The following is a 288,358-nucleotide window of genomic DNA, read 5'->3' on the forward strand; positions in this document are numbered from 1 at the left end:
CAGGCGCACGCTTGGCACTACTTTGTTGATGCACGTGCAGCTACTGTGCACAAATTCACAAACACAGAAAATATTTTTTTATTTGGTTTGGTGTGTAGTTTGGGGGTTACAGCACCCTTTAACGGTCTAGCCAGCTGGCCCTTTACTTATGACACAGGCGCACGTTTGGCACTACTTTGTTGATGCATGTGCGGCTACTGCGCACACAATTCACAAACACAGAAAATATTTTTTTATTTGGTTTGGAGTGTACTTTGGGGGTTACAGCACCCTTTAACGGTCAAGCCAGCCGGCCCTTTACTTATGACACAGGCGCACGCTTGGCACTACTTTGTTGATGCACGTGCGCTGCTGCGCACACAATTCACAAACACAGCAAATATTTTTTTATTTGGTTTAGAGTGTACTTTGGGGGTTACAGCACCCTTTAACGGTCAAGCCTGCTGGCCCTTTACTTATGACACAGGCGCACGCTTGGCACTACTTTGTTGATGCACGTGCGCTACTGCGCACACAATTCACAAACACAGCAAATATTTTTTTATTTGGTTTAGAGTGTACTTTGGGGGTTACAGCACCCTTTAACGGTCAAGCCAGCCGGTCCTTTAATTATGACACAGGCGCATGTTTGGCACTACTTTGTTGATGCACGTGCGGCTACTGCGCACACAATTCACAAACACAGAAAATATTTTGTTATTTGGTTTGGAGTGTAGTTTTGGGGTTACAGCACCCTTTAATGGTCAAGCCAGCCGGCCCATTACTTATGACACAGGCGCACGTTTTGCACTACTTTGTTGATGCACGTGCGGCTACTGCGCACACAATTCACAAACACAGAAAATATTTTTTTATTTGGTTTGGAGTGTACTTTGGGGGTTACAGCACCCTTTAACGGTCAAGCCAGCCGGCCCTTTACTTATGACACAGGCGCACGCTTGGCACTACTTTGTTGATGCACGTGCGCTACTGCGCACACAATTTACAAACAAAGCAAATATTTTTTTATTTGGTTTAGAGTGTACTTTGTGGGTTATAGCACCCTTTAACGGTCAAGCCAGCCGGCCCTTTACTTATGACAAAGGCGCACGCTTGGCACTACTTTGTTGATGCACGTGCGATACTGCGCACACAATTCACAAACACAGAAAATATTTTTTTATTTGGTTTGGAGTGTACATTGGGGGTAACAGCACCCTTTAATGGTCAAGCCAGCCTGCCCTTTACTTATGACACAGGCGCATGCTTGGCACTAATTTGTTGATGCACGTGCGGCTACTGCGCACACAATTCACAAACACAGAAAATATTTTTTTATTTGGTTTGGAGTGTACTTTGGGGATTACAGCACTCTTTAACGGTCAAGCCAGCCAGCCCTTTACTTATGACACAGGCGCACGCTTGGCACTACTTTGTTGATGCATGTGCGGCTACTGCGCACACAATTCACAAACGCAGAAAATATTCTTTTATTTGGTTTGGTGTGTACTTTGGGGGTTACAGCACCCTTTAACGGTCAAGCCAGCCCGTCCTTTACTTATGACACAGGCGCACGCTTGGCTCTACTTTGTTGATGCACGTGCGCTACTGCGCACACGATTCACAAACACAGCAAATATTTTTTTATTTGGTTTAGAGTGTACTTTGGGGGTTACAGCACCCTTTAACGGTCAAGCCAGCCGGCCCTTTACTTATGACACAGGCGCACGTTTGGCACTACTTTGTTGATGCACGTGCGGCTACTGCGCACACAATTCACAAACACAGAAAATATTTTTTCATTTGGTTTGGAGTGTACTTTGGGGGTTACAGCACCCTTTAACGGTCAAGCCAGCCGGCCCTTTACTTATGACACAGGCGCACGCTTGGCACTACTTTGTTGATGCACGTGCGCTACTGCGCACACAATTCACAAACACAGCAAATATTTTTTTATTTGGTTTAGAGTGTACTTTGGGGGTTACAGCACCCTTTAACGGTCAAGCCAGCCGGCCCTTTACTTATGACACAGGCGCACGCTTGGCACTACTTTGTTGATGCACGTGCGCTACTGCGCACACAATTCACAAACACAGAAAATATTTTTTTAATTGGTTTGGAGTGTACTTTGGGGGTTACAGCACCCTTTAATGGTCAAGCCAGCCGGCCCTTTACTTATGACACAGGCGCATGCTTGCCACTAATTTGTTGATGCACGTGTGGCTACTGCGCACACAATTCACAAACACAGAAAATATTTTGTTATTTGGTTTGGAGTGTACTTTGGGGGTTACAGCACCCTTTAACGGTTAAGCCAGCCAGCCATTTACTTATGACACAGGCGCACGCTTGGCACTACTTTGTTGATGCACGTGCGGCTACTGCGCACACAATTCACAAACGCAGAAAATATTTTTTTATTTGGTTTGGTGTGTACTTTGGGGGTTACAGCACCCTTTAACGGTCAAGCCAGCCGGCCCTTTACTTATGACACAGGCGCATGCTTGGCACTAATTTGTTGATGCACGTGTGGCTACTGCGCACACAATTCACAAACACAGAAAATATTTTTTTATTTGGTTTGGAGTGTACTTTGGGGGTTACAGCACCCTTTAACGGTCAAGCCAGCCAGCCCTTTACTTATGACACAGGCGCACGCTTGGCACTACTTTGTTGATGCACGTGCGGCTACTGCGCACACAATTCACAAACGCAGAAAATATTTTTTTATTTGGTTTGGTGTGTACTTTGGGGGTTACAGCACCCTTTAACGGTCAAGCCAGCTGGCCCTTTACTTATGACACAGGCGCACGTTTGGCACTACTTTGTTGATGCATGTGCGGCTACTGCGCACACAATTCACAAACACAGCAAATATTTTTTTATTTGGTTTAGAGTGTACTTTGGGGGTTACAGCACCCTTTAACGGTCAAGCCTGCCGGCCCTTTACGTATGACACAGGCGCACGCTTGGCACTACTTTGTTGATGCACGTGCGCTACTGCGCACACAATTCACAAACACAGCAAATATTTTTTTATTTGGTTTAGAGTGTACTTTGGGGGTTACAGCACCCTTTAACGGTCAAGCCAGCCGGCTCTTTAATTATGACACAGGCGCATGTTTGGCACTACTTTGTTGATGCACGTGCGGCTACTGCGCACACAATTCACAAACACAGAAAATATTTTGTTATTTGGTTTGGAGTGTAGTTTGGGGGTTACTGCACCCTTTAATGGTCAAGCCAGCCGGCCCATTACTTATGACACAGGCGCACGTTTGGCACTACTTTGTTGATGCACGTGCGGCTACTGCGCACACAATTCACAAACACAGAAAATATTTTTTTATTTGGTTTGGAGTGTACTTTGGGGGTTACAGCACCCTTTAACGGTCAAGCCAGCCGGCCCTTTACTTATGACACAGGCGCACGCTTGGCACTACTTTGTTGATGCACGTGCAGCTACTGCGCACAAATTCACAAACACAGAAAATATTTTTTTATTTGGTTTCGTGTGTAGTTTGGGGGTTACAGCACCCTTTAACGGTCAAGCCAGCTGGCCCTTTACTTATGACACAGGTGCACGTTTGGCCCTACTTTGTTGATGCATGTGCGGCTACTGCGCACACAATTCACAAACACAGAAAATATTTTTTTATTTGGTTTGGAGTGTAGTTTGGGGGTTACAGCACCCTTTAATGGTCAAGCCAGCCGGCCCTTTACTTATGACACAGGCGCACGCTTGGCACTACTTTGTTGATGCACGTGCGCTGCTGCGCACACAATTCACAAACACAGAAAATATTTTTTTATTTGGTTTGGAGTGTACTTTGGGGGTTACAGCACCCTTTAACGGTCAAGCCAGCCGGCCCATTACTTATGACACAGGCGCACGTTTTGCACTACTTTGTTGATGCACGTGCGGCTACTGCGCACACAATTTACAAACAGAGCAAATATTTTTTTATTTGGTTTAGAGTGTACTTTGTGGGTTATAGCACCCTTTAACGGTCAAGCCAGCCGGCCCTTTACTTATGACAAAGGCGCACGCTTGGCACTACTTTGTTGATGCACGTGCGATACTGCGCACACAATTCACAAACACAGAAAATATTTTTTTATTTGGTTTGGAGTGTACATTGGGGGTAACAGCACCCTTTAATGGTCAAGCCAGCCTGCCCTTTACTTATGACACAGGCGCATGCTTGGCACTAATTTGTTGATGCACGTGCGGCTACTGCGCACACAATTCACAAACACAGAAAATATTTTTTTATTTGGTTTGGAGTGTACTTTGGGGATTACAGCACTCTTTAACGGTCAAGCCAGCCAGCCCTTTACTTATGACACAGGCGCACGCTTGGCACTACTTTGTTGATGCATGTGCGGCTACTGCGCACACAATTCACAAACGCAGAAAATATTATTTTATTTGGTTTGGTGTGTACTTTGGGGGTTACAGCACCCTTTAACGGTCAAGCCAGCCCGTCCTTTACTTATGACACAGGCGCACGCTTGGCACTACTTTGTTGATGCACGTGCGCTACTGCGCACACGATTCACAAACACAGCAAATATTTTTTTATTTGGTTTAGAGTGTACTTTGGGGGTTACAGCACCCTTTAACGGTCAAGCCAGCCGGCCCTTTACTTATGACACAGGCGCACGTTTGGCACTACTTTGTTGATGCACGTGCGGCTACTGCGCACACAATTCACAAACACAGAAAATATTTTTTCATTTGGTTTGGAGTGTACTTTGGGGGTTACAGCACCCTTTAACGGTCAAGCCAGCCGGCCCTTTACTTATGACACAGGCGCACGCTTGGCACTACTTTGTTGATGCACGTGCGCTACTGCGCACACAATTCACAAACACAGAAAATATTTTTTTATTTGGTTTGGAGTGTACTTTGGGGGTTACAGCACCCTTTAACGGTCAAGCCAGCCAGCCCTTTACTTATGACACAGGCGCACGCTTGGCACTACTTTGTTGATGCACGTGCGGCTACTGCGCACACAATTCACAAACGCAGAAAATATTTTTTTATTTGGTTTGGTGTGTACTTTGGGGGTTACAGCACCCTTTAACGGTCAAGCCAGCCGGCCCTTTACTTATGACACAGGCGCACGCTTGGCACTACTTTGTTGATGCACGTGCAGCTACTGCGCACAAATTCACAAACACAGAAAATATTTTTTTATTTGGTTTGGTGTGTAGTTTGGGGGTTACAGCACCCTTTAACGGTCAAGCCAGCTGGCCCTTTACTTATGACACAGGCGCACGTTTGGCACTACTTTGTTGATGCATGTGTGGCTACTGCGCACACAATTCACAAACACAGCAAATATTTTTTTATCTGGTTTAGAGTGTACTTTGGGGGTTACAGCACCCTTTAACGGTCAAGCCTGCCGGCCCTTTACTTATGACACAGGCGCACGCTTGGCACTACTTTGTTGATGCACGTGCGCTACTGCGCACACAATTCACAAACACAGCAAATATTTTTATATTTGGTTTAGAGTGTAGTTTGGGGGTTACAGCACCCTTTAACGGTCAAGCCAGCCGGCCCTTTAATTATGACACAGGCGCATGTTTGGCACTACTTTGTTGATGCATGTGCGGCTACTGCGCACACAATTCACAAACACAGAAAATATTTTGTTATTTGGTTTGGAGTGTAGTTTGGGGGTTACAGCACCCTTTAATGGTCAAGCCAGCCGGCCCATTACTTATGACACAGGCGCACGTTTGGCACTACTTTGTTGATGCACGTGCGGCTACTGCGCACACAATTCACAAACACAGAAAATATTTTTTTATTTGGTTTGGAGTGTACTTTGGGGGTTACAGCACCCTTTAACGGTCAAGCCAGCCGGCCCTTTACTTATGACACAGGCGCACGCTTGGCACTACTTTGTTGATGCACGTGCAGCTACTGCGCACAAATTCACAAACACAGAAAATATTTTTTTATTTGGTTTGGTGTGTAGTTTGGGGGTTACAGCACCCTTTAACGGTCAAGCCAGCCGGCCCTTTACTTATGACACAGGCGCACGTTTGGCACTACTTTGTTGATGCATGTGCGGCTACTGCGCACACAATTCACAAACACAGAAAATATTTTTTTATTTGGTTTGGAGTGTACTTTGGGGGTTACAGCACCCTTTAATGGTCAAGCCAGCCGGCCCTTTACTTATGACACAGGCGCACGCTTGGCACTACTTTGTTGATGCACGTGCGCTGCTGCGCACACAATTCACAAACACAGCAAATATTTTTTTATTTGGTTTAGAGTGTACTTTGGGGGATACAGCACCCTTTAACGGTCAAGCCTGCCGGCCCTTTACTTATGACACAGGCGCACGCTTGGCACTACTTTGTTGATGCACGTGCGCTACTGCGCACACAATTCACAAACACAGCAAATATTTTTTTATTTAGTTTAGAGTGTACTTTGGGGGTTACAGCACCCTTTAACGGTCAAGCCAGCCGGCCCTTTAATTATGACACAGGCGCATGTTTGGCACTACTTTGTTGATGCACGTGCGGCTACTGCGCACACAATTCACAAACACAGAAAATATTTTGTTATTTGGTTTGGAGTGTAGTTTGGGGGTTACAGCACCCTTTAATGGTCAAGCCAGCCGGCCCATTACTTATGACACAGGCGCACGTTTTGCACTACTTTGTTGATGCACGTGCGGCTACTGCGCACACAATTCACAAACACAGAAAATATTTTTTTATTTGGTTTGGAGTGTACTTTGGGGGTTACAGCACCCTTTAACGGTCAAGCCAGCCGGCCCTTTACTTATGACACAGGCGCACGCTTGGCACTACTTTGTTGATGCACGTGCGCTACTGCGCACACAATTTACAAACAAAGCAAATATTTTTTTATTTGGTTTAGAGTGTACTTTATGGGTTATAGCACCCTTTAACGGTCAAGCCAGCCGGCCCTTTACTTATGACAAAGGCGCACGCTTGGCACTACTTTGTTGATGCACGTGCGATACTGCGCACACAATTCACAAACACAGAAAATATTTTTTTATTTGGTTTGGAGTGTACATTGGGGGTAACAGCACCCTTTAATGGTCAAGCCAGCCTGCCCTTTACTTATGACACAGGCGCATGCTTGGCACTAATTTGTTGATGCACGTGCGGCTACTGCGCACACAATTCACAAACATAGAAAATATTTTTTTATTTGGTTTGGAGTGTACTTTGGGGATTACAGCACTCTTTAACGGTCAAGCCAGCCAGCCCTTTACTTATGACACAGGCGCACGCTTGGCACTACTTTGTTGATGCATGTGCGGCTACTGCGCACACAATTCACAAACGCAGAAAATATTCTTTTATTTGGTTTGGTGTGTACTTTGGGGGTTACAGCACCCTTTAACGGTCAAGCCAGCCCGTCCTTTACTTATGACACAGGCGCACGCTTGGCACTACTTTGTTGATGCACGTGCGCTACTGCGCACACGATTCACAAACACAGCAAATATTTTTTTATTTGGTTTAGAGTGTACTTTGGGGGTTACAGCACCCTTTAACGGTCAAGCCAGCCGGCCCTTTACTTATGACACAGGCGCACGTTTGGCACTACTTTGTTGATGCACGTGCGGCTACTGCGCACACAATTCACAAACACAGAAAATATTTTTTCATTTGGTTTGGAGTGTACTTTGGGGGTTACAGCACCCTTTAACGGTCAAGCCAGCCGGCCCTTTACTTATGACACAGGCGCACGCTTGGCACTACTTTGTTGATGCACGTGCGCTACTGCGCACACAATTCACAAACACAGCAAATATTTTTTTATTTGGTTTAGAGTGTACTTTGGGGGTTACAGCACCCTTTAACGGTCAAGCCAGCCGGCCCTTTACTTATGACACAGGCGCACGCTTGGCACTACTTTGTTGATGCACGTGCGCTACTGCGCACACAATTCACAAACACAGAAAATATTTTTTTAATTGGTTTGGAGTGTACTTTGGGGGTTACAGCACCCTTTAATGGTCAAGCCAGCCGGCCCTTTACTTATGACACAGGCGCATGCTTGCCACTAATTTGTTGATGCACGTGTGGCTACTGCGCACACAATTCACAAACACAGAAAATATTTTGTTATTTGGTTTGGAGTGTACTTTGGGGGTTACAGCACCCTTTAACGGTTAAGCCAGCCAGCCCTTTACTTATGACACAGGCGCACGCTTGGCACTACTTTGTTGATGCACGTGCGGCTACTGCGCACACAATTCACAAACGCAGAAAATATTTTTTTATTTGGTTTGGTGTGTACTTTGGGGGTTACAGCACCCTTTAACGGTCAAGCCAGCCGGCCCTTTACTTATGACACAGGCGCATGCTTGTCACTAATTTGTTGATGCACGTGTGGCTACTGCGCACACAATTCACAAACACAGAAAATATTTTTTTATTTGATTTGGAGTGTACTTTGGGGGTTACAGCACCCTTTAACGGTCAAGCCAGCCAGCCCTTTACTTATGACACAGGCGCACGCTTGGCACTACTTTGTTGATGCACGTGCGGCTACTGCGCACACAATTCACAAACGCAGAAAATATTTTTTTATTTGGTTTGGTGTGTACTTTGGGGGTTACAGCACCCTTTAACGGTCAAGCCAGCCGGCCCTTTACTTATGACACAGGCGCACGCTTGGCACTACTTTGTTGATGCACGTGCAGCTACTGCGCACAAATTCACAAACACAGAAAATATTTTTTTATTTGGTTTGGTGTGTAGTTTGGGGGTTACAGCACCCTTTAACGGTCAAGCCAGCTGGCCCTTTACTTAGGACACAGGCGCACGTTTGGCACTACTTTGTTGATGCATGTGCGGCTACTGCGCACACAATTCACAAACACAGCAAATATTTTTTTATTTGGTTTAGAGTGTACTTTGGGGGTTACAGCACCCTTTAACGGTCAAGCCTGCCGGCCCTTTACGTATGACACAGGCGCACGCTTGGCACTACTTTGTTGATGCACGTGCGCTACTGCGCACACAATTCACAAACACAGCAAATATTTTTTTATTTGGTTTAGAGTGTACTTTGGGGGTTACAGCACCCTTTAACGGTCAAGCCAGCCGGCCCTTTAATTATGACACAGGCGCATGTTTGGCACTACTTTGTTGATGCACGTGCGGCTACTGCGCACACAATTCACAAACACAGAAAATATTTTGTTATTTGGTTTGGAGTGTAGTTTGGGGGTTACTGCACCCTTTAATGGTCAAGCCAGCCGGCCCATTACTTATGACACAGGCGCACGTTTGGCACTACTTTGTTGATGCACGTGCGGCTACTGCGCACACAATTCACAAACACAGAAAATATTTTTTTATTTGGTTTGGAGTGTACTTTGGGGGTTACAGCACCCTTTAACGGTCAAGCCAGCCGGCACTTTACTTATGACACAGGCGCACGCTTGGCACTACTTTGTTGATGCACGTGCAGCTACTGCGCACAAATTCACAAACACAGAAAATATTTTTTTATTTGGTTTGGTGTGTAGTTTGGGGGTTACAGCACCCTTTAACGGTCAAGCCAGCTGGCCCTTTACTTATGACACAGGCGCACGTTTGGCACTACTTTGTTGATGCATGTGCGGCTACTGCGCACACAATTCACAAACACAGAAAATATTTTTTTATTTGGTTTGGAGTGTACTTTGGGGGTTACAGCACCCTTTAATGGTCAAGCCAGCCGGCCCTTTACTTATGACACAGGCGCACGCTTGGCACTACTTTGTTGATGCACGTGCGCTGCTGCGCACACAATTCACAAACACAGAAAATATTTTTTTATTTGGTTTGGAGTGTACTTTGGGGGTTACAGCACCCTTTAATGGTCAAGCCAGCCGGCCCATTACTTATGACACAGGCGCACGTTTTGCACTACTTTGTTGATGCACGTGCGGCTTCTGCGCACACAATTTACAAACAGAGCAAATATTTTTTTATTTGGTTTAGAGTGTACTTTGTGGGTTATAGCACCCTTTAACGGTCAAGCCAGCCGGCCCTTTACTTATGACAAAGGCGCACGCTTGGCACTACTTTGTTGATGCACGTGCGATACTGCGCACACAATTCACAAACACAGAAAATATTTTTTTATTTGGTTTGGAGTGTACATTGGGGGTAACAGCACCCTTTAATGGTCAAGCCAGCCTGCCCTTTACTTATGACACAGGCGCATGCTTGGCACTAATTTGTTGATGCACGTGCGGCTACTGCGCACACAATTCACAAACACAGAAAATATTTTTTTATTTGGTTTGGAGTGTACTTTGGGGGTTACAGCACCCTTTAACGGTCAAGCCAGCCGGCCCTTTACTTATGACACAGGCGCACGCTTGGCACTACTTTGTTGATGCACGTGCGCTACTGCGCACACAATTTACAAACAAAGCAAATATTTTTTTATTTGGTTTAGAGTGTACTTTGTGGGTTATAGCACCCTTTAACGGTCAAGCCAGCCGGCCCTTTACTTATGACAAAGGCGCACGCTTGGCACTACTTTGTTGATGCACGTGCGATACTGCGCACACAATTCACAAACACAGAAAATATTTTTTTATTTGGTTTGGAGTGTACATTGGGGGTAACAGCACCCTTTAATGGTCAAGCCAGCCTGCCCTTTACTTATGACACAGGCGCATGCTTGGCACTAATTTGTTGATGCACGTGCGGCTACTGCGCACACAATTCACAAACACAGAAAATATTTTTTTATTTGGTTTGGAGTGTACTTTGGGGATTACAGCACTCTTTAACGGTCAAGCCAGCCAGCCCTTTACTTATGACACAGGCGCACGCTTGGCACTACTTTGTTGATGCATGTGCGGCTACTGCGCACACAATTCACAAACGCAGAAAATATTCTTTTATTTGGTTTGGTGTGTACTTTGGGGGTTACAGCACCCTTTAACGGTCAAGCCAGCCCGTCCTTTACTTATGACACAGGCGCACGCTTGGTACTACTTTGTTGATGCACGTGCGCTACTGCGCACACGATTCACAAACACAGCAAATATTTTTTTATTTGGTTTAGAGTGTACTTTGGGGGTTACCGCACCCTTTAACGGTCAAGCCAGCCGGCCCTTTACTTATGACACAGGCGCACGTTTGGCACTACTTTGTTGATGCACGTGCGGCTACTGCGCACACAATTCACAAACACAGAAAATATTTTTTCATTTGGTTTGGAGTGTACTTTGGGGGTTACAGCACCCTTTAACGGTCAAGCCAGCCGGCCCTTTACTTATGACACAGGCGCACGCTTGGCACTACTTTGTTGATGCACGTGCGCTACTGCGCACACAATTCACAAACACAGCAAATATTTTTTTATTTGGTTTAGAGTGTACTTTGGGGGTTACAGCACCCTTTAACGGTCAAGCCAGCCGGCCCTTTACTTATGACACAGGCGCACGCTTGGCACTACTTTGTTGATGCACGTGTGGCTACTGCGCACACAATTCACAAACACAGAAAATATTTTTTTATTTGATTTGGAGTGTACTTTGGCGGTTACAGCACCCTTTAACGGTCAAGCCAGCCAGCCCTTTACTTATGACACAGGCGCACGCTTGGCACTACTTTGTTGATGCACGTGCGGCTACTGCGCACACAATTCACAAACGCAGAAAATATTTTTTTATTTGGTTTGTTGTGTACTTTGGGGGTTACAGCACCCTTTAACGGTCAAGCCAGCCGGCCCTTTACTTATGACACAGGCGCACGCTTGGCACTACTTTGTTGATGCACGTGCAGCTACTGCGCACAAATTCACAAACACAGAAAATATTTTTTTATTTGGTTTGGTGTGTAATTTGGGGGTTACAGCACCCTTTAACGGTCAAGCCAGCTGGCCCTTTACTTAGGACACAGGCGCACGTTTGGCACTACTTTGTTGATGCATGTGCGGCTACTGCGCACACAATTCACAAACACAGCAAATATTTTTTTATTTGGTTTAGAGTGTACTTTGGGGGTTACAGCACCCTTTAACGGTCAAGCCTGCCGGCCCTTTACGTATGACACAGGCGCACGCTTGGCACTACTTTGTTGATGCACGTGCGCTACTGCGCACACAATTCACAAACACAGCAAATATTTTTTTATTTGGTTTAGAGTGTACTTTGGGGGTTACAGCACCCTTTAACGGTCAAGCCAGCCGGCCCTTTAATTATGACACAGGCGCATGTTTGGCACTACTTTGTTGATGCACGTGCGGCTACTGCGCACACAATTCACAAACACAGAAAATATTTTGTTATTTGGTTTGGAGTGTAGTTTGGGGGTTACTGCACCCTTTAATGGTCAAGCCAGCCGGCCCATTACTTATGACACAGGCGCACGTTTGGCACTACTTTGTTGATGCACGTGCGGCTACTGCGCACACAATTCACAAACACAGAAAATATTTTTTTATTTGGTTTGGAGTGTACTTTGGGGGTTACAGCACCCTTTAACGGTCAAGCCAGCCGGCCCTTTACTTATGACACAGGCGCACGCTTGGCACTACTTTGTTGATGCACGTGCAGCTACTGCGCACAAATTCACAAACACAGAAAATATTTTTTTATTTGGTTTGGTGTGTAGTTTGGGGGTTACAGCACCCTTTAACGGTCAAGCCAGCTGGCCCTTTACTTATGACACAGGCGCACGTTTGGCACTACTTTGTTGATGCATGTGCGGCTACTGCGCACACAATTCACAAACACAGAAAATATTTTTTTATTTGGTTTGGAGTGTACTTTGGGGGTTACAGCACCCTTTAATGGTCAAGCCAGCCGGCCCTTTACTTATGACACAGGCGCACGCTTGGCACTACTTTGTTGATGCACGTGCGCTGCTGCGCACACAATTCACAAACACAGAAAATATTTTTTTATTTGGTTTGGAGTGTACTTTGGGGGTTACAGCACCCTTTAATGGTCAAGCCAGCCGGCCCATTACTTATGACACAGGCGCACGTTTTGCACTACTTTGTTGATGCACGTGCGGCTACTGCGCACACAATTTACAAACAGAGCAAATATTTTTTTATTTGGTTTAGAGTGTACTTTGTGGGTTATAGCACCCTTTAACGGTCAAGCCAGCCGGCCCTTTACTTATGACAAAGGCGCACGCTTGGCACTACTTTGTTGATGCACGTGCGATACTGCGCACACAATTCACAAACACAGAAAATATTTTTTTATTTGGTTTGGAGTGTACATTGGGGGTAACAGCACCCTTTAATGGTCAAGCCAGCCTGCCCTTTACTTATGACACAGGCGCATGCTTGGCACTAATTTGTTGATGCACGTGCGGCTACTGCGCACACAATTCACAAACACAGAAAATATTTTTTTATTTGGTTTGGAGTGTACTTTGGGGAATTACAGCACTCTTTAACGGTCAAGCCAGCCAGCCCTTTACTTATGACACAGGCGCACGCTTGGCACTACTTTGTTGATGCATGTGCGGCTACTGCGCACACAATTCACAAACGCAGAAAATATTATTTTATTTGGTTTGGTGTGTACTTTGGGGGTTACAGCACCCTTTAACGGTCAAGCCAGCCCGTCCTTTACTTATGACACAGGCGCACGCTTGGCACTACTTTGTTGATGCACGTGCGCTACTGCGCACACGATTCACAAACACAGCAAATATTTTTTTATTTGGTTTAGAGTGTACTTTGGGGGTTACAGCACCCTTTAACGGTCAAGCCAGCCGGCCCTTTACTTATGACACAGGCGCACGTTTGGCACTACTTTGTTGATGCACGTGCGGCTACTGCGCACACAATTCACAAACACAGAAAATATTTTTTCATTTGGTTTGGAGTGTACTTTGGGGGTTACAGCACCCTTTATTGGTCAAGCCAGCCGGCCCTTTACTTATGACACAGGCGCACGCTTGGCACTACTTTGTTGATGCACGTGCGCTACTGCGCACACAATTCACAAACACAGCAAATATTTTTTTATTTGGTTTAGAGTGTACTTTGGGGGTTACAGCACCCTTTAACGGTCAAGCCAGCCGGCCCTTTACTTATGACACAGGCGCACGCTTGGCACTACTTTGTTGATGCACGTGAGCTACTGCGCACACAATTCACAAACACAGAAAATATATTTTTAATTGGTTTGGAGTGTACTTTGGGGGTTACAGCACCCTTTAATGGTCAAGCCAGCCGGCCCTTTACTTATGACACAGGCGCATGCTTGGCACTAATTTGTTGATGCACGTGTGGCTACTGCGCACACAATTCACAAACACAGAAAATATTTTGTTATTTGGTTTGGAGTGTACTTTGGGGGTTACAGCACCCTTTAACGGTCAAGCCAGCCAGCCCTTTACTTATGACACAGGCGCACGCTTGGCACTACTTTGTTGATGCACGTGCGGCTACTGCGCACACAATTCACAAACGCAGAAAATATTTTTTTATTTGGTTTGGTGTGTACTTTGGGGGTTACAGCACCCTTTAACGGTCAAGCCAGCCGGCCCTTTACTTATGACACAGGCGCATGCTTGGCACTAATTTGTTGATGCACGTGTGGCTACTGCGCACACAATTCACAAACACAGAAAATATTTTTTTATTTGGTTTGGAGTGTACTTTGGGGGTTACAGCACCCTTTAACGGTCAAGCCAGCCAGCCCTTTACTTATGACACAGGCGCACGCTTGGCACTACTTTGTTGATGCACGTGCGGCTACTGCGCACACAATTCACAAACGCAGAAAATATTTTTTTATTTGGTTTGGTGTGTACTTTGGGGGTTACAGCACCCTTTAACGGTCAAGCCAGCCGGCCCTTTACTTATGACACAGGCGCACGCTTGGCACTACTTTGTTGATGCACGTGCAGCTACTGCGCACAAATTCACAAACACAGAAAATATTTTTTTATTTGGTTTGTTGTGTAGTTTGGGGGTTACAGCACCCTTTAACGGTCAAGCCAGCTGGCCCTTTACTTATGACACAGGCGCACGTTTGGCACTACTTTGTTGATGCATGTGCGGCTACTGCGCACACAATTCACAAACACAGCAAATATTTTTTTATCTGGTTTAGAGAGTACTTTGGGGGTTACAGCACCCTTTAACGGTCAAGCCTGCCGGCCCTTTACTTATGACACAGGCGCACGCTTGGCACTACTTTGTTGATGCACGTGCGCTACTGCGCACACAATTCACAAACACAGCAAATATTTTTTTATTTGGTTTAGAGTGTACTTTGGGGGTTACAGCACCCTTTAACGGTCAAGCCAGCCGGCCCTTTAATTATGACACAGGCGCATGTTTGGCACTACTTTGTTGATGCATGTGCGGCTACTGCGCACACAATTCACAAACACAGAAAATATTTTGTTATTTGGTTTGGAGTGTAGTTTGGGGGTTACAGCACCCTTTAATGGTCAAGCCAGCCGGCCCATTACTTATGACACAGGCGCACGTTTGGCACTACTTTGTTGATGCACGTGCGGCTACTGCGCACACAATTCACAAACACAGAAAATATTTTTTTATTTGGTTTGGAGTGTACTTTGGGGGTAACAGCACCCTTTAACGGTCAAGCCAGACGGCCCTTTACTTATGACACAGGCGCACGCTTGGCACTACTTTGTTGATGCACGTGCAGCTACTGCGCACAAATTCACAAACACAGAAAATATTTTTTTATTTGGTTTGGTGTGTAGTTTGGGGGTTACAGCACCCTTTAACGGTCAAGCCAGCTGGCCCTTTACTTTTGACACAGGCGCACGTTTGGCACTACTTTGTTGATGCATGTGCGGCTACTGCGCACACAATTCACAAACACAGAAAATATTTTTTTATTTGGTTTGGAGTGTACTTTGGGGGTTACTGCACCCTTTAATGGTCAAGCCAGCCGGCCCTTTACTTATGACACAGGCGCACGCTTGGCACTACTTTGTTGATGCACGTGCGCTGCTGCGCACACAATTCACAAACACAGCAAATATTTTTTTATTTGGTTTAGAGTGTACTTTGGGGGTTACAGCACCCTTTAACGGTCAAGCCTGCCGGCCCTTTACTTATGACACAGGCGCACGCTTGGCACTACTTTGTTGATGCACGTGCGCTACTGCGCACACAATTCATAAACACAGCAAATATTTTTTTATTTAGTTTAGAGTGTACTTTGGGGGTTACAGCACCCTTTAACGGTCAAGCCAGCCGGCCCTTTAATTATGACACAGGCGCATGTTTGGCACTACTTTGTTGATGCACGTGCGGCTACTGCGCACACAATTCACAAACACAGAAAATATTTTGTTATTTGGTTTGGAGTGTAGTTTGGGGGTTATAGCACCCTTTAATGGTCAAGCCAGCCGGCCCATTACTTATGACACAGGCGCACGTTTGGCACTACTTTGTTGATGCACGTGCGGCTACTGCGCACACAATTCACAAACACAGAAAATATTTTTTTATTTGGTTTGGAGTGTACTTTGGGGGTTACAGCACCCTTTAACGGTCAAGCCAGCCGGCCCTTTACTTATGACACAGGTGCACGCTTGGCACTACTTTGTTGATGCACGTGCGCTACTGCGCACACAATTCACAAACAGAGCAAATATTTTTTTATTTGGTTTAGAGTGTACTTTGTGGGTTATAGCACCCTTTAACGGTCAAGCCATCCGGCCCTTTACTTATGACAAAGGCGCACGCTTGGCACTACTTTGTTGAAGCACGTGCGATACTGCGCACACAATTCACAAACACAGAAAATATTTTTTTATTTGGTTTGGAGAGTACATTGGGGGTAACAGCACCCTTTAATGGTCAAGCCAGCCTGCCCTTTACTTATGACACAGGCGCATGCTTGGCACTAATTTGTTGATGCACGTGCGGCTACTGCGCACACAATTCACAAACACAGAAAATATTTTTTTATTTGGTTTGGAGTGTACTTTGGGGATTACAGCACTCTTTAACGGTCAAGCGAGCCAGCCCTTTACTTATGACACAGGCGCACGCTTGGCACTACTTTGTTGATGCATGTGCGGCTACTGCGCACACAATTCACAAACGCAGAAAATATTTTTTTATTTGGTTTGGTGTGTACTTTGGGGGTTACAGCACCCTTTAACGGTCAAGCCAGCCGGTCCTTTACTTATGACACAGGCGCACGCTTGGCACTACTTTGTTGATGCACGTGCGCTACTGCGCACACGATTCACAAACACAGCAAATATTTTTTTATTTGGTTTAGAGTGTACTTTGGGGGTTACAGCACCCTTTAACGGTCAAGCCAGCCAGCCCTTTACTTATGACACAGGCGCACGCTTGGCACTACTTTGTTGATGCATGTGCGGCTACTGCGCACACAATTCACAAACGCAGAAAATATTTTTTTATTTGGTTTGGTGTGTACTTTGGGGGTTACAGCACCCTTTAACGGTCAAGCCAGCCGGCCCTTTACTTATGACACAGGCGCACGCTTGGCACTACTTTGTTGATGCACGTGCGCTACTGCGCACACAATTCACAAACACAGCAAATATTTTTTTATTTGGTTTAGAGTGTACTTTGGGGGTTACAGCACCCTTTAACGGTCAAGCCAGCCGGCCCTTTACTTATGACACAGGCGCACGCTTGGCACTACTTTGTTGATGCACGTGCGCTACTGCGCACACAATTCACAAACACAGAAAATATTTTTTTAATTGGTTTGGAGTGTACTTTGGGGGTTACAGCACCCTTTAATGGTCAAGCCAGCCGGCCCTTTACTTATGACACAGGCGCATGCTTGGCACTAATTTGTTGATGCACGTGTGGCTACTGCGCACACAATTCACAAACACAGAAAATATTTTTTTATTTGGTTTGGAGTGTACTTTGGGGGTTACAGCACCCTTTAACGGTCAAGCCAGCCAGCCCTTTACTTATGACACAGGCGCACGCTTGGCACTACTTTGTTGATGCACGTGCGGCTACTGCGCACACAATTCACAAACACAGAAAATATTTTTTTATTTGGTTTGGAGTGTACTTTGGGGGTTACAGCACCCTTTAACGTTCAAGCCAGCCGGCCCTTTACTTATGACACAGGCGCACGCTTGGCACTACTTTGTTGATGCACGTGCGCTACTGCGCACACAATTCACAAACAGAGCAAATATTTTTTTATTTGGTTTAGAGTGTACTTTGTGGGTTATAGCACCCTTTAACGGTCAAGCCAGCCGGCCCTTTACTTATGACAAAGGCGCACGCTTGGCACTACTTTGTTGATGCACGTGCGATACTGCGCACACAATTCACAAACACAGAAAATATTTTTTTATTTGGTTTGGAGTGTACATTGGGGGTTACAGCACCCTTTAATGGTCAAGCCAGCCGGCCCTTTACTTATGACACAGGCGCATGCTTGGCACTAATTTGTTGATGCACGTGTGGCTACTGCGCACACAATTCACAAACACAGAAAATATTTTTTTATTTGGTTTGGAGTGTACTTTGGGGGTTACATCACCCTTTAACGGTCAAGCCAGCCAGCCCTTTACTTATGACACAGGCGCACGCTTGGCACTACTTTGTTGATGCACGTGCGGCTACTGCGCACACAATTCACAAACACAGAAAATATTTTTTTATTTGGTTTGGAGTGTACTTTGGGGGTTACAGCACCCTTTAACGGTCAAGCCAGCCGGCCCTTTACTTATGACACAGGCGCACGCTTGGCACTACTTTGTTGATGCACGTGCGCTACTGCGCACACAATTCACAAACAGAGCAAATATTTTTTTATTTGGTTTAGAGTGTACTTTGTGGGTTATAGCACCCTTTAACGGTCAAGCCAGCCGGCCCTTTACTTATGACAAAGGCGCACGCTTGGCACTACTTTGTTGATGCACGTGCGATACTGCGCACACAATTCACAAACACAGAAAATATTTTTTTATTTGGTTTGGAGTGTACATTGGGGGTAACAGCACCCTTTAATGATCAAGCCAGCCTGCCCTTTACTTATGACACAGGCGCATGCTTGGCACTAATTTGTTGATGCACGTGCGGCTACTGCGCACACAATTCACAAACACAGAAAATATTTTTTTATTTGGTTTGGAGTGTACTTGGGGATTACAGCACTCTTTAACGGTCAAGCCAGCCAGCCCTTTACTTATGACACAGGCGCACGCATGGCACTACTTTGTTGATGCATGTGCGGCTACTGCGCACACAATTCACAAACGCAGAAAATATTATTTTATTTGGTTTGGTGTGTACTTTGGGGGTTACAGCACCCTTTAACGGTCAAGCCAGCCCGTCCTTTACTTATGACACAGGCGCACGCTTGGCACTACTTTGTTGATGCACGTGCGCTACTGCGCACACGATTCACAAACACAGCAAATATTTTTTTATTTGGTTTAGAGTGTACTTTGGGGGTTACAGCACCCTTTAACGGTCAAGCCAGCCAGCCCTTTACTTATGAAACAGGCGCACGTTTGGCACTACTTTGTTGATGCACGTGCGGCTACTGCGCACACAATTCACAAACACAGAAAATATTTTTTCATTTGGTTTGGAGTGTACTTTGGGGGTTACAGCACCCTTTAACGGTCAAGCCAGCCGGCCCTTTACTTATGACACAGGCGCACGCTTGGCACTACTTTGTTGATGCACGTGCGCTACTGCGCACACAATTCACAAACACAGCAAATATTTTTTTATTTGGTTTAGAGTGTACTTTGGGGGTTACAGCACCCTTTAACGGTCAAGCCAGCCGGCCCTTTACTTATGACACAGGCGCACGCTTGGCACTACTTTGTTGATGCACGTGCGCTACTGCGCACACAATTCACAAACAGGAAAATATTTTTTTAATTGGTTTGGAGTGTACTTTGGGGGTTACAGCACCCTTTAATGGTCAAGCCAGCCGGCCCTTTACTTATGACACAGGCGCATGCTTGGCACTAATTTGTTGATGCACGTGTGGCTACTGCGCACACAATTCACAAACACAGAAAATATTTTGTTATTTGGTTTGGAGTGTACTTTGGGGGTTACAGCACCCTTTAACGGTCAAGCCAGCCAGCCCTTTACTTATGACACAGGCGCACGCTTGGCACTACTTTGTTGATGCACGTGCGGCTACTGCGCACACAATTCACAAACACAGAAAATATTTTTTTATTTGGTTTGGTGTGTACTTTGGGGGTTACAGCACCCTTTAACGGTCAAGCCAGCCGGCCCTTTACTTATGACACAGGCGCATGCTTGGCACTAATTTGTTGATGCACGTGTGGCTACTGCGCACACAATTCACAAACACAGAAAATATTTTTTTATTTGGTTTAGAGTGTACTTTGGGGGTTACAGCACCCTTTAACGGTCAAGCCAGCCGGCCCTTTAATTATGACACAGGCGCATGTTTGGCACTACTTTGTTGATGCATGTGCGGCTACTGCGCACACAATTCACAAACACAGAAAATATTTTGTTATTTGGTTTGGAGTGTAGTTTGGGGGTTACAGCACCCTTTAATGGTCAAGCCAGCCGGCCCATTACTTATGACACAGGCGCACGTTTGGCACTACTTTGTTGATGCACGTGCGGCTACTGCGCACACAATTCACAAACACAGAAAATATTTTTTTATTTGGTTTGGAGTGTACTTTGGGGGTTACAGCACCCTCTAACGGTCAAGCCAGCCGGCCCTTTACTTATGACACAGGCGCACGCTTGGCACTACTTTGTTGATGCACGTGCAGCTACTGCGCACAAATTCACAAACACAGAAAATATTTTTTTATTTGGTTTGGTGTGTAGTTTGGGGGTTACAGCACCCTTTAACGGTCAAGCCAGCTGGCCCTTTACTTATGACACAGGTGCACGTTTGGCACTACTTTGTTGATGCATGTGCGGCTACTGCGCACACAATTCACAAACACAGAAAATATTTTTTTATTTGGTTTGGAGTGTACTTTGGGGGTTACAGCACCCTTTAATGGTCAAGCCAGCCGGCCCTTTACTTATGACACAGGCGCACGCTTGGCACTACTTTGTTGATGCACGTGCGCTGCTGCGCACACAATTCACAAACACAGCAAATATTTTTTTATTTGGTTTAGAGTGTACTTTGGGGGTTACAGCACCCTTTAACGGTCAAGCCTGCCGGCCCTTTACTTATGACACAGGCGCACGCTTGGCACTACTTTGTTGATGCACGTGCGCTACTGCGCACACAATTCACAAACACAGCAAATATTTTTTTATTTAGTTTAGAGTGTACTTTGGGGGTTACAGCACCCTTTAACGGTCAAGCCAGCCGGCCCTTTAATTATGACACAGGCGCATGTTTGGCACTACTTTGTTGATGCACGTGCGGCTACTGCGCACACAATTCACAAACACAGAAAATATTTTGTTATTTGGTTTGGAGTGTAGTTTGGGGGTTACAGCACCCTTTAATGGTCAAGCCAGCCGGCCCATTACTTATGACACAGGCGCACGTTTGGCACTACTTTGTTGATGCACGTGCGGCTACTGCGCACACAATTCACAAACACAGAAAATATTTTTTTATTTGGTTTGGAGTGTACTTTGGGGGTTACAGCACCCTTTAACGGTCAAGCCAGCCGGCCCTTTACTTATGACACAGGTGCACGCTTGGCACTACTTTGTTGATGCACGTGCGCTACTGCGCACACAATTCACAAACAGAGCAAATATTTTTTTATTTGGTTTAGAGTGTACTTTGTGGGTTATAGCACCCTTTAATGGTCAAGCCATCCGGCCCTTTACTTATGACAAAGGCGCACGCTTGGCACTACTTTGTTGAAGCACGTGCGATACTGCGCACACAATTCACAAACACAGAAAATATTTTTTTATTTGGTTTGGAGAGTACATTGGGGGTAACAGCACCCTTTAATGGTCAAGCCAGCCTGCCCTTTACTTATGACACAGGCGCATGCTTGGCACTAATTTGTTGATGCAAGTGCGGCTACTGCGCACACAATTCACAAACACAGAAAATATTTTTTTATTTGGTTTGGAGTGTACTTTGGGGATTACAGCACTCTTTAACGGTCAAGCCAGCCAGCCCTTTACTTATGACACAGGCGCACGCTTGGCACTACTTTGTTGATGCATGTGCGGCTACTGCGCACACAATTCACAAACGCAGAAAATATTTTTTTATTTGGTTTGGTGTGTACTTTGGGGGTTACAGCACCCTTTAACGGTCAAGCCAGCCGGTCCTTTACTTATGACACAGGCGCACGCTTGGCACTACTTTGTTGATGCACGTGCGCTACTGCGCACACGATTCACAAACACAGCAAATATTTTTTTATTTGGTTTAGAGTGTACTTTGGGGGTTACAGCACCCTTTAACGGTCAAGCCAGCCAGCCCTTTACTTATGACACAGGCGCACGCTTGGCACTACTTTGTTGATGCATGTGCGGCTACTGCGCACACAATTCACAAACGCAGAAAATATTTTTTTATTTGGTTTGGTGTGTACTTTGGGGGTTACAGCACCCTTTAACGGTCAAGCCAGCCGGCCCTTTACTTATGACACAGGCGCACGCTTGGCACTACTTTGTTGATGCACGTGCGCTACTGCGCACACAATTCACAAACACAGCAAATATTTTTTTATTTGGTTTAGAGTGTACTTTGGGGGTTACAGCACCCTTTAACGGTCAAGCCAGCCGGCCCTTTACTTATGACACAGGCGCACGCTTGGCACTACTTTGTTGATGCACGTGCGCTACTGCGCACACAATTCACAAACACAGAAAATATTTTTTTAATTGGTTTGGAGTGTACTTTGGGGGTTACAGCACCCTTTAATGGTCAAGCCAGCCGGCCCTTTACTTATGACACAGGCGCATGCTTGGCACTAATTTGTTGATGCACGTGTGGCTACTGCGCACACAATTCACAAACACAGAAAATATTTTTTTATTTGGTTTGGAGTGTACTTTGGGGGTTACAGCACCCTTTAACGGTCAAGCCAGCCAGCCCTTTACTTATGACACAGGCGCACGCTTGGCACTACTTTGTTGATGCACGTGCGGCTACTGCGCACACAATTCACAAACACAGAAAATATTTTTTTATTTGGTTTGGAGTGTACTTTGGGGGTTACAGCACCCTTTAACGGTCAAGCCAGCCGGCCCTTTACTTATGACACAGGCGCACGCTTGGCACTACTTTGTTGATGCACGTGCGCTACTGCGCACACAATTCACAAACAGAGCAAATATTTTTTTATTTGGTTTAGAGTGTACTTTGTGGGTTATAGCACCCTTTAACGGTCAAGCCAGCCGGCCCTTTACTTATGACAAAGGCGCACGCTTGGCACTATTTTGTTGATGCACGTGCGATACTGCGCACACAATTCACAAACACAGAAAATATTTTTTTATTTGGTTTGGAGTGTACATTGGGGGTAACAGCACCCTTTAATGGTCAAGCCAGCCGGTCCTTTAATTATGACACAGGCGCATGTTTGGCACTACTTTGTTGATGCACGTGCGGCTACTGCGCACACAATTCACAAACACAGAAAATATTTTGTTATTTGGTTTGGAGTGTAGTTTTGGGGTTACAGCACCCTTTAATGGTCAAGCCAGCCGGCCCATTACTTATGACACAGGCGCACGTTTTGCACTACTTTGTTGATGCACGTGCGGCTACTGCGCACACAATTCACAAACACAGAAAATATTTTTTTATTTGGTTTGGAGTGTACTTTGGGGGTTACAGCACCCTTTAACGGTCAAGCCAGCCCGTCCTTTACTTATGACACAGGCGCACGCTTGGCACTACTTTGTTGATGCACGTGCGCTACTGCGCACACGATTCACAAACACAGCAAATATTTTTTTATTTGGTTTAGAGTGTACTTTGGGGGTTACAGCACCCTTTAACGGTCAAGCCAGCCGGCCCTTTACTTATGACACAGGCGCACGTTTGGCACTACTTTGTTGATGCACGTGCGGCTACTGCGCACACAATTCACAAACACAGAAAATATTTTTTCATTTGGTTTGGAGTGTACTTTGGGGGTTACAGCACCCTTTAACGGTCAAGCCAGCCGGCCCTTTACTTATGACACAGGCGCACGCTTGGCACTACTTTGTTGATGCACGTGCGCTACTGCGCACACAATTCACAAACACAGCAAATATTTTTTTAATTGGTTTAGAGTGTACTTTGGGGGTTACAGCACCCTTTAACGGTCAAGCCAGCCGGCCCTTTACTTATGACACAGGCGCACGCTTGGCACTACTTTGTTGATGCACGTGCGCTACTGCGCACACAATTCACAAACACAGAAAATATTTTTTTAATTGGTTTGGAGTGTACTTTGGGGGTTACAGCACCCTTTAATGGTCAAGCCAGCCGGCCCTTTACTTATGACAAAGGCGCATGCTTGCCACTAATTTGTTGATGCACGTGTGGCTACTGCGCACACAATTCACAAACACAGAAAATATTTTGTTATTTGGTTTGGAGTGTACTTTGGGGGTTACAGCACCCTTTAACGGTTAAGCCAGCCAGCCCTTTACTTATGACACAGGCGCACGCTTGGCACTACTTTGTTGATGCACGTGCGGCTACTGCGCACACAATTCACAAACGCAGAAAATATTTTTTTATTTGGTTTGGTGTGTACTTTGGGGGTTACAGCACCCTTTAACGGTCAAGCCAGCCGGCCCTTTACTTATGACACAGGCGCATGCTTGGCACTAATTTGTTGATGCACGTGTGGCTACTGCGCACACAATTCACAAACACAGAAAATATTTTTTTATTTGGTTTGGAGTGTACTTTGGGGGTTACAGCACCCTTTAACGGTCAAGCCAGCCAGCCCTTTACTTATGACACAGGCGCACGCTTGGCACTACTTTGTTGATGCACGTGCGGCTACTGCGCACACAATTCACAAACGCAGAAAATATTTTTTATTTGGTTTGGTGTGTACTTTGGGGGTTACAGCACCCTTTAACGGTCAAGCCAGCCGGCCCTTTACTTATGACACAGGCGCACGCTTGGCACTACTTTGTTGATGCACGTGCAGCTACTGCGCACAAATTCACAAACACAGAAAATATTTTTTTATTTGGTTTGGTGTGTAGTTTGGGGGTTACAGCACCCTTTAACGGTCAAGCCAGCTGGCCCTTTACTTATGACACAGGCGCACGTTTGGCACTACTTTGTTGATGCATGTGCGGCTACTGCGCACACAATTCACAAACACAGCAAATATTTTTTTATTTGGTTTAGAGTGTACTTTGGGGGTTACAGCACCCTTTAACGGTCAAGCCTGCCGGCCCTTTACGTATGACACAGGCGCACGCTTGGCACTACTTTGTTGATGCACGTGCGCTACTGCGCACACAATTCACAAACACAGCAAATATTTTTTTATTTGGTTTAGAGTGTACTTTGGGGGTTACAGCACCCTTTAACGGTCAAGCCAGCCAGCCCTTTAATTATGACACAGGCGCATGTTTGGCACTACTTTGTTGATGCACGTGCGGCTACTGCGCACACAATTCACAAACACAGAAAATATTTTGTTATTTGGTTTGGAGTGTAGTTTGGGGGTTACAGCACCCTTTAATGGTCAAGCCAGCCGGCCCATTACTTATGACACAGGCGCACGTTTGGCACTACTTTGTTGATGCACGTGCGGCTACTGCGCACACAATTCACAAACACAGAAAATATTTTTTTATTTGGTTTGGAGTGTACTTTGGGGGTTACAGCACCCTTTAACGGTCAAGCCAGCCGGCCCTTTACTTATGACACAGGCGCACGCTTGGCACTACTTTGTTGATGCACGTGCAGCTACTGCGCACAAATTCACAAACACAGAAAATATTTTTTTATTTGGTTTGGTGTGTAGTTTGGGGGTTACAGCACCCTTTAACGGTCAAGCCAGCTGGCCCTTTACTTATGACACAGGCGCACGTTTGGCACTACTTTGTTGATGCATGTGCGGCTACTGCGCACACAATTCACAAACACAGAAAATATTTTTTTATTTGGTTTGGAGTGTACTTTGGGGGTTACAGCACCCTTTAATGGTCAAGCCAGCCGGCCCTTTACTTATGACACAGGCGCACGCTTGGCACTACTTTGTTGATGCACGTGCGCTGCTGCGCACACAATTCACAAACACAGCAAATATTTTTTTATTTGGTTTGGAGTGTAGTTTTGGGGTTACAGCACCCTTTAATGGTCAAGCCAGCCGGCCCATTACTTATGACACAGGCGCACGTTTTGCACTACTTTGTTGATGCACGTGCGGCTACTGCGCACACAATTCACAAACACAGAAAATATTTTTTTATTTGGTTTGGAGTGTACTTTGGGGGTTACAGCACCCTTTAACGGTCAAGCCAGCCGGCCCTTTACTTATGACACAGGCGCACGCTTGGCACTACTTTGTTGATGCACGTGCGCTACTGCGCACACAATTTACAAACAGAGCAAATATTTTTTTATTTGGTTTAGAGTGTACTTTGTGGGTTACAGCACCCTTTAACGGTCAAGCCAGCCGGCCCTTTACTTATGACAAAGGCGCACGCTTGGCACTACTTTGTTTATGCACGTGCGATACTGCGCACACAATTCACAAACACAGAAAATATTTTTTTATTTGGTTTGGAGTGTACATTGGGGGTAACAGCACCCTTTAATGGTCAAGCCAGCCTGCCCTTTACTTATGACACAGGCGCATGCTTGGCACTAATTTGTTGATGCACGTGCGGCTACTGCGCACACAATTCACAAACACAGAAAATATTTTTTTATTTGGTTTAGAGTGTACTTTGGGGATTACAGCACTCTTTAACGGTCAAGCCAGCCAGCCCTTTACTTATGACACAGGCGCACGCTTGGCACTACTTTGTTGATGCATGTGCGGCTACTGCGCACACAATTCACAAACGCAGAAAATATTATTTTATTTGGTTTGGTGTGTACTTTGGGGGTTACAGCACCCTTTAACGGTCAAGCCAGCCCGTCCTTTACTTATGACACAGGCGCACGCTTGGCACTACTTTGTTGATGCACGTGCGCTACTGCGCACACGATTCACAAACACAGCAAATATTTTTTTATTTGGTTTAGAGTGTACTTTGGGGGTTACAGCACCCTTTAACGGTCAAGCCAGCCGGCCCTTTACTTATGACACAGGCGCACGTTTGGCACTACTTTGTTGATGCACGTGCGGCTACTGCGCACACAATTCACAAACACAGAAAATATTTTTTCATTTGGTTTGGAGTGTACTTTGGGGGTTACAGCACCCTTTAACGGTCAAGCCAGCCGGCCCTTTACTTATGACACAGGCGCACGCTTGGCACTACTTTGTTGATGCACGTGCGCTACTGCGCACACAATTCACAAACACAGCAAATATTTTTTTATTTGGTTTAGAGTGTACTTTGGGGGTTACAGCACCCTTTAACGGTCAAGCCAGCCGGCCCTTTACTTATGACACAGGCGCACGCTTGGCACTACTTTGTTGATGCACGTGCGCTACTGCGCACACAATTCACAAACACAGAAAATATTTTTTTAATTGGTTTGGAGTGTACTTTGGGGGTTACAGCACCCTTTAATGGTCAAGCCAGCCGGCCCTTTACTTATGACACAGGCGCATGCTTGGCACTAATTTGTTGATGCACGTGTGGCTACTGCGCACACAATTCACAAACAGAAAATATTTTGTTATTTGGTTTGGAGTGTACTTTGGGGGTTACAGCACCCTTTAACGGTCAAGCCAGCCAGCCCTTTACTTATGACACAGGCGCACGCTTGGCACTACTTTGTTGATGCACGTGCGGCTACTGCGCACACAATTCACAAACGCAGAAAATATTTTTTTATTTGGTTTGGTGTGTACTTTGGGGGTTACAGCACCCTTTAACGGTCAAGCCAGCCGGCCCTTTACTTATGACACAGGCGCATGCTTGGCACTAATTTGTTGATGCACGTGTGGCTACTACGCACACAATTCACAAACACAGAAAATATTTTTTTATTTGGTTTGGAGTGTACTTTGGGGGTTACAGCACCCTTTAACGGTCAAGCCAGCCAGCCCTTTACTTATGACACAGGCGCACGCTTGGCACTACTTTGTTGATGCACGTGCGGCTACTGCGCACACAATTCACAAACGCAGAAAATATTTTTTTATTTGGTTTGGTGTGTACTTTGGGGGTTACAGCACCCTTTAACGGTCAAGCCAGCCGGCCTTTTACTTATGACACAGGCGCACGCTTGGCACTACTTTGTTGATGCACGTGCAGCTACTGCGCACAAATTCACAAACACAGAAAATATTTTTTTATTTGGTTTGGTGTGTAGTTTGGGGGTTACAGCACCCTTTAACGGTCAAGCCAGCTGGCCCTTTACTTATGACACAGGCGCACGTTTGGCACTACTTTGTTGATGCATGTGCGGCTACTGCGCATACAATTCACAAATACAGCAAATATTTTTTTATTTGGTTTAGAATGTACTTTGGGGGTTACAGCACCCTTTAACGGTCAAGCCTGCCGGCCCTTTACTTATGACACAGGCGCACGCTTGGCACTACTTTGTTGATGCACGTGCGCTACTGCGCACACAATTCACAAACACAGCAAATATTTTTTTATTTGGTTTAGAGTGTACTTTGGGGGTTACAGCACCCTTTATCGGTCAAGCCAGCCGGCCCTTTAATTATGACACAGGCGCATGTTTGGCACTACTTTGTTGATGCATGTGCGGCTACTGCGCACACAATTCACAAACACAGAAAATATTTTGTTATTTGGTTTGGAGTGTAGTTTGGGGGTTACAGCACCCTTTAATGGTCAAGCCAGCCGGCCCATTACTTATGACACAGGCGCACGTTTGGCACTACTTTGTTGATGCACGTGCGGCTACTGCGCACACAATTCACAAACACAGAAAATATTTTTTTATTTGGTTTGGAGTGTACTTTGGGGGTTACAGCACCCTTTAACGGTCAAGCCAGCCGGCCCTTTACTTATGACACAGGCGCACGCTTGGCACTACTTTGCTGATGCACGTGCAGCTACTGCGCACAAATTCACAAACACAGAAAATATTTTTTTATTTGGTTTGGTGTGTAGTTTGGGGGTTACAGCACCCTTTAAGGGTCAAGCCAGCTGGCCCTTTACTTATGACACAGGCGCACGTTTGGCACTACTTTGTTGATGCATGTGCGGCTACAGCGCACACAATTCACAAACACAGAAAATATTTTTTTATTTGGTTTGGAGTGTACTTTGGGGGTTACAGCACCCTTTAATGGTCAAGCCAGCCGGCCCTTTACTTATGACACAGGCGCACGCTTGGCACTACTTTGTTGATGCACGTGCGCTGCTGCGCACACAATTCACAAACACAGCAAATATTTTTTTATTTGGTTTAGAGTGTACTTTGGGGGTTACAGCACCCTTTAACGGTCAAGCCTGCCGGCCCTTTACTTATGACACAGGCGCACGCTTGGCACTACTTTGTTGATGCACGTGCGCTACTGCGCACACAATTCACAAACACAGCAAATATTTTTTTATTTAGTTTAGAGTGTACTTTGGGGGTTACAGCACCCTTTAACGGTCAAGCCAGCCGGCCCTTTAATTATGACACAGGCGCATGTTTGGCACTACTTTGTTGATGCACGTGCGGCTACTGCGCACACAATTCACAAACACAGAAAATATTTTGTTATTTGGTTTGAAGTGTAGTTTGGGGGTTACAGCACCCTTTAATGGTCAAGCCAGCCGGCCCATTACTTATGACACAGGCGCACGTTTGGCACTACTTTGTTGATGCACTTGCGGCTACTGCGCACACAATTCACAAACACAGAAAATATTTTTTTATTTGGTTTGGAGTGTACTTTGGGGGTTACAGCACCCTTTAACGGTCAAGCCAGCCGGCCCTTTACTTATGACACAGGTGCACGCTTGGCACTACTTTGTTGATGCACGTGCGCTACTGCGCACACAATTCACAAACAGAGCAAATATTTTTTTATTTGGTTTAGAGTGTACTTTGTGGGTTATAGCACCCTTTAACGGTCAAGCCATCCGGCCCTTTACTTATGACAAAGGCGCACGCTTGGCACTACTTTGTTGAAGCACGTGCGATACTGCGCACACAATTCACAAACACAGAAAATATTTTTTTATTTGGTTTGGAGAGTACATTGGGGGTAACAGCACCCTTTAATGGTCAAGCCAGCCTGCCCTTTACTTATGACACAGGCGCACGCTTGGCACTACTTTGTTGATGCACGTGCGCTACTGCGCACACGATTCACAAACACAGCAAATATTTTTTTATTTGGTTTAGAGTGTACTTTGGGGGTTACAGCACCCTTTAACGGTCAAGCCAGCCAGCCCTTTACTTATGACACAGGCGCACACTTGGCACTACTTTGTTGATGCATGTGCGGCTACTGCGCACACAATTCACAAACGCAGAAAATATTTTTTTATTTGGTTTGGTGTGTACTTTGGGGGTTACAGCACCCTTTAACGGTCAAGCCAGCCGGCCCTTTACTTATGACACAGGCGCACGCTTGGCACTACTTTGTTGATGCACGTGCGCTACTGCGCACACAATTCACAAACACAGCAAATATTTTTTTATTTGGTTTAGAGTGTACTTTGGGGGTTACAGCACCCTTTAACGGTCAAGCCAGCCGGCCCTTTACTTATGACACAGGCGCACGCTTGGCACTACTTTGTTGATGCACGTGCGCTACTGCGCACACAATTCACAAACACAGAAAATATTTTTTTAATTGGTTTGGAGTGTACTTTGGGGGTTACAGCACCCTTTAATGGTCAAGCCAGCCGGCCCTTTACTTATGACACAGGCGCATGCTTGGCACTAATTTGTTGATGCACGTGTGGCTACTGCGCACACAATTCACAAACACAGAAAATATTTTTTTATTTGGTTTGGAGTGTACTTTGGGGGTTTCAGCACCCTTTAACGGTCAAGCCAGCCAGCCCTTTACTTATGACACAGGCGCACGCTTGGCACTACTTTGTTGATGCACGTGCGGCTACTGCGCACACAATTCACAAACACAGAAAATATTTTTTTATTTGGTTTGGAGTGTACTTTGGGGGTTACAGCACCCTTTAACGGTCAAGCCAGCCGGCCCTTTACTTATGACACAGGTGCACGCTTGGCACTACTTTGTTGATGCACGTGCGCTACTGCGCACACAATTCACAAACAGAGCAAATATTTTTTTATTTGGTTTAGAGTGTACTTTGTGGGTTATAGCACCCTTTAATGGTCAAGCCATCCGGCCCTTTACTTATGACAAAGGCGCACGCTTGGCACTACTTTGTTGAAGCACGTGCGATACTGCGCACACAATTCACAAACACAGAAAATATTTTTTTATTTGGTTTGGAGAGTACATTGGGGGTAACAGCACCCTTTAATGGTCAAGCCAGCCTGCCCTTTACTTATGACACAGGCGCATGCTTGGCACTAATTTGTTGATGCATGTGCGGCTACTGCGCACACAATTCACAAACGCAGAAAATATTTTTTTATTTGGTTTGGTGTGTACTTTGGGGGTTACAGCACCCTTTAACGGTCAAGCCAGCCGGCCCTTTACTTATGACACAGGCGCACGCTTGGCACTACTTTGTTGATGCACGTGCGCTACTGCGCACACAATTCACAAACACAGCAAATATTTTTTTATTTGGTTTAGAGTGTACTTTGGGGGTTACAGCACCCTTTAACGGTCAAGCCAGCCGGCCCTTTACTTATGACACAGGCGCACGCTTGGCACTACTTTGTTGATGCACGTGCGCTACTGCGCACACAATTCACAAACACAGAAAATATTTTTTTAATTGGTTTGGAGTGTACTTTGGGGGTTACAGCACCCTTTAATGGTCAAGCCAGCCGGCCCTTTACTTATGACACAGGCGCATGCTTGGCACTAATTTGTTGATGCATGTGTGGCTACTGCGCACACAATTCACAAACACAGAAAATATTTTTTTATTTGGTTTGGAGTGTACTTTGGGGGTTACAGCACCCTTTAACGGTCAAGCCAGCCAGCCCTTTACTTATGACACAGGCGCACGCTTGGCACTACTTTGTTGATGCACGTGCGGCTACTGCGCACACAATTCACAAACACAGAAAATATTTTTTTATTTGGTTTGGAGTGTACTTTGGGGGTTACAGCACCCTTTAACGGTCAAGCCAGCCGGCCCTTTACTTATGACACAGGTGCACGCTTGGCACTACTTTGTTGATGCACGTGCGCTACTGCGCACACAATTCACAAACAGAGCAAATATTTTTTTATTTGGTTTAGAGTGTACTTTGTGGGTTATAGCACCCTTTAACGGTCAAGCCATCCGGCCCTTTACTTATGACAAAGGCGCACGCTTGGCACTACTTTGTTGAAGCACGTGCGATACTGCGCACACAATTCACAAACACAGAAAATATTTTTTTATTTGGTTTGGAGAGTACATTGGGGGTAACAGCACCCTTTAATGGTCAAGCCAGCCTGCCCTTTACTTATGACACAGGCGCATGCTTGGCACTAATTTGTTGATGCACGTGCGGCTACTGCGCACACAATTCACAAACACAAAAAATATTTTTTTATTTGGTTTGGAGTGTACTTTGGGGATTACAGCACTCTTTAACGGTCAAGCCAGCCAGCCCTTTACTTATGACACAGGCGCACGCTTGGCACTACTTTGTTGATGCACGTGCGGCTACTGCGCACACAATTCACAAACACAGAAAATATTTTTTTATTTGGTTTGGAGTGTACTTTGGGGGTTACAGCACCCTTTAACGGTCAAGCCAGCCGGCCCTTTACTTATGACACAGGTGCACGCTTGGCACTACTTTGTTGATGCATGTGCGCTACTGCGCACACAATTCACAAACAGAGCAAATATTTTTTTATTTGGTTTAGAGTGTACTTTGTGGGTTATAGCACCCTTTAACGGTCAAGCCATCCGGCCCTTTACTTATGACAAAGGCGCACGCTTGGCACTACTTTGTTGAAGCACGTGCGATACTGCGCACACAATTCACAAACACAGAAAATATTTTTTTATTTGGTTTGGAGAGTACATTGGGGGTAACAGCACCCTTTAATGGTCAAGCCAGCCTGCCCTTTACTTATGACACAGGCGCATGCTTGGCACTAATTTGTTGATGCACGTGCGGCTACTGCGCACACAATTCACAAACACAGAAAATATTTTTTTATTTGGTTTGGAGTGTACTTTGGGGATTACAGCACTCTTTAACGGTCAAGCCAGCCAGCCCTTTACTTATGACACAGGCGCACGCTTGGCACTACTTTGTTGATGCATGTGCGGCTACTGCGCACACAATTCACAAACGCAGAAAATATTTTTTTATTTGGTTTGGTCTGTACTTTGGGGGTTACAGCACCCTTTAACGGTCAAGCCAGCCGGTCCTTTACTTATGACACAGGCGCACGCTTGGCACTACTTTGTTGATGCACGTGCGCTACTGCGCACACGATTCACAAACACAGCAAATATTTTTTTATTTGGTTTAGAGTGTACTTTGGGGGTTACAGCACCCTTTAACGGTCAAGCCAGCCAGCCCTTTACTTATGACACAGGCGCACGCTTGGCACTACTTTGTTGATGCATGTGCGGCTACTGCGCACACAATTCACAAACGCAGAAAATATTTTTTTATTTGGTTTGGTGTGTACTTTGGGGGTTACAGCACCCTTTAACGGTCAAGCCAGCCGGCCCTTTACTTATGACACAGGCGCACGCTTGGCACTACTTTGTTGATGCACGTGCGCTACTGCGCACACAATTCACAAACACAGCAAATATTTTTTTATTTGGTTTAGAGTGTACTTTGGGGGTTACAGCACCCTTTAACGGTCAAGCCAGCCGGCCCTTTACTTATGACACAGGCGCACGCTTGGCACTACTTTGTTGATGCACGTGCGCTACTGCGCACACAATTCACAAACACAGAAAATATTTTTTTAATTGGTTTGGAGTGTACTTTGGGGGTTACAGCACCCTTTAATGGTCAAGCCAGCCGGCCCTTTACTTATGACACAGGCGCATGCTTGGCACTAATTTGTTGATGCACGTGTGGCTACTGCGCACACAATTCACAAACACAGAAAATATTTTTTTATTTGGTTTGGAGTGTACTTTGGGGGTTACAGCACCCTTTAACGGTCAAGCCAGCCAGCCCTTTACTTATGACACAGGCGCACGCTTGGCACTACTTTGTTGATGCACGTGCGGCTACTGCGCACACAATTCACAAACACAGAAAATATTTTTTTATTTGGTTTGGAGTGTACTTTGGGGGTTACAGCACCCTTTAACGGTCAAGCCAGCCGGCCCTTTACTTATGACACAGGCGCACGCTTGGCACTACTTTGTTGATGCACGTGCGCTACTGCGCACACAATTCACAAACAGAGCAAATATTTTTTTATTTGGTTTAGAGTGTACTTTGTGGGTTATAGCACCCTTTAACGGTCAAGCCAGCCGGCCCTTTACTTATGACAAAGGCGCACGCTTGGCACTACTTTGTTGATGCACGTGCGATACTGCGCACACAATTCACAAACACAGAAAATATTTTTTTATTTGGTTTGGAGTGTACATTGGGGGTAACAGCACCCTTTAATGGTCAAGCCAGCCTGCCCTTTACTTATGACACAGGCGCATGCTTGGCACTAATTTGTTGATGCACGTGCGGCTACTGCGCACACAATTCACAAACACAGAAAATATTTTTTTATTTGGTTTGGAGTGTACTTTGGGGATTACAGCACTCTTTAACGGTCAAGCCAGCCAGCCCTTTACTTATGACACAGGCGCACGCTTGGCACTACTTTGTTGATGCATGTGCGGCTACTGCGCACACAATTCACAAACGCAGAAAATATTCTTTTATTTGGTTTGGTGTGTACTTTGGGGGTTACAGCACCCTTTAACGGTCAAGCCAGCCGGTCCTTTACTTATGACACAGGCGCACGCTTGGCACTACTTTGTTGATGCACGTGCGCTACTGCGCACACGATTCACAAACACAGCAAATATTTTTTTATTTGGTTTAGAGTGTACTTTGGGGGTTACAGCACCCTTTAACGGTCAAGCCAGCCGGCCCTTTACTTATGACACAGGCGCACGTTTGGCACTACTTTGTTGATGCATGTGCGGCTACTGCGCACACAATTCACAAACACAGAAAATATTTTTTCATTTGGTTTGGAGTGTACTTTGGGGGTTACAGCACCCTTTAACGGTCAAGCCAGCCGGCCCTTTACTTATGACACAGGCGCACGCTTGGCACTACTTTGTTGAAGCACGTGCGCTACTGCGCACACAATTCACAAACACAGCAAATATTTTTTTATTTGGTTTAGAGTGTACTTTGGGGGTTACAGCACCCTTTAACGGTCAAGCCAGCCGGCCCTTTACTTATGACACAGGCGCACGCTTGGCACTACTTTGTTGATGCACGTGCGCTACTGCGCACACAATTCACAAACACAGAAAATATTTTTTTAATTGGTTTGGAGTGTACTTTGAGGGTTACAGCACCCTTTAATGGTCAAGCCAGCCGGCCCTTTACTTATGACACAGGCGCATGCTTGGCACTAATTTGTTGATGCACGTGTGGCTACTGCGCACACAATTCACAAACACAGAAAATATTTTTTTATTTGGTTTGGAGTGTACTTTGGGGGTTTCAGCACCCTTTAACGGTCAAGCCAGCCAGCCCTTTACTTATGACACAGGCGCACGCTTGGCACTACTTTGTTGATGCACGTGCGGCTACTGCGCACACAATTCACAAACACAGAAAATATTTTTTTATTTGGTTTGGAGTGTACTTTGGGGGTTACAGCACCCTTTAACAGTCAAGCCAGCCGGCCCTTTACTTATGACACAGGTGCACGCTTGGCACTACTTTGTTGATGCACGTGCGCTACTGCGCACACAATTCACAAACAGAGCAAATATTTTTTTATTTGGTTTAGAGTGTACTTTGTGGGTTATAGCACCCTTTAACGGTCAAGCCATCCGGCCCTTTACTTATGACAAAGGCGCACGCTTGGCACTACTTTGTTGAAGCACGTGCGATACTGCGCACACAATTCACAAACACAGAAAATATTTTTTTATTTGGTTTGGAGAGTACATTGGGGGTAACAGCACCCTTTAATGGTCAAGCCAGCCTGCCCTTTACTTATGACACAGGCGCATGCTTGGCACTAATTTGTTGATGCATGTGCGGCTACTGCGCACACAATTCACAAACGCAGAAAATATTTTTTTATTTGGTTTGGTGTGTACTTTGGGGGTTACAGCACCCTTTAACAGTCAAGCCAGCCGGCCCTTTACTTATGACACAGGCGCACGCTTGGCACTACTTTGTTGATGCACGTGCGCTACTGCGCACACAATTCACAAACACAGCAAATATTTTTTTATTTGGTTTAGAGTGTACTTTGGGGGTTACAGCACCCTTTAACGGTCAAGCCAGCCGGCCCTTTACTTATGACACAGGCGCACGCTTGGCACTACTTTGTTGATGCACGTGCGCTACTGCGCACACAATTCACAAACACAGAAAATATTTTTTTAATTGGTTTGGAGTGTACTTTGGGGGTTACAGCACCCTTTAATGGTCAAGCCAGCCGGCCCTTTACTTATGACACAGGCGCATGCTTGGCACTAATTTGTTGATGCATGTGTGGCTACTGCGCACACAATTCACAAACACAGAAAATATTTTTTTATTTGGTTTGGAGTGTACTTTGGGGGTTACAGCACCCTTTAACGGTCAAGCCAGCCAGCCCTTTACTTATGACACAGGCGCACGCTTGGCACTACTTTGTTGATGCACGTGCGGCTACTGCGCACACAATTCACAAACACAGAAAATATTTTTTTATTTGGTTTGGAGTGTACTTTGGGGGTTACAGCACCCTTTAACGGTCAAGCCAGCCGGCCCTTTACTTATGACACAGGTGCACGCTTGGCACTACTTTGTTGATGCACGTGCGCTACTGCGCACACAATTCACAAACAGAGCAAATATTTTTTTATTTGGTTTAGAGTGTACTTTGTGGGTTATAGCACCCTTTAACGGTCAAGCCATCCGGCCCTTTACTTATGACAAAGGCGCACGCTTGGCACTACTTTGTTGAAGCACGTGCGATACTGCGCACACAATTCACAAACACAGAAAATATTTTTTTATTTGGTTTGGAGAGTACATTGGGGGTAACAGCACCCTTTAATGGTCAAGCCAGCCTGCCCTTTACTTATGACACAGGCGCATGCTTGGCACTACTTTGTTGATGCACGTGCGGCTACTGCGCACACAATTCACAAACACAGAAAATATTTTTTTATTTGGTTTGGAGTGTACTTTGGGGATTACAGCACTCTTTAACGGTCAAGCCAGCCAGCCCTTTACTTATGACACAGGCGCACGCTTGGCACTACTTTGTTGATGCACGTGCGGCTACTGCGCACACAATTCACAAACACAGAAAATATTTTTTTATTTGGTTTGGAGTGTACTTTGGGGGTTACAGCACCCTTTAACGGTCAAGCCAGCCGGCCCTTTACTTATGACACAGGTGCACGCTTGGCACTACTTTGTTGATGCACGTGCGCTACTGCGCACAAAATTCACAAACAGAGCAAATATTTTTTTATTTGGTTTAGAGTGTACTTTGTGGGTTATAGCACCCTTTAACGGTCAAGCCATCCGGCCCTTTACTTATGACAAAGGCGCACGCTTGGCACTACTTTGTTGAAGCACGTGCGATACTGCGCACACAATTCACAAACACAGAAAATATTTTTTTATTTGGTTTGGAGAGTACATTGGGGGTAACAGCACCCTTTAATGGTCAAGCCAGCCTGCCCTTTACTTATGACACAGGCGCATGCTTGGCACTAATTTGTTGATGCACGTGCGGCTACTGCGCACACAATTCACAAACACAGAAAATATTTTTTTATTTGGTTTGGAGTGTACTTTGGGGATTACAGCACTCTTTAACGGTCAAGCCAGCCAGCCCTTTACTTATGACACAGGCGCACGCTTGGCACTACTTTGTTGATGCATGTGCGGCTACTGCGCACACAATTCACAAACGCAGAAAATATTTTTTTATTTGGTTTGGTGTGTACTTTGGGGGTTACAGCACCCTTTAACGGTCAAGCCAGCCGGTCCTTTACTTATGACACAGGCGCACGCTTGGCACTACTTTGTTGATGCACGTGCGCTACTGCGCACACGATTCACAAACACAGCAAATATTTTTTTATTTGGTTTAGAGTGTACTTTGGGGGTTACAGCACCCTTTAACGGTCAAGCCAGCCAGCCCTTTACTTATGACACAGGCGCACGCTTGGCACTACTTTGTTGATGCATGTGCGGCTACTGCGCACACAATTCACAAACGCAGAAAATATTTTTTTATTTGGTTTGGTGTGTACTTTGGGGGTTACAGCACCCTTTAACGGTCAAGCCAGCCGGCCCTTTACTTATGACACAGGCGCACGCTTGGCACTACTTTGTTGATGCACGTGCGCTACTGCGCACACAATTCACAAACACAGCAAATATTTTTTTATTTGGTTTAGAGTGTACTTTGGGGGTTACAGCACCCTTTAACGGTCAAGCCAGCCAGCCCTTTACTTATGACACAGGCGCACGCTTGGCACTACTTTGTTGATGCACGTGCGCTACTGCGCACACAATTCACAAACACAGAAAATATTTTTTTAATTGGTTTGGAGTGTACTTTGGGGGTTACAGCACCCTTTAATGGTCAAGCCAGCCGGCCCTTTACTTATGACACAGGCGCATGCTTGGCACTAATTTGTTGATGCACGTGTGGCTACTGCGCACACAATTCACAAACACAGAAAATATTTTTTTATTTGGTTTGGAGTGTACTTTGGGGGATACAGCACCCTTTAACGGTCAAGCCAGCCTGCCCTTTACTTATGACACAGGCGCACGCTTGGCACTACTTTGTTGATGCACGTGCGGCTACTGCGCACACAATTCACAAACACAGAAAATATTTTTTTATTTGGTTTGGAGTGTACTTTGGGGGTTACAGCACCCTTTAACGGTCAAGCCAGCCGGCCCTTTACTTATGACACAGGTGCACGCTTGGCACTACTTTGTTGATGCACGTGCGCTACTGCGCACACAATTCACAAACAGAGCAAATATTTTTTTATTTGGTTTAGAGTGTACTTTGTGGGTTATAGCACCCTTTAACGGTCAAGCCATCCGGCCCTTTACTTATGACAAAGGCGCACGCTTGGCACTACTTTGTTGAAGCACGTGCGATACTGCGCACACAATTCACAAACACAGAAAATATTTTTTTATTTGGTTTGGAGAGTACATTGGGGGTAACAGCACCCTTTAATGGTCAAGCCAGCCTGCCCTTTACTTATGACACAGGCGCATGCTTGGCACTAATTTGTTGATGCACGTGCGGCTACTGCGCACACAATTCACAAACACAGAAAATATTTTTTTATTTGGTTTGGAGTGTACTTTGGGGATTACAGCACTCTTTAACGGTCAAGCCAGCCAGCCCTTTACTTATGACACAGGCGCACGCTTGGCACTACTTTGTTGATGCATGTGCGGCTACTGCGCACACAATTCACAAACGCAGAAAATATTTTTTTATTTGGTTTGGTGTGTACTTTGGGGGTTACAGCACCCTTTAACGGTCAAGCCAGCCGGTCCTTTACTTATGACACAGGCGCACGCTTGGCACTACTTTGTTGATGCACGTGCGCTACTGCGCACACGATTCACAAACACAGCAAATATTTTTTTATTTGGTTTAGAGTGTACTTTGGGGGTTACAGCACCCTTTAACGGTCAAGCCAGCCAGCCCTTTACTTATGACACAGGCGCACGCTTGGCACTACTTTGTTGATGCATGTGCGGCTACTGCGCACACAATTCACAAACGCAGAAAATATTTTTTTATTTGGTTTGGTGTGTACTTTGGGGGTTACAGCACCCTTTAACGGTCAAGCCAGCCGGCCCTTTACTTATGACACAGGCGCACGCTTGGCACTACTTTGTTGATGCACGTGCGCTACTGCGCACACAATTCACAAACACAGCAAATATTTTTTTATTTGGTTTAGAGTGTACTTTGGGGGTTACAGCACCCTTTAACGGTCAAGCCAGCCGGCCCTTTACTTATGACACAGGCGCACGCTTGGCACTACTTTGTTGATGCACGTGCGCTACTGCGCACACAATTCACAAACACAGAAAATATTTTATTAATTGGTTTGGAGTGTACTTTGGGGGTTACAGCACCCTTTAATGGTCAAGCCAGCCGGCCCTTTACTTATGACACAGGCGCATGCTTGGCACTAATTTGTTGATGCACGTGTGGCTACTGCGCACACAATTCACAAACACAGAAAATATTTTTTTATTTGGTTTGGAGTGTACTTTGGGGGTTACAGCACCCTTTAACGGTCAAGCCAGCCAGCCCTTTACTTATGACACAGGCGCACGCTTGGCACTACTTTGTTGATGCACGTGCGGCTACTGCGCACACAATTCACAAACACAGAAAATATTTTTTTATTTGGTTTGGAGTGTACTTTGGGGGTTACAGCACCCTTTAACGGTCAAGCCAGCCGGCCCTTTACTTATGACACAGGCGCACGCTTGGCACTACTTTGTTGATGCACGTGCGCTACTGCGCACACAATTCACAAACAGAGCAAATACTTATTTATTTGGTTTAGAGTGTACTTTGTGGGTTATAGCACCCTTTAACGGTCAAGCCAGCCGGCCCTTTACTTATGACAAAGGCGCACGCTTGGCACTACTTTGTTGATGCACGTGCGATACTGCGCACACAATTCACAAACACAGAAAATATTTTTTTATTTGGTTTGGAGTGTACATTGGGGGTAACAGCACCCTTTAATGGTCAAGCCAGCCTGCCCTTTACTTATGACACAGGCGCATGCTTGGCACTAATTTGTTGATGCACGTGCGGCTACTGCGCACACAATTCACAAACACAGAAAATATTTTTTTATTTGGTTTGGAGTGTACTTTGGGGATTACAGCACTCTTTAACGGTCAAGCCAGCCAGCCCTTTACTTATGACACAGGCGCACGCTTGGCACTACTTTGTTGATGCATGTGCGGCTACTGCGCACACAATTCACAAACGCAGAAAATATTCTTTTATTTGGTTTGGTGTGTACTTTGGGGGTTACAGCACCCTTTAACGGTCAAGCCAGCCGGTCCTTTACTTATGACACAGGCGCACGCTTGGCACTACTTTGTTGATGCACGTGCGCTACTGCGCACACGATTCACAAACACAGCAAATATTTTTTTATTTGGTTTAGAGTGTACTTTGGGGGTTACAGCACCCTTTAACGGTCAAGCCAGCCGGCCCTTTACTTATGACACAGGCGCACGTTTGGCACTACTTTGTTGATGCATGTGCGGCTACTGCGCACACAATTCACAAACACAGAAAATATTTTTTCATTTGGTTTGGAGTGTACTTTGGGGGTTACAGCACCCTTTAACGGTCAAGCCAGCCGGCCCTTTACTTATGACACAGGCGCACGCTTGGCACTACTTTGTTGAAGCACGTGCGCTACTGCGCACACAATTCACAAACACTGCAAATATTTTTTTATTTGGTTTAGAGTGTACTTTGGGGGTTACAGCACCCTTTAACGGTCAAGCCAGCCGGCCCTTTACTTATGACACAGGCGCACGCTTGGCACTACTTTGTTGATGCACGTGCGCTACTGCGCACACAATTCACAAACACAGAAAATATTTTTTTAATTGGTTTGGAGTGTACTTTGGGGGTTACAGCACCCTTTAATGGTCAAGCCAGCCGGCCCTTTACTTATGACACAGGCGCATGCTTGGCACTAATTTGTTGATGCACGTGTGGCTACTGCGCACACAATTCACAAACACAGAAAATATTTTGTTATTTGGTTTGGAGTGTACTTTGGGGGTTACAGCACCCTTTAACGGTCAAGCCAGCCAGCCCTTTACTTATGACACAGGCGCACGCTTGGCACTACTTTGTTGATGCACGTGCGCTACTGCGCACACAATTCACAAACGCAGAAAATATTTTTTTATTTGGTTTGGTGTGTACTTTGGGGGTTACAGCACCCTTTAACGGTCAAGCCAGCCGGCCCTTTACTTATGACACAGGCGCACGCTTGGCACTACTTTGTTGATGCACGTGCAGCTACTGCGCACAAATTCACAAACACAGAAAATATTTTTTTATTTGGTTTGGTGTGTAGTTTGGGGGTTACAGCACCCTTTAACGGTCAAGCCAGCTGGCCCTTTACTTATGACACAGGCGCACGTTTGGCACTACTTTGTTGATGCATGTGCGGCTACTGCGCACACAATTCACAAACACAGAAAATATTTTTTTATTTGGTTTGGAGTGTACTTTGGGGGTTACAGCACCCTTTAACGGTCAAGCCAGCCGGCCCTTTACTTATGACACAGGCGCACGCTTGGCACTACTTTGTTGATGCACGTGCGCTGCTGCGCACACAATTCACAAACACAGCAAATTTTTTTTTATTTGGTTTAGAGTGTACTTTGGGGGTTACAGCACCCTTTAACGGTCAAGCCTGCCGGCCCTTTACTTATGACACAGGCGCACGCTTGGCACTACTTTGTTGATGCACGTGCGCTACTGCGCACACAATTCACAAACACAGCAAATATTTTTTTATTTGGTTTAGAGTGTACTTTGGGGGTTACAGCACCCTTTAACGGTCAAGCCAGCCGGCCCTTTAATTATGACACAGGCGCATGTTTGGCACTACTTTGTTGATGCACGTGCGGCTACTGCGCACACAATTCACAAACACAGAAAATATTTTGTTATTTGGTTTGGAGTGTAGTTTGGGGGTTACAGCACCCTTTAATGGTCAATCCAGCCGGCCCATTACTTATGACACAGGCGCACGTTTGGCACTACTTTGTTGATGCACGTGCGGCTACTGCGCACACAATTCACAAACACAGAAAATATTTTTTTATTTGGTTTGGAGTGTACTTTGGGGGTTACAGCACCCTTTAATGGTCAAGCCAGCCGGCCCTTTACTTATGACACAGGCGCACGCTTGGCACTACTTTGTTGATGCATGTGCAGCTACTGCGCACAAATTCACAAACACAGAAAATATTTTTTTATTTGGTTTGGTGTGTAGTTTGGGGGTTACAGCACCCTTTAACGGTCAAGCCAGCTGGCCCTTTACTTATGACACAGGCGCACGTTTGGCACTACTTTGTTGATGCATGTGCGGCTACTGCGCACACAATTCACAAACACAGAAAATATTTTTTTATTTGGTTTGGAGTGTACTTTGGGGGTTACAGCACCCTTTAAAGGTCAAGCCAGCCGGCCCTTTACTTATGACACAGGCGCACGCTTGGCACTACTTTGTTGATGCACGTGCGCTGCTGCGCACACAATTCACAAACACAGCAAATATTTTTTTATTTGGTTTAGAGTGTACTTTGGGGGTTACAGCACCCTTTAACGGTCAAGCCTGCCGGCCCTTTACTTATGACACAGGCGCACGCTTGGCACTACTTTGTTGATGCACGTGCGCTACTGCGCACACAATTCACAAACACAGCAAATATTTTTTTATTTAGTTTAGAGTGTACTTTGGGGGTTACAGCACCCTTTAACGGTCAAGCCAGCCGGCCCTTTAATTATGACACAGGCGCTTGTTTGGCACTACTTTGTTGATGCACGTGCGGCTACTGCGCACACAATTCACAAACACAGAAAATATTTTGTTATTTGGTTTGGAGTGTAGTTTGGGGGTTACAGCACCCTTTAATGGTCAAGCCAGCCGGCCCATTACTTATGACACAGGCGCACGTTTGGCACTACTTTGTTGATGCACGTGCGGCTACTGCGCACACAATTCACAAACACAGAAAATATTTTTTTATTTGGTTTGGAGTGTACTTTGGGGGTTACAGCACCCTTTAACGGTCAAGCCAGCCGGCCCTTTACTTATGACACAGGTGCACGCTTGGCACTACTTTGTTGATGCACGTGCGCTACTGCGCACACAATTCACAAACAGAGCAAATATTTTTTTATTTGGTTTAGAGTGTACTTTGTAGGTTATAGCACCCTTTAACGGTCAAGCCATCTGGCCCTTTACTTATGACAAAGGCGCACGCTTGGCACTACTTTGTTGAAGCACGTGCGATACTGCGCACACAATTCACAAACCGAGAAAATATTTTTTTATTTGGTTTGGAGAGTACATTGGGGGTAACAGCACCCTTTAATGGTCAAGCCAGCCTGCCCTTTACTTATGACACAGGCGCATGCTTGGCACTAATTTGTTGATGCACGTGCGGCTACTGCGCACACAATTCACAAACACAGAAAATATTTTTTTATTTGGTTTGGAGTGTACTTTGGGGATTACAGCACTCTTTAACGGTCAAGCCAGCCAGCCCTTTACTTATGACACAGGCGCACGCTTGGCACTACTTTGTTGATGCATGTGCGGCTACTGCGCACACAATTCACAAACACAGAAAATATTTTTTTATTTGGTTTGGTGTGTACTTTGGGGGTTACAGCACCCTTTAACAGTCAAGCCAGCCGGTCCTTTACTTATGACACAGGCGCACGCTTGGCACTACTTTCTTGATTCACGTGCTCTACTGCGCACATGATTCACAAACACAGCAAATATTTTTTTATTTGGTTTAGAGTGTACTTTGGGGGTTACAGCACCCTTTAACGGTCAAGCCAGCCGGCCCTTTACTTATGACACAGGCGCACGTTTGGCACTACTTTGTTGATGCACGTGCGGCTACTGCGCACACAATTCACAAACACAGAAAATATTTTTTCATTTGGTTTGGAGTGTACTTTGGGGGTTACAGCACCCTTTAACGGTCAAGCCAGCCGGCCCTTTACTTATGACACAGGCGCACGCTTGGCACTACTTTGTTGAAGCACGTGCGCTACTGCGCACACAATTCACAAACACAGCAAATACTTTTTTATTTGGTTTATAGTGTACTTTGGGGGTTACAGCACCCTTTAACGGTCAAGCCAGCCGGCCCTTTACTTATGACACAGGCGCACGCTTGGCACTACTTTGTTGATGCACGTGCGCTACTGCGCACACAATTCACAAACACAGAAAATATTTTTTTAATTGGTTTGGAGTGTACTTTGGGGGTTACAGCACCCTTTAATGGTCAAGCCAGCCGGCCCTTTACTTATGACACAGGCGCATGCTTGGCACTAATTTGTTGATGCACGTGTGGCTACTGCGCACACAATTCACAAACACAGAAAATATTTTTTTATTTGGTTTGGAGTGTACTTTGGGGGTTACAGCACCCTTTAACGGTCAAGCCAGCCAGCCCTTTACTTATGACACAGGCGCACGCTTGGCACTACTTTGTTGATGCACGTGCGGCTACTGCGCACACAATTCACAAACGCAGAAAATATTTTTTTATTTGGTTTGGTGTGTACTTTGGGGGTTACAGCACCCTTTAACGGTCAAGCCAGCCGGCCCTTTAATTATGACACAGGCGCATGTTTGGCACTACTTTGTTGATGCACGTGCGGCTACTGCGCACACAATTCACAAACACAGAAAATATTTTGTTATTTGGTTTGGAGTGTAGTTTGGGGGTTACAGCACCCTTTAATGGTCAAGCCAGCCGGCCCATTACTTATGACACAGGCGCACGTTTGGCACTACTTTGTTGATGCACGTGCGGCTACTGCGCACACAATTCACAAACACAGAAAATATTTTTTTATTTGGTTTGGAGTGTACTTTGGGGGTTACAGCACCCTTTAATGGTCAAGCCAGCCGGCCCTTTACTTATGACACAGGCGCACGCTTGGCACTACTTTGTTGATGCACGTGCAGCTACTGCGCACAAATTCACAAACACAGAAAATATTTTTTTATTTGGTTTGGTGTGTAGTTTGGGGGTTACAGCACCCTTTAATGGTCAAGCCAGCTGGCCCTTTACTTATGACACAGGCGCACGTTTGGCACTACTTTGTTGATGCATGTGCGGCTACTGCGCACACAATTCACAAACACAGAAAATATTTGTTTATTTGGTTTGGAGTGTACTTTGGGGGTTACAGCACCCTTTAAAGGTCAAGCCAGCCGGCCCTTTACTTATGACACAGGCGCACGCTTGGCACTACTTTGTTGATGCACGTGCGCTGCTGCGCACACAATTCACAAACACAGCAAATATTTTTTTATTTGGTTTAGAGTGTACTTTGGGGGTTACAGCACCCTTTAACGGTCAAGCCTGCCGGCCCTTTACTTATGACACAGGCGCACGCTTGGCACTACTTTGTTGATGCACGTGCGCTACTGCGCACACAATTCACAAACACAGCAAATATTTTTTTATTTAGCTTAGAGTGTACTTTGGGGGTTACAGCACCCTTTAACGGTCAAGCCAGCCGGCCCTTTAATTATGACACAGGCGCATGTTTGGCACTACTTTGTTGATGCACGTGCGGCTACTGCGCACACAATTCACAAACACAGAAAATATTTTGTTATTTGGTTTGGAGTGTAGTTTGGGGGTTACAGCACCCTTTAATGGTCAAGCCAGCCGGCCCATTACTTATGACACAGGCGCACGTTTGGCACTACTTTGTTGATGCACGTGCGGCTACTGCGCACACAATTCACAAACACAGAAAATATTTTTTTATTTGGTTTGGAGTGTACTTTGGGGGTTACAGCACCCTTTAACGGTCAAGCCAGCCGGCCCTTTACTTATGACACAGGTGCACGCTTGGCACTACTTTGTTGATGCACGTGCGCTACTGCGCACACAATTCACAAACAGAGCAAATATTTTTTTATTTGGTTTAGAGTGTACTTTGTAGGTTATAGCACCCTTTAACGGTCAAGCCATCTGGCCCTTTACTTATGACAAAGGCGCACGCTTGGCACTACTTTGTTGAAGCACGTGCGATACTGCGCACACAATTCACAAACCGAGAAAATATTTTTTTATTTGGTTTGGAGAGTACATTGGGGGTAACAGCACCCTTTAATGGTGAAGCCAGCCTGCCCTTTACTTATGACACAGGCGCATGCTTGGCACTAATTTGTTGATGCACGTGCGGCTACTGCGCACACAATTCACAAACACAGAAAATATTTTTTTATTTGGTTTGGAGTGTACTTTGGGGATTACAGCACTCTTTAACGGTCAAGCCAGCCAGCCCTTTACTTATGACACAGGCGCACGCTTGGCACTACTTTGTTGATGCATGTGCGGCTACTGCGCACACAATTCACAAACACAGAAAATATTTTTTTATTTGGTTTGGTGTGTACTTTGGGGGTTACAGCACCCTTTAACAGTCAAGCCAGCCGGTCCTTTACTTATGACACAGGCGCACGCTTGGCACTACTTTCTTGATTCACGTGCGCTACTGCGCACATGATTCACAAACACAGCAAATATTTTTTTATTTGGTTTAGAGTGTACTTTGGGGGTTACAGCACCCTTTAACGGTCAAGCCAGCCGGCCCTTTACTTATGACACAGGCGCACGTTTGGCACTACTTTGTTGATGCACGTGCGGCTACTGCGCACACAATTCACAAACACAGAAAATATTTTTTCATTTGGTTTGGAGTGTACTTTGGGGGTTACAGCACCCTTTAACGGTCAAGCCAGCCGGCCCTTTACTTATGACACAGGCGCACGCTTGGCACTACTTTGTTGAAGCACGTGCGCTACTGCGCACACAATTCACAAACACAGCAAATACTTTTTTATTTGGTTTATAGTGTACTTTGGGGGTTACAGCACCCTTTAACGGTCAAGCCAGCCGGCCCTTTACTTATGACACAGGCGCACGCTTGGCACTACTTTGTTGATGCACGTGCGCTACTGCGCACACAATTCACAAACACAGAAAATATTTTTTTAATTGGTTTGGAGTGTACTTTGGGGGTTACAGCACCCTTTAATGGTCAAGCCAGCCGGCCCTTTACTTATGACACAGGCGCATGCTTGGCACTAATTTGTTGATGCACGTGTGGCTACTGCGCACACAATTCACAAACACAGAAAATATTTTTTTATTTGGTTTGGAGTGTACTTTGGGGGTTACAGCACCCTTTAACGGTCAAGCCAGCCAGCCCTTTACTTATGACACAGGCGCACGCTTGGCACTACTTTGTTGATGCACGTGCGGCTACTGCGCACACAATTCACAAACGCAGAAAATATTTTTTTATTTGGTTTGGTGTGTACTTTGGGGGTTACAGCACCCTTTAACGGTCAAGCCAGCCGGCCCTTTACTTATGACACAGGCGCACACTTGGCACTACTTTGTTGATGCACGTGCAGCTACTGCGCACAAATTCACAAACACAGAAAATATTTTTTTATTTGGTTTGGTGTGTAGTTTGGGGGTTACAGCACCCTTTAATGGTCAAGCCAGCCGGCCCATTACTTATGACACAGGCGCACGTTTGGCACTACTTTGTTGATGCACGTGCGGCTACTGCGCACACAATTCACAAACACAGAAAATATTTTTTTATTTGGTTTGGAGTGTACTTTGGGGGTTACAGCACCCTTTAATGGTCAAGCCAGCCGGCCCTTTACTTATGACACAGGCGCACGCTTGGCACTACTTTGTTGATGCACGTGCAGCTACTGCGCACAAATTCACAAACACAGAAAATATTTTTTTCTTTGGTTTGGTGTGTAGTTTGGGGGTTACAGCACCCTTTAACGGTCAAGCCAGCTGGCCCTTTACTTATGACACAGGCGCACGTTTGGCACTACTTTGTTGATGCATGTGCGGCTACTGCGCACACAATTCACAAACACAGAAAATATTTTTTTATTTGGTTTTGAGTGTACTTTGGGGGTTACAGCACCCTTTAACGGTCAAGCCAGCCGGCCCTTTACTTATGACACAGGCGCACGCTTGGCACTACTTTGTTGATGCACGTGCGCTGCTGTGCACACAATTCACAAACACAGCAAATATTTTTTTATTTGGTTTAGAGTGTACTTCGGGGGTTACAGCACCCTTTAACGGTCAAGCCAGCCGGCCCTTTAATTATGACACAGGCGCATGTTTGGCACTACTTTGTTGATGCACGTGCGGCTACTGCGCACACAATTCACAAACACAGAAAATATTTTGTTATTTGGTTTGGAGTGTAGTTTGGGGGTTACAGCACCCTTTAATGGTCAAGCCAGCCGGCCCATTACTTATGACACAGGCGCACGTTTGGCACTACTTTGTTGATGCACGTGCGGCTACTGCGCACACAATTCACAAACACAGAAAATATTTTTTTATTTGGTTTGGAGTGTACTTTGGGGGTTACAGCACCTTTTAACAGTCAAGCCAGCCGGTCCTTTACTTATGACACAGGCGCACGCTTGGCACTACTTTCTTGATTCACGTGCGCTACTGCGCACATGATTCACAAACACAGCAAATATTTTTTTATTTGGTTTAGAGTGTACTTTGGGGGTTACAGCACCCTTTAACGGTCAAGCCAGCCGGCCCTTTACTTATGACACAGGCGCACGTTTGGCACTACTTTGTTGATGCACGTGCGCTACTGCGCACACGATTCACAAACACAGCAAATATTTTTTTATTTGGTTTAGAGTGTACTTTGGGGGTTACAGCACCCTTTAACGGTCAAGCCAGCCGGCCCTTTACTTATGACACAGGCGCATGTTTGGCACTACTTTGTTGATGCACGTGCGGCTACTGCGCACACAATTCACAAACACAGAAAATATTTTTTCATTTGGTTTGGAGTGTACTTTGGGGGTTACAGAACCCTTTAACGGTCAAGCTAGCCGGCCCTTTACTTATGACACAGGCGCACACTTGGCACTACTTTGTTGATGCACGTGCGCTACTGCGCACACAATTCACAAACACAGCAAATATTTTTTTATTTGGTTTATAGTGTACTTTGGGGGTTACAGCACCCTTTAACGGTCAAGCCAGCCCACCCTTTACTTATGACACAGGCGCACGCTTGGCACTACTTTGTTGATGCACGTGCGGCTACTGCGCACACAATTCACAAACACAGCAAATATTTTTTTATTTGGTTTAGAGTGTACTTTGGGGGTTACAGCACCCTTTAACGGTCAAGCCAGCCGGCCCTTTACTTATGACACAGGCGCACGTTTGGCACTACTTTGTTGATGCACGTGCGGCTACTGCGCACACAATTCACAAACACAGAAAATATTTTTTCATTTGGTTTGGAGTGTACTTTGGGGGTTACAGCACCCTTTAACGGTCAAGCCAGCCGGCCCTTTACTTATGACACAGGCGCACGCTTGGCACTACTTTGTTGAAGCACGTGCGCTACTGCGCACACAATTCACAAACACAGCAAATACTTTTTTATTTGGTTTATAGTGTACTTTGGGGGTTACAGCACCCTTTAACGGTCAAGCCAGCCGGCCCTTTACTTATGACACAGGCGCACGCTTGGCACTACTTTGTTGATGCACGTGCGCTACTGCGCACACAATTCACAAACACAGAAAATATTTTTTTAATTGGTTTGGAGTGTACTTTGGGGGTTACTGCACCCTTTAATGGTCAAGCCAGCCGGCCCTTTACTTATGACACAGGCGCATGCTTGGCACTAATTTGTTGATGCACGTGTGGCTACTGCGCACACAATTCACAAACACAGAAAATATTTTTTTATTTGGTTTGGAGTGTACTTTGGGGGTTACAGCACCCTTTAACGGTCAAGCCAGCCAGCCCTTTACTTATGACACAGGCGCACGCTTGGCACTACTTTGTTGATGCACGTGCGGCTACTGCGCACACAATTCACAAACGCAGAAAATATTTTTTTATTTGGTTTGGTGTGTACTTTGGGGGTTACAGCACCCTTTAACGGTCAAGCCAGCCGGCCCTTTACTTATGACACAGGCGCACACTTGGCACTACTTTGTTGATGCACGTGCAGCTACTGCGCACAAATTCACAAACACAGAAAATATTTTTTTATTTGGTTTGGTGTGTAGTTTGGGGGTTACAGCACCCTTTAATGGTCAAGCCAGCCGGCCCATTACTTATGACACAGGCGCACGTTTGGCACTACTTTGTTGATGCACGTGCGGCTACTGCGCACACAATTCACAAACACAGAAAATATTTTTTTATTTGGTTTGGAGTGTACTTTGGGGGTTACAGCACCCTTTAATGGTCAAGCCAGCCGGCCCTTTACTTATGACACAGGCGCACGCTTGGCACTACTTTGTTGATGCACGTGCAGCTACTGCGCACAAATTCACAAACACAGAAAATATTTTTTTCTTTGGTTTGGTGTGTAGTTTGGGGGTTACAGCACCCTTTAACGGTCAAGCCAGCTGGCCCTTTACTTATGACACAGGCGCACGTTTGGCACTACTTTGTTGATGCATGTGCGGCTACTGCGCACACAATTCACAAACACAGAAAATATTTTTTTATTTGGTTTGGAGTGTACTTTGGGGGTTACAGCACCCTTTAACGGTCAAGCCAGCCGGCCCTTTACTTATGACACAGGCGCACGCTTGGCACTACTTTGTTGATGCACGTGCGCTGCTGTGCACACAATTCACAAACACAGCAAATATTTTTTTATTTGGTTTAGAGTGTACTTTGGGGGTTACAGCACCCTTTAACGGTCAAGCCTGCCGGCCCTTTACTTATGACACAGGCGCACGCTTGGCACTACTTTGTTGATGCACGTGCGCTACTGCGCACACAATTCACAAACACAGCAAATATTTTTTTATTTGGTTTAGAGTGTACTTTGGGGGTTACAGCACCCTTTAACGGTCAAGCCAGCCGGCCCTTTAATTATGACACAGGCGCATGTTTGGCACTACTTTGTTGATGCACGTGCGGCTACTGCGCACACAATTCACAAACACAGAAAATATTTTGTTATTTGGTTTGGAGTGTAGTTTGGGGGTTACAGCACCCTTTAATGGTCAAGCCAGCCGGCCCATTACTTATGACACAGGCGCACGTTTGGCACTACTTTGTTGATGCACGTGCGGCTACTGCGCACACAATTCACAAACACAGAAAATATTTTTTTATTTGGTTTGGAGTGTACTTTGGGGGTTACAGCACCTTTTAACAGTCAAGCCAGCCGGCCCTTTACTTATGACACAGGCGCACGCTTGGCACTACTTTGTTGATGCACGTGCGGCTACTGCGCACACAATTCACAAACAGAGCAAATATTTTTTTATTTGGTTTAGAGTGTACTTTGTGGGTTATAGCACCCTTTAACGGTCAAGCCAGCCGGCCCTTTACTTATGACAAAGGCGCACGCTTGGCACTACTTTGTTGATGCACGTGCGATACTGCGCACACAATTCACAAACACAGAAAATATTTTTTTATTTGGTTTGGAGTGTACATTGGGGGTAACAGCACCCTTTAATGGTCAAGCCAGCCTGCCCTTTACTTATGACACAGGCGCATGCTTGGCACTAATTTGTTGATGCACGTGCGGCTACTGCGCACACAATTCACAAACACAGAAAAAATTTTTTTATTTGGTTTGGAGTGTACTTTGGGGATTACAGCACCCTTTAACGGTCAAGCCAGCCAGCCCTTTACTTATGACACAGGTGCACGCTTGGCACTACTTTGTTGATGCATGTGCGGCTACTGCGCACACAATTCACAAACGCAGAAAATATTTTTTTATTTGGTTTGGTGTGTACTTTGGGGGTTACAGCACCCTTTAACAGTCAAGCCAGCCGGTCCTTTACTTATGACACAGGCGCACGCTTGGCACTACTTTCTTGATTCACGTGCGCTACTGCGCACATGATTCACAAACACAGCAAATATTTTTTTATTTGGTTTAGAGTGTACTTTGGGGGTTACAGCACCCTTTAACGGTCAAGCCAGCCGGCCCTTTACTTATGACACAGGCGCACGTTTGGCACTACTTTGTTGATGCACGTGCGGCTACTGCGCACACAATTCACAAACACAGAAAATATTTTTTCATTTGGTTTGGAGTGTACTTTGGGGGTTACAGCACCCTTTAACGGTCAAGCCAGCCGGCCCTTTACTTATGACACAGGCGCACGCTTGGCACTACTTTGTTGAAGCACGTGCGCTACTGCGCACACAATTCACAAACACAGCAAATACTTTTTTATTTGGTTTATAGTGTACTTTGGGGGTTACAGCACCCTTTAACGGTCAAGCCAGCCGGCCCTTTACTTATGACACAGGCGCACGCTTGGCACTACTTTGTTGATGCACGTGCGCTACTGCGCACACAATTCACAAACACAGAAAATATTTTTTTAATTGGTTTGGAGTGTACTTTGGGGGTTACAGCACCCTTTAATGGTCAAGCCAGCCGGCCCTTTACTTATGACACAGGCGCATGCTTGGCACTAATTTGTTGATGCACGTGTGGCTACTGCGCACACAATTCACAAACACAGAAAATATTTTTTTATTTGGTTTGGAGTGTACTTTGGGGGTTACAGCACCCTTTAACGGTCAAGCCAGCCAGCCCTTTACTTATGACACAGGCGCACGCTTGGCACTACTTTGTTGATGCACGTGCGGCTACTGCGCACACAATTCACAAACGCAGAAAATATTTTTTTATTTGGTTTGGTGTGTACTTTGGGGGTTACAGCACCCTTTAACGGTCAAGCCAGCCGGCCCTTTACTTATGACACAGGCGCACACTTGGCACTACTTTGTTGATGCACGTGCAGCTACTGCGCACAAATTCACAAACACAGAAAATATTTTTTTATTTGGTTTGGTGTGTAGTTTGGGGGTTACAGCACCCTTTAATGGTCAAGCCAGCCGGCCCATTACTTATGACACAGGCGCACGTTTGGCACTACTTTGTTGATGCACGTGCGGCTACTGCGCACACAATTCACAAACACAGAAAATATTTTTTTATTTGGTTTGGAGTGTACTTTGGGGGTTACAGCACCCTTTAATGGTCAAGCCAGCCGGCCCTTTACTTATGACACAGGCGCACGCTTGGCACTACTTTGTTGATGCACGTGCAGCTACTGCGCACAAATTCACAAACACAGAAAATATTTTTTTCTTTGGTTTGGTGTGTAGTTTGGGGGTTACAGCACCCTTTAACGGTCAATCCAGCTGGCCCTTTACTTATGACACAGGCGCACGTTTGGCACTACTTTGTTGATGCATGTGCGGCTACTGCGCACACAATTCACAAACACAGAAAATATTTTTTTATTTGGTTTGGAGTGTACTTTGGGGGTTACAGCACCCTTTAACGGTCAAGCCAGCCGGCCCTTTACTTATGACACAGGCGCACGCTTGGCACTACTTTGTTGATGCACGTGCGCTGCTGTGCACACAATTCACAAACACAGCAAATATTTTTTTATTTGGTTTAGAGTGTACTTTGGGGGTTACAGCACCCTTTAACGGTCAAGCCTGCCGGCCCTTTACTTATGACACAGGCGCACGCTTGGCACTACTTTGTTGATGCACGTGCGCTACTGCGCACACAATTCACAAACACAGCAAATATTTTTTTATTTGGTTTAGAGTGTACTTTGGGGGTTACAGCACCCTTTAACGGTCAAGCCAGCCGGCCCTTTAATTATGACACAGGCGCATGTTTGGCACTACTTTGTTGATGCACGTGCGGCTACTGCGCACACAATTCACAAACACAGAAAATATTTTGTTATTTGGTTTGGAGTGTAGTTTGGGGGTTACAGCACCCTTTAATGGTCAAGCCAGCCGGCCCATTACTTATGACACAGGCACACGTTTGGCACTACTTTGTTGATGCACGTGCGGCTACTGCGCACACAATTCACAAACACAGAAAATATTTTTTTATTTGGTTTGGAGTGTACTTTGGGGGTTACAGCACCTTTTAACAGTCAAGCCAGCCGGCCCTTTACTTATGACACAGGCGCACGCTTGGCACTACTTTGTTGATGCACGTGCGGCTACTGCGCACACAATTCACAAACAGAGCAAATATTTTTTTATTTGGTTTAGAGTGTACTTTGTGGGTTATAGCACCCTTTAACGGTCAAGCCAGCCGGCCCTTTACTTATGACAAAGGCGCACGCTTGGCACTACTTTGTTGATGCACGTGCGATACTGCGCACACAATTCACAAACACAGAAAATATTTTTTTATTTGGTTTGGAGTGTACATTGGGGGTAACAGCACCCTTTAATGGTCAAGCCAGCCTGCCCTTTACTTATGACACAGGCGCATGCTTGGCACTAATTTGTTGATGCACGTGCGGCTACTGCGCACACAATTCACAAACACAGAAAAAAATTTTTTATTTGGTTTGGAGTGTACTTTGGGGATTACAGCACCCTTTAACGGTCAAGCCAGCCAGCCCTTTACTTATGACACAGGTGCACGCTTGGCACTACTTTGTTGATGCATGTGCGGCTACTGCGCACACAATTCACAAACGCAGAAAATATTTTTTTATTTGGTTTGGTGTGTACTTTGGGGGTTACAGCACCCTTTAACAGTCAAGCCAGCCGGTCCTTTACTTATGACACAGGCGCACGATTGGCACTACTTTCTTGATTCACGTGCGCTACTGCGCACATGATTCACAAACACAGCAAATATTTTTTTATTTGGTTTAGAGTGTACTTTGGGGGTTACAGCACCCTTTAACGGTCAAGCCAGCCGGCCCTTTACTTATGACACAGGCGCACGTTTGGCACTACTTTGTTGATGCACGTGCGGCTACTGCGCACACAATTCACAAACACAGAAAATATTTTTTCATTTGGTTTGGAGTGTACTTTGGGGGTTACAGCACCCTTTAACGGTCAAGCCAGCCGGCCCTTTACTTATGACACAGGCGCACGCTTGGCACTACTTTGTTGAAGCACGTGCGCTACTGCGCACACAATTCACAAACACAGCAAATACTTTTTTATTTGGTTTATAGTGTACTTTGGGGGTTACAGCACCCTTTAACGGTCAAGCCAGCCGGCCCTTTACTTATGACACAGGCGCACGCTTGGCACTACTTTGTTGATGCACGTGCGCTACTGCGCACACAATTCACAAACACAGAAAATATTTTTTTAATTGGTTTGGAGTGTACTTTGGGGGTTACAGCACCCTTTAATGGTCAAGCCAGCCGGCCCTTTACTTATGACACAGGCGCATGCTTGGCACTAATTTGTTGATGCACGTGTGGCTACTGCGCACACAATTCACAAACACAGAAAATATTTTTTTATTTGGTTTGGAGTGTACTTTGGGGGTTACAGCACCCTTTAACGGTCAAGCCAGCCAGCCCTTTACTTATGACACAGGCGCACGCTTGGCACTACTTTGTTGATGCACGTGCGGCTACTGCGCACACAATTCACAAACGCAGAAAATATTTTTTTATTTGGTTTGGTGTGTACTTTGGGGGTTACAGCACCCTTTAACGGTCAAGCCAGCCGGCCCTTTACTTATGACACAGGCGCACACTTGGCACTACTTTGTTGATGCACGTGCAGCTACTGCGCACAAATTCACAAACACAGAAAATATTTTTTTATTTGGTTTGGTGTGTAGTTTGGGGGTTACAGCACCCTTTAATGGTCAAGCCAGCCGGCCCATTACTTATGACACAGGCGCACGTTTGGCACTACTTTGTTGATGCACGTGCGGCTACTGCGCACACAATTCACAAACACAGAAAATATTTTTTTATTTGGTTTGGAGTGTACTTTGGGGGTTACAGCACCCTTTAATGGTCAAGCCAGCCGGCCCTTTACTTATGACACAGGCGCACGCTTGGCACTACTTTGTTGATGCACGTGCAGCTACTGCGCACAAATTCACAAACACAGAAAATATTTTTTTCTTTGGTTTGGTGTGTAGTTTGGGGGTTACAGCACCCTTTAACGGTCAAGCCAGCTGGCCCTTTACTTATGACACAGGCGCACGTTTGGCACTACTTTGTTGATGCATGTGCGGCTACTGCGCACACAATTCACAAACACAGAAAATATTTTTTTATTTGGTTTGGAGTGTACTTTGGGGGTTACAGCACCCTTTAACGGTCAAGCCAGCCGGCCCTTTACTTATGACACAGGCGCACGCTTGGCACTACTTTGTTGATGCACGTGCGCTGCTGTGCACACAATTCACAAACACAGCAAATATTTTTTTATTTGGTTTAGAGTGTACTTTGGGGGTTACAGCACCCTTTAACGGTCAAGCCTGCCGGCCCTTTACTTATGACACAGGCGCACGCTTGGCACTACTTTGTTGATGCACGTGCGCTACTGCGCACACAATTCACAAACACAGCAAATATTTTTTTATTTGGTTTAGAGTGTACTTTGGGGGTTACAGCACCCTTTAACGGTCAAGCCAGCCGGCCCTTTAATTATGACACAGGCGCATGTTTGGCACTACTTTGTTGATGCACGTGCGGCTACTGCGCACACAATTCACAAACACAGAAAATATTTTGTTATTTGGTTTGGAGTGTAGTTTGGGGGTTACAGCACCCTTTAATGGTCAAGCCAGCCGGCCCATTACTTATGACACAGGCGCACGTTTGGCACTACTTTGTTGATGCACGTGCGGCTACTGCGCACACAATTCACAAACAGAGCAAATATTTTTTTATTTGGTTTAGAGTGTACTTTGTGGGTTATAGCACCCTTTAACGGTCAAGCCAGCCGGCCCTTTACTTATGACAAAGGCGCACGCTTGGCACTACTTTGTTAATGCACGTGCGATACTGCGCACACAATTCACAAACACAGAAAATATTTTTTTATTTGGTTTGGAGTGTACATTGGGGGTAACAGCACCCTTTAATGGTCAAGCCAGCCTGCCCTTTACTTATGACACAGGCGCATGCTTGGCACTAATTTGTTGATGCACGTGCGGCTACTGCGCACACAATTCACAAACACAGAAAAAAAATGTTTATTTGGTTTGGAGTGTACTTTGGGGATTACAGCACCCTTTAACAGTCAAGCCAGCCAGCCCTTTACTTATGACACAGGTGCACGCTTGGCACTACTTTGTTGATGCATGTGCGGCTACTGCGCACACAATTCACAAACGCAGAAAATATTTTTTTATTTGGTTTGGTGTGTACTTTGGGGGTTACAGCACCCTTTAACGGTCAAGCCAGCCGGCCCTTTACTTATGACACAGGCGCACGCTTGGCACTACTTTGTTGATGCACGTGCGCTACTGCGCACACGATTCACAAACACAGCAAATATTTTTTTATTTGGTTTAGAGTGTACTTTGGGGGTTACAGCACCCTTTAACGGTCAAGCCAGCCGGCCCTTTACTTATGACACAGGCGCATGTTTGGCACTACTTTGTTGATGCACGTGCGGCTACTGCGCACACAATTCACAAACACAGAAAATATTTTTTCATTTGGTTTGGAGTGTACTTTGGGGGTTACAGAACCCTTTAACGGTCAAGCTAGCCGGCCCTTTACTTATGACACAGGCGCACACTTGGCACTACTTTGTTGATGCACGTGCGCTACTGCGCACACAATTCACAAACACAGCAAATATTTTTTTATTTGGTTTATAGTGTACTTTGGGGGTTACAGCACCCTTTAACGGTCAAGCCAGCCCGCCCTTTACTTATGACACAGGCGCACGCTTGGCACTACTTTGTTGATGCACGTGCGGCTACTGCGCACACAATTCACAAACACAGCAAATATTTTTTTATTTGGTTTAGAGTGTACTTTGGGGGTTACAGCACCCTTTAACGGTCAAGCCAGCCGGCCCTTTACTTATGACACAGGCGCACGTTTGGCACTACTTTGTTGATGCACGTGCGGCTACTGCGCACAAATTCACAAACACAGAAAATATTTTGTTATTTGGTTTGGAGTGTAGTTTGGGGGTTACAGCACCCTTTAACGGTCAAGCCAGCTGGGCCTTTACTTATGACACAGGCTCACGTTTGGCACTACTTTGTTGATGCACGTTCGGCTACTGCGCACACAATTCACAAACACAGAAAATATTTTTTTATATGGTTTGGAGTGTACTTTGGGGGTTACAGCACCCTTTAACGGTCAAGCCAGCCGGCCCTTTACTTATGACACAGGCGCACGCTTGGCACTACTTTGTTGATGCACGTGCGCTACTGCGCACACAATTCACAAACACAGAAAATATTTTTTTATTTGGTTTGGAGTGTACTTTGGGGGTTACAACATCCTTTAATGGTCAAGCCAGCCGGCCCTTTACTTATGACACAGGCGCATGCTTGGCACTAATTTGTTGATGCACGTGCGGCTACTGCGCACACAATTCACAAACACAGAAAATATTTTTTTATTTGGTTTGGAGTGTACTTTGGAGGTTACAGCACCCTTTAATGGTCAAGCCAGCCGGCCCTTTACTTATGACACAGGCGCACGCTTGGCACTACTTTGTTGATGCACGTGCGCTACTGCGCACACAATTCACAAACACAGAAAATATTTTTTTATTTGGTTTGGAGTGTACTTTGGGGGTTACAACACCCTTTAATGGTCAAGCCAGCCGGCCCTTTACTTATGACACAGGCGCATGCTTGGCACTAATTTGTTGATGCACGTGCGGCTACTGCGCACACAATTCACAAACACAGAAAATATTTTTTTATTTGGTTTGGAGTGTACTTTGGAGGTTACAGCACCCTTTAATGGTCAAGCCAGCCGGCCCTTTACTTATGACACAGGCGCACGCTTGGCACTACTTTGTTGATGCACGTGCGGCTACTGCGCACACAATTCACAAACACAGAAAAAATATATTTTTTTTAGCACTTGGGGGGAGCACCCCAGATGGACAGAGCCCCCCCTGGACAACACTACAGCACCCCTTTAGGACTGGGACACTGCACAGGACTTTGTAGTGGACACAGCCCCTATGGACAACTGACTGCACAACACAGTCCAGCCAGCCCCTATGGACTTTGTAGTAGTGGACACAGCCCCTATTGACAACAGCAGCACAGCACAACTCAGCCAGCCCCTTTGGACTTTGAAGTAGTGGACACAGCCCCTATGGACAACAGCAGCACAGCACAGCACAACACTTCTCTGCACTACACTACACTACACAGCCCAGCCAGCCCTAACTCCCACCCTCCCTCTTCACTGTCCACAGCCGAGTGAGAAAATGGCGCCGACGCGGGTACCTTATATAGGATCTAAAACCCGCGAGACCCGGAAGGCGGGATGATGACGTTTTGCCTCGATTTCAGATCCGAGTCAGGCGGGAAAAGTCGAGCCTGACTCGGATCGGCCTCGGATCGGGGGTGCTCGGGGGGGTTCGGATTTCAGAAATCCGAACCCACTCACCCCTAATAGTAACCAGTCAGATTTTAGCTATTATTTTCTAGAAGGTGCTTCATAAATGATAAGTAGAATTTAATTGGCTGCTATAGGCAACATCTCCACTTCTATAAACCCGCACTTTAGTAAATATAACCCTTGGTATTAATAGAGAGTCAAACAGGTAAAAGGCCCTGCTCGCAAGATTTCTATTTATACACATAGAGAGGGCCGGGCCTGGGCACTGCAGGGGCATGGTCTAATTGTGGAGGCATGGCAATGCCCCCTTAAAGACAGTATGTACTTCTCAGGAAAGGGCAGTTCTGGAGGGGGGGTGATAAGTGCGATCACTTTCCCCCCCATCAAATAGGCAGAGTAAACAGCTGCTGCTCTGCTGTAGCAGCCACCCTGGATACACAGCTGCATGTGCTGGCCTGTGGAGAGAGGCTGCTGACAATTAACAGGTAAAACGGTTTGGTTTAAAAGATTGACAATAAATAGATAGACAATGTCTGGATAGATAACAGATGTCAAGGGTCTATTTATCAGGCAGTGAAAAGTTTTGAAAAGTTGCCCATAGCAACCAATCAGCTTGAAGTAGCATTTATCAAGTACAGTCTATAAAATAATAGGTAGGAGCTGAATGGTTGCTATGGACAACTTCTTCACTGTACACTTCTACACACCTTTCACTGCTTGATAAATAGACCCCTTAGACAGGCAATAGGTCAACAGGGACAAAATGTAGACACAGAAAATTTTGACGGCCAAAAGGCCAACACAAAGATGCTCAACCAAAAATGGTTGACATGTTTTTTTTTCTAACCCTAATCTTCACCCTAGCCCTCTCCTTGGTGCCTAATTATAACCCTCCCTCTTGGTGCCTAATCCTAAGCATTGGCATAAGTGCACAACACTAACCATCCCTCCTAGTATCTAACCCTAATCCTCCGGTAAGTTTGTAATCCTAACTACCCCTCCTAGTGCCTAACCCTAACCATCGGGGTACATGCCTATTACTAACCGTCCCTCCTAGAGCCTAACCCTAAACCTCCAGTAAGTGCCTAACCCTAAAAAAACAAACAAAAAAATGTTTCTCCCATTTTTGTGTCGACCTTTTGATCATGTCGACCTTTTGTACCGGTCGACCATCATCCATGTCAACACTCTATGTGTCGACCTTTTGTCCCTATCAACCTATTGCCTGTCTAATATCTGTTGTCTATCTAGACATTGTTGATCTTTTTAATATATTGATTGGTACCCCATGTCAGAAGGGGTGTGGACGCGGGCCACCGTTGGGCACCCAACACACCCAGGATGGGTAATTATTTACCACACATTGTCTTATTGGTGCTTCTGGGAATTGATACTCGATGACCTGAAAGATTGCAGAGGTCTTGATGAGCTACATGATCCAGTCACACAGCTACAGTATATTGGCTGGGGTTAGAGTGATGTGTGAGTGTAAAAGACAAAGGGGTTTATCCAGGGACATCTTTAGAGAGGAGGGGGCCAGAGTGCATTCCCCGTCCAGGGCCCCCTCCTCTCTTGCCGGCGTCCGGAAGCTGACTAATGTGGCTAGCCAGCCACTGGAGCACTAGTAGACTCTGGGCACTAGAGTGTGCCCAGAGTCTACTGCACATGCGTAAAACGCCAAAAAAATGGCCGCGGCGACCATATTCCCAGCTTTTTGTACAGTGCTGACACCCGGCGTGGGATCTCAGAGAGGTAACTTTTAAGTAATATGGGTGCAGGGACTGAGATGCTTGCCCCCCCCTGGACCCGGGGACCCATGTGCATGGCACACCCTGCACCCATTATAGATATGCCCATGAGTTTATTTACAAATGTTGGTTTGAAAAACCCGACACTTCCGTTTGTGTTTATTTCTGAAATATTTTTAAAGGGCAGTGCTTTTACTAGCTGTGTCTTACTAGTACAAGCACTGCCCTCTTAAATATCAGGTATAAACACAAACAGAAGTGTCAGGTTTTACAACCCCAGGAAATGTACATTAAACTTTGTGTGTTCGTTTTAATTAGCAGTCAATGAGAGTCAGACAGACACTCATTGACTGCAGCGCCCACTGCCGGAGCTGGGCTGGAGCTCACTCATGAGCTCCATCCTTCCGGCTCCTGCAGTAGGTGATGAGAGAGACATCATGGTGTCATGACTTCTCTCCCATAATGCAGAGCGGCCCGGCCCAAGGATTGAGAAGCGGATGGTGACGGCGGGAGCAGGAGCAGAGCGGGGATTCAGGAAAGTGTTTTTTTTACATTTGTGTGTGTCTCCAGGGGGCGCCACTACTGGGATCTACTACTGGGGAGGAAGACTACTATTGGGGGCACTGCATCAGGGGGGACTACTACTGGGAGCACTGCATCATGGGGGGGACTACTACTGGGGGCACTCCTTCATGAGGGGACTTCTCCTTGGAGCACTGCATCAGAGCGGGGACTACTGCTGGGGTCTACTACTGGGGGAGGACTACTACTGGGCGCACTAGATAAAGGGCACTACTGGAGATACTGCATAGGGGAGGACTACTACTGAGGGCACTATATAAAGGGCACTACTGGGAGATACTGCATAGGGGGACTACTACTGGGAGCACTATATAAAGGGCACTGCATAGGGGGGACTACTGCCGGGGGCACTCCATATGGGGCTTTCTACTGGGGGCACTGCACAAGGGGGACCACTACTGGGAGCACTCTATATGGGGCTTTCTACTGGGGGCACTGCACAGGGAGGACCACTGCTGTCCCTGGGGCACTACATAGTGGGATCACTACTGGGGGCCTGCATAAGGGGGACCACTCCTGAGGACACTGTATAAGGGGCACTGCATAGGGGGTATCACTACTGGGTGCCAGCACAAGAAGGTGCACTGCATAGGGGGATCACTACTGGGGGCCTGCATAAGAAAGGGCACTACTGGGGGCCTGCATAGAGGGGACCACTACAGGGGACACTGTATGGTGCACTGCATAGGGGGATTACTACTAGGTGCCTGCATAAGAAGGGGCACTACTGGGGGCCTGCATAGGGGGACCATTACAGGGGGTACTGTATAGAGGGCACTGCATAGAGAGAATAACTACTGGAGGCCTGCATAAGGGGGACCACTACTGGGGGCACTGTATAAGGAGAACTAATTGGGGACCACTACTGGGGGTACTGTATAGAGGGCACTGCATAGAGAGAATCACTACTGGGGGCCTGCATAGGGGGACTACTACAGGGGACACTGTATAAGGGGCACTGCACAGTGGGGATCACTACTGGGTGCCTGCATAAGAAGGGGCACTACTGGGGGCCTGCATAGGGGGGGGATTACAGGGGGCACTGTATAGGGGGCACTGCATAGGGGAAATCACTACTGGGGGCCTGCATAAGGGAGACCACTACTAGGGGCATTGCATTGGGGGAACTGTACAAGGGACACTGCATTAAGGTGCATATGGAAATAAATGTTCCCAGAGTGATGTGTGTGTGTGTGTGTGAATTATATATATATATATATATATATATATATATGTATATATATAAATCAAATATTGGTGTGTGTCCACAGTCTCCCTAAATGTTTTACCTGCTTCATTTCTTCCTTTCCCTCCTCTATGTGCTCCCTAGATCCTATTTTGCTATTTGTAGTTCTGGCCTTTGCTTGCCAGTTAGGTGCAGCCAAGCAGCGGAAGCACGGTTGAAATACATTTAGTGTTGGGATATACATGTGCACTGTGTGCCCTTAACTAAACAGAATCTGGAGATGGTGTTACCCTATCGGGTCAAGCTCCTAAATTATGGTAGTAAAGCCTGGGCCACTTGCTTGTGTTTGCCCCCCTGGCTGATAGTTGCCACCCAACCCCTGGGTGTGAGTAATATTGTATTTTCCATAGGGCCTTCATACATGCAGCAATAAAAGCTACAGTATCAATGTCTGATATTCCAGTGTGGGACCTTATTTGGCCTATGTGTTTGATGGATCTGTATATGAAGTGATGCAATGGAGGAAAGTGAAGCACATTAGCAAGAAGGAACTGTAACATGGGAGGCTCAGGTCTCCTGTGTCATCAATGGCAGAATAATGTTCATTCATTCATATACGTACTGTGGCAACTGCTGCACTGTATATGTATGTATTGTTAAGCTGTTAATAAAGTTTTTCTAGGCATAAAAAACAGGAAAGTACTGTAAATAGTGACAGTTGCTGAGATACACAATTTTGCTATAAGAAGAAGTCGGTAAGATTTGCATGAGCATGTCCCTACAATCTCCTGAATTATAGTCATACATATACAGATAGGTTAGAGACCTAGGATAACTATGCAGAGGCAGAACAAGTTTAACTGATACCCTAAGGACAGCCATGTTTGTACTTCATCACATGACATCAATGCATCATCAGATGCATACCTGATCATTCACCATGCACAGAAGTTACAAGTCTGCACAGCATATCTTTGTGACAGTGTAAGTCACTCAGACATACTGGACATTGGGGGAGATGTATGAAGCCCAGAAGCGTTATCAGCGCTGATACCGCTTCTCCCCGATGTATGATCGGGGGTCTGGGCGGTAAATGACAGAGGCGCTATGCACCCCTGTCATTATCGGCGCTGCTATCTACAAGATAGCAGCGCCGATAGCCTGGGCCATGTATGAACGGTCAGATCGCCTGACCGTTCGGCCCGCTGTAGCTGTCGTTATCGACAGCTACAGCCTGGCGCTGCCCTATCTCCATGTTTGGGCCTGCAGAAGGTAAGTATGGTTTTTAAATAGCCGTGGCAGGTATTTTTTTCCGCCTGGTGAAGAAGGGCTGAAGAGCACTTAGCTTTTTTTTTTTTTTTAAACTAGGTGCACCAAATTTGGGGTACATGAAAATGGGTGCAAGCATACTTTTAAGTCCCTAAGGTGCATTTTTAAAATTCTTTAAAAATGCACCTGCCGCTACCACCTGCATTCTTTAAAACACCTGCCGCATACTTGGGGATCCCTCCAGAATTTATTTAGTTACAGTAGTTTTAAACTTGTTCCCCATATTATTTTTTACCCCAAAATTCAACAAATTTTTGGGGGGTGTCCCGATTTTTTTTTTTTTTTTAGTTTTTTTTACACAGATTATTTTTAGGGACCATTCCCAGGGGTGCAGGCTATTTTTTTTAAAGCCTACACCCCTAAACCCCAGTTCTGCACTTTTTTTCCGCTACCTATTCATTGTTGAAAACATATTCCCGTTTTTTTACAAAGACTTTTCGCACCGGCAAAAAGTCTTTGTAATTGAAAACGGGGATACTTGAAACATGCGAAAATGACATCATCGGCGATAATTTATCGCCGATTCCGACTATTCGCAGCCAAACTGAATACTGCCCTCAGTTGCAAATACCTCTGCCTACCTCTTTGGAGAATGCACAGTGCAATATCACACAAGATATGTTCAGCAAACTAACCTGCGTCCAATCTGCATCAGCCCCTGTATAGAATGTTCAGTGTAAAGCCATTAGTGACTGCGGTATACAGTATCACCTACATATCTGCCCAGCTTCATTGTTGCTCATAGCGCAGCTTATTACGCTATGCGTGGTGCAAGATGCCCTACCGTGATTGGGGACGCGCAATAGTGTCTCCATTCAATCCTATGGAGACCCACTTCTGTGATCTGGGACGCGCAAGTGTGTCTCCATAGGATTGAAAGGAGATGCACTCCCGCGATTGGGGACGTGCCATAGAGCAACAATGAACCTGGGCGCATCTGTAAGACAATAGTAATAAAGGGAAACAATTATAGACTGCAGTGACCCTTTTGTAAATTATATAGGTGGGTAATTTGAATCGGACTGTCAAATTGAAGCACAGGTGTCCTAAGGCGAGATCAGAGAGGCAAAAACCACCAGTGGAGCAGAAGAGTTTCTTCAGTTATGATTGTGATATTTACTCATCTTTCTCTGGTTGGTTTTGGGAGCAGGCATTAAGTTGAATACAACAGGAAAAGGTGGATTATTACCGCAATCAGTTGGTCCACTCTCTGAAGCCATAGTCAGGCTAGAGTGAACACACAGTGATGACATGAGCAGTGAAGGTGATAAAGATAGGACTTTTACAAGCATAAAGGGTAAGAATATTTTTTTTTTGCCTTATCAGAAAAATAATCTGTGATTTAGTGTTGTCAGGAAATGCTCACTCATTTCGAGTTAAAAGCAAATCCAGGTAATAAGATCCAAAGTTAAATCCAGAGTTAAAGCTATACTGTAGCTTCATGCATACAACGTATAATATACAGTAGGTTGTACCTGTTCCTGGTCAGATTGCACAAGATGTTTAGTTCTTCCTCACCACAATATTGGAGCTGTTTAGGGGAATTTGGTTCCTTTACTAATATTTGGTGGTCCTGCCCCAAGATAGCAACATTTTGGTATGAAGTTGCAGAACTAATTAGTAAAGCGAGAACTCTCATTTATAAATAATTCATAGGCTTTTCTCTTGGGGATCCCACTCGAGGCTCTAGATAGTCCTACTTATAGACTGGCAGTTCAGATCAATGCAGCCCAGTGTTTGATGATTGATCACCTCCTAATAGAAATACCCCATTGTCCCGACCTTACAATTGGTCATTGGCATAGTTTGGCACTTTGTTGTCATGGAAAAATCCTCCTCTATCTTTTGTTCTAATGTTTTACATTTAACTTCTTTACTGACTCACTTGTGTGCTATCAATGACCTCTATCTCTTTAGTAACCTCTTAGACAAGAATATTTTGTTTTGTTACATGTGTAACTTGCTGTTCCAGTGGTGGCCCCTCTACCCCCCCCATACATGCACTTTCCCTCGATCCTCCCAGTTCTCCCCCAACACTCTTTGTTACAGTTTGGTTGTTTTATTTTGATACACTCTATGCCCTCATATTTACATGACAAGTGCATGTTGCCTTTTGTGTAATACTGCATGTTTTTTTTTATTAACATATTTTTGTGTTACCATCTTGTTTGCCCTTATCAGTGGCGTAACTACCATAGGTGCAGGTGGCGTGGCTTCTATGGGGCCCGCCCCACCCTCTGCACGCCCCCCCCTGCAGTTTCCTCACTCCCCTCTCCTCGACTTACCTGCTCCATGGTCTCATCCTCTCAGTCAGCTCTGCCCCCGGCTCTCCTTATTGACTGATACTGGGAGGAGGCGTGGCTGCTTCCTCCCAGCATCAATCAGTGAGGAGAGATGGAGCCGACCAGGAGAGGAGGTGTGTCTGCCCTGTGCAGCTTGACCACGGAGCAGGTAAGTTGGGGAGAGGCTAGTGAGGAGGGTGCGGAGGTGCGTGGACAGAGCGGGGGTGCTGGGGACCTAGGGGGGCCCATGAAAATTTGCTATGGGGCCCCCCTAGGTCTTGTTACGCCCTTGGACCTTGTAATGTTTATTTCTATGGTCACACATATATGAAAACTATAAGTAATGTGGTTTCCTATAAAGGAAACCCTTTTGTTTACTGTGACGCTAAAGACAAAACACAAATAATAATAATAATAATAATAATAATAATAATAATAATAATCACAATTTATTACTTACAGTTGGTATTAGTCATCAGAAAACACATTTAAAATCACATGTATACATATGTGTCTTCATTCACCAAGCACCTGTACCCCATACGGCGTGAGATGCCCCACATGACTGACACACTCCTAGAAGAGTAGCGCACAGTATTTTTCTTTAAATGTTGCATGTTATTTGCATCGCAGCTGCAGCAAATCACATCTCACAGTGCACTGGAGATGCCGGGCTGCGGCTTTAACCACACAGGAATTAGTTATACACACGTACAAAGTCGCAGATGAAGCACAATGGAACTTGGTGTGAGAAAAAGCCGTGGCCGCTCGCTTGGGAGCCCACCTTACACAGATTCTGACTCACTCGCGCACAGATGTACAAATGTCACACATCAAATTGATTAGTGTACCCTGGCAATGTAGTTTTGTTGCTCCCAGTTGTTTAATTTATGCAAATAAGATGCAAAGTTTCAGTGAGAAAGATGCTTGGCACAGCAGAGTCACCCGGGACCTGGAACACCTAGAGGTCCTATTTGGTGCAACTTGAGGACACACCTGTATATAGTGCATTAAAAAAACAGTATCAGAATAGTAAGACTATCAGTCTCAGCATGTGGCTATGAGTTGTAGTAGCACCTTTACCCGTATACTGAAACTCCAAATTATGGATTCTGCTGATGATTTACTGAGGCATAAAAGAAGCATCCAGTGGAAATGTTATATGGTCGAATGGGGTGGGGGGGATATGAGATATATTGCCCTTATTTGATCTCACCTCCTATGTAGAATAGCTGGAATATAGTAGTTTATATATATATACAGTAGCTTTCGGCTGTAATGTACACGGCAGACTTGCAAACAAGTGATATCCATATATGGTAACACCACTGCGGAATTGGTATGAAATTCCCGGCAGCGGCAGCCCGACATCAGCAGAGATCCCAGCAGCGGAAGCCCGACAGCGCTGGGAATCCCGATCGTGGATAGGTAAGTATTGTCTAACCTAACCTAACCCCCCTAACCCTAACCCTCCTTAGGGGTGCCTAACCCTAACCTCCCCCCCAAGTGCCTAACCCTAATCCCCCCTCTAAGTGCCTAACCCTAGCCACCCCCTTCCCCGCTGCCTACACCTAAGTCCCCCGGGGGGTGCCTAACCCTAAGTCCCCCCCCGGGGTGCCTAACCCTCCCTCCCCCTAGCCTGACCCTAACCCTCCCGGGGGGTTGCCTAACCCTAAGTCCCCCCCGGGAGCTCTAAACCTAACCCTCCCCCCCGCGGCTGTCCGCTCGCGGCACCCGGCCTCACTACGATTGGGATGCCGGGCGCCAGTCTCCCGGCGTCAGGGAAATGCCGGGCGTCTACGTCTAGACGCCGGCATTTCACCCTTGCCGGGATATGACATTCGGCTTCCCGATTGCATACCACCACTGCAACTCTCCAATTTGAATCCATAGATAAATTCCAGCATTTGGTAGATTAGAACGGTGATTTCCTCAATTGCAGTCTAGAGGAAGCACAATGGATGATGGGGAAGTGATGCAATAACACACTACTGGACTCCAATGGGTGGAGGGTGAATGGTGCACATGGGCCCACAACTCACACCCTGCACCCATAACCTACAGTATACTTACGGTTCCACTGATGCTGCTATAATCCCCAGTGTAACTACCAGGAAAGATCTGCGCTTGTGCAGTTGAGATATCACCCATCAATAATTTCTCCAGAGTTCTACGTATGCACAGTGCACTCTTGCATGGTTCTAGGGACTGCTCGGAGCATGGGCCAGTGAGAGGGGGCACACAAAGACAGCGCACCAGCTCCTTCCTCTCTAAAATGGTAAGCAGTCGGGATGCCGGGGGGGAGGATTAGGTTAGGGGCTCCCGGGGGGGACATAGGGTTAGGCAGCCCCCCGGGAGGGTTAAGGTTAGGCTAGGGGAAGGGGGCGTTAGGGTTAGGCACCCCAGGGGGGAGGTTAGGGTTAGGTTAGGCACCCCCCCGGGAGACTTAGGTTTAGGCGGCGGGGAAGGGGGGTTTAGATTTAGGCACTTAGAGGGAGGATAGGGTTTGGCACTTGGGGGGAGGTTAGGGTAAGGCACCTCTAAGGGAGGGTTCGGTTTAGGGGGGGTTAGGTTAGTTTATACTTATCTTTGCTGCTGTCGGGTTCTTCACCTCTGCCGGGCTTCCGCTGTCGGGATTTGAACCGACGGCCATGCGGCCGGCGGTAAATAATACCGATCCCCTCTAAAATTGCCCGGGGGAGCTGTTTCATGCAGTTAGGAGAAGCTGCTCAGTAAATAATGTTATTGTTGTCATAAACTGTAAGGACTTTGCACTTAGAAATTAAGGGCCATATCCAATCAGAAATGAAAATATTATATTTTCGTACTTGAAAACTTTGTGCACTGTTTGCCCGAATGTGTCACTTACTGTATCGCCTCTATCTATTGCAAAAGAGGCAATGTGGCATTCGCCCGAAAAAAATTTCCATGCCATTAGCGGCGAAAAGTGTCGGTGAAAATGTGGAAATCTTCCTGTACCCCACAAAAAGATAAACTAAGATAGGGTAATAGTGTAGAAGTGTATTAGCGGCCAAAATCAAAGGGTTGGGGGGCTTTAAATTGTGTGAAATGGCTGCTATATGCATAATTTGGGATGCTATAATTAAACTGGGGGTACATCAAAATGGATATAAGTATTTTTTTTGTCATAAAAGTGCATTTTCAAAGTCTTTTAAAAATACACCTGTCGCTTACATCTGCAATCACAAAAAAACACCAGTCCCATCCATACAGACCCCTAAAATACCTACCCCACTACTTTAAACCTATTTTCTAACACTTTTTACATATTCATCCCAAAAATGACGTCATTATAGGCCCTAATTAAGCTAATTAAACATTGTTTTCTGCCTATTTAGTCATTAGGGAGGGTCTCCAGGGGGTTCTGAACCAAGTCCCGACATTTTTAGCCAAAAATACAGGTTTTGTACAAATTTTCACCTGCTCTAAGATGATGAAAACATTACGGCACTTTTGACTACAGAGAACTTGCATGTTCAGAAAGCCGCAGCTAATAGGTTAGCGCGATACGCATTTTTCTCGAAAAGTTTGCAGAAGTGTAAGCTTTTCACAAAACCGGCTAATTGGATACAGCCTTAAGTGTGAAGAAAGGTCGATGTGGGCACTAGTAGGTTTTAATTGAATAAATTGAGCTTGTACAGTATATTGAATGATCTTGAAACATTCAAATGTGGGAATAACTAGTATAGATGATAATAATGTCGAAAGTGTAGCAATAGTCACTGATTCTGCAACACTCTCATAAAGTGAAAAGTTGGGCAATAATTTGCAATTACCTACATGTTACAGCAGTACACTTAGCTGACAGAAAACTCACCTAGATAATGTATGATTCTCTTCTGAGGTGTCACATTGATTCTTCCTAATTAAAAGTGTTTTGCAGTTTATAAGCCATTGAAATCCGGTTTCCCTGGGAACTAATATACTTGTAAAATGAGCTGGAGTTTTGGAGATGATAACATCATGCACATTGGTGCAATAACCAATAAAACTGTCACCCACTTATAAATGTCAGTATTTTAACTTCTCCTACTTCAAGAGAATTCCTCCTCCATGGCCTATAAAGAGAAAACATTAGTGCAAAAGTATCCCAAATATTTTACCCAGAATATTTCATAACATAAACTTTAATATCTAATTGCTACACTCATTTACTATGTCATGTTTAAATACTCATTAATCACCGTAGCATTAAATTAACCTTCATTCTACACAACAATTTATTACTGAATAGAATGGCGACATTTAAAAATGTAATAGAGACTTTAGGACAGAAGATGTATAGTACAGTCACTTGGGACAATGCCTTAAAATAATAGACAAGTGCAAAGTTAAATCACAGTATTTGAGGATCGTCTTCAAAGACTGAGCTGCCTGTGCTTGTGTTCAGCGAAACTGCAGCAGCTGTTGCAAATAATCCGGACACAGTAATGTATGCAAAGAACAAAGACACAGTAATGTATACAAACAATACAGACACAGTAATGTATACAAACAATACAGACACAGTAATGTATACAAAGAATAAAGACACAGTAATGTATACAAACAATACAGACACAGTAATGTATACAAACAATCCAGACACAGTAATGTATAAAAACAATCCAAACACAGTAATGTATACAAACAATCCAGACACAGTAATGTATACAAACAATACAGACACAGAAATGTATACAAACAATCCAGACACAGTAATGTTTACAAACAATCCAGACACAGTAATGTATACAAGCAATCCAGACACAGTAATGTATACAAACAATCCAGACACAGTAATGTATACAAACAATACAGACATAGTAATGTATACAAACAATTCAGACACAGTAATGTATACAAACAATCCAGACACAGTAATGTATACAAACAATCCAGACACAGTAATGTATACAAGCAATCCAGACATAGTAATGTATACAAACAATCCAGACACAGTAATGTATACAAACAATACAGACACAGTAATGTATACAAACAATCCAGATACAGTAATGTATACAAACAATCCAGACACAGTAATGTATACAAACACTCCAGACACAGTAATGCATACAAAGAATCCAGACACAGTAATGTATACAAACAATCCAGACACAGTAATGTATACAAACAATCCAGACACAGTAATGTATACAAACACTCCAGACACAGTAATGCATACAAACAATCCAGACACAGTAATGTATACAAACACTCCAGACACAGTAATGTATACAAACAATCCAGACACAGTAATATTTACAAACAATCCAGACACAGTAATGTATACAAACAATCCAGACACAGTAATGTATACAAGCAATCCAGACATAGTAATGTATACAAACAATCCAGACACAGTAATGTATACAAACAATACAGACACAGTAATGTATACAAACAATCCAGATACAGTAATGTATACAAACAATCAAGACACAAAAATGTATACAAACACTCCAGACACAGTAATGTATACAAACAATCCAGACACAGTAATGTATACAAAGAATCCAGACACAGTAATGTATACAAACAATCCAGACACAGTAATGTATACAAACACTCCAGACACAGTAATGTATACAAACAATCCAGACACAGAAATTTATACAAACAATCCAGACACAGTAATGTATACAAACAATCCAGACACAGTAATATATACAAACAATCCAGACACAGAAATGTATACAAACAATCCAGACACAGTAATGTATACAAACAATACAGACACAGTAAAGTATAAAAACAATCCAGACACAGTAATGTATACAAACAATCCAGACACAGTAATGTATGCAAACAATCCAGACACAGTAATGTATACAAACAATCCAGACACAGTAATGTATACAAGCAATCCAGACACAGCAATGTATACAAACCATCCAGACACAGTAATGTATACAAACAATACAGACATAGTAATGTATACAAACAATTCAGACACAGTAATGTATACAAACAATACAGACACAGAAATGTATACAAACAATCCAGACACAGTAATGTATGCAAACAATCCAGACACAGTAATGTATACAAACAATCCAGACACAGTAATGTATACAAGCAATCCAGACACAGTAATGTATACAAACCATCCAGACACAGTAATGTATACAAACAATACATACATAGTAATGTATACAAACAATTCAGACACAGTAATGTATACAAACAATACAGACACAGAAATGTATACAAACAATCCAGACACAGTAATGTATACAAACAATACAGACACAGTAATGTATAAAAACAATCCAGACACAGTAATGTATACAAACAATCCAGACACAGTAATGTATGCAAACAATCCAGACACAGTAATGTATACAAACAATCCAGACACAGTAATGTATACAAGCAATCCAGACACAGTAATGTATACAAACCATCCAGACACAGTAATGTATACAAACAATACAGACATAGTAATGTATACAAACAATTCAGACACAGTAATGTATACAAACAATACAGACACAGAAATGTATACAAACAATCCAGACACAGTAATATATGCAAACAATCCAGACACAGTAATGTATACAAACAATCCAGACACAGTAATGTATACAAGCAATCCAGACACAGTAATGTATACAAACCATCCAGACACAGTAATGTATACAAACAATACAGACATAGTAATGTATACAAACAATTCAGACACAGTAATGTATACAAACAATACAGACACAGAAATGTATACAAACAATCCAGACACAGTAATGTATACAAACAATCCAGACACAGTAATGTATGCAAACAATCCAGACACAGTAATGTATACAAACAATCCAGACACAGTAATGTATACAAACCATCCAGACACAGTAATGTATACAAACAATACAGACATAGTAATGTATACAAACAATTCAGACACAGTAATGTATACAAATAATACAGACACAGTAATGTATACAAACAATCCAGACACAGTAATGTATACAAATAATACAGACACAGTAATGTATACAAACAATCCAGACACAGTAATGTATACAAATAATCCAGACACAGTAATGTATACAAACTATCCAGACACAGTAATGTATACAAACAATCCAGACACAGTAATGTATACAAGCAATACAGACACAGTAATGTATACAAACAATCCAGATACAGTAATGTATACAAACAATCCAGACACAGTAATGTATACAAACAATCCAGACACAGTAATGTATGCAAACAATCCAGACACAGTAATGTATACAAACAATCCAGACACAGTAATGTATACAAACCATCCAGACACAGTAATGTATACAAACAATACAGACATAGTAATGTATACAAACAATTCAGACACAGTAATGTATACAAATAATACAGACACAGTAATGTATACAAACAATACAGACACAGTAATGTATACAAATAATCCAGACACAGTAATGTATACAAACTATCCAGACACAGTAATGTATACAAACAATCCAGACACAGTAATGTATACAAGCAATACAGACACAGTAATGTATACAAACAGTCCAGACACAGTAATGTATACAAATAATCCAGACACAGTAATGTATACAAACTATCCAGACACAGTAATGTATACAAACCATCCAGACACAGTAATGTATACAAACCATCCAGACACAGTAATGTATACAAACAATCCAGACACAGAAATGTATACAAACAGTTCAGACACAGTAATGTATACAAACCATCCAGACACAGTAATGTATACAAACAATCCAGACACAGTAATGTATACAAGCAATACAGACACAGTAATGTATACAAACAATACAGACACAGTAATGTATACAAACAATCCAGACACAGTAATGTATACAAACAGTTCAGACACAGTAATGTATACAAACCTTCCAGACACAGTAATGTATACAAACAATCCAGACACAGTAATGTATACAAAGAATCCAGACACAGTAATGTATACAAACAATCCAGACACAGTAATGTATACAAACACTCCAGACACAGTAATGTATACAAACAATCCAGACACAGAAATTTATACAAACAATCCAGACACAGTAATGTATACAAACAATCCAGACACAGTAATATATACAAACAATCCAGACACAGAAATGTATACAAACAATCCAGACACAGTAATGTATACAAACAATACAGACACAGTAAAGTATGCAAACAATCCAGACACAGTAATGTATACAAACAATCCAGACACAGTAATGTATGCAAACAATCCAGACACAGTAATGTATACAAACAATCCAGACACAGTAATGTATACAAGCAATCCAGACACAGTAATGTATACAAACCATCCAGACACAGTAATGTATACAAACAATACAGACATAGTAATGTATACAAACAATTCAGACACAGTAATGTATACAAACAATACAGACACAGAAATGTATACAAACAATCCAGACACAGTAATGTATGCAAACAATCCAGACACAGTAATGTATACAAACAATCCAGACACAGTAATGTATACAAGCAATCCAGACACAGTAATGTATACAAACCATCCAGACACAGTAATGTATACAAACAATACATACATAGTAATGTATACAAACAATTCAGACACAGTAATGTATACAAACAATACAGACACAGAAATGTATACAAACAATCCAGACACAGTAATGTATACAAACAATACAGACACAGTAATGTATAAAAACAATCCAGACACAGTAATGTATACAAACAATCCAGACACAGTAATGTATGCAAACAATCCAGACACAGTAATGTATACAAACAATCCAGACACAGTAATGTATACAAGCAATCCAGACACAGTAATGTATACAAACCATCCAGACACAGTAATGTATACAAACAATACAGACATAGTAATGTATACAAACAATTCAGACACAGTAATGTATACAAACAATACAGACACAGAAATGTATACAAACAATCCAGACACAGTAATATATGCAAACAATCCAGACACAGTAATGTATACAAACAATCCAGACACAGTAATGTATACAAGCAATCCAGACACAGTAATGTATACAAACCATCCAGACACAGTAATGTATACAAACAATACAGACATAGTAATGTATACAAACAATTCAGACACAGTAATGTATACAAACAATACAGACACAGAAATGTATACAAACAATCCAGACACAGTAATGTATACAAACAATCCAGACACAGTAATGTATGCAAACAATCCAGACACAGTAATGTATACAAACAATCCAGACACAGTAATGTATACAAACCATCCAGACACAGTAATGTATACAAACAATACAGACATAGTAATGTATACAAACAATTCAGACACAGTAATGTATACAAATAATACAGACACAGTAATGTATACAAACAATCCAGACACAGTAATGTATACAAATAATCCAGACACAGTAATGTATACAAACTATCCAGACACAGTAATGTATACAAACAATCCAGACACAGTAATGTATACAAGCAATACAGACACAGTAATGTATACAAACAATCCAGATACAGTAATGTATACAAACAATCCAGACACAGTAATGTATACAAACAATCCAGACACAGTAATGTATGCAAACAATCCAGACACAGTAATGTATACAAACAATCCAGACACAGTAATGTATACAAACCATCCAGACACAGTAATGTATACAAACAATACAGACATAGTAATGTATACAAACAATTCAGACACAGTAATGTATACAAATAATACAGACACAGTAATGTATACAAACAATACAGACACAGTAATGTATACAAATAATCCAGACACAGTAATGTATACAAACTATCCAGACACAGTAATGTATACAAACAATCCAGACACAGTAATGTATACAAGCAATACAGACACAGTAATGTATACAAACAGTCCAGACACAGTAATGTATACAAATAATCCAGACACAGTAATGTATACAAACTATCCAGACACAGTAATGTATACAAACCATCCAGACACAGTAATGTATACAAACCATCCAGACACAGTAATGTATACAAACAATCCAGACACAGAAATGTATACAAACAGTTCAGACACAGTAATGTATACAAACCATCCAGACACAGTAATGTATACAAACAATCCAGACACAGTAATGTATACAAGCAATACAGACACAGTAATGTATACAAACAATACAGACACAGTAATGTATACAAACAATCCAGACACAGTAATGTATACAAACAGTTCAGACACAGTAATGTATACAAACCTTCCAGACACAGTAATGTATACAAACAATCCAGACACAGTAATGTATACAAACACTCCAGACACAGTAATGTATACAAACAATCCACACAGTAATGTATACAAACAATACAGACACAGTAATGTATACAAACAATACAGACACAGTAATGTATACAAACAATCCAGACACAGTAATGCTGAGTACACACTGGCCGATATTATGGCTGATCAATTGATCGACCAATATATATCATGCCCCCGTCGCCCTGTGGCAGTCACCTGTGGTGATTTTTGCAGATATTATAACAAGCTTTGCAGTCTTTTCAGCAAGCAAAAAGAGGAAAAAGCAGTTTGCTTTGGCAATGATAGTTAGTCAGTTAAACCATGCAGAGAAATCCTAGCATTCATATAGCATGCATGCATATTAGGTAGGAAGCATAGCAGGAAACATTCCTCTATCTCTGCTTTTTAAATTGAGGCCATCCACCTCCGTATGGTCGGATGTATTACTCACGATAAACCTTTGCAGGGTATGATGGTATATACCAGCTAGTGGTTAGTAGATCGCGATCCTACTTTTACGCGTTTCTCCGCCTGTGTTCTTTATCAGCGGCTTCCTCAGATGTGTATTTTTTCTTATTTTTATTTTATATTATAAATTATTTGATGATGTATTTATGAATTAATAGGTTTGTGGTCACAGCGGCCGGTTAGTGGATCATATTTTATTAATATTAATATGTGTATTACATTTACTATATACTAGTGCTATCTACTGTCTTTCTGCATTGTTTGTTTTTATAGGTTTGAGCATTAACCTATGTTTTGATAGCTGCTGTTTATAGAGAAACAACTTACCTGTGTATTATTATAATTTTATATGTACTATCTTATTAATTGATTTAAGTTGGAGAGCGCCTATTCTTTTTAAAAAAATTTCATTCTTACTGTGTGGAGTTTGCATGTTCTCCCTGTGCTTGCATTGGTTTCCTCTGGGTACTCCAGTTTCCTCACACGATCCAAAAATATACTGGTAGGTTAATTGGCTCCCAACAAAAATGAATCTTAGTGTGTATGTGAGTATTATTATTATTATTATTATTATTATTATTATTATTATTATTATTATTATCCTCTATTTATATGGCACCACAAGCCTTACAGAGTACATAAAGAAATAAGTGAATAAAAAACAGTGACTTACAGTACAATACAATGCACGACAAGGACATGGTTTATGTACATTGCTGCATTAGTGATCATAACTAATAGTGCAAAAGCAACCAAGTGTAAGGAGCCCTTGTGAGGAGTAAGGAGTAGATGAAAGTATATGTAGAGAGAAGCATAAGATGGTAGAGGGCCCAGCTCATAAGAGCTTCCACTCTAGAGGGGAGGGGCAGACAAACAGGTATGACACAGATGCGGTAGACAGTGAGGAAGAAGCATGTAGCAGAGGGTTAGGATGAGAGCTGAAAGGCTTTGATGAAGTAGTGGGTCTTGAGAGCCTGTTTAAAGATTTGTAGAGAGTTGGAGGGCTGGCTCCAGGCACGTTCTGTCAGTGAGGCCGCACAAGAGCGCCAAGAGCGCAACCCGGCCAGCTCCAAGAAAACCCAGTGCTCCACCCCCATGATATAGTACTTGGATAAGCTCAGGGGGAGGGTGCGGGGGAGGGATGGAGAGGGATGGGGCAGAGGGGGAAGGCAGTGGGGATGTAGAACTGGACAGTGCTGGGTTCTGAGAAACCTAGTGTCGGTCCTGGTGACACAGATGGGGTAGACAGTGAGGAAGGAGCATGGAGCAGTGGGTTAGGATGAGAGCTGGAAGGCTTTGATGAAGAACTGGGTCTTCAGCATGTGGAAAGGAATACAGAATGTACAGTAAGCTCCAATGGGCCAAGGACTGATGTGAATGGCTAAATATTCTCTGTAATGTGCTGCAGAATATATGTGCACACACACACACACATATATATATATATATATATATATATATATATATGTATATATATAAATATATATATATATACTGTATATAAAAAGGTATTTTTAATTTTTTTATAAAATAGCTGTAATGATTGTATTTTTCAATGTTTCAGAAGCTACTGATTGTAAATGACAAACTTTTGAGCAGGGGCCCCTATCAATTTGTTTGCGTTAATACACTCATCATGTCTCATTTTATCACTGTGGATTGTATGGTTACAATTCTAAAGCGCAATGGAATATGACGGCACTATATATATAAATAAATAAATAATCATAATTTAGTGTATGCTCTTGCTCTGTATTAACTAAAACACTATTTAGTGCCTCCTTCATTAAATCATGGCATGTATTTGTTTTTATTTGATTAAATATGCCATTTTTAGAAAGTGCAAATTCACACAAAATAAAGTTCTAATTTATTTATGACAAAGGCTGGAATATTTTTTGTTTTATTAATACACATTAAATACTACATTTTGCATTAATTGTTGTTTTCTTCACAAATGAATGCAGTGTTTTGCAAATGCTTTTATTTTTTTTATTATTATTACTATAAACTGTATATAGAAGAGCCAATTTAATTGCTAATTCTCCAAATATGCACTACAAAGAAAACCAACACACCTGTTTCTGAATAAAAGAGAGATGCACTTAACATTTTCCAGGCATAACTAGCTTTGAATCCCTTTCTATAACTGCCAGGAAGTCACAGAAGAATCCATGAGAACTGGATAAATGTAATTAAATAACAGAATTCAATTCTATTGGGGTCCTGTTGTTGTGTTATTATTATGGAGCATAGAGTAATGTTATTTTCTTTCTCATATCGGAGAGCTTCACATTAACTGCTATTATTCTTTATATAATATTTATTCCTACAATTGGGATTTATTCTTGGCACAAACATGATATTTGTTGCATTAAACATTTCTACAGATGAACAGACCCATTCAGAAAATGTGTTTTGCGAAACTGAATCCTGGATTAAAACAAAACTTTGAAAAGAGAAAATGAGGGCGAGTACTCATAGCATAGTCCAGAGGTCTCCAAGCTCTGCAGCTATAGTCCAAGTTTAAAGGAAATCCATGCTTGAGTCCAGATGGTTAGATCAGACTGTGGGACTCATTTATCAACAAGTTTTATCAATCATAACGAGTGATAAAACTTGTTACGTATGATAAAAAGTGCTCCAGCCAATCAGCTCCCATCTGCCATTTTTCAAACAGATGACAGTTGGGAGCAGATTGGCTGCAGCATCATTATCAAACACAATGAGTTTTATCACTCATGCGTGATAAAACTTGTTGATAATTGAGGCCCTGACTGAGGTACTAATTAAGTCACCTGTGCACAAGCATGGATATCCTTAAAACGTGGACTGTAATGGCAGAGTTTGTGAACCTCTGGCATAGTCTCATTTAAATAATCCGTTATTTGCTTTCAATGAAGTGCACATTAATAACTGGGAAGCACTGTGTATTGTCCATTGGACTAAGATGTACTACTGTATGTACTATATACGCATGTTACAGAAACATTTTCAATTAATATTAGCACTATTACTATATAAGGGTCTATTCGGAGTGGCCCCTGATAATTAAGTATCCAACTGTTACAGGAGAAATATATTATCTGTTGGTAGCAGCGGTGGATTGAAAATCACCATAGTAATTCAACATTGCTCCATTGCGGAGATTTCTGATTAAAAAATCAGCTGCTCCCACGATCCTTATCATTGGTAATTTTATCTGGCTCAGCAGTGCTAGTGCGCTTTTGTGAACTTGGGTTCACGCATGCACACAAAGAACTCCGCAACCAGTAGTAGGTACTGAACAGGGTGGTGGGACCTGAAAACATTCCAGGAATCAACACCGTCTAGAGATGGCGAAGGTTGCCACTGACAATCTCTGATAATGGTGTAATGGTTTGCATTACTGCCTCACAGTACTGAGGTTGTGGGTTCAATTCCCACCACGGCCCTAACTGTGCGGAGTTTGTATATTCTCCCTGTGCTTGCGTGGGTTTCCTCCGGGTACTCCGGTTTCCTCCCACACTCCAAAAATATACAGGTAGATTAATTGGCTCCCACCAAAAAATTAACCCTAGTTTGTATGTGTGTGCATGTACATGTGGTAGGAACATAGATTGTAAGCTCCACTGGGGCAGGGACTGATGTGAATGGACAAATATTCTCTGTAAAGTGCTGCGGAATATGTGTGCTATATAAATAACTGATAATAATAATAATATTGTATTTTCGGAGCTCCATGAATTATACTAGTGTACAGGGACAGCAGGCCAGATCAGGACTGAAAAGTAAGCAAACGATACAGTATCTGTGATATCTCCTGTCTTACATTTATGATGAATCAGGGGCAAATATTGGATTTCTAAAGGGGGGTTTCCAAATGCTTGATTTTAGATTGAGTGTGGCCAGCCAATGAAGAGGGCATAATTAGCACTTAACCAGCTTTAATATGCATCATACAAAGTGTAGTGTATTGTATGTCATAAATCCAACATATATTGGACTAGCGATCACAGTAAGTCAATAGATGTGGCAGTAGGGCCCTTCTGCCTGAGCTGCATGGTTTTATTTCCCATATGGGCACCATTCCAGAACATGGCAGCAAAACAAGAGTCTAGGGAGCAACAGAAGAACCTAGCACTGCCCTGTACATATACTGTATGCACATAATGGTCTAATTATGCACTGGAAAACTGTATTGATATTTTACCTTATAGATGGTATATAGCAGTGCACCCCTAACAGTGCATGTTTTCTTTATATCCTAGGTGGTGCACAGTTGTGATCATTACTGGCTGACAAATGTTAAAAGATCCACAGGTGGTGCTTATTATTTCATTTGTGATACTGTGGAGAACATGCAGCACTAGTAACATTTTATTATATACTATTTATATTATGGTCATGGTGTAGGCTGGTGATAGGGGTTTCCAGACAACCAACCACCCCACTGCATTTGCCTATATGAATGGCCCAAATACTTCATTTCTTCAAAAGTAGGTGGAAATGTAAATTTTTATCTACTTTTGTAGAAATAAAGGGGTAATGAAGACTCCATAATGCTTTTTCTTTTCCCGAATCTTTATACAGTATGTAATTTCCATTCTTTGTTTCAATAGAAATAGGAGACATACATATATCATTGCTACTTGTGGCGGTAGCTTTATATTATTATTATTATTATTATTATTATTATTATTATTATTATCCTTTATTTATATGGCAGCATAAGAGTTCCGCAGCACCTTACAAAGTACTTAATCACTGGTTTCTTGTTCACTTAATTGTTTAACAGTGCAGAACAATGCAGAACAAGGACATGGTCTATACACATTGCTGCATTAATGATCATAACCCTCAATTAAGCAACAGAGCATAAGCAACCAAGTGTTTGGTGCCTTAGTGGGGAGTGAGGAGTAGATGAAAATATAAGTAAGGAGAAGCACAGGAGGGCTCTGCTCGTAAGAGCTTACATTCTAAAGGGGAGGGTAAGACCAACAGGCATGACACAGATGAGGCAGACAGGGAGGAAGGTAGCAGTAGGTTAGGATGAGAACTGAAAGGGTCTGATGAAGTAGTGGGTCTTGAGAGCACATTTAAAAAATTGTAGAGAGCTGAAGAGTCTGATGGGGAGAGGGCGAGAGTTCCAGAGGTAGGGTGCAGCATGTGCAAAATCTTGGAGGCAGGAGTGGAAGGAAGTAATCAGATGGTAGGAAAGGCGGTGAATAGGGCAGACAGGAGAGTGAAGGGAGATGAGATCAGAGATGTAAATTGGAGAAGATTGGGTGAAGGATTTGTAAGCGAGTGTGAGAACCTTGAATTGGGTTCTGAAAAGGAAGGTGAGCCAGTGGAGGGCTTGTAGGAGAGGGGAGGCAGATGTAGAGCATTTGGAGAGGAAGATGAGCTGAGCAGCAGCACTGAGGACATATTGGAGTGGAGAGAGGTAAAAGGCAAAAGTTGAGGACAGATAGGAGGAAGTTACAGTAATCCAATCTGAATATGACCAGTGAGTGGATAAGTGTTTTAGTAGCATTTTGGTTGAGAAAGGGTCTTATCCTGAAAATATTTTTGAAATGGAAACTGCAGGACTGTGAGAAGTCCTGAATGTGTGGTTTGAAGGAGAGAGACTAGTCAAGGATAACTCCAAGGCAGCGCACTTTGGGGTTAGAGGAGATAGTTGTGCCATCAATTGATAATGAAATTGTGGGAAGTGAGGTTAAGCAGGAGGATGGGAAGATGATCAGCTCAGTCTTAGACATTTTAAGTTTAATAAACTGCTGGGACATCTAGAGATAACAGAGAGATGGGTGGAGATACAAGTAAGGAGAGAGGGGGAGAGGTTAGGGGAGGAAAGGTAAAACTTAGTATCATCAGCATAGAGATGATATTTTAGGTCAAAAGAGCTGATGAGTTCACCTAGAGAGGAGGTATAGAGTATAGGAGAATAGGAGAATAGGAGAACAGAACCTAGGGGAACACCTACTGTAAATGGAAGTTCGGGGGAGAGGAGTCATGAGAAGAGACAGAAAGGAACAGTCAGTGAGGTAGAAGGACAGCCAGAAGAGGGCATTGTCACATAGACTAAGGGAGTGAATGATTTGCAGGAGGAAAGGGTGGTCCACAGTGTCAAAATCAGCAGAGAGATTGAGGAGAATGAGTAGAGAGTAGTGGCCCTTGGATTTTGCAACAATAAGGTCATTGCTGACTTGTATAAGGGGAACTTTAGTGGAGTGGACAGAATGGAAGCAACACTGAAAAGAGTCAATGAAGATGTGGGAGGAAAGAAAGGTGGTAAGGCATTTGTAGAGAATATACTCCAGGAGTTTGGAGGAAAAAGGAAGGAGAAAGATGGGTAGTTGGATAGAGTGTTAGGATCAAGGGTAAGAGAGAGATTGAGGAGGTGGGCAAGATGGGAACCCGCAGAAGGAGAGAGGTAGTGGAGGAGGTGAAAAGGGATTGGGTCAAGGATGGTGGTTGAGTTGAAAAGATGGATCGGTATTTGTGGTCTGGGAAAGGAGGACATGGAGTGCTGAGGGTCTGGTGGGATATGATATCCTGATGTATGGAGTAAATTTTAAATTGTAAAGTAGGTGGCAAAGTCAAGGACATTGGGTGAGGAAGGGATTGGCAGAGGAGGGAATTGAAAGTGCGGAAAAGATGGGGTTTGAGGACTGGGAGGATATGAGGTTCTTGAAATATGACTGTTTAGAGAGGAAGAGGGCAGCACTGTGGGATGAGAGCATAAATTTGAAATGGAGGTAGTCAGTCTCAGTGCGTGATTTTCTCCACTGGACACTTTTGCAGGTATCTGGTGCATTTGGAATGCCAGGGTTGTGGTGTGGATCTGTGAAGGTGAGTAGTGATTTCCAGAGCAACAGATTAAAGAGCAAAAGTAAGAGAGGCATTGTTTAGGGAAGTGGCTTGTTCAGGGCAGGAGAGAAAGAGAGCATAGGGGATAGAAGTGAGTCGAGCAGGGAGAAAAAATAAACTGTGTTGAGAACTTCAATGTTACAGTTAGTGATGGTTGCCTTAGGAGGTAGGGTAGGGGAGGAAGATTTAGTACTTCTACCCCCAGGTATTATATTTACTAAATTATGGGATTTCAAAGCCATCAAATTTCAGCAGTTTTGGCTTCAGGATTTAAAAGAGCAAAAATATGAAATGCAATGATTTTGAGTTCCATATAATAGTTGTTTTAAATCATGGAGGCCAAACCACCAAATAGCAAATATAGCTCCATGGGTCAGGTCTCACATTGGCTGATATATGATGCTTATTATGTGGTCATCTCTATGTCCCAAGTCTGACTGTTTTACATCAAGACGCAAAGTGACCCGTATAGATGGCTCTTATTTGGTAGTTGCATTAGATTAGGGGCAGAACTATGGGAGACAATAGATAATCACATACTGTATTTTCAACTCCACCATTTCCTTATGTTGTGGCTGATGGGGAGAACATCAGACATGGGATCAAGGAATAAAACCAGCATTGACATAGGACCTGTGCCCACATCGCACCATGGGTGATTACTTTTTCAAGACTTCACAGTGCACAAGTGGGAAAAAAGACCCCAGTGGGCATCGTGTTATTATCTTAGCTGTTCACAGCACCAAGTGGGAACAAGAAATTAGCAAAGAGGAGTTAAAACATGAAATATGAGCATCAGACAGGTAAGCTGTTATATTAAGCCAACTTTCAGCAGAAAGGGACAGCATAATTCTGTGTACTCATTTTATATCTTGGCCCCATCTCATAACATCTCCTGCAGAGATTTTAAGCTTTCTTCAGCAATTGTGAGTAGATGCCATCCTCCAGTGACAAACACTATTACTGGACACAACAGCTGTGTAATACAGGGGTGATTGGGGAAGTACTAAACGATCAACAAGATTAGTGAAAACATGCTGTCACTTCTTATCACCCTGACATTAGATTTTAGTACTGTAAGTAGAACAAATTTTGTTTCCACTGGGATTCAGTAGTGATTCACTGTATTGCTGCCTATTGAAAATACATCTTCATTCAAATCACAACTAGTAAAGTCAGAATTTCAGAGATAACATAACAAGAAACATGCAGAGATGTGATGTCTACAGAGAAGCTAAGAAACTAACATACAAAACAACAAGTAATTAGCCCCCAGTCTAGTAACCACAGCCTAGAATATTGATAGGCAATAAGCGGCTCTCAGCTATTATAGAACTAAGACTCATCCCAGCATGCCCTGCCACAGTTTTGCTGTTTGGCCAGGCTAAAACTGTTGCAAGGCTTGCTGGGCTTTGTAGTTCAGCAACAGCTGGAGGGCCATGTATTGCCCACCCCTGGCCTAGAGTAACCTAGCTCCACCTTTATATTGGGCAGCATGTGGCTTTGAGCTGAGTCATGATCCCCCTGCTCGGCAAAATCTTCCTGGTCCCAACTTGTGTGGTGTGTTGCAATTTCAGTCCATGACATTTATTTTGGGGCAAACTTTCCAGGCCCACTTAGTTGGATGGGGTACCACGGTGATTTCCAATATGCTGAATCGCCAAACTTGGGTTTGCTGGAACTTCTAGTTCCATAACAGTTGAAGAGTTACAAGTTGCACAATAGTGTTATAATTATGGCAACAAGTTCATGTGTTTCTTTTTTTTAAATAAATATTTGTTGTACTCAATAAAAAGCAGATTTACAATTACATCTTTTCCTTGGTTTGTTTCTTCATTAATCTATCAATGATTGATACAGTAATTGTATAGATTTTCCACAAGGCAACCACGGTCACATGGCACATGATGTAGTGAGCCAAGAGGCTTGGGAACACTTCTCTGAGCTCTGATTTCATTGTGACATCCTCCTCCCCTCCACCCACTGCCATTATATAATATGCTGGGAGTCCCAGACGCTGTATCTGTGTAGAAACTAATGCAAGATTCAGTTCAGCTAATGCATGGGTCAGTGGGTCTGAAAGCAAGAACCCATGCTGCCCACTAATTTTATGCCAACCACTTCATCCATCATTATTAGTATTGGCACTTGCACCAGACCCATGCTAGTTGCATGAGAATTGCACAAAGCTACAGATACATGCCCATAACACTCCCATGATGATTGCATAAGGCAGGGTAGTTCCATGCAACTGCATTTTCGCCTCCCAGTTTCAGTCTAAAAAAATACCCTATGTCACAGAAAGACAGATTGGGACAAGTTCCCTCCAAATCAGAATAGGATGGACATGTGCAAAAAGTTCATAAATCTACATCTGCAAATGTGCTGTATGCAACAACATTCCATTTACATTTGTACAGAGATCCGTATGATTCAGAATCAGCCCAAAGCCTCAATCTCCCATCCAACACAGATGATGGTGCTGAATAAATCAGGGAGGGAGACTTCTCATAAATGTTTGGTAAGGGAAAAAGGACACATATATATGAAAGGAGGAGCTGCCAAGGTTCCAGAATTTGACATCACGTACAGGCCGAAGGACGTTGACTGTGAAAATGGATTGACTATTGCAAACAACAGTCTTGCTGATATTTGCTCTCACTCAACCTCAACAAGAGGTGGATGAGTTGAGCTCCTCCTGTCAGGGCTCAGCATATGTTCTTCTGATGGGATGCAGTCAGGAAGCTGACGGTCACAATGCTGACCACCGGCTTCCCAACTGTCAAATCCATGCAAGGTACTAAAGCCAGGTGTCAAAATCCCGATGCCTGTTATTAGACTGATGCCGGGAGCCCGACAAGCGGCATACTGATCAAAGGTAAGCCATGTGCCGTGCGCGGACAGCGGTGGGGGGATGAGGGTTAGGTTAGGGGCTCCCAGTGGGGACTTAGGGTTAGGAAGCCACCCAGGAGGGTTAGGGCTGGACTAGGGGAAGGGGGGTTAGGGTTAGGCTCCCCAGGGGGAGGTTAGGGTTAAACACCCCCCTCGGAGACTTAGGCTGTGGGGAAGGGGGGTTAGGGCTGGACTAGGGGAAGGGGGGTTAGGGTTAGGCACCCCAGGGGGAGGTTAGGGTTAGACACCCCACTTGGAGGTTTAGGCTGTGGGGAAGGGGGGTTAGGGCTGGACTAGGGGAAGGGAGGTTAGGGTTAGGCACTTAGGGGGGTGTTAGGGTTAGGCACTTGGAGGGGAGGTTAGGGTTAGGCACCCTTAAAGGAGGGTTAGGGTTAGGGGGTAGAATAGGGTTAGTTGTACTTACCTTTTTTAGCTTCGAGATCTCCACCCCTGCCGGGCTTCCACTGTTGGGATCTGAACCTCTGGCCGACTGAGGCTGAGTCACTAGAGACCATGGGGCAGGAAAAACATGCCTGGTCTTTATCCTCACACTAACATTAAACCTATAGGCACTGGCCCAGCAGGACAATCGGCAGACATCTGAGCCTCAAACCTAGGCGTAGGCCGGACCCTACGCCTCTGAGAAATGTTTTATTCAAAAATAAAAAAAAATGCTGTCTACATGGTAATCTGACCCTGTCAGTGTTGTCACACTCTCCTACTCTGTGCACCCAGCACTGGCTTTGGCAAAAGCTTTGAGCACAACATAAGAAAGTACCAAGGAGTAGCTTTGCCATTATCAGAGGCTGCACTCGATGAACTTAAGGCCCCCATACATCAGAGATGAATTGCAGCAATCGTGCAATTTGCAATCGATTGTGTATAAAAATCTGTAATGTATGAGCTTCACAGATCGCAGATTGCAACCAAAAAGTGATTGGAATTGTTTAATCAGATTGTCCAACATGTTGGATTTCACAGATCGATTGGGGCTGTAGATTGCTAGTGTATGGACATGATCAGCAGATTTGCAGACCGTTTCAAGCAAAATGATGGGCCTTTCAAGATTGCCAGATCTGTGTTTGCTGCAATTGATCTGCAAATCACTGAAAAAGATATGTATTGTATGGGCGCAGATTGCTCGATTGGGAAATCCTAAGATCTGGCAATAAATCTTCAAATTGCTTAATTGAGGTTTTCAGATTGCTGATGTATGGGAGCCTTCAGTTTTAGGACTGGTTTTGGGGTGCGGGGCTCTCTGGGCTGGTGTGGCTGGACTGCTTCATGGCATCATAATATACACTTTTTCACTTCTTTAGTTTGTTTTTTATATATGTAGCACTTTATACACTTTTTTATTATAACCTCCTAACACATAGGCTTTCTTTATTATTCTTTAACCCTCACTTTAAATCACACACTAGTGTGATGCCATGGGGTGGTTCTGCTGGGTTGGTCTGGGGGGTCCCGTGCCCTACATTTGTTCCATAGGAGTGTTAGGGACCTGCCTGAGAGAGGTCACCTGGACGCGGTGGGCAGGCCAATAAATATGGCCATTATTATTAGGGGTGAGCGGGTTCGAATTTCTGAAACATGAACCCCCCCGAGCCCCCCCGATCCGAGTCAGATCCGAGTCAGGCTCGACTTTTCCCACCTGACTCGGATCTGAAATCGAGGCAAAACGTCATCATCCCGCCTTCCGGGTCTCGCGGGTTTTGGATCCTATATAAGGTACCCGCGTCGGCGCCATTTTCTCACTCGGCTGTGGACAGTGAAGAGGGAGGGTGGGAGTAAGGGCTGGCTGGGCTGTGTAGTGTAGTGTAGTGTAGTGCAGAGTAGTGTTGTGCTGTGCTGTGCTGCGCTGCGCTGTGCTGCTGTGGTCCACTACTTCAAAGTCCATAGGGGCTGGCTGTGTTGTGCTGTGCTGCTGTTGTTAATAGGGGCTGTGTCCACTACTTCAAAGTCCATAGGGGCTGGCTGGACTGTGTTGTGCAGTCAGTTGTCCATAGGGGCTGTGTCCACTCCAAAGTCCTGTGCAGTGTCCCAGTCCTAAAGGGTTGCTGTAGTGTTGTCCAGGGGGTGCTCTGTCCATCAGGGGTGCTCCCCCAAGTGCTAAAAAAATAATATTTTTTGTGCGTTTGTGAATTGTGTGCGCAGTAGCCGCACGTGCATCAACAAAGTAGTGCCAAGCGTGCGCCTGTGTCATAAGTAAATGGCCGGCTGGCTTGACCGTTAAAGGGTGCTGTAACCCCCAAAGTACACTCCAGTCCAAACCAAAAAAATAATTATATTCTGTGTTTGTGAATTGTGTGCGCAGTAGCCGCACGTGCATCAACAAAGTAGTACCAAGCGTGCGCCTGTGTCATAAGAAAAGGGCCGGCTGGCTTGACCGTTAAAGGGTGCAGTAAACCCCCAAAGTACACTCCAGTCCAAACCAAAAAAAAAAATATTTTCTGTGTTTGTGAATTGTGTGCGCAGTAGCCGCACGTGCATCAACAAAGTAGTGCCAAGCGTGCGCCTGTGTCATAAGTAAAGGGCCAGCTGGCTTGACCGTTAATGGGTGCTGTAACCCCAAAAGTACACTCCAAACCAAATAACAAAATATTTTTTCTGTGTTTGTGAATTGTGTGCGCAGTAGCCGCACGTGCATCAACAAAGTAGTACCAAGCGTGCGCCTGTGTCATAAGAAAAGGGCCGGCTGGCTTGACCGTTAAAGGGTGCAGTAACCCCCAAAGTACACTCCAGTCCAAACCAAAAAAAAAAATATTTTCTGTGTTTGTGAATTGTGTGCGCAGTAGCCGCACGTGCATCAACAAAGTAGTGCCAAGCGTGCGCCTGTGTCATAAGTAAAGGGCCGGCTGGCTTGACCGTTAATGGGTGCTGTAACCCCAAAAGTACACTCCAAACCAAATAACAAAATATTTTTTCTGTGTTTGTGAATTGTGTGCGCAGTAGCCGCATGTGCATCAACAAAGTAGTGCCAAGCGTGCGCCTGTGTCATAAGTAAAGGGCCAGGTGGCTTGACCGTTAAAGGGTGCTGTAACCCCCAAAGTACACTCCAGTTCAAACCAAAAAAAAAATATTTTCTGTGTTTGTGAATTGTGTGCGCAGTAGCCGCACATGCATCAACAAAGTAGTGCCAAGCGTGCGCCTGTGTCATAAGTAAAGGGCCGGCTGGCTTGACCGTTAAAGGGTGCTGTAACCCCCAAAGTACACTCCAGTCCAAACCAAAAAAAAAATTAATTTCTGTGTTTGTGAATTGTGTGCGCAGTAGCCGCACGTGCATCAACAAAGTAGTGCCAAGCGTGCGACTGTTTCATAAGTAAAGGGCCAGGTGGCTTGACTGTTAAAGGGTGCTGTAACCCCCAAAGTACACTCCAAACAAAAAAAATATATATTTTCTGTGTTTGTGAATTGTGTGCGCAGTAGCCACATGTGCATCAACAAAGGAGCAGCGCCAAGCGTGCACCTGTGTCCCATAAGTAAAGAGCCGGCTGGCTCATTTCTTAAAGGGTGGTGTAACCCACAAAGTGCACTACTCTCCAGCAAAAATAAAAAAATATTTTCTGTGTTTGTGTGCGCCTTAGCCGCACGTATATATATATCAAATTGATATAACATAAATGGAGGACCAAACTTTCTCCGATAAAAATAAAATAGAGAAAGATCAAGAACCACTTCCTCTTAGTGCTGAAGCTGCTGCCACTAGTCATGACATAGACAATAACATGCCATCAACGTCGTCTGCCAAGGCCGATGCCCAATGTCATAGTAGAAGTCACATACAATCCCAAATGACAAAGTTCAGGAAAATGACCTTAAAAAAAACATTTAAATCATCTGAAGAGAAACGTAAACTTGCCAATATGCCATTTATGATACAGAGTGGCAAGGAACGGCTAAGGTCTTTCCCTATGTTCATGACTAGTGGTTCAGCTTCACATGACGATGGAAGCCCTCCTCCCACTAAAAAAATCAAACGAGTTAAGCTGGCAAAAGCACAGCGAAGAACTGTGCGTTCTAAGAAGATATCACAAATCCCCAAGGAGAGTCCAAGTGTGGTGGCGGTTGCGATGCCTGACCTTCCCAGCACTGGATGGGAAGAGGTGGCTCTTTCCACCATTTGCACGCCCCCTGCAAGTGCTGAAAGGAGCACCCACAGTCCACTTGCTGATATGCAAATTGAAGATGTCACTGTTGAAGTACAACATGATGAGGATACTGGTGTAGCTGGCGCTGAGGAGTAAGTTGGCGAGGAGGATTCTGATGGTGATGTGGTTTGTTTAAATCAGGCTCCGGGGGAGACAGTTGTTGTCCGTGGGATGAAAAAGCCCATCACGGTCATGCCTGGGCAGAAGACCAGACATTCCACCTCTTTGGTCTGGCAATATTTCTATCCAAATCCGGACAACAACTGTCTTGCCATATGTACCTTATGTAAAGGTGGAATAAGTAGGGGTAGGAACGTTAACCACCTAGGAACATCCTCCCTTATACGGCACCTGCAGCACATTCATAATAAGTTACTGTCAAGTTCAGAAACTTTGGCTAAGACCGTAAGCAGTCCAGGGACACCTAAATCCCATTGTCCTGTTGTATCCAAGCGCCTGCAAACCACACCGTCAACTCCCTCCTCGTCAATTTCCTCCTTAGTCAGGATCGGAAGTAGTCCTGTAGGCCATGTCACTGGCATGACTGACTCTCCTATCCGGGATTCCTCCGGAGGATACTGCATTGCTACGCCTCCTGCTGCCGCTGCTGCTGTTGCTGCTGCTGGGAGTCGTTCATCATCCCAGAGAGGAAGTAGGAACACCACTACTTTTACTAAACAATTGACCCTCCAACAGTCCTTAGCGAGGAGGATGAAGTACGACAGCAGTCATCCTGAAGCAAAACGTATAACTGAGGCCTTGACTGCTATGTTGGTGTTAGACGTGCATCCGGTATCCGCCATTAGTGCAGTGGGATTTAGACAATTGATGGAGGTAGTGTGTCCCCGGTTCCAAATCCCGTCTAGATTCCACTTCACTAGGCAGGCGATACCGAGACTGTACAGAAACGTCAGAAAAAGTGTCCTCAGTGTCCTGAAAAATGCCATTGTACCCAATGTCCACTTAACCACGGACATGTGGACAAGTGGAACAGGGCAGACTAAGGACTATATGACTGTGACAGCCCACTGGGTAGATGTATCACCTTACGCAGCAACAGCAGCAGCGTCACCAGTCGCAGCATCTCAGAAACGCCAGCTCGTTCCAAGGCAGGCTACGCTGTGTATCACCGGTTTCAGTAAGAGGCACACCACCGACAACCTCTTAGAGAAACTGAGGGAAATCATCGCCCAGTGGCTTACCCCACTTAGACTCTCCTGGGGATTTGTGATATCTGACAATGCCACCAATATTGTGCGGGCATTACATCTGGGCAAATTCCAGCACGTCCCATGTTTTGCTCACACATTAAAATTGGTGCTGCAGAATTTTCTGAAAAGCGATAGGGGCGTGCAGGAGACACTTTGGGTGGCCCGAAAAATTTCTGTCCACTTTCGCCATTCAGCGACTGCGTGCCAAAGACTGGAGTGCCAGCAAACACTCTTGAACCTGCCCCGCCATCACCTGAAGCAAGAGGTTGTGACGCGGTGGAACTCAACCCTCTATATGCTTCAGAGGATGGAGGAGCAGCAAAAGGCCATTCAAGCCTATACATCCACCTATGACATAGGCAAAGGAGGGGGTATGCACCTGACTCAAGCGCAGTGGAGAATGATTTCCGTGTTGTGCAAGGTTCTCCAGCCCTTCGAACTTGCCACACGTGAAGTCAGTTCAGACACTGCCAGCTTGAGTCAGGTCATTCCCCTCATCAGGCTTTTGCAGAAGCAGCTGGAGAAAGTGACGGAGGAGCTAAGATGGAGCGATTCTGCTCGGCATGTGGGACTGGTGGATGAAGCCCTTTATTCGCTTTGCCAGGATTCCAGGGTGGTCAATCTGTTGAACTCAGACCACTACATTTTGGCCACCGTGCTCGATCCTAGGTTTAAAGCCTATGTGGTGTCTCTCTTTCCGGCTGACACAAGCCTGCAGAGGTGCAAAGACCTGCTGGTGAACACACTGTCAGCTGAAGTGGAACGTGACACGTCAACGGCTCCTTCTTCTTTTTCTCCCGCAACTGGGGCTGCCAGGAAAAAACTTAGGTATCCTAAGCAACCCGCTGGCGGTGATGCAGGGCAGGCAGGACCAAGTTTGGACATCTGGTCCGGACTGAAGGACCTGGCAACAATTTCTGACATGTCTACTGTCACTGCATATGATACTGTCACCATTGACAGAATGGTGGAGGATTACATCGGTGACAGCATCCAAGTAGGCATGTCAGACAGTCCATACCTGTACTGGCAGGAAAAAGAGGCAATTTGGAGGCCCCTGTACAAACTGGCTCTATTTTACCTGAGTTGCCCCCCCTCAAGTGTGTACTCCGAAAGAGTGTTTAGTGCAGCCGGGAACCTTGTCAGCGAAAGGCGTAGGAGGTTGCTTCCACAGAATGTGGAGAAGATGATGTTCATCAAAATGAATTATCAGCTCTTCCAGGGAGACCAGCCTCCAGAACATACAGAGGGACCTGTGGTGGTGGATTCAAGTGGGGACGAGTTAATACTTTATGAGGATGAGGATGTACACACTGAAGAGGGTGAGGAATCGGTGGATGAGGAGGATGAGGATGACATCTTGCCTCCATAGAGCCAGTTTGTGCAGGGACAGATTAATTGCCAGCTTGTTTTGTGGGGGCCCAATCGAACCAATCATTTCAGCCACAGTTGTGTGGCAGACCCTGGCGCCGAAATGATTGGTTTGTTAAAGTGTGCATGTCCTGTTTATACAACATAAGGGTGGGTGGGAGGGCCCAAGGACAATTCCATCTTGCACCTCTTTTTTTTCTTTACATTATGTACAGTTTGGGGCCTAGTTTTTCAAACTGCCATCCTGTCTGCCACTGCAGTATCACACCTAGATGGGTCACGTGTTTGTGCCGCCCACTCTTGTCGCTTAGCATAGTCATCCAGCTACCTCGGTGCAACCTTTTGGACATAAAAACTAGGGATGAGTGGGTTCGGTTCCCTGAGAACCGAACCCACCCGAACTTCGGGGATCCGGGGCGATCCGAGCCCAAGTTCGGATCTCCCTGTCTGCCCCGGATCCCTCTCCCGAGGCAAAACCTCGAGATCTGCTGTTGGATCTCGAGGTTTTGCCTCGAGCGCCATTTTAAAAAAAATGCCTTTGCCTTTAAGGGCAAAGTGCTGATTGGCTGACAGAGCCGTCTGTCATAGCTCTCAGCCAATCAGCATTATGGTTCTCATTTGCATGTCGCACGGACTCGTGAGATCCGTGCTACATGCATCTGTGTGATTGACAGTGACACAGAGCACAGATGGGTCAGTGAGGTGTGTATCTGTCTGTGCTGCTGTGTATTTCAATGACACAGATGCACGCACGGACTAGGAAATCCATGCTACTTGCATCTGTGTCATTGACACAGAGCAATGACGGGTCCGTGAGACCCCTCTGTGCTGCTGTGGTAAAAAAAAAAAAAAAAACCTCTGTAAAAAAAGAAAAAAATGGCGTGCCCCCCCCCAAAAAAAGAGCAACCAGCCCCGGGCATTAGTGACCCAGTGCTGGGTGTGCTTAAATACAGGGGACAAACGACGTAGGGGTCCCCTGTACTTAAGCACAACCAGCACCGGGCTAGTCAGAACCAGAGCTGGTTGCCAAAATATGGGGGACAAACGACGTAGGGGTCCCCCGTATTCTGTGCAACCAGCTCTGGGCTCTGATCCGGTCCTGATTCTGGAAATACAGGGGAAAAAATGAGTAGGGTTCCCCTGTATATTCCTGAACCAGCACTGGACTTTTTCTAGCGGGGGGCTGATGCCACAGCCAGGGGAGCCCTTTCACCGGGCCCCCCAGCCGCAGCATCAGGCCTGACCGCTAGTCAGCCCAGGCCGGGGATCCCTGGAGAGCTGGAGACCCCCCCAATAAAGAGGTCATCCTCTCCAGGGCACCCCAGGCCCATGCTGATAGCCTGGGCCTATCCCCGCCACCCCTGGTGGCGGTGGGTGGCGGGTTGATTGTGTGGTGTGGTGTAAATAAAGAATATCAAACATTGTCTTTACAAGTTGAACTGCAAGTCCCAGCAAGCCTGCCCCGCATGCTGGTACTTGGAGAACCACAAGTACCAGCATGCAGGGCATTAAGGGCCCACTAGTACCTGTAGTTCACCTGTAAAAAAATGTTTAAAAAAAACACAGGACACACACACTGTGACAGTATAAGTTTATTAAACATACATACACACACACACACACACATGTACACATACTCACCTATGTAACCTGTAGCATCAGTCCACTTGTCCGGTAAAGTATCCATAGGGGACCTGTGAAAAAAAACATACTCACCATCTCCTATGCTAGGTTCTGTCCTCTTCGTTCCAAAGTAGGCATCCCCGGACTTGGCAAAAAAAAAATCGAAAACGCGATCCACGAATTTAGTACCGTTCTATAGAATGGTACTTCCCGAATGAGAGCTTAGCGGCGGGGTATCACCATGGAAACCCCGCTGCTAAGCGTTCATTGGCTGAGAGAGGCCATCTCCCGTCTCTCTCAGCCAATGAACTGCTCCCTCCATTGTAGTCAATGGTGGGAGCCGCAAGGTTATTAAAGTTTACCCTGTGGTTCCCACCATTGACTACAATGGAGGGAGCCGTTCATTGGCTGAGAGACGGGAGATGACCTCTCTCAGCCAATGAATGCTTAGCAGCGGGGTTTCCATGGTGATACCCAGCCGCTAAGCTCTCATTCGGGAAGTACCGTTCTATAGAACGGTACTAAGTTCGTGGATCGCGTTTTCGTTTTTTTTTTTTGCCAAGTCCGGGGATGCCTACTTTGGAACGAAGAGGACAGAACCTCGCATAGGAGATGGTGAGTATGTTTTTTTTCTCAGGTCCCCTATGGATACTTTACCGGACAAGTGGACCGATGCTACAGGTTACATAGGTGAGTATGTGTACATGTGTGTGTGTGTGTATGTATGTTTAATAAACTTATACTGTCACGGTGTGTGAGTCCTGTGTTTTTTTAAACATTTTTTTTACAGGTGAACTACAGGTACTAGTGGGCCCTTAATGCCCTGCATGCTGGTACTTGTGGTTCTCCAAGTACCAGCATGCGGGGCAGGCTTGCTGGGACTTGCAGTTCTACTTGTAAAGACAATGTTTGATATTCTTTATTTACACCACACCACACAATCAACCCGCCACCCACCGCCACCAGGGGTGGCGGGGATAGCCCCGGGCTATCAGCATGGGACTGGGGTGCCCTGGAGAGGGTGACCCCTTTATTGGGGGGGTCCCCAGCTCTCCAGGGATCCCCGGCCTGGGCTGACTAGCGGTCAGGGCTGATGCTGCGGCTGGGGGGCCCGGTGAAAGGGCTCCCCTGGCTGTGGCATCAGCCCCCCGCTAGAAAAAGTCCAGTGCTGGTTCTGGAACATACATGGGAACCCTACTAATTTTTTGTCCCCTGTATTTCCAGAACCAGTACCGGATCAGAGCCCAGAGCTGGTTGCGCAGAATACGGGGGACCCCTGCGTCGTTTGTCCCCCGTATTTTGGCAACCAGCGCTGGTTCTGACTAGCCCGGTGCTGGTTGTGCTTAAGTACAGGGGACCCCTACGTCATTTGTCCCCTGAATTTAAGCACACCCAGCACTGGGTTACTAATGCCCGGGGCTGGTTGCTCTTTTTTGGGGGGGTGCACGCCATTTTTTTCTTTTTTTACACAGGTTTTTTTTTTTTTTTTTACCACAGCAGCACAGACGGGTCTCACGGACCTGTCATTGCTCTGTGCCAATCACACAGATGCATGTAGCACGGATCTCCCGGGTTCATGCTACATGCAAATGGGCACCATAACGCTGATTGGCTTCCTGTCTGCCACTCCTAGATGGGCCACGTGTTTGTGCCGCCCACTTGTGTCGCTTAGCATAGTCATCCAGCTACCTCGGTGCAACCTTTTGGCCTAAAAACAATATTGTGAGGTGTGAGGTGTTCAGAATAGAGTGGAAATTAATGTTATTGGGGTTATTAATAGCGTAGGAACAAAAAAAGGCCCATTTTATGTGATTTTAGCGTTTTTTTTAATTTTTTGAGAAAAAATCCAGATCCAAAACACAAAACCCAGAACCCAAAACACGGAAGGGTGGTTTTGGCAAAACCAATCCAGATCCAAAACACGAAGAAAGATCCAGATCCAAAACCAAAACACAAAACACGAAAAGTGGCCGGTGCACACCCCTAATAAAAACACTATTGTGAGGTGTGAGGTGTTCAGAATAGACTGGAAATGAGTGGAAATTAAGGTTATTGAGGTTAATAATAGCAAAGGAGCAGAAAAACCTACAAATTCTGTGATTTTAGCTGTTTTTATGCTTTTTTTCAAAAAAATACAGATCCAAAACACAAAACCCAGAACCCAAAACATGGAAGGGTGCTTTTGGCAAAACCAATCCAGATCCAAAACACGAAGAAAGATCCAGATCCAAAACCAAAACACAAAACACGAAAAGTGGCCGGTGCACACCCCTAATTATTATGCAAAGAACCTATTTGATGCTATTTTGCACTTATATTATTATGTTCAGCATGGTTAGAGTGTGCCCTTGCTTTTGTCTCTTTAAGCTTGCAGCACTACAAGTCTCAGCAGATAGCACCTCACATTGTGCTTAGGGTGTGCAATCTAGGGCCCCTCCCCCTATGGATATTGCAGATAACTCTTGCAGTTACCACAAAATTGCAGCAAATCGCTATCTGCACACAATGTATGAGGACGTTGCAGTACCGATATTATCAAGATCCAAAAACAATTAACATTTTAGGAGCTTGATATTGATAGTAAATGCCCTTTGGGAGCATCCCGACCAGAAAGGGATCCATTCCCTCCCCTGTAGTCTTGATCTAATCACGATGCCTACAGCAACTACTTTGCATTGTGTGTGCACGCTTGTATGGCTGCACATGCACAGTTTCATGGCTGGGTCCAAACCTGGAAGTAAAGTGATAATGTTACCTATCACATCGTTTTTTACTCTTTCACAGGAATGGCTCTTATTGTAGCTTATGTCCCAGCAAGTGCCCTTTAGTAAATTGCTCCGAAAACATTTTCTAAATTACCGTGATTGCGGTAAAAATGAATATATCTTGCGGTAAAAGAGAAAGATATATCACCTGGCGATGCCTAAGTACTGTGCAAGGTACTTACACATGTTATTTTATTTTTGGACTACTGATTTCAATACTTTCATTTTTTTTAAGCCTTTGGGGCCTGTTCATCATAGGGGGCTGGGTGGCCTCCAATAATTAAGTAAAGAACTTGACGTGAGTTTCGGCCATGGATATTTAAATACCGGAGCAATTCGGTAATACTACAGTGCGGGGACAGCTGCTCTGAAAATCAGCTGCCTCTGCAATCCTTAACACTGCCACTGAAGTATCAGTGTTGCTTGCGCCTCCCGAGCTGGCCCGCTAACACATGCTTAACCTAAGTTCATGGACGCACATAGCCCCAGAAGAGGTCGTGGGGGGATCCATCTTCGCAACCCCAGACCTCCTTCCCAGAGAAAGGAGCAGGCTCCAAGAATCAACAACATTTGAAGATGTCATGGACCCAAACTGGATCATGAATAGGCCCCTATAACACACACACACAAAAAAAGGATACACTATGCAGACAAAAGTGATTGGACACCCACATGCAATCAAAATGCATACCGTGCATACTAGTTCCAAATGGCCACTAATGTGGCGGTTTCGACAAGAACACTTGGTAGGGAGGTCCATGCACTTGCAGTTCTACAGAAACAGCAAATGCTTTTCTCAGGATGACAATATCACCTGTCATGTTTCCAGGGTGATAGTGGACTGGTATACAGAAAATTTGGTAACACGGATGGACTGGCCGGCTCAGAGTCCATATCTTAACCCAATTGAGAACCTCTTGGACGAATTGGAGCGACGGTGTGTGTTCTAGGCCGACCTGACCTTCTTCAGTGTCACAGCTGGTGAATGTACATAATGCGGAATGGCAGAACATACCGCCTGCTGCTGTCCAGGGACTTGTGGCCAGTTTGCCAAGAAGGGCGTCTGCAGTAACTAAAGTCAATAAAATCTCGTTGATCTATTTGCTGTCAGTGTCCAGTCGGTTTTGTCTACATAGTGTATAATCAATAGTTGATCGCCTTAAGGTGTTTTTTTAAAAATCCTTTAGAAAGTATCATCAGCAGCATTATTTTGCAGCTGCCAGTCATCTGGTGAATAAAAGCACTTTCCCTGTACTACAGTACTCTCACTCCCTCTATTCCCTTTGTACATGCACTGATTACAAATGTAGGCATGTTTTTCATGCTGAAACATTTTATAACACACTGCTATATCTTTATCACCTTACAGAAAATATACACAACAGAATGTCCTTACTTATACCTGGACTGTAGTTATCGACTTTGCAATAACATTGATATACACAGAGGATCAGCGAGTGAACCAGCCGTGTGACCGACAAGGCTCTGCTGGGTATAAGCTCATCCAAATAATCACAGTGACAGGAGTGAGATTTATATGGCATTTACTTTCTGCAAGCAAACTGCATTAGTTACTGACACTGCAACTTTCTGTATAGTGTGGTGCTGCAATCTAATAGATGGGCACTGGAAAGGATACTAAAACTACAGGGGTTTATGATTTGATGAATAGCTATCAATCCTCTTCTGCCCATCACACCTTATTTCCAGTCTAATGGCCTGTGGTGTAACAATCATGTCACCTTAGTTCAAAAATGTGCTAGTGCCAGTTCCTGGCTTCCTAGCTGGTTTTAGAATAAAAATGATTGCATTCCATATAATGTTAGGCTATGTTCATATGAAACATTATATATTTTTTTTATTTTATAGAAGTGAAGGAACATAGAAGACCTAAATCAGAGGTGGATGTTGCAGCGGGCTCGATTCTTAATATTAGTGCACTTGCGCATCTGTTCGCTTGACACTTTTTGGATTCATTGAACATGTCTAAGGGGTCTAATTACTAAGCAGTGTTAGGAGACAGAGTGAAAAGTGATAAGGTGCCAGCCAATCAGCTCCCAATTGTCATCTCAGGCTGTGCTTGAAAAATGACAGTTTGGAGCTGATTGGCTGGCACCTTATCACTTTCTTATCACTTTTCACTTTGTCTGCTAACACCGCTTAGTAAATAGACCCCTAAGACACACCCAATTATGCATATGTAGTCTAATATCCCTTTTACACCAGAGCTAAATTCCGAGTTATTGCAGGGTTAACCCGGGTAGCTCCTTGGTGTAAAAGGGGAGAGGGTTGGATCGCCGGTCGAGTTACCCGGTAATCCAACCCAGGTAACTTGCAGGGTTTAAGACGGGAATAACCCGTGAAGCCCTGCAGTGTAAACGGCGCGATTCGGGTCAGGGTGACCTGAATCATGCTGCATGACTGCTGATTGGCTGGTTTCAGTGGCGCTTGGAGATGACATAATCTCTAAGCGTCCTCTTCAATGCCGGAAAAGCCGGTTCTCTGCAGACTTGGCTCCAGTGTGAATGGCACCATTTGGGAATATCCTGTTCCAACCTCCGGGTCAGACCCGGAATTTAGGTGTAAAAGCAGTAAAACTATAGCGACTGCAATCAAACAGTAGGGTTACCATGTAATGAGGACTCATTTTTAAAAGTTTGTTTTCTTCTGCTTATCAATATGGACTTCAAAAAAAGTGAAAAGTTTTTATATACAATGTTTGACTTGATTTTTACATGATCCAAGGCCAAACTACTTGTGGACCCCAAAGCAATTAAAGGGGCCCCCACCCCAATTCTTCTGAAGAGACTTCTCTCTTTGCAGCAGTTGTTCATTGTATGCCACATAGTTGTGCCCTAGTTAATCTAGTATTGCATAGTAGTGCTCAAGTTTACATTATGCTGCACAGTGCCTTCAGTTCACATTATACCACATTGTAGTGCCCTCAATTCACATTCTGACACTTTGTAGTGTCCTCAGCTCACATTATGCCACAGTGCCCCCAGTTCACATGTTTAGCGAGCTCCTCGCTGACATCCTGTGATAGAGAGGGGACAACTCTCCAACTGGCTGCTCTTGTGTCCATTTAATACCTTATTGTCTGGTACAGACATGATTTCAGGGAGCGCTGGGAGGAACAGCACATACTCTCAGAGCTGAACTAAGACATTGGACTTAAGTCAGGTAGCTTAAATTTGGCCTTATTGCTCCACTTGACAGCTGTAACTGACAACCACAGTTGGTAGATGGTGGATTACACAAGAAAGCAATCCCCTCATTTAATAAACATACATTCACCTATAATTGTTGTGCCATGTGGTACATATCAGATTCCAGGACCACCCACCTAACCTTTTATAACTTTCTATCTAACTCTCTTCTTATAGAAAAAACTTCACATCTTCTCTTTCTTCAATTTAACATCCTCCTAACCCTAGGCCAACTTTCCAGTGTGATTGGGTTATACAGCCCACCAAGAACATCTGCAATAGGGCTGGACCAATTTGCAATTTGTAGCACCTATCCTTGTGTATCAACACCTATTTCCCTATAGATTGTAAGCTTGCGAGCAGGACCCTCTTACCTTTATGTATGTCTTTTATGTATGTGTGTATGTAATATGTATGTATGTATGTCTTTTACAAATAGATGGGCTGTGACTTAGCTGCAGCACCACAGATAGCTAGTTTTGGACTTTCACACTTTAGTGGCTTGCTTTCACATTACAGTCCCACACAAACAGGTTTGTAGTATACTGAGAGCTTAGAATTTGTACATTTGATGCAATGAAGAGTATACATTTGCACAATGTTGCTTGGCAGGATGAATGGAGTGGCACAGTCATATTTTTTCCCGGCTTCTTGCCTTTTTTCTCAGATTAGAGTATTTGTCTCACTGCTGTAGCATGAAATCCACATTGGTGTACAGGGAACACATACTTTGTGCTTTTATTGCCTTAGCAATGTGAAAAAAAGATGCAAATAGAATAAATGAAGTCACGTTGCACAGTTTAGTCACATTTCTCATGACGTGCCAAACTGGGCTCTTTGGTGTGATTCGAGGCCTCTGTAGGTATATTTGGACACACCTGTAAATAAAAATACAAGTGGGTGAAAGAAATGGACAGACATATACAGTGGGGAAAGATACAGAAACACAAAGGGGAAAAAGATACAGTAGGGAGATTCAGAGACACACATGATTAGACAGAGACCGGTCACATACAAAAATGGACAGAGAAAGACAAACACAAACAATCGTTGAATTAGAATTGATGATAGGGCAAAGGCAAGTAAATGAGATTTGGTGGTAATATGCTGCCTTATGCCTGCCGACTTCTACCACTAAGTATATATATATATATATATATATATATACATACATACACACACCCATATATATATATATATATACACATATAAAGTTATATTACTTTTTTAGTCATTTGCGTGTGGGAGGAAGTTAATATTTTGTGGATTGACTAAACCACCTTGTTTAATTAAGTCTTCTTTGTGAGTTACCAGAGCAGACTGCATTCATCAACTATCATTAAGATTTTAAAGCAGATTAGAATTACGAGTATTCCCTTGTTATTTTACTTGCAGTTATGAAAAGATTTTCCTGCTTTGCTGTAAGATTGCTTATAGTACAGTAATTATGTAGTCAGTATTTGTATTCACTTAGGAGTGGATGTGACACAGAATATTGAATTTTAAAACTTTATGTTATAATATGGATGCCTGTTTTATCCACAGATAGAGTTATAATGTGCTAGTAGTAATAATTATCATGTCTACTTGTCTTTATCTGCTCAAGCTGTATGCAGTCATTTTCTTATTTGATTAATAAAGTGTCAGAGGACTGTCTTAGATGTAGAGAATAAGATCATTTTAAAGAAACATCAAATTAATTATGTTTCTTCTTAATAATTTGTGTAATGCATCTAAATGCAGTGAATCTTATTATTAATAATATTATACTAAAATTGCATTTTTGAAAGTGAGTTAAACATGTTACAAATTAATCTATTATATTTTAATCTACTTTGCTGGTGACCATGGGCTCTATTCATTATCACTTAATATTTACAAAAGCAGGTGAAAATGAAAATGTTCAACTCCTTTTGTAGAAATTAAGTTTTCAAACCATTCATCAAAAAGGTAATGCAGGACATATCACAGATATCTCCTGCTTACCTTTCTCTCCCAGAATGGCCCACTGTCCTCATACACTTGTATCACAGATATCTCCTGCTTACCTTTCTCTCCTGGAATGGCCCACTGTCCCCATACATTACTATCACAGATATCTCCTGCTTACCTTCCTCTTCTGGAATGGCCCACTGTCCCCATTCACTAATATCACAGATATCTCCTACTTACCTTCCTCTCCAAGAATGGCCCGCTGTCCCCATACACTAGTATCACAGATATCTCCTACTTACCTTCCTCTCCAAGAATGGCCCACTGTCCCCATACACTAGATTCACAGATATCTCCTGCTTACCTTCCTCTCCCAGAATGGCCCACTGTCCCCATACACTAGTATCACAGATATCTCCTACTTACCTTCCTCTCCCAGAATGGCCCGCTGTCCCCATACACTAGTATCACAGATATCTCCTGCTTACCTTCCTCTCCCAGAATGTCCCACTGTCCCCATACACTAGTATGGGGACAGAATCCATCGAGCTCCGAAAACATAATGTTTTTGTTACTTGACTGCAGGAGCATTCACCATCTTCAGATGGTGTTTGCTCCTGTAACCCACTCCTTCCTATGGGAGGAAGGTCTGGGTTGTGAAGAGGGATCCTTTCAGATCCCTCCGCCCCTGTCCGGCTTCTTTCGCCAGATGCCGAGGCTTTTGTGTGCCTCTGTGAACTCTAGGTCATGCAGGCTCGGTAGTTTCACTGCTCCGAAAGGAGCAGTGAAAGGATTCTGGGAGACAGCTGGTTTTCGGTTCAGCTGTCTCTATGCCGGAGCAATGATGACTTGCTTCGGCGCTCACAGTGAGTTCAATTGTTGATTATCGGGGTCTGCTCTGACCTTGATAATTAACATAATGAATAGAGCTCTCTGAGAGAATGAGATAAATAGAAATACTTTCCCCCCTAGCTGTCCTCCTTAGTCACTTCTATAGCCACAGAGACTTAGCTTAGGCACCCTTATGGAGGATATAGAGTACTTCCACATTCCCATTGTGCACTCAATGTGTAGCCCCTGATATGAGACATCACCAGGGTCAGGGAAATCCTGGGGGGGGGGCAGCATGCAGGGCAAGTGAGGTAGGACAGGGGACATGTACTAGTTTCAGTACATGTTTCAGCCAGTGAGGTAGGTAGAAGGTGTTCACGGTCTTTGAATCTGGGTACATGGATATAAATAGTGGTTTCTTGGAAGTTGAGAGGAGGTCCTTGATCTGTGATATGGTTGATATGGTAATTATGTTAAAATCGACAGTACATGTCACTGTTGGGTTTAGGGTTAAGGTTAGGGCTAGGTTTCAGCTAGAGCTAGGGTTCTAACATTGGAGAAGATGGACAATGACGACATTCTAAATGGCGGCATCACACACTACAGTACACCCTTTCCTTGGGGCACAGATTAGAATTCAAGAAAATGATGTTTGTATTACTTGAAATGATCCCCAGAAAGAATTACTGCGCATTCATAAAGTTACATGTGAGATGTTTTCAGTTTATTCTTCATTCTAGTTCTGTTATATCAGCTTCATTTCCTGTTGAAATATTGCAGTTCATAGCCCAGGGGGTCTGTAACTTTCATTAAAATGTACTGAGATCAACCTGTCTTTGGGAGTATTGAGTTATCTTCTTATTGGTAGAATCAGAGCAAGCACTATAGACAGTGATACATCCAAATTATTGTCATAATTCAAATACATTTTACTATTTACATAAAGAAACACATTCATACAAATATTACAGGGTATTGAATATAGCAATCTATTTGCATGGTGCAACAGCAAAATAGTTGCAAAACTGTTGCAATTAGTGCAGTTGGCAGTATTAACAATTTACTAATACAGGTTGAGTCTCCCATATCCAAATATTCAGAAATACGGAATATTCCGAAATATGGAATTATTTTGGCATGACTGAGATAATGTAACCTTTGATTTTTGATGGTTCAAAGTACACAAACTTTGTCTAAGGCACAAATTATTAAAAATATTGTATACAATTACCTTCAGGCTGTGTGTATAAGGTGTATATGAAACATAAATTAATTTTATGTAAATACACAAACTTTGCTTGAGCCACAAAATAATTGAAAATATTGTATAAAATGTTTGTATAAGGTGTATATAACACATAAATGCATTCTGTGTATAAATTGGGGTCTCATTCCCAAGATATTTCATTATGATATGCAAATATTCCAAAATACGGAATATTCCGTTATCCAAAATACCTCTGGTCCCAAGCATTTTGGATATGGGAGACTCAACCTGTAGCACAAAATCAAGATAATTACATCATTTTTCACAAGCAGGATGTAAGTGCTGAGAATGTTTTAAAAAATTATGAAGCCCCTAAACCTGTTGTTCATTCATACATTGCAAACATATAATATGCTTACTCACACTCCTCAGTACAGAATAGGTTCTGCTGTTAGCAGTTTTAACTTCCAGCCAAATTTCAATTTTAAAATAATACTGTATTTCATTTTAATTAAGTTACTGCTGGATAGAAGTACTGTAGTATACTATAAATTAAATTCATGAATTTAGTAGTCAATAATGTACAATACTTTTCTCCCCAAAAGAGAAATCACAATAACTTATTATATATTTTTGAGTTGTAATTCGTAGGTGATGGTCAGTTGGCTAATGGTAATTGGTATAACAAAAAAGAGACAGAGAAAAAGCACAATGAATGCATAGGGCACATAAAGTGAATTACTGTTATTTATTACTTACATTTAAATATGGAATACATACATCTCTTTGGCAATTATTATGTCGACAATTAGGAGATTGGAGAAGCTAAAGTATATCAACACCAATACTGTATAATATCGCTAACAAGGTGAAAATCCAAGTTAGAGTATTTTAATGATGTCAGCAGTTTAACTGTAAAAGTGCCAGTTAAACAGCATGTTTGCGTTAATTCAGTGGACACCGTTATAATACTGTATCTTGCAATTTAACCTTGTTGGCATAGTAACACCAACATAGCCATGCCTACTGTATCTCCTGATTGCCGACAATTATTGTTAAGATGCTGAACAAATCTCTTTAAATATATATATATATATATATATATATATATATATATATATACAGTATATACTATGCAACTGGGCAGCAGATTTAGTTACCTTCTCTATATTCAAACTTTGTCACGTTACCAAGCCAACAAGATGGAAATATGAACTTCAATTGATATAGAGGGTGTGTTTGACAACACAAACTTCTCACGCCTGGTTGACAAAAGGTGACATTTATTTATTTATTTTTTATTCATGTATGTATTTATACAATGCCAGCATATTCTGTTTTCCAATTGGGAGCAAATCAGTACTAAACTGATACTTGGTAATATTATACACACATACAGTAGGGCCAAATGTAAGAAGGTGAGAGTTTAGAAAATGTTCTCGGACTCTATTACATTGGCCGAGTTTAAAAAAGTGTGAAAGTTACATTTGACATATAGAGTTAAGAGGGCTCTGCCCACAAGCTTAGAATATAGAGGATAACAGGAGTTTAATACATAAGTGCCACATTTTGTATTATTTCATATTTGTCCAACCAGATTCCAAGAGTAAAAAGTTCTTGGTGGGCTGTATGATCCATTTACATAGCAATGTCGGTGTGGGGTCAGAGTGTTGTTTGAGTGTAGAAAGAGAACATATGTAAGTTTTGTGTAAACTGTGTAGATGGGAGGTAATTGGGTAGAATAGCTTATGGAGGTTACATGGGTGGTTCAGGAATTTGATGAGCTGTCTGAAGAGGTAAGTTTTCAGGGAACACTTGAATATTTGTAGGCTAGAAAAGGTCTTGTGTGAGGGAGGGCATTCCACTGAGTGGGACCCAAAAGAAGATCTATAACCGTGAAAGGCAGCAGGTAATGAGTGTGGGTGAGAGACGCAGGTCTTAGCGTAGGGGTTGTTTGTGTAGTTTTGTCGATCTCCTTATGGATTTATTCATTAAAATACAGGCAACCAATGTAAGGACTGACAGAGCAGCAATACTGTCAAAGAACATTTTGTGAGGAACAGACCAGTAAGGAGACTGTTGCAATAATCTGTGCAGGAGACAACAAGCACATTGATTAAAGTTTTCACACCGTCTTATGTGAGACATGGGCATATGATGGAAGTGTTACATGATGCATATAACAGGATTGGGACACAGATTGAATATAGAAAGCGAATAACAGTTCTGAGTCAAGGATTTATGCAATGAGCTTTATGAGTAGGATTTATTGTGGTGTTGTCAACAGTAATAGTAATAGTAACATCTATTGGCTGATGAGAATATTATTAGCTCTGTTCTAGAAAGTTTAAGTTTAAGGTGTAAAGATGACATCCAAGATGAAATAGCAAATATATAGGAGGCAGGACTGAGGTGTGAGGTATAGGATCACAAAGGTAGGTCTTAGAGTAGCAACGCAGATAAGAAGAGAGTATATACTTCATCTTTATTTGTGGGATAAAATGAAGACAGTGTCGGAGGGTGCAGGGATGGAATTGAGCATATTGCTGGTTTAGGCACTGTAGAGCCAGTTTCATATTAAGGGGTCTAGTTATTAAGCAGTGTTAGGAGACAGAGTAAAAAGTGATAAGGTGCCAGCCAATCAGCTCCCAACTGTCATTTTTCAAATACAACCTGTGAGATGCAGTTGGGAGCTGATTGTCTCCTAACACTGCTTAGTAAATAGACCCCTAGATCTTAGTAATCCTGTCATTAGCGTCAAAAGGACATTAAGGAACCTGAAAATACTGTACTATTTTCTTGCCAGCTTAAGCAGCAGTTTAATGAAAGTTAATATATTGTTTTATACCCATTTATTTTATTCAAGACATTTGTAATCAATCTACTGTTCATTTGACAACTCAGGACACATGGTTCAGTAGAAGAATTATATATATATATATATATATATATATATATATATAAAGTCCTTTGACCCCTATAAAGTGCACCTTAAGGTGCGTATCCATTTGACGACTGTGATACGAGTGCACGATAACGACATAGTAATTGTACAAAGGACAAAGAAAGAAAGAGAGGGCTATTCGCTGTTGCACTCTTCATGACAAATGTCCACTTTCATTTATGTTTGTTGATTGATAATAGAAAATGATATCAATTACACCCTACATAACCAAATGTTACACAACCTTATGTGCACAGCCAATAGAAAAAGGATTGGTGTTTGAGCATATTAGCAATACATGATCCAACCTATTTCCTCATATTAAAAATTAACTTTTAATCAGAGTTGTATTAAAAATTGAAAATGAATATCCCTTCAAACAAAATTAGAGTTATTAGATAAGGGCGAAAATAGAATGTATTGAAAAATAAGATAAAATCTCTACATGCGTTCATACATACATGTGGATAGGTAAATACCTTGGTCGTAAATAATTAACCATTGCAATAAAATATCTTATCCTCTGGATATATGTGGGTTGTTATAATGGTACTGAGTTGCCACTCTGCTGAGTTACCAATCGTCCTAATCCACCTCCGGTATTAATGACCTACAACACCTGGTATTCCCAAGTGGTCTCCCATCCAGGTACTGACCAGGCCCATAACTGTATAACTTCCAAGATCAGACGAGATTGGGCATATCCAGTATGGTAAGATTGTAGATAATTCCCAACTGGGGAGTGTAAATACCCAGGTACACACAGCGTAAGAGTGTATGTAGGACTAACTCACCAGAGAAGTCCACTTTGTTAAATAATACACAGTATCAATAAAAGTATTGCATGAGCATACATTAATTGCAACTATACAGTAAGTCACATGGTTAGACATATAAAGTAAAACAGTCAAGTATAATTGTCTGACTGATTACTAATGTATTTGATCAGTCAAATAATATGTTCCACTAGGCTCTTAAATATGCTGTTCATGTGACAGTGATATTTATATATTAATCTAAAATAACATAAATGCACGTAATACGGTCTGTATGATAAATGATTAGATTCAATCTTATTAATAGGCAGTTTGTAAATAGTGCATTCTAACCACTAAATCGTACAATAAGTAGCATAACAGGTGATTCCATTCAATCCTGTGAGTATGCAATTAGTGATAACATTTTCCAAAAGCCTAATCATAAATGGTTAGCACAGCAGCCAGAATAAAGTGATGCGTATTGTAATATATCTCAGACCTCATAAGGCTCATAAGGTATGCAGAAAAAAATATATAGGTTGTCAGTATAATACTTATCCTCCACTATAAACAGACAGAGTATGTGCTCGTCTAATGAGTAAGTAATGAGCATATAGATATATGCAATCATCCAAATAATTAGCTCAAATGTTATTAGGAATTACTTGCACACTTATGAACTAAACAATAGACTGGAACAGCACTATAAATAAGTGTATGTCACACTGAAATAGGGGAGTAAATTCCCCCGCTGGATCAGCAAAAAACCGTATAATCACAATATAAAAAACTCTACGTGTTGCTCATGAAAAAAATATCTGTATTGACACGGAGGTCATTTACAGGCTCACTTATAATCCAGGGCAAAAATGTCTGTAGTGACACAAAGTCAGTTACAGGCATACATACGATCCCAGGGTAAGACTACTTGGAGTCCGATCACTGCATAAGTCGGATATCCAAGGAAGAAGGATGCGCGTTTCGCCCAGTCCATGGGCTTGTTCACCTCACACATATCACGTATTCAGAGAAAATACTCCTTAAATGTGTATATCCGGCAAATGATTCCATAAAACTCGGAGTATCATTGGCTATTAAGACACGTGATGTGTCTGCATTAGCCTATCATGACCGTTCATCTGGTCCAATCATCACAAAGGTCAAAGCGCTTTGCATGCTGGGAATTGTAGTCTGAAAACGTACACAGGGATAGTCATCATCTTATATACCACAACATCCAAGATAAATCATAAGTCCACATTCGGTGGTGCTACAGAGGAAGCGTAGCCATACAGCAAAAATTCTAATGTGGTGCTAATAAAATATAGCGCTTATGTATTGGGTGATGGCCACGCATGTGGACAAATCACTGTAGACGCTGAGTACATTGCATGCTGGGATCTGTAGTATATGTGTACTACAAAATCGTCAACATAGTGAAATGGTATTGCATATTCCGGTAGATAATATGTTATAAAAAACGTCAGGGAGTGCTTATATATTAAAGGATGGCCACATATAAGGGACAATCAGATACTAAGTGCATTGCACACTGGATTCTGTATTTCATCCACTCATCTATGTACTACAAAGTCACCATCTTGATATAAGATGCATTGCATGCTGGGAATTGTAGTGTATACTGAAAGAACGTTATGGTATATTCGGTCTGAGATAAATAATAGGTCCAACCTAGTGGGACTGCAAACGAGCACATTGCCATATAAGAATTCCTTATAGAATAGAGGAAGACAATAATACATATGTGTTTTTAGGTGTTAACCACAGATGTGGGCCAATCACCGCAAGCATCATATATGTTATATACTGGGAACTAAAGTTTATATATTAATTGGTGTACTACAGAGTCATCAGACCCATTACACAACAAAGTTAATTCATAGATTCATAAAATGTTCTGTCAGCTGATAAGCCGACAAATCATCAAAGCAAAAGTGGTCCAATCATGTTCTCTGTATCAAGTCATATATATTATCCATAGTTGGGACACAGTCCACCCATATAAGATATATACCAGTGATAATAATTAAAGTGATTATTAAGAATACCGTGTTCGTCCTAAATGCCTGAGTGTAATTATATAAGTAACAAAATGAAAAAAATATCCAAATCAAAAAATGAAACAAAATATAAGTGACGAATACATGTTGAGATATGATATTAAATCAAATCACATCAAAAAGGAAAAGAATAACAATAAAATATGTTAAGTGAAGTGAAGAAATGTGTACAAAAAGCTATGGAATTACATTCCTCAATACACTGTTAAAAATTGCCAAACTCCAAATAAGTGTGAAAATTCTGAATATACAGAATGTATATAAATATATAGATAGAAGTGAAGTGACCAGTGCCAACAAAATGAGAAAAAACAGTGAAATTAAGAATATAGTGTGACAATCAATCACCAATATAAGAAATAAAAAGTGTAGTTTTTTGTGAAATGTGAGATTGTAAGAGAAGTTGGATTATTATTATTATATTGAGACTTTGGGGCAAAGATTAGAGGCCTGGGAAAAAGAATCAGCATTTCAAAAAATGGTTGAAAAACATAAAAAAGATCTTGAAGATTATGAAACAGAAATTATGGAAAGGAAAAAATCCAAGTTTAACAGGGATAAACGTGACTTTCAGACAGGAAACATTTTCAGGTGGATTAAACTACACATGGGCAAACCGATATACAAGCCACAAGAAACATACATGTCTTCAGAGATGGAACCATCTGGAGAAGAATTTCCTGATATTAATGTGAATGATGCTTCCAACCCACGCTACAGGCAGGAGAGATATGAAGATTTACACCCCTCGGCAGCTTTTTTAGGACCAGGCAGAGGGGGACGCACCAGACATCGTGCAAGAGAAAGACACGGCGGGGGAAGAAGAAAAACAGGTGAACAATCGGATTGGGATCTGCAATCTGATTGGGACCCTACAAGGACCAAGAGATAAATACCCCTAGTTTGATCATCATCAATCTCTCTAACAGAATACTTACGGATGCTGAGACTTCTATACTTAGCAAAGGACTTTCATTTTCTCCAACAAACACATTTAACCGTTTCAACTGGGAGAAAGATCTCAAAATATTTGGTCGCAAGCTCTTACTTAAAAAACATTATGCCAATCAAAAGAAAGATGTGTTAAAAGATGTTACTTTGACCCCAATAGACTCTATATCTCTTGAAATTGAAGATTTTGAAGAAGACAAAATGGAAGCTCTAAATGCATTAGAAGAATTACAACAAGAAGGTCATGTTTCTAACATCACCCGACATTTACAAAGACCATATTTGAGGAATAAGTCCAAATTCTTCCCCTCTGAATCTATCAGCCCAGAAGTCAAGATATTTCAGGAACTTGTTTCCAGGGACTTGGACCTATTACATATCAAGACCATGAATTCCTCCAATAGACTAGGCAATTTGAACAGGCAAGAAGTTACGGCTCTCAAGGATATTCAGAAATGGGACAATACATTAATTAAACCTTCCAACAAAGGTGGTAATGTGGTAATTTGGCCAAAAGAAATGTACCATAAGGAGGCGATACGACAGCTGACAGACGAAGGTTGTTATCAGAGAATATTGCTAAATCCCACTGAAAATTTTAACACACTATATAATAAGATGATAGATCAAGCGAGAGATGAGGGGACAATCTCGAAACAAGAACATGATTATCTGAAGGTCAGTAATCCTAAAGTACTTACATTATACCTACTTCCCAAGTCCACAAAAACATTAAAGACCCACCAGGACGACCTATAGTCTCTGGTATGGGTGGATTATTAGAAAATGCCAGTAGATTCATTGATCTACGTTTGCGACACCATGTACTTGGTTTAACATCTTATATACAGGACACGGCTGATATTTTAAGAAAAATCCACAACATAAAAATGGATAAACATCACTTTCTAGTGACATTAGACGTGGAATCCCTGTACACATGCATAGACCATGCCTTGGGATTGGAATCAGTGGCCTATTTTCTACAGATGGAAGAACCAAGCCCATTTCATCAATTTCTGTTGGATCTCCTAAAATTTGTCCTACATAGGAATTATTTCACATTTGGGGATCGATTCTATCTGCAGATGAGGGGGACGGCAATGGGGGCAGCCTGGGTAGATGGGAGCGAGAAGTCATCTTTGGAGAACCATTGGAAAATTTTATGCAATTCGTTGGAGGTTGGTGGAGATATATTGACGACATTCTTATGATATGGGAGGGAGAAGAATCGTCACTCCTTGACTTTATTGATGAACTCAACAAAAACAACATCAATATTAAATTAACACACTACTATAGTCAGACATCTGTCTCTTTTTTAGACTTGAAGATCTACAAGACAGATGAAGGGAACCTTCACATAGAATTGTATCGCAAAGAGACAGCTACGAACAGCCTCCTACACCAGACCAGTGCCCATTTCCCTCCTACAGTTGAGAATTTACCGAAGGGTGAATTTCTACGGCTGAAACGCAACTGTTCAGAAGCAAATGTGTTCAAAGTTAAGAGCCTTGAACTGTCTGATAGACTTAGGGAAAGAGGCTATAGTAACAGATGCATCAAAAGAGCTCAAGCCCATGTCTCCAAAATTCATAGGGATCAACTTATTTTTAGAGAAGATAATCAGAAAAGGAAGGATTCTTCACAGAAAATAAGATTCATTGGAATTTTTTGTAGAGAATGGAGAACCATACAAGATATAATACAAAAACACTGGTCAGTTCTTCTGTTGGATGAAGATTTATCCCAAGTATTGGACCAAAAGGTGGCTATGGGATGGCATCGCTCCAAAAATCTCAGAGACAACCTTGTCCAAAGTCACTACATCATATTTCCCAAGAATAAGATCACCACGCAGGGTTCATTCGCATGTGGGACGTGCAAAGCATGTCAGTGTATGATCAAATGTCATACTGTCATTGACAAATATGGTCAAGAAAATAAGATAAGAAGCTTCATAAATTGCAATACCACAGGTGTAATATATTGCTTAACATGTAGTTGTAACAAAAAATATGTGGGAAAGACCTCAAGGAATCTACAACTGCGTATTTTGGAACACGTGGGGTCAATTAGAAATGCTTCTTCCGATATGGCCAAATTTAAAAAATTAACATCTGTGGCACGACATTTTTATACACACCACAATGGGAAATACAAAGATCTCTGGGCATTTGGTCTGGAGAAGGTAAACATAGGAATTCGTGGTGGTGACATTTCACAGGAATTGATCAAACGGGAGAGCCTTTGGACATTTAAACTTGGTGCTCTTAATCCAAATGGGATTAATGAGTTTATTAACTATGGGGTATTTTTATAATACATCATCCCTATTTAACATTTTTTAAAAAAAACTTTGGATTCATTAGCTTATACGCTGAACTCATGAGGTCTATCATATATCTATGTTTTATATGTGATTATTATGGTATATTGTTCCTGTGACGATCTTATATATGATTATGTCATTGATTCCTCATTTGTGATCTTTACACCTGATAATCCAACTTCTCTTACAATCTCACATTTCACAAAAAACTACACTTTTTATTTCTTATATTGGTGATTGATTGTCACACGATATTCTTAATTTCACTGTTTTTTCTCATTTTGTTGGCACTGGTCACTTCACTTCTATCTATATATTTACATACATTCTGTATATTCAGAATTTTCACACTTATTTGGAGTTTGGCATTTTTTAACAGTGCATTGAGGAATGTAATTCCATAGCTTTTTGTACACATTTCTTCACTTCACTTAACATATTTTATTGTTATTCTTTTCCTTTTTGATGTGATTTGATTTAATATCATATCTCAACATGTATTCGTCACTTATATTTTGTTTCATTTTTTGATTTGGATATTTTTTTCATTTTGTTACTTATATAATTACACTCAGGCATTTAGGACGAACACGGTATTCTTAATAATCACTTTAATTATTATCACTGGTATATATCTTATATGGGTGGACTGTGTCCCAACTATGGATAATATATATGACTTGATACAGAGAACATGATTGGACCACTTTTGTTTTGATGATTTGTCGGCTTATCAGCTGACAGAACATTTTATGAATCTATGAATTAACTTTGTTGTGTAATGGGTCTGATGACTCTGTAGTACACCAATTAATATAGAAACTTTAGTTCCCAGTATATAACATATATGATGCTTGCGGTGATTGGCCCACATCTGTGGTTAACACCTAAAAACACATATGTATTATTGTCTTCCTCTATTCTATAAGGAATTCTTATATGGCAATGTGCTCGTTTGCAGTCCCACTAGGTTGGACCTATTATTTATCTCAGACCGAATATACCATAACGTTCTTTCAGTATACACTACAATTCCCAGCATGCAATGCATCTTATATCAAGATGGTGACTTTGTAGTACATAGATGAGTGGATGAAATACAGAATCCAGTGTGCAATGCACTTAGTATCTGATTGTCCCTTATATGTGGCCATCCTTTAATATATAAGTACTCCCTGACATTTTTTATAACATATTATCTACCGGAATATGCAATACCATTCACTATGTTGACGATTTTGTAGTACACATATACTACAGATCCCAGCATGCAATGTACTCAGCATCTACAGTGATTGGTCCACATGCGTGGCCATCACCCAATACATAAGCGCTATATTTTATTAGCACCACTTTAGAATTTTTGCTGTATGGCTACGCTTCCTCTGTAGCACCACCGAATGTGGACTTATGATTTATCTTGGATGTTGGGGTATATAAGATGATGACTATCCCTGTGTACGTTTTCAGACTACAATTCCCAGCATGCAAAGCGATTTGACCTTTGTGACGATTGGACCAGATGAACGGTCATGATAGGCTAATGCAGACACATCACGTGTCTTACTAGCCAATGATACTCCGAGTTTTGTGGAATCATTTGCCGGATATACACATTTAAGGAGTATATTCTCAGAATACGTGATATGTGTGAGGTGAACAAGCCCCTGGACAGGGTGAAACGCGCGTCCTTCTTCCTTGGATATCCGAGTTATGCAGTGATCGGACTCCAAGTAGTCTTACCCTGGGATCGAATGTATGCCTGTAACTGACTTTGTGTCACTACAGACATTTTTGCCCTGGATTATATGTGAGCCTGTAAATGACCTCCGTGTCAATACAGATATTTTTTTCATGAGCAACACGTAGAGTTTTTTATATTGTGATTATACGGTTTTTTTGCTGATCCAGCGGGGGAATTTACTCCCCTATTTCAGTGTGACATACACTTATTTATAGTGCTGTTCTAGTCTATTGTTTATTTCATAAGTGTGCAAGTAAATCCTAATAACATTTGAGCTAATTATTTGGATGATTGCATATATCTATATGCTCATTACTTACTCATTAGACGAGCACATACTCTGTCTGTTTATAGTGGAGGATAAGTATTATACTGACAACCTATATATTTTTTTCTGCGTACCTTATGAGCCTTATGAGGTCTGAGATATATTACAATACGCATCACTTTATTCTGGCTGCTGTGCTAACCATTTATGATTAGGCTTTTGGAAAGTGTTATCACTAATTGCCTACTCACAGGATTGAATGGAATCACCTGTTATGCTACTTATTGTACGATTTAGTGGTTAGAATGCACTATTTACAAACTGCCTATTAATAAGATTGAATCTAATCATTTATCATACAGACCGTATTACGTGCATTTATGCTATTTTAGATTAATATACAAATATCACTGTCACATGAACAGCATATTTAAGAGCCTATTGGAACATATTATTTGACTGATCAAATACATTAGTAATCAGTCAGACAATTATACTTGACTGTTTTACTTTATATGTCTAACCATGTGACTTACTGTATAATTGCAATTAATGTACGCTCATGCAATACTTTTATTGATACTGTGTATTATTTAACAAAGTGGACTTCTCTGTTGAGTTAGTCCTACATACACTCTTACGCTGTGTGTACCTGGGTATTTACACTCCCCAGTTGGGAATTATCTACAATCTTACCATACTGGATATGCCCAATCTCGTCTGATCTTGGAAGTTATACAGTTATGGGCCTGGTCAGTACCTGGATGGGAGACCACTTGGGAATACCAGGTGTTGTAGGTCATTAATACCGGAGGTGGATTAGGACGATTGGTAACTCAGCAGAGTGGCAACTCAGTACCATTATAACAACCCACATATATCCAGAGGATAAAATATTTTATTGCAATGGTTATTTATTTACGACCAGGGTATTTACCTATCCACATGTATGTATGAACGCATGTAGAGATTTTATCTTATTTTTCAATACATTCTATTTTCGCCATTATCTAATAACTCTAATATTGTTTGAAGGGATATTCATTTTCAGTTTTTAATACAACTCTGATTAAAAGTTAATTTTTAATATGAGGAAATAGGTTGGATCATGTATTGCTAATATGCTCAAACACCAATCCTTTTTCTATTGGCTGTGCACATAAGGTTGTGTAACATTTGGTTATGTAGGGTGTAATTGATATCATTTTCTATTATCAATCAACAACCATAAATGAAAGTGGACATTTGTCATGAAGAGTGCCCCAGCGAATAGCCCTCTCTTTCTTTCTTTGTCCTTTGTACCTATGTAAACATTGGGCTGTGGGAGCACCACCAACAACAACTATTGATACAGCTGTATCTATATTATATAACGGTTGGTTTCTATCAATAATTATCATCATCTTTGCTAGTTTTTGAGTTCTGTGCAGAATTCTTTTCTTTCTTTTGTACGACATAGTAATTGTGTAGACATTTCACCGTCTGTGATGTTCCTACACTGAACGATCAGTTGTTCAGTGTAGGCACATCAATCATCCCCTAACATGCTGAACCTGACAATGTCGTCAGGTTGACCAGCATGTTCGGGCGATGATAGATGTCAAAAACGACCAGCGGGCGCTGGTATCGCTGATTGTTTTTGACATTAAACTGCCCGATTTGCAATCGATTAACAAGCGATTGAACGATAATGATGTTTTTATCGTTCAATCACCCTGTTTAATCGCATAGTGGATACGCACCTTTAGAAATTCAAAAGTAGTTTTTCAGTGTTTCCAGGAAACAGATTGACAGCTTTGATTAGTGGTACTAGAGGGTAAATAACAAATTATATTTATTCAGTAGGAAATTACACTTGATATTCTGAAAACATAATACATTACATACTGTAAATCCCAAAATATATTTATACAGTGAGTAATTACGTAGCTTAACTAGCACACATGAGACACTGCATCTGTGGTTCCCTCATTATATTTGCCATGTAATAGGACGTGATCATTAATAACGCCACAGGCTTATTTAACTTTCAACATCTGAGATACAAATTTCATACATATAATTTATAAATGTAATTGCAATGATGTTGCACATAAAAGGTAAAGTCAGTTGCATTATCCTAAACTAATAATATGTGGTTACTCTCTACTCCATATAATACAATAAAACATTCTGTCATGGGCAGCCGAACGAAAGGGGGGGGGGGCGTCAAGGGGGGGGGCTTACCCCCACCAAAACAGGATGTTACTGACCACCTTAAACTTCTATATTGCTGTATACAGCCCAGAAGCAAATTTTGTTCAGCTTGCAGGTGCTGAATCCATCAAACAGTATTTTACACAGTCCTGGAAGCTACATTTGTGCATTGGAGTTGCTTAGGAAACCTGGCGGCATCATTAGGACATAAAAGGTTAACTAATATGGTTCAACCCAACAATAAGTTATAATAATAATCATAGAGATATAGAATTGTCTTCATACAGATGTGTCCTAGTGCCTATAGGCTATAAAGTGCGAGACGTCTGGCGCGACTGTGCTGCTTCGAGAAGTGTAGCGCACCATATCGTGTTTTAAATATTGTGTCTTATTCACAGCACAGATGCAGCAAAAAAACGCTCACAGTGTACTAGAGTCTGTCTACAATAGTTAACTGCGCTCCCCTAGTAGGTACCACTAGAATTGAAAATATATTTACAGATATGTGATGTCCATTCACAAAATATATTATATATATAAATAGCCTAATACCGGTATAGGCTATTTAGATAGATATGGATAAAAAACAGAATAAAAAGGAAAAAAGTATATAAAAAATAAAATATAAAAATAAATAAAATAAAATAAAAATTAATGAAATATAAAACATCAAAAAAACAAAAATTCAAAAAGGACATATATATGTGGAATATATGAACAAAATGATGAACCAAAAAAATCCCAAATATATAATGGTATGTGCATAAATGAGATAAAATGTTATATATGGGTATAGTTGAGGGTGGACTGCGATTTTAAATGCACAGGAATTAGTTTTAAACAAGTAAAAAGTAGCTCACAGATGTACAAATATCACACACCAAATTGATCAGGTAACTAGCAGAGTAGTTTTGTTGCTCCTATATGTCCTACTGTATTTATGCAAATAAGAAGCGCATTGTGAGCGATAAAGATGCTCAGCGCAGTCGAGTCGCCCAGGATCTGGCGCACTGAGAAGGGCTGTTTGGGGCAACTGAAGTCACAGTGTATGAGGACATATCTGTAAGGGTAAAACAAAGGAAATATCACAGGAGATGTTTCTTTGATCATTTGTCAATTCTGCCCATATGAGGCACAGAAATGTCGATTGCAATCAGTAAGCAGTGAGGAGCCTTTGAAGGTTTTGCATGTAAATTACTAGTAGGAATCTGTGTGTAGAGGAATAATTACATATTGTTCTTGGAAGCCATTTGTCCATTTTTGCATATAGGGCCTGATTCAGTAGGGATCGCTATTGCGATCGTAGCTCCGTATTTGCACGCAGGGTCTACTAATGATTGCAATCGCACTGCCAACATAGAGACGACCACTGCCTCCCACATCCGTAATACTTTGCAATCCAAACATCGATAACGGTGTTCAAACACACTGGCATGCATGCGTTTTGCGGGACCCCCACCGTCACCACCTCCAAAGGCTTACTACCTGTCACTTACTCTGTGATGGGTCTGTGTAGTATCTGCTATCGCAGGACCTGGGGCATATTTATAATGGGTGCAGGGTGCACCCATATTATATTTACCTCTCTGGAATCCCACGTCAGCGCCGATGTCTGCGCTGTAAAAAATGGCTGTAAAATGTCCGCCGTGGCCATTTTCCTGTCATTGGCAGTACAGGGAACATGGCTGCTGAGTCTATAAGTGCGGCACTGGCTGCACACCGCTCAGTGTGCTGCCGGCCACCAGGCGGAGAGGAGGGAGCCTGTGATGGAAACTGCACATGGGTCCCCTCCTCTCTAAAACTGCACCTGTGCAGGACAATCGCAGTGGTGCCCTCATGCACGCACATTTCAATTAATACGTATGCTCAGTATGCAACAATCAGCCATCTGCGTGCGTAATAGCACTAGCGATCCTTACTGAATCAGGCCCATAGATCACTTGGGGACGCTTAAGGGTACATTTACTATAGTGCGGGTTTATAGAAGTGTTGTCCATAGCAACCAGTCACATTCTACATATCATTTATCTAGCACATTTTAATAGATAGAATCTGGTTGCTATGGGCAACATCTCCACTTCTATAAACTCTCACTTTAGTAAATATATCCTTTAGTTTGCACTTCAGAAGGATGGTCTGGTCCCAAATACAACAGGAGATTCAACCAGAAGTCTGGGCCTAAACAGGTATGATGAACTATAGGCAGAGAACACTGGCATCACAATATTTAATCTGTTTCTTAGTAAAAAAAATATTTAAAAGAGCTAGAGATTTTTAAATCACAGAAAGATATATTAAGTTTATGCAATCAATTGATGCAAGTTAGGGACCTATCGGAGCAGCAGTTTGGAAGCAATATGGTCTCTAAGCAAGCTCCCATCTCAGTGCAGTCATATCACTTTACAGATTCCATTTTGACAATTAACATGGTCACACAATTTTCATGTGCACCCTACACATGGATGTATGTCTGTTGCTTGGATTTAAGATATAAACTGTTATGCCCTTGCATAAAATCTGGGTCATTAACCAGCCAGCCAGTCACCAGGCAGTTGGTCTTGATATCAGTATGGAGGTGTGATGTAGGTAGTAATAGGTATGGGAGCAATGTGCCCTGAGTCGGTGTTAGGGGATGAAATTGAATTTGAGAGCTGTTCCGTTTTCCTTGCTGTGCCCCCAGGAGAGACTACCTTGTCTTCTGTTTTGCCTTTTTATTTTAAATGCAAAACATATACTGTATGGTCTTTTTTTGGAATTAATTTATTGTTACCATTTTGTAACTGAGAATTGTACATCTATTTGTAAAAAAAAAGTATATTGATTATCAGTCTAATTATAATATGCTTTAGAACAATGATGTCAAACTCGGGCCATCCACATCAGCTGTTTGCCCTTGCTCTAGAACCTTATGGGCCTATTCATAATCACTTAATTTATACAAAAGCAGGTGAAAAATAAAATTTTCACCTACTTTTGTATAATTGAACTGTCAGACCCATTCATCATTCATGTAACGCAGGAGATATCACAGATATATCCTGGTTACAAATGTGCCTTGGTAATTTCAACAATCCCCATACTATGGGGATGTAGAAATTATGAAATTCATCAAATTCCGAAAATGCTTTTTTTTTTGTAAACTTGACCTCGAAACTGTATGTCATCCTGTGATGGTGTACAGCCCCCAATGATCTTCACAGGCTGCTGTTTACATGGCAGCCTATGAAAATTGACATGCCTGCCCAGCCACTCCAGCCAGTCTGTCTGTACTGCAGAGCCTCGGAATCTGAGAGCTCTTAGGGGCACCACAGACATGTTGCCACCCTCACTGGCTAGAAATATTGTCAAAGACAATACAGTAGCTACAGGGGTGTATTGTGTAATAGGTGAAGTGATTAAATATACATTTTAGGTGTAATATTAAGCTCTGCCCTCGTCACGTCAGTATTTGGGGAGTTGCATGACCGCAACCCTCACATATTTGATGGCAGACAATGAGATAAAGAGTTTGCTCCTGACAATGAACAAATAATAGCAACTTTAACATGGTGAGATCAAATCTATTGGGCCTGATTCACAGGTGTATGCGGTGTCAATGTCTGACGCAAGCAGACAATATTTTCAGTTTGCATTTCCGAGTCGCAGTCAGCATGCGTGCCGATGGTTACCACTTAAAGTCACTGAATGAATTTGGATTTCAGGGGTCATTCCTAGGTGGAAACTGGCGGGTTGCTTGCCAGATGCGAGAGTGTCACAGTCTCATCGTCAGTGACATCGGCTTTTGCCACAGTTTCACTTATTTTTGCGGCCATGTTCAGATGGACATTCTGTGCATCGATAGGGCTGGTGCAATGTATGATGTTGCGACTGATGTGTGACCGATGGTTCATCTTAATACGCAATGCGGTGGAATAGCACCGCAGCCAATAGGTGTATCTCTATGAATTCCACAGGCTGTGGCATTAGAATAAATACGCAGTCAGGCTGTGGAGCAAGATGCTGTCGCAGCGGAATTAGCGTCCAGCTTAATCAGGCCCATTATGTTTCTGTAAAGGGGTCATTAATCATACACACTAGCGACCAGTGGAGGATCCAGGGGGTGGGCACAGTTCAAAATTCAAATAGGGGAGTCTCACAAACTGCCAGTGAGTCCAAGCCAGTGATGTTTGGCAGAGTGTGAAATGACAGTTGGTGTGGCTCCCCTATTTGAATTTTGAACTGCGCTGCAGCCCACCCCTGGAGCCACCACTGCTAGCGACCCCTGTATATGCACATTTTATATTTCATTTTACAGCTTCCTTAGTTGCAAAAAAGAGGTTTATTTATTACAAAAAGATAAATTCTAAAAACACCCTTAAAACCAACAAATTACAAATTCAGGGCCTGATTCAGACCCGGTCGCAATCGCTGTGCCCTCACAACCGAGTCGATGGTGGGCCAGTCCACATGCACACGACAGGGCCGGCTCCGTTGTAAGCATGCGCGAGACTCCGTCGCTCCGGGTCTCGCAACAAAGGGGGCGAGCTGTCGATGTTGAGTGACAGCTCGCTCCCTTTGGTGGGCGGGCCGGGGGAGTGGCTGCCCAAACGGAGGCGTTCCCAAGTGAACGCCTCCATTTGGGGGCGGCCCCACTGACATCACGAGTGAAGTCAGTGGGAGAGATTTCGGCTCTGTTAGAGCCGAAATCTCTCTGGGGCTTGCAGCAACGAGACCCTACCACAAGGGTCTCGTCACAAGCCCCATCTTCCTGGCCGCTCGCTATAGCTGTGGGTGGTCACCCACAGCTATGTGAGTGGCCAGGAGGCCGTTCTAAAAAAAAAATAGCCCGGCCCTGATTAAGAGCGAGCGCTCTGTCAGAGCGTCTGGCTCTGAATCAGGGCCTCAGTCCATTGTCCTTCAACGTGCATACCTTAAAAATAAAATCTAAACTCTATTTATTTGAATTTGTTCTTTCCTGAAGCAATCTCTTACCTTCAGTAATACTGATCAGCCAATCCAAAAAGCATAACTCTGGGACAATGCACAAATTTAAGAGGAGATTTAGTTTTCAGCTATGTACTCCCTGTAATGTTGAGCTGCCCCCATCACAATATATTATAGTAGCGTTACAGGCCTAGAATACCAGCACAACTCCATGGGGTGCAAGGGGAAATTTGCAATTTTACTGTTTGCAGAGATATTCCATTCTCCAGGATAGCCTCCCTGATCACTATGGTGAAAATACTTTGCTAGTAGTAACATCACTAGTTTCCCTTGCACTCCATAGAGGCGTTTTGGTGCACAGCCAAACATTGTGTGACACTGCTGAAAATTAAATCTCCACCTATGGGCCATATTCAATATGGGGCAAAAAGTCAATTATCAGTGATAATTTATCGCTGATGACGTAATTTTTGCTTGTTTCAATTATCCCCGTATTCAATTTCAACAACTTTTTGCCGGTGCAAAAAGTCTGTGTTAAAAAACGGGGATAAGTTTTCACCATGTAATACATGGCGAAAAAAAGTGCAGAATTGGGGTTTTGGGGCGTCGAATAAAAAAAAAATTGCCTGCAGCCTTTGTAATGTCCCCTAAAAGTAACCTGTGTAAGAAAAAAAAAAATCACCCCAAATCACCCAAAAATGTACTTTCATTTTGAGGGGCGAAAATAAAAATATTAGGGAACAAAGTTTTAAACTAGCAAAATTGATTCGGGGGGGGGTCCGATGTATGCTACAGGTGTTTTCTAGAATGCGGGTGGTTGCAGCAGGTGCATTTTTGAAGAATTTTAAAAAATAACTTTAGGGACTTAAAAATATGCTTGTACCCATTTTTATGTATCCCAAATTTGATGGGACTAGTTATTTTGCCAAAAAACTCCTATGTGCTATTATTCATCACTTCTTCCAAAGCCGTATTTATGCACCTGCCGCAGCTATTAAAAACTCCGACTACCTTCAGCAGGCCAAATCGGGGGTACCCAAAGTGATCCCCATGTCAGGACATCTATTCAGGGGTGACAGCATGATTTCCCCAAAAGTGACAGGACTTTTCGCTACTTACCTTTCCTCGGGTCCTCTTTTCGCCAAATCCTAATTGAATACGGGGATAAGCCAGCACGCACCTGATACTTTATCCCCTCCTAAAACGGCGACGAATATGGCCCTAAGTTTGGAAATTTTCCATAGTGTTCCCAGTTGGAATACACATCAACGTCTAGTGCTTCAGGTGTGCGTCTTTAGCATGGGTACCTAGAGGATCAGAAAGTTGTGCCAACGGATTCATCATTTACATACCTTTTCGTGGGGATCTCCTTCTTAAACTGGTAGCTTGGTTACTTGCTTCAGGTAGCATTAGTCGGCAGGGGGTTTCAAGTTTTTTATTAGCTAACTTATAACTTGTGTCCTGTCAACACTGACAATCTTGGTCTCCCCTTATAGTCCCATAGCAAAAGCACAGCTACCTCATTCCTCCAGCCACCTGCAATGAATCCACTTTTGCACAGGAAGAAAAGGCATCAATTAGTCTATAAGAGTATATTAGATTTTAGAGTTTATATAGCTTTCTGCTGCCTTATGGTTTAAATAGAGGCATTAGGAAGGACACATTTGCAAAAAAAATTTTAAGCTTTCTATAAACCCATGCTTCATACTCATTTAATCTCATGGATTTAGGCTCCTTGTATTTACTGCACAAAATATTTATCTTCCTAAAAATATTTTGCTATACGGAAACAAATGTTTTAATAGTCATAAATTCTACTGGTAGGATATTGTTATTTTTTTTCTGGAAGGAAATTGAGAATTCCCCATTTACATTTTTCCAGGTTGCAAATTAATTATTCTTTACTAAGATATTAAAAATGCAATGAGTGCAATTCAATACAACCACTGAAACCAACAGGGTAATGAGTGACAAGTATAAAATGAACAAACAGAAACCAGTTAAAGTAAGTTACTGTGGGGATTGTATGTCGTCTCAGATAATTTAGAGATATTATAAACTACAGTAGCCGTTTTATTTTAATGCAAACAATACATGAGATACAGTAAATGATAGATAAACACTTTATATGTGTAAGGAGCAGTGGGATAATAATAATAATAATAATAATAATAATAATAATAATAATAATAATAATAATAATAATAATAATAATAATGTATTATTATTATTATTATTATTATTATTATTATTATTAATATTATCTTTATTATTATGTGTATTTTTTTTCTAACATTATTTTTATTGAATATATGCAAAAACAAAAACTGTACTGGTACAGAAAAGAAAAAGGTGTATTGAGGGTAATAGGAAACAAGGATAGGGAAGACAGGGTATCTACAGGCATCATATATATTAAACAGAGGACATACATTTATAACAATTAAAGCATCAAGGTCCACAGCTGTAGCTTCAGTTACATTAAAAGGAAGAGAGGGGCTCTGCATATCAGGTTCTGTAGAAGGGGTACCCTTACCATATGTCTTATATAAGTGCGAAGGGTACCATTTCATGATAGGAGAAGAGGGAGCTGTGGAGAATGGGATCTCCTGAGTCTCCATTTCAAAGTTTAATTGGGTTTTGAAAATAACTTTAACAAATGGAGGGGGCGAAGGAGATTTCCAATGTTGGGCTATAGTAACCCTGGCAAATATTAGAGTATAGCCGAAGACATAACTGGAAGATGTGGGGATTGCAATGGGAAACCAATGCAGAAGGACTAGGATTGGGTCTAGAATTAAATAAGGCCTTGTACGTCTTGTATAAGGTTGAACACTTCTATCCAAGAGGGGCGTAAAACAGGGCAGTCCCAAAATGCACGGAAGATTGTACCTTCTAAGTGGCAGAGATGCCAATAAAGCTTGGATGTTACTGGCCATATTTTATGTAGTTTGGAGGGGTCAGGTACAGTCTATTTACAAGTTTGAAGTGCATCTCTGTGTGATTGGTGCACTTAGATAGAGAGAAGGAAGAGAGATGAATGGATTCTCACTTCTTAAGGGTAAAGGTACATTTGAGATCACTTTCTCATTTCTGATGAACAGAGGACTTATCTGTCAGGTCAGGGGGTGACAGGTGGCATTACCAATAGGATATAGCATTACGGAATGAAGTTAAAGTCTGTCTAAAATTTGTTTCAGTGGTGTCTGAAAGGTAGTAGGGGTAGTAGACAGTTGGTCAACCCAATGTATAAGTTGAAGGTAACAGAACCAGGCCGAGGGACCTAAGTTAAATTTAGGTTTACCAATGACACAATACCCAAGTGCAACCAACCAATAAGAGATGTGGAGATGTGGTAATGTTCTATCTAGAGTCTTAAGGGATAAGGTTCTTGTAGGAAGGACTAAATCAAACTGAATCAGGAGTTTGAGGTCCCAGACCATAAGAGTGTCTTGAACAGCTGCAGGGAGTAAATGAAGTTATGGGCACAGACTATTAGGCAACCAAAGAAGTCAGGCAGCGGAAACCAAGAAAGAGGGCACTCTTTAGATTGACCCAAGGTTTATAATGAAGGGGGAGAAGCCAGCTACTTAATTGAGAAAGCAAGGCTGCTTCATGGTACCTGGTCTGGTCAGGAAGGGTGAGACCTCCCTGCATTTCAGAGTGGAGCATACAACCGTTAGCCATACAGGGAGCTTTCTGCTTCCAAACATAGGAAAGTTTTATTTTTTTCATTGAGTCTAATAATTTACGAGGAATTACATAGGGAATAGCATGAAATAAGTACATCAACTTTGGTAATAACATCATTTTAAATGCCGCCAATCGGCCTAACCAAGAGACATCATGATACACCAAGGAAGTGGCTAAAGATGTCAATTGACTTAATAGTGGGACATAATAAACATTGTGGACAGTTTGGATATTTGAGGGTATATGAATCCCCAAATAGGATAATGATGTATCCTTCCAAGTAAAAGGGAAATTAATCTTAAGATAGTGAAGAGTTAAGGGGGGAAATATTAATAGGGAGAGCTTGAGTTATGGCAGAGTTGAGCTTGTAGTAGGAGGCAGCGCTATAGTGTAGAAAAGACTGGAGAGCAATCAACGAGGTATTATGTTTCATTTTTAAGCAGTACACTGTACAGTATATGGGAATCACTTTCAAAATTAATTTTTCACTAACTGAACTTTTAACAGTCCAAAGCAAGAGTCTGGTCTTGTTATTTCAGTAGAGCAAGTGCACATTCTGTGCTGTAGAAATTGTAGAGCACTAGTGTCAGTTACAGACTATTGCTGGTTACCATTGCTTTGTAAGAGCAGACACAGTTATATTGATCCTACAACAGGTTTTGTTTACTCAGTGGCAGCTCAAGGGGTGCACTGTAGGAAGGGTGCAGCCACAGTCAGCCCGGCCCCTCAATCTCAGCATTGTTTCACCTTCCCTTCAGGTTCATGCAGCTGCAATGGCCACCAGCCACTATGAACTAGCGGTTCTCAATGGAGGCAACTAATCTGGTGCTTCTGCATATGTGTGAGCGGAAGTGCCCCTGAGTTACTCCATATAATGGAGAGTGGCCTGAGACCCCAAATCCACTGTGCCACCATGCAGCATGATGAAATTTGTTTGATTGAAATGTCTGACCATTGGGATGTGTGATACCCCGCCAGGTGGTATAGGGTGGTGTTGTAGTATTCAGGGATCTTACCAGAAGGAATAGATGGTCACACTCCACATCAGAGGTCCTGCTACAATAAATGATGCCAACTGTTATTAAGTAAGTTTCTATTTATCAGATTAAGAGATGATTCTTCAAACAAGCTGGAATAGTGTTATTTGTGTACGTTTTACTCAGTGTAACAGAATAATATATTTCCACATACTACCTACACCAGTACATATACAGTATGTATATGTTTAACTGTCTCCAGACTCTGGTGGGGCATCAAGTTAAAAGTAAGATACCATATTGTTCCATATTAACCATTTTGTGCCACGTATACAGTGTTATATATACAATATTTACATATATACATTTTATATAGGACCCACCATCTAGGTACCACAGATGTAATATTCACAATAAATGTAAATTTTTTTTCTACTTAACTACTGGACTGTGGGCCTGATTCAGACCCGCTCGCAAGTGGGTCGATGGTGCACGACGGTGCCGGCTCCGTCGTGCACATGCGTGAGACCCGGATAGCGACAGGCAAACCGTCGCTCCGGGTCTCGTACCAAAGGGGGTGTGCTGTCGATGTTTAGTGACAGCATGCCCCCTTTGGTGGGCGGGCCAGGGGCGTGGCTACCCAGATGGAGGTGTTCCCATGGGAACACCTACCGTCTGGAGCCAGCCCCTCTAACATCACAAGTGATGTCAGTGGGAGTGCTTTTGGCTCTGTTAGAGCCGAAAGCACTCTTTGGCTTGCGGCAACGAGACGCTACCACAAGGGTCTCATCACCAGCCCAATGGTCGCAATGGTCTTGACCATAGCGACCATCATCATGGCCGCTCGCTATAGCTGAAAAACCAGAGGGCCAGCTCTGATTCAGAGCGAGCACTCTGTCAGAGCGTCAGGCTCTGAATCAGGCCCTGAGTGTACTTATCCTATCTAAGAAATTGAGATAGGCAAGTGATATATATACATATATATATATATATATATATATATATATATATATTTTAGGGGTGTGCACCGGCCACTGTTTTGTTTTGTGTTTTGGTTTTGGATCTGGATCTTTCTTTGTGTTTTGGATCTGGATTGGTTTTGCCAAAACCACCCTTCCGTGTTTTGGGTTCTGGGTTTTGTGTTTTGGATCTGTTTTTTTTTTTTTACAAAAGCATAAAAATAGAGGTGCAAGATAGAATTGTCCTTGGGCCCTCCCACCCACCCTTATGTTGTATAAACAGGACATGCACACTTTAACAAACCAATAATTTCAGCGCCAGTGTCTGCCACACGACTGTGGCTGAAATGATTGGTTCGTTTGGGCCCCCACAAAACAAGCTGGCAATTAATCTGTCCGTGCATAAACTGGCTCTACGGAGGCAAGATGTCATCCTCATCCTCCTCATCCACCGATTCTTCACCCTCTTCAGTGTTGTGTACATCCTCATCCTCACAGAGTATTAATTTGTCCCCGCTGGAATCCACCACCGCAGGTCCCTCTGTACGTTCTGGAGGCTGGTCTCTAGAACGTACATCATCTTCTCCACATTTTGTGGAAGCAACCTCCTACGCCTTTCGCTGACAAGGTTCCTGGCTGCATTAAACACTCTTTCGGAGTACACACTGGAGGGGGGGCAACTCAGGTAAAATAGACACAGTTTGTACAGGGGCCTCCAAATTGCCTCTTTTTCCAGACAGTACAGGTACGGACTGTCTGACATGCCTACTTGGATGCTGTCACCGATGTAATTCTCCACCATTCTGTCAATGGGGACAGTATCATATGCAGTGACAGTAGACATGTCAGAAATTGTTGGCACGTCCTTCAGTCCGGACCAGATGTCCAAACCGGCCCTTGACTTATGACACAGGTGCACGCTTGGCGCTGCTGCTGTGTTGATGCATGTGCGGCTATTGCGCATACATTTCGCACACAAACACAGAAAAAAATGAATTGTTTATTTTTTGTGGAGTGCACTTTGGGGGTTACACTACCCTTTAACAGACAGACGCACACTTGTCACTGCTGCTTTGAGGATGCAGGTGCGGCTACAGCCCACACAATTCACAAAGACAGAAAAAGATTATTTTAATTTGTTTGAAGTGTACTTTGGGGGTTACAGCACCCTTTAATGGTCAAGCCAGCCGGCCCTTTACTTATGACACAGGCGCACGCTTGGCACTACTTTGTTGATGCACGTGCGGCTACTGCGCACACAATTTACAAACACAGAAAATATATTTTTTATTTTGTTTGGAGTGTACTTTGGGGGTTACAGCAGCCTTTAATGGTCAAGCCAGCCGGCCCTTTACTTATGACACAGGCGCACGCTTGGCACTACTTTGTTGGTGCACGTGCGGCTACTGCGCACACAATTCACAAACACAAAAAATATTTTATTTTTATTTGCACTTGGGGGGAGCACCCCTGATGGACAGAATTGTTTATTTTTTGTGGAGTGCACTTTGGGGGTTACACCACCCTTTAACAGACAGACGCACGCTTGTCGCTGCTGCTTTGAGGATGCAGGTGCGGCTACAGCCCACACAATTCACAAAGACAGAAAAATATTATTTTATTTTTCTTCGAGCGCATTTTGGTGGTTATACCTCCCTTTAATAGACAGATGCACGCTTGTCGCTGCTGCTTTGAAGATGCAGGTGCGGCTACTGTGCATACATTTCACACACAAACACAGAAAAAAAGAAGATTGTTTTATTTTTGTTGGAGCACACTTTGGGGGTTACACCACCCTTTAACAGACAGACACACGCTTGTCGCTGCTGCACACAATTCACAAACACAGAAGAAAATGTTTTGTTTTTTTGGAGTGCACTTTGGCAGCTTACACCACCCTTTAAGAGTTGAGCCAGCCAGCCCTTTACTTATGGGACACAGGTACATGCTTGGCACTGCTCCTTTGTTGATGCATGTGCAGCTACAGCCCACACAATTCACAAACACAGAAAATATTTTTCTATTTTGTTTTGAGTGCACTTTGGGGGTTACAGCACCATTTAATGGACAAACCAGCCGGCCCTTTACTTATGACACAGGCGCACGCTTGGTGCTACTTTGTTGATGCACGTGCGGCCACAGTGCACACAATTCACAAACACAGAAAAAAATAATAAATTTTTTTGGAGTGCACTTTGGGGGAGCACTCCTGATGCACAGATCACCCCCTGGACAACACTACCGCACCCCTCTAGGACTACAGCCTTTATGGGACACTGCACAACACAGTCGAGCCAGCCCCTATAGACTTTGGAGTGAACACAGGCCCTATGGACAACTGACTGCACAACACAGCCCAGCCAGACACTATGACAGCAGCACAACACAGCCCAGCCAGCCCCTATGAACAACAGCAGCACAACACAGCCCAGTCAGGCCCTATGGACTGAAGCAGCACTATGACAGCAGCACAACACAGCCCAGCCAGCCCCTATGAACAACAGCAGCACAACACAGCCCAGACAGCCCCTATGGACAAAAGCAGCACAACACAGCCCAGCCAGCCCTAGCTCCCACCCTCCCTCTTTGCTGTAGACAGCCGGAGTGAGAAATGGCGCCAACACGGGGACCTTTTATAGAATCCAAAACCCACGAGATCCGGAAGGCGGGATAATGATGTTTTGCCTCGATATCAGATCCAAGTCAGGCGGAAAAAGTCGAGCCTGACTCGGACCGGGGGGGCTTGGGGAGTTCGGATTTCAGAAATCCGAAACCGCTCATCCCTAATATATATATATATATATATATATTTATATATCTATCTATCTATCTATCTATCTATCTATCATCTATCTATCTATCTATCTATCTATCTATCTATCTATATATATATGTAAAAGTGAAAAAGCAGAAGACGGGTGCTTATTACTCAAAATATAAAGATCTTTTATATAAATAACCATAAATGGCACACTATAAAACAGTGAATAATATTTACATATTCAAAAGATCAGTCCTGCATAAAGAGGTAGGATTTACATTCCTTTTTTCCCTTTTCCCACTTCAGGAATGTTCTTATTAATGAATTCTAGTTGATCCTTTGTAATTCACAGATGATATGGAAGTAATGGATACACAGCTCTTTAGGGTACATGATAATCCTTTGTAGTCTTCACTGAAAGACACCCTCACACCAGAACACACCCAAAAAAGGGCTAAAATGGCCGCTATCAGTAAATAAGAAAAACTTCTTTGGATAAAAGATATTATTTATTTCATAAAAGCAGTAATATCTGTAAAAGAGCTTACATTCAATAATAGCGTACAATAGATGAACAACCCAACGCTTTTCATTCCTTAACGGAACTTCCTCAGGGGTACATCTTTAAAACAAAGTAAACGGGTGTATATGGGTGAAGGATACAAAACAAAGAAGACATATTAAGAACTGTCCAATATTGACAGAAAACATGGACTGGAAAAATAACCAAAATATATACACATAGAGATAGCTTCCTATACATACCATTGTAACAGTGAACCCACAGTCCTTATTTCTAACAGGAGAGGATCACAACACAACAACCAGGTGATCTCACTACAGTTTAAGGCAGATGAGCTGTCTTAAGCATACTCAGCTCAGTTGGCAGAATTTTTTAAAATCCGTAGACGAGATGCAGTTATGCACAAATTTGCCTATAAAAAGACATAATATGTATAATAAATATCTAATTAATTAATTTCAATATTACCACTAATTTTACAAATTATATCATGATAGTAAATATTACTCTGCTAATAATTAATAATACCTGGAACAACTCCAATAGAACATAAGAAGCCAAAGGCAGAAAAACACCAAAGGCTCAAATATTCAATAGACTAAATGCCATTAGCCAAATACTACCATTTAAATAATAAGTGATAGACTCCAATCAGTATAGGGGAGACTCACCATAAAGGTATAATATAAAGAATGTTACATATATTCAGCATCAGAGCCGTAACTAGACTTTTTGGTGCCCTGTGCCAGAAAGAGCATTGGTGCCCCCCTCATTTTTCAAAGGGACATAATGCACCCAAAAAAGGGCCATGGTTTTATGGGGAAGGGCCAGGGAAGAGATAGGAGAGGCCAGGAGATGCTGGGGATGAAATAAGAGGAAGCTGCAAGCAAGAATGATAATAAACAGAAATTTGACAGGCCCAAACAGCGCCCCCTGCCCTGTGGTACCCTGTGCGATGGCACCAGCCGCACTACCCTAGCTACGGCCCTGTTCAGCATAATACATATACAAACATATATACTGCAATTAGCTGTATCCTACATAGAGAGTCTCACATTAAAAAGCATATAAACAATGCCAGATTTAGAGCAATATTACTTACATCACAATCTTTAGGAAAGAAAGCTAAAGTTCAGCTGGCTCAGCAGACTGCACATGTTACTCAGTTGACAGCTGATAGTCTTATATACCCCCTCCCAGGAAGTGATGACATAACCTCTACAGGGATAAATAAATATCTAAATAAAGCTTCAAATATAAATATAACCCTTTGGCAACTGACAGTATTTTACTTATTAGACCTTAGAGCCAAAATGTGACACAAGCTGCCAGCGCCCCTCGTAACGGGGTTAATTGCCTCAATACCCAGTGTGCCCCACAAAAAAGGGTTAGGTCTAGACTATACAGGGCTGATGGCCCTGTGATGTCACACCCACGTGACTCGGCTTGAAAGGGGGAGGGGTGGGGATGGTAACGGGGGATCAAAGATGTCCCCTCGCGGGCTCGCTGCGCTCGCCATGCTTCGGGCACGGTGGCTCGCTGCGCTCGCCACAAATATATATTCCCCCTCTATGCCCTAGTGGATGGTAACACAGGAGCGGTCCAGCCTCCTGCAGCGGTCACGTGGTGTCTGCGTCACAGAGGTCCTTTCTCCAACTTGGAAATAGCAGCAACCCACAAAAAAGGTCTCACCTGAAAACTATAATGAGCGCTTCAACATATGAGCGCTAACATCCGGGTTCCAGTAGGTGGAACGCAAGCCTCAAAGCATGCGTGCCACTTCACAGCGCGATACACTAGCCCGGCTAATCAGCATCTTGACGGCTGTGTTGAAACTCCCGGGACAAAGACCGGAAGTTGTCATAGACTCTGTCGTCTTAGTAACCTATAGCTTGAGTTCCACTTTGTGGAACGCAAACCGCGATTATCATTGCTCTATACTAAAAAGCTAACTCAAGTGTCATTTTAATAACTGAGGCTTACATTCCACCTTACCATTACTCTTGTGCAAAAAACAAACATCTATAAGTCCTAATGCCTAAAGCTTGCGCTTCACACAATGGAGCGCAAGCCACATAACAATATGACTTAAGAAATATAGGGTTAACATTATTATTAAGACATAAGTGTATTCTGAAATAAATATAAAATAAATCATTTCAGCAATCTAATACAACCAATTTGAAAATATCTACTAAATAGATGCATTCACATAAAAAATAGAATGCACATAACTACATTTAACATATACTATTATATAATCACAATACATACTAAAACTACTATGCATTGCGCTATTGATCTCTATAAGAATAATTCAGTCCAATATCAAGGATAATTAACTAGAAATATGTGATGTCTTTAAGTGAACTATTAGTATAAACAGGAAAGGAGACTCCCTATCCAGAATCACAACCTTACAAAGTCATACAATAAATGAATCCCTATATTAAATAAAAAAAGCCATCCATAAAAATAATAATAATATTCCACGTATTACTAAAAAACAGAGTACAATGTTTAAGACCACAATACATATTAAACATATAAGAATCCAGTATTAAATTCACAGACAACAGAAAACCCATATACGAGATATCAGATATAAAATAATCCTACACTAATTATGCAAAAAGGATACGATGTCTATACTTTCATTAAGACCTCTAGGGGCGAGGGTGTACACTGAATAAATCCAATAGGATTCCCTTTTTGAAAGTTCTAATTCCCTATTACTTCCCATAGGGTCAAATTTAATGTGCTCTAAAGCTGAAAACCTAAAGCTCCCGGTGTCCGACCCATGCACTTCTTGGAAATGTCTGGGTAGACTGTGAATGCAAACTTTATTCTTGATGTTTCTAAGATGCTCTTGAATACGAATTTTAAGGCATCTTTTAATTTCCCTTTATATACTTTATTGTACCCACACGTAATCTTATATACAACAAATTCTGTATCACAGGTTATTCTATCTCTAACAGCATATTCCTTGCCTTTATCATCAAACCAATGAAAGGGCAATCTGTCCATGTGTTTACAACAGATGCACTTCCTACAAGGGAAACACCCTGTTTTTGATGGCAAAAATCCAAGATTAGTGTGATTGATCTGTTGTGCATTTTTAGATCTAAGTTGACTGGGTGCCAAAATATTTTTCATATTTCTAGCTCTTTTAAAAACAAGTTTAGGTTTTTGTGGGTGAATCGGACCTAGTACAGGATCTATATATATAAATATATATATATATATATATATATATATATATATAAGGGATGTGCGCCGGACCATTTTTGCCGGATTTGGATTTGGTTCTAATTCGTCGTCCGGCTTTGGATTTGGATTTGGATTTGCCAAACTGTGGTGACTGGCTTTGGATTTGGATTTGGATTTTTTAACAAAAATTTACAAAAAAAGCTAAAATCACATAAATTGGTCTTTTTTTTCTTCCTAGAGTATTATTAACCTCAATAACATTAATTTCCAGTCAATTTAGACCATATCACAGCTTATAATATTGTTTTCAACATTATTGGCCAAAGGTTGCAGTGAGCTGACTGGTTACTAAGCGACAAAGCAGCGGCACAAAGACACAGACACCACAGTATAAAGCACATCTATGACACATTGCCACACAGCAGTGGCAGAAATGAAAAGTAGTGCACCCACCCAGTGGGTACGGCCAGCAGAGTCACAGTACTTGTATACATAGTGGGCTACGGCCCAATGAGTCACAGTGCACAATCTTATTCACATTATACCGCACATGGGGCCTGATTCACATTACACCATAAAGTAGTGTCTCTTATTTATGTTACGACACAAAGTAGTGCCCCTTTTACACAATGCCCACAGTAGTGACCCTTTTACACAATGCCCACAGTAGTGCCCCTTTAACACAATGCCCACAGTAGCGGTGTCCCTTACACAATGCCCCAAGCAGTGGTGCCCCCTATGCAGTCCCCTTAGTAGTAGGGTCCCCTATGCAGTGCCCCCAGTAGAATGCCCCCCAGTAGTATGCCCCCCATTAGCAGGCCCCCCCAGTAGTATGCCCCCCATTAGCATGCCACCCAGCAGTATGACCCCCATTAGCAGGCACCCCCAGTAGTATGCCCCCCATTAGCAGCTCCCCAGTAGTATGGCCCCCCAGTAGTATGCCCCCCCCAGTAGCAGGCTGCCCCAGTAGCAGGTGCCCCCCAGTAGTAGGCTGCCCCAGTAGTAGCCCCCCCTTTAGTATGCCCTCCCCCTGTAGTAGTAAGCCCCCCCCCAGTAGTATGCCCCCCCAGTTGTAGTAAGCCCCCCCCAGTAGTATGCCCCCCCCAGTAGTATGGCCCTTCAGTAGTATGGACCCCCAGTAGCAGACCCCCCCAGTAGCAGAACACCCCCAGTACTATAGCCCCCCCAGTAGTATAGCCCCTCAGTAGAATGGACCCCCAGTAGCAGACCCCCCCTAGTAGCAGACCCCCCCAAGTAGTATAGCCCCCCCAAGTAGTATAGCCACCCCCAGTAGCAGACCCCCCCAGTAGTATAGCCCCCCCCAGTAGCAGGCCCCCCCAGTAGTATGTACCCCCAGTAGCAGACCCCCCCCAGTAGCGCCCCCAGCCCTTGCACAAGTAAAAAATAAATAAATAAAAACTTACCTGTATCCCCGCTCCCGCGCCATCCGCTCTGCTGTCACACGCTGAGGAGGGAGCCGGAAGACGGAGCTCATGTGTGAGCTCCAGCCGGCTCCCTCCGTGCAGCAGCCAATGAGAGTCTGTGTGACTCTCATTGGCTGCTGTAACAAACACACAGCTGCCGCTGGCGGCTGTGTGTTTGTTCTGTGTAGGGCAGACCGCTATCACAGCGCTCTGCCCTTCACAAAAGGAGCCCTGATTTCGGATTCTCTAGTGAGAATCCGACATCAGGCGGCCGCCGTTCGGCCCCGAACGGGGATCCGAGTCAGGCGGGGAACACCCGAACAGCGTTTGGGTGGACTCGGATCCCCTATGTTCGGAGCGGTTCGGATTCCACAGAATCCGAACCTCTCATCTCTAATATATATATGTACAGGATGTATATATATACAGTATATACCCTGCTGCCACCACTGTGTTTAAGTCAGCATGCTGTATACTACATACTTTAAGCTCCTGGCTACACCTGACCACCCTTGTAGCCTAGACCTTTGTTAAAATACTAATCCCAAGTACAGTGCTTAATACAAGGGATGTGCGCCGACCCCAGTGTTTTTGGTTTTGGTTCTGGATCTGGATCTCCTTCGAGGTTTGGATCTGGATTTGGATTTGCAAAACCGCCCTTGCGTGTTTTGATTTTGGTTTTGGATCTGTCTTTTAGAAAAAGGATTATAAAACCAGCTATACTCACATAATTTGGGCCTTTTTTAAGTTCTTAAAGTGTTATTTACCTTAATAACAATCATTTTCAGGCATCTCCAGTCATTATTAACCACCTCACAGCTCACAATATTGTTTTCACTACTTTTTTCACAAATATAGGCCAAAGGCTGCAGCGAGCTGGCTGGCTAATGTAAGCACCAGAGCAGCGGCACAAACGCACGGCAGTATAAAAACATATAGGACATCTATGAAACATTGCCACACAGCAGTGACAGACAGGATGGCAGTTTAATAAACTATAATAATGTCAGTCGACAATGCCCCAAATTGTGCCAAATTTAAAGAAAAGAGATGCAAGATGGAATTGTCCCTCCCACCCACTCTTATGTGGGATATTAAAAAGGACATGCACAGTTTAACAAACCAAGCAGTTTAGTGACTAGGACTGACACTTTTGTAGCTGAAGTTCTTGGTTTGTTTGGGCCCCCACAAAACAATATTTTGGAAGGACTACCTCCAATCATTAAGGAGGAGGTTGATGATGAGAGTGTTGGTGGTAGAGATTGCATGTGCTGGTAGCTGATACTGGACTGCTTGTTATTAATTTACAAATGATTATAATTTTGTTAAACAAATTGCATGAACTCGCTGCAAATGACATAACAGGGAGGAGGTACCTAGATGGTTAACGTCCCTACCTCTACTAACTTTGGCTTCACAAATGGTACAGATGCTTTCACAACTATTGTCAGGATTTGTGTTAAAATAATTCCACACCCAAAACATTTTCTGGTCTTATGCCCAGATGTCACCCCAGCCTATAACCCCAGTTTATATCGTTACCACAACCTATACCATCACCCAAGCCTATAGTCACCCAAGCCTATTACCCTATTTTAATTTTATATTGTCACTCGAGTTCATATCATCACCCCAGTCTATAACCGAAGTTTATATTATTACCCCATCCTATACCATGTTGTGTTTTGTATAAATTACAGCTGCACTCAGTTAGATTGGGGATTCATTGTCCACTTCATTGTCCACTTCAGTGGGTGTGAGCTCTATTTTAGTCCATATCACCACACCCCCTACACATCTTCTGGCCTGGGCTATAGGAGTAGCAGATGCATTTAGGAATATGGCTGCAAGGATTTGCTCCTCTGACTTGCTGGAATTCAGTTAGAGGGACTATGGGTAGGGACATATCAGAAAATTCAGTTTTAGCTGCTTTATTCTGTTTTTGAAACCATATCTCCTAATTTCACCTTTTGATAATATATTTATGTGAATCTCAGTTGAGGTGTTTGTGATGTCATTATGTTTTATATATTACGCATGTTATTTAGCACTTTATTGTGGTCTTGTAGTCAACGTGTAGACTAATCATTTATTCACGATTGAGGAAAGAAGTGAAAAGTAGCATTTTGTATTGCTAAATTTGTGTTATTAAATTGTAAAATTGTGAATATTACACTGCATTTCCACTTACAGTGTCACAAGATTTTTTATGATTAAGAAGAAAAGAATAACACTCTGTGCTACCACTTACAGTGTCACAATATTTTTTATAAATAAGAAAATAACACACTACACTACCACTTACAGTGTCACAAGATTTTTTATGAATAAGAAAAGAATAACACACTGTGCTACTAAATACAGTGTCACAAGATTTTTTATGAATAAGAAAATAATAAAACACTGCGCAACCACTGACAGTGTCACAATATTTTGTATGAATACCCTGTGCTAACACTTACAGAGACTCACAATACATGTTGAATATTACACTTCACTTACACACTTACAGCGTCTCAATAATTTTTTTGATAACACTGCGCTATCCCTTACAGTGTCACAATACATGGTGAATATTACACTGCATTTCCACTTAGTGTCACAATGTGTGTATATTACACTGCGGTTACACTTACAGTGTCACAAAAAGTGTATGAATATTACACTGCAGTTAGACCGGCAGCGACACAGTAAAAAAATTAAATAATAAAGTAAACTGGGCTACAGCACAAAAAAAATAAATATACATATATATTATATAGCTTTTATTAGCTTTAATTTTTTTTACACTGGATGCCCTTGGATGGACAGAGCACCCCGTATGGATGCAGCAGCCCCTGGATGGACACAGCAATCACTGGATAGACACAGCAGCTCCTGCCCTGGATGGACACAGCAGCCCCTGGATGGACACAGCAGCCCTTGCCCTTGATGGACACAGCAACCCCTTCATGGACACAGAAGCCCATGCCCTGTATGGACACAGCAGCCCCTGGGTGGACACAGAAGCCACTGCCCCTGGATGGACACAGCAGACCCTGCCCCTGGATGGACACAGCAACCTCTGGATGGACACATCAGCCCCTCTCCTAGATGGACACAGCAGACCCTGCCCCTGGATGGACACAGCAGACCCTGCCCCTGGATGGACACAGCAACCTCTGGATGGACACATCAGCCCCTCTCCTAGATGGACACAGCAGCCGCTGGATGGACACAGCCAGTGGTGTAAGTTCATCCCAGATGCTCGGACGGAAGTTATAATTTGGTGCCCCCCCTGTCACAGCTGCTGACATTGTACTGTAGCATTTTGCATGCACATACACCCACAGTCGCTCACAGAATATAGGCATGCCACATATTTAATTCAGCAGAAACTGCTTGTGCGTGCCAGTGCAAATAACAAGCATTTGATGACATATTTTTGCACGAAAAGACGCTCAGCACTATCTAGTCACTCTGCACTGACACGTTATGTGTAACACAACTTGTAGCACATGGAGGATAAATGTATGGAGTGGGTCAGGGAGTTGTGGGTGAGGGAGTGCACCACTACAGCTGCACAGGTTTGAGGCTAGGGCTGTAACCAGGGAGGACTGTGCCGGGGAGTTGTAGGTGAGGGGAGGCACCGGATGTGTCACACCAACATAAGAATTTGCTGGGGACCAGTGACACCAATGAGCAGGTACAGGATATAGGTAGACAGAGGTGACAGCTGATGGTCTGACATGGAGTTCTCCACTAGTGTATGGTGGCTTTATCAGGTGTCGCGAAGGGGTGCTATGTATTGGGCAGCCATGATGGTACACTCCGAGTACATAGTTACAACTCTAAGCGGGGTGAATATATTGTGGGTAATGCAAGAAGTGCCCCTTCAGTGCTGGCGGCCAGCAGCAGGTGCCTCCATTGTCTCCCATAGTTCTACCCCTGGATAGAAGCATGTTCCACCTGAGTGGGTATCAAAGGTTCCATGGCTGCCCTCACCTCTGTAACAAGTCCCTTTCTCCCCCAAGGTCACACCTATCACACACCTGGGAGTATATTTACTATCAGTTTTGGGTTATCTGGTGGTTTTGTAATGCACTGATTTACTAAAGCCCGGTGGAGAAACCATACTTTATAATAGAGTAGAACATTGGTTCACCACTGAATGGTGTGGAGTCTCCCCTATATTTCCCTAGCTAGCTTTAGGCTGAATCAGCCATGGGTGGAAACACTACAGCAGGGAGACACGCACGTGGGGTCCACCACCATAATGTCAACCAGCCCTAGACTGTTCAGTCAAGGGCTGGAATCCCTAGATAATTTTACTGTGTCATAATTGCGCTAATTAAAAAAACGTGGTTTGTTTTGAGAGACGGCAGAAATAAATATCAGTCGGAACTCAAATACAAATAACAACATATATTTAATCACATACCATATTGTGTATAAAAAATGTATAAAAGCTGAATAATAATAATAATAATAATAATAATAATAATACAACTTATGCAGTCAGATCTAATGTCTCATGTGACTAATAAAATGTCCAATATTGACATCAGCAGCAATTATTACTTTTAAAAGCACCTAATTATTCCTTTAGTGCTTCATCGGTAATCAAACTGGTTTGGAAGAAACTCATGTAAGGGGGTAGAGTGATATATTTAAAGAGCATATGTGATAAAATATATGCGCTTTAAATATACCCCCCTAACATGACTGAGTGATGAAATATGTGCTTTTTAAATATATCATCCCCCTCTCTCAGCACCCCAAATGAGTGTTACCCCCTGCAACGACCTCACCATCCCCAACCCACCCTCATAGGGCTTGGCTTGCACTTGACAGACACTGAGACGAGGACACTGTTTTACTGCCTGTCTGCAGTGCCACAGCCCACAGAGCCCCTCTCCCGGGTCCAGGCCACTCTCCCGAACAGTCAGTGCCAGCTCCCGGTGCCAAGTTGCAGTGTTGGAGACAGTCTTGGCTCCTCAGACGGGCAGGCACAGGGTCGCGGGTGGTCACATGCTACGTGACATCCGTGACCAGAGACCACAGGGTGCAGACATGGAGGAGGAGCGCCGCTGATGCTGATCGGTGCTCAGCTCAGCGGCTCCTCTGTTTTGGAAGTTACTACTAGTACTACTACTTAGAAGCCGGTAGGCAGAACGGACGGGACCCAGGTGTCAATGGAGGAGGTGCCCCGTTCAGGGCTGGTGCGCGGCTGCAACTGACTCCATTGTCTCCGGGAGGTCTACCACTGGACACAGCAACCCCTTGATGGACACAGCAGCCCCTGCCCTGTATGGACACAGCAGCCACTGCCCCTGGATGGAAACAGCAGCCCCTGGATGGACACAGCAGACACTGCCCATGGATGGATACAGCAACCCCGAATGGACACAGCACCCCTGCCCTGGACAGACACAACACCCCTGGACAGACGCAGCACCCCTGGATAGACACAGCACCCCTGGACAGACGCAGCACCCCTGGATAGACACAGCACCCCTGGACAGACACATCACGTCTGCTCACTTCACTCTCCACAGCCGGATTGAAATGGTGCCGATGACTGGGTACCTATATAGTATCCAAAACCTGTGATAATATGACAGCAGCAGGATGATGTTTTGGCTCATTTTGGGATCCGAGTTAGGTGGGAAAACCCGAGCCGGACTAGAACCCAGCCCAGATTGCGAAGTTCGGGTGGGTCTGTTTCTCTGAGAACCGGACCCGCTCATCTCTACCTAATACACTATTATAAAATGCAGGAAAAAGTACACATTCTGGGTAAAAAAATGGCAAAAGTCAGAAGTCTGATGCGAGTGACCCGTGCCATGCCTTGCACCTCATATTGTTATGCTTAAACCGAGATAAGTTGATTTTTTTGTATGGTGGGTGGTACCAAAATAAATTTTCCCCCTGAGTCTAAAACTGACAAGGTGTTTACTCATCAATCTATTAGCAAATTGGGATTAATTAAACTATTTTTTTACTACAGGTGAATCAATGAAATTCAGAACTAGATAAATTGTTTTATTTTTCTCTATTTAAAGCAATCTCGAAAATGTGTTCTGCTGATGGCTGCTTTGGGGCTGTGCAGACTGGATTCAAAGTCATCCGTGATTAGACCCACCATGTGAGACACTAAGGGGTAAAATTACTAAAGTGAGAGTTTTTAGAAGTGGAGATGTTGCCCATAGCAACCAATCAGATTCTAGCTATTATCTTCTTAAATTTGATCTAATCGCAGCACTTTTCAGCGAGGGGCGTGGCTTAATGATGTGAACAGCCAGGCCCCGCCCTCCGTCGCCACCCTCCTGCTTCTCTTACCCAGGCTTCTCCTGGGAAGAGAAAAAAAAAGGTAGGCAAGTATGACTAGTGGTACCAGCGGGCCCTTAATGTCCCGCATGCTGATACTTGTGGCTCTCCAAGTACCACCATGCAGGGGAAGCTTGCTGGGACTTCTAGTTCTATTATAAAAGACATTATTTCTTCTATTTTTTACACAATCAACCCGGCACCAACCACCCAGGGGTATCGGGTATAGCCCCGGGATATCAGCCCAGGCCTGGGGTGCCCTGGAGAGGGGGAACCCCTTTATTAGGGGTGTCCCCACCAGCCAAGGGATCTTTGGTCTAGGCTGACTAGCAGTCTGGTATTGAATGCTTTGGCTGAGGGACCTGGTGAAAGGGTCCCACAGCTATGGTATTAAACCCTCACTAGAAATAGTTCGGTGCTGGTTGTGGAAAATACAGGAGACCAATTATTGTTTTGTCCCCTGCATTTCCACAACCAGGACTGGCTCTCTGAGTCCTGTGCTAGTTGATGAAAATAAAAAAGTTTTTATTCCCCTGTATTTTTTCAACCATGACCGGCTCAGACAATCCTGGTGCTGTTTGTGTTTTAAGGGGGGGACTTCAAGTCGTTCTTTTTTATTTTTACTGTTTAATACTGTAGGTTTATATAACACAGAAGCATGTATGGATCTCACTGATCTGTGCAAGTTTCTGTGTAACTCGCACCTGCTCAGGCTATACTCGCTAGACTGAAGCAGGTCTGTTATTTTAAGAGTTTTAGGTCAGTAATACTGTGAGTTAAAAACTCACACTGAATTACATTGCCCAAGTTGTATCCTCACAATGGCAAAACATCTGAATGCGAGTTTTGCCATAGCGAGTTGCGCGGGGGTTCTAAAAATGTGCGTGTTTAGCTCTAATTACACGCATATTTTCCAAACTCAGACCCTATTACATTTTGCCCATCAAAATTACTTCTGTAGAGTTAAATAAAATAGCAGTTAATTCTGTCAAATCTGTGCAATAATACATGTTTTGCCACTTAAAGAACAAGCTCGGAATAAACCACTAACATTGAAAGTGTTACCTTAAAAAATTATATACATTTGCACTAAAGGCCCGATTCAGACCCGCTCGCTAGATGCGTTTGCTCGCAGCTGTTAGCTGCCAAAGTATGCAAATCCCGCGATCGCACAGTAAGGCATTAGTACATCCACTATGTCTTGGCGTGCGATCACGGTTGGTATATAGATGCACACCAGCCTGTCTTAAGACGTCCACTTTCCCTTAGACAATCGGTAACATCGAGTACCATTGGACCCGTACGCAGCACTTGTGGCTGACCATACCCTACCGCAAGCACTGCGAGTGCTTCAGTGTGTAAATCAGCCATGTGACGTGTACTGTGTGATGCTGCATCTTAATTATGCACGCCTCTGAAACGGTGTTAAGACTCACAGACACGCCTGCGTCCGCACCACCACAACCCCATTTCCCTTGACCAACCCCTGTCACCACCCACAAACGGCGCATCCTGTCACTCATTCTAGCAAAGCGTCTGTGTACAAGGGGCAATCGCTTCGTGATCACATAGAATGGTTCACGCACGCTCACTGCGACTTATACCCATGCACATATTGCAAACGTCGGCCCGCTATGAGCGAACGCATCCTAGCGAATGGGTCTGAATCCGGCCCTAAGTTTAATGGCATCATTTATCCTGTGAGAATTGCAAGTGCTATAGCTTTTTCTTGCCATTAATAAATCAGACCTAAAAAGAACAAAAATGCCAAAAATGTATATCTAATAAAGTTTTCTAATGTTTGTACAGCACATGCTAATGCAAACGGGTGCATTTCACTAACATCATGGCTTACGTTTTTATCCCATCTAATCACAATAGTTAAACAGTTCTGACCTTGACAATCACCGAACGGAAACTTTCTTTTCTACATGTCTGTTCTTTTACTTTTGCCATGATTAATTTATGTGAAGCAGTAAATACTTGTAGCACAAATTCAATCTGTTTTATTAGACTTTCATTGGTTCTTTATTGCCTAAAGAAAGTGTCGACTAATGTATTAATATTGAATTAGGACCTGAAAACAATCAAGCGTACCACCCAGTTATTATAGGCTAAGAAATAAATAGCAAGTTGCTTTTAAAGGAGAGCATAAATCTCTCCAGATAATATTTTGGTAAGAGGTGTAAGGTTCTTGTGTGCGTCGGTATCCATAGATCCAACACAAAAGAAATATTCCCTTTAATGGATGAACAAGCAGCCTGAACTGTTATGTAAATGTGACCTTCAGGAAAGTTGAAGCGGGAAGAGAGGACATGTGCCTTCCAAAAGTATTACAGCGCTTACTTCCAGACAAAGAAGTGGCTTCGTTTTTCAGCTCTCATGTTTAATCAGCAAAATAATCTTTTTATACTCTTTGTGACATAAAAGCCAGATTGTAAAATGTCATTTCTTAGTGTAATTTGAAATCTTGTGCAGAAACAAAGTAACTAAAGAATCCCTGAGGCTTAACAGGCATCTTTACCATTTCAAAGCCTCCATTGAATGTCTCAGCTTCGTGTGTAACGTAAGACAAAGGGCATTACAGTAATCAATGAAAGTGAACATTTGTATTAAGCATGTGATAAAGTCAAATGGTATTTTATTGTCGTGGCATTGTGGGCATAGGTGCTGTGGACATGTTTAATGAAAAATGCTGAAAAAACCCTCTGTGTACAATGAATATTATTTTTCACAATAATTTGTTTTACAAATCATCTGCTGACTACACAGAAGTTATGGCTCATTCAATGCTTCTTGACCTCACCAGGAAGTGATGCTGCAGTGTTGTTAGATTGGATTTATCTGATTGGTTAGTTGTGACACCACAATTTAAAGGGCAGACTAGATGGGCCAAGTGGTTCTTATCTGAAAGCAAATTCTATGTTTCTATGTAGTTATATTGGCAGACTCCTACATATAAAAATAAATAAACCATCTGTGAGACTATAAAGCTGTTGAATTTTCCTGGCAGCGACGCTTTGTAAATACAAAATACATTTTAAAAATCAACATAAATTAACAATGATTACTTGCTAAATACTATTGTACTTTGGTTAACGAATTCATGCCCATAAAAATGTCTCACTTTTTCCATACAGTATATTGACTTAATGTTCTCATTTCTAATAAGTATGAGGATGACTATCATAGCATACAAAGGGCTGCAACCTTTCAAACATTGTTAAGGTCACACGCTAAATGACATGTTCTGTTATGGAGGGTGGAATTCACCCAAAATATGTGACACCAACCATCAGAGGCTCAATTGTGGGCTCATTAGAAAATCCAGGACCTCATTCAGAGTCGGTCGTACGGGAAAAGGGGCTGGATATGTAAATGATTCCCTCGCAAGTTGCGTCCCTAAGTTCGGATCGGTAGCTGGCCGACCAAGGGGAGGAAGCGGCCGGAATTCAAAAATATACGCCCCCTTCTCGTACGCATTGCACGTCATCTCCGGGCATATAAGGATTAATCGAGACCATCGAGAACCATCGGAACTGGTCGTAGAGCTTAAGGTTGACCATACACTCTCTTAAGCTCTACGATCATGTCAGTGTAAAAACCTCCCAGATCACATGTGCCATGACGCTACTTTGTTAATTATGCACTCCCATAAACCGTATGCACTCCTATAAAATGCCGTTCGCATAATTAGGCACGCCTGCGTCCGGATCTCCACGCCCCCGTTTTCAAGCACCTTCCCCTGTTACCACCCACAAACGCCTCAATCTGTCACTCAAACTGCCGACCTGGCTGTGTTCAAGGAGAGAGAAATTTCTGATCGTAGCGGCTAGTTTGTGCACGCGCATTGCGGATGTTACGCATGCGCAGTATAGCGAACATCGGTGGCGTACGACCATGCAGCCGCTTCGACCGACTCTGAATGAGGTCCCCAGTGCCAGGCTATAGGACCTCATTCAGATTTGGGCATAAACGCAAGTTGCAGTTTTTTTTTTGCTGTAAATTAAGTGCTCATGTCTGTCTTTTGTGATACACATCATGTAAAGTGCTCTGGCAGTTCTGATTCAGGGATTGGAGGGGGCATTTAGATGCAGCCAATATACTGTAAGGGCGTTTTGTCTGTGTGTGTTGATGCAAATTGTGGCCAAGATGGTCACATGTCACATATGAGCCTGTTTGAAAGGGCATGAATTGCGTGTACTTGAACCCTGTCACAGGCTGCATCTGATTCAGCAAGCATATTTACGTCACAGACACATGCAGTAGTCAGTAGTGCTGCAGCTATTATTTAAAAGTAAGATTGCATTGTGCTGAATACTCACTTTACAAAATAAAGTATGTCTGCTACTCAGTGTCAGAAAGGGAGAGCTGCCCCTATGTTTATTATTGTTGTCTGTGAAAAAAAAAAAAAAAATTACATTTGTGTCTTTTTCAATTAGCATCTCACCTGGTCCAATCTATCTGTGTACTTATTATCTACAGTCCCTGGCCTAATGCTGTAAAGCCTATGCATTGTGTACTATGGTTTCTAGCTTCTTTTGTACTTAAACTTAAGCCACGCCTCCCATCATATTCCTGCTCCATCTGCTCCTGTCACTTACCAAGGGAAGGAGACGCCTTTGCAGCCTATGCAGAGTTGGTCACATTTTAAGTCTGCAGCCAACTCTGAATAGATAGCAAAATGCATCTTTTTGTTTTTCCTCCAGGCGCATTTTATGTTTACGTTTGCATGTGAGTGAGATGTCCTGTAAGACGCAAGAGGGCTGAGACAGAAGACCAGTTGGAGACATACAAGTGATCTATATCAGGAGAACAGGATTCCACTAACCATTACCACAGTAGAGTTCTGTGTTTGAAAGAGAAAGTGAGAGATTTACCCCAGCAACCAACTTAGGGGTCTATTTACTAAGCAGTGTTAGGAGACAGAGTGAAAAGTGATAAGGTACCAGCCAATCAGCTCCCAACTGCCATCTCACAGGCTGTATTTGAAAAATGACAGTTGGGAGCTGATTGGCTGGCACCTTATCACTTTTCACTCTGTCTCCTAACACTGCTTAGTAAATAGACCCCTTAGTATTAAAAAGACTTTGTATCTTTATGACTTCAGCCACTATAGCAAAAGTGGCATAGAGTGGGGCCTACAAATGATGAAGAGCCCTGAATGGGGTTAGGTGGTATTGTTTTCTTGAAGCTAGTGGGTTTTTTCTCATCGAAAATAGTTGATGGAGACCAGCAAAAGTGCAAAACTAAACACTGGTCACTGACCAATGAGTCTAAATTCATCGAAGTATATATTTGTAAAGCCAAAACAATAAATAATGTTGCATACTTTCCCCTACTGTTGCATTATTTAGTTGAGTAGCTAAGAGTAGACTATTGATGAGTTTACTGTTCTCCTTCTTTTAAGGTGTGTTTGACTAGGGCTTGTTCTCCTGCTCAATGTGGGCCTCTTGTAGAATTAAATGCGTTTGCTATCAAAACAAACACATAAAACGCATAGAGCAAAAATGGAGCATTTACATGTTGAATCTGAATTGCTCATACCCTGAGCCACTGGATAGAGCATCTGCAAAATGATATGTTCAAGAGAATTTTCAAAATGCGGCCACATTGTAGAGATGACAGTCACCATTATCTACTTGATTATTGGTGCTTTAATGTTAAAAAGAAAAAGGAAAAGAAAAAAAAAAAAGAGTCCAAAACATATAAACAAAAAAGGCATCTCTCCCAAGAAAAAGGGATTCAAACACTCTACATAAGGACCTGTGTGACTCTACCCAAATAAACAGGGATAGAACAACTTGTAGCCCTGTGGAACCCAAACTCAGTCCTCAAGGCACTCTTAGGGGTATATTTACTAAAGTGGTTTTAAGTGGAGATTTCACCCATAGCAACCTATCAGATTTCTAGCTATTATCTTCTAGGACATTCTAGATGAATAAGTAGAATCTGATTGGTTGCTATGGGCAACAAAACCAACACCTTAGTAAATATATCTCTTACTGTCCAGATCTTAAGGCTACCTATGCAGGAGCACCGGTGATTTAATTAGTACATTATGAGTTAACCATATGTGTTTAGCAATGGAGAGTATTAAAAACTAGATTGTTAGGGTACCTTGAGGAGCGAGTTGGTGTGAACCAATGCTGTAGTCAATAATATCAACAGAAAATTCACATGAAAAGAAATGGAGACAATCAGGAAGAGACAGACTGGGAGTTTTATGTAGACAGTGCTGAGTACCTTGTCAGCATAAAGCAGTTCAGTGAAGGTAAAGATGCTGGAAAATCTTGGGATTAAACACATCTCTAAAAAAAATTAGGTTTAATAATCCAACTTGTTTTTCTAAAACAAATTTTTGGATTTATAAACACATTTTGTATTTTGGGGCCAAACTCATTATTCAGCCAACAAATCAGCATTCAACTCTCCATGAGTGGCTGCAGTAGGACACTAAAGTATCAGAGCATTTCAACATTTTGCTCCGATTGCATGACAGCTGCTCCTAAACTCAATATACCAAACAAATATACCATGCGGTCCCAAATACTATAAAACAGAAAGAATGTTTGTTTATTGTAAAAGGAAAGAAAAGTTATATATTCCAGCAGCTGATGTTCTTAAGAATTCTACAATGATTCTTAAAAGTGGAGATGTTGCCCATAGTAACCAATCAGATTCTAGCTATTATCTTCTAGAAGGTGCTAGATAAATGATAAGTAGAATCTGATTGGTGGCAATGGGCAACATCTCCACTTCTAAAAACCTGCACTTTAGTAAATATACCCCTATGTGTCAATTGGTCCTCACAATGCTTATAATGTAAGATCATTTGAGCTGGTCCAACTTTAATTTGTGTTTAATTTCATTGTCCGTAAAATGTACTATGTTAATCCCATGTTGATTAAGTTTAAAATAGGGATGAGTGGGTTTGGTTCCCTGAGAACCGAACCCACCTGAACTTCAGGGATGCGGGGCAATCCGAGTCCAAGCTCGGATCTCCCTGTCTGCCTCGGATCCCTCTCCCGAGGCAAAACCTCGAGATCTGCTGTTGGATCTCGAGGTTTTGTCATGAGCGGCCATATAAAAAAAAATGCCTTTGCCTGTAATGGCCAAAGTGCTGATTGGCTGACAGAGCCGTCTGTCACTGCTCTCAGCCAATCAGCATTATGGTGCTCATTTGCATGTAGCATGGACCCAGGAGATCCATGCTACTTGCATCTGTGTCATTGACACAGAGCACTGACGGGTCCGTGAGACCCGTCTGTGCTGCTGTGGTAAAAGAAAAAAAAAATAACCTGTGTAAAAAAAAAAGAAAAAAATGGCGTGACCCCCCCAAAAAAGAGCAACCAGCCCCGGGCAGTAATGACTTAGTGCTGGGTGTGCTTAAATACAGGGGACAAATGACGTAGGGGTCCCCTGTACTTAAGCACAACCAGCACCGGGCTAGTCAGAACCAGCGCTGGTTGCCAAAATGCGAGGGACAAATGATGTAGGGGTCCCCTGTATTCTGCGCAACCAGCTATGGGCTCTGATCTGGTCCTGGTTCTGGAAATACAGGGGAAAAAATGGAGTAGGGTTCCTCTGTATGTTCCAGAACCAGCACTGGACTTTTTCTAGCGGGTGGCTGATGCCACAGCCAGAGGAGCCCTTTCACCAGGCCCCCCAGCCGCAGCATCAGCCCAGACCGCTAGTCAGCCCAGGTCGGGGATCCCTGGAGAGCTGGGGACCCCCCCAATAAAGGGGTCACCCTCTCCAGGGCACCCCAGGCCCAGGCTGATAGCCCAGGGCTATCCCCGCCACCCCTGGCGGGTTGATAGTGTGGTGTGGTGTAAATAAAGAATATGAAACATTGTATTTACAAGTAGAACTGCAAGTCCCAGCAAGCCTGCCATGCATGCTGGTACTTGAAGAACCACAAGTACCAGCATGCAGGGCATTAAGGGCCCACTGGTACCTGTAGTTCACCTGTAAAAAATGTTTTAAAAAAAACACAGGACACACACACACCATGACAGTATAAGTTTATTAAACATACATACACACACACACATGTACACATACTCACTTATGTAACCCTGTAGCATCAGTCCACTTGTCCGGTAAAGTATCCATATTGGACCTGTGAGAAAAAACATACTCACCATCTCCTATGCAAGGTTCTGTCCTCTTCATTCCAAAGTAGGCATACCCGGACTTGGCAAAAAAAAAAACACGAAAACCCGATCCACGAACTTAGTACCCTTCTATAGAACGGTACTTCCCGAATGAGAGCTTAGCGGCGGGGTTTCACCACGGAACCCCGCTGCTAAGCGTTCATTGGCTGAGAGAGGTCATCTCCCGTCTCTCAGCCAATGAACGGCTCCCTCCATTGTAGTCAATGGTGGGAGCCACAGGGTGATTGTCTAAAAGGCATCTATATAGACAAAGTGATCACTCGCCAAAACAAAGCGGGCATGCTAATGCCTTTCCGAGCTAGTACCTGCCATGCCATCACTTCCTGAGTCCCGGTTCAGTTCAGTTGCCAGTTCGGAACTCGGATTTAAAGACCAAACTTGGGTTTTAGATTCAGACATTCTAGCTGATTTTATTGATTTTTATAACTTCCTGTCAATTTTTAGCAATTTTTAATTGATTTTTATTGATTTTTATCTGAATCTAAAACCAATACACTTGAGGGTGGTTTTGCAAAACCAAAACCAAAATATGAAGATGAATTCAGATCCAAAACTAAAACCAAAACAAGAGAGTCGGCACACATCTCTAAAACAAACATATATGAAACGGTAGGGAATAGGGGGGAATGTTCTACTGCTGTAATTACTTATTGATATTAAGGATCATGATCCCACATAACAACACCCCTTAGAAAATCCTATAAAGATTGAACAAGATTGACGAATACATGAACAGAATGTAAATATAGTTGCAATAAATTTAGAATATCTATCAAACTAGGATAGGGTAACATCTTCCATGTCGATATACTGTACAGGTCAATGTCTCTGAAACCAGTCTCTAGTATCAGTAGGTTGTGTCTGTTTCCAGTATACCGGATAATAGTTCTGGCTGCATTATTTAAATGTTTCAACAATGACTTTTATATTTGAAATACAGTAGGAATGTGCATGAGGTTGATCAATCAAAAATCAGGGTGGAATCTCCTCTCCTACAATGGACTGTTGTATAGCAGTTTGCCAAAATGAAACAATTTCTGAGCACTCCCACTACAAATATAGGATAATAGTCATTTCCAGATTACCTCCAATTATCATCCAGCATTATGTTTAGTGTATTGGGGTTCTCCAACCGGTATCATAAGGAATGTACAGTATTACCCCCATTGATACAGTACAGTACCATGTTATTGATTTGAAAATCACCACTGATAGCTGCTCATTTATAGCACATACTGTATGTCAGTTGACTGCTAAACTACCTCTATGATAAGAAATGATCAGACATCAATAAGTAGCACAACGAGCCAAGTTACCCCTAGATAAGCCAACATTTTATTCTTTATCTCTCAGTTTGAAAAATTAGAATTCCTCATTAACTGGTCAGAGAAACTGCATCTGACAACCCACCTTTGGATGACATGTGACTATTCCCTGCATTACTTACACCTACAGTATGTTCAATCTAACTAAAATAAAATAAGTCATGTTTTTTCAAAGGGGAACCAGTTGTATTATTATAATTTTATTTTGGAATGTGATCTTTGTCAAATGGGAAAAAAATGGATTTGAGTGGTGAATACAAGATCACAGGATACCAATTTCTTTGACTTGGCTGAGAAAAGATCAAAATGTATTTAAAATATTTTCACAGATACTACATCTGAAATGATAAATAAAAGGTATTTCCTGACTACTGAAAAGGTTCTGAGAGATCTTTAACAAGTGCGATAAGAAAAGGGAGATCTTTGAATTGTAGAAAATATCACAAGTCTCTCTGTTACTTTATTCACTTGATCTCGCTATGAAGATTTGATGTAAGGTTTGAGTTCTAGCTTTGGCTGCAATGCTCTGGTTGAAATAATTTAAAGAAAATTCTATATAACATTCAAGTTAATCCAATGTTAAAAAATGGAAATATATATAAATATGCTATATTTTGACATAATGTTATATGCAGGTGGTTTCTGAAAGTCTTGTTATTTACCACTAAGAGTATACTGTGGATTGTATATTGCCGAAGACATGGAACCCAGAAAATAAGAAAATCATTGACCATTTGTGTGAATATCGGCATTGTGTGCGACTCAGGCCCGTAGATTCGTATATATACTTTTACAATTTGATATTTTACAGAATAGTTCATATTGAGATCTTTATTTATATACAGTATTTATTATATTTATATTTATTACTTATTATCCAGTATGTCTAGAAATGGATCCTTAACATTTGATAACGCAGATGGGAATCAGTATGTATGACCAGCAGACGCGGTTGAAATCCCGACACCGGCAGCCCGATGAGTGAAGATCCTGACAGCGGAGGTAAGTAAGCTATCCCTACCCCATTCCCCCCTAACCCTCCCTTAGGGGTGCCTAAACCTAGCCTCCCCCCTAGTGCCTAACCCTAACCTCCCCACAGGGGTGCCTAAACATAACCCCCCTCCCCACACCCTAAACCAAACCCTCTTGGGGGCTGCCTAGTCCTAACCCCCCCATTCCCTCAGCCTAACCCTCCCAGGGGGGTGCCTAACTCTAAGTTCCCCTGGGAGTCCCTAAACCTAACCCCCCTACCGCGGCTAAGAGGTCACAACGCCTGGCTTAATGATAGGCGTCGGGATTTCGATGCATATCATTAGTCCCATGCCGAGATTTGACAGTCGGGAAGACAGTGGTCGGCATTTTGACCGCGGCTTACTGGCTACATACCCGCAGATGATTTTCTTGTCAATGTATTTTTGACATGATAGATACTAATGGAGATTTAATATCTTCTGTATCTAGATTCAGGATTCTTTAGAATTGTATTGATAGGTTTATTATTGACTTATATTAGTTATTTAGTTTTGTGTCCTCTGCTAGAATGTACCCTCTGACACATTCACCCACACCACATACACAAGGTTGGAGTTATATTAATTAGAGATGTGCGCTGACCCCCGTGTTTTGGTTTTGGTTATGGATCTGGCTTCACCTTCATATTTTGGTTTTTGATCTGGGTTTTTTTTTCAATTTATAAAACGTTTTTAAAAACAGCTTAAATCATGTAATTTCTGCCATCCAAAACTCAAATTTTCAGATTTTAAAATCAGACTTCTGAACTGTGGGAAGATCCGCACCATGACTCTGATCTGTCTGACTTTTGGAGAACCTAACTGCACATCTCTATACTGTATATTATTATCATATACTCTTATCATGCTTCATATTTGATATCTAATTAATGTTTAATATATTTGTTTTTAATTATCCCAGTTGGTACCACTGGCATACCAGCTTTTCACTGCATATAGTAAATATTATAATAACCTTATTCTAAATGGGATGTGTTGTTTTCCTAAGGGGCTCGGAATTAATGCTGGTTTTGTAATATATTTGTAATGCTGGTGTTGTAATATATTTTTATACAGTATTTGTCATATCTGACAAAAATAATCCTGTTATATGTGATTTATCAAATAATGACCATGAACCATGAGGTTATAATTTATTAAATTTTGCCTTTGAAGACGGTCAAGATTGTCGATATGTGATGATATTTTGCCCCCACCAGAAATGCTGAGATTCATCATCCAACTTCCTATACAATTAATGTCTGGCACACTTTGAAAATAATAAGTTGTAACTATTTCCTCCTGTGTGGTTATTTACATATGACCTAAAATGCATAATGAGCTGGGTCGTTAATAATGCAATTGTAATTGATTAATTTACAGAAGGCTTAAAAGTAATGATATTTAAAGGCGGGAGAGTGCACTTTCATTTGAAAAAATTGGAAGGATATCATAATCACATTTATTTTTTATACAATGGAAATTCTACCTGAAAGTACACCCATTGAAAATTTAGTGGTGGTGAAACTTACACTGCTGAGTTTGACTCTGCAGAACTAGTGTGCATGCATAAACTGGGGTTCACACATGCGGATGAGAACCCTGTGTCCGGCAGAAGGAGCAGAACAGGGGTGGGGGAATATGATCAGATCTCTCTTTGCAATCCCAGACCTCCTTCCCATAGGAAGTAGCAGGGGTGCGGTAACAAGAGCCATCCAAAGATGATGAAGATTTCCGCTGCCAAGATTCCGAAACGTCGGTTTTTTTTAGAGCTTGATAATTTTAGGTACCCGTACTATTATATAGGGATATTTGGCCAGATTGGGGCTGAAAGGTAAGCATTAGATATCTAAGAGATCTCCTACATTACCTTTAGAATGTATGGCACCGATAAATGGTAATTTTCACCTACTTTTGTAGAAATTAAGGGATGATGAATACACCCCTTTATCTCCACTTCCCAACACAGGTACAGTAGGGTAATTTGCATAATAAATTTTGATTGTGTTCATTGTCATCTTAATGTTCTCTTGTAAGATCTTCAGGTCTACCAACTCAACCGTAACCAATTTGGTCAGTTGTTCAAAAATAAGATTGGGTTTGTTAAAATTGTGGATCAGGACAAAATGAGCATCTACATGGCCCAAATTTAATTTTCTATTCTGTACAGGCTTCCATATAAAATATTTAAAAAACCCTAAATGCACATACTAAGAAACCAATAAGCAAGCAGCTATCAGCAGCAGACTGCAATATCTATCTATCTATCTATCTACCTACCTACCTACCTACCTATCTATCTATCTATCTATCTATCTATCTATCAATCTTTCATTATTACTTGGGGATGACTATGCGTAATTTCAGAGAGTGAATGGGAAATCACCGTTTATCAATACGGACTGAGCGAATGATTCTGATAAATCAGTTGCCAGGAATTTCGCAACCATGGAGTACTTGATGTCTAGCCTTAAGTGTATGTTAATTGATCACATTTTAAAACTCCCATGTGGTGGCGATAGGGAGAAATTATTATGACAACGTGAAGCACGATGGATCTATGAACTAGACATGTTTTCCCCATGGGGGCTAAACGAGTCCAATCCCTACAATATATGTTTGCATTAGAGGGCTCGAGCATCATGGCAGAATCGATTATATGATTTTTGTGGGGTTTTTTTGTATAATTCTTTGTATGTTTTTCAATGCTTTGTCGGTGTTGGGAAAAATTTTTTTTTGAATATTGCTTTTATTTTTTTACATCTTTGGGTGTAGGCTCTGGTCTTTATATGGCTGCAGCATAAGGCGTGACATACAGTACCTACCTGATTTTTGATTTTTAACTATGGCTAACATTGTATATTGAATATTTAATATGCGGCTGCCGGGATTGTTGGTCTATTGACATGAGAGCGTCGGTGTTTATTTATCTTTCATGCAGGCACTCTCGTTGGTAGAACATGAGAGCATCGTTGTTTAGTTATCTTTCACTGACATGCTCTGATTTGTAGACTCCTTCTGTCTCTTACCTTGCATGGGCATCACTTCCAATCCCGGCATGATTGTTCTGGCGGTGGAACGCATGACACTGGGTGCCATATTGGTTCTCATTTGATATTTTCGGAGGCAGTTTTGTTACACTTAGAATCAAATATAGATTCTGGTGTTTGACCGCTATGTTCTCTATTTGTTGGTATTAGTTTGGCCATGATCATCATGAGTATTGGGAGTCTTTTAACAAACTTCTGCTTTCTGTGATGGGTAGAACCATAGTAATTGGTTAGCATGTTAAGTGATATGCTGTTTGCTTTTTAAGGTGTATTTGGGCACTTGTTGGATCAGTGTGTGGTGAGGAGCTTACCTGTGTGTACAACTTGCTTTTGTCCTGATGAGTTTGTATATATATATATATATATATATATATATATATAGTTGAGTATGAAATATTGGTAGTCGGGATGCCAGCTGTCAAAATACCAACAGCGGCATCTCGATTCTCAGTATCCTGACAGGGGTCCGCAAGTGTGTTAACCCTTCCCCATTCTTTCCTTAACTCTAACCCTCTGTTCCTGCATCCTAACCCTAACCCTCCCCCTGCACCATAGCCCTCCCCATTATTGCCTAAACCTAACCCTCCCCCTTGGTGCATGAACCTAACCCTCTCCTATTAGTGCCTAACCCTAACCCCCCAGTGGTGCTTAAACCTAGCCCTACCCCCTTGCTTGCAGCCTAATGCTAACCTCCCACCCATAGCTTAACCCTAACCCCCCATTGTGCTTAAACCTAGCCCTCCCCCCGCGGCTAATACCTAACCCGGCTATACTTACATTCATAATGCCGGCTGTCGGGATTGCAGCATTGGCATCTGAACTGGCATCCAGATTTCTGCACCAGTGTTCTGTACCAGATCGGGATTCTGGCACTGGAATTTCATCAGCCGGTATCCCGTACATAGGTATCATAATTACATCCCATATACAGTATAAAGATATTTATTAGAGATGTGCACTGACCCCTGTGGTTTAGTTTTGGATCTGGATTAACTATTCTGTTTTGGTTATGGCTCTGTAGTTTTTTTTTAAATTATATAAATAGCTATAATCACATAATTAGGACCTGTTTTTGTTCAATCAGTATTATTCAACTTACTAACATTAATTTCCAGTAATTTGCAGTCAATTTTGACTACCTCACAGCTCACAAGATTGTTTTTACTACTTATCACCATTATAGATTAAAGGCTGCAGTGAGCTGGCTGGCTATAGTAAGCGACAGTGCAGCGGCACAAATGCACGGCAGTTTAAAAAAATACGACTATGAAACTTTACCACACAGCAGTGGCAGACAGGATGGCAGTTTAATAAACTATAAAAATGTCAGTCAGCATCATATTGCAAAGAAAAAAGATGCAATAATTTTCCATGGGCCCTCCTACCCACTCTTATGTTAGATATTAAAAAGGACATGCACAGTTTAACAATCCAAGCACTTTAGTAACAAGGACTGACACTTTTGTGGCTGAAGAGATTGGTTTGTTTGGGCCCCCACAAAACAATTTTTTGGAAGGGATACCTCCAATTATTAAGGAAGAGGTTGATGATGAGAGTGTTGGTGGTGTAGATTGCGTGTGCTGGTCCAATCTACGGGAAGCTGATACTGCTTGTTATTATTTTACAAATTATTATCATTTTGTCAAATAAATTGCATCAACTTACTGCAAATGATGTAAGAGGTAGGAAGTGCCAAGATAGTTAATGTTCATACCTCTACCAACTTTGGCTTCACAAATGGTACAGATACCTTCAAAAATGTTGTCAGGATTTGGGTAAAAATAATTCCACACCCAAGAGTTGGCATTTCTGGGTTTAATGCCCAGGCATCACAATGGCTTTCTTTTTATCACAAGCAAAAACTGCTGCCACTGGTTGCTGATTTCCACAAACTATATCCTCATAATCAACTTCCTCAGGTAGTACACAGATTTCCCCCTCAGCCTCCTGTTGCACTACCTCCACACTATGATGCTCAATTTCTATTATTTAACCATCTAATATTAGCATACAGTAGCTGTCATGGCGTCAGTGATCTGTTGTGCAACTGGGTGATAGCTGACATACTTGCTTCCTCTATCAAAAGATTGTTTAACAGTCAATTGATTTTTTAAACTACTACTTGTATTAGTTGTTTTGATCTAGCAGATAGAAGGGAGCTAGCTGATGCTGGACTGCTTTTTGTTACTTTTCAAGCAAAAGTTTCTGTGTTTGCCAAAAACTTTTCATGTATGCACTGCAAATGACATAACAGAGAGGAGGTTTCTAGATGGTGTAAGCCACTACCTCTGCTTGCTGCTTGCTGTAGCTTTACAAATGCAACAGATGGCAAGACAATTGTTGTTTGACTTTAGGTAAAAATAATTCCACACATATGAAGTGGATTTTCTTCGTCTTATGCCCAGGCATGAAAATAGCCTTTTCTTATCATGGGCACGAACTGCTTCCACTTTTTCCTCACTTACCCAAACAACAGCCTCATCATCAACATCCTCATCATCAATATCCTCATTAGCACCTGCGTCAGCTACACCAATATCCCCCTCATCCTGTTGCACTCCCACAGTAGCATCCTATATTTCTATATCAGGCTTGTTAGCATGTTGACTTGTGCTGCTCATCTCCATATATGTAGAGGATGCGTAAATGGTGGAAGGAGGCTCCTCTTTGTGTGCAATGTTAAAAGATCAGGCTCACACAATGCATGTGCAGACACACTTAGACTCTCCCCAGGGATTTGTGACAATTCTGAATCTGAGCACACAGTTGTTTCTTCTGCCTTAGTGGTTTTAATGTTTTTCACATCTCTTATAGACTCTGAGTGAGAAGGGCATACATCATCATGAGAGGCAGAAGAAGGTGCCTCACTGACAGTTGCAAAACCACCACACACTTTGTGTGATGAATAGCATGTTGGCAATTTTATGTTTTTCCATAGCAACTTTCCCTTTATTACAGGCGTTTTTTTCTTTACCACTGTAAAATATTGGTTTTACAGTGATTTTAGATACCCTGACTTAAACTTTCTATTAACTTGGGCATCGGCTTTACTAGATGACATTGCATTGAAGGACCATTATCATCATGACTGGTGGCAGTAGCTGCAAAGCTAGTACTTGGTTGCTTCTCTAGCTTTTCTATTGATTGATCAACATCCATATTTATGCAATGCACAAATATTACAGCTATAACCCTGACTGCTGTATTGCTATTGTGGCTGAATGCACACAAGAAACATACAGTACTTATATAAAAAAAATAAAGATTTTAATGTTTTCGGGGGTGGAATTGACAACACCGCTGCACTGCACAAATATTATGGCAATTACCCATGACTGGATCCACTGACCATTAGACAAGGTAGCACAGCCTTCCTGTGTTGGCTGAATGCACACACATACACACAGTACTTTCTAATATTTTTTTTGGGTGGGTGCAAAAGACAACACCATTGCACTGCACAAATATTATTGCAGTGGCCCTTCACTGGACCCACTGATCTTTAGACAAGGTAGCACAGCCTTCCTGTGTTGGCTGAATGCACACACAGTCTTTTCTAATAATTTTATTTTGGGGGGAGTGCAATATACAACACTGTTGCACTACACAAATATTATGGCAGTGGCCCTTGACTGGACCCACTGACCATTAATGGTATCACAGCGTTCCTGTATTGGCTGAATGCACACAACTTGGAAAAAAAGTTTGTTTTATTTTACTTAAGAGACACTGACCAGTAGTGAAATCTATAATGGCACAAACACAGCCTTATTTTACAGACAGTGTTCCCACTGCCCTGAACACAAAGACTCCATTACCCTACTCCACATAGACACAGCCTGCCCTATACAGAACTGAAGGGTCCTGGCTTCAACGGGCAGAACTGTCTCTTGGTGCTGCAAGCCAAATCTCAGATCAAAAAAAAGGAGGATTTGGGAGTAATCTAAAGTTCCACCTGTCAGCTTTATCTGACACTCTCAATTAGGAACACTTTAATAGTGGGCAGTAGCAGTGGCTGGACCCAGCAACAGTTTACAAAAAGTATGGTGGTTGTCATATCAACTTAAAGACATAGCACAGGTGCTTGTAAAGGGTGGGGTTTACACTGAACACAGAAAAAAGGGTTTTGCCCCCCAGCACACTGTAGCAAATCAACAAAAAATATTTAAATCCTACATAATAATAGAGATTCAGAGGTATTAGTTACATACATTTGCAAATATATGAATAAGCACCTGGCCAATCGTCAAGGCTCCTCTATACTGGCGTCCCTAACATTAAGGGGTTCACATCTGAGAAGCAAGGTACCCCAAAAAATTCCAGCCAAGGACCATCCCCAGGGCATCACATGAAAAGGGGAAAAAGGTGATAGTGAAGTATAAAGGATAGATGTGTAAGGAAAAATCAATGTGTTAATGAAATGTGAAAGAATTATATATACATAAATAATAAACAAACAATTAGATAAGTGATAAAAATATTATATGTGAATTAAGTGGTGATTCCCTAAAAAAGGTCCAGCCAGAACAACTCCGGGGGTCCCACTCCCAAATGCTCACACCAAAATAATTATTGCTACATAATTGTAACACCCACTCTGGGTCATATTATTACAAATTGGTGTACTGCATGATAACAGCACATGTATAAACTGAGAGCTAACTCACCTTGGAGGTACCCAAAAAACCTCCACATGGCACTATAAGGACCAACACCTACTCCTAATGCTGGCTCCCTTCATGCCTTTCAGATCTGCAAACAAAAAGTATGGTGGTTGCTCATATCAACTTAATGACACAGCACAGGTGTTGTAAAGGGCGGGGTTTAAACTGAACACAGAAAAGAGTTTTGCCCCCAGCACACTGTAGCAAAATCAACAAAAAATACTTAAATCCTACATAATAATAGAGTTTCAGAGGTATTAGTTACATACATTTGCAAATATATTAATAAGCACCAGGCCAATCGTCAAGGCTCCTCTGGGGATGGTCATTGGCTGGAATGTTTTGGGGTACCTCGGACGTGAACCCCTTAATGTTAGGGACGCCAGTATAGAGGAGCCTTGATGATTGGCCTGGCGCTTATTCATATATTTGCAAATGTATGTAACTAATACTTCTGAATCTCTATTATTATGTAGGATTTAAGTATTTTTTGTTGATTTTGCTACAGTGTGCTGGGGGGCAAAACCCGGCAACAGTGTGTAAGATAGCCAGTTGAGGACATAGTGGCAGTTCAGCCATCAGCCATGGTGCGGGCATCAGTGGTGGTGGCAGGACCCAGCAGAGGGGGGGGAAACTGCCAGCGGTGCAGGCATTGGTGGTGGGCCTGGATCCAAGAGGATCCAGTCCCTGCCAGCCATTTTGCAAAGTTTGGCAGCAAAGCCCATTTCAAAATGGCGCTTCAGCCAATATTGGCTTGTCATCACCCCGCCCCCTGGGCTGGCTTGTATATGTCAGCATGAGGAGGCAGCATGGCAATCCAAAGGCCAGGAGGGAGCAGTGAAGAGCTCCTGAAGAAAGAAGATGCTGGAAGTCCTAGTAGACGGCAGCCATGTAAAAGAGGTTAAAGGCTGCTGCCCACTAGGTAAATAGAATAACAGACTCCCTGGGGAGGTGTCAGCCATGAAAAAGAGCTAACTGGCTGCCAACCTCCAGGCAAATACGTCAAAGCCCTTGCAGGTTTGCACGTGAAAAGTGAAGACTGTGGAGCCCTGGGGTGGTGGCAGCACGCAAGAGAGCTTAAAGGCCGCCATCCCCCTGGCGAAGATGCCAAAGCCCTGGAGGGTTGGTACCCACCAGGAGAAGACTTCAAAGCCCTGGGGTGGTGGTGGCCATGCAAAATAGCTTAAAGTCTGCCATCCCCCAGGCCAAGATGCTGAATCTCTGGGGCGGCAGCGGCCACGCAAAAGAGCTTAAAGGCCACCACCCCTATGTGAAGACACAGTAAAATAAAATATAACAATATTAAAATGTATTGTGATTATTTTAATATTTTCTTTACTGGTGGAATTAAGGTGCCAGTGGACCCTAGTGCCATGCAAGCTGGTACTTGTGGTTCTCCAAGTAAAAGCATGTAGGGGAGGCTTGCTAGGATCTTTAGTTCACCTGCAAATAAAAAATATAACACCACACTTACTCAATAAACCCATCACCCATCGAATAGGGGTGCCAAAGATAGCCCCGGGCTATAAGTCTAGGCCTGGGTTGCCCTAGAGCAGGGGATACCTTTATTGGAGAGGTCTCCAGCTCCCCAGGGATCCCCAGCTTGGGCTGACTAGTGGTCAGGGGTAATGCATTGACTAGGGGAACCTGGTGAAAGTGCTCCCCTGGCTGTGTCATTACCCCCCCCACTAGAAAGGGTACATTGCTGTTTTTTTGAAAAATACCTTGGAACCCTACTAAATTGATTCCCCTGTATTTCCAAAATCAGGCCTGGCTCAGAGCCCAGTGCTGGTTGTGCTAAATACATGGGACCCTTAAGTCTTTTGTACCCTATATTTTGACAACAAGGACTGACTAAGTAAATCCTGGTGCTGGTTGTGCTAAATACCCCTACACTTTTTGTCCCCTGTATTTTCACAACTAGGACCAGCAGTAAAAACCCCAGGATAATTGTGATTTAGGGGAAAGGTGGGATCACTTCATACAATCAGCCCAACACCCACCACTCCAGGGGTGCCATGGATAGCCACGGACTATCAGTCCACACCTGTGGTGCCACAGAAAGGGGGACCCTTTTATTGGGGGGGTCCCCAGCACCCTAGGGATCCCCAGCCTGGGCAAGGGTTAATACTTTGTCTTGGGAACCCTGTGAAACGGTTCCCCTGGCTGTGCCATTATCCCCATGCTAGAAAGAGCTTGGTTCTGGTTATGGAAAAAATATGGGACCCTATGCTTTTTGTCCCCTGTATTTCCAAAAAAAGGACCAGCTCAGCTGAGCCCAGTGCTGGTTATGCTAAATACAGGGGACCCCTAAGTCTTTTGTCCCCTGTATTGTGACAGCCAAGACTGGCTCTAAAAAGCCAGGTGCTGGTTGTGCTAAATACAGGGAACCCCTATGCTTTTTGTCCCCTGTACTTTCACAACCAGGACTGGCAGAGAAAAGTTTGGGGCTGGTTGTGCTTTGTGTGAGTTCCACGTCCTTTTTTTATTTTACACATATTACATTTTTTTAAAACATGCATAGATGGATCTCACTGATATGTCCATGCATCTGTGTCTTATTGATTTTAATTTCTTAGATGCATGCCCAGTGCCGGTGATCCCTCTGTCTCCCGCTGATGCCCCTGTGCACTGCCTCACTGCTGCCACTGCTCTGCACCCCTACTGCTGCCCCAGCCCCGCACTCCTGCAGATAGTCCCTGCAGCTGTCTCTCACTATACACCCCCAAAACACCTCCTGTGTGCCGGCCCCTCCTCCACCTGCGCCAGTGTACCATTTTGTTGCCCTTCTCCCCTGCAGGTGGCCCGGTTAGCTCCTCCAAACCATGATAGTTATTATAATTTTAAAATAGCAATGAAATTCTATAGACAAAAAACATTATTGTTTCACATGTCCCATTAAGGCTTCTTAGACATGATCTGAATTTTCACAAAACCTACTGAATTTCTGCCACTCAAACTCAAAAAAGCAATGAAATTCTGATCATTAAGGCTGATGCCTTAATGGATGTGTTCCTTGCGCAATACAGATATGGTATGCCATCACATCCTGTGGTTAACTGTAGATTCAGGACTATCACAGAGTGAGGTTGCTGTCACTCACAAAATTGTGTGCTAATTCACAAAATTGTGTGCTCATTAATATACACATGCAGTCTATGCAACTGAGGTCTGAGCAGAAGATAGAGCTGCACAGATGGGCTAAGAGTGGGGTGGATGGGGAAGAGACAGAGTGGTGTGGATGGGGGAGACAGAAAGGCATTGAGAGGGGTGGAAGATTAAGCAGCATAGATGGAGGGGAGCAAAGAGGTGCAGATGGGTGGAAAACAGAGGTGTGGATGCAGGCCCGCCAAGAGTAATAGGGGGCGTGGCCTAATCGCGTGAGGCATGGCCACGCCCCCTTGCCGAGAAAAAAAAAAAGATTTGCAGCGGCACGGCACTGAGTGCTGGGGAGAGGGGCGCTCTGAGCCCCCTCAGCCCGGCGCAAAGCCAGGGGGGGCGCGATCAGTGTGATCGCTTCCCCGCACAGACAAAGGAGACTGCTGTGGCTGCTGCTCAGCAGCCACGAGCAGTCTCCAACTGCAGCTCAGCATACGCTGTGTTCTGGGCTGCTGTGAAGGGGGGGAGTGGCGCCGGGCCCCCACCGGGCCCCTCAGGAAGCCCGGGCCCGGGTAATCTGTACCCGCTCCCCCCCTCTCGGCGCCCCTGTGTGGATGCATGGGAGACAGAGTGGCACAGTTTTGGATAAAGGAGCAAAATTGATGGGGGTACAGAGTGGCATGGATGCGAAAAGACAGAGCAGCTCAGATGGGTAAAAACAGATTGGTAGGATGAGGGAATACAGACTAGCACAATGGGAGAACACACATCAGTAGTAATTGGGGAAGACAGGTTGGTGCAGATGGGGGGAAGACAGAGTGCAATGGTTGGGTGGGATAGAGTGATGCAGTTGGAGGAAGAAAGAGTGGCACAGATGAGGGAAAGACAAAGTGGCATGGCTGAGGTGAAGGTAGTGGATCAGATGCAGGAAGACAGGGCTGCGCGGATGTTGAAAAGCAGATTGGTGCAGATGAGAGAATAGAGAACTAGCACAGTTAGGAGATCACACAGCTGTAGGGATTGGGGAAGATATAGCAGTATGGAGCCGCAGATAGTGTACATGCATAGACAGATTATGATTAGTTTTAGAAATTAGGGAGCTAAATGTGTATTCTGAATGAGATGAATGTATGGAGTGAGAAGGATATTGGAACCCAGTGGGATTGTTGTGGTGAATGAATGAAAGGAGAGATTGTGGGCACTGAGTGGTATGTGTGTGCCACATAACTGCTCAGACCCCAGTTGCATAGACTGCATGTGTATATTCCAATGAGCACACAATTTAGGCTAGGCTCGGTGTGTCTTGAAGGGGGCCCCCACAACTAAGTTGCCCTGGGACCCCCACAAGCCTTAATCCGGCCCTGCCCATCGGTAACATTGAGTACCATCGGAAGTGATTGCAGAGCTTGTGGCTGACCATACCCTACCGCAAGTACTGCAAGTGAGTCAGTATGATTTTCAACTATGTGATGTGTGCTATGACACGGTGTATTAATTATGCTTGCCTCTGAAACGGCATTAAGATGCTCAGGCCTGTGTTCGCACCTCCCCTCCTCCATTTCTAGTGGCCAGCCCCTGTCACTACCCACAAATGGCTTCTCCTGTCACTCACTCAACTGGGCTGTCTATGCGCAGTGAGCGAATGCTTCCCGATCGCTCGTACTGGTTCTCGCACGTATACAGCAATGTGTACGCATGTGCATAGTGCAAACATCGGCTGGCTGCGTGCAAACGCAGCCTAGTGAGCGAGTCTGAATCAGCCCATAGTCCAAAGTCTCTCTTTGCCTTCTGAAGAGTAATAGTGCATACACACGGAACAACTTGAACAACCATAGATATCGTTGATAGATTTCCCTCCAACTTTCTGTAGCGCAGGTCAAACGATTTTGGTTGTACACTGATATATATCTGGGATAAATGTTTCAGTGAATCTATCTTTTTACAGTCAAATCTTTACAAAATCATCCAAGGTGGCCTGCATGCATGAAAGACCATCGATATCGTTATCGTTCATGCAGGAACGCGCTTAGGGCCTGATTCAGAGACGCTCGCTATTTGCGAGCGCATGCTCTGAATCAGAGCGGGGAGGAATTTTCTTTTTTTTCCTGTCCAATTGCAAAGCTGTGGGTGCCCACCCACAGCTAGTGCGAGCGGGCAGGAGATGGTCCCGATTATCAGAATCATCGGGCTTGCAAGGAGACCCTGTGGTAGGGTCTCAGGTCTCGCAAGCCCGAGTGAACTTCCTGTTCTAATAGAGCAGGAAGTCCACTACTGACATCACTGGTGATGTCAGTAGAGCCGCCCACAAATGGCAGGCATTCCTAAGGGAACGCCTCCGTTTCTTCAGCCACCCCCCCTCCCCGCTTACAAAACAGGGCGAGCTGTCGATCAACATCGACAGCCGCCCCGTTTTGTTGCAAGCCCCAGAGCGAGTGATTTCTCACTATCTATGGGGCATGCGTGCGCACTGGACCACCATCAACTCACGAGCGGGTCTGAATCAGGCCCTTAGTTGGTAGTTGTCAGGTTGGTGACTGCCAAAAAGTGAACGATATGAACAATAAAGATATGAAAGATATGAAAGATATCATTCAAATCGCTCAGAAAAGTTGTACCATGTGTACGCACCATAACACTTGGCCAACAACATACAGTAGCACTTGCTCATTAACAGCCTTTCAGTAGGAATCTCTGCTCTCTCAGTACCACACCCTGACTTAATGAGGTCACAGGCTTGAGCAATTCAGCAGAATTAAGCATTCTTTTTCATTTAACCCATCCAATGCTAAAGCAGGAAAGTGCATAATCCTTTTCACAGACAATATATATTTCATAGCTGGCAATTCATATACATTTGCATGTCATAATGGTTTTCCAAACAATATTCCATCAATTTGTGTAACACTTATTTCTCTTCCTCTCCAAGGACAAAAAGTGTACACTGCAGCACTAGTACAACTCATCTATGCAGACAATTCTCTTTAAACAGTTTACCATGGATTGCTTACACTCACTACCTTGACGAGCATTCCACCATGTAGGTGCAGTGAGCGTCCATATTTCCATTTAGCTGCAGTAATCCACTTTCTGTATAGACATTGTTTCGTAGACCTTTATGCTGCTGCTATAATCCAAATTTTCTGTGTATATCTTATGCGTAGATCTCTTTTCCAGCATTCTCCACAATATTGTGATAACTTGGGGTAAATAGCTCGGTAGATGGGTGTCAGTGGTGCAATGTTTAGTGCTCGAGTGAGGGTCCACGCAGCTTTTCCAAGTAAAATAAATGAAATAATGCTTTAATGTCAGCATGATCAGGAAACAAAACAACAAATGCCTGCCCCTCATCAGGTCACTGACTCAGGACCTCATTCAGAGTCGGTCATTGCGGCCGCACGCCACCAATGTTCGCTGAACTGCGCATGCGTAAAGTTCGCAATGCGCGTGCGCAAACTTGCTGCTATGATCAGAAATTTCTCTCTCCTTGAACACAGCCAGGTCGGTAGTTTGAGTGACAGAATGAGGCGTTTGTGGGTGGTAACAGGGGAAGGTGCTTGAAAACGTGGGAGTGGAGATCCGAACGCAGGCGTGCCTAATTATGCGAACGGCGTTTTATGGGAGTGCATAATTAACAAAGTAGTGTCATGGCACACGTGACATGGGTGGTTTGTACACTGACATGATCGTAGTGCTTAAGAGAGGGTATGGTCAACCTTAAGCTCTACGACCAGTTTCGATGGTTCCCGATGGTCTCAATTAATCCTTATATGGCCGGAGATGACGTGTAATGCGTACGAGAAGGGGGCGTATGTTTTGTCTTCCGGCCGCTTCCTCCCCTTGGTCGGCCAGCTAACGATCCGATCTTAGGGATGCAACATGCGAGTGCATCATTTGCATATCCGGCCCCTTTTCCCGTACGACCGTGCGGCCGCAACGACCGACTCTGAATGAGGTCCTCAGTTCTTCGCCCCTGACTAACCTTGGGCAGCTAGTCTGCAAACATAGAGCCTGATTCAGCAAACAACACAAAGGAGAGAACACACGCACCAATCCGCTGCAAGAATATGCTAATCAATGCATATGCATGGAGACAGCAGCACAAGATGCAGACGCCTAGCCCTATATTAAGCCACCCTTCACCCTTTACTCAAAGCCTGATGAGTTTGCAAAATAGCGCAAACATCGGTAACATCAAGAACCATCGACCACATTTGCATAATAGTGGATGACCAGACCTCGCTTAGGATCTTGGTAAGTTCCTGCATGCACGGAGTCTCATCACTGCATCTATCGCCGCACTGGCTGCGTTCACCCGACCACCACCCCCGTCACCATCCACATATTGTACTTCCTGCCAAACAATATCAGAAGGGGTTTGCGTGCACACTGCATGTAGTCTGCATACGCTTGCCCGACCGCACTGACTAGTTTGCGCAGTGCGATGCATACGCATGCACAAAGCAAAAACATCGGTCAAGTGCATGCGTTCTCTCCTTTGCATTGCTTGCTGAATCAGACCCGTAGTCCAAAGTTTCTCTCTGCCTCCTGCAGAGTAACACTGGGATAATTAGCCTGGCCTGGCTTGGCCTCTGGCTTCTCAATTGTCAGCTGTTCTGACCCAGGCTCTAGCCTGGTCTTTAGCTGGTTGGCTTACACAGCCTCACAGTCTGGCCTGCTTCCTTGCAGTTATCATAGGCTCTGACATACTCCAATTCACATGGCTCAGTCCCAGAGTTCATCGGCCTTCCCTGTCTTCCACAGGTCTAGGCTCAGGAACCCTCAATGGCTTGCCTAGCACAGTGAGCTCTGTCTGGTTGGTCTGCCTCAGCTCTCGCTGGACTGAATCCACTGGGAGGCAATTAGTTGAGCTAACACCTGGCTTAAGCTCCCAGTGTGGGCGGATCCCTCCAGACCCACACAGAATCCATGGCTCACTATCGCCATCTCTTGTGATTATATATATATATATATATATATATTTTTTTTTTTTATATATATATATATATATATATATATACATACACATAAATAATAGATGTGCAACTCTCCCTGTGTTTTGGTTTTATATATAAAACAATAAATATTACACATTTCTGTATGTTTTATAACATGCCAAATGTCATAACCAGTTATTATTGCAAATAAAATCAATAAATAGTGACCATCAACCATCAGGAAATAATGCTTTTGGTATCTCATCGTCATGCAGCTGTGGTGAAGGTTGGAGTATGTGTGTGGACACGTTATGTTGATCAGGATTAAAACTTCTATGCTAAGTAACTGTTTAGTAATGTTGCTGATGTCACCTGTAGTTGTTGTTAAGATGGGACATATTGTTTCTCCCTCTCATCCCTGAAGTCAATAGCATGGAAATGACGTAAAGAAGGCTTCATAACTACTGACATCAACAGCTCTTGAATTATTTGACCTGACTCTTGATACATGGTCTTCTAATAGCTCTTTGATTTGGCTAGATACTAGAAACAGGTGTATCTAATCAATACTTGAGACAGAAAGCTCCAGAACTAGTCCACCCACAGGCTGTGCATACCAGGGATAATTCATTAATGATCATTAGAGACGTGTGCTGACCCCCATGTTTTGGTTTTGGATCTGTATCTCCTCGTGTTTTGGATCTGGATTGGTTTTGCCAAAACCGCCCTTGCATGTTTTATTTTTGGTTTTGGTTTTGGATCTGAATTTAAAAAAAAAAAATCATAAAAACAGCTAAAATCACATAATGTGGGCCTCTTTTTGTTCCTACAGTATTATTAACCTCAATAAGAATAATTTCCACTAATTTCAAGTCAATTTTGACAACCTCACAGCTCACAATATTGTTTTCATCCAGTTTAGGCCCAAAATTTGCACCAAACTAGCTGGCTGACTAAGCTAAGCGGTAGCTGTGGGCGGCACAAACACATGGCAGTTCAACTTCCAACATGGCACATCAGGAAACAAATGTTTTTATTATTCAAGAGGCCTGAGGGAGTTGGAGTATGTATGTATGTAGTTGAAGGCAGGGACAGGAAGCGTTGATTGGTAGTAATTTTTATTTCATTTTTTGATTCTGATTACAAAAAATATTTTGCTCATTCACATCAGTCCTTGCCCCAGAAGAATCCTTGAGCACCATGCCTGCTGCTGCTGGGAGTGGATTTTCATCCCAGCAGTGGACCAGGAAGACTACTAGTAGTGCTTTCCAAAACAATTGACTGTTGAATAATTCTTTGCAAAGATTCCACTTGAAACTTTTCCCCATCCTGTACAGGGATATTAAAAAAAAAACATAGTTAGTGGCCTTCAAACTGCTGATATGCCCACTGTCCACTTAACCAGCACAGATGTATTAGTGGAACAAAGCAAATGCAAGATTTTAGATTTAAGCTTTAAGTCTTAGGATTCTTGAGAATCCTTGAGTGAAATGGCTGCTGCTGGGAGTGTCCCAATGGACACAGATCTGAAGAGATGTAAAGAGCTGTTGGTAAGCAAATTGTCAGCTCAGGTGGCACATGATGCAGTGATGGCTTTCTCCAGCAAGTGCATCTGCTGAGAAAAAACAAAACTTTCAAAACACCAACTGGTGATGCAGTTGAGTCAACACAACCAGGTTTTGATATCTGGTCAGATCAGAGTTGGCTACAATTAATGACACCTCTACCATGACTCCATCTGATACGGTCACCATTCAAAGATTGGTAGAGGACAATTTAAAAAAATTTAATGATAGCATCCAAATAGGCATGTCAGACAGTCCATTTGACAACTGTCAGGAAAACAGGTAATTTGGAGGCCCTTGCTCAAACTGGCTTTGCTTTACTTGAGCTGCCCACCCTCCAGTGTGTACACAGAAAGAGTTTTAAACACAGCCGGGAACCTTGTCAGTGGTTGGGCTTTGAGACTACTTCCCCAAAATGTGGAAAAGATAATGTCCATCAAAATGAACTACAAATTATATGAGAAAGACCTTTACTGCGAATCACGTGCAAAAATTACAGAGGCACCTGTAATGGTGGATTCCAGTGGGGACAAATTAATAATGTGTGAAGAAGATTATGTATATACTGATGAGGGTGAGGAATTGGATGATGATGATTATGATGATGGTGACAACATCTTGCCTCTGTAAAGCCAGTTTGTGCACATAGAGACCATTGCCAGCAATGTCAGCTGCCCATTGGTAGCTTGTTTTGTGGGTGCCCAAACAAACCAATCATTTCATGATTGAGGATATTGTTGAAGAAGGTGTTGGTGGTGAAGATGGCAGGTGCTTGGATCTAGCAGAGAGAAGGGAGCTAGTTGACACTGGACTGCTTATTGTTACTTTTTTAGCCAAAGTTTCTGATTTTTGCAAAAACATTTTTGATGGAAGCACTGCAGATGGTTAAGGGCCCTATCTCTACTAATTTTGGATTTACAAATGGTACAAATGCCTTCACAACTGTTGTCAGGATTTGGGTTAAAATAATTCCACACCCAAGATGTGGCTATTCTGGTCTTATGCCCAGGCGTCACCCCAACCTATAACCCCAGTTTATATCATTACCCCAGCCTATACCATCACCCAAGATTATACCAGCACCCAAGCCTATGTCGTTATCCCATCCTATGTTGTGTATAAATTACAGCTGTGCTCCCTGTTAGATTGGGTATTCATTGTTCACTTTAGTGGATGTGAGCTTCAATTAGTTCATATCACCACACCCCTTACACATCTTCTGGCCTGGGCTACAGAAAGAGCAGCTGCACTTGTGAATACGATTGCATGGAGTTGCCCCTCTGACTTTCTGAGATTCAGGTAAAAGGGCCATGGGTAGGGAGTAGGGATACTATATCAAAAAACACAGTATTAGCTACTTTATTCAATTTTTTAAATTATATCCTCTATTTTCACCTTTTGAAAATATGTTTATGTGAACTCAGCTGAGGTGTTTGTGATGTCATTATGTTTAATATATTATGCACATTATTTAGCACTTTGTTGTGGTCTTGTTGTCAGCATGTAGACTAATCATTTATTTATGATTGAGAAAAGAAGTGAAAAGTTTGATTTTTTTATTGCTAACTTTGTGTTAGTAAATTATAAAATTGTGAAGTTTCCACTTACAGTGTCACAATATTTTTTATGAATAAGAAAAGAATAACACACTGCGCTACCACTTACAGTGTCACAATATTTTTTTATGAATACACTGCGTTTCCACTTACAATGTGACAATAGTTTTTACGAATACACTGCATTTCCACTTAGTGTCACAATATTTTTTACAATACACTGCATTTTCCTCTAATAGTGCCACAATATTTTTTATGAATACACTGCATTTTCCAATTACAGCGTCACAATATTTTTTATGAATACACTGCATTTTCCACTTACAGGGTGACAATATATTTTATGAATACACTGCGTTTTCCACTAACAGTGTCACAATACTTTTTATGAATACACTGCATTTTCCACTTACAGGGTGACAATATTTTTTATGAATACACTGCATTTCCACTAACAGTGTTAATATTTTTTACAAATACACTGGATTTTCCACTTACAGTGTTACAAAATTTTTATGAAGACACTGCGTTTCCACCAATAGTGTCACGGTATTTTGTACAAATACACTGCATTTTCCACTAACAGTGTCACAATACTTTTTATGAATACACTGCATTTTCCACTTACAGGGTGACAATATTTTTTATGAATACACTGCATTTCCACTAACAGTGGTAATATTTTTTACAAATACACTGGATTTTCCACTTACAGTGTTACAATATTTTTAACGAAGACACTGCGTTTCCACCAATAGTGTCACGGTATTTTGTACAAATACACTGCATTTTCCACTAACAGTGTCACAATATTTTTTATGAATACACTGCATTTTCCACTTAGTGTCACAATATTTTTTTCAAATACACTGCATTTTCCACTAACAGTGTCACAATATATTTTATGAATACACTGCATTTTTCACTTACAGTGTAATAATATTTTTTACGAATACACTGCGTTTTCCACTTATAGGGTGAAAATATTTTTTATAATACACTGTGTTTCCCACTTACAGTGTGACAATATTTTTACGAATACACTTTGTTTTCCACTTACAGGGTGAAAATATTTTTAATGAATACACTGCGTTTTCCACTTACAGCGTGACAATGTTTTTACGAATACACTGCGTTTCCCCTTTGTGTCACAATATTTTTTATGAATACACTGCATTTTCCACTTACAGTGTGACAATATTTTTTACAAATATACTGCGTTTTGCACTTAGTCTCACAATATTTTTTACGAATACACTGTGTTTTCCACTTACAGTGTGACTATTTTTTACGAATATACTGTGTTTCCACTTAGTGTCACAATATTTTTTACGAATTCACTGCATTTTCCACTAACAGTGTGACAATATTTTTTATGAATTCACTGCGTTTTCCACTTACAGTTTGACAATATTTTTTTCGAATACACTGTGTTTTCGATTTACAGTGTGGCAATAATTTTTACGAATACACTGCATTTCCACTTAGTATCACAATATTTTTTACAAATTCACTGTGTTATCCACTAACGGTGTGACAATATTTTTTATGAATTCACTGTGTTTTCCACTTACAGTTTGACAATATTTTTTTCGAATACACTGTGGCCCTGATTCAGAGTCGCTCGTAAGCGGCCGCTCGTTCGTTCTGACCAATGTTCGCACATCTGCGCATGCGTACGGATTTTAATACGCATGCGCGAACCAGTCAGTGCGGCCGAAAATCGTTTGTTCGCTATATAGCGAATGCCTGCTATTTTGAGTGACAGAAAGAGGCGTATGTGGGTGGTAATAGGGGAAGGTGCTTGAAAACGGGGGAGTGGAGATCCGAACGCAGGCATGCTTAAAGGTCAAAACGGGCGTTTTAAGGGAGTGCATAATTAATACAGCAGCGTCATTGACCACGTCACTTGTTTTTTTTTTACTCAGAACTGCTCGCAAAATAGCGGTTGAAAAAACCAGCCACAAGAATAGCAAGCAGTTCATACACTGTTCGATGTACTTGATTAATCTAATAAATAGCGGACATGACGTATGGTGCGAGCGGCAAGGGGGCGTATTTTTCAAAATTACAACCGCAAGTTTTGCTCGCTCATTCAGACTTAGAGGCGTGAACAGACCGCAATTAGCGAACGGTTCATTTGAATAGCCTCCCCTTGTTTTAGAACGAACGACCGCAAATAGCGAGCGGCTCTGAATGAGGGCCAGTGTTTCCACTTAGTGGCAGTAATTTTTTTACAAATACATTGCGTTTTCAACTAAAAGTGTGAAATAATTTTTTACAAATACACCACTTACGTTCCACTTACAGTGTCACAATATTTATAATACACTGTGCTACCACTTACATTGTCACAAACAATATGTGTATGAATATTACACTGCCATCTGATAGGCAGAGTCACATTAAAAAAAAATTATATAATAGTACACTGGGGTACAGCACAAAAAAGAATATAATATATATTTTTACTAATAATTAATTATATTATTATTAGGTTTTATTTTTTTATACACTGGGCACCCTTGGATGGACAGACCCCAATGAACGCAGCAGCCCCTAGATGGACACAGCAGTCACTGCCCCTGGATGGACGCAGCAACCCCTGGATGGACACAAAAACCGCTAGATGGACACAGCAGCCCCTGCCCTGGTTGGACACAGCAACCACTGCCCCTGGATGGATACAGCAACCCCTGGATGTACACTGCAACCCCTGGATGGACACAGCAGCCCCTGCACTGGGTGGACACAGCAGCCCCTGCCCTGGATGGACACAGCAGCCCCTGCCCTGGATGTATACAGCAGACCCTGGATGGACACAGCAGCCTCTGCCCTGGATGGGCACAGCAGCCCCTACCCTGTATGGACATAGCAGCCCCTGGATGAACACAGCAACCCCTGGATGGACACAGCAGCCTCTGCCCTGGATGGACACAGCAGCCCCTACCCTGTATGGACATAGCAGCCCCTGGATGAACACAGCAACCCCTGGATGGACACAGAAGCCACTGCCCCTGGACGGACTCAGCAGCCCCTCTTGGATGACAGCCTGGGACTCAGCAAGCAAATGGCACCGATCACCTGGGGGAGGGACTTTTATACAATCCAAAACCCGCATGAATCCGACAGCAGGATGATGACGTTTTGCCTTGCTTTGAGATCCAAGTCAGGTGGGAAAACCCGAGCTGGACTCGGATCTCGCATCGGATCTGCAAATTTGGGTGGGTCCTGTTCTCAGAGAACCGGACCCGCTTATCTCTAATGATAATACACATGGTCATCTTTAAACACACAACATCACATTGTCATTTGCAGGTAGCATACACTTATGCACATGGCTCAACAAAGGTACGATTATTTCTGCTATAAGCAATTAAAGGAAATTTAATCCATGCTGTCACAGAACCATTTGAACCACTAAAATCACCATCCAACGTGTTCTATTCTCTGCCATAATTAATTATAAAGCTTATTTGTCTGGAACAGACTTCTCAATAAGAAAATAATATTTAATAATGTATGAGTGTTTGTTACTTTTGCATTTTATTTTGCAGAGTTTCAAACATTAATCTGACAGAGATGATGCGGCTCCCTCTGAGGTATGTCATAAAACATTTTGTTACGCCAAAAATGCAAGAAGGAACTACTGGCAGGCAGTCCCACTTTTTATGGAATGCTTGAGTGGAGAATTATGCAACAGATGCTTAAGTCACCTCCAAAGAGCAGTGCCTGCTGTTATTGCCAGCAAAGGCTTGGCACGGGCAGAGCAATATTTTTGCTAAACATTCTGACAGTTGCCATAGATATTGTTAGTACTTTGACTGGAAAAAAACATTCTAACTTATACCCCTTTTACACCAGAGCTACCTGGGTTATCCGCCCTGGGTCATGCCTAAAATGAACTGATTGGTGGTTGTGGAGCAGTCACCTCCCACTTTTTATGACCTCACAAGTTTAGCAGGGCAGACCCAGGTTCAGTGTGAACAGGGCTGACCTGAGAATATCCCAAATCGATGATGGTGCTGTGTAAACGGTGTCTGACCTGGGTCTGACCTGGGTTGGAACCATTCCTGAAAACCTAGGTCGGATCCAGGTTTTTTGGGGAAAAGAGGTATTAGAGTGCATCCACTTAAAACCAGAGATGCTGCGGTTTGGTTTTCCTGATATAAGAACACAACCGAACTTAGGGGTTCCGATGTTAATCGAGTCCCAGTTCGGAATCACTTTGGGGTTCCGAGTCGAAATGAGTCCCGGCTCATTTCTGCTGTCTGTTTTTATTGATTTTTAAGGTATCCAAAACTGAACGAAAACCGAATCCGAATCAAAACACTTGAGGGTGGTTTTGCCAAAACCAAAATACGATGATGAGAATTAGAACAAATCTATAGGGGTCTGTGCGGGATGCTGTCAATATCCTGACTGTGGGGATTCTGGTGCTCAGAATGCTGGTGCTGGAATCATGACACTTGGCAGAATCCCGGCACAGACATCTTCACCACAGGAATCATGCAGATAAGTAGCGGGGTTTGGGAAAGGGTTAGCGTTAGGTGTTAGGCACTAGGGGGAGGGTTAGGTTTAGGCACTAAGAGGGAAGGGTTAGGTTTAGTGTGTGGGGATGGGGGTTAGGTTTAGGCAGTAGGGGTAGGTTAGGTTCAGGCACCGTGGAGGGAAGGTTAGGGTTAGGGTAGGAAGAGGGTTAGAACACTGACCGATAAGTATCATTATTCTAAATTTGTCAGAATGCCAGTGTCAGGATTCTAACCACCAGGATCCCAAGTGCTGGCATTCTGTACCCATCCCGTCTGCATACATATCTACCTAAAACATTTCCATTACAAGTTTTACCTGGTGGGAGGGACAGATGCAGGATGCTTTAAATTGCATCATCATGTCCAAGGCAGCGATCGGCATTATTACGTCATATGGGAAAAGGCCACAATGACATGATTCCTAGCAAAATATGCCATCATGCCCCCTTTCCACTTCAGTAGGAAGTAGGCAGGGTGAGGGAGGGATATCTACTCTACTGGGAGCCAAGCAGACTCTCCCATTCCCAGAAGTCTCATGGACATTTCAGAAGCGTTTGCAAGTATGGTTTAATATTGTCTGTGGAGTGGTGTATAAGAAAGTTATTTCTGTTGACATCTCCTCCATCAATGTTTTTTCAATATAACTTTCCCATCCCTGTTGTTAGTTAATAGTATGAGTTATTATTATTATTATTATTATTATTATTATTAATAATAATAATAATAATAATAATAGCACTGTGCAGGACACATTCTGGTACCTAGTCAGCAGGGTCTGCACACATCTGCAATGTAATCCATCATACATACTCTTGCACCCCACCAGCAGCCATTGCCATCTTCAGTATTTATTCTTCAGATGTGTCCTCATGTAACTATGCTTCCGGATGGATATATGTTTGGATTTGCATGATATACTAGATATCTTGGGATAAGTTATCACCAGGGCCATGGAGACCTGTGATGGGCCCGGGTACTATCGGGGTCTGTGTCCTAATATAAGGAGGCATTGCCATGCCTTGTCAAAAAAAAAATAATAATAATATTTGCTACACCTCAAAGCTCCAGAGTGGGGCACCATGAGCCCCTCAGCCAGGGGCAAATCCAGGTGGAGAGGGGACGATAAGTGTAATCGCTCCCACCTGCACAGCTAGACGAGACTGGTGCTGCTGATCAGTGGCATTAGCCTCCCTGTACCCACCGGAGCCCAGCACACAGCAGCATGGCTGGAAAGACATAGGATGCTGCTGAAAGGTAAGAGAGGGGGGTGGTGGACCCAGGCCCACATCAAGATCCTCCATCAAGTCTGGGCCATGGTAATACACCCCCCCCCCCGCGCTCCTAGTTATCTCAACCTGTGATAATGTTCCACAAGCTGGTATTCTATAGAGTTCTACAGAATACAGTACTAGCCTGTGACACCTTATCATGAGCTGTGATATCTTATAACAAGATGTTTTTATATTCATTACTCAAGCCCCTCTAAGTTACATCCGGCTAGAAGGATTAGTTAAATGAGGACTCATCTTCCGATATAAAAATGTACAATCGTATAAAAATAGATGCATGAAATCACAAAAGAGCACTATTTCTGCGGCCTGAAAGTTTTGCAGTTATATAAACAACGCTTTGTCTCCCAAGGTGTCTGACTCATGATCTGTGTGTTTAGAACAGATTATCTTGCAATGAATTTGGATACTGCCTTTGTTTGTTGATGTTGTCATGGCCTTGACATTTTTTTATCACACATTGTTGAACTATAACTGCACTATTAGCTGGTGAAAATCACATAAAAATATTACTGCTATTCATTAAATACATTAGCAATGTGTTTTTACAATATCAATTGTATGTCGAGTGGCTGTTGCTACAGTATGTATTTTGTTGTTCATCCACTCAAGATAAATTCACTGAATTCCATTTGCCCCTATTTGGCCTGTGAAAGAGCACGCAAACAATTTCAAACTCATTCTCCAAATGTCATTTGTGCATGATAACTAGAAAAGTTTATAAACACAGAGGGCGGAATTCAATTGATTCCTGCCCCCATCGCACCCGACGGAGCTATTCAATTGTTGCTCCTGTCGGGGGATGAGAGCTGAAATGTGCGAAAAGTGACATGTTTGGGTGCAAAAAACATCACTTTTCGCGATCACGCCCAGCACTTTGGTCGGGTTTAGCTGCTTTACGCGGGCCGCGAAAACAATTGAATTCCGCCCAGTGATGGATACATACCTATAAGGTAGATAAGTATGACATGGATATGAGAATATGAGATAGATGATAGGAAGATAAATAGTTTTATTAAAAGAAAAACTCTTTATTTGAGTCATCGCATAAATATTTATATAAACTGTATAGTACAATGAATTTACAGGTTTTTCAGTACATTTCTGAGCTAAAGAAAAAAGAAACATACATATTTGTGAAATCAATCTTTTTTTTTAATAACTTTCTATAGTGATCTTGGTCAATTGCTATTCTGCATTCTATTTAATAGATATTTTCTTTTTGGGATATATACTTATTTTTGCATGAGATGCATGGTGTGCATCAGGTTGAGACATATGTTAAGTGGCTATGCAAATACTACTTCCAATTTTGGGAGAGGTCTTTGAATTACTGGAATAGGGCCTACAAGTAGACATATTGGGGCAAATGTAAATGTAATAGGGTCTGAGTTTTGAAAATGTGCCAGAATAGAGTTATACTCGAACACTTTCAGAACTCACCCTATGTAATAGGGTGTGAGAACATATAAACTCACATATTTCTCACACCCCCACAACACACAATGGCAAAATTCTCATCCAGATGTTTTGTCATTGTGAAGCTACAACGTGGCCAATGTACTAGAACTTGCACAATATTATTAACCTAAAACTTGCAAAAAAATTAGAACTGCTTCAGGCTAGCGAGTATAGCCTGGAGAGGTACATTTAGTAACCTAGCGGTTCCCACCATTGAAGCCAATTAACACATTTCTATGGGAAATGCAGCAGCTGAGCCATCATTCACGAAGTACAGAGCTTAGAGTACGGTACTAGCCATGGGGTCCGGGTGTTTTTGGTTTGTTATTTTTCAGAATGCAGTGGTTACCTACAGTACATTGAAAGAAGTGGACAGGAACAAGGGGTAGGTGAGTAGGGATTTGTTTTTACAAGTCCCAATCTTGGATTCTATTGGAAAAGTGAACAAAACGATGCTAGGGACAAGGTAAGTATGTAATGTGAGGGAAAGTAAATGAGTGCATGTGTAATACAATTATACAACCTTTGGGGTGTGTCCTATATTTTTTAATTTTTCTTTTAAAGGTGAACTAGAGGTGCTATAAGGCCCTTAATGGCCTGCATGCTGGTAGTTGTGGTTCTGCTGGGACATCTAGTTCTCCTGTAAAAAACAATATTATTTTTAATATTTGTTGACACAATCAACCCGGCACCCACCACCCAGGGGTCCTAGGCATAGCCCGGCTATCAGGCCAGGCCTGGGCTGCCCTGAAGAGGGGAATCCCTTTATTAGGGTTTCCCCACCACCCCAAGCATCCCCAGCCTTGGATGTCTAGTGTTGAGTGGTAATACATTGGCCAGGGAACCACATGAAGCGGTTCCCAAGGCTGTGGTGTTACACTGCCGCTAGAAAGAGTCTGGTGCTGGTTCTGGATAATATGGGGGACCCATACTCATTTTGTCCTCTTTATTTCCACAACCAGGACTGGCTATTTGAGTGTTGTGCTGGTTGATGAAAATATAGGGGAATTCTATGTTTTATTTCCCCTGGATATTCACAATCAGGACTAGCTCAGAAAGCCCGGTGCTTGTTGTGCTTTTAAGGAGTGACCCCACTTTTTTTGTTATTACACTTTTAATTGTTTTTTTTAACACAGAGGCATGCATGGATCTCACTGATCTGTGCATATCTCTGTGTAACTCGCACTTTGTAATGAAGGTTACATGAGAGTCAAAGTAAGACCCTAAAACTTGCACCCTATTAACTTTTGCAATTTCTGGGGCAAACTGAGAATGTGCGAGTTTGCCGCACACAAATAACTCGCACCCTATAACATTTGGCCCATTGAGCCTGTTACAGAGGTGGATGCTAATGCAGTCACTAGTTTGTCTTTTTAAGCAGTTTGACTGCATCATTATGGTAACGCCACCGCTGATGGGACTAACAAAGACGCACCATCGGAAATTGCACCAGCTCTATGGAGGTACAGAACGTCCATGAGTGCAACTGCGGAAAAAGATGCAGTCACCAGTCACCACACGCCCATGACACGCCCACACCTGGATAGCCACCCCCTGTTATCTCCCAGAAATGCTCATTGAAATTGCCTCCCTCGTTGTCTAACTTTGTTTTGCATCCCCTGTTGGTAACTGTCAGGTCGCACGCCCAGACTTAAAACATTGGCCTCTTGCATCCTACATTGACACTGCCTCCACCTCTCAGTCAGACCCATTATATTTTATCATATGAAAGTTGGGTTTAGTCCCTTCAACTTGTTGTCAATCAGTTATGGAACTTTTTTCTCAACTGGTTGAACTTGGGTTGAACGTTGGGACAGGACAATTACATGTCATCATTTTCATGTTGTGCTCATTGCTTCTGATATTGGAAGTGACTGACTTACAGTAGTTGCTTGAAAAATATTTTTCAGGTGATTCCCCTCTTTCAAATGAGGGTACCTATTTGGCACAAGAATACAAGATGGGGAGACCAATGCCCTTTTAACTTTTCCTGCCCCCACCCCTGGACTCCTCGATATTTTATGTAGTACAGATATGTGTGCTTTAAGGTAAGGTCCACAAGGACTAATTTACTAGTGAGGGTTTACAGAAGTGTAAATTCTGCCCATAGCAACCAATCAGATTCTAGCTATCATCTTCTAAATGGTGCTAGACATATAGGTAGACTCTGATTGGTTGTTGCTATAGGCAACAACTCCACTTCTATAAACCCACACTTTAATAAATATAACTCTTAGATTTTGTCTGGGGTGAAGCGCATACTCCCTGAAGAATAGCTTACCTTTCATTTCAACAGCCTCATATGCGAATATGCCTTAAATATCATGCTTGCATATGATCACATAGTCTAAGATAAATACATTTCTTTGGCACATTTTATGGACAGATCCATCACCTTTCAACAGAACACTGTTATATGTTTGTTAAATTGCTCAGAATAACACATGCCTAGCTTTGGGTACACATGAGAAATTGAGGCGTAGAGAATAGCTGCCGGTGAGATGATTGATCGTTAACAATATCATTGTTATTCTGAGGAAAATGTGTTTCTTTAGGTGAAGTAGTGACCCTTCCAAGTGACCTGTAATAACAAATCAGCATTGGGATTTGGCAGATAAATAAGACTGTGACAAACAACCCTATATCTTCTGTCAGAGGAGAAGACATGACTGGCTAGTCACTCTGTGCAGTTCTGTATGATAAATGGACCTTTTCATGGTATATGTTTTATAGAATGAACTGTCACCAAGTTGAAAACAACATCCTATGATTGAGAAAGCAGAAAATGTAACAGCAGACAGGAAGAGGAGGAGGAAAGCCGATAGAGAGCAGAGAAGACAATGAGGTTATCACTAAACGCTCCCTGATCCACTTACTGTGTTGTCTCAGCAACATACTATGGAATGGAACGCTGCTGATCTCCTGACATCCCAACTGATTCAATTTATAAATCTGCAGTCGTTTTTTTTTTTTTCAGAGTGGCAGATGTTTAATCTAGAACATTAAGATGCCAGCGCACAGGGAGAGGTTAAGAAATTTACTTTATTAAGGGCAATATTCACGAAGAGCCAAGAATCCATTTATGTTAACTCCTTCATGTCCGATGTTGTTTTACTTCTACATCATCAGATTATTTTTTGCATATTTGCAATACATTGATTGCATGGGAGAAATTTTGTTAGTGCATACTGTGTTAATTGTATATGTAGTTGTTTTCCCAAACACTTATCTGTTTAATTTATTAGCATATTGAAATACAGTAAAACATATTTTGCTTTTATTTTCCTTATACTGGGCATACACTGGCAGATATTTTATGTGACAGTCTGTAACCCAGCAGACATCATGGTCATACATTTGGGGAGATGTGTCAAAGCTTGGAGAGAGATGAAGTACCTACCAACCAGCTTCTAACAGCTCATTTTACAGGCTGTGTTTGAAAAATGACAGGAGCGGATTAATTGGTACTTTTTCTCTCTACACTTTATCTCTCTCCAAACTTTCATACATCTCCATTGTGAGATATTTAACAGTGTATGGCCACACGATACCTGGATTCCTCCCTTGGGGAGCAGACAATTCCCCATTCCTCCCCTGTAAAGGAACAGGGAAAATGCCATTAGGCCGCCACAGCAGCGCATACTGGGCCTGATTCAGACCTGGACGCTATGCTGCGCTCGCTCGCATTGAGGGATTTTTTGCAATCTGCGCATGCGTATGAGTAACAATGCGCGTGCGCGAACCAGTCATTGAGATGGGAGAGTGCTCGCCCACAGCCCGCAGTCGGGCCGCTATTTTGAGTGACAGGTAGTGCCGTTTGTGGGTGGTAACAGGGGAAGGTGCTTGAAAACGGGGGTGTGGATGTGCGAACGCAGGCGTGCCCGACTGTCAGAATGGCGTTTAATGGGTGTGCATAATTAGCAAAGTAGCGTCATTACACACGTGACTGGGTTGTATTTTAGCCACAACTGCTCGCAATGTTGTAGTGGGAAAAGGCTGCCGGAGATGACGTGTGTTGCGAGTGGCAAAGGGGCATCTTTATACAGGTGCGAGCGCATAGTGCGGCCGCTCGCTATTACTTAGTGGGCGGCTTTACGCGACGCAGTGTGAGCACATGATTTAAATAGCCAGCCCCTTTTAGCCAGCGAGCAGACGAAAATAGTGTCCGGGTCTGAATCAGGCCCACTGTACACTAGAAAAGAAGAAACATGAGCCTCTAAAAATGGTTGAATCACTCTAACTGCTGCTCTCTCAAAAATGGGTTCTGGAAAGCAGATATTGTACAAAAATTAAAAACCCACAGGGGGGAGATGAGCGCAAAAGGATAAAATCAAACATATTTAATATATCTAATTTAAAATATTTATTTTCCCAATAATCAATAAATATAGAAAATCAAAAATCACATACAGTATGTGTAGCAAAAAATTAAATACATACATAAAAAAATAATAATAAAATAAAATAATATAATATTATAATAGTATAATACAAAGTTCCATTTCTCAAAGCAAATTATGTTGAAATGGAATTCAAAAACATATTTTTTGTATAAATTAAAAGTCTTTATACAGAATTTCTCAATTGTTATTAGAGGCTGACTAATTTGGTATGTAAAATCAGGCAGTCACAATATCAATAAAAAAGAGCACAAAAAGAGTCTCCATTTAAAGATATTCCTAAAAGCTGTTTTCCTTTGTATCCATTAGTTTCAAAACACGGCTTGTATAGTTAAAGCCCGTTAATTATAAAATAGCAGCAATGTGTTCAATTCTGAAAATGGGCCTAAATACTCACAGTACTTTGTTTTTTTGTTAGGGATCAAATGTCTTCCCTGTATTTAACCAGCTGTTCTTTATACAAATCCTTTTGTAAGGAATTGCGACTAGCAACTCCAAAAATATTGCATCGGGTGGATACGCTGGTTGATTCAACATGTCCGACCAATTAATATTTTTTGATCGGTTGCGCAAATACACAGTACATTTATGCGGGGACGATCCACTGATATCGGCAGATTACCCAGATAATTGTATAATGTATGCCCTGCATTACATGGATAAGGGAAATTAAAACAATGCCAATCCTGTATACTATATTATAGGTTTGGTGCAGATAAAGTGCAAATATATGTACAGCATGATTAGAAGAGTGCATGGAATAAAAAATGCATATATAAGTATTGAGATATACAGTAGGGCCTACACGTATGAGCAGGGCCCTCTCTAAATTTTGTCACACATCTGCATCTCCTTCACCAAGTTTGTATATGGTCAGTGGTGGCTCCAGAGGAGGGGCTGCAGCACAGTCCAAAATTCAAATAAGGGAGTGACACCAACTGCCAGTGAGTCCTGGCTGGTGATGTTTGGCAGTGTTTGGGATGTCAGTTGGTGTTACTTCCCTATTTGAATTTTGGACAGCCTGACCTCTGGAGCCTCCACTGTATATGATTGTTCTGATTTTATATAAAACTTAAAGAGCCTAAAAGGATGTGGAAAAGCATTCAATAGGTTAGGGGAAAGATGGTAGGTCAGAGGTCATAACCATTGGGGAGGAAAAGTGGATGCCACCAGCTGACCAGAGATAGAGCAAAGAGGTGTGGAGGCAAATGAGGTAGGTAATGTAGGAGGGAGAGGAGAGTAAGAGAGCTTTGAAGGTTAGGGTGAAAAGTATAACTGGACCCTGTAGAAGATAGGGTTCTAGTGGAGGTATTTGCAGAAAAGGAAGGCAGGGACAGAGCTGTAAAATAATAAAAGCAATCTAAAAGCAGGGTTAAGGTGAGATTGAGGGGAAAGGAGAGAAGCAGATGAGAGGAAAACCAAGATATGAGATGATGAGGGCATAGACAAGTATTTTGGTGGTGTCCAGGAAATGGAATGCCATATTCTAGTGATATTCCAAGGATGAAATTGAAAGGAGTGTGTAAGTGACTGAATGTGAATAGTTTATGAAATAACAAAATAAAGGGTGATGTTCAGGCTGCAAACTTGATGAACTGAGAAATAATGGTGTGATGACATTGAGGGTGTGTTGGGGAAGGGTGGAGACATAAGAAGGATGTTTGGCAATATCACTCCAGGTGGCGATAGTGAGCCATTTATTCTGTGTGGGGCTGAAGGGACCAGCCCACACAGGGTAGAAAAAGGACCACACCTAAGAGCTGCCTTGTTGACAGAGCCCATGTAAAGGGCTAAAGAGGCAGACAAGTCAGACTGCCAGAGGAGACAAACCAAGGGGGACTGTAGCAGCCAAAGAGCCCAGTGAGCCAGTGAAGGCCAGTAGGAGGCCAGGAAGCCAGTGTCCAGACCTGCAAGAGGCAGGAAGGACCACAAATATCTAGGACTGTTTCTGTGAAGCTGTTGCTGCCTGGCCAAGAAACCAGTGTCCATACTTACATATGGCACAGAGAGAACCACAAGAGAGACTTTGTGTGAAGGCTAGGAGGCCGTGTCTATACCTGTGACAGACAGGACTTCAACAGACTGTGTTATGTTTGCAGACTAGCTGCCCATAATAGTCATGGTTCAAAAGTGAGGTAGTGCCCTGAATGGCAGTTAGGTATTTGTTATTATTTTGTTCCTGAATGCTGAAAGTAAAGCTCCATTTTATATCATTTAAACCTGAATAGCTGCATGTGGACCCTTATTATGCACCCAGCCACTGCACCACTGACCATCTGCCAAGTTAAATTACCCCAAGTTATCACAGATGGAAGACAATTCACTGGAGTTATGTTGGATTTGTGTCATAATATGCCAGGAACTGCACAGAGACAGAGTTGGCTTAAACCAGGGGTTCCCACAAGGGAATTTGGGATTTGTGGCAGGATCCCCACAGGTCACTAAAGGTTGGAAGAGGACATGTAGAGTTGTGTGTCATCAGCGTATATATGGTACTGAAGTCTTAAAGAGCGTGCAAGAGAGGGGGTGTTGAGGTTGTGACTGAGATGTAATGGTTAGAGAGATAATGTAGGCTGAGAGCCTATAGAGGATCTTATCTTTGAGATTGAATGAGTGAAGAAGTAAGAAAGAAGTGGGTGATCAACTGTACCAAATGTGGACATGTCCATGCTTTTACAATGAAAATGAGGTTTGTAGACCTGTTTGTGCTGACATATACCTGCATCCACCTGGTGACATTTCAAATAAACAAACACAACAATGTAACTTTATGCAATGTATAACCGATATTACTGTATATTATGTAGTCCATTGAAACCCACATGATGCCTATATCCATCACCATAGCGTGCAAGAGAGGGGGTGTTGAGGTTGTGACTGAGATGTAATGGTTAGAGAGATAATGTAGGCTGAGAGCCTATAGAGGATCTTATCTTTGAGATTGAATGAGTGAAGAAGTAAGAAAGAAGTGGATGATCAACTGTACCAAATGGGGACATGTCCATGCTTTTACAATGAAAATGAGGTTTGTAGACCTGTTGTGCTGACATATTCCTGCATCCACCTGTGACATTTCAAATAAACAAACACAACAATGTAACTTTATGCAATGTATAACCAATATTACTGTATATTATGTAGTCCATTGAAACCCACATGATACCTATATCCATCACCATAGGCATGCACAGAAGCAGGCACAGGGGGTGCAGTTTTGGCATTTGCCCCTCCACTGAGTCCTGGACTACCCCATCCCCCTCCCTCTGGGGCATAAACTACTCATCTGAACTCACTCGACAGCCCAGGTGAGTAGACTATGTGCCAGTGGGAGGGGGAGATGGGGTAGTCCATGGCCCAGGGGAGGGGGAAGTGCCAAAGCTGCACCCCCAGTGCTGGCTTTTGCACAGGCCTATGTCCATCACCCACCCCATGCCTGCTGAGAACAAGAGGTGTAGTGTGGAACCATGGTGATCGGAGCACGTGCATTCCATGACACTCACTCCTGAAGTGTGCCAGAGAGTGGTCAAGTCCAGCATGTGGGGAGAAGTTTAAAGAAAAAAAAAATAACTTTAGGGGCAGAATTGGATTATGGGCATGTTATATCATACATAATTATGATTAGGAAGACTATATATATATATATATATATTATATAAAAAAGAGCGGCACTCTGCAGACCACACTCACTGTCGTTAATCCGCTCCGGGTGCCCTTAGCAGTGGCGATCACTTCCTCAATACAGGCGACAACATAACAGCGGCACTCCGGTTAATTGCAAATAATAGTGAAAACAGGTGTCTTTTAATTCTACAATTCGGGGTCTCCCCCTTCCTCAGGAACACACACAGTGACAAGAATAAAACAAACAGTGATATAAATACCTTGTGATGCCATTCGCAGTGTCACCCCCCGCAGTCCTCCGGTACTCTGACTATCTACTTCCGGTCACAGCGTCCGAGATCCGGAAGTGTCTAGACACCCTAACAGTCCAGGTTTTAAGGATACCCATGATAAGCACAGATGACTTAATTAGTACTTCAGTCAGTTTGATTATGTGATCTGTGCACAAACAATGATATCCTTAAAACCTTAACTGTTAGGGTGCTTTGAGGACCTAGTTTTGGAAACCCTTGGTTAGCAGTTATAAAATACAGACCATGGTGGTCACACACAAAAGAAGAATTACAATAATTTTATTATCGGTTTGCCCATTGACTTGTGTTCATTGGCTGGTTATATCCAATTTCAAACAGGCTTGAATGGTTCTTACTTGATTTCATGTGACCTGTATAAATGTAAATCCGAAAGGTAAAGGTAAAAGTTTGAGCTCTCAAACACCCTAACTTCACTATCCTCTACAATATAACATGTCAGGCAGCCAGAACGGGTTGGGTATGGACAGGGCCAGCAACAGGAACCACGGGGCCCAGTACACACATTTATTTAGGGGCCACCCCATTCATCGGTGAAGCAGAAGGTGACAGGGAGAGGGTAAAGGCAAGAGGAAAAGGGTGAAAAACAGAGGGTAATAGGGAGAAACATAGGGTGACAGGGTAAGGGTGAGAGCAAGTGGGTGAAGGGTAGGGGTACGTGAGGGCTCTGTAGAAGGAGAGAGGGAGAGAGAGATCTGACTTAACCTTGCATTTCACTAATATGTACAGCATCTTCCCCTGGCCGAAGCAGAGACAGAGGACACCAGGTCCACATACCCTTTGCGCCGGGACTGGTCACTACATTGTGACGTCAGGCCCCTGGCAACAACAGCTTCAGGAAGGAGAAGGAGAGGGGAGGAGCCGGGGCCAGTCACTACATTGTGACATCAGGTCCCTGGCAACAGCAGTTTCAGGGAGGAGAGGAGAAAAGAGGGGAGGAGATGGGAGGGGAGGGGAGGTTACGACCTGTGGCAGTGTACAGCACTGCTGTCAATACCGCTGCAGGCCCCCTGAGCTGATAGCAGAGCACAAAGCTGTTAGAAAATAGAATCTCAGGGCCCAGTACAGCTGTGCCCCTAGTTCCCCCCTGTCGCCGGGCCTGGGTATGGAATGCTGGCAGTCAGGATCTCGGCGGTCAGAATCCTGACACCAGGATACTAGCAGGGTTAAAATACTGATACTTGTTGGTCAGTATGCTCACCATTCACTTCTTCCTACCCTAACCATAACCCTAACCTCCACCCTAGTGTCCGAACCTAACCCCCCCTCCCCGCACCATATACCTAACCCTCCCACCTTAATGCCTAATCCTAACCCTCCCCCCAGTGCCTAACCCTAACCCTAACCCTGCACCCTAAACCTAATCCTAATCCTCCCGTAACCCCTGATACTTATCTTTGGATCCCGACTACATCCCACTAGAACTACTGAAAAAAATAATAAAAATGTTGCAATAATGGGCCTGATTTTTAGAGATGTACCCAATGCTGATGTTTTTGCAGTTGGGTGATAATTGGGAATCTGTGCATGCAAGTAAGTCGAACAATGCATGCGTCAAGGACCATTAACATAATCTCTCGTAGTGTGATTGACAGCCAGCGAGCATTTGGGGGCGGTAATGGGGAGCGACAGCAAAGAAGGCAGTTGTGTTGCAACCATTTCAGTCGCAGCATGCGACTGCGATCCTGAACGCAACGAATATGGCTCCAGCGTCTCAATTCCCAAGCCCATTCTGCGGCACCATAGACTCACTCAGGACGGCTACAATGGAATGATCTTCCACCAATGCTGCGGCTTCGTCAGCAGACGCTGCAGCACGTTACACAGATGCTCGGATTTGCACAGCCTCAGATGGGCGTCTCAATGCATCTGCCGGCGGCTGCAACATTTGCATATTTTTTGCATAGCAGCTGAGTAAAAATTTGCAGCTGTGGCGGCATTATAATACATAACTCGGGATCAGGCCCAATATTTTAGTTTACACTATAACAGAAGCCTTTAGTGCTGCAAAGAAACTGACAATTTAAAAAAATCACAGTATTATCATTAATTGGAGGAAATAAATAAATATAAAACAAAAAATTCAAATAGACAAACATCAGTGTAACATTTGTACCCTATAATATTCACTTTCATTCCATTTTTTCTTCCAGCAATGATAAGGCAGAAATCCTCACATCATCTGAAGATTGATAGACGGTAATCAGTGCAGATGGGCATTGGTGGAGGTAATCTGAACTCTGTCATGTTTGACTTATCAAGAAACTGTAACAAACTGGTGTAAACTCTGTACCTAGTCTATCCTTCTCTCAATGGTGATGAATGAGTAATTTAAGCATCATAGTTTGCAGACCAACTGCACTTTAGTAGCTGGCAGATTGTTCAATGTAGTCTGAGGTTTCACTAAATCTTAGGGAAATGTTTTATGATGGGCAAATGCATCAGTTCCTGAGGGTTTCAGACTACCTAAGGGCTATTTTTCACAACATAACTCGTATTTATAAAGATTAATAAAAAGTTCAGTGGTGTTTAAAAAAAAATCCAGCAAAGATATTCAAAATCTTTTTTATCTTACATTTTACTTTCGATTTTTATGGAATATGTTTGCTACAAAAGTCGATACAATATACAAAACAGAAAAAACACATTACACTCGAACATACTGAGCAGTATCCAATTAGCCCCAAACATTGCTCAGGCACTAATTGACCCCCGCGATCGGCGAAAAATGGGGATTTTTCCCCATTATCCCCGATTTTCGCCAATGTTTTTTCTCACCCTATCCTATTATTTTAATTGAAATAATAGGATAGTTCTCCCAAAAACAAATAGGTGCCACGTTAAGCTCGCGGACCTATGTATTTTCGCCTTTTTTCAGGTGAAAAAATGGCAATTATTATGGATTCTTTTTTGGGACATATCAGGTCCCCCCAAAAAAACACCGATAAGTGGCGGCGTCAGGCTGACTTCGGGGCTAATTGGATAACCCCGGGTGAGGTAAATAGCCGCAGTAATTTACCATGGCTAATTGGATACCCCCCACTGTTGCTATCAATATAGAGAAGAGCATTTAAGAAGTGAGTTTACTTAATAAATATATACAGTACAACTTAAATTCCGAAATTTATGTCTCTAAATTATCATTAACATTATGTACCAAAGGTCAAGTCGTGGAAATTAGAAAATAAAAACAAATTAGAGAAATGAATGTTGTTTCACTTAGAGCCGAGCTACACATGATAATTATTTGTGAAAGGACAATGTGTTTCTTTAGGATGACCCTGGTTGTTAATACAGTGCTTTTTGATGGTTCACTGTACCCAAACTTTTGTATATTGTATAAAATTACCTTCAGGCTGTGTGTATAAGGTGTATATGAAACATAAATTAATTTTATGTATGTACACAAACTTTGTTTGAGCCACAAAATTATTGCAAATATTTTATAAAATGACCTGCAGGCTGTGTGTATAAGGTGTATATAAAACATAAATGCATTCTGTGCTTAGATTTGGATCCCATTCCCAAGATTTTTCATTATGGTATGCAAATATTCCAAAATACGGAATATTCCGATATCCAAAATACCCCTGGCCCAAGCATTTTGGATATGAGAGACTCAACCTGTATTTATATTATTTTAAAAAAAGAGAATCTCACAGTTTCAGCTGTCTCAGATGCCCCTAATTTTGGTAACATAGATGATAAGGGTAGGGTCGGTTGCTTTCAGAAGGGAACATTGTCCTCACCTAACATTTTAAATGGACAGAATTGCACAGATGCTTGTGTGTGGCTCTGCATATCTGTCCATATTTTTTTTTGCTTGCAGGGTAAATACTGGATGCTTTTGCATGTAGCCCACAAATGCTGGGCAGCTTTAATTTTACACTGCAAGTTAGATTTGGGTTTAGACACGCCCCTCCAAAATCTAAATCTCTCTGCTCATTTTCAACTGCAGTGTAGCATGGTGTAGCATTTTTTTAATTGCTCCCATCTCATAATCAGCCCCAATATGTCGGTGGTGAGATTTGCTTGTGATTTCTGGGTTGCAAGGGGTAATGATGCGCACAGACGGGACAATTTACAATGATAACAATATCATTGTTCGATCTCCCGGGTGTGCTGGATGATTGATATCGATCATCCAGCACACCATGTACCCACCAACGACTATAACTGACCCTCAATCAATGATCGTGGGTCCCTATAGTAACCTCGTTGTTATTGACAAGGTTGGCCTGCATGCACGGGCGATGGTCGATATCAATATCGACCATACGTGCCCGCGCATTGCAGGTCATTGGTGGGCAAAAAATGCTTGATATGAACGATAACGATATGATCAATATTGTTATTCTTCATATTGTCCATTTTAATTGCACCTTGTGTACGCATCATAAGATTGTATACGGTCAGGAGTTTCTGTGATAGTTTGTCCAGTATACATATCCTTCCTATATCTCCTAGCAACTATTACATTGGCTGTCTGGATTTAGAAGATCACAAAGAAAATTGAGCCATTTCTATCTATGTATCATGTGATGATGTTGAAGCCCACAAAATGCAATACAATAAGTACACTATTATCATGTAAATTTTTTCCTTGAATTATGTAAAATGTTTCTTTTTTTGGCAAGTGTTATAAATATGTTAAATATTTTAGCTAAAATGTATTATCAGACTATATAGTTTCTGAAACAATTTTACAATATAAAATTTTGATCTAAATACATTATACAAAGTTATCAAACTGACCTGGCCTGATATATGGATGCAGTATATAAACAGCTGGATTCAGAAAAATATTAAATAAAATATATTTTTTCAGTCTTCATTGAAAGTTTAATGAATCAATGTACTCTAAAAATAATGCTTAAATCAAATAGCAATTGGAGATAAAAAAAAAAAAAAAAATTGTCTAAACTTTTACTCCAGAAAGTATCCGCCTTTTGTAAATATAAACACCGAATACACTCATGGCATTCTTTCTACAATGGGAATCAGTCCAGTCCATCCCAAACTAGCTCAATGGGGTGTAAGTCTGGAGACTGTATTGGCAATTCCATGATTTGAAGCCTATGGTTTTGTTCTTTTCCTAGAAGGTAGCTCTAACAGAGCCGGGAGGTAAGTTTTTGGTCATTATCTTGCTGTAGGATGAACTTATGAACAATGAGATGTAAACCAGAGGGTATTGCATGGGGCTGCAAAATACAATGGTAGCCCTTTTGGTTAAGGGTGCCAGTCACTCTGTGAAAGTCAAATATGGAGGTGGGAACCAACAAACAAACCTCGGACTATTATGGTTCTACCTCCATGTTTAACAGTACGGGGTATATTTACTAATGTTCGATTTTGTTTTTATTGTGATTTGACATTCGATTTTCATTAAATTTTCATACGATTTTGCATTTGGAGATTTACTAAAGGCAAAATCGAATTTCACTCAAATCCCACTCATAATCGAACATTGAAAAACATTGGTACATTTACATAGACCACCACACAAATCCATTATTTACTAATATTCGATTTGATATGGAACACAAAATCTAACTTCAAGTCGAACTTTAAATGCCCAAATGAAGAGACCTGCATCATGCTTTTGATCTTAGCCTAAGCAGGTCTGATTGACACAGATACATGCAAAAATCAGTGATATTTGTGCATGCATTTGTGTGTAAAAGGCTTTAAAAATGTTAAAATAAAAAAAAACATGGGGTCACTCCCCCTAAAAGCACAACCAGCCCCGGGCTTTTCAGAGCCAGTCCTGGTTGTGAAAATACAGGGGACAAAAGATATACGGTCCCCTGTATTTACCACAACCAGGACTGGGCTAAGCAAGCCAGTCCTAGTTTTGAAAATATAGGGGACAAAATGAGTAGGGTATTCTTGTGTTTGCCATTACCAGCACCAGACTCTTTCTAGCAAAGGTGTAATACCACATCTAGGAGAACCCTTTCACCGGGTCCCCTGGCCAAAGCTTTAGGCCTGACTGCTAGTCAATCCAGGCTGGTGATCCCTGAGGAGGTGAGGACACCCACAATAAAAAGATATACCTCTCCAGGGCACCCCAGGCCTCGGATTATAGCCCAGGGCTATCCCTGGCACCCATGGGCAGTTGGTGCTGGATTGATAGTGTAAAGTGTAGTTTAAAATTAGATGTGATAGACATAGGGGTCCACTGTATTTACCACAACCAACACTGGGCTAAGTGAACCAGTTCTGGTTTTGGAACTATAGGGGACAAAATAAGTAGGGGTCCCTTGTATTTGCCATAATCAGGACCAGACTCTTTCTAGTGGGGTTGTAATACCAGATCCAGGGGAACCCTTTCACCAGGTCCCCTGGCCAGAGCTTTATGCCTGACTGCTAGTCAGTCCAGGCCAGGGATCCCTGGGTAGGTGAGGACACCCCCAATAAAAGGGTCCACCTCTCCAGGGCACCCCAGGCCTGAGCTAATAGTGGTAGGTGTTAGATTGATAGTGTAAAGTGTAGTGAAAAATTTGATGTAAAAACATTGTCTTTAACAGTAAAACTACAGGTACCAGCAAGCCTCCCCTGCATGCTGGTACTATGAGAACCACAAGTACCAGCATGTGGGGTATTAATGGCCGACTGGTACCTCTAGTTTACCTATAAAGAAATGTTGAAATACACACACCATGATAGTATAAGTTTATTACACATATACACACTCATACATACTCACCTACAATACCTGGACCAGTCATCTTCTCCAAGTAGGCATCCACGGTCTTCTGAAAACAAAAAAACAAGGAGCCCTAACCACGAACTGTAGCATCCTCTAAGGACAGTACTTTCTGAATGACAGGGCAGCCACGGCATTTCCCTTATAAATGCCGGGGCTGAGCATTCATTGGCAGAGAGAGAAGTGAGCCTCCGCCTCTCTCAGCCAATGAACGGTTCCCACCATTGACTTCAATGTTGAGAGCTGCAAGCTAACCTTTAGTAACCATGCAGTTCTCACCATATCTCACTTTGTCTTAATCCTGGCCAGCTTCACTGGGCATTCGCGGGATCTCACAAGCATCGCAAGATCCCATTTGCATTCCCTGACACCCGCTGCACCAGGGACAGTGCTGACAGTGTCGCAAGTGTGCAGCATAAAATGCATAATCAGTTTGCAATCCAGAAACACCTCTTTCACTCAGACCCCACAACTAGTTTCTAAGACATAAAATCACTGCAGTATGTGAGCACCGCACGCCACTTTTTACAGTGCCACAGTGACCACTTATGGCTTATGAACATCTGATCGGCTGGAGCAAAAGAGTGAAAACTCTACAATCTGGCGATCCCTGTCTGAGCACACAGTGCATTAGCCTAGTGTTTATGCACTGTGTCTCACTCCTGACCAGCTCCACTGGGCATGCATGGGATATCACAGGCATCACAAAATCCTATGTGCAGCCCCTGGAGCCAGCCGCTGCCACAGCAGGGACAGTGCCAACAGTGTTGACAGTGGTGCAAGGGTGCAGCATAAAATGCACAGTCAGTTTGTAATCCAGAGTCACTTCTTTCACTCAGACCCCACTGCTAATTTCTAAGACATGAAATCACTACAGTATGTGAGCGCCGCACACCACTTTCTGCAGTGCTGCAGTGATCTGAACTTATGGCTATGTGTCGAGTAGCGACATGTTGTACAAACTCCTTGTGGCACAGCAGTGCCAACATTGCCACAAGTGTATGGCATAAAACGTGAAATCAGTTTGTAATGCAGAGACACCTCTTTCTGGGTTGAGAGTTCAGTGATGGTTTTATGAACAGCTACCCTGACCCCACTACTAGTTTCTATGCAATACACTACAGTATGTGATTGGCCCGCCTCTCAGGACTTACTGTTCTATTGTGTTGTATTCTGTAGTGCCATACTGTATCCTTCCACTGATGTATTATTCAACACTGCAGTGGAGCACTGGCCACCCAATGGTGAAGCTGTGTATTGCATGCCATGGATGTTTTCAAGTCACACTGCGCCTTACCGCACCATGCCGCACTATTCTCATGCCGCAACTTAGGAAGCCTGTATGGTGCACTATGAGCAAAGATGTAGCCAGACACATCTGTATATTAAAATACATGGAATAATTTAATGGGATATAGGCCTACAGTGTATATGTAGTAATATTTAACTTGCTTAGATGCATTTGGCTAATAAAACTTCATTTATTAGGAAGACAATCAATGTTAAATGTTAGATGCTGAGTAAAGATTCTTATATTTATTTTGTACTACTCAAACCATTTAGAAGTGTAACAAAGTGAGGTCAGACACTGCCAGTTAGAAACAAGTCATACACTGATAAAACTACTGCAAAAGCAGTTAAAGAAGCTGAAGGATGATATTAAAGTAAGTATGTTGGCCTTGTAGATCAAGTTATTTATTTACTTTGCCCAGATCAAAGAGTTTGCAGCTTCCTGGAAATGGATCAATACAGTTTTACAACATTGCTTGAGCTTGGGCTCCAGTCATACGCACTGTAATGTCTTAGTGTCCAGCTGACATAGGGCCTGATTCATCATGGATCGTACATGCAACAGTGTATGCAGATCAGCCGATGGTGCATACTGTGCATGTGTAAGCATCGCAGTCAGTGGGTCAGTATTGCGATCACACTGTGATCACTTATGCAGATACAAAGCCATCACAGAGTGAGTGACAGGACATCATTGTTTGGAGGTGGTGATGGGGGAGTGGTTGGAGAAACGCAGGCACAAGGTGTCAGCAACTGTACATCCTTGATACTCTGTACTGTTTTGCAATAATGACAACTGAGTTACAGTCACACAAAAAAATGGATGGTCACATAAATATCAATGAATAACACATAGAAACCTGTATGTCATCAGCCATTTCCCAAGTCAACAAGCAGAACTACAGCACCACATGAGATACTACAAACAGACATGTGTTGTCCAATGGAAGTAAAGTCAGTAAGTGGATATAGATACTTCATGAAGGTTCATAGATGATTTCACAAGACACATACATGTATGTCACCAGAGAGAAATCTGAGAAATCTGAAGTTGCAAAGAAGGTTGCAGACTTCAAGAGATTTGTAGAAAATCAAAACAGTCACATACTCAAGACTCTGAGATGTGATAATGGTGAAAAATATCTGAACTGAAAGGTAAAATTCTTACCTTATACAAATGAGCAAAATGGTGTAAGTGAACAAGCAAACAATACATTAATAGAGAAAACAAGATGTATGATAAAGGACACAGGCCTAGACAAACAGTTTTTGGCAGAAGCAGTATCCACAGAATTGTATTTCAAAACTGTTGTTCTACGGTTGCCCTATAGTATAATATACCAAATGAAGCATGGTCAAAGAGAAAAACATTTTTAAAACATCTTAGAACTTTGGAAGTTCTACCTATATACACATACCAAAAGAAAGAAGACACAAGCTAGATCAATAAAATGCATCATGCTTGGCTTCTGCCATGAGAGTAAAGGCTACAGATTATGGACTCCAAGTGTCAACAAGCTTATTAATTCTAGAGCTGTCATGTTCAAGAAAAAAGCACAAAGTACAGAAAGGCTGGAAGATGATACACAGCACAAGTATGTGTCACAGGAATGCCAGCAGCTGGAGATGTACATGAACCAGTAGGTACTAGAGTGGTAGATCAGCCAAATAAAAGGTATTCTGCAAGATCAAATATCAGTAAACCACACAGTGTGTGTGTGCTGGGCTGGTGAGAGGCGCTGCAGCAGCAGTCTCTACTCTCTCCCTCCCAAAAATATTGCATCCTGTTATGGAGGCGGGGTGGTGCTGCAGGGCCCCTCCAACAGGCATGTGTGAAGAGTACCTGCTCCCCCTTTACTTTCAGCACCCCTGCCACTCCATACTGCATACCAGTGCATGTAACAGTGAGTACAGCTGTACCCATTAGCTCTTCAATAAAACTCTACACTGGTTAAGCAACTGGGTTGTTCTTAGTCTCAGGGTATCTGCTGGTGAGTACAAAAACTTTGTGTTTGCCCATATTACTGAGTTCATTCTGTTATTTTATACTGAATAAAAACAATTTAAAATCTGGCAAAAAGGGCCTGATTCATTTTGGATCACAACTGCGATCACAGCTGCGATTACGCACGCAGACCTACTGCGAAAATATGCTGTTTGCAATTGCAATGCCGTTGTAGCCTAAAATAAGGACTCCCACTTTCCCTTCACATCCATAATACTTAGCAAAACAGTGAAACCATCAGTAACATCGAGTACCATCGTAGCCTCACGCACAATTGCACAAGGTCAGACTTTTCTCAGAAATTGCTAACCTCGTTGCACACAGTGGGAGCTGAAGCTGCATATAACATTGCAGTGGCTGAATTTATGCACGCCCCTGTAACAGCACTGTTAAAGATAAGATTTGTACGTTAAGATCACTGAAGTGGCGACTTAAACATAATACGTGTTTGAATTTGTGGTATAAACAATTGGTTACACAAGTTGCAAGCGCACCACCTCCGCCTTATGCAGATTATCATCTAGTTACAGGAGGGCCCAATTGAGGGGAGGGGTAGTTTCTGCTTCAAGTGACCATTGTTGAGGATCAGGAGGTGCTCTCAGATGTTAATAAGCCCAGGGGCATTCATGTTATTGAAACAATAGTCCCTACAATCAGAATAAACAATAGCTGTTCCTAATGGTAAGCCTGATAAGGATGGTATGATCCCATTTAGAAATGTAGCTAAGCACTGTCCTTGGAGTGGATCTGAATTAAGGTCAATTATTACTGAATTCCCAGATCCTAGGAAAGATCTAACAAATTGTACAAAAAAAATGTATTAAGGATTTGGGTAATGCCCGCAAAAGAGTTTTAATTCTTTTTATCAAGTTATGTATCCATCCTTAGGCATATGGATGAGTTATTGCTAATTTTATTATTATTATTATTATTATTATTATTATTATTATTATTATTATTATTATTTGTTTTCCTCATTCTATATATGATGCAAACGAGCACAGGATGGAAGTTGTCCCTTATGGCATCATCAAATAATAACCATGTAATATGTTAAATCCTGTTATTTATTTACCATATGTATCTCATAAGATACAAAGGGTGGAGAGTGGCGAGGATTTAGCAGTTACACAGATACGCATGATTGCATGGAACTTTTATATTAGTTTGATTTTATATACAGTATATAAAGTTGGGGTCCTATAACAGATAAGAAGTATGTATTACGCTTATGACAAACAACTAGAACACCAGTAGCACATGCACGACATATACAAAGGCATTTGACAGCCATACAACTACCAGGAGAGATGGCAGTCATTAAGTGTAAAGCACACACATATGACAGAGACCCAGTGTCACTTGGCAACAGTAGGGCAGACAAAGCCGCAAAGTGGGCAACAGGCCTACCTGTAAATATAAGTGTTACTAAGTAAATGATGTTTGAAGTTCTAAGTGTACAGAAACTAATTGGAATATGCAAGATTTGTGTTACCACAGAGGGGCTCATTCAAGCCCAGGTAATACAAATCAACTTCATTCAAGCAGTATAACGTGTAAATTGGAAAGGTGTGTTTGTTTGGATGAAATTGATATAATTGGGTTATAGAAAGATAAACTGAGTGAGGTGATGACTGACACAGGACAAGTATGGCAAGAAGCATTGCCAATAGTATTACAAAAGTATCTGAACCACCCCTAGGCCACCACTTAACCCGTCACCATTGGATATACATATATATATATATATATATATATATATATATATATATATATATAACAGCAGAAGAGTTTAAAGTCTCTCTCACCAGACATACAAATTGTCATGATATTGAACCTGAAGAATATGTAATGGTCAGAAATTTCTTGCATTCTGGTTGCTTAATAGATCTTTGGGAAGGACCATACCAGGTGTTGATGACTACAACAACATCACTAAAGGTCGCGGGAAGACACCCAGATCCATACCAGTCATTGCAAAAGTGTACCTGAACCGAAAAAAGATCAAAGACAAGAAGAGGGAGAAATACTTCCACAGCTTGAGAATTTTTTTTCTTTTCTCTCTTCAGGAAATCTAAATCTGCATAAAGCAATTCAACTACAAGGAGAAGAATAACCATTGCAGAATGACAGTTGCCACCACTACAGCTGTTTATTTTTATATTTGTTTTTTATAGTTTCCAACAGGACCTATTTTTTTTCAGACATCAAAGTGGAATGGTCTGGAGGTGGGTCCAATAGAACTGTTGTGAGATATAGACAGGGAGGTACCTTGGATCAGAATATGGCTTCACTCAATTTATCAATGAAATAATTTTTCCTTAGCCAGGCAGACAATGTAGGGATTTAGTAGCTGTAAGTGTCTGTAAGTATTGTGGTCACCCATCTGGAATTAAGTGTATTATGTGTTGCCAAGAGGATCCTGAGCATTTCCTAGAATTACACCCAATTGAAATATTTCACTATTTAGTAGCTAGAACACTCAATCAGAGTAATTGCTTGGTATGTTCTCACATGCCACAGGGGGAGGACAATATGGGTCTTATTCCTATGCCCTTAAATGCAACCAAAATATTCTCATTACCAGATGGACAACCAACCAAAGGAGAATACAATACAACTAGGCCACCACACCTGAAACTTTTCCAATATTTTTTCAATAGTCCAGTAGTATGCACAAATTGTTCAAATACACAGGTCCCAGGTTATTGGGAGATATCCTGGCTAAAATGGACTGTTGTTTATTCTGCTAGGGCAGATGAGGAGCCAGTAGATATAGAGGACATTAATAAAATAAGAAATAGATCTGACTTTGGGAGTATGGGGTACATGAGTGTACCTAGAAAAATACCAGTAGGAAGGGTGCCACCAAAATATTGTGAGGTGATTATACAAAAAGATACATGCTTCCAACAAGTGAGCGTGCTGGCAACTTGTAGATTTGTAGGTATATTATGTTTGACAATTTTGGGATATTCTATGCCTTATCTACTCTCAGATGGTGTTTATTACATATGCGGGAGGAGAGCATATAACTGGTTGCTGCCAAACTCCGAAGGAATGTGTTTCCAAGGGAAGGTAATACCAGCTGTAACGATGATGTCTCATGAACAAATGGTAAAGGTACACTCATCCCCACTCAAACCATATGTCCACACATCCAACCTAATCATAGATAAGACAAGTCTTCCCAATGAAGGTGAGACTCATGAAGCGCTAAATTTAATAGAGGAATCTAAGGCATATCAGTTGCTTGTGGCCCTAGATATCGCCAAGGAAGCCAGAGGAACTATAAATTATGGATACATCCATGCCTTAGCCCAATTGATAGATAACATCACAGATATGTATATGCAGTATAGCTAAAGAACTACAAGTATTTAAAACAGAATTAATCCAATACCGAATGGTACTGAATTACCTAACATAAGTGACTTCTGGATATTGTATAACCTGAGAGACAAAATTTGGGACAAAATGTTGTACATACATCAAAAATGAATCAGATGATCCTAAAGAAGTGATAGATCATAAAATGGATGAGATATTAGAAATGAAATGGGATTTTAGGAGAGCTCATAATGCTTCAGTGACACTGGTGGGAGAAAGCATAGCAGGCTGGTTCTCATGGTTGGATCCTGCAAACTGGTTTTCAGGAATTAGCATGTGGGTAAAACGAGTAATGTCTACATTGGGAAGACTTCTGTTGTTAATATTGACAATTATATTGTGTATATACATTTTATTCAAAACTATATCTCTCCTTATAAGGTGTATTAGAAATATGTACAAGGGCAACAACAACCAAACTAATCACCCTAGTATAGAAATGGATGTTAGGGTTCCAATAAAGTATTACAACATAGAACTGGACAATCTGCAATATGATCCTACATTGGAATTATGAAAATAGTGAATGTTACATCAGACATCATAGAAAATTTTGTACTAATTCCCCAAGCATCCTTTATAGGTTAGATGAATTCCAACATCCTACCAATGGTCCCTTATACGCTGAGCGCGATGAATTCCAACATCCTACCAACAACCCTTATACGCTGAGCGCATATAAGGGTTGTCTTATCCTTTTCTGCAGTACTCAATTGAATGATCGATGGCTGATTTGTGTTATACTGTATATATATATATATATATATGTATATATATATACAGTATATATAAATAACATTTTATGTCTAACTAAATGTATAAACGGTATTATACTATCGATTACTATATTTATTTACATATTCTCTGGATGGATGACCTACTGAGTGACTGTGAAAAGGATCAAGGGTTACATAAATGGGACAGGATATGACATAACCTTACATACCTGAATGTCTACTTGAATGTAGACCACTATCTCTGGTAGGAGATCTTTAATCCAAGTTTCATTTAAAATCATCAGACAATATTACACTATTGTTTTCTGTTTCTTTTTTTCTTTATTGAGAGACTCGGGTAAAAGGAGAAGGGTGAAAAGTATCTGGAGAAAGAAGAGACCTTTGTCATCTATTTGTTATTTAGCGTCGCAGGATTCTTTTGGTGATATTTTTTCTGTGTTTATAAGTTGGCGAGTGTGCGGTGACACTTCTACACCTTTAAGAACCTATTGGCTACTTAGCGCACGTGTTGAGGTTCACACATTTTTTAGATTTACCTTTGATAATCCCCTTAAAATATATCTGCAAATAATGAAATCTCTTTTTATGCACTGATCCACAAACCTGTGCTTAGTAAATACAACCCGAGCCTACTCTGGCCACATCTTCCCCTCTACCTGTGAAAATTCTGCTCCTTTGCAAATTGTATTCCTATGCCCCAGTGAGGACATAGTTGCCATTGCCCAAGTCAGTAGGGTTAAAGCTTGGTTTGAGCGATAGAGAGTTACCAAGTTTTCCAAAAGCAGGAACAGTCCTGGTAACTCCAAATGATTTATTCTCAGTATTGTTAGATGTTATGAAAGAGATAAAGAATGTAGTTGGCATTTTTGAGTGATCATACTGAAACAAATCCTTCAGGAAACTAACAAATGATCTAGAAGGGCGCTGTATATTAATATCCTCCTCTACATTATATTTATGCCTTTTTAACATTTCAAGCTCTTCTACTTAATCTGTTCCTCACCTTTGTTTTTACACACACAATGTAACACAGTGTTAAACAATTTTAGAACTCTATTCCCAGCTAGATTGCTCATAAACACTTGAGCTTTAATTACTGATCAAAGCCTCTCCTTCATCACTTCATACATATCATTGCGTAGAGCATGTTGATGAGTAGGTTAAAGTGAAGAGAACCTTTTGAACCTATCATTTCTAATTAGCCCCTCAGCAAAGTTCCATGATGCTCTTACACTTCTGTTCTAAATCTACTTCACGTACGGTCAACAGCTTCCTCTTTCATGTGCTTTCATCAGCAATGCTAAAAACAAGTTGATTTTATGATATATAATCCAGGTGTGGCTGAACTATCATAGAAATTGTGGGCTAATTCTTGTTACTACAAATTGGTACATTTTCATCATGTCATGGGGCCTATTCCACATGTTCAAGGGCAGAATTAAGTGTCGCTGGTATGTAATAAGACAGAAAGCAGGAGATATGAGAAATATCTCCTGCTGTCCATTCACTAACACTTGCAGCAGCCACTCACAAAGGGGGAGTCTATTTACAAAGCCTTGGAAGGAGATAAAGGGAACGAGATAAAGTACCGGCCAATCAGCTCCTAACCATCATATTAGAGGCTGTGTTTGAAAAATGACAGTTAAAAGCTGGTTGGTTGGTACTCTCTATTAACTTTATCTCCATCAAAGGCTTAGTAAATAGACCCCATCATTTTCTAGGGGATCTTAAAGCTAGAGGCTAATGTCCTCCTCTCCAGAGTGCTGAAGGAGATTTTAATGTGCATCACATCTTGTTTGCATTGTGCTTGCACAGCTAGATAGCCAAGCATGCAAATAAGTGCAGCAAAGTCTGAATCCCGGAAGTAAAGCGATCATGTACAGTATGTGATCACTTTACTTCTTGTCAATTGCCAGGATGGGTAGGCGTTAACCATTAGATTGATACATTCCCATGAAAAAAAAAACGTATTGCCACAAGATGCAGTAATAAGGTTTCTTAAATTCAGGGGCTGGCTGGATTTTCTTTATATCTCTGCCCCTATGTACAAGATTTAAGCACAAACTTCACTCTATCATATGTCTTTTGGGATACCATTAATTGACACAAAGATAGTGTTGCACATCCAGAGAGAGAAGGACACTTTAACAACTCATAGGGTATTAGATGAACTGTAGTCACACTCTATGGCTCATGGTACCCTGATCAAGAGGAACCTAAAGGTTACATTGCAATTATGCTGTCACTTATATACCTGCCCTTTAAAAAAATGCATATCTGCTACAAAATGTAGGTCATGTACACTATTAACTGGACCACTCTACCATGTTGACATGGTAGGTCATGTGATCTATGAACTGGACCATTATACTATGTCATCATGGTAGAATGTCTACATTCCGTTCCTGGTGGCCCAGCATTGACTTGCCTGCTCAAGATAGCTGCAGCTGAATGTCCACATACTGACCTTATATGAGTACATACCTAATGCCGAGCTGAATACAAAGTTAATTTGTCTCTTCTAAATATGCTATAGATTTGTGCAGAATGAGACATTTTAATTTAATATTAATAAGTTAAAAAGTCATACATATTTATTTAGTATTTCCTGGATATAAAAACAATTCATAAAGATGGTATATCACATATGGCAAATCAATGATGAAATAAAAAGGATTGAATACAACCTATGCATTATATTTACCCGCATTGCTATTTTAAGAACATAAACATTTTCAGAAACTCATGCCTAGCGGTAATAATTGTAATTGCATTGGAAAATTCAGTAATGTATTACAAATAACATGAGGTACATTGCTGCATTTGGACCTTACAGTGCAAACGGGCTATCAGGAATACTGTGTATAATTACTTTAGGAATCTGTAGTGCGTCTAAGCAGTTAATGGTGGGAACAGACAAACTAAAGGGCAGCACAGATGGTGTAATGGTTAGCATTACTGCCTCACAGCACTGAGGTCGTTGGTTCTGTACCCACTATGGGCCTAAATGTGTGGAGTTTGTATATTCTACCTGTGCTTGCGTGGGTTTCCTCCGGGTGCTCAGGTTTCTTCTCACACTCCAAAAATATACTGGTAGGTTAATTGGCTCCCCACAAAATTACCCCCAGTGTGTTTGTCTGTGTGCATGTGGTAGGGAATAAAGAGTGTAAGCTCCCCTGGGGCAGGGTGGATGTGGATGGCCGGATATTCTCTGTAAAGCACTGCGGAAAATGGGTGCGCTATATAAATAACTGGTATTAAATAAATAAAAAAAGAATAATTGCAGTGCAGCATATAAAAGAACAATATTATACAGAAGTAGACAAGCTCATCTATCCTGCGATGCGTGCACATCGTGGCATGGATGGCGTGACTAGTGTGCCTGCATCTATGGCATGCACGTGTATACACACACGAATGCCATAGACTTCAATGGAGACGAGTCGCAGCCTGGTGAGTGTTGCACTATGCCACAATGTGCATGCCTGTGCGTAGGTATAGCTACATCTGTAGCACAGGTAACACATTGTTCTGGAAAGAGACAATTAGTGGAGCAAATATCCCTTTAAGGTGACTATTCGTGAGCATATCCTGCTGCCTTGATCAAGTGATAAGTAAGTTGATGTATAATATCGGGTGTCAAGCTCCTTGCATTGTGATATCTGACCAGTTGACAGATATCAATGATGATAATGTGGACGCCATTATCTATTTTTGGTGAAAGTCAATCAGTTACTGCAATGTGAAGATCCTAAACATATTGCTTCATATAATAGTCTATATTATTATTATTATTATTATTATTATTATTATTATTATTATTATTATTATTATTATTATTATTATTATCATATGGCTGTGGTTAAAAACATAATAAATTCTAAATTAGAACAGAAGAATAATAGAAGATCTTATCTATTTCCACTAGTCCCATATTTGGATCATTGGAATGCATGATAGGAATAAAATGACATTACATATTGTTAAAAAAGGAAATGTTTGTTAATTAGAACACAATGTCTGGAAGATAAAAAATAATTACAGAGCAGTATAAATCCAATTTTATGAGATGTGGTAGGAACATCACAACTGGTATTAAGGATGACATTTTAGGGAGGTGACCTAATTAAAATCCTTTGGCTTGTGCAAATACAATAAAACATGTGAATAAAGCACACATAAAATAAATATAATACAAAGATAAATCAAAACCAATGTAATTAGCTCTCTTATGATTAAAAAGCCAGGGGCTCATATATCAAATGTGTGTTTAAAATTTATCTTAAAATGAAAAAATAAAATCTTCAAATTGTTAATCAAATAAATAGCAATATTTTTTTTAGGATTCCTGTGATAAATAAGATATATATCATATTTTTTAATATAAAAAATGCAAAAGCACTTACTAAAGGAAACTGACAATGAACCTGGATGGCTCCGGTAATACGTGCTTGTAACTTCACCGGTAGATTGGCCTCCTACTGGGTCTTGTCATGCTGTACTTAAGTAAGCGTGCTATACTTCGACTTTGACATTCAGACAAAATTATGCCTAGTTACAGTTATGTGCAAGGGGAAATTTCTGTAAGTGAAATCTTCTCTGTAGTGAGATTCCCATAAGTGCTTTATTGGTCCTGTGTTTTGAATATACTCTCTCATGCGCTATGCTTTTTCCACCTCAAGTCTTCACAAAAAAATGTCCCTTGGCTCCAGTGTCTAAGAAAAGTTAGCACATGTTGTCTTCTGCCTTTTAATTGATGTTTTGGAAGTAGCTTATATAACAGAACAGTCCGTTCTGTATCATGTGTAAGGAACAGTTTAAGAAAATGATTCCTTTTTTACAGTAATAAGTATTTACAGTATTTACAGTATCTATTGATATGAATGTTTTGATAGAAAGTGCCTCTAATGTAAAATAATGTAAAAGAAAGTGAATTTCATTTTTTTATGTGCAGCTAAATTTAGGATTAGACCTCAGCGTACTGTAATTGCAATGGAATTTTGAAGGAATTGAATCTTGTGACAGGACAGACCGCATGACAAAGACGTGACTTTTTGCTTTGGTATACATAGAATGTTCTTTATGCACTGTATTTGATGATGGCAGTGAAATCACTTTACATGGTTTGGTTGGAAGAGAACTAGGACTTTGTTCAGAGGAACATTGCAGAATTCTTGAAATGCAATATTCAAAAATTGATGAAGATTTTTTTTTTAAATTTAGCTTATTAGTGCTTGGGGTATGGGATATTTAGCAATTATAATTTATACTCCATTATCTATGAGGCCTGAGTCAGATTTGTGAGAAAGTGAAAATAGTAAGAGCAAAAAAAAAAAAGTGTTATTTGCACCTTGAGATATGTGAACAAGCGGAACAGAGCAGCAAATGCAACATTTCAGGTTTAAGGTTTAAGTCTTACATTGTGTCTTTCTTGGGAATTCTTTCTTGAGCGCCATGCCTGCTTGCTGGGAGTGGATTTTTTTCATGTTGCACTGCAGGTGGGGGGCAGATTTACAATGTGCAGAGAGATTTACAGTTGGCAAGGGGTGTTTCCTAGCCTAATCCTAAATTTCATTGTAAAAACAAAGCTTCCCAGTATTTATTCTCTACGTGCAAAAATAAAATAAAAATGGATTTGCACCCCTTGCACTGCAAAATTATTTATTCCAGGAGCAAATGAAGCTTTAAAAAAATTAAATAAATATTTGACGCTCACTCTGAACCAGGCTGACAGGGCTGTAACTAGGGGTGTGTGACCAGTACCTCTGCACAGAGCGCAAAGCTCTGTGGGTGGCATTGTTGCCCCCTCCCCCCACCCACCAGCTTTGCTCCTTGCTAGCAGTGTCCCTGGGACAGACTCCTGCAGCCAGGATTGCTGCAGCATCCTACATATGCTCCAGATAGGTACCCTGCAGTCTGTGTAGCTGATCAAAGCTTCCTCAGGACGCTCCAGTCAGGCTGCACTTACCGGTACTGCCGGTCCTGCCCCTTCTATGTGACATAATAAGTCATGACGTTAGGCACTAAGGGAGCAGGCCTGGCACAAGGCACCTTTAGACCTTGTTATGGCTCTGCAGACCCATAATGAAAAACCATTCATATACTTCCTTGTAACATTTAATCTAATAGCCAATTTGTCATGAAAATGGACTTCTGAGATAGCTGGAACTATCCACAGGGGGTAGAACAAACAACAAGATTACATATGCACAATGTGACAAAATTAGTTCCATAAATTAAAATGTATATACAAAATGACACATTTAAAACCCACAAATTACAGAAATACATATATTGTTGCTTCTATGCATAAACAGATGGAGTAGGCTTTGTTGTATTTTCTATATTGTGCAATGGTGCAATGTAACGGTTGAATTTGAGAATAATTATCAATAATAATTAGAGATGTGCGGTTCGGTTTTACTCAGATTTTTTCGGATATGTTCGGATCTCAAAAACGGCATCATTTTGGATATCCGGCTGTCACAGGTTTTGGATAGCCAATAAGATTAATCCAATCTAATCTGAACTTGCAATAATTTGGCCATAAGAGATGTGCGGGTTCGGTTTTATTCGGTTCTTATGGCCAAATTATTGCAAGTTGAGATTAGTTTGGATTAATCATATTGACAGTATTGATAATTATTCTCAAATTCTACTGGTTAGATTATAATAACATCTTTAGAAACTGTTTCAACTGTGGTTTTTATCCTTCTTTCATTAACTCCATACAGTTATAGAATATCAATTTTAATTCCTATAAATCTTCATTGATAGTCAGAAATGATGTAACACTTAAATTTATGAGACAGAATTAATGAAACTCAATGGTATTACAACATACAGAACACGAAGACACAGATGAATCAGTCTTTATGGTAACATTTAAACATCAACCGTTACATGTGCACCATTGCACAATATAGAAAATGTGCTACTAAATGCTACAGCTCCGGACAGTCAGGATTGTGAATGATAAAACATACATAGTGTGCAGGAAACTGATAAAGTAAGAGGATGGTGGAGGAGGTGCGCACACGAGACAGATGGGAGTGAGTTTTCTGCTCACGAGAGCTTTTGGACTAGATGGAAGAGAATAACATGAGGAGATGTTGAAACCAGACACCAGAAATTTAGCAGAATTAGAACAAGGAAAATATTAAAACTAAACTTTTTTTCAACATTTCTGAATAATTCATATTGACTGTCCGGAGCTGCAGCATTTAGTAGCACTTCCATAGGCATTGCTTCAGGGTAGGTGCATGCTCCTTCACTTTGAAGACTATGAGGTCTATTTACTAAGCAGTGTTAGGAGACAGAGTGAAAAGTGATCAGGTGCCAGCCAATCAGCTCCCAACTGTCATCTCACAGGCTGTGTTTGAAAAATGACAGTTGGGAGATGATTGGATGGCACCTTATCACTTTCTTATCACTTTTCACTCTGTCTCCTAACACTGCTTAGTAAATAGACCCCTATAACACTGTGCCATAGTCTCTTGATAGGCGCCAGCAACATTCTTCTGGTGCATACCTCTAGGAAAATGGTTCTGCAGAAAGATAAGAATAGTCAATGAGTGCGGGGCAAGAGATTTGGGCCCACACTCGATTCAATTTGCGATGCATACCGGGGTTAGGTGCAGTGGTTAACGTCATCTCCCAATTGATGTTACCCTATAGAAGCCTATGAGCTTCTATAGGGAGAGTGTTGTGAGAGGAATCCAATCAGATCCCTCCCAACACCTCCAGCGGCACGAACGTCCTTTTGCGCTTGATCAGAAGGACGCCAGAGGGGCTTCTGGGTCATAGACCTGGAAGTCCCTCCATTGCAAAGGGCCACTCTTACTGAGAGAGGGGTCCTTTGCAGTGTTCCACATGCATACCAGCGTTGCTAACGCCGGCATGCATGCAAACAGCGGCAGGATGCATCACATCCCGAATGTGATGTGTCATGTATCCCGCCCTGTCTGAGCATAATACAGAGGTTTAGATTTTAATATAATAAAAAAGGTGTGGCAGCCATTTTGAGTCATCAGTCCCAAGCATACTACCCGTGAAGGATCCAGGTGATGCAGCCATTTTAGGCGCACATCATAGGATTGCACTGAGCAGAACAGGCAATGTCTGTACTTTATAACACCTAATGGGGGAGATAAAAAATACTATGCAAGAACCTTGCGAAATCATCAGAACCATGCCTTGTTCATTCTACACAGTATAGTACCAGGCAAGGCCACCATGTGGGATGCATTACACTGGTTGCAATGTGTAATAACCAATACATGGAAATAAGACAAACACGGATAACATGAACAGTGACTAACATGATACCCACTGCTTAAATAGTTCAATGGGTTGTTCATCCTGCCCTTGAAAGTACCAGGCGAGGCAGCCACCTAGGGTGCACTATATAGGTTACGGTGGGCAGGATGAGCAATTAATAGAAATGCAACATGCAATGGGGAATTACAGAGAAAATTAAAAGAACAGTAGGCTGAAGTGGGCAAAGATACTGGGTAAGCGGGATTAGGAAGAAAGGGGACAGGGGTGGGATGGTAGAATAGGGATGTGGAGTAGGGAGACCATGATGTGGTAGTAAGTACTGTAGAGACATGCAAAGCAATGACTATATTGCACATAGAAGTACAAGGTAAAATGGTTTAATAACAGAAATGCCATATTGACAGAATGCAGTAATACTAATAACAGGTTAAGCAACAATGTGTCAAATTACCAGTTGAGGTTGCAGGAGGTGGAAATAGTAGTAGAATGCAGTGATTGTAACAAATGAGAATTTGTAGTGTTTTTATGATTAGGGAGTGGGGCAAAATCCACTCAAATTCCAGATTAAACTCCTGTGTTAACTCTGTGTCCTTGAAATGACATTCTCAGAATGCAGCCTTCACAATGGCAGGACAAGGCCTGATTGTACTGATATGTCCTCATGCCTCTAGCCTCGATATGCCACATGGTGCGAGTGAGCAGCCAGGTCCTGTGCAACTCAGCTAACGTCGGACATCTTTTTTTCTGAAAACGCATCTCATTCTTAATGTGATGTGACTAGGACACACCAGGAGACTGTGATGATTAATTTGATATGCAACACTTTATTATCTGTGTTTCACTGAGACTGTATATAAAGGGCAGGCACACTGGCACCTGTAGTCCCACTGTAAAATAATAGTATATATTTATTACCCCTGCATCCACTGGCCAGGGGTAAAGAGAAGAGCTCTGGGCTTCAGCCAGGCCTTGGGTGCTTAGATGAGGAGAGACCAATTTATTGGGGGGTCCCCACCTCTTCTGGGATCCCCGGCCTGGACTGACAAATTTGGGGTGTTAATGCTTTGGCCAGGGGTTCTGTGAAAGGGTTCCCTGGCTGGGACATTACACTTTGACTAGTTTGAGACCGATGCACAATTTGCCCCCCATATTTGTAGGATCAGGATTGACTCAGAGAGCCAAGGGCTGGTTATTCTTTGGGTGGGAGGGGGTCTATTTTTTTTTTTTTAACACAAAACACACATGCAGCCTGCATGTACTGTATGATCTGTGCAGGCTGCCTGTTTGGGTGTGTTTGGCTGTGCTCAGACACAGGGAACTCAGGGAGAAACACAAACATATATACTATCGAAAAACATGATTCAGCAAAACACGATTCTTGATACATTTGAGTGTTGCAGCTGTCAAAAACTCGGTCCAGACATGATTCTGAGTAAATTCACACCTTAGAGTGCAGTGTTGACAATGGCAGGTCAAGGCCTCCATGTTTCACTTACTCTGTGTGGAGCTAAGGAGAGCCACAAGCCATTTTTCCATCTAGTGAGCATTGAGATGCAATGATGTTAAAACAACATAGTGCAAAACATTTATAGATTGCATGGAATCATTTAGTGATTGAATGGCATATTATTAGTAAACATTTAAAGACCTAAGAGGTATTTTGTAAAGAAAGGGGTCCTTTGTGTCTCTTTCTAAGGGAGAATAAAAAACTATTTCTCTTTAGCTATATTGAGCAAGTGAGAAAAAGTTTCGTTCTCGAGAAAAAAACATTTTCAAGATACTATTTTGCACTAGCTTTGTCTATCTCCTCCAATTAATACCGTAAGTGAAAAATAAAACCTGTTTCAGCCAGGGTCAACCAGACTTTTCCAAAGAGGAACTGAAAAGACATTTCGAAAGAGAAAATTATGACTTTATTAACTGTCATAAACAACCACCTTATAAGATAACCACTGTAAAAAGCTGCTACATTACAATTTAGATTTTGAGTTGAAAAATATAGTGTAATTTAAAATGTTACAGTACATTTTTTTTTGCAATCACAATTTTTTTTGGCAGCAATTATCTCAAGGAGTAATCTGATATCAAGTACAGTATTTCCCAAAATAGGTTTTGATTTTTCAGCAGCTTCCATCAAAAATTGTACCTAAACATAAAAATCCCCAATCTGAGGAGAGCATTTATCACATAACTCTTAGGGGTAAATTTACTAACAATCGAGTTTGTCCAAAGTTTGCTTGAGAACAAACACTCTGAGTTTTGTAAAATCAAATTCTCAAATCTACTTAGAATCAAGTTTGGCTGACATGAGTTTTTCTATGGTAAATGAGATCGGGTTTTCTCTGGCGAGTTCCCTGTGTCTGACCACAGCCAAACACACCTGAACATGCAGCTTGCACATATCAGTGAGATACATGCAGGCTACATTTGAGAAATTTGTGTAAAAAAATGTTCAAAATTAGAAATAAGCATGTGGGTTTCTCCCCAAAAGCAAAACCAGCCCCGGGCTCCAGGAGCCAGCTCTGATCCTGAAAATAGATGGGACAAAATGTGTAGCGTGTCCCCCGTATTTTATGAACCAGCACTAGGCTCTTTCAGCCAGTCCTGGTTTTAAAAATATGGGAAAAAATGGTGTGGGGGTCCCCATATTTTTAAAACCAGCACTGGACTCAAACTAGCCAGGTAATGCCACACCCAGAGGACCATTTCACTGGTCAACCCTGCCAAAGCATTAACACACCAAACTAGTCAGCCCAGCCCAGGGATCCCTGGGGATGTGGGGATCCCCAATAAAGGGATCCACCCCTTTCCTGACCACCCCAGGCATGGGCTGAAGCCTGGAGCTCTTCCCTGAATCCCTGGCCAGTGGTTGCAGGGGTAATATTGTTAATAATAAATCTATACTACTGTTTTTTTACACTGAGTCTACAGGTGCCATCATTCCTGCTCTTTGGAATGTGTGGAACTACAAGTGCCAGCAGGTGGTTGGTACTGGTACCCCCACTGTAACAAAAATAGTAAAAAAAGACAGTACACAAACCATATAAAGTAGAAAGTTCCATGTTATTGCACACTAAACACATACATGCTATCCTCACTTTCTCCCCAGTGATAGGTCCCCTTGTCCAGTAGAAATCCAAGGTTATTCCTAAAAATAATAAAATAAATACTCATCTACCACCTGGTTTCCTAAGTGATTTACATGCTAATGAAAAATCTCCCATAGGTTCTGCATGCAATAAACTTTGTTATTCCTAAACCCTGTATATGTGGGTGATCAATGCCAAAAGATGACAATACCTAACAAAAGGCATTCAGATTACTTGCCCTCAATGACCTTACATTTACCAAAACTCAGTTCATATCTGCTGATCGAGCAATATTTTTCCCTCTACAATACCCTACTATGGCTACAAACATGTGGCAATAAATAATTTCTTATTATCATGATAAGCGGTGATAAGAAATTCTAATTATCAGGTCTTTAACTCAATAATTGATAAAAAGGGCCCTGGTGAGACCAAAAATGCAATACCAGAAAGTTGCCTGGCTGCTAGCACAAGCATCAAGAATATTTCCATTTCTAAAGATATACATCATGTAAAAGGATTATGGCCATTGCCAGGCAACCAATCGTCAGTTTGAAAATGTTTTCAGAAAGACATTGATAACATAGCAACAGCCAAAGTACAGATGTGTCCTCATACACTATTACTGTTGTCATGCCAAACAGCTCTTCTCAGCGAGCCTGATCTCGTTTGACTCAACGTTCACCAAGCATCTTTGTTTTGCCTGACAATGTGTCTTAGGGCCGTATTCAATTACAGGCTAAAACCCGTTATCGGCGATAATTTATCGTCCATGATGTCATTTTCGCCTGTTTGCATTATCCCTGTATTCAATTTCAAAGACTTTTCACTGGTGCGAAAAGTCTTTGTATAAAAATGGCGATAACTTTTCTCCAGTGTTTTGCTGGAGAAAAAAAGTGTGGGGTTATGGGGTGCAGGCTTAAAAAAAATAGCCTGCACCCCTGGGAAAGTCCTCTAAAATTAATGTGTGTTAAAAAAAAAGTTTAAATAAATAATAGGGACACCCCAAAAAATGTTTTACATGTTGGGGTTTAAAAAAGAAAAATAGGGAACACACTTCTAAAATAGTTAAATTTAATCTAGAGGGGTTTTAAAGTATGTGGCAGGTGTTTTCTTCAATGCGGGTAGTAGCGCAGGTGCATTTTTGCAGAATTTTAAAAAATCATTTTTGGGACTTAAAAATATGCTTGCACACATTATCAAGAATCCCAAATTTGATGGGCATAGTTATTTTTCCCCCAAACAAATTGCTAAATGCTCTTCTGCATCACCTTCTTCAAAGCCGCATTTATGCACATGCCGTGGCTATTTAAAAACCCGACTTCCCTTCAGCATGCAAAAACGGGGTACCCATAGTGATCCGTCAAGTCTGGACATCTTTAGGGGGGTCCAAGGATGATTTCCGTAAAATTGCCACATTTTTTCGCCGCATCCAATTTTGCTGGGTCCCGTTTTCGCATCCCTGGAAATTGAATAAGGGGATAAGGGGGCACACGCGGAATACTTTTCTGCCTGGAAAACAGGCGATGGAGGCGAAATGTCCGGCAGGCGAAAAGTCTGGACTTTTTGCCTCAAATTGATATGCGACACTTTGTATGCCTGTGCGCGGGAAGCATTCGGGAAGCCGACTGCCTAAATACCGGCAGCCAGCTTCCCGACTGTCTTATCCCGGCATGGGTGAAATGCTGGGCGTCTAGATATAGACGCCCGCATTTCCCAGACGCCAGGAGACCGGCGCCCGGCATCACGATCGTAGTTATACCGGGCGCCGCGAGTGGACAGCCGCGGGGGGGGGGGAGGGTTAGGTTTAGGGCTCCCGGGGGGGAATTAGGGTTAGGCACCCCCCCGGGAGGGTTAGGGTTAGGCTAGGGGGAGGGAGGGTTAGGGTTAGGCACCCCCGGGGGGACTTAGGTGTAAGCAGCGGGGAAGGGGGTGGTTAGGGTTAGGCACTTAGAGGGGGGATTAGGGTTAGACACTTGGGGGGGAAGTTAGGGTTAGGCACCCCTAAGGAGGGTTAGGGTTAGGGGGGTTAGGTTAGCAGATACTTACCTAGCCACGATGCGGCCGGCGGTATGTCATACCCATTCCCTGTGCGCGACTCAGTCAGAATCTGCATCTTTAGTGCTACATTACGAATCGGGGGCTGTGGCTTTTTTTCTTGCCAAGTTCCGTTGTGCTTCCTACACAAACAGATGCATTTATGGGCGATAAAGACGTGTAAAGAATGCTCAGCACAAGCCAATTCGCATGCGTCCTGGTGTCTCACACACATCTTGCCCCGTGTGGGGTATTGAAGCTAGGTTTATGAGAATACATCTGTACACGTAAGAGCAAGTTGAGGTGGAAAGGGAAGAACGGTAGACAGCATATGGGACAGCTAAAATCACGTCAGTCTTTGTGGAAATGAAGCCGCAGTCAATGACAATTGTAAAGTGCAAACGTTGTCACTTTTTGTTTGGAATAATAATTGCAAAGGAAAATTCCAAACCAGCCATGGCTATCGCTGCCAGTCATTACTGATGGATGATTTAGGCAGCGGGAAAAGTAGAGAAGAACACATCCCACAACACTCTACATGCATTTAGTAAACACAATAGTTTTACAAATAAAACCTTTTAAGTCTGGAGAATTTTGATAATTGATAGCTTCTACAGAACCTAGATGCCGAGTACTTAGTAGGTATTTTTCAAACAAAACTGTACCTATATTATGCTCCAACACTAACGGGAGATGAAATGATTTTATGCACCCTTAGGTATCTCTTGCTGCGCTGTGCTGCCCGCAGAATGCAGATGGTTATAGGTATTGGGCAGGAAAGAGGAAAAGAGATTTCAGGCAAATTGTTATTGCCAAACTTTAACCAAGAGATTGGATAAATCACAGCAAACAGAACATCAAAACTACATAGAACCATAGTAACATGGCAGTGAGTAGTAGACATGTCTGCATGATTGTATCTGGAACAGCAACACAACACAGCTGCATATAGTGTTGCCCAAAATCTACAAAATATCTAATCAGCTGGGGTTTTCTGGTTACAGACAGACCATTTATTTGAAGGGCTGATGGAGGCTGACATGACGTGACCATTGTAATTGATGGTATGCCGTCTGTAAAGTAATAGCTACTGTAAGTACTTTACAACAAAAGAGCTGTACATATCACGGTTCACAGCTTGCAGTACTTTGTCATGGTCGAGGTAAAGGATCCAATGACTTCTCCAGTTTGGAATAAAGCTGTATTTTTTTCCTTGCTGTGTATCGCTGGATATTAATATATAAATAAAGGGTCAATTTTGCCTTAAGCAAATGCTGAAAAACAAGCCACACTTACAGAAAATAGCAAAAATCTAAAAATATATATTTTTGTTTGGTTTCCAGGTAACTATATACTGTATTTTGAGCTGCAAAAAATAAAACATTGAGTAAAATATAGAAAACTAAAATTTTACAGGTGAGAATGTTATGTTGATTGTGGGGCTTACTTTATTTATTCTCCTTGATACAGAACACATACAGTATTATTATTATTATTATTATTATTATTATTATTATTATTTTTATTATTATTATTATCATTTATTTTTGATGGCGCCACAAATGTTCCGCAGCGCCTTACAAAGTACATAAACAAATTGTCGACAAGTGACTTACAGAACAATACATTACAGGACTAGGACATGGATAATATATATTGCTACCTTAGTGACCATAACACCCAGATAAGCAACAGAGCATAAGCAGCCAAGTGTTAGGTGCCCTAGTGGTGAGTAAGAATTAGATGAAACTAAAATAAGGAAAAGCACAAGAGGTTAGAGGGCCCTGCTCATAAGAGCTTACATTCTAAAAGATATGTATATAGGTCACGCACATTAAGTACTATCACTATGTGTTCTTTCTCCACAGTATCTGTCTAGCCAATGAAGAAAAGACCAGCTCCATGCGGTGATCTGGAGTGTCTTTAGGTTTTCCTCATTGAACTCTTGAACTGATTTACATTCAGGAGCAGATTGGGGGGCCTATTCATCATAACTAAAAATTCTCTGGAGGTAATTAGGTTTAGAACTGGCATGGACTTCTACCTAATTACCATAGGAATTCATTATTCCTCCTCTCCAGAGTATCTATTCCTAAAAGCTGTTATTTTTGCGATGACAGCTTTTTGGCAAATAAATACTTTTCCCTAACTGCTCTAACTTACCGCATCTGTAATCAGTGCTGCGCATGTGCCGTTACATTCACAAAATCAGTGTATGTGCAGCACTGCCTACAGCTGTGGTAATTCTGTCACCCCAACCCTCCTCCCCCTCCGCTCACCACCCCCCTGTTCCCCATTTACCTGGCTGTTGCAGCCGCCTCTGGCTCCGTCTGCTGTACTGACACTGTGTTCACCTGACAGAACACAGTAAAGTTTAGAAAAATAAAAAAAAGTTTTTTTAGTTTTTCTAAACTTTACTGTGTTCTGCCGGGAGAACACAGTGTAAGCACAGCAGACAGAGCCTAAGAAGTGAGCAGAGTGACGCAGCGAGCTGGAGGAGGACTGCCCAGTTGCCAGCAGGTAAGTGTAACCTGCTATACGTCACCTCACAGTGGCGTATAGTAACACCATGAAATTCCAAAAATACATAATTTTTGGAATATGATGAATAGCCTAATTTCCATGTCCCCATACTAATGTACTAATGTGTGGGGAGTGTGGAAATTAACTCAGGTGGGACTTAATCAGGAGATATCAGTGATATCTCCTGTGTAAAGTGTCTTCATGAATACTAAAATAACGGTAAGTAAGGAAAATGTCCTTAAAAAATTTATTTTAGTGTTGATGAATAGGCCCCAAAGAGAGAAATCTTTATGTGTGCAAGTAGCTTGAGGCACTAAATCACTTATGGAGTCATGGGACCACAGAAGAGTAAAAGGATCTGATGCTTTCTGGTAAAAATATCTACTAAATCCTCGTAGACTTCTGGAATTTCCTTATTGTGTTCAGACAAAACAGATATGGTCATCTTGAGACAGCCTATCCAACATTCCATACACTAACAGAGAAACTGTACTGTAGCTAGGAGATTGCAGTAGATAAGATGAAAGAAAATATTTCCTGAGTGCAAGGAGCCAATGGTTAACATGAACAGAGCTGTCTGAGACTTAAGTGGTCCACCAGGTAAAGTGTTGTTATCTTAGACGAAAGAAGAGACAAGAGTCTCTAAGGGTTTTATAGGCAGCCCAAGCCTTAGCACTGTACTCTGATCCGTAAAGTTGCCTGCAGCACCACTATCCACTAAGGCCGATAGTTCTGAGGGCACATGAGGATAAGAAATTTTCACAGGGAATTGCTGAGAATAATTTAATTTCTTAGTTGAACAACCTGAGGCATCCTCCCTGTTAAACCTCAGATTCTCTTATTTCCCATTTTATCAGTGCAAGAGCAGATCTTGTGCCCATATTCTTGGGTATAAAATCAGAGCCTAAGTTTTTTCCTTGATCTCTCATCAGAGGTCATCCGAAAAGCCCCTATTTGTATGGGATCCAAGTCTAGCTAAAATAGGGCTTTAATAGGGCAGACTAGATGGGCCAAGTGGTTCTTATCTGCAGACAAATTTTATGTAATATATGCAATATATATTTATGTGTTAAAAAAATTGTTGTGATGAGCTTGAGGATTTTCGGCATTGAGAATAAAGTCTCATCTCACTAGACATCCCGTTCTCAATAGCATGTATATTAATGTGTGCACTATTATTACAATTGTGACATTTTGTTTTCAAGTCTATATTTTGCAATATAATGTACATATAACCTTCTATGCATCCTTAGATTTCACTAGACAGGTTCACCCACAGTACTATATTTATTTCCTACCAAGTGGATAGAGGAGTGAAGAGCACTACTCAGACCCTGGGACTGCATATAAAAGTGACTACTACAAAGACATTGGTGAAGGATACTGGTGTGTAATTTGTAGTGAGCTGAATGCCCTGATATTGGCACATTTATGTTATTGGTTCATGTTGTGTGCCAGGGGCCCGTGTGCAGTCTCCGACATGGACCGACTCATTTCTGTCCGGCAGCCGGCAGCGCACTGAGCTGTGCGCGGCCATCGCCGGAGTTATAGACTCCGGGCACTAGAGTGTGCCCAGAGTCTAAAGAGTATGTGCTGGTCAACGGGAAATTGGCCGATGGTACTCAATTAACCCAGAGTCTAAAGAGTATGCACTGGTCACCGGGAAATTGTCCGATGGTACTCGATTAACATCGAGTACCATCGGACCCATAAGCAGCACTTGTGGCTGACCATACCCTAACTTAAGCACTGCGAGTGCTTCAGTGTGTAATTCAGCCATGTGACGTGTACTATGACGCTGCATCTTAATTATGCACGCCTCTGAAGTGGTGTTAAGATGCACAGACAAGCCTGCATTCACACCACCACTCCCCCATTTCCATTGACCAACCTCTGTTACCACCCACAAATGGCTTGTCCTGTCACTCAATCTAGCGAGGTGTCTGTGTACAAGGGGTGATCGCTTTGTGATCACATTGGCTGGTTCGCCCACGAGCATTGCGTCTTGTATGCATGCGCAGATTGCAACCATCGGCAGGCTACATGCGAACGCAGCCTAGCAAATGGGTCTGAATCAGGACTTTAATCTTAAGCTGATTACAAACTGGAGCGATGTCGGGCCGTAATGACATATCACCTACATTGCTCTGTGTGTACCGGCGATTGCGCTCTCCCACAGTCGCTACTGACGGTCGCCAGGTTTGAGGTGCTGCACACTAGCGGCCAGTGCATTGTTAATGAATGACGGAATGGTGATTGTCCCATAATTCATTAAAGTCATCCAGTGTGGATGCACAAACACTGTTCATGGGCATCCTTTCCGGTGTCGGAACGAATGCCCATCGCTCCAGTGTGTACCAAGCCTTAGAGGTAAATTTACTAAAGGACGGTTTTAGTTCTAAACCAAAACCAACTGAAGTCAACAGATGTCAATGTCATTTTGATGTAAATAAAAATCTATATTTCCTAACCTGTTGGGTTTCAGCTTCAATTGAAATCCAATGGCGATGTCAGTCATTTTTGCTGCTCTTAATGCCATGGATTTTTTGATCTTTTAGTTAAAAACTGAAGGCATTTAGAAGTACAGTACAAACATGACCGTAAACCCATCCAAACAGAAGCACTGCATAGATCATTATGACCTGTGCAGGCTTCATTCTGGTCAAATGTAATTAAAGAGTTACTGGAAAATAGGTGGGGAAAATGGCATGGGGTAACCCTATTTTCCAATAGCCAGCACTGGGCTGACCCAACTGTGGGTAATGCCATAGCAGGGGAGACATAGAGTGGGACCACAAAAATAAAATGCCCCCCTCCCAAGAAACTACCAGTCCTGGACTAAAAGTCCAGTGCTATTCCCGGGATCCCTGGTGGCGATGGATGCAGGGCTAATGGTGTAAAAATAGAAAATAATATTGTTCTTTACAGGTGGACTACAGGTACTAGCAAGCCAGCATGCCAGGGCATTAAGACATCACTTGCACCTGTAGTCAGCCTGTAAAAAAAAGAAAATAAGCACAGAATGCGCACATCAAAGTGTTAATGGCAAGTGGGGATGTTATAACTCTTATGCACTAGTCAGTGAGTTGTAACATTAACATTTATTAAAAATATGATCTGACACTTGTTGGGCCTGAGAGTCTGTGACTTTTGCCGGTCACACCATGGAAACTTGCACCAGCCCTAGGGTAGGTGCAGATTTTTCATCTGGGTATGGTCTCCAATGTGAGTGATGAAATGCCTGCATATGCAACCACTGCAGTAACACAACTGTGACACTCCCACAACACACACATGAGACAGAACATCTCTGTGCTGCCACACAGCCATCTCCCTGTCACTATCTAGTAACGGCCCATACATCTCCAATATACTTCTGGGTGCATGCATCGAAAATTACTTCTGCAACTCTGTACAAACACAATTGTGATGCATGTGTGGCCACATGAGCAGTAAAAAATGCATCTGACATTGACATATCCTGCATCTCATACCCCGTATACAGCAAAAGCCTAGTGTACCAAAGCTACAGGTAAAATCAGAAATAAAAGTGTAAAGGGGACGGAGATAAAGTACAGACCAATCAGCTCCTAAGTGTCACGTTACTGGCTGTGTTTGAAAAATTAGAGTTAGGAGATTGGTTGGTAACGTGGTACCTTATCTTTCTTCACTTTATCTCTCTCCAAGGCTTAGTGCATAGCCTTTCTAGTTACCAAAATCATTTCAAAAGTTTAGATGATGCTTGTTATTCTTTATATGGTAAATTACAGTTATAATAAATAATACATATTTGCTAATACAAGAAGTACTGGACAAATATTGTATTATTAACCACGCATTTCTTTTGTATATAGCAGTATGTTTTCCACATCATATAATATCATTACGTGTACATTGAGACAACTCAGTGTGAATTTGAGAGGCTGTATGTAGACAGATATGCCAGCTTCCTTCAGCAGAGTGGGTACGTAATTGTTATTATTATTTTTATCTGTTTGAACCAGTTGCTTGACAAAGGTTGCCCTGGAAACTAGGATGTTGAAATTACCCTCACTTTAATACACTTTTTATTTTCAAGTGTCTGGAAGGTGATTTTCTTTTGTCGTTTATTTTTATTTAACTTCTGAGCAGCTGTATAATGTAAAATGGCTTTAAATGTCAGGTTAGAGGATTTGACTATTTTAGAACTCAAAAGCATCGTTTTTCAAAGGTAATAAATGATGTAAAATAAATTATTTTTCTAGCTTTGATTATGTTCAAGCTTTGCAAGTATTTATACCGTCAGGAAATGCAGCTAATGTATTAAAATATATTTATATATATATATATATATATATCAGAAAACCACTCACTTATTTAATAAAACAAAAACACAGAAACATTCATCACTAAAGATTATCCAAACACCTTGTGTGTACTCTTACTAAGCTGTGATACAGTGAGTGACCAATGTCAATTAGTGAAAACTCATTTCTTATTTGCCTGTCTGGCAGGAGCATAGCCAAAACTTTGAGGACACCATAACAACATTTTGAAGGGGCATATTTATTTAAAGACAAAAAGGCATAGGCAAACGCAGGGAGGGTTTCCGTCTGCCTGGAAACCCCCCTTCCCAGCCCACACCATGACCACAATAGAAATAGTAATATAATAGAATTTTACTAGTGCTGTATGTTCTTCTCAGTATCACAAATGAAATAATTAGCACCACCTGTGGATCTTTTAACATGTATCAGTCAGTAATAAATAACCTGTGCACCAACTATAGATCTGGAAAACATTCACTGTTAGAGATGCACTGTCTGCTATAGAGCCCAATATGTACATATATGTCCAGGGCAGTGCTAGGTTCCTCTGCTGCTCCCCAAGGCTCCCGGACTTGCTCTAATTCTCTGGAATGGTGCCCACATCTTAAAAAAAAAAATTCAGCTCAGGCAGGATGGCCCTACTGGCGCATATAATGGCTTACTGTGATCACTGGTCCTGTATATGCTGGGATTATGACACACAATATACTTTGTATGATGCATATTAAAGCTGGTTAAGTGCTAATTATGTCCTCTTCATGGACTGGCCACACTAACTCTAAAGTCAAGCATTTGGAAACCCCCCTCTAGAAATCCTGCATTTGCCACTGAAAGGAATCAATTGGAATTGGGTGCACTCAATCCCTCAAACAAAGATAAAATCATCAAATCTTTATTAGAAATGCTTTTAAAAGAATATTTCCTCGGTCCTCATAAATCATAAAATAAATACTGCTTATTACTTCTCTTTAATGAATATTTTTTGTCATCATAATATGCCCTTATATAGGGTCATAGAAAGCGAAATATAAAAGTGATAGATATATGTAAAGGTATGAAATATTAAAGAATGAAAAAAAGTGTAAAGAAATGAAATAAGAATTTTTTTTTTATAAAACTAAACCGTGTACTGTCCTTATTAACACATATATAATATATTATTCAAAGTTCAGTGTGTTAGTCAAAGGGAGAAATGATGATTCTGAGTGATAACACCTGGCTTTGTGTAGCACAGAGGTATTTTCAAAAGCTTGTGCTCAATTTAATAACAGAGTATCCACTGAGTTATTCACTGTCACATACTGGGCTCTATTTATTAACATTATTTTTACTAAAATAAAGTGAAAAAGGGTGTTTTCACACCCTTTTCACATTATTTTAGTATCACCTGTAGTTATTACAGGGCAATTCGAGTAGAATTAGTAAAATTCTACTCCAACCCACAGTATCACTTATTTTTAGTAAAGCAGATCGCATTTCCCATAATTGTAATGGGAAATGTGATCCGACCATAGTTACTAAAAATAAATTGTAAAAAAATACCGGGGGAAGCCCTGTGATAATAACGCCACCTGGAGGTGGCATTATCCAGGGTCTCCCCCGGTTACCGGGCTCCCACTCTGCTCTAACGGGGAGAGCAGAGGCAGGAGCAGGTACCAGTAATCAGCTGTGTGGTCTAAGCAGACCGCAAGCTGATTACTGTAAAAAAAGAGAAAAAAAAAATTAAACATTTTTTTTTTACTTACCTGAATCCAGGGACCGGTGATCGGGCCTCCGGTGATGGCTCATCTCCGGTCAGCTGGTCTCCCATAGTACACTGGGGCCCGGTCATCAGGAGATCGGGCCCCAGTGCAGTATGGGAGATCACCTGATCGGGAAGCCCGGAGAAGATCACTGGAGGCCAGGAGGATGCAGGTAATGAAGGGAGGGGGGGTTGCGAGGGGAGGGGGTATCACGGGGGTCCGCGATCGCGGGGGCAGGGCTTAGCGCCGGGGGTGGGGCTTAGCGGCGGTGGGGGGGTAGTAGCGGTGGTTGGTCGGGCTCTTAGTCGCTGTATTTTTTCCGAAAATACCGCGACTAGAGTGCGGAGGGGATCCGCAGGGACAGAGCTTTATCGCAAGCTCTGTCCCTGCAAGGGATTTATAGTAAATCCCTGTGATATTGCCTGAATTCGCAATGCGAATTTACTCGGTAATATCACACTACAATCTGCATTCAATATGCGGATTGTAGTAAATAGAGCCCACTGATACAATTGTTTCAAAATGCCCACAGACAGAATACACGCAGATGGTTTAACAATGAGGTAATGCTTTAGTCTGTTTTATATATATATATATATATATATATATATATAACCTTCTGCAGTCAAATACTATATATTTATTTCATAATATAATTATTCCTCTAATGTATAATCAGACTTAATTCGAAATAGTCTATTGTATATGAGGCAAAGCATGTAATTAGAAGAATATATGGGTCTTTCATTAAATCATAATTCGGGCAAGTATTATGATGTTAAAATAATATGCTTGGTATCAGTTTAGGCTCCAGTCTGATAGATGGTGATATAGATTCTGATGTGGTATACTAGTGGATGGTAACCTCTTAAATTAAATTGTACTGTAATAATAAAGAGCTATCTTACGTATGGAATCAGTATGATTTGCCGCCGGCAGCATGGCGGTTCTAATCCCGACAGCGTCAGCCCGGCAGAGGTTGTCATAGGCAGTGTTTTTTATTTATTTTGTTGGTACTCATGTGTTTGCACTACCAGAAATATCTTTAGGTTTAATTTTTAATTCTTATTGCAAGTTTCAGAAACAATGCATGGATCTGATGATTTTGTAAGGCTCATGTATGTCATGTATGTCACTATAGTATTTTGGAGCTCCCCCATTACATGTCATTTTATACAGTCATTGCTCATTATGCCAATGTATCCTATGTAGCGCGCTATACATAACTGTCTCACCTCGGACCTTCATGATAAATAAACCTTGGAACTAATTGTCAACATTAACAGTCTGCTTTTCGCTGTGGCCTGCAGCTAGATGTATACTGAGATCAGAAATTGGACGGACGCCTCTGGAATAGCAGTGAAATTCCAGTCCATGGAATACAAGAGACAGAGGTTTGGGTTCCTGCACAGTAGGGGCTGCTTGGACTGGCACGACAAGCCCTCCATCTTCAAACATATGGAAACTCAGCGTAACAACAGGTGTTGGGTGATTAGTCTTCCTAAAGGCACCTTGGTTCCCAGCTCCTGTGCCTTGCCTGCAGCGCCTATTTGTGAGTAACCCTTTGCTACACCCAAGACCTGATTATCGCCTGTGCCCAGTTTGTGAACAACTTGTTGCCAGACCCAAGTTGTTGAGTCCTTTTGGAAAAAAGTGCTACATAAATAAAATTATTATTATTATTATTATTATTAAAATATTTTTTATAAATTAATAAAGTAAGCCAGTGGGCGCTCACACAGAGCTAAAGGGGTACTGGTACTTGTTAGATAAACATCTCATTTTGTTACCTTGTCTGTACTTTTCTTGAAAACTACTAACAAATGTACTAACATTGGAAATAATGAAAGTTGGTCTTTAGTTAAATTAAAATCCAAAGCCAATCAAACATCAGTATAAATGTATTATTCCAATTTATAGTACTACTAAATGACACGTAAGGTGAAGCAGACCACAAGGGTTACTTCTGCTGGAGTAGATGATGAAAGCTTGTGGTTATGGGCCTGCCATTCTGACATAATAGGAGAATACAATATTTTCTTCTCATGAAGACAAGTACAATAACCTTGTAAATTCAACTGCAGCTGGAATTAGTGTGACTACTCTCATACATATGGTGCTATGCACCAGGGACATATGGTCAGGGTAGGCTGGGAAGACAGAGACTATCCTGTCATACTCCCTCCCATATCATGCTCCCTGTCATGCTCCAGAGTTTTCATATAAAAACTGTGTCTCCCCAGCCACTGACCTCACCGCATGTCACTGCCTGTAATTTATACTGAGCAGCAGCGAGTTCACCGCACGTCACTGCTATGCGCTGGGCTCTAAAGGGCCTCATTCAGAGATGGACTCAATACTGCTAGGCAAAGTATAATCTTAATATGCAGAACTGCTGCCTTACAGGTACATTTTGTAGTTGCTCCACACAATAAACGGTGTATAGGGGTTATGTAATAGCCTATGAGCTGCAGGCTATATCTAACTTGCTGTCACCGAACAACACGGGGACCAAACATCCTGGCTCTTTTTCCAGGTATATATAATTTATTATAGTAAAGAATAAAATCAGGTACACATCTAATATAAACAGGCAGATAATTGCAATAGCAATAAAGCTAAAATCCTATTCTAGAACCAGGTTCCGCAATTATGGTTAACACCAGTTTTAGGATTTCTACAGTAACTGATTCATGTTTTGTGTCTCCACTCTCTGCCTTTTCTCCTCATCCTAGCAGTGATTCTCTGCTAGAAATGCAGCCGCAACTTCATTAATATATGCTGCGGCCGTTATGATAGCTGCATACTCTCTCCACCGGCAGCTACAATTATTACTCATCTACCTTGTGTATTGAGTGATCCCTGTTCCCACAACTCTTAGATTGTCAGCTCATTTGGACAGGGCTATTTGTATCTTATGATGTTTGTCTTTCTATGCTGTTTGTTTGTGTTATGATCCCTCATTGTGCAACGCTGTAAAATGTCAGTGCTTTATAAATAAAATGTAGTGTGCCCTGGGTGCCAGGGCTTGCTGGTGACTGTTAAGCTACAAGTATCGACATGAACAAGCAGTCAGTGGATGTTTGTTTCAGGTCTTTCTCCAACTTTTAGTTTCACAAACATACTTTATAATTTTCTCACTGTTAACCCTTGCTCTAGTACCTAGGGGATTGGTTCAAATCCAGATGCTGGAAGACCAGCAGTGAAGATCCCGACAGGTAAGTATTTCTACTATTACTACACTAACCCCCCTTCCTAACCCTAACCCTCCCTTAGGCGTGCCTAACCCTAACCTCTCTCCCAAGTGCATAACCCTAATCCCCCCCTGTAAGTGCCTAAACCTAACCCACCCTTCCCCGCAGATTAAACCTAAATCTCCCGGGGGAGGTGCCTAACCCTAACCCCTCTCCCAAGTGCCTAACCCTAACCACCCCTGTAAGTGCCTAAACCTAACCCACCCTTCCCCGCAGATTGAACCTAAATCTCCCGGAGGAGGTGCCTAACCCTAACCTCTCTCCCAAGTGCCTAACCCTAACCCCCCCTGTAGGTGCCTAAACCTAACCCACCCTTCCCCGCAGATTAAACCTAAATCTCCCGAGGGGGGTGCCTAACTCTAACCCCCCCCTTTCCTAGCCTAACCCTAACCCCCCTTCCCCTAGCCTAATCCTAACCCTTCCAGGGGGTGCCTAACCCTAAGTCCCCCCCGAGAGCCCCTAACCTAATCCTCCCCCCAAACAGTATGCCGGGCGTCGGGCTCCCAGCATAGGTAAAATGACAGGCTTTGGGATTTCGACGCCTGTCATTAGAGCCTTGCCGGGTTTAGACAGTCAGGAAGCCGGCAGTCAGCATTTCGACCATCGGCTTCCTGACTGCATTCCTTTCCAAGTGGTACCAGAACGAGCTCCAGCACTATTCATTATACAGGTAGTTTATCCTGAGGTGGCATACATTTATTGCAAGCCCATTTCACCTTGGGATTCTGCAAAGTGCTGAGCAAACTGGGGCTGGTATCACATTCTGACAGGGAGAATCCTAATTTCAGGTTTCATTGGTATAGTGTGACATCCTGAAATCAGGAAACACTAATAAGAAGTTGTCCTTCTGATTCAAGTTGATTGAAGAGCGTAAAACCCTCAGTCTGGGCCATCCTTCATACACAATGACAGAGTTATGTGTGTAATTTTAGCTAGATTAGATTGTGTTCTAATATGAATTTAGGTAGAGGGAGTTTTTTTGCCCTCAGGTGCGTTTGTTAATCAATGTTTCCCAGTCTATAAGGCCTCTTTTTTTCTGTCATCCACACACTCCATCCATGATGAGTTTTGTTTTCTTTATAGCCTGCCGCCTTTTTAGGCAACATGGATAGCACTCTGCAGGGTGGGACTTTATTAGGCATGATAAAAAGGCATAGGTGGAAACAATTATGATAGGCATTATGGGCTGGACATGGCCTTATTAAATATTTAAGGCTTCGGTATGATTACAGGGCCTATGAGATTGCTGCTAATCTCCCTGCTCTTTCTGTCTGATATCATACATTTCTTATCATATTCTAGTTTATCTTAATTAGAGATGAGCTGGTTCAGATTTCAGAGATCCGAACCCACCCGAATTTAGGAGATATGAGGCAGATCTGAGTCGGCTCAGGTTTTCCCACCTGACTCGGATCACAAAACCAGGCAAAACGGCATCATCCCGCTGTCGGATTCTTGCAGGTTTTGGATTGTATAAAAGGTCCCGCGATTGCCGCCATTTTCATTCTGGCTGTGGAGAGTGAAGAGGAAGGAGGGGGCTGTGCTGTGCTGCTGCTGACTGCATTTAAGGGGCTAGCTACTGTTGTCACCTGTCAGGGGCTGTCTGCTGCATAGGGGCTGGCTGGTTGTTGTCACACTTGTCATAGAGGCTATCTGGCTGGCTGTTGTCCACTCCATACTAGGGCTGGCTGCTGTGCTGGGCTGTGCTGTGCCTGTCTTACTCTACTATTCTAGGAGCTGTGCTGCAGACAGAAGAGGGGGGCTTCAGTGACTCCTGTGTCACTGCAGTCCATAAGGGCTACTGCTTTGTTGTCCAGGGGGTGCTCTGTCCATCAGGGGTGCTCTTCACCCCCAGTGTGAAAAAAATAAAGATTATTTTTTCTGTGTACAAGCTGTTTATCAAGGGGCTGCTGCCTCATCCAGGGGTGCTCTCCCCCCAGTGCAAAAAAAATTAAAAAATAAAAAATTAATTTTTTCTGTGTGTGCATTAGCCACACTTATCAGCAAAATAGCTGTGCAGGAGACAGTGCTGCCTGTGTTGTTTGTCAAGGGGCTACTGTCTCGTTCGGGTGCTCTCCCTCCCAAGTACCCCCAAAAAAATGAATCCAATCAATCAATCAATCAAAGTTTTTTTTTGTGTGTGTGCGTTAGCCACACTTATCACCAGCAAAGTAGCTGCACAGGGGTGCTGCCTATGTTGTTTATCAAGAGGCTGCTGCCTCATTTGGGTGCTCTCCCTCCCAAGTGCCCCCAAAAATTAATCCAATCAATCAATTTGTATTTTTTTCTGTGTGTGCGTTAGCCATGGCATCACAAACGCCTCTGCTGAGATTTGTGTAAACATTTTCAAAGGTGAAAATAGAGGATATGGTTGAAAAAATGGTATAAAGCAGCTAAAACTGCATTCTCTGATTATAGTGTCCCTACTCCCAGTCCCTACCCATGGCTCCTCTACCTAAATTTCAGCGAGGCAGAAAGGCAACTCCATGCAACCATATTCCAGAGTACAGCTGCTCCTCCTGTTGCCCAGGTCAGAAAATGTGTAGGGGTGTGGTAATGATATGGACTAAAATAGAGCTCACATCCATTAAAGTGGTAAATGAATGCCCAATCTAATAGGGAGTGCAGCTGTAATTTATACACAACACAGGATGGGATGACGATAAAGGCATGGGTGATTGTATGGGCAGCTCAAGTAAAGCAAAGGCAGTTTTATGTAGGGGCCTCCAAATTGCCTCTTTTTCCTGCCAGTAGTTATCTACATCTCTTCAGATCTGTGTCCGTTGGGAAGACAAAACAATGTCTTCATTCCTTCTGGGATGAAAATCCACTCCCAGTAGCAGGCATGGCGCTCAAAAATTCTCAAGAATGACACAACGTAAGACTTAAACCTAAAATCTTAAATGTTGCCTTTGCTGCTCTGTTCTGCTTGTCCACATATCATTCTGCTCTGATTAAGTGGACAGTGGGAACAACAGCAATTTGAAGGCCACTAACTAACTATTTTTTTTTTAATATCCCTGTACAGGTTGGGAAATGTTCATGTGGAAGCTTTGCAATGGATTATTTTACAGTCAATTGTGTTGGAAAGCAGTCTTCCTGGTCCCCTTCTGGGATGGAAATCCACTCCTAGCAGCAGACATTGTTGCAGGATTCTCAAGAAAGACACAACATAAGACATTAAGTGGTAAATTTAATTTACTAAAATGAGAGTTTTTAGAAGTGAGTTTTAGAAGTGATGTTGCTTGCCAATAGCAAATAATCAAATTCTAGCTATTATCTTCTAGAAAGTCCTAGGTAAATTATGTTAAGTAGAATCTGATTGGTTGCTATGGGCAACATCACTTCTAAAACACACTTGTAAAAACTCTCACTTTAGTCAATTAAATGTACCCCTTAATCTTAAATCTGTGCTGGTTAAGTGGCAGTTTGAAGGCCACTAACTATGTTTTTTTAATGTCCCTGTACAGGTTGGGAAATGCTTTTTAATGTGGAAAGAACTACTAGAAGTCTTTCTGGTACTATTCTGGGATAAGAAAATCCACTCCCAGCAGCAACAGCAGGCATAGCACTCAAGGATTCTTTTGGGGCATGGACTGATGTGAATGAATAAAATATATGTTTGTAAATGTCTCCTCCCCTCCCCTTCTCCCTCATAAATTTACTTTGGAATTCCAAAAGTTAAATTTACTATCAATCAACCCTTCCTGTCCATGACTTCAACTACATACATACTCCAACTCCCTCAGGCCTCTCTTGAGTAACAAAAACATTTATTTCTTGATGTGCCATGTTGAATGTTGAACTGCCACATGTTTGTGCTGCCCACTGCTGCCGCTTAGCTTAGTCAGCCAGCTAGCTTGGTGCAAATTTTGGGCCTAATCTGGATGAAAACAATATAGTGAGCTGTGAGGTGGTCAAAATTGACTGGAAACTAGTGGAAATAAATGTTATTGATAATAATACTGTAGGAACAAAAACAGGCCCATTTTATTTGATTTTAGCTGTTTTTATGATTTGTTAAGAAAAAATCCAGATCCAAAACCAATACAAAACATGGAAGGGAGGTTTTGGCAAAACCAATCCAGATCTAAAACCAGGGGAGATCCAGATCCAAATCCAAAACCAAAACACAGGGGTCGGCACAAATCTCTAATTTTAATGATAAATTTATGTCCATTTAAATGACAATTACCTGTGTTGTGTCTTAATTAAAGTATAATCATGAAAGGTAAAAAAGTATGAATATCTGCGCTAATATAAATGTGTCTCCAAGAGGATTGATGTGAACAAATCACCACTACAACACAGATATAATATATAAATATTTACACTATTAATAATACAATTGACTGGTCAATGTAAAAGACAAAATACAATCACAAACAATTGACAATCATTATAAAATTAATAAACACATGTTGCCAGTACTGTAGGTTGATATATTTATATGTATAAAAAAAAACCACTGGAAGAGGTGGATCCAAAAAAATAATATTATATGGACAATTGTTGTCATCCAGAATATAGATGTGCGTTATTCCGTATATACCCACATCTGCAGTATATAATTGTTGATCTCACAATGGGTTAAATAAGCCGATGTTCAATCATAATAGGCTCCATAGAGCTGCATGTCCTGGGAGACAATGTCATTATGGATTACCTTACAAATTTCTTAGTCCACATCCAGGCAGGTGAGAAACCGGGCAGGTGAGGGAGGAGGCTGATGTACCTGGAGAGACAGAAGTATAGTGGCTCCTTTATAGTTAGGTGCTGTTAATCCGGCCGCGTCTCGATCCTAGCCTCTACTCCAGCTGCCGGCAAGTATCCAGCGGGACCATGAGTATCGCGTATCAGCTTGCAGATAGTATAGCCAATGCTCAATGGATATACAGTCAGGTCCATAAATATTGGGACATTGACAGAATTTTCAGATTTTGGCCTCTATTCACCACCACAATGGTTTTGAAATGAAACAAACAAGATGTGCTTTAACTGCAGACTTTCAGATTTAATTTGAGGGTAATTAGATCCAAATCGGGGCCAAAAGTAATGGGAGTATCAACTCAAAAGCTATTTCATGGACAGGTGTGGGCTATTCCCTCATTATTTTATTATCAATTAAGCAGGTAAAAGGTCTGAAGTTGATTCTAGGTGTGACATTTGCATTTGGAATCAGTTGATGTCGACTCTCAATTTGAGATCCAAAGAGCTGTCACTATCATTGAAGCAAGCCATCATTAGGCTGAAAAATCAAAACAAACCCATCAGAGAGATAGCAAAAACATTAGGTGTGGCCAAATCAACTGTTTGGAACATTCTTAAAAAGAAAGAATGCACCGGAGAGCTCAGCAACACCAAAAGACCTGGATGACCACGGAAAACAACTGTTGTGGATGACAGAAGAATTATTTCCCTGGTGAAGAAAAACCCCTTCACAACAGTTGGCCAAATCAAGAACACTCTCCAGGCGGTAGATGTATATGTGTCAAAGTCAACAATCAAGAGAAGAATTCACAAGAGTGAATATAGAGGGTTCACCACAAGATGCAAACCATTGGTGAGCCACAAAAACAAGAAGACCAGATTAGAGTTTGCCAAACAAAATCTAAAAAAGCCATTACAGTTCTGGAACAACATCCTATTGACAGATGAGACAAAGATCAACTTGTACCAGAGTGATGGGAAGAGAAGAATACGGAGAAGGAAAGGAACTCCTCATGATCCAAAACATACCACCTCATCAGTGAAGCATGGTGGTGGTAGTGTCATGGCATGGGCATGTATGGCTGCCAATGGAACTGGTTCCTTTGCATTTATTGATGATGTGACTGCTGACAAGAGCAGCAGAATGAATTCTGAAGTGTTTTGGGCAATATTATATGCTCATATTCAGTCAAATGCTTCAGAACTCATTGGACGTTGCTTCACAGTGCAGATGGACAATGACCCGAAGCATACTGCAAAAGCAACCAAAGAGTTTTTTAATGCTAAAAAGTGGAATGTTATGCAATGGCCAAGTCAATCCCCTGACCTGAATCCGATTGAGCATGCATTTCACTTGATGAAGACAAAACTGAAGGGAAAATGCCCCAAGAACAAGTAAGAACTGAAGACATTTGCAGTAGAGGCCTGGCAGAGCATCACCAGGGATGAAACCCAGTGTCTGGTGATATCTATGCATTCCAGACTTCAGGCTGTAATTGCCTGCAAAGGATTTGCAACAAAGTATTAAAAAGTGAAAGTTAGATTTAGGATTGTTTAGTTTGTCCCCATTACTTTTGGCCCCTTAAAAAGTGGGAGGCACATATAGAAACCGTTGTAATTCCTACACCGTTCACCTGATTTGGATGTAATTACCCTCAAATTAAATCTGAAAGTCTGCAGTTAATGTACATCTTGTTTGTTTCATTTCAAAGCCATTGTGGTGGTGAATAGAGGCCAAAATCTGAAAATTCTGTCAATGTCCCAATATTTATGGACCTGACTGTAAATGTTCCAACGGGTCCCAAAAGAAGTCAGCTGATGCGTATCGCTCCACAGGTCTGGGGCTTTATCAAAAATTTGATGTAGATTTGTGGATTAAACCACCAAGGACAGCTCTTCCGCTGTACCTCCTAAACCCTCATCACAAACCCAAAAAAGATGCAAGTTTGAGGCATACTGAAGTAACATATACTATGCTCATATATATATATATATATATATATATATATATATATATATAGCAAAAATAAGCAGATCTATGTTGAAACTTGGAGATGTAGATCCACTTCAAAGGTTATGTGTGGTGCCCTATTTTCTATTTATATCCTAATTTAACATTATGTTGAAAATGTTGTGATAAATTCAAAAGAAGGATGGGATATGATGATATATCTGACACCTGGCTTGACTTTAGAAATTATAGAGTACAAATTGCGAAAACCAAAAAGAAGCCACCAAACAGAGATAGCCAAAGTCTTTTTTGAAAGAAAAGTTGAACAATTAAAATAGCCATTAAAATTTATTGAGACTCCTCTTGCCTAATAAAAGTATATATTTAGTCTACAAAAGTCAACAGTACCCTGTTCTGCAGATTTATTACCTATATAAGTTGCACAAAAACAACATAGTCCTTCAGCTTTGACTGTGCAGTATGTAGAAGTTTTGCCCCCCTTCTGACAGTTCTCCCTTAGGAATAATGGTGAATACTGTGGATGCCTACACTACCTTGTACCAACCATCACTCATGATACAAGGTGCAGGAGAGGAGAAAAGTTGAGACTTCAAGGAGTAGTTAGGAAAACCATACTGATGATGGTTCATCTCAAGCGAGTCACTCATGGTGACCACCAGCTATTGCTATTGCTATTGCAGGCTGTGTGCATTGATAAGTAGGGAAATTCTCTAAATCTGGTCATAATAGAAAGAGATCTTCCACTTTGATAAATTGATTCTTCAGAAGGAGCATGCGGGCATCCAGCTGGTGCCAGTGTCCTGGTTTGTAACATGATTGCTAGACCACAGTTAAAAGACACTGTGATGACTAGCTGTACTTAGAATGTTCCCCCCTAAAACAAATTTTTCACTTTTGATGTACTTTTACTTATAGCTGTTGCTACTTATGACATATAATAAGTGGCTTCTTGCCCCTATGCTCCCAGGTTCTGCTCCATATTCTTGCATCTACTGTAGGTTACATTTTCAGAAATCCAAGGCTGGTACAGTACATATATATATATATATATATATATATATATAGTTCAAACTTAATGCCTTGGACATTAGTAAAAGGTGAAAATCCCTGTCATTAGTAAAGCAGGCATTATCTCTAGTGATAGGGACATTTCTCATTGTGTCCTATTATTATTATTATTATTATTATTGTCATTTATTTATATGGTGCCACAAGTGTTCCGCAGCGCCTTACATAGTACATAAACAAAATTGTTGAGCAGTGACTTACAGAACAATACAATACAGGACCAGGACAAGGATAATATAGCAACAGAGCATAAGCAGCCAAGTGTTAGGTGCCCTAGCGGTGAGTAAGCAGTAGATGAAAGTAAAGTAGGGAGAAGCACATGAGGGTAGAGGGCCCTGCTCGTAAGAGCTTACATTGTAAAAGGGAGGGGCAGACAAACAGGTTTGACACAGATGGGGTAGACGGGGAGGAAAGAGCATGTAGCAGCGAGTTAGGAAGACAGCTGAAAGGCTTTGGTGAAGTAGTTGGTCTTGAGAGCCCCACTACATCTAAGGCAGGGGTTAGGAACCTTTTTTCTTCAGAGGGGCATTTTGATATACATAACATTATTTGCTGGCCCGGTGTAGGCCACGCCCATCTGTGTGATGTCACACAGGGGCAGGGTCACAATCACCTGGTGATTACAGCAATCTAAGCTTTCTAAGGATGCTCCAGGTGGCACTGCTGCATAGATTCTGGCTTCAGGGTGCCATTCCAGGCACCTTGCTAGTCATATGAGGCTACCAGAAAAAAGCTCAGAGGGTCAGACCAAATGATTCTGCGGGCCTTATACGGCCCCCAGGCAGGAGGTTCCCCATCCCTGATCTAAGGGGTAACCACTGGTACATTTTGTTAGTTTCTGCAGACAAATGCTTCCCATTTGCATTGCATCAAAAATGATGGTGCAACTTATGCTGCTTTGATACTCATTCTGTTAAAGACATGGCTGTTTTCTGGGCTGGATGTAGATATAACTTAACATGTATATTGTATCTATCATATTTATTATTGCTATTCTAAAGTTTTGTTTTTAAAAAGACATCGTTTAGATTAAACAGCGGAACTGGAAGATCATTTCGATATTTCAGTTTCATGCATGCAGCAGGCCCCATGCGTATTACAGATTAATCATCTGGGTATTTTTCACACCCGGCAATTGATTACGACTCAAGTGCCACAATAATAAAGTAATGATTATTTGAGAGACAAGTTATATTTGTGCGGCAATTAAATCAAAAATGACAAGTTATGTGAGTATAACGAGTGCAAAGGGAGTTTTTTTGTACACAAATTAAACTTTTTTTTAAACAGCATAAAGTTTAGTGTTTGATTCTGAAAGTTTAGTGTTTGATTCTGTTTAACTGTAAAAACTTCACATATAGTGGTAAAGGATAAACAATAATTTTCAACACAGAAGTCAAACTCTCTAAAATTGAAAAAAATCATATTATAGTTGATTGAGTAGTTTGCACACATGAAAGAAGCTATTTACCATGGAATAAATAACTTTAATGCAGTGTACCATACAGATAAATGGCATCTACATGCAATTATTTACTAATTGCCATTACAGTGCACAACCATTTCTTTCAAGAATTTATCATATAATTACTGTGTGATCTACAGGCATTAATAATCCTCTAATCAGTATGTAATATGCAATTAAAATGAAAGCCTCGGAAATCTGAGGTAGTCACCAGAGAGTCAGCTCTGGTGTACAAGTTCACTTGCAGAAGCTTTTAATTTCTCCCAACATATTCCTCTGAGTCTCTTTGTACAGAATAAGTGTGGGCTATTTTTAAAATCATAATAGACAATCACAAAAGGCAAGAAATTGTGTTTTGATACATTGTAGCAAAGTGGAGACTCAAAGATCAGTCTCGTTAGTCACAAATTGGTAACTGTTTCATAGAACAATTTGTGCATAATATTTTTCATTCGTGACAGGTTTGAAATGTTAATAATCACATTTATGTTCACCTCATACTGTAAATAATGTGAATACATATTGCATTGTGTCTAAGGCCAATTTGGAATATTCACATTTTGGGGTTGATGCGAACAGTGGAGAAGTGGACCTGTGGAGACATTTCCCATGGCAACCAATCAGATTCTTTATATCATTTTATATAATGTACTTGATAAATGCTACCTCATAGCTGATTGGTTATTACGGACAACTTCTCTACTGATCCACTGCTCCAATATTTTCACTGCTTGTATAAAAATTGGGCTCATATGCATATTGCTGTGTGCCCATACCCCTACCTGTACACTTGGGGGATATGAATCAAACATTGGAGAGCGATAAAGTACCACCCAATCAGCTTCTGTCATTTTATAGCCTTTGTTTGTAAGATGACAGTTAGATGCTGATTGGTTGGTGCTTTATCTCTCTATACTATATATCTATCCAAGGTTTGATACATCTCCCCCTTGGTTTGATACTTATATTCATCATCAGTATGCTCCTACACCAGCCTTTACCATGCTTGCTGCAAAATATACACCTGGAAACAAAAGTATTTATGCCTCTTCCCAACTTATAATAAATTGCAGTTGTCAATACATCTTTGCCTATATGAAAGTGCACCAGTAACAGCCACATTATGTCTCCTCAGTTATAAGGGGAGATATAATGGATATGTCTATGTTTGGTTCCGTGCTACTACATGCCATATAAGCTCCACCATCAGGTGCATGTTTAACTCAGCATCAGGCCATCAATGTCTTAATTATCACATGCAGTATCATAACCCACAGTTACCAGGCCCACAACATTAATTTTGAGGGGACTTCCCCATCCCCAACGATGATCCCCTCTCTTCTCTCTAGAGCTTGCACAGTGGCCGACACATGGGCAGTGAGGCTCCGGTTGGGTTTTAAGAAACATATTTGAAGTCTTGCTTGGGGTTTCAGAACCATAGAGTGGATGTAGGTGTAGCATAGCGTTCCTCATATTTGGACCTAATAGTTCACATATTCCAGACCACCTAGTCGGTACACAGATGCTGTTTCTTCCATTTTCCCACCACACAGCAGAGATGCAAGATAGGGGGCAATTCAATTCTTTTCAACCTCCTTTGCATCTGATGGAGCTATTGAATTGGATGGAGCTATTGAATTGTTGCTCCTGTCAGGCGCAATCAGTTGCCGGCACAGGCATTTCAGCTCACACCCCCTGGGGGTGGCGAGCTGAAATGTTTGAAAAGTGACCCACTTTTCGCGATCGCACCCAGCACTTTGGTCGGATGTAGTCATTTTACATAACTAGACCCGACTTCTTTGGGCATGATCGCCGCGAAAATCGGCATCAATTAAATAGTGCCCCGTGATCTCCCATCACTTTAGACGGGAAATCCGGGACATTAAAACAACTGAATTGCACCCTTAGTTTTTGTTATTCTTAAGTAATAAGTAATATCTCAATTTACAATAGTATCAGGAACATAGGAACTACTTGGAAAAATTAAATTGCTACAGTATTACATTCAGTCAGTTTTTGAAGTTGAAGCAAGAAAAATGGGCAAGATCTGACGAATCTGAGGGTTACAGAGTCAAATTTTGATGGCTAGATGACTGAATTAGAGCATCTTCAAAATGGCTGGTCTTGTGAGGTATTTCTGGTCAGCTTGTTTGCAGAAAGAACAGTTAATTGATTTGAATTAGAGTTTTTGCACCCTGAGGTGCTTTTCCTGCCAGTGGATGAGTTAAGCTGATAGAATCCTACTGTGGTCAGTGGCACAATTGGTCCAGCTTATCCTCTCCTCTCATTGGTTAGGGATGTTGGATGCCTCAATTTGCTGATGGATGAGTGGGCAGTTGGCCAGCATGCTGATGGTTATCCCCAGGAGGACTGGCAGCTGGCCTCACTTTCGAGTTGCATTGGTAGAATCCCCTTACTCATTTCATTTAGTGGAGGGGGCCATTGCTCTCAGCTATTTTAGAGGTAATCTTGCATTGTAATATGTTAGGTCATTCTTTTTATTTGCCACTATACTTTTATTACTCTAAATAGAACATACCCTTTCCCTTGCAATACTTTTGTATATATTTTTATTTAAGTCAAGGTTTAGTTACTTATGTATATAAATGTGAACTAACATCAGTCAATAGATAGTTTATGATAGAACTCAGCAGGTGAACTGCAGTCACAAACAGACTCTGAGGGATACAGATTCAGCCTCCCCCAGAACCTCCGGAGACAGCTCCCACTCAACAGCTCTCCCATTTATATGTCTCAGTATGTGCCTCCTCCTTCCCACCAGGGGCACGTGTTGTCAGCCTGGGTGGTCATGTAGAAATTCTTACAGATATTTCTTTCCTCATGCTGTGCCAGTCACTTTGTCAGATTCCCTTCTATTCTGCATCTGTAACTCCTCTGCGACTGCAATTCAGGGAGTGGGACCATTTCTGTGTGCATTGTATTGAGATACCTCATGGCGGTGGGGTTTCACACATTTCCTGGCTGGCCATGAGGAACTAATAATACAGTCCATGCCTGAGTAGAGCTTATAGTCTAAACTCTCTGTCACACACAATCACACACATGTAAATTTTAACAGAAGCCAATTAGGCTTCCAGTAGGTTTTTGGACTGTGGAAGAAGCTAGACCATCCAAAGAATGCCCTAGTCTTAAATAGCTAACTTATTTTCATTTAAGATATACAGTAAGGAGCTGACTATGTGGGCTGTCAATTTACTTATTTATAGTGTATTCACTTACATTGCGTTGGTCAACATTAACACTAGTTTTATCAAAGCAGAAACACATGGGTCATACAGAGTAGGTACAGTAACTGCCAATTGTGTCTTTTTTTCTGCAGCATATTGTGGGTTTTTTCTGTTTATTGCATGCTGAACATCATTACAGTATGTATACTTTTGCATGCCTAGCAAGATGCATTTTTGGAGGTGGATCATTTGTAGGTGCTCAAACCCTGGGGCAAAATGCTAACTAATAATGATGATGTTGGCAGCACTTTTGAATGTGAACTAGGCTGAATGTGTCTAAATCCCCCCATTTATTATAATACTAAAAGTAATGTTGGTGCTATTGTACAATGTATTTGCTTTGTTATAGTTAGATTACAAATTGTCCAAAATACAGCATATTTCCAATTAGTATTTTAAAGGCAAGTGATGTCTGTATTCATAGTACAAAAAAAAACGTTCATTTTAAGCTGTTACTACTAGCACTATGCACCAGGCACATATCCCCCTAACTGTTAAAGCACCATAAAATGTGCTCTTCATCTAGTGTTGTTTAACATGCTTTTCAAATTAATTATGTTGTACTAAAGTAATTAAAGGAAAATGACATGTGAATTAAAGACAGCTAAAATATTTTAGCTTGAGTGGGTGTATTGCAGTGTAAAGAAACTGACACTTTTATATAGAGCTGTGCAGTTCGGTTTTACTCGGATTTACTCGGATATGTTCGGATCTCAAAAACGGCATCATATAGGCTATCCGGCTGTCACGTGTTTTGGATAGCCAATAAGCGAGATCCGAACTAATCCGAACTTGCGATAATTTGATGATAAGAACCGAATAAAACCGACACGTACATCTCTACTTTTATATTACTGTACAAAGTTATTTTTTTATTTTTTACTTATTTTCCTCCCTCACTTGCTACAGGGCCAAACCAAATATTGGATTTTGCAGAGTCCAATGTGTACAATACCCAGGACCTCTGCAGCTCTCCTGCAGCATTGCTCATCTTATATTATGTACAGTACTGTACCAGGTATTTGTGTTACACAGCTAACAGTTATTTTATATGCTTGGCCAACTTTTGGGAAGACTTTTAGAGGTCAATCAATTAGCTATAATGATTGTCAAGTGTTGTCGGAATGGTCAGGGCAGCAACACTTCACGACCACCAACATTGGTAATTTTTCTTCCACTCCAATAAGTGAACAAAAAATTGTCGATGTTGAGGCACCATACTCTACAAGGATGTGTGCAGCCAAATACTGAATCAATCCACAGATCACAGAGATTTTCTATATAATTACAATTAACACAAACATTACTTTTATTACTGGTGCCACAGACTTGACAATTGTTAGAGCACTCTGGGTTGAAGTTTTTGTATACAGTATATATACTTGCAAAACTGTGTGTGCAAAAGTATGGTAACAATGTTCCATGCTATGACTTTCAATATGTTAGTCCAAAAGTGCTCACAAACCCAATGTGGGGAATTTTTAATGTCCACTTAGGTAATTACTGTACCATACGGTATCCAATGTCTACTTGAGATGGTAAAATATTTTGTCTCAAATCAGTATGTCCCTTCTGTGAATCTTGTGCGAGATTATGACCTTGTCCTAATATGGTTTGGGTATTCCCCATCAGAAAAGTTCCACTGTAGTTTAACTAGCTTCTCTTTGTAGCCACCTCCCCCATTGTTGTTCACACCATCATTTCACCTCAGACCAATAAAAATCGTGCAATGTCATGGACTCATAGACACTATTGTGCAGGCTATAATGTAGTTTACTTGCCCAAATGAATCCATTGTGTCTGCTTTTTCTGTTGTTGTCCAGGGGTCTGGAGCCTCTAGGAGTGTGTTTGAAAGAGTTGAAAGTGATGGGAACTAAAAGGAGGTATGCACTGGTAATAAATTCTACAGATTTTATTTAAAAATGTATGTTCCTGTCCATTGGCCCTTCACCTGCAGTAGCAGCTAGGGACTCTTACCAAACAATTGCAATAGTGGCATTATGGTTAAAAAAATTGAAAGTTATGCTTAAAAATGAAACACTGGCATATGTATCTGAAATTCATCCTAATACACTATGGCCCTGATTCAGACCCAGGCGCAAGTGGCCGGACGCACATACGGCGTACGAGCCGAAAAATGCGAATTCAAGCGCTCGCTCGTAATTTCGTACGCAGCTAATCTTCTGCCCCATAGTCTACCAACCCCTCCTCTAGGTAACGAGCGAGCCAAATTGCGACCGTACATCTCCAATTTTGCATGCAGGAACGCTCGCACCAGTCCAAACCGGAAGTGGGCCTGTCAGTTTTCGATTACCTGCTCGTTCATTCTGCATACATCCTTTAATAGTATCATGGCAATCAACAGATCAATTAGCTTAATTGCTCTTCACATTTTTATTTTTTTTTCATTTGCAATAAACTTTACTCTTGTCCGTGTTTGTTTTTTCACGTAGAATACATACGGATTAAACAATGGTTTCCTTTATCCAAAATACATGTTTGTGTAATTTTTCATATTGTTTTTCGTGTTTTGTCTGACGCATATTTTACTTGTTTCATTTTTTGATTTAAATTAGCTAACGCATGTCACTGCATTAAGCCAATCATAACTCACATTAGATTTTTAAGCCTGTCGAACACATGACTCATACACTAACCAATAGAATGGTTCCTGTTAATTTTCCAAATACATTAGCCAATCAAAATTATTTTCTTGGCTTTATTAAAACTGTTTTTTCACAAATCCACCATTGCTATCATGAGAGCCTCTGCGTTCACCAGGCGGGAGCTGATAGTCCTGACGGAGGTAATGGACCGGCGGATAACCAGCCAGCCTCCCCCCATTACCAACAGAGAGAAGCGATCCGCCTATGCGGAGGCTTTTCTTTTTTTTTTATTTTTATTTTGTGGCCCTATTTGCGTGTGCATGTTTTCCTTCTTCCCTGTTTGTTTATGTAATACATATCTGCATGTGCATGTTTTCCTTCTTGCCCTGTTTGTTTACTTAATACATATCTGCATGTGCATGTTTTCCTTCTTGCCCTGTTTGTTTATTTAATACATATCTGCATGTGCATGTTTTCCTTCTTGCCCTGTTTGTTTATTTAATACATATCTGCGTGTGCATGGTTTTTTTTTTTACTTTTTTAGTCTCTAAATATTTTTTCAGTATGTTTGAAAGTTAAAAAATGAATCCAACCTTAAATTGTTATCCATCATTTAGGGGCAGAGCGCAGAATACACCGACATCGGCAGCGACACCGTTGGCCACGTCTCCTATCCCCAACTCCCAGCCAATCCTCCTCTCCCCACCCTACCCCTAATTCACCCTCCAACCCAGCATGGCCAGACCCGGATGCCCCTCCCTCTAGTATACTTCCCATCCCTCAACATTCACCCTCCCCTCAACTCCCCTCTCTCTTTTCATCACCCTCCCCTTCAGCCACCCCTCTCTTTTCCACCCCCTCCCCCCCTTCAGAAATCACCCCTCCTCCTACAGACCTGCATTGGCCCACCTCCGAGGAGGACGATGGTGATGCTTCAGGGACAGGCGGCATTGTCAATGGTATGTTTTTCTTTTACCTTGTTTTTACAAAATTTTGGGGGGGATGTTCTCCTTTGCCTGTGCATTTTTATTTGTTATATTTTTTGAAATGTTTGTTAGATATATCTGGTTTTTGAAATGTCTATGATGTTTGGCCCTTACACATATCACACATGTCCAAACACTCATACTTGTATCTCTTCTTTACGGTACCCACTAAAGTAGTTTTTCTGTGTTTTTCTCTTTTTTTACAATTTCTGGTTTTTGTCTTGTATATTTCGAATTTACTTGGGCAAAGAATGTTGGCTTTGAATTGTAATGTTTGTCCAATTTATTTTGGGTTTGAAAATTGCATTTCCTTTGGCAGTTGTTTCTCAATCAAAATTATGGATTTTTTTATTAAGAACCTCTATTTTTAAACCCACAGAGGACCAGAGGCGGCTGACGGAGGCAGCAGCGTGTGTGGAGAGGCTGAGGGGCCATGTGATAGGCATGCTGGTGGTCCTCGATCACATGGCAGGGATCCTGCGGCATTAATTTTTTTAATTTTACAAAATTTTGTTACTTTTTCAAAAAATAAAAAAAAATGGTTCGTTTGAAGTCTCATTCCTTCTCTGTAAATATTATATTGTTTAACTTTACCTAAGTCGACTATTGCAGCAAGTTTTTTAAACTAATGTAACTTAGATTCGAGAAAGCTGAATTCGGTCAGCTGGCACATTCAACACCTAATAATACCAATAGGTTTTTTTTTGGTTTGTTAGAATTATTTTTATTTTTTGAGGGGGTAAGGTAAATATTAAATGAAACCTGTTTAGGCCGAGAATCCAAAACATACTGATTCACCATGATACCTTGGTGTGTTTGTTTTGAGACACTAAGCATGGTAAATTACTGCACAATTTAAAACATAAATGGATTGGCCCTTAATCAAGTTTCCAATTTGGGAACCACGTTACACTTGCATGTAATTTCGAATGGAAATGTTTGTAATAATGTCTCAAAAATGTATTAAGTAAAAAATGTAAAACACAAAGTGATTAAGGACAAACAATACACACAGTGAAAACACTCATCAAAAAACAGCCTACACCAAAAATATACAAAAACAAAACAATTAAGAACTGTTTGACGAAGTAGCATGCCAACATGATTCCACAAATGAGTTGATGACAATTTTGGGCCAGAAGTTAAATCCAATGTGTCCACATGAAGTCATTTTGTAAGAACAGGTAGTAGTCATGGTTTTCCCGATAAATATTATGGAATAAAACACACAAACAAAACAAAAATTAAAATTGAAAATTACATTATTACATGTCTACATTGTGTCATCTCACTTCATTTTGGACAATAATTACCTGAAAAAACAGGCCACAACATCATCACGTATGGCCCCCCCACATACAGACCTCTGACCAACCTCGGGGGGCCATCCTCAGGCAAGGCATCCTCTGGCTGCATTGGGACACCACTCCTTATGGCGATGTTGTGAAATACGCCACACAGGACCACAATTTTCGAAACCATATCCGGCAAATACATGAGCTCGCCACCAGAGCGGTGGAGGCATCTGAATCGGCCTTTAAAAAACTGATACAGCACTCCACCACTTGCCTGGAAGCTGTAAGTGCGGAATTATACTCACTTTGTGGCCCTGGTGTGGGAGCCAAATAAGGAGTGAGCAGCCAGGGCATGCAAGGGTAGCCACTGTCTCCTGTGAACAAGAAATTACAAAATCAGGATCACTGTGTATCAAGCTTTGCATTGCTTTCTTAAAAAGGTCTACACTTACCCAGAAGCCACGAATCACCAGCTTGTAGGTTGTTTAATTTATGCCAAATCCCTGATTGATGGATGACGAATGAGTCATGTGCACTCCTGGGTAATTTTGCATTCAGGGACAGGATCTGGAGGGAGGCATCACATACCATTCAGTGAGTGATAGTGTTTTCTGTTCCGAAAAATGGCCTCCAGCCGTGCTGGAGGCTGAAGTGGTATGTGAGTACCATCCACAACCCCTATGATGTGTGGGAAGCCAGAAATTTGGTAAAAATTGGCCTTCGCCACACTAAGGGAACCCATATCCAAAGGCATTTGATTAAAATGATGGAGGTGCTTGAAAAGGGACTCCATCACTGCCCTCAGGATCCTTGATAATGAGGATTGGGAGATTCCCACAACTATTCCCACCGTGGTTTGAAAGGATCCTGAGGCACAGAAATGTAACACCGCCATAAATTGCGTAAGTGGTGGTATTGCTGTAGGACTGTCAATTTGCAGCTCAAGATCACTCTATATTAATGAGAGAGTGACTATGATGATTTTGGGCGGAAGACGGTAGCGCCTTAACACCTCATCATCGGGCATTCCAAAAAGGGTGACAGGTGTTCTATAAATCTGGGGCCGAGCATGCCTACGATGAATATGCCTGGGACAAGATTGAGGTTGGTCGGCTTCCGGCAGCATGCCACAATAATACGACCAACATCAACCTGAAATGGTAAGAATTGTAGTTAAGGTATGTTGCCCCAAAAAAAATTAAATAAAATACTTATCTTTACGATACAATCCAAAGATGCTTACATACCGGGGTATTGTCATGATTTCAAAAACCTAGATTTCAAAAGACCATAATAAGTTAAGATTTTGTGGTGGCCATTTTATAATCTTGTTTTTGGAAAATGCACAAAAATAAAGGGGGTAAACACACATTTCAAAAAATAGGAAACCGACATTGAGAGGACTTCCACAATTTGACAGAAACAAGAAAACCAGAATTGGAACGCAAAATGGTTCGCATTTTTACAAGGGGACTCAAGCCTACAAAAGTGCGCTAAATGGTTCGCATTTTTACAAGGGGAATGAAGCCTACAAAAGAGCGCTTAATGGTTCACATTTTTACAAGGGGAATCAAGCCTACAAAAGTGTGCTGAATGGTTCGCATTTTTACAAGGGGAATCAAGCCTACAAAAGAGCGCTTAATGGTTCACATTTTTACAAGGGGAATCAAGCCTACAAAAGTGCGCTAAATGGTTCGCATTTTTACAAGGGGAATCAAGCCTACAAAAGTGCGCTAAATGGTTCGCATTTTTACAAGGGGAATCAAGCCTACAAAAGTGCGCTAAATGGTTCACATTTTTCACTTCCCGAAAAACCCGGAAAAAAAACGTAAAGACCCCAAAATATGCGAAGAACAAGACATGAACATTTAACAAACAAGTTAAAATCAAAACTTACCAATACACGATAAAGAAGTCACAGAACAAAAACGTCGTTGGGGCACAGACAAAATAAACCTACAAAAATAAAAATAAAAAAAAATTAATTTTTGGGCCAAACCAAAAAAAAAGGAGAACCATATTTTACAAAAGGATGAGGGGAAAAAACTTACACAGAAAAAACAACACAACTAAAAAAAACCACACCAAAAAATGCAAACGGAAAGTTAACTAAAAAAAAACGCCTCTACACTATCCAAAAATCCGCCAAATACAACTCCCTCCAACAAACCACTCCGAACAACGTAACCTCCAACAAACAACAACCGCCACCTCAACTTGAGTCACCAAAAGCCATAAATAGTGTTTATTTTCCCACTCAAATTAAGGACGGATCATAGGAAGGCACAATAAATGATGCGGCCGAATAATAAGGACGCATGTATAAATACGTCATGGAAAAAAACAAACGGTCTGGTGTAGTTCTTGTTTTTGCTTGAAAAATGGCTACTGACCAGCCAAACAATGGCCAAGAGGCGGCCGGTAAGTATTTCTCACATTTCTAATCAAGGCTGATTTTGAAACAGAATATAGTGAAAGATTGACATCTAAATTGAAATTAATTTAATGTAAATAGGTGTTGAGGATGAAATGGAAGAGGCTGCTGGGCACAGTATTCCGGCCAAAGCTGGCAAAAAGAAAAGGCAGCCACAATTCACAAGAAAGGAGATGGAGGTTTTGGTTCAGAACTGTGTGGACATCCTGCCACAGGCAGACAGGAATATGGGTGTAAGCCAGAAGTGGAGAATGTGGGAGGAGATAGCCAGTGCTGTCAATGGGGTGGGTGATTATGTCCGTCTAGCCCGGGATGTCAAACGCCAGTAAGTAAAAACTTAAATTAGAAAATAAAAACAGGGAAAAATAATGCAGGAATAATGCCTACTTTTTCACCCACAGATGGCAAGACTTCAAATATCGCCTGAAGCAAAAACTGGCTGACAGGGCTAGGCATGCAAGGGGGACAGGTGGGTGTCCCACCCCTGTGTCATTGGAGCTGAATGATATGGAAGAGCTGGCACAGGGGTGTGTGCAGGATGTGGAGGTGTTTGGCGTGTCCAACATGGATACAGACATGCCAGACTTTGCGGCTCCTCATGTTGTCCCAGGTACATGTTGTGATGTAACCAACTCTGAAATGTTATTGTGACAATATGTAGATTCTAATGTGACTTTTTTCTCTTTTTTCTCACAGAGACACAGGCGGATGAGTCTGCTCCAGAGGGGAGCCTTGGCCGCAGAATTTCTGCTGGCTCTGCGGCGGAGGAACCAGTACATCCGGCTGAGGACCCTGCAGAAGCCAGTCCAGGGCAATCCCCCTCGCAGGCAGTGGCACTCCTCACAAAACTCAATTTTAAATCGGACTACCATACGGAGATTCTGCAGAGGATGGACGCCAGTCTGCTACAGGTGGCTGAGGCCCTGGAGCAAAATGCTGCGGCCAACGTGACCATTGGTCAGGCCCTGGCTGAAAATACCAGGGCCAACATCAGAATAGCCAATGCCCTGGAGCAGCTCGTTCGCCAGCACATGGTTGAGCCGACCTCCCTTCCTGCCGGAACATCAGGATCCTCCACCTCTGGCACAACAACAGCCATTCCTCCAAATGTGCCTTGCCCTGTGCCTAGTCCAGAGGCCCCAACATCTGCCTCTGGACAGGCCAGCCAGAGGACATCCCGGACCCGGTCTGACGCCCACCCTACCCCAGCCAAACGTGGAAAAAAACGATGACAGCACTGGCTACTTTTCCCACACTCCTTCTGTGCTTGCCCCATATTCCTTTCGGGCCAAAACTTCCCTCTCCTTTCTTGTGAATTGTTTTTAATGTGTTTGTTTAAGTTGGCCAACACTGGTAACATGTTTTTCAGATTTTTTTACGTTATTATTGTCTAACACTGCCCAAAAAGTGTATTTGCAAAATGCCCCTCAAAACTTGAAAAAATTGTCTCGGTAAATGAAAAATTGACAAATGATCTCCATTGTATTGTGACATTATTTAAAAATTGTTTGAGAGTTAATCCTGGCCCACAAGCCAAAAACGTCCTCCAAATAAAAAAAAAATTGTGTTTTTAAAAAAAGGGTTCTTTAAGGAACATTGTAAAATTAAAAAAAGGATGCAAAATCTCCTTTCCTAAGCAAAATGGTAAAACACACACAAACATGATGACATTATTGTTACAATAGCACAAAACCAAATTCCAAAAATAAACACATTCAAACAAATGTACGCTAATTGATTATGTAATCCTGAAATTAGCAGCTGAGATTTTCATCTGCGTACGGTTTTGTGCTAACCCAAAAAACTGTTTTCAAAACACATTACAAGCTGGTTTGCAATTCAAAGTTGATTGTTTTTCTGACAATCCGTGATAAATCGATGAAACATCGAGGAGGCCCGGACCAGAGGACAAGGCCATCGCCATTGTAGTCGAGTAATCCACACCCCAAGCTGTGCGAGCAAGTTGAACGGAAAGAGGATCAGCCAGTGACGTATGACTTGGTACAAACACATTTGCCGTACGCATCTGAAACTTTATGTACGCCCCAAAAACGCCTCGCCACGCCTGCGTTTTTCCATCTCCACCCCCGTCAACGCCCAAAAACGGCCTTTTTGGGCAATCACATTTCACATGTCACTTCCTGTTCGCTATTTGACGAACGAGAGAAAAAAAGCTCGCAATATGCCAAACGCACATGCGCAGTGTAACACCGGCGCATGCGTGGTTTTACAACATCGGAACGCAACGAGCGTACTGATGCTAATGAACGGCTCTGAATGAGGGCCTATATGCTCCCTATTACAAGAGGTACTTGAGATGCACCTGATTGGCGGAGTTAAGCACAAGCTCCTATGACAATTGAAAAATGTAAGTGAACTTCTCTCTACATGAACCCTCTCTGTAAGTATTATACTTGTCTCTTCTTACTCCCTCTCCAACCTATTTGTCCTGTCTCTCCCATCTCAGTACACATCCTGCATGTCTCTTTTTCCAACTCTATAGCCCCAATCTTTGCCATATTCTGTATCTCTGCCCTTTACACACCTATCTATTTCTCTCTTCTGCATGTTTCTCCCTTCTCTGCTCAGCTTGTGCTTGTCTTTCCCCTCCCTCTGCCAAACTTTTACCTGTATCTCTCTTATCTCTTCCAAGCTTATGCCTATCTTTCCGCTCTCTCTGACCAGCTTCTGCCTCTCTCTCTCTTATGTCTTCACAGCCTCCCCCTCTCTCTAACCTCCTCCTGCTCAGATTCTGCCAGTCTCTCCCCTTCCTCTGCTTAGCTTCTCCCAAATGATCACCTCTCTCTCCCCAGCTTCTGCCAGTCTCTCCCCTTCCTCTGCTCATATTTTCCCAAATGATCACCTCCCTCTAATCAGCTTCTGCCAGTCTCTCCCCTTCCTCTGCTCAGCTTCTCCCAAATGATCACTTCTCTCCACCCAGCTTCTGCAAGTCTTCTCCCAAATGATCACCTCCCTCTACCCAGCGTATGCCAGTCTCTTCCCTTCCTCTGCTCAGCTTCTCCCAAATGATCACCTCTCACCACCCAGCTTCTGACAGTCTTCTCCAAAATGATCACCTCTCTCTACCCAGCGTATGTCAGTCTCTCCCCTTCCTCTGCTCATCTTCTCCCAAATGATCACTTCTCTCCACCCAGCTTCTGCCAGTCTCTCCCCTTCCTCTGCTCATCTTCTCCCAAATGATCACCTCCCTCTAATCAGCTTCTGCCAGTCTCTCCCCTTCCTCTGCCCAGCTTCTCCCAACTGATCACCTCTCACCACCCAGCTTCTGACAGTCTTCTCCCAAATGATCACCTCTCTCTACCCAGCGTATGCCAGTCTCTGCTCTCCCTCTGCTTAGCTTCACCCTGTTCTGTTTCTTTCTTAATATTCCTTCAAATGCTAAAAATGAAATTGTATGTATGTTGTACTATTCCAACTATATAAAAGGATTATACGATTAAAATTATTTCTTTTAAATAAGGGCCTGATTCAGATTTTTATGCAAACCTGATAGTTTATGTGAAAATCCAATGGGTTTTGGTCTGCGCAGGTGCTGGACCAGATCTGTGCATATGCTGAACAGGTCCTGCATTATCACTTGCACTCCCCCTCTTAGCTGCAGCATTATTGACATGCTACATGCAGCATTTAGTAGTGGAGTGGGGGTGGCAACCAGGACCATTCTACAAAATGCAGGGTTCTGATGGCCAGGCTAAGTAAGCTTCAGGTTACACAGACAGGCTGAGGGCAGGTACCATCGCTAACAATAGTCACAATGGTTGTCCGAAGCAGTGTCTACAAACAATACCATTAGATCGCTAAAGCATGCAGAAGCTGTCTATTTCCTACAGACACCTCCTACTGTGTTTGCATTTTAGTTGGACAGTATTGCATAGCCAGTTACCTGCGGCTGTGCAATAGAGTCCACGTAAGAATCAGGCCCTAAATTTAAAGTAACATTACATTATTACCATAGAATATTATTATTATCATCATCATCATCATCCTCCTCTTCCTCCTCCTCTTCCTCCTCTTCTGTACCACAAGGGTTCCACAGCACCTAACAAAGAACATAAACAGTTGAGCAGAACAAAAGAACAGTGAATTACAGTACAAGACATTGCAGGACAAGTACAAGGTATATAAACATTGCTGCAGCAGGGTGGCAAAATTCAAGGGTCAGGGTCCGTTGTAAGGGAAGGAAAAGCACATGGGGAAAGAGGGCATTATTAAGCGTAGGGGCAGACAGACAGGGCTGACACATATGGTGTAGACAGTGAGCATGGGACAAAGGATTATGATTAAATATGGAGGGCTTTGATAAAGAAGTGGGTCTTGAGAGCCTGTTTGAAGTTTTGTACAGAGGTGGAGAGTTTGAAAGGGAGAGGTAGTGAATTCCTGAGGAGCAGCATGTGCAAAATCTTGGAGGCAGCCATGGGGGGAAGTAATAAGTTGGCAGGAGAGGTGGCAATTATTTGCAGAGTGAAGAGGGCAGGCAGGAGTGTGAAGGTTGATAAAACCAGAGATGTAAAATGGAAGAGGAATGGGTGAAGGATTTATATGTGAGTGTGAGAAGCTTGAATTGGGCTCTGAAGAGGAAGGTGGAGCCAGTGTAGGGCCTGTAGGAGAGATGAGGCAGATGTAGTATGTTTGGAGAGGAAGATAAGCTGAGCAGCAGCACTGAAGACAGACTGGAGTGGAGAGAGACAGGAGTCAGGGAGGACACATAGAAGGAAGTTACAGTAGTCTAATATGAATGTGACCAGTGGCTTAATCTGGCTCTGAGTGTTTGTGCTTCAAATGTCCATGGCTAGCAAAACTATAGTAGTGTGGTGACATCCATACAAAACAAAGACAAATCCAAGTATTTCAGCAGCAAGCAGCTATAATAATTCAAACTGATAGTGTCTGTATTGCTTAATAGGGCTATGAACCACTTTTCTGGCATGGTCCCATTGTTTGTGACCACACCAGACTCTGCATTACCAGACATGGTTGAAACTAATGCAACCAGTCATAAACGCACACTGGGTGGCTGCTGGAACATAGGACCTCATTCAGAGCCGGTCGCACAGAGCGTGCGGTCGGTCTGAATGAGGGGAGGATGTCTTGAATTTTCAAGACGTCCTCCATTGTGGTGGTAAGGCTGTGGGTTAACACCCACAGCCTTACCACCGCCTAAGGTGATGGTCGCAATTTTCAAGACCATCGCAACCATAGGGGCTTACAACGAGAACCTAGGGTAGGGTCTCCCTTGTCGTAAGCCCTGGAGAGCTTTCGGCTCTGTCTGAGCCGGAAGCTCTCCACTGACATCACTAGTGATGTCAGTGGGGCTGCCCCCAAATGGTAGGCGTTCCCATGGGAACGCCCCCGTTTGGGCTGCCACCCCCCCGACCCGCCTTCCAAATGGGGCGAGCTGTCAATCAACATCGACAGCTCACCCCCTTTGGATTGAGACCCGCTACGACCGGCGCTGTCGTAGCGGGTCTCATGCACGCCATTGTGCGCATGCTCTGTGGGGGGCCATCGACCCGGTCCAAGTGCATCGGTGCTAACGACCGGGTCTGAATGACCCCCATAATCTTCCAAAAGCAGCCACCCTCCCCAAGTGTCTGCCATGCTGCCAAGCACTGTTTATCAGGCGGCACAGCAGGACCCCCAACCACTGGCTGAAGAGAGTATCAGCCACAGGAGAAATACAAAGTAACAATTTCATGATGGTCTGATGATCGATATTCCGATATATCGCTTGTCAAAATTTAAAAAAATCAATTTTAATTTTATGTATTTCAAACAAGTTTCAAATAAAACTGTGCTAGATATACAGGGCTGCCATCAGAAATTGTGGGACTTGGGACTGACAAAATAGGCAGCATCTTCCCCCTTGTTTCTGCAACTCCAACCCCACAGTGGCTCCCCAGTCAGCACCCCTTCTGTCTCTCCAGACAGCAATTTCTTCTGACTCTCCAGACAGCCCTTACAGCCCACAGACACATACCTTCTCCTGTGTCTTCTGGCTGCCTCTGTTCATGCTGCTATGAATTGAAATATGGTATCACTTGGTGCGCAAGGCCAATGCAGCCTAATCACCACAATACAGAGTTTACACCAAAAACCCTACAGACAGTATGTAATCAAGAAATTGATTGCGTGAAATGGTGCTATGGTATATAGAATAAAATATAGTGCTCCCCTGTTTTTGTCCAGTAGTTCTCTATCAACAGATGTCATTGTATACCAGGGTAATATAGAAAGAAAAAAAAACCAACAAACAATCGTGTAATCCAGGTTTACCATGTTATGAATATATAGAAATACTTCTTCCTTAAAGAGTGATGATAATAATTATTGGGGTTGCCCCCCATACACAGCACTCACAGCTATATGCTGATATATAGGTATATAATGATCCCAAATCCTTCAACTCACATCAGCACCTCACAAGTGAAAATAGAACCGGGTTTTCCCCCCACACAAGGCACCCACTGCTTCTACTAATCAATCAGGTATACAACGAGTACTTTCGTAGGTTCCAAATGAAAAACAATCCTCCTTTATTCTCCAAATGTTCAAGGGTGGTTTTAATCATATAGCCAGGACAGGTAAAATTACCAGAAAATGTTTATTACAACATAACAAATCCATTAAAACTCAAATAAGTGGAGTTCATACCAAAGGCAACAAGGTGGTACAAGAAAGGTCCTTTTATGGTTGATGATAAAAGGTATCCCCCCAAAAATGCAAAAAATCCTTCCATTAGACCTTTGGGTAGGTCAACACAGTAAGCTAAAAATTGCCTGAAGTCCCCACCAACATGTTTTGATCCAGAGTAGGATCTTTTTCAAGGAGTAGGATCTTTCTCTTCACGCTGAGACTGATTCCTGACAGTGGTGTGGCGCCCGTGATGTAATGACATCCCATGTGCTTTATCTCAATAAGAAAGAAAAAACTTTATTGTACAAGGCAGCCATAATCCCCTCCATTCATTTCTCAATGTGATCCCCCCACATTCCCCTCTCTCTCAGCGACACCCCATACTTTCCTCTATCTCTCTCAATGACCCCCTCCAGATTCTCCTCTCTCTCAGCGATCCCCCCACATTACCCTCTCTCTCTGGGTCTCCAGACCTAGCTGTCGTCCCCCCCTTCCCCGGTGGCCCTGTGGATAAGTATTAAATCAATGTTCTTAACTTTATAATATTAGCTAATTAAATTTCTGATTTGCTGCATTAGAAATAGATTGAGAAATCATTGTAGGTTATGTCCTACTTACAACATCTAAACCCTACCAGCAATTACTTTTTATGTGTGGCTAGGTGATTGGACAAAAATGCAACTAATAATTTGTGTGATTTATTCTGTATATCACAGAAGTAATATTTAAATTGTTTTAATTACAGTAATTATAGATGTGTCTTCACTTAATTATCCTCTCACTGGCAATGTATTTAGAGTGGCATGGATTTATTCAAGTGTTAAGGTGTCACTAATTATTATTCTATTGAACTCTATTGAGTAGTTGTGTTATGCGAGGCATCTCATGAAAAGGTATTTTAATAAAGTCATGTGTAGGATAGTTATTTTATGACACATCTGTATATTATTAATCTACAGTATATTTCCTATCTTTATCCCTAAAATTTCCTCTGGGGTGTCAATTACATGTATCAGATTTCTTATCCAAAGACTCATTTCTAGAGATGGACAAAGTTGTGGCCGAGTTTATATATTATTGCATCAGTACAATCCACTTTTCCTTTAATGGAACAGGACTTTCTGCTCTGCATTTGTTAATTTTGCCTTCCCAATTTTGCAGAATAAATGCTTACTCCAACAGTTACTGGATGTTCACAAAGAGTAAAATGACTGAGGCTGAGCACTTATAAACTTTTTTTGGCAGTGCATATCTGCCAAAGGTCATATTACTGAGAAACATGACAGAATTTGTAAAGGAAGAAGAAATTTGCATTAGATATGGGATGGTAGAGTACATCACTTAAAAAGGTGATTATTGTATTTATTAATATCCAGAAACTATCATTCAACACTTCAAATTTTGTTTTTACTTTTAATTGTTTTAGGAATCTGACAAATCCCTTATTGCAGCACCAGAATGAAAGTTCCATAGATTATTTATATTTTAATTAGCAAGAAATAATCCCATTTGATTTACTCATCGTAACTCCAAGTTTTTGGGGCATTGTACAGTGAGAGGGCCATTTTTGGGGCACTCATTGAACTACGGATAAGCACAAGGTCATTTCCATAAGGAAAAAAAAATAATGTATGCAAATATTAAGGAACAGAAAACAGATAGTAATAATAATAATAGTAATAATAATAAATGAAAATAATTAAAACAAATTATTAAATTAAAAGCTAATAATATGCATATTTTTTATTTATCTATGTTTGTGTCACAATGCCTTACAGAATGAGCACTTAATCAATGCTAAATTGAAAGAAAAATCCTTGAAAATATCAAATGTCAAAGAACAATTTTATCCACTATCACTGAGCATATAACCACAAACTTGAATTGCTGTTTCTTTGGGGATTACAATAATTAGCTTTTACTTAATTGGTATTTTAAAATGCTCTCCACAGGTAGTTTCTTTAACAGAAGATTTAAAATTCCATTAGTGGCAATGACAGGAATGCAACTAAGTGGCGGAAGAAAGGGGCTGTGTGATCATTGTCTAAAATGTTTAGTGTAATTGATGATGAAATGGGAAACCATTAGCTGAATGATTGATATCAGTATCGTTCTAATTACATCAGACCTTTCTAGTAAAGACAGGTCAAGAAAGTTATAGATCAACTGCGGCAGGTTTAGTTTTTTGACAAATAATTAGAATTTGAAACACAATTACTAATAGGTACAACTAATGACATATATATCCCTTTCATTTTTTTAAAGCAAGCATGACTGCAGAGATATTACAGTAAGACAATGGCGCTCATAAATTACTGAATGGAAGCGAAGCTTGATAACATTTAAGTATCACTGATTACATACATACAGCAATTTAAAGGACATATCCACACACAATATAATAGTTGTGTGTGCCTAGAAATAGGAATAAAATGAGTGTTACTCTCCTTGTGATTCCAACGTAGACTTTTCTTTAAATTAATACTTCCATATGCCAAGCTAAGTTTAATTAAAGACACAATATTCTTTATTTTTTAATGTTTATATGTGTGTAATAGATATGAGTGGACAAAAAAACATAAAAAACATAGCTCTAAAAGTGGAATGTCGTAACACTATAAATTAATAACATCTTCAAGTTGCTTTAGATAAAGGAGGATGAATATTAAATTTTTTTTTCAAATATCTAAAATAAAGGTGTTTAAAAATATTTAAGGAATTACATTTTTTTATATTTTTGTTACTGTCAGTTATTTAACAATATATGTATTTTAAGAAATGTTTTACTGATTTTATTAACAATTTCATACAAGTTCTATTTTAATATTCAACCAAGTGCATAATTTTCTGATGCATCCTACTTTCTTTTCTCACTACGATAACAAAGGTGGGAATCTGCTTCTCACGCTAAATTCTAAAAACTGACCAAGGTAGGTGCTATTTGAGTCTGGTGATTGTGTTGGCCAGGGAAGATGCTGCAGGTCATCTTCATACTCTTCATTCAAGACTGAACACTTCTGCATGTGTGTTTTTGGGAATTGTCATGTTGAAAAATGTTATTATTTTTGGGAAGCAATGTATAAACCATGGGTTGTACCTAATTTCCTAAAATATTCAAGTAGTTGCTGGCAGTAATTCAACACTTGATAATAATTACAGGACCAGCAAAATACCAAGACATTTCTGCCTAAACCATTACAGCTTCACCTCCATTTTTCACAGTTGGAACCAGGTATTCATTAATATCAGCTTCTTTGGGCATTTCTAAAGGGTGATATATTACCATATTTCCAGGTATCAGACATCCAAGATTTATAATCCTGACACCATTGTTTTACATTTCAGAATAGTTGTTAGTAATCTGGTTTGGCATTTGCAGCTCTACCTTAGATGTTGGATATCTGAAGTTCTCCTCAAAATGCTCAAGATAAATATTGAGTACTGCTGTCACAAGTGCTGCAGTATGTAGTTATTTGAATCATAGTTGCAATCTTCTTCAATTGCTGTTGCTACTGGTCTCTTAGATTTGGTTTGCAAGCACTATTACAGTACTCTTAGCTGATAATGTCATGACCTTTGAAACTTCTTGATCTAGATATTACAACTTAAGTCACCATTTTTGTCACAGATGCTCCAGCTAAATGCACATCAACCATCTTCCCTCATTAAAAATTGAAGACGCCTACCATTTTACAGTACTTCCACATGGAATGTTTCTCGCCACAATCTGTAATACATTGACACCAGCATGAACAAACAAATGAATAACAACAGATTATCACAATGAACATTCTTCCATGTAGCAAACATAAACAGTTTCATCCCCATATTTTCTAATATTTACATGTTTCACCCCCCCCCCCCATAGGTATTATTCCTATTGCAGGAATTTTACTACTTCTATGAATATTATTATTATTATTATTATTATTATTATTATTATTTATACAGTGCACAAATATTACACAGAGCTCTACAGATGTTATTTCAATCAGTCACATCAGTCCCTGCCCCTGTGGAGCTTACAAGCTATGGGGTTCATGTAGTGAAAAGAGTGGAGAAGTTGCCCATAGTAACCAATTAGCTTCCAAGTAGCATTTATCAAGTATAGCGTTCCAGCTAGGCTGTTTTAGCAGGGAGCGGCACCCTGCCCTCCTTCTGGAGGACAAAAAGCACCCTGCCCTCCAGAAGGAGGGCAAAAAGCACCCTGCCCTCACAGGCTGCGGGTGCAGTCTTCACCCGCGGTGACCCGGTCACCACCGGAGAATAGACGCCGGGCGCATGCGCCTGGCATCTATTCTCCCTGTTTGCAGTGCTTGGGGTCTGCCCGGCATGTCCGTAAGTGCCGGGCACGCCCCCAAGTATGATGAAAAAGGGGACGCGTCTTATAGACATGCCCCCTTTTATGGCCACGCCCCCTTTTCGCCCACGCGCACAAAGTTGCCCTCTCTAGCTCCAGCACCCTGCCTGCCGCCGGAGCTAGAGTGAACACTAAAGTACTGTATAATATGATAGGTACATGCTGATTGGTTACTATGGACAACTTCTCCACTGCTTGATACATCAACCCCTATATATCCTATCACCTGGAGACATACACAAGCTAATTTATTTGTCAGAAGCCACTTAACCTACCAGCACATTTTTTTGGAGTGTTGGAATAAATCGGAGCACCTGGGGGAAACCAATGCAAACACGGGGGACAACATTCAAAATAGCAGAGAAAAGGCTGGAGAAGTGGAGAAGATACCCATTACCACCAATCAGCTTCTAGCTATTATTTTATAGAATGTACTTGATAAATACTACATCAAATTCGATTGGTTGCTATGAGCAACTTCTCCACTTGTCCACTTCTCAACTTTTTTCACTGCTTGATACATCACCCCCTTAGTTACTTATTTAAACTCAATTAGAGCCAAGATGACTTGCCTCCTATGTCATTTTGCAGGTCCATTAATTGGTGAATAGGTACCAAATGTTAATTGAGGTGGACTTACTAATCACAGAGCCTTATTGTGGTGCCAAAAAGAGAAACTAGCACCTTAATAAGAATTTCATTATAAACTACATTGGAAATTGGTCTGTCACATCCAAAGTAGGAAGTGGACCCAGACTGGGTGCTGGGTGGTCCTTATGAGCAGTTTCCTGGAATGGGAAGGAGGCTGGATTCAGAGGATATCTGTTCATGAATGTCTCTGCCTTTGCTGAAGAAACAAAGGATGGTGGTACAGATGAAAGAAATGGATGGTTAAATCCCACTGGGGTTGCAGGACACCACTCAGAGCTGCTGAGGCGGTGGGAAATCTGGAACCAGTGCTGGCTGAGGTTGCTGATGGAGGAGACTCTGTAATGTAGCAAGGGTAGTGGTATAGGTCACCTAGACTGAGATGGAACAGGCCAACTGGCAGTGACACTTAGAAGTGGAGCAGGTAGCAGACGAGTTCTCCAACTGAAAACTGGAATTCTGGAACAAAAATGAAGCTATGGAGCACAGAGAACTAGTACACAGACTAGCTATGTAAGACATTGCTCTTGCAACACTAGAACTCGCAGGAAGCCCTTGAATACAAAAGTGCTGAAGCTGGATTGGCTGTTAGAGCCCATTGAGAATTAAGCAAACTGGATTGGCTCATATTTGACTTGTGACCTCCAAGATGGTGGCACCCAGCACCCAGCAGCGTCTGCAGAGAGTCCTGGCCTCCACTTCTCCACCCTCAGAAACCCAGTGTTGCCTCTCAGGGACCAGACCAAACACCCCACCAGCCACCAGCAGCCTGCACCTCCACAAGATGGACCCCGCGAGAGTGCCCGGACAGGTAAGTACTGGATCCCCCGTGGTGCTCCCGTGCTGCCTGTGCCATGGTTTCAGTTATATACTTTGGCCCTGCAGACCAATAATGTACCTTATGCTTAGCTTGATTTTGAAAATTATATATAAAACACCCATGATTGTGGGGTCTAGTTACTAAGCAGTGTTAGGAGACAGAGTGAAAAGTTATAAGTCTGTGATAAGGTGCCAGCCAATCAGCTCCCAACTGTCATCTCACAGGCTGTGTTTGAAAAATGACAGTTGGGAGCTGATTGGCTGGCACCTTATCACAGACTTATCACTCTGTCTCCTAACACTGCTTAGTAACTAGACCCCTGTATCTTAAGGAATTGTTCAAAGCTGATGGGTCTGCCAGTTACAATCTGAGCTGTGACCACTGTCTCCCTTGTTTGGCATTTGATTCAATTAATCATTCAGAGAATATTTCCTTACCATTGTCCTTAAACAAATACCATATTGTTGAGCTGTTGAGGATTTTTACTTGGAATATCTCAGATCCCTTACTTTCAATCTCACCCAACTCTACAAATAAATTAATCCAAAATTGGTTTAAGTTTGATTACATAACTATGTTGCATCTAACTGTGATGTCTCTACAGCACAGGTTTACAAACATGGTCCTCAGGATCTCAAACAGTGTATGTTTTCCAGGTCTCCTCACAGAATCACAAGTGAAATAATTAGCTCCATCTGTGGATTTTTTAAAATGTTTTAATTAGTACTGATTTCACCTGTACACCATCTAGGTGACCTGGAAAAAGTGAACTGTGTGGGATCCTGAGTACCCAGCTTGAGAACCACTGCTCTAGAGAAAAGTCTGTGTACAGTAAATACAGATTGAGATATTTAGATATTTCATATAGCCCTCTTCTGTCCCATACTTTTATTTCATATAATGTTGTTTTGTAGTTATGAAAGTTGAGACGTTAGCTATAGAAGCACAAGGGGGCATTATGTAGGAATGCTAATTAATTACAGTTGTATTGTGGCCATAGTTGTCTTTGGCATCATTTGATCTTAATTTAATATTTCTAATTTGTTAGGATTCAATAAAAGATCTTGACTTTCCCCTGATATGTATAGATCATCACTTACCACAATACTTGGATTATTACAGAAAATAATCCCATTACATGCATACAAATAAAGTGGGTTCCTGATCCAGGCAAGTTAAAGGCACACTCAAATGGAGCAAAGACAGGACTGAAAACAGGACCTATGGATTGTGAGACTATTTTGCACCATTTACCACCTAATATACCAGCACTTTTATCAATCACAGCATTGATTTGCATCTTGTACTGTTACATACGAATACATGTGCAATACAACAAAAAGATCTAATTTGAGACAAAAAGATGCACAGTATGTTTCTGAATATATTAAGATAAAATGATTAATTGCATAGTATTGCCTAGCTATAGGATATCTAAGCATGTTTTTTTATATATTTTTAATATTAAAAACTGTGGTTAGTAAATTTAAGATGTTTGTAATTTGACTCGTTAGCTAGATCATTGGTTACAAATGACCGAACTGCAAATCTTTCTATTTTATTGTTGTTTTGTTGCCAAAATTAGATTTATAGCCCAGGAGTTGGATTTTGTTATTGATATGCAATCCCCTGCAATTTCTGGTACCAGCTTTCCCACTGCAGCTGAGGATTGTTTAGAAGGAGATATCATGGGGTAAATTTACTAAGCTCCTTGTCTTGCCCCTGTCTGTCCATTTTTAAACACCAATCTCCCGTGTTTGTCAGGATCGTGTTTCACGATGGTGTATGTAATTGTTGCTACCCATGTTTAATCCCCTTGTTTCCTGCCTGTCTTTTCCTCCTGAACAAGCAGCCTACACATATCAATGAGATACATGCAAGCTGCTTGTGTATGTGAAAAATATTAATAGGTTAATATGTTTAAAATAAAATACATAGGATCCCCCTCAAAGCATCACCAGCCTTGGGCTCCTGAGCCAGTCCTGGTTCTAAAAATATGGGGAAAAAACATGTAAGGTTACCCCATATTTTAGGAAACAGCACTGGGCTCTACAAGCAAGTCCTATTATTTAAAATAGGGGGATAATGGTGTGGGGTTACCCCTAATTTTAAAACCATCCCAGTCTCTAACCTAGCCAGGGTGTAATGCCACAGCCAGTGGACCCTTTTACTGGGTCTCCCTGGCCAAAGCATTAACTCCTCAAGCTAGTCAGCCCAAGCCAGGGATCTCAGGAGAGGTGGGGTGGGCTTACACTGAAGCCCATAACTCTTCCCTGCACTCCTGTCTGGTGGGTGCAGGAGTAATAGTATGAATAATAGATAAGTACTATTGTTTTTTATAGTGGAACTACAGGTGCCAGCATGCTTGCCCTTTGACACTTGTGGAAAAATAGGGGGAACCTCATGCCATTTTTTCCCATATTTCTAAAACCAGGACTGGCTCTAAGAGCCTAGTGCTGGCTCCTAAAATACCGGGGAACCCTACATGTTTTTTTCCCCCAGATTTTAAGGCAGAAACATACATAGATCACACTAATATGTGTATGTTTCTGCTAAACACATTGCTCAGGAGATGGTCTGTTTGTAAGTTCTATTTTACACCGTGTTTGCACCTATGAATACAGTCACGATTTTTGGTAAAGTCCTGTGTTGTACCTTTCTATGGAAAGTACTGCCATGTTCAGATAATGTTGTATTAATTTCTAGTTGTATTTCTGCCTGCATTTTCACTTCAAAATCGGCCATGTTCACCTCTAAAGATACAGAAAATACCTATATTTTTTTCAATGTAAAATCCCGTGTTTGTAAAAAGGACAAAATACTCCTGTACATGCAAATACAGGCAAACATGGAGCTTTAGTAAATTTACTTTTATAAGTCTAATTCAGAGCAAAATAAAAACAAATGCCATAGGAGCACTGTGTTATAGGGGCACTGTGAGATAAAAGAATGCCATAGAAGCACTGTGTTTAAAGAACATTGTATAATTAAAAATATGCCTCAGGAGCACTGTTAAAGATGCACTGTGTCATTAAAAAACAACAACCCCATAAGGGAACTGTGGACTGAGAGCTGCAGTACCATGTTTTGTGTTGTGTGCTCAGGGTTAGGTGCTTTGTTAAAAAAAATTAAATAAAACACAGCATTAGTGTATTTTGTGTTCAGGCAATGTTTTAAAAAAATAATTTCACACTGTTGTGTGTTCAAATGTTAAAATGTAACATTAAGGAGCCATTGCTATCAGTGCTGTGAGGAACTGTGTTGTGTGTTCAGACACTTTTAAAAAAATTAAATAAAGCATATGTGCTAAAATATAATGTTGTTAGGGTGCCACCATTAATTGGAGCTCTGTGAGTCAATATGGATCAGTTGATGGAAGAACAGGAGCAGCAACCCAGTACTAATGCTGCAGCTGCTGCCAGCAGTCATGATAGAACTTCAACACCTACTAAAGGTAATCCTGGAAAAATACAGTTTAAAAAGGGCACCACAAATCTAAACACTATTTTACAATGTTAAAGAAATAAATCTCTAAAAAAAGCAAGAATTGATTGCAAAAAATAGTAAAAATACCAACATTCCATACACACATGCAGTGGCAAGGAAAGACTCAGGCCATGTGAGTGGTGGTCCTGCATCTGATGTTTCATGCAATAGAATGCATATTATAGAAGCCAGAGCCAAACACAGTCAGGCATATTCAGAAACCTCACATACAATACCTTCTCACTTTAGGTCTGCATGTGTCACCTTTAAAACAGGCAAATCAGTACACCAAACAAAACTAAGGCTGAAGAAAAAACTGTGTGTTTACAAACCCTGAGTCTGTGTGTCCATTGTGTACAATGTTTGTCTTACATTTCGGACACTGTAATCCTAGAGAATCCTCCTATACCCATTTCAACACCCTCTGCAAATGTGGAGATGAGCATCAGAAAAGTAAAGAAGGTGACTTAGAAACTCAGGATGCTATGGTGCAAGTGCAACAGAATGAGGATTTGTGTATCTAACACTCATGAAGATGTTAATGATAAGGATGTTGTTTGTGTCAAAATAAGACAGCCACCCATGGCAGCAGTTCTTGTCTGTGATAAGGAGAAGGCCATTGTCATGCCTGGGCATAAGACCAAAAAATCCATCTCTTTGGTGTGGAATTAGTTTTACCTAAATCCTGACAATGTTTATCAAGCCATCTGTACCTCGTAAGTAGAGGTAGGCACGTTAACCATCTAGGAACCTCTTTTCTGTTACGTTAGTTAATGTAAATTATTTTGGAAAATCTAAAAAAATCCTGTAAAATAATACCAAGCAGTCCAGCATCAACTAGCAACAGCATGGATAGATCCCAGCACATGCAATCTCCACTGCCAACAACTTCATTATCAATCTTCTCATTAATGATTGGAGGTAGTCCTCCTGCATCCAATTTGCCAAAGCTAATTGATCCTCCACTACACAGGATTCCCTAGAAGAATCCTTGCACGCTAGAGCAGTTGTTGAATATTCATCTAAGAAGACTAGTTTCAAGAAAACTAGTTTCAAACAAATATTAACGGTGAAACTATACTTTGCAAGAGGAAACAAGTATGAAAGCTGATGTCCAGTTGCATAGTGGATCACTGAAGTCATGATGGCTATGCTAGCTTTAGATCTGCTTCCAATATCCAGCCTCAATGCATGTTGTTTTAGAAAATTAATTGAGGGCCTGTGACTGACTACCAAATTCCATCTCAATTCAACTTTACCAGCACAGTAATTTATAGCCTGTACTGGGATGTTAAAGAAACTATTTATTGGCCTACACAATGACATTGTACCCACTATCCACTTAAGCACAGATATGTTGACAAGCAGTACTGGTAAAACTAAAGAGTAAATTATGTGACAGCCCACTTGGTGGGTGTATCACTTTCAGTATTAGTATCTAACAAGCAATGCCAGATAATTCCCACACAGACTACTCTCTGCATCAATGGCTCCCCTTAGAGGCATACCTGTATCAACCTGTTGGAAAAACTCAGGGAAGTCATAGCAATGTGGCATAACCCACTAGGCCTCTCCTCAGGATTTGTCATTTCTGATAATGCAGGTAACATTGTGAGAGCATTACAAATATGTGATTTTGAAAACTTTCAATGTTTTGCCAACACAATTAACTTGGTGGTTTAGATTTAATAAAAAAATGAAAGTGGCATGCAGGAGATGTCTGTGACTGCAAGAACAGTTCAGTTTACCATGTCAGCAACTGAAGAAATATGTAGTGACCAGGTGGAATTCCACCTTTTATATGCTTTATTGAATGGAGAAACAGCAACACACCATCCAAGCCTACATGACATGCAAGCTACTGAAACCATTTGAAGTACTAACTCAAGAAGTGAGTTCAGACACTGTCATCTTGATTCAGGTGATTCTCTTAATACAACTACTGTAAAAGCAGCTAGAGAAATTGAAGGAGAAGATAAAAAGGAAGTGACTCCACTAAATATGTTGGACATGTTAATCAACTTCTTTATTCGCTTTGCCAGGATCAAAAAGTTGTCAAGATCTTGCAATAGAATCATTAAATTTTGGCAACCATGCTTGATCCTACAGTAGGTTTAAGTCATACGTAATTTCTTTTTTTTTTTCCATTGACACAGATCTTAAGAGATCTCCGTGCCAGCAAGTTGTCACCTCAAATGGCACACGACACAACAATGTCTCCTGCTTCAGTTTCTCCTGCATATTCTGCTGCCGGGAAAAAAACTGAGCTTTTCCAGGAGACCCACTGGGGTGAGGATGATGAGTCAACCCAAAGCACCAAAGTGAAATACCATTTTGACATCTGGTCAGGCTTAAAAGTATTGCCAACAATTATTGAAACCTCTAGCATGATTCAATCTGATACACTAAGCATCAATACGATGGTGGAGGATTTTTTTTACTGACAATGTACATATTAGCATGTTACACAATCCTTTTGATTATTAGAAGGAAAAAGGGGCAATTTGGAGCCCCTTTTACAGACTAGCTTTAGTGTACTTAAGCTGCCTATCCTCCAGTGTGTACTTGGAAATTGTGTTTTGCACAACCAGGCACCTTGTGAGTGATCGGTGTAGGAGGCTACTTCCTCAAAATGTAGAAAATCTCATGTTCATAAAAATGAACCACAAATTTTTGAGGAAGACTTCTGCCACCAAATGCAACATAGTACTGAAACTTCTGTAATGGTGGATTCCAGTGGGGATGAGGATGTTAATGACATCTTCCTAGTGTAGAGATGACTAACAGTGCTGTCAGCTGCCTTGAGTCCACAGATAAATTGTGGGGGCCCAAACAAACCAAGTTCTTTAGCCACAAAAGTGGCAGTTCCTGTCACTGAACTGCTTGGATTGTCAAACTGTGCATTTCCTTTTAACCACATGCCTGGCAAGGACGTAATTTTCTGTCCATACCAGGCAGTTCTTTATATGTACTGGATGTAAAATTTTGTCCAGACAGATGAACATGAGGGCGACTGCAGGAAGAGAATCTTCCCGCAGCTGCCACTCTCAGAGGGACCTTCCGGTCCCTCTGCTTGCCAGCACCCTCTTCCCTTCAGATTGCTGTGCTGCTGATCACTGCTGATCAGTCATCACAGCAGGAACCCCTACCCAGCACCTGCAAAACTGAGCCACCACTGGGGAAAGGTAAGTTTAACCTGCCTCCTAATGCCCCTGACATTTTAAAAACCGATTTTTTTAAAAAAATCTTAAAAAAAATAAAAAACTTTTTTTTTTTTATGAAATCATTTTGGATAAGTTAAAATGGATGTTCCTCACCTAATTCAGTCATAAAAAATAACAATTTTGGAGCAGTTTTTGGAAAAAAAAATCATCAGTTAAGTGGTTAATATACCTTTACATCAGTGGTGTCACAAGGGGGATGCGGTCCACACCCAGGTGTCACCTGCTGAGGGGTGACACCAAAGTGCTAACTCCTCAGTGCCTGGAGCTAGGTGCAGGACTTTAACATTACATGTAGCACTCAGCTCCTGACACAGTGAGGCACTGCAAACAGACTGGCCCCCAGATCCCATGAGTGACTAAAATGGGGGGGTTGGCTCATGAGGCCATGCCCCCTACCAGCGAGGTTACTCCCCCTACCTGCAAAACCACTACCCATTTTTTGTCGGCATGCAGTGAAGCCATGTGCACTACAAGGCAGTCTGACTGCCCCTACCCACACCTGGTGTCACAAGAGAGAGGGACGTTCCTGCTCTTCATTATGGGGTGTATTTTGGGGGGCATTGGTTAAGGTCTTGGCATAGATAAACATTTTATTGGTTATTGCTCTAATGCTAATTAATTAATTTCCAACATATTTTACACATAAATAATGTAGTGCCTCACAATAAATAAAACAAAACTTAACAGAATTATGGAGCATATTAATTTTAGTATTATTCCATAATATGAACATGTTATGATAAATTATATTGTTTTATGACCTTGTCTCAGTTGCTACAAAACAAGGCCATGTCTCCAATTAAGTTTTCTTAATCAATCAATCAATTAATCATTTACCTTTCTTCCACTACATAGTCATATATACTCCACCTCCATATCCCTGTACAGCCTTTGATTTATTTTTTTTGATTAATGAAAACATTCATTCTATGGGGTCATATAGTTTATTAAACTAACATCCTCTCTGCCACTGTTGTGCTAAAATGTTTCATATATGTGATATATTCTTTTAAACTGATGTGTGTTTGTGCCACTGCTCGGTTCCTTAGCTTAGCCAAACAGCCTTTGGCAAATATTGGTGAACAATATTGTGAGCAGTGAGTTGGTCAAAACTGACTGGAAATAACCAGAAATTAATGTAATTGAGATTATTAATTCTGTAGGAACAAAACAAAAATAATCCAGAGCCGAAACCAAAACACAAAGATGAACTAGAACCAAAACCAAAACACAGTGGTCCGCGCACATCTCTAGAAATTAGTAACTAGAAGTAAAAGGTCTTCTTGTAATCTCTTGTCTACTATACTAAGTTAAATATTACTAAAATATACAGTGTTAAGCACTTGCCTGGCTCTGATCTCATGAAATGTGACTGCAGCCAGGAATGCGTTACCTGACCAGTTGACATCTCATGTGCTGGTGCTGTGTCTACGGGTCCCCCTTATATAATGGAGGAAATCAATTTTGCACATGTGCAGAACAGATTTTCTCCTCCTGCTCAGGCCCCCTGGGAATGACGTTGCGGTCATCACTCCAACATCATTCCCAAAATTGTGCCTCAGAGTGACTTGTGAACGGCACTCTGGGGAGCATGCACCTAAGCTAACTAATACATAGGTCCCCTCCGGGCACAAATATGCTGATATCTGCTTGTGCAGAGTTCAGCTGCAGCAGGGCAGACTGATAACCAGTCCCCCCTGCCCTACAATCTGATTCCCTCTGCTATTAGGTAAGGGGGTTTGGGTAGGCCTTGGGGGAGGGTGGATAAAGGGGGGGTCATCTTTGACACATGGGGAATAGTGGGAGTGGGTTATGCCCCACTAAACTTTTTTGGCCTGGGGTATGTGGGATATACCACAAATATAAAATGAATGTACTGTGACACATGGGGAGGGGAAGCACTAATCAGTGGCAGGCCATTGTCACAAGAGGTGGAGGCTCTACCATGGGGAACTATTACCACTAGGGGGTGATAATGCTGGGAATCTTTTCCAACTGAGGGGAATATTTCTGATGAGTGGGTGGGAGGTGATTTTATAATAGGAGCCTATAGAAACAGAGGGGTGCAAAATGATGTATTTTTAAAGCGTAAAATATTTAAAATATATTTTAAAAAAATAAATTTCAAATTGTATTAAATAAAAATAAAATAGGGAAAGTGATTAAATAAACATTAGTTTGAACACAATGTACTGTGCAATCTGCAGAAAACACTTGTTGCAAACAAATCATTATTAGCAGTTTATTAAAAATGTTTTATTTATCTGACATATAGACTAGCAACAGTTTCCTAGTAAATAAGCTGTCTCTCAATTTCCATTTCTAAAATAACACGTTCCAATTATCTCAAATATAGTAATGCTAGTTCTAATGTTCTCTATCCTATTAGTCACTGAAGGAGTTACAGTATATTCCAATTTCCAGGCAGCTGGAGATGGAGCCAGAAAGGTATATGTTCCAATTTGTTCTTCCCCCACATCTCGCAAGTACTTTACTCAGTGAAAGATTCTTGCTGCAATTAAGTCATTCTAGAGTAGATATCTCACATATTGTCACAAAGGACCACAGCACAGAAAGAGACAGATTCCATTTTATCACAACCTTTACTTCAGTAATGAAAAGACAGTTTGAACTATTATGCTGTACTCCTGGAATCCTAAGGAGGACATGAAATTATCTGATCATGTAAGGGAATGATTTATCATTCCTTTATGGCCTAAATCAAGAACTTTCCCTGTCCAATTCATCTACTGGAAAATATGGTAATTAAAAGTTACATGTAGCCTCAGTTCCAAATGACAGACAATGTTATAAAGTGGAAAAGGTCTACAGAAATTGCATAAAATCGGAATATTTACAGTATGTTATTTCCTGTACTGGGGAAATCAAATAGTCAGCTGTCATTCATATATATATATAAATCATTGCAATTCTGCAAGTTCATTTAAAAAGGCATGCTACTCTATTGTATATTGAAATATTGATTATTGCTTTCTAGAGAATACATTGAACAAATGTAAAGTTTAAAAACAATACTTGGGGTAATTTAGAGCTCAAATGATCTCATAAACAATCAAAGTTTTCTTTATATCATTGTATATGCTATTTTGCATCTGGACCTGTGAGTGTCCAAAACGGTTTTTATTGTGACAGAAAGTGGTTGAATATGTAAAAGATGAATATAAATAGTCAACACAATAAGTACAGATGTGTCCTCATACACTGTTGCTCAGGTCACACCAAATAGCCCCTCTTGGTGCGATAGGTCCTGGGCGACTCACTGTGCGTCTTATTCACTGGGAGTAAAGAAACTATAATACTAGATTGCACTGATCAATTTGATGTGCAAAATGTGTACATCTGTGTGCGACTGAGTCTGAGTTTGAATCTGTATGTGAAGTGCTAAGATGCAGCGTCACAAAAAGTTCCATTGTGCCTTACCTGCTGTTTAAAACAAATTTCTGTGTTGTTAAAGTTGCACCGCAGTGTCTCTAGTACATTGTGAGTGATGATTTGCTGCATCTGAGACACTAATAAGTTGCAAAAAATGTATAGAAAAATACGGTACTCTACACCTCTCGGAGCATCACTGTCGCACCCAGCGCTGTATGTCGTATAGATGTGTAGGTGTATGAGGACAAAAACAGTGGCAGAATGGTTGACATAATGGTTAGCAGTACTGCCTCACAGCCGTGAGGTTATGGAGTTTATGTTATCGGTGAGTGGGGTTTGTATGTTCTCTACATGTTTGCATTAAATTCATCCGGGTCTCTTACTGCCTCTCATACTGCCACCAACTATGCAAAATACGAAGGTACAGCAGGTCCCCTAACACTCTATCGCAATTGCGTAGTCTCTGCGACACAAATTAGCACGCAGTTACTGTAGTTGGTCTCCATATACTTCTAGCAAGCAATTTTAGTGATAACATAACTGTAGCGATCTAATAGCTTCTTCAGAGACTGGGTTCTGCAGCAAACTGTACATAAAAATAGACTAATAAAACAACACTCTATTTGCAAATAAAAAGGGTTAAAGATTACAAAGACAACCGTGTTGCAATTGCAAAATAAAAAGGAAAAACTTACATAGAATTGCACTCGGCAGGTAATGAAGGGCCAGTTTAAGTTAGACAAAGTGTGTGCTTTTTAAGTCCCTAAGACACATGGAGATATGAGGTATCTACCCAATCACAAATTACAAATCAGTTTTCTTTACAATCATGTCAAAGCTTAAATAATGGAGGTTAATGTGAACATACTATATTTCATGGCTACTACTCAATTCAAAATATTTTTTTAAAATGTATTTATATAAAACACATTTTTCCCAATACATATTACTGTATATCCCAATTTAGTTGCAGATGCTCTATTCTCAAGTTATACGATTTGTCCACTCATATTTTAGGGTTTAGAGTTCGATAGTGTATCCTTATAGTGTATCTCAAAGTATCTTTACCCTACGCATTTTGTCTCCTTATGAGACTTCATCAGGGGCTGTCAATGATTGTCCACAGATTGGAATGTTTTTCAATACAAAATTAGCAGAAAAATTCCACCTCTATATAGGCGAGTTTGCAACTTGAGCCTGTCCAATGTAGTGATGGAGAAAAGGATCTTTACCACTTGCCACCTTGATCAATGTCGTGACTCTGCAAGCTCTAAGAAAAGCGTTGTGGACCATTATTGACCACCCCTGGCTCATACCACCTGTCATTCCAGTCCCTTGTTTTCCAGGGTCCTTCCACATGTCTTCCCAGCCTCCTACACCCTGATAGTCCAGCCTCTTGCCCTATCACTCCAGCCTCCTGCCCCTGTCAATCCAGCCTCTTTCCCATTAAAAACCTTCAAGCACACCCCAGGAGCCACCCTGAATGTACTATGGAGGCTGTTACTGATAACAGTTAGGAAAGGTGATCATATTAATACTATAAAACTATACTAATACTGTCAGTGCAGTGGTTGCGTGGCACACGGGCCCCGCACCGCACCCATATTAATTTAAACTCACTTGTCCGTGGTCCCGCGTCGAGTGTCAGCGCTGCTCAGAACACCGGAAAATGGCCACCGCAGCCATTTTTATGGTGTTCTGCGCATGCGCTGAAGACTCTGGACACACTCTAGGGCCCGGAGTCTACTAATACTCCGGTGGCTGGCCAGCCACGTCAGTTGGCTGCCAGCCACTGGGGAGAGAGGAGGGGGCCCCGAATGGGGAGTGCACACGGGCCCCCTCCTCTCTTAAGACGCCCCTGAATACTGTTGTATAATATTGTAATATTACATATATTTTATTTGGTAAATGTAGCATTTTGTGAGCAGAGTTATTTTTCAGTTAAGTGACAGCTATATAAAATACATTTGATAGGGATGTAAACTTTCTCAATTTGCTTTTATTGATGTTTTTTTCTTTTCTTTTTCAATTTGCATTAAAATATGAAATTTGAAACAACAATTTTACAATAACACTACTCACTGTAGGTAATCCCACATGAGTGCATTTCCTGCACTTTGTTAACTGATGACCTCAAAATACTAAACTCCAGCAAATTTCAAATGTGACAAATTGCCTATTGTTTTTGGACAGCACATAAGTGTTTTTGTGTTTTCTATACTGTTCATTTATTGTTTATTTCAGATCTCTCTCTTGATGTAATGAAAATAAAGCCGTGAATGAAGGTTTTATATCAGCTGGCGACTGTAATTTAGGTTAACATGGCTTTCATTGCAAGGTGAACCTGGTACGGCAGGCCTGGTTAACCAAGATAAGGTAACACAATCTGTGACGAGTGATCAATTATGTTTCAGTGCTTTTTGTTTTACTTTGTGTGATAGCAACCATGAGTTTGTAAGAGCTAGGTGATACCATGCAGGCTTTATATTCACACTCTACCAAGTGAAATAATGTTAAATAATGTAAATTGAAAGGGAAAACCCCTTATGTAAAACAGTTAATCATAGGAGAAATAATGTTTAAATATTAGTAGCAGGGCTCCGCAAACCACTGTTCTTTACATTAACTGAAATTGTACAATAAGATTCTTCCACTGCAAAAAATCTACTTTATTTGTATGGTTTATTAACCTCTGTATTGATCAGCAGTAGATTACATTTACATAATTACCTTTGGATAGGTGTTTTTTTGTGGAGTATATCATATTTGAAAAAACTTGAGTCTGCAGTTTATTGTTTACAGTTATTATTGTAGCTGCGCACACAAACTATGGGGTTCCAAGTCGAATTGCGCCCGCCTCGGATTACTTTTGGGGTTCCGAGTAGAACCGAGTCCCGTCTCGGGTCTGCTGTAAGTTCGGAACTCAGATTTAAAAAACAAATCTTGGTTTTATATTGCATATATACGGGTCCACATGACATGATTTTAACTGTTTTTCTCAATTTTGAGCAACCCAAAATCAAAACGGAATCAAAACACGGTGAAACACGGGGGTCCGCGCATGTCTCTCTCGCTCTATATATATTTATATATACTAGTTAGCAGCGAATCAAATGCACCCCAAAAAATTCCTGTTTGAGTATTGAAAAGGGTCACTTTTTTGCTCATTTCTGCTCGGCAGCTCGGGGGGCTGCGAGTAGAAATGTCAGCGCTGTCGAGAGCCATCTTGTGGCCGCCGGCGTGCAACACACTTGAATTTCCCCCATAGAGGTGAGTAGTAGCGTTAGCCTGAACATTGTCGTGGCTGTGGGTTTGCAACACACTTGAATTCCCCCCATAGCGGTGAGTAGTAGCGTTAGCCTAAACATTGTCATGGCTGTGGGTGTGCAACCCACTTGAATTGCCTCCATAGAGGTGAGAAGCTGCATTTGCCTTTTATATAGATAGATATCAGCACAGGAATGTCAGCACTCTGGTCCAAATAAAGGAGACTTCAAACTTACATATTTTTCGATGTTGCAGCACTCTTTATTGTGGTGTTTTCGTAAGGAACAACATGTTTGTGTGTATGTGTATATGTGTGTGTGTATATGTGTGTATGTATGTGGGTGCACTCGAATATACAATATAGTTGCACCCATATTTATCAAATAATAGGAACAAATACACTCACAGGTGCCATTATTATTTTATTCCTGGTACAACATGTGAGTGTTTTTGTTCTTATTGGTTGAGTGTGCGACAGATCTCAGATTTTGTTCATGTAGATATATGACCTTTGTTGGACACCAGCTTCCATGCATGGAGGCACAGTTGGTGTAGTGGTTAGCATTACTGCCTCAGTGTAATAGAGCTAGTGGCCCAGTCAGATTAAAGCTGTCTGTACAGTGTATAAAATGGTGCCACAGGATGTAAAATGCCATGGGATAATAATGAGTCAAAGGAAAAAAGGAAGAATGGCAATAAATTGCTAATAGGTAAAAAAAAATGTTGTTCCATATTCATGGTTGCCGACTTTCTGGCTGCCCCTCCCGGGAGGGGGCAGCCAAATCGGCATAACAGTGGAGCGTGGCTAGCACAAGGGAGCAGGTCCTGCTATATTGATGTAATTTGTGGGTGGAGCCAGGGCCAGTAGCAAACGCAGGATTTCTAGAGGGGGGTTTCCAAATGCTTGATTTTAGAGTGAGTGTGGCCAGTCCATAAGGAGGGTATAATTATCACTTAACCAGCTTTAATATGTGTCATACAAAGTGTATTGTGTGACATAATTCCAGCATATAGAGGACCAGGAATCACAGTAACCCATTAAATGCGGCTGTACGGCCATCCTGCCTAAGCTGAATGTTTTTATTTTAGATGTGGGCACCATTCTAGAGTATTAGAGCAATTCCGGGAGTCTGGAGTAGCAGCAGAAGAACCTAGCACTGCCCATGGACATATATGTACATATTGGGCTCTATAGCAGCACATCCCTAACAGTGAATGTTTTCCAGATCTCCTAGTTGGTGCACAGGTTATTTATTACTGACTGATACATGTTAAAAGATCTGCAGGTGGTGCAAATTATTTCATTTGTGATACTGAGAAGAACATGCAGCACTAGTAACATTCTATTATATTACTATTTCTATTGTGGTCATGGTGTGGGCTGGGGAGGGGGGTTTCCAGGCAGACGGAAACCCCCCCCGCATTTGCCTATGTGGGCAGAGCCACACAATCATGATATTTTAGCCCCACCCCCACTACACAATGACGATATTACAGACATTGTGAAGCAGGGGGTCAAAATTATGTTATTCAGTGAGAATCGCATCACCAGCTTCCTCCCCCCTGCTGCGGGGCTTTTTCAGGTAATCACGGGGGGTTGGCAGCCGAATCGGGAGGGTAGGCAAGTATGTACTTATGGAGATATTGCGGGATCAATGTGTAAAGTGTATAAATCAAGAATGTCACCTTGGAAGAGTTGGACTTGTGTCTGTCATCAGTTTTTTCTAAGATCATCCATCTCAGGTCAGGATCCTGATAATTGAAGTTTCATTGGTTGGGGCTCAGAAGAAAAATATATTTAAAAATAGTGCAGAACGTCTGTCGGATTGACTGTATTTCCTTATTCTGGAGAATGACCAAGAAAATGACTTCTACTATAATAGACATCAAAATATTACAAGATGCTGAAGAATGCTGCAGTCTGACCCTACATGAAGTTCCGGCAAAGAGGGCAGACATGAATTTTTGGGATGGATCACATCCTGCGTCTGCAATCCCATACGTAGTGAAAGTGGCACCAGCATCTCAGTACAGGTGGCCATACTGTGTGACCGTAGAGCATCAGAACTGTGATAATGAAATCATCTGTAACCGATGCTGTGTGAATTTGCAAAGCAGCAGGTGGGCGCCTCAATACATTCCTCGGCATCTGTAACATTTGAACATTTTTGCACAGTAGCTGCGCACGCGAACGCAGCAGTGGTAGCATTAGCGCACATCTCTGAATCATGCCAAGTGCTCCTTGTTTTTTAATGTACAAAATCACTAAAAAATATTGTATAAAATTATCTTCAGGCTGTTTGTATAAGGTGTATATGAAACAAATTAATTTAATGTATCTACACAAACTATGTTAGATGCAGAAAATTATTATTATTATTATTATTATTATTATTATTATTATTATTATTATTATTATTATTATCCTTTATTTATATGGCGCCACAAGGCTTCCGCAGCACCTTACACAGTACATCAGATGAGCACACAAGAAAAAACGTTATTAGCAGTACAAACAATGCAGGATAAATACATGATTTATAAACATTGATGCATAACACATAAATAAGCAGCAGGGAGTCAGCAACCAAGTGTTAGGTGCCATTGTGGGGAGTAAGCAGTAAATTAATTTATAAGTAAGACAAGGAGAAGCACATGAGGGAAGAGGGCCCTGCTTGTGAGAGCTTACATTCTAAAGGGGAGGGGGCAGACAAACAGGGGTGACAGAGATGGGCTAGATAGTGGAGAAGCATGGAGTAGTGGGTTAGGATGAGCGCTGGAAAGCTTTAAGGAAGAAAGGGGTGTTGAGAGCCCATTTGAAGAGTAGGAGGCAGGAAGCAAAGTTATCAAGAAATTCTGAGCAAAGGCCAGGGGGACGAAAAAAGGCAGCTACTGGAAGAAGTGGAAGAGGTAGGAAGAGGCGAACATCATAAGCATTGAATGGAAAGAATGAGATGGAGGGTTCAGAAGGTAAGAGATGGTAGGAGTGACCAGAGGATAGAAGGACCCCAACACCACCATCATGGCAAAAATTATCAAAAATATTGTATAAAATTACCTTCAGGCTATGGGCCTGATTCAGAGGCGCTCAGTATTTGTGAGCGCTCGCTCTGAATCAGGTCAGATTTAAAAAAAAAAAAACCTGATTCCAGGCCACTCGCATAGCTGTGGGTGACGACCCACAGCTTTTGCGAGTGGCCTGGCGATGGTCACGATTATCGCGACCATCGGGCTTGTGACGAGACCCTTTTGGTAGGGTCTCGGTTCCCGCAAGCCCGAGTGAACTTCCTGCTCTAATGGAGCAGGAAGTTCACTACTGACATCACGAATGATGTCAGTAGGGCTGCCCACAAATGGCAGGTGTTCCTTCGAGAACACCTCCGTTTGTCCAGCCACCCCCCCTCCCCGCCTACAAAACAGGGCGAGCTGTCAATCAGCATCGACAGCCGCCCCGTCTTGTAGCGAGCCCCGGAGTGAGTGAAGTTTTCACTCGCTCCGGGGCTCATGCACGTGCATTGCGCACGCCACGCATGCACACTGGCCGACCATCGACCCGCTTGCGTGCGCTATGTGCTCGCGAGCAGGTCTGAATCATGCCCTATGTGTATAAGGTGTATAAAAACATAAATGCATTCTGTGATTAAGATTGGGTCCCATTCACAAGATTATCTTATTTTGTTATGCACATATTCCAAAATACAGAAAAATCTGATTTCCAAAATACTTCTGGTCCCAAGCATTTTGGATATGGGAGACTGAACCTTTAATAAAACATGACAAATGACATACAAAAGTTCAGATATATTCATAAAGAAAAACTGAATAAAAAATTACAGATATTGAAAACGTAGTTCTTAATGGGGGTAATTCAATTCAGCCGGAAAGGAGTTCCCAGAACTAATCAATTCAGCACGTTGTTAGCCTGAATAAAGGATTTCTTCCCGCACCCTCCTGAGGCTGTGAGCAGAAATCCGACTAAAGTGCCGGCCACGAGGCTGTTTTCCGGCTCAGCGTGGTGCTAACAGCCTCGCGTCCGGAACTTTAGTCGGAGAATGCCGGTCAGCATGACTAAACACCCGGCTTTAGTCATGCCAACTGGCATTCTTTGACTTAAGTGGTTTTAGTTGGACTTAGTGCCTGATTCAGAGCCGTTCGCTATTTGCGGTCGTTCGTTCAAAAACAAGGGGTGGTTATTCAAATGATCCGTTCGCAAATTGCAGTCTGTTCCCACCTCTAAGTCTGAACGAGCGAGCAAAACATACGCTCGTTTATTTGATAAAAACGCCCCCTGGCCGCACGCACCATACGTCATGTCCGCTATTTATTAGATTAATCGAGTACATCGTACAGCGTATGAACTGCTCGCTATTCTTGTGGTTGGTGTTTTCAACCGGTATTTTGCAAGCAGTTCTGAGTTAAAAAAAACCAAGTGACGTGGTCAATGACGCTGCATTGTTAATTATGCACTCCCTTAAAATGCCCGTTTTGACCTTTAAGCACGCCTGCGTTTGGATCTCCACTCCCCGTTTTCAAGCACCTTCCCCTGTTACCACCCACATACGCCTCATTCTGTCACTGAAAATAGCAGAACCCTCGCTATATTGCGTACCAAAAATTTTCGGCCGCACTGACTGGTTCGCGCATGCGTACTAAAAACCGTACGCATGCGCAGATGTGCGCACATCGCTCGGAACGAGCGTACTGCCGCTAGCGAGTGGCTCTGAATGAGGGCCTTAGCCCCAAAGATTGCATGCCTCTTGAATTGGTGCCACAAGACTGACAATTTGCATTTCATACACTCAGAAAGGTACTGCAGATGCTAATGTGAGAGAGTAAATTTCATCTAGATGTGAATTCATGTACAGAGGGCCTGATTCAGAGCCGGACGCTCTTTCAGAGCGCTCGCTCTGAATCAGGGCCGTCCTTCTCTTTTTTTAGATCGGCCTCCTGGCCGCTCACATAGCTGTGGGTGACCACCCACAGCTATAGCGTGCGGCCAAAAAGATAGTCGCGATGGTCTTGACCATCGCAACCATCGGGCTTGCGCCGAGACCCTTGTGGTAGGGTCTTGTTTCCGCAAGCCCTGGAGTGCTTTTGGCTCTACCAGAGCCGAAGGCACTCCCACTGACATCACTTGTGATGTCAGTGGGGCCGGCCCCCGACGGTAGGCATTCCCATAGGAACGCCTCCGTCTGGGCAGCCACGCCCCCGGCACACCCACCAAAGGGGGCGTGCTGTCACTCACCATCGACAGCACGCCCCCTTTGGCTTGGCCGTCGCTATCTGGGTCTCGCGCATGATCCGGGTCTCGCGCATGCGCACGACGGAGCCGGGAACGTCGTGCGCATGCACACTGGGCCAACATCGACCCACTTACGAGCGCTCAGCGCTCGCGATCGGGTCTGATTTATACCCCGAGTGTCCAAAATAGTCTATAATCTAATAGATTTTAAATCTTTCCTTGTGCATATTGTGGGAAGGAGTGAGCTCCTACGCTGCCTCCTGTACAGTACCCTGCATGGTATGCTGACTCTGTGGTCACTAGGACCTGCTGGAGTTCAGCCAGACAGGCATGACCTCTGATATGCACTACTGCGCATGTGCAGCATCCCCATGGTGTTCCATGAGATCGGGCACACCCAGGAGACTCACCAGCCGCAGAGCTAAATAGACCACATACTGGACACTGCACGTACGCTTTATCACCACCGCTATAGTGGTGGGCAATAATGCTACCATCTGCTGGTGCTTTATCGAAATCACTCCTGGCGTACTACCACTCCCAGCAACACCGTAAGCTCCAGGATGGTCTGTTTATATATATATATATATATATATATATATATATATAAAGAAATGAAGGATGTATAAGTGCCACCTGGATTCTAATTATACAGTAATATAGACTGGATACTATCTAATTGCACTTTCCCATCAGGTTCTAGGTGTCAGCTTAATACAAGAGGTACAAACAGTAGTGGTAATCTGCTATTAAAAAGATTTATTTAAAAAGTGAACTTGTGTATAGTGACAACAGTGCTTATTAGTAAATAAATAAACAATTAATATTTAATGAATGTGAACAAGGTCATAAAAAATATACCGTGTCCTAATGCAATAAATAAAGTTAAAACATATTGGTAAAAGTAATGGTGCAAGTAAGTATAAACCAGACTTAATATTCTCTGGTTATTAAAGTGCATATACTAAGAAGGTATATCTGATATGGATAAAGTGTCAATGCAAAAAATGTGCAAATAATGCTACAGAGCATGTATCTCTATATATAAAGAGACCACAGTATTTTTCAATTGCAAATTATTGACTAATCAACTTTGTATATAAAAAAATTAACAACATTTATTAAATTAATAAGAACAATAATATATATATAAAAAAATAGAATTTCATTCAAGCATAAAAGTGCATAGTATAGCAGAAGAAATCAATGTTTAAAAGAAGGATTTTGAACTGAGCACATTAAATAACTTTAGTGCAGGTAAGTTGGTAAAGTGCATCGTGCTTAACTTATTAGTAAGTCTTCTCAAGTAAGTTCATGTACGGCAGGTATGGAGCTCCCAACGCATTTCGTCCGTTCCACAGACTTCCTCATAGGTAATGTAGCTCCATTGGGGATTTTAGGACTATATATATACTGGCTGTCTTGGTGTCCATGCAGACCGCTTCTGTCATCACCTTCTATGCCTGACAGTCTGATCAAGAGGAGCGTCACTTCCGGTGAGAGTCTTCTCCCGCACCTATGACACACGTGGCTTTCCTGGATCTCTAGTCACGCCCCTCTCTCCAGTCTCCTCCAGGACACTTCTCGTGTTACTTCCACCTGCTCTGAGGTTCTCCCTCGGATCACTGGTTACATCACTACCGCCAGTCTTCTCCGGGGCTTCTTACATGTCACTTCTGCCCGTTCTGCACGTCATCTCATCATACTGTGCATAGTTGCAATTTCTCATTGCACAAATGATGGACGCCTTGTTTTGGGTTATCTCAAAAGATGTTTTGTAAATAATGTTTAGTTCATGTACCCAAAACTGGTTTTTAACCATATTCAGATTTAGCCATATTGGGTTTTGATCTAATATATATTTGAGCCTGTCCTCCATTTATATAAGTAATAATGTGGCACTCATTACTAACATATTTAAATTAGTCAAAATAATAACAACTTTAATAAAATTGACAAGAAAAGTACTGATATTATCATAGTGGATGAAGAGCATCTGTCAATTTAGTACATGATGTAGTTGCATTGTAACAGCATTAAAACCATTAGTGCCTTATATTTAGTATAAACTTATATAGACTTATAGTATTAGAGTCCATTAATGGAATTACTGTCTTAATGTTAATGGAATTACTGTCTTAATGTTTAATAGATTATTTGGTAGAGTGTGTTAATAAATCACTTTAAATATTTAGATTACTATATATGTATATTAATTATGGATCTATTCAAGAAGGTTTCTTTTTTATGTATCATTTTTTCAGAGAGTAGTCATAAAAGTTATATATATATATATATATATATATACATACAGTATATGCATACTGTACCACTATTACACATGTGGCGTCCCAGTGTCATATACTACAGTACTTGTTCTTCTACCTGATTTAATAAATTCTTAAATCTAAGAACAGGTTAAGCTGTACCATGTGTGGACTAAGCGCCACAAACACCAACAACTGTGTTACATATTAAACACCACATGTACAGTACAGTGGACTACTGTACCCAGCAATAGGTGGCTATATTTAGGGTGCACAAAACCTGCAGTCTACCCACCGCACTGAGAAAGAGTGTCACCATACTCTCACCAAAATACACAAAAATACATTTCTGAACATGAAATGGTGCTGTATATACACAAAGGAAAAATATGTATTATAATACTCAGTCATTTATACTGTTTAAGAGTGTATACTCATTCATGAAGGATTGTTGTAGCTATTGGAATCTCTTGTATAAGATTTAGATTTAATAAGTACAATCAACATAAAAACATGAATGGAAAGACATAATGACACTGATAAAAAATACTGTATAAATAAATATAAAATATAAATAAATGCACAGTTGTTAAAAAATGAAAAGCTTATCTTATTTCATATATATGGAGGGTGTGGTCAGGTGGGGTGCAGGAGACCAACGCGTTTCGTCAATAGCGGACTTCTTCAAGGGAAGATTTTTTTTTATGTTGATTGTACTTATTAAATTTGTATTTTTATAAATACATGTTTATGGTCTAGATCTATTTGGTAGACATATATATTGCTCATTTTGCACATTTATCTAGTGATTGTTTGCACATTTTCTGCACTTCAAAGCACTTTAAGGCGCTCTGACCTAACCACATTGTTCTCACATCATTTTAAAAAGTCACTGACCACGACTTAGACAAATTAGGTTGAGCTGACACCCCAATTGCTGTGGGGGATTAGGCTTTGTCTCTAGATACTGATATCAAAGTTACATCACATACCACTGGCACTGTAAAACCTTATAGACACATATATATATATAAAATTCATTTTTTTGGCTTTGTGTATATCCAGCACCATCTCATGTACAGAAATGTATTTTTGTGTACTGTACCCAGCAAGTACGCTTGGACTTCACACTCCGCTGACAGGTTATTGGCTCGGTGCTCAGATCTCCAGCATTGTGTTAATTCTATTCTAATTCTATTCTGACAATAGGTTATGGGGCAAGAGTGTTGTCACAAATGACTCTGCTAATGCAAATCACATAGACAAGGCTTTCCCATCAATAAATCTAAAAATTGTGAGTTGTGACCTCATTAAGTTCATTCATGAAGATCTGGGAATAGTGCAGGTTCCCTACACATCAGTTATTAGAATTCACATACATTTTTGCATGCCCTGAAAATAAATTGGCAGCCATAAAACTTTAATCATGAAATATGCCAGGCTGTTACCAGTGGCAGATTTTACCTAGAGGCTGCAGGACTGTAGCCCCACCTCAGAAAAATCTGCAACTTCAGTGATCTAGTTGCAGGCCTTGACTGCACTGGCTAAACTGTAGCTGGCAGTGGCCTCCCATTGGAAGTGCTACCTGCCAATCACTCACAGAATGGGGCAGCCCCAAGGTGAGGTGTTCTCTCCCCCTGGGACTGCCATTCAGGGCTGCGAGTAGCAGAGAGCTGCTTGCAGTGGAAGCCACTGCTCTTCCATTCGGGTAGTCCTACGCGGCTTCTAGGAACTGCAGCCAATGCAGACCTTAGAAGCTGGTGTTATGAGCATGTGCTGCATCACCACCATTTCTGCACATGCGCCAGTCCCAGTTTTATACCATAAACTATGAGTTTATTCACAACGTAATCAAACAACATAGTATAACAGTACAGATAGCAATAGTGAATCCTTTCTTATGTTTATTTTACTTTGCAAGAACAAACAAACACTTGGCAATATTCATATTTCAACAATGCATTTAAGTAGACAGTAATACACACATTAGCACTCTTGTTTATTTTATTTTTCAGGAACCTGCAGATCACTAGCGAACTTTGGACTTCAAACCTGCAAACTGTAAATTGGTAAGTATTCTCTAGTGGCAATTAACAAATGACTAATTTTGCAATTCCCTTAACATCTCTAAAATATATACAAACAACCTCACGTGAGTATGATAAATGTATAAGGTTACATCAAGAATACAATTGCAAACTTGTTTTACTTTTCTATATAACTTTTTAGGAAAACGTTTTCCTCACACTACTGCTCTTTGCAAGTCTCATAAAATGCTAGTTCAGCGCTGAAATAGTTAATAGGGTGCACCCTTCATTGCCCGGGATATGAAGAACAGTTCTTTGTGAATTATTTAACTGGCAATCTACTCTGTATTTTGCAAGTCCTGTACAGATGTTCTTAAACTGCTCCATCTACAGTACTTGTCTCTAATTAATGCAACACTGTAATCCTCTGTAAATGATCCTGCTGCGATGGTGTTGGTATTACAGTCAGTTCCTTCTCTGCTTAGCAACCTTAGTTCATAGCGGAAGTATTACAAGTGCTGGCACTGAAGTGTCGCCCTAACGCTGCTGGTAACTCCAATATGCGGTATCAGGGGGTTAATCTTACTATTATGAATGCAGTCTATAAACCCCATGCTGATCTCTGAAGGGACTGCTGTGCATATGTAATGGTGGACAACTGTAGGCATCCAGTTAATAAGCGCTAATGTCACTGAGTGTCTATTTTGGAGGTTGCAGCAGCTTTCTTACCCCTCCAGTATCAGCTCTCAACCTGCAGCTCCTTTACAAGCTCAGTCTCTCTATATTTCCGCAGCTCCACCTGAGGCACTCCCTTAGGGGTCATCCAACACACCCGTCTTAGGTTGATTGTTCTCAGGAACCTCCCCGGATGACACCGCTTGGTCCCACCATATGTTCCCTGCCTCAGTGACCTCTGCTGCTTGTCCCAGAGTACGGCTGCAGCCCTCAGGTAAGCATCAAGGCAGTGCAGCCCCTTCTTCTGTCAAGTTACCTCACTAACTGCACACAACAACTGCCACTCAACTGTCAGTACAAGCACCTCTGGTCACGGGGCACTGTTTCTCTATTGCATTGGAAGTCCAGTCTCTCCAGCCGTATGCAAGCTCCTGAAGCTGGTTACATTGTTCACTGTCACCAATGAATACATTCAAATGTCCAGTAACACATATATAAGGGTACACAACATGAGGTACTCCCAGGTTCTGGGGTACCACAAACTTCACCACTAGATTGATGCGAGTCCTCATGCATCTCACCATTTTAACAAGTTTGGCAAACATCACTATAACATTACAGCTCAGTTCCAATATAACAACTGCCTTCAGAACAACTGTTGACTAAATTTATTTATTTTAAGTAACATCAGTTGGATACTTTGATGCACACAACCTTTGGTTGCAATAACTACTCCTGTATTATATACTCTATTGCCTGTACCTAATGGGTAGAGTTCCCTTTGCACCCCTTTCCTGACTTGTTACATGCTTGCTGCAACATTAAGGCTATCTCTTTGTAGCCTATTGTTGTTTATTCACAGTCTGGGTGATGCCACTCGAAGCAGTTATGTCACTGCTTCTTTAGCTACACTAGGGGTGTCGGTAGGGTTGTCAGATTCAAAATTCAATATAACTGAGTCTGAGTAATGGGGTTTAGGAGGCACTGATTCTTCTGTTGTGGCCATTTGGTTTACTCCACCACTATCTTTTTCCTGGTCTAATGCACTTGAATGTGCCTGATTGAGGTAGGCTGTACTGGAAACTATATCTTCGATTCTAGGCTTATTTTTATGTACTGGCTCTGGAAGAAGTGGTTGCTTGACTACATCCTGCTGTCTCTGCTGTGCTATCTGACATTCCGATTCTCCAGGTTCCTCCCTACATTCGTGGTATTGGTAATTTTGCAGGTAATTACGTTGAGAACCTCTGCGATGTGAATAGTGCCAATATCGCTTACGATCTGCGGCGCATCTGCTTCCTTGAACAGGGACACTGCCAGGACCAGTGACATTTACTGCTTGTAGACCTTTCTCCCCAACAACGACATCAAACTCTACAGTCTCTCCATCTCCCAAACTGCGGAGGTACTTCTTGGGGTTGTTTTTCTTGATGGCGGTATAATGAATGAACACATCCTCCATGGTGTCCTTCCAGCTCACGAATCCATAGCCACATTGCACATGGAACCATATGACTTTGCCCCAAATTCTTCTTGCAATGGCTGATGTAACATCACCTGCTGATGGCGTGCTTGCAATTTTTATTTGGTTCTGCAATATTGGGATAAAACTTGCAACTCTGGGTTGCCCTTCTTCCATTTGTGGACCTATTCTTTTTGTCTCTTCTGAGGGCTGGCCCTCGGGCTCTCTATGGATGCAGTAGCGTTCAATGTGGCCGCTTTGCCGACAACCTCTGCAGATGGGCCTCCCTTGTAAATCAAATTCATCCATTGGACAGCGGCCTGAATCATGTGAAATGTCCCATCATGACTTGATTTTCCCACCTCGTTCCTGGCACCAGTCTCTGTGTTTCGCTTCAGCCTGTTCTTGTTGGAGTTCTTTCAACTCTCTTCCCATCTCTGAAAGACTTTGTGCCAATTCGGTGATTTTGTTATCAAGGGCCCTGATCGGATCATGAGCAGACTATACCTGCGTCTGCTGGGTAATTGCTCCCTTTGGTGTCAGGGCATCAGGCCCAATGTATTGACTGCTCTCTTCAACTTCTCCATCTTCCATCTGTTCTGACAATTCATTGTCTTCACTCTGATTGAGTCCAAGAATTTGCAACATCGTCTCCTTGAACTCTGAAAATGAACAGCCCTGATGGTTATGTTTCCACATCCTCAATTGTGCTCGTATTGCTTCTCCTTATGCCCCTTCAATGAACAGACTAATTAATGTCTCATCTTCTTGTTGATCCTCTTGCAGGTCTAGGGCTTGGACTACCTGCATGGCCTCCTGTAGACCCAGAGCAAACTCCCTCAGGGACTCTTGGGGTTTTTGTTTCCTGGCATAAAGACGACCCTTAAGTTCAGAGGTAGTTCGTGAATTGAAGATGCTCAATAATTTTTTGAAGATTTCCTGAACCATTTTCCACTCTCTGTTAGACAACAGTTTGACATCACATCGTGCAGGACCTTTCAACTGCCCCATTAATATCTCGACTTTCTGCGTTTCACTCAGTGGGTATAGCCGGAACATGGACTGCATTTTGTCCTTGAATTCCTTGAAGGTGCTCGTATCTGGTGTACATGTATTCACGGAGTATGTTGGCAACCATGGGGCCCCAAAATAGTACAGCATCATGATGAGTGATGCCTGTGTCATATGTGCCACACCACTGCTGGGCAAGATATTTACTGAATGTAAAGCGGGTAGTCGTCTCCGACCCGAGGTTGATGCAGGGGTTTCTGGCACAAACATTTTCCTGTCGTATCCTGTTCGTGATGCCAATTTGTGATACCCTAAACTATGAGTTTATTCACAATGTAATCAAACAACATAGTATAACAGTAAAGATAGCAATAGTAAATCCTTTCTTATGTTTATTTTACTCTGCAAGAACAAACAAACACTTGGCAATATTCATATATCAACAATGCATTTCAGTAGACAGTAACACACACATTAACACTCTTGTTTATTTTATTTTTCAGGAACCTGCAGATCACTAACGACCTATGGACTTCGAACCAGCAAACTATAAATGGGTAAGTATTCTCTAGTGGCAATTAACAAATGAATAATTTTGCAATTCCCTTAACATCTCTAAAATATATACAAACAACCTCACGTGAGTATGATAAACGGATAAGGTTACATCAAGAATACAATTGCAAAATTGTATTACTTTTCTATACACCTTTTTAGGAAAATGTTTTCCTCACACTACTGCTCTTTACAAGTCTCATACAAAGCTAGTTCAGCACTGAAATAGTTAATAGGGTGCACCCTTCGTTGCCCGGGATATGAAGAACAGTTCTTTGGGAATTATTTAACTGGCAATCTACTCTGTATTTTGGCAAGTTCTGTACAGATGTTCTTAAACTGCTCCAGGTACAGTACTTGTCTCTAATTAATGCAACACTGTAATCCTCTGTAAATGATCCTGCTGCGATGGTGTTGGTGTTACAGTCAGTTCCTTCTCTGCTTAGCAACCTTAGTTCATAGCAGAAGTATTACAAGTGCTGGCACTAAAGTGTCGCCATAACACTGCAGATAACTATTGTACCTAACCTCCAATATGCAGTATCAGGGGGTTAATCTTACTATTATGAATGCAGTCTATAAACCCCACGCTGATCTCTGAAGGGACTGCTGTGCATATGTAATGGTGGACAACT

The 288,358-nt window shown here is 42.1% G+C and overlaps 2 pseudogenes; one reads left to right on the plus strand and one right to left on the minus strand.

The window, feature by feature from the left end:
* Nucleotides 1–109,983: 109,983 nt before the first annotated feature.
* On the minus strand, nt 109,984–110,102 carry LOC148509518 (5S ribosomal RNA; annotated as a pseudogene).
* An 8,090-nt stretch (nt 110,103–118,192) lies between these two features.
* On the plus strand, nt 118,193–118,311 carry LOC148509519 (5S ribosomal RNA; annotated as a pseudogene).
* Nucleotides 118,312–288,358: the final 170,047 nt, after the last annotated feature.

The sequence above is a fragment of the Taudactylus pleione genome, unplaced genomic scaffold, assembly GCF_031769625.1.
Source record: "Taudactylus pleione unplaced genomic scaffold, aTauple2 ptg000321l, whole genome shotgun sequence".
Taxonomy (NCBI): domain Eukaryota; kingdom Metazoa; phylum Chordata; class Amphibia; order Anura; family Myobatrachidae; genus Taudactylus; species Taudactylus pleione.